Below are 288358 nucleotides of genomic sequence, written 5' to 3'. Positions count from 1 at the left end.
CTGTAATGTCGCCTGAAAAACAGGAATTGCTGATCCTCGTATGGCTCAACCATTCGGATCAGGCAATTACTGTATGTGTATATTACCTTTATAATAAAGAGCTGTCGTTGCTGCCTACTGACCTTGTGCACATAATGTCAATAATATATTATCAGTTCCTATGAAGAAGATGCAAAATGTGCCCAAGGACAGGGTACATCCAGGTTCTGGCCAAATAAAGAGAATAATCTGATTGATTTTTTAGGTGGTTATTTTAATATTTGAATCTGCTGGCTAGAAAAAAACCTAAATGTATGGTGGAGGATGCGGTAAAATAACATAGAAGCTATACTCACCTGCCCTGTTCCTCCCTTGCAGCTGCTGCGCAAGGCTTCCAACTCTCCTCTTCTCAGCCACTTCCTGATGACACATTGTATTGTTTAGCCAATCAGTGATAGCTGTGGAGATGACACATGATCAGGAACCAGGAAGTAGCGGAGCCAACAGGGGACTGCAGGAGTAAGTGGAAGGTGAGTATAAATTGTTTTGTTTTGTTTTCAGCCAGCCACATACACATTTTTTTTTTATCCTCAGTTAATGTTGACAAACCCCCCAACACATTTGACAGATCTGGGTTTACTGATGGCCCTAAAGGTAGATGTCTCAGAACCAAGGAACATCAAGGAACTTTTGTTGTGTAATACTAGTTGGTCAACAGCTATTCCTCCCGACTTGCCATAGATATTAACATAGTTAATAAGATTGATGTAAGACAAGAGTTCATCAAGTTCAATCTACAGAAAGACTACTGTGAAAGTCAATGCTGATTATCTATGGTGCCACTGGGAAACTCCAGAGGGTGGTGTTGGCTAGGTTTGTAATACAGTATGTGGATGAGCAGGTGAGACATGGTTTCCAGGCAAGATGCCATTAAGTCATTCTGCTTTGGCCAAGGTATGTAGACATTAGGCTCCAAACTTGAGTCTTTGCTATGGTCGAATATGTAAGGTTGCTCTGTTTGAAAATGAAGGTAACTTGCTTCACAGTGTCACCTACTCCATACACCGTCACACTACCTTCTTGGTACCCATGTTTAATAAAAGCCTAGCCACCACTCGAGTGATGGTAACTAGAGATGAGGTTCAAGTCAGATTGCTCGTCATTTGAATCCCAGTGGCTGATGAAGTTGGATGCTACCCAAGTCAGTCCTGGAAAACATAGATATAACCTTAGGCCATAGACCAGGGGTCCTCAACTGGTGGACCGCAGAGGCCAGCTGTCTGGACCCCTGCTGCAGCTCAGTATACCTGTATACTGAGCTGCGCTACACCGCTCTGCACAGTAACTATGAGTGTTCGTAACGAGAGATCTTAGCTACCTTGCAGCAGCATCACTCCCTCCCTGTCAGTCACCCTTGTGGCAGCAGCGGTCACAAGAGGGGAAGAGAAGACGAGACGCCAGGACCCAGGGGACTGTAAGTGTTGTTTTTTTTTGTTATATGCTATATGAGAGGGGGAGCACAGGGGGGCTATATACTACTGGGGAGTGCACAGGGGGCTGTATATCACTAGGGAGAGCACAGGAGGGCTATATATAACTGGGGGAGCGCACAGGGGGCTATATACTACTGGGAGAGCGCACTAGGGGAGCACACTGGGATGCTATATACTACTGGGGGAGCGCACAGGGGAGCTATATAATACTGGGGGGAGCACACAGGGGGGCTATATACCACTGGGGGAGCTCACAGGGGGGCTATATACTACTGGGGCCAGCACACAGCGGGCTATATACTACTGGGGGAGCGCACAGGTGTCTATATACTACCGAGGGAGCGCACAGGGGGGCTATATACTACTGATGTTCAGCTCGGACGTTCACCTGACAATAGACCCTGGTAAGTGAACCTTCACTAAAAGTTTTTGAGTACCCCTGCCATAGGCCATATCCATGTTTTCCAGAACTTTCAACTTCGTCATCCTTTGTTATTCAAATGCCAAGCGTTCCAGGTCAAGTCGCACTCATCTCTGATGGTGACCACTTCTTCAGGAATCGCTACAGGACTACTTCTGGTCCTTTTCCCATACCAAGAGCATAAATCTGAAGTTATAGCAGACTTGCAGATTGAAAATACAATATCACAGCTATTTCTAGGACGCGGCACAGTGGCACAAGGGTTATCACTGCTCCCTTGCAGTGCTGGGCCCTCTACACCAATCTTATGTCTTCACAGAAATTTGCTCCGACCCATCTGATTTCCCCTCATAGTTCAGAAAAAAAAAAATCTGGTGAGATAATTGACTTTCTATAAAATTGCCCCAATGCGTGAGCGAGCCTGTGGTAGAGAAATTAGATTGTAAGCTCCATGGGGACAAGAAGTGATATGAATGAATAAATTCTCGATGTATCACTGTATAATACTGTACACTCCTTCGACCGCTATGTAAATAATCATAGTAATAACAGAATAAGCAGCGCGCTCCCCATGGTGGGTCCATCGTGGAAAAATTAACCCCATGAGTGCTGTAACAGATGATAATTAGTATCTGTGCAATTATTGGACCTTCTGAATGATTAGATGAAAGTGATGGGAATGTTCAGCTCAGAACAAAAATACCAGATTACTCGGAAGTTTACAGTGTATGGGAGCAATTTGCAACAGAAGCCAAAAATTTAAGTCGGTTTTCTGGGTAGGAGGCGGTAAAAGATGGTGAGATAAAAGAAAAACATGGCTGTTTTCCTCTGAACACAGTGCCATACCTACCTAAGAGGTCAGCACCTGTGGACGAGGCCTAAAACTTTTAAATGGGTTCCCAAAAAAATGTAAATCATCTGGTGTCAGAAAGTTACATAGATTTGTAATTTACTTCTATTTAAAAATCTCCAGTCTTCCAGTAGTTATCAGCTGCTGTATGTCCTGCAGAAAGTGGTGTATTCTTTCCAGTCTGACACAGTGCTCTCTGCTGCCACAGATGTCCATGTCAGGAACTGTCCAGAGCTTTAACAAATCCCCATAGAAAACCTTTTTTTCTTTGGACAGTTCCTGACATTAACAGAGGTGGCAGCAGAGAGCACTGTGTCAGACTTGAGAGAATACACCACTTCCTGCAGGACATACAGCAGCTGATAAGTACTGGAAGACTGGAGATTTTTAAATAGAAGTAATTTACAGATCTGGATAAATTTCTGACACCAGCTGTTTTGAAAAAAATTCCAGAGTACATGAGGGTTGTCCTTCATCGACAGCATGGACTTGAACAGACAATGATGACGCAGTTATTGAGAGGCTTAGCACCGGATTCTATCTCAATTGTCAAGGAGAACAGCCAGAGATTTTGTCTTATTGGCTTCTCTTTGGGTTGCTCTTTCCACCTTATGCAAACCACCACTTGGTGTTATATGGCAAACATCCACTATTACGCAGGGAGGCGAGTGGCCAAAGTGGCCCGAAAATCCAAAACAACCCAATCATCCGCTGGTGCCATTACACAGTATATAAATTAGTTCTCCTTTAAAAGGTGGTTTTCCTTTTATTTAATACTCTACTCATAAAAGAGCCAAGAAGGATCCTTGGTCATGTTACAACATGACTTACAGAAAAGCATTGAGAGAGCATTGGGCCCTGAAAACAATAAGGAGCCTGACGTTTAGTATAGACTGGATACGGGGGCTGATAGGGGCACGATAAATTATGTAAACGAGCACCGATCTGCTAGATCAGCCCTCATTTACTGAGCCTATTCCACGGCCTGTTAATTGTTTAGCGAGGGCTGCAGGGACATTGTTACCGATGTCCTTGCAGCCCTTGTTTCAGCATACTTTACCTTACCAGGCTGCAGTTCTCCTGCGCTCCTTCTCTCCTGGTCCCGCGCGTGGCAGCAGTTTCGGAGCGGCCTGTCTGAGCTGACAGACCGTTCAGCCAATCAATGGCCGCGGCAGTCCTGGCCAGTGATTGGCTGAGAGGTCTGTCAGCTCAGACAGGCCGCTCTGAAGCTGCTGCCACGCGCGGGACCAAGAGAGAAGGAGCGCAGGAGAAATCGGGCCGATTCGGCCGATTATCGCTCCGTGGAATAGGCCCCTTAATCACAACAAGTCCAAGGTAAGAATAAGTTAAAGAGGTTGGCCACTTTATAGTAAAATAGGTCTGTACAAAGTATTAGTAGTGTGCTTAATGTATATACTGACAGCAGCTCCCTGTGTACCTCATAGAGCTAAAATCAGACTCCCCTTCACCAGGCTGGGCTGCCCTGCTCTATTTTGTTTCAGTCCACAAAATTGCCGACATGGAGGAGCATGTGACCAGGCCCTGTCCCCTGTGTCCTCCATAGACATATACAGGCTCAGTGGTGGACACTGGGGGGCGGGGCCTGAGCACATGCTCCACCATGTAAGCAATCTTATGGACCAAAACACCACAGAGCAGGCAGCCCAGCCTGGAGGAGGAGAGTCTGATATTAGCTCTATGAGGTACACAAGGAACTGCTGTCAGAATATACAGTGAGTACACTTACTAATACTGTACACTGAGCAATTTTACTATAAAGTGGCCAATCCCTTTAAGGTAACAATAAGGCTACATCTTCATCCATCCACTGCCACAAACCAGCACTGATCAGTGAGATCAGTGGCCAGGCCGGATAAACGATCCCTGTATTGTTGGTCTGGCCATTTAAATATACTGCTATAAGCTGCACATGCTCTGTTTACACAGGGAGATGTGCGGCCAATGAACAATGATTTAGATGCGAACAGCCGAGGATTAGGCCCCTTCCCAGTCCTTAGCTGTTCAACGACACTTTTACATGGGCCGAACGACCGTTTCTAGCGATACGCGTTGCCAATAATCAGCCCATGTAGTAAAAGGGCCCTAAGTGTTTGAACGGGGGGCTGAATCTGGAGATGTTTTTGAGGTATAAGTAACTGAATAAAGGACAGATCTGAGTCTAAAGGCAGATAGGGCCACAAGAGTGCTAGGCGTACTTTATGGCACTGTACGGAACATATGGACCTCCACGTAAAGTTTTCTTTCCACAGACCTCGATCTGGCCCTATACTCTTTCAGCACCATCCAGAAGACGAACAGCTTTGACCGATTTGAAACAAAGACAAGAGTTTCCGCCTCGAAAATGTTGAAACAAAAGACTCTAAATTGGCATAAAACCCCCTACGACACGTACAAGGCACGACTACACAAGAACTTCAAATCGCTGGGTGAGTAACAGCTCACGCCTTCCGCTCAGAAAGCCCACTAACCCCGACCTTTCCCGTTATCTTCATAATTCCTTTATTCTAGTTAAAAATGCATGCCGAGAATTCGACAAAGACAGTTTATACAGACACTATTTAACAGGATTAGAGCCGAGCCTATGAAGTGGATTCTCAAAAAAAAAAAAAAGGAAATTTTTGAAAAAATGAAGAAAAAAAAACTTCTTCTTTGATGGCACAACACATGAATTTTTGCTTTTATATGGCATTTATCAACTTAGACTCCATGAATAGTTGCTGAGTCTCTCATAGATGTAAGAACTGGCAGTTTTGCCAGACACTAATCCAATAATAGTTGCTTCTTTCGTTTAAGATTTGTCAAAGGATTCTGATATTTTAAAGAACGTTGTCACTTGCTGAGATGAACAATGGCGAGAGTGAAACAATCGACAAAAGTGTGATTAAGAAAGGCGAGCGGGAGAAGATGGCAGTGTGTGAAGAGTCGCACTTAATCACAATATAAAAAAAAAACTATTGATAGATAGGGACATGATGGAGCGGAAGGAACTTGTGTATTAATTATAGGGGAATTATTTAATTGGTTTCATGGATCAATAGGACGATTACCGAGAGGATTGTAGTCTGGGATCCGACACTTTAATGGATGTTAGAAGGGTAAAGGGGTTATCCAGCGCTACAAAAACATGGCCACTTTTCCCCCTTCTGTTGTCTCCAGTTCAAGTGTGGTTTGCAATTAAGCTCCATTTACTTCAATGGAACTGAGTTTCAAAACCCCACCCAAACTGGAGACAACAGTAGGGGGAAAGTGGCCATGTTTTTGTAGCGCTGGATAACCCCTTTAAGTGAATGATGTGCGATGCCCTAACCAGAGGGGGGTCACTCCGCAGTGCGGATGGTATTGCAGGCAGTAACCGGGGCAGCTGTGGGATGTAGAGTGGTCACTGTTAGGGCACGAGGGTGGCACAGCTGGAGGCCGGTCTGCGATACCATGCGGGACACTGGGCATGCGATTCTTCGTTGTACCTAGTCGGGGCACCAGATATTAGACACCAATGCCAGGGTTCAGTGGTTACAATTTTATTGTAACTGAGGTAACTGGTAGCAACAGTCTCATCCGGATGCAACCGGGTATATAGCAGACTTGTATAGACAGAGCTAAGGTGGTGCTGCATAGGCTGAGAGTGAAACGTGAGGGATGATGGGAGTAGTAGTGATAGAGGAATAGAGAGACTGGGTGGATTAGAGTAGTTGCAGTGAATATCTTGAGTTGATGAGGAGGTAGAGAACAGGAACAACACCCAGATGAGAGGATGCTCCTGGCACTTGAGCAGGCGGACCGTCGATAACTGCAACAGCAACGCACCAGCCCCACTTCTAAAGGTGAAGAGGGGCTGCAGGAACACCTCCGTCCTTCCTGAGGTAGAGGACAGAACTGCCCAATAAGGGGAAGTCACATGGTAACCCCTGGCCAAAGCTCGTCGGACATTGGGGGAACCATGGTTACAGGGCATGGTCACGTGATCACCAGCCTCTGCATACCACTGTACATAGTTATACACACAGAAACATACATAGAATTGTACAGGATCCTGAGAGCAATAGGGGTGAAACAGCAAGTAGTTGCAGTGCATAGAGTTACCGGGACAGGCAGGACCATAATAATAAAAGTAGACTTAAAGTGAGAAAGGGACAGCCTGTCTGGGACACTGCAGATGTGTATTACATTTCTGTAATAGGGGGCGTGTGTATATATATATATATATATATATATATATATATATATATATATATTTATTAGTGGGGAATATAGTTGGATTATTATTCTGTACTTATTGCTCCACTTTGTTTGGTTTTGAGCTATCGGTTGGTGTGTGTCTTTTTTTAACTTTTTTCGAGTCAAAATTGGCCTAGTACAGTACAATAGATCCAGTACTTTCCCATAATATAACATTTAGCAGCTCCCTCTAGAATGTTTCCACCCCTGCTCACTTTGGTCACACCCCTTAAATCCTACATAATAACATTCAGCCTACACTCTCTGGGTTGTTTCCACCCGCGCTCATGCCAGCCACACCCCTAATACAATCTATAACAGTGCCCTCTAAGTTGTTTCCACCCCTGCTCATTCACTTTGGTCACACCCCTTAAATCCTACATAATAACGTTTAGCCGACACCCTCTAGGTTGTTTCCACCCCTGCTCATTCCAGCCACTCCCCTAAATACGCATACAATATAAAACAGTACCCTCCAAGTTGCTTCCACCCCTGCTCACTTTGGGCCACACCCCTTAAATCCCATATAATAACATTTAGCCTACATCCTCTAGGTTGTTTCCACCCCTGCTCATTTCAGCCACGCCCCTAAATACTCATACAATCTATAACAGTGCCTTCTAAGTTGTTTCCACCCCTGCTCATTTTGGTCACACCCCTTAAATCCTACATAACAATGTTCAGCCTACACCCTCTAAGTTGTTTCCACCCCTGCTTATTCTGACCACACCTCTAAAATCCCATATAATACCATTGAGCAGTTTCTTGTTGATTTTTTGCACCTCTGTTCATTCCAACCACAACCCTTAAAGCCCACTTTTAGTTTATACAAATAGAAATCTAGACCACATACATGCATGATGGGGTTTTTTCTTGTCATTTTCTTCCCTTCACAACCTATGCAACGACCAGGCATGCTCAATGGCAGCTGTATATATCAAGTTGTTGGGAGCTCCCCCTACTGGTGAGTGTAGGCTGCAGGAATTCTATCCTTTTATAGTAAAGGGAAGCAATAGATCAGGGGCTCGGTAACAGAATAATGGTGCAGCATCTGGGACTGTAAAATCCTAACGTACAATGGACGGTCTGAGCGGCTTCATACACAGCAGGAAACCTTTTCAGCAATTTTTTTCCGCAGTATCCCATGAAAGTTGCAGGACGGCGTGCCGATAATTCTGCAGCCATAACCTGGAGACCTATGTAAGGAAATTTCCGAAGACTGGAACAAAGGTGACACACACAGGCTCACACAATAAAGAAGAATTTTTTATGATTGTTTAGATTTTTCTCCGTACAGAACATGGTTATCATCATCCTATAAACCCGGATCCAACAAATAACAAAAATACAACATAAATAAAACATATTAAATTCCAGCAGAAGAAAGTCCTGGTGACCAAAGCTCCGCACCTTGAAATGGTGAATGTATGGCCGCCTGTGCTCTGTAGATAGGGTCATCTCCGCTCCTTGAACTTGCTATAATCGCCATATCTACAGAAAGCCAGATTCACTCCAATGGGAACAGGTAACAGTGCAGAAAGAAGAGACATCTCCCCATGTCATTCCTATGCATGACACCACCCTGCAATGTACACGGCCGCATCCTCCCGGAGAATGCTAAAAATCCCTCTTCTTTTCCTGAAGAGAAGGCGTCCACTTGCATGCACAGACGATAATCTCTTATACAGGTTCCTGGGTGGCTTTGGACAAGGAAAAAAAAATTGTCTTAAAGGGGTAGTTCAGGGGGAAAAAAAATCTTTTAAATCAACTGGTGCCAGAAATGAAGAGATTTGTAATTTACTACTCAAGTCTCAAGACCAGTACTTATCAGCTGCTGAACGTCCTGCAGGAAGTGGTGTATTGTTTCCAGTCTGACACAGTGCTCTCTGCTGCCACCTCTGTCCATGTCAGGAACTGTCCAGGGCAAGAGAGGTTTTCTATGGGGATTTAAAGGGGTTATCCAGCGCTACAAAAACATGGCCACTTTCTCTCAGAGACAACACGACTCTTGTCTCCAGTTCAGGTGCGGTTTGCAATTAAGCTCCATTCACTTCAATGGAACTGCGCAGCAAAACCCTGCCCAAGCTGGAGACAAGAGCGGGGCTGTCTCTGGAGGAAAGTGGACATGTTTTTGTAGTGCTGGATAACCCCTTTAACTGCTGCTGTAAAGAGTTCCTGACATGGACAGAGGCGGAAGCAGAGAGCACTGTGTCAGATTGGAATGAATACACCACTTTCTGCAGGACATACAGCAGCTGGTAAGTACTGGAAGACTGGAGATTTTAAAATAGAAGTTAAGTTAAGCTCTCACTTTTAGTGGCTATAGAACTTTACACTACATCTTTGCAGGGTATTCTGTATCAGAATTACTGAGCTCCCACCACTACAAAGATATAATAAGATCTCCATATAGAATTTCCAACCATTGTAATAAACGGTGAATATTTTATCAGAACTAGGATGAAACTTTCACTTTTAAGAAATCCAGATGCCTTTATCCCCATCCACCCTCCAAAAAAAAGTCTCCTGTCGAATGATTCACAATAGTTGAAAGACCGGAGGATGAGAATGTCTTTTCATTTGCGGGGCGAATCCTTTCTGGAAGGTACGAGTGACACATAATGCTGCCCAGACAAGGGGGTTTAATGTAATACAAGGAGATCTGAATAAAAGACCAACATGTCTCTCCATCTGGACCCGGAGCCCTCGTCATCAGACGACTTTACTGGCTTTAGGGATTAAACACTACCACACATCTGTCAGATTATTATGTAAAAAGGACCTGTGTTCTCCCCGGCCCTGGCCGACATGTAATTATGAACATTGTGCTATTATATCGCCGCTCCAAAACTGGTCACATGACCAGGGAGCCGGAGTGCGGCCTATTGTTCACTTCAAGTCAGAGAGAAGTAATATGCTGGATCATTAGCCCTGTCCTCGCAGTGGATGTTCATGATAGGGAATACAGCAGGGCTGAGTTTCGGCTTACGGCTTTGTCACTTCAATGAAAGGGTAACGTAATATCACCCACAGCCTAAGGACAGGGGTGGCGCTGTTCCATGAAAAAAGCAGCTAGGTTTATCTAATTCTGGATAAGTCCTTTAACCCCTTCATGACCAAAGGTCATGGATGCAGGGATGTCCAGGTCACATTCAGGCAACGTTCACACAACATTGAAATAATCGTTTTTAGTAGACAGACGTCATTTAACGGCAAATAACAGCCGTTACTTGTTACTTGACATTAAATGACGTCCGTCTGCTAATAACGCCCGTCATTTCAGCAGTTTCTGAAGAGTGACTCTCCTCGCCTTCTAAGAGCCATAGCGCTTTTATTCTTTCCACCTACAGGGCTGCTTGGGGCGTAATTTTTTTTGTGCCAAGATCTCTAGTTTTTACATGTATCATATTGGTGTAAATGGGAATTTTTTTTTTATCGCTCTTAATTAATCTTTTTTATATATACCTTTTTTTTAGGGTAAGCAAAAACATGGTCGTCCAAAAACGAATGTGTTATGATGCGTTTTTTGTTTATTTTTTATAATGGAATTCAATAGAAAAAAAGGATCAAAAAAGATGCATAACAGATGGTCCGTTTTATGTCCGTTTTTTTGCATAAAAGGGATGAAAAAAACGGACTGCAAAACTGCAAAGTGAACTCACCATAGCCCATGTTACAATCCTTTATTTCCTTATTATTCTAGCTCCTAGACCTATTACCCATATGATTGATTGATTGATTGATTGACTGACAAATCAGTGTATATATAAAGGTCCATTTACACAGAAGGATTATCTGCCCAAGATTTGAAGCCAAAGCCAGGAATGGATTTGAAAAGATTGGAAATCTCAGGCTTTCCTTTAATGACCTGATCTTTGTTTATATTCTGTTACTGGCTTTGGCTTCAAATCTTTGGCAGATAATCTGTCAGATAATCTTTCTGTGTAAATGGACCCGATGCAAGGTGCGATGTCGGCTATAGGGTCAGCTGTTTTTTTCTGTGGGGGTTTCAGTAGCAGGAGTCTGTATGTTACTATTAGGAGAAAGCCTGGTTAGATATAAATCAAAGGGGAGCGGCGGAGGATTGTGCTGTCAGCAGGTCCGCTAAATAAAATACCCCCCACCCCCCAGGTCCAGGCGCTATTAACAGAAGAATCAGCTCTGGACAATAAGCAGGGAACAGACATGAGGTCCACAGAGAACAAAGGCTTCATAATAGCTTCCAGATTCCCCAAGAATAACAGTTCATGTGTAATATCCAGCAGAGAATTCCCAGCGAATGCATCGTCCAGGGCGCTCCTATATCTCACATCAGGCATATATAACCTGGAATCTGTATAACAACCTCGTAAAAAAGCCAAAATAGATCAATATTCAGATTAAGGCTCGGAATACATGAAGGGCTAAACTGCAGATTATCCTCATTATACAGGGCCGTGATTTACAATCTATACCGTACGACGTCAGCCAAAGAACCATCCAGCTCAATAGTCTGCGGCCGTGGCTGAGGGAACATATAGAGGCCTCCTCACATATAGAAAGGCCTCCTGACATATATGAAGGTTTCCTCACATATATGAAGGCTTCCCCACATATAGCTAGGCCTCCTCACATATAGATAGGCCTCCTCACATATATAGAGGCCTCCTCACACATAGAAAGGTTTACTCACATATAGATAGGCCTACTCACATATATGAAGGCTTCCTCACATATAACTAGGCATCCTCACATATAGAAAGGCTTCCTTACATATAGAAAGGCTTCCTTACATATATGAAAACTTCCTCACATATAGATAGGCCTACTCACATATATGAAGGCTTCCTCACATATAGCTAGGCCTCCTCATATATAGAAATGCCTCCTCACATATATGAAAACTTCCTCACATATAGAAAGGTTTCCTCACATATATGAAGGCTTCCTCACATATAGCTAGGCCTCCGCACATATATATGAAGGCCTCCACACATATAGATAGGCCTACTCACATATATGAAGGCTTACTCACATATAGCTAGGCATCTTCACATATAGAAAGGCTTCCTTACATATATGAAAACTTCCTCACATATAGAAAGGTTTCCTCACATATAGCTAGGCCTCCTTACACATAAAAAGGTTTCCTCACATATAGATAGGCCTACTCACATATATGAAGGCTTCCTCACATATAGCTAGGCCTCCTCATATATAGAAAGGCCTCCTCACATATAGCTAGGCCTCCTCATATATAGAAAGGCCTCCTCATATATATATATATATATATATATATATATATATATATATATATATATATATATATATATATAAAGGCCTCCTCACATATAGAAAGGCCTCTTTACATACAGTATATGAAGGTTTCCTCACATATAGAAAAGACTTCCTCCTTCCCAGGGGCGGACACAGACTAGCAAGGGCCCCTGTGCAAAAAAATGTGTTTGGGCCCCCATAACCTATTCGTTTCCCCACCTTTCTGCCTTGAACGCGCAGCCATATCTACACCGGGGTATCCGGTATGTGTCCTAGTTTCTGGGGAGGGCCCTACAGTGCAGCACAGATGCCAGGGCCCACTAAAGGACTGTACTGCAGTCTGTGCAGGCCCCAGTGTGGGACTGGGGTATTTGTGGCCCACCAATAGAACTGATCATGGGGGCACCCAAATAAAGAACCCATCAGAAGCAACATGTTGACCTGGTTCCATCCTGTACAGATGTATCTGTGACCAGGGGCGCCGCAATGATGAGGCGACCTGAGTCGTCTGCCTCAGGCGGCGCCACCAGCTATCTTCATGGGGGCGGCATTCAGGGCCGCTTTAACCAGAGGGCACATGGTGCACGTGCACCGGGCCCACTGGTTAAAGGGGCCCCCCCGAGCAGGCCGGCCGTTGCTATGTGCGACCAATGCGGTCGCACAGGGCTCCGGCCACCAGCCTGTCAGGGGGGAGCGCCATGGATGGGTAATCTACTTACCCCTCCATGGCGCCCCCTGCAGGGCCCCCCCGGCGATCACCGCTGCCCCCGCCCGCTGCTGCTGCGGCTCTTCAGCGCTGCAGCAGCGACACTGACAGAGAGAGAGCCATTGGCTCCCTCCCTGTCAGTCACTCTTGTGGCCGCACTTCCTGCGGTCACAAGAGGCCGCGCTCTCCCTCTAGCGGCCGACGTCACTGGAGCGTCGGCGCGAGGGTGAGGGGAGTGCAGCCTCTTGTGACCGGAGGAAGTGCGGCCACAAGAGGGAAGAGAAGAGGAACGCGTGGACCTAGGTGAGTAACAGTGTTTGTTTTTTTCAATGTTATATGGGAGGGGGAGCTATATACTACGGGGGGGGGGGGGCACAGGGGGCTATATACTATGGGGGGGCACAGGGGGCTATATACTATGGGGGAGGACGGGGCTATATACTATGGGGGAGCACAGGGGGCTATATACTACTGGGGAGCACAGGGGAGCTATATACTATGGGGGAGCACAAGGGTCTATATACTACTGGGGAGCACAGGGGTCTATATACTATGGGGAGCACAGGGAAGCTATATACTATGGGGGAGCACAAGGGGCTATATACTACTGGGGAGCACAGGGGTCTATATACTATGGGGAGCACAGGGAAGCTATATACTATGGGGGAGCACAGGGGAGCTATATACTACTGGGGAGCACAGGGGAGCTATATACTACTGGGGAGCACAGGGGAGCTATATACTATGGGGGAGCACAGGGGAGCTATATACTACTGGGGAGCACAGGGGAGCTATATACTACTGGGGAGCACAGGGGAGCTATATACTACTGGGGAGCACAGGGGAGCTATATACTACTGGGGAGCACAGGGGGCTATATACTACTGGGGAGCACAGGGGGCTATTTACTATGGGGGTGCACAGGGGGCTATATACTATGGGGGAGCACAGGGGAGCTATATACTGTGGGGGAGCACAGGGAGCTATATACTACTGGGGAGCACAGGGGTCTATATACTACTGGGGAGCACAGGGGTCTATATACTATGGGGAGCACAGGGGAGCTATATACTATGGGGGAGCACAGGGAAGCTATATACTACTGGGGAGCACAGGGGAGCTATATACTACTGGGGAGCACAGGGGGCTATATACTATGGGGGAGCACAGGGGAGCTATATACTACTGGGGAGCACAGGGGAGCTATATACTACTGGGGAGCACAGGGGAGCTATATACTACTGGGGAGCACAGGGGAGCTATATACTACTGGGGAGCACAGGGGGCTATATACAACTGGGGAGCACAGGGGGCTATTTACTATGGGAGTGCACAGGGGGCTATATACTATGGGGGAGCACAGGGGAGCTATATACTGTGGGGGAGCACAGGGAGCTATATACTACTGGGGAGCACAGGGGGCTATATACTACTGGGGAGCACAGGGAGCTTTATACAATGGGGGAGCTTAGGGGGCTATATACTATGGGGCAGCACAGGGGAGCTATATACTATGGGGGAGCACAGGGGGCTATATACTATGGGGGAGCACAGGGGAGCTATATACTATGGGGGAGCACAGGGGACCTATATACTATGGGAGAGCACAGGGGACTATATACTACTGGGGAGCACAGGGGTCTATATACTATGGGGAGCACAGGGAATCTATATACTATGGGGGAGCACAGGGGGCTATATACTATGGGGGAGCACAGGGGGGCTATATACTATGGGGGAGCACAGGGGGCTATATACTATGGGGGAGCACAGGGGAGCTATATACTATGGGGGAGCACAGGGGAGCTATATACTACTGGGGAGCACAGGGGAGCTATATACTACTGGGGAGCACAGGGGAGCTATATACTACTGGGGAGCACAGGGGGCTATATACTACTGGGGAGCACAGGGGGCTATATACTACTGGGGAGCACAGAGGGGCTATATACTATGGGGGAGCACAGGGGAATATATACTATGGGGGAGCACTGGGGAGCTATATACTATTGGGGAGCACAGGGGACTATATACTATTGGGGAGCACAGGGGAGGTATATACTATTGGTGAGCACAGGGAGCTATATCATATTGAGGAGCACAGGGGTCTATATACTATGGGGGAGAGCACAGGGGGGCTATATATTATGGAGAGCACAGGGGGGCTATATACTATTGGGGAGAGCACAGGGGGCTATATACTATTGGGGGGAGCACAGGGGGGCTATATACTATTGGGGGAGAGCACAGGGGGGCTATATACTATTGTGGGAGAGCATAGGGGTCTATATACTATTGGAGAGCACAGGGGGACTATATACTATTGGGGGAGAGCACAGGGGGGCTATATACTATTGTGGGAGAGCACAGGGGGGCTATATACTATTGTGGGAGAGCACAGGGGGGCTATATACTACTGGGGAGAGTGCACAGGGGGGCTATATACTAATGGGGGAGCGCACAGGAGGGCTGTATATAACTGGAGGAGCACATGAGGGTCTATATACTACAGGGACACCTTAAAACTATGGAGGCACAGAGGGGTGTAACTATGTAGGAGTACAGAGGGGTGTAACTACTGTATAGGGGTACAAGGGACCTAACTACTGGATGTGTTGGAGCCTAAAATATTTGTCTGGCAGATTCTGGAGAGAAGATTCACAGCCAGGAGAAGACTTCAAGGTGGCCCAGGCTGGATGGAGAGAAAAAGAAAAGGTGACAGACTCTGATTGGAGAAAACGCCCCCGGTGAGTCACTGGATGTAACTGCACTCTGTTATAGGATTGTAGTGTTAGGGGTCATGATGTGGCGGTATTATGTAATGGTATCATTGGTGATATCTTTCTGTTTTGTTTAGTGCAGTTTTTATGTAATATGTAATCACTGTATTGTGGAAATAGTGTTATAAGGTAACTACTGTATGTATTGGGGCTCTTGATACAGTGTGGGGGCAAATTCAGTACATTATACAATGTGCCGAAAGGGAAGGGGGGGCCCACTCTTGAGGGCTGTGCACTGGGCCCACCAATGTATTAAAACGGCTCTGGCGGCATTCAGTGGCAGATTATAATATGGGCGGTTCGGGCGGCCGCCCACATTATAATCCGCCACTGATTGTACCATGTACATGTACTGGGGACTGTATTCATAAGCGCCCCGCTGTACTAAATCAGCCGCGCCGTGCTGATACTACAGCGCGGCGCTTATGAATACAGTCCCCCCCGCTCACAGCATCTCATTACAGATACAGATTCCACGTTCGTGATCCGTCAGGATCACGGAACGTGGGAATGCAGCCTTAGTCCCCCGGGTGATGTGCGGCTGCCGGGGGTGTCCCGTCCTGTCCCCAGCAGCGCACGCATCAGAGAGCTCCCTGTGCGCCGGAAGACACCCCGGGCAGCCGCACATCAGCCGGGACCAGACCAGAGAGGCTCGACGGGGGAACGGAGGGTAGGTGAGTTGTGTGCTGTTTTTTGTTTTTGTTTTATCTGCTGTGCAGGGGGGGGGGGAGAGGGGGACCATCTATAAGGGAGGGGGGAAGAGGGGGACCATCTATAAGGGAGGGGGGAAAGAGGGGGACAATCTATAAGGGGGGACCATCTATAAGGGGGGGGACCATCTATAAGGGAGGGGGAGAGGGAAGAGGGGGACTATCTATAGGGGGGGGAAGGGGACCATCTATAAGGGGGGGGGGAAAGAGGGGGACCATCTATAAGGTAGGGGGGGAAGGGGACCATCTATAAGGGAGGGGGGAAAGAGGGGGACCATCTATAAGGTAGGGGGGGAAGGGGACCATCTATAAGGGAGGGGGGAAAGAGGGGGACCATCTATAAGGGAGGGGGGAAAGAGGGGGACCATCTATAAGGGAGGGGGGAAAGAGGGGACGATCTATAAGGGAGGGGGGAAAGAGGGGGACGATCTATAAGGGGGGGGCCATCTATAAGGGAGGAAGAGAGGGAAGAGGGGGACCATCTATAGGGGGGGAAGGGGACCATCTATAAGGGAGGGGGGAAAGAGGGGGACCATCTATAAGGGGGGGAGAGGGAAGAGGGGGACCATCTATAAGGGGGGGGGAGAGGGGGACCATCTATAAGGGGGGGGAGAGGGGGACCATCTATAAGGGGGGGGAGAGAGGGAAGAGGGGGACCAACTATAAGGGGGGGGAAGAGGGGGACCATCTATAAGGGGGAAGAGGGGGACCATCTATAAGGGAGGGGAAAGAGGGGGACCATCTATAAGGGAGGGGGGAGAGGGGGACCATCTATAAGGGAGGGGGGAGAGGGGGGGCATCTATAAGGGAGGGGGGAGAGGGGGACCATCTATAAGGGAGGGGGGAGAGGGGGACCATCTATAAGGGAGAGGGGACCATCTATAAGGGGGGGAAGAGGGGGACCATCTCCTAAAAGATCAGCACCCTCCTCTCCTGACATCCTCTGTGCTGCTGGGACTTCTCCTATAGGATTAGCACCCTCCTCTCCTGACATCCTCTGTGCTGCTGGGACCTCTCCTATAGGATTAGCACCCTCATCTCCTGACATCCTCTGTGCTGCTGGGACCTCTCCTATAGGATTAGCCCCCTCCTCTCCTGACATCCTCTGTGCTGCTGGGACCTCTCCTATAAAGTCAGCCCCCTCCTCTCCTGACATCCTCTGTGCAGCAAGGGACCAAACATTATGTTTATTGGGGACAGCAGTGGGGGGGGGCAGTAGTGGATTATAATGTGGGCGGATTGACCGGGGGGGGGGGGGCGTCATTCTATAGTTCGCCTCGGGCAGCAGAGAGGCTAGAATCACCCCTGTCTGTGACCACAACTCCCGGAATAACAATAACTACAACTCCCAGAATGTATTACACTTATCAAGCTCTCAGAGAATGCTGGGAGTTGTAGTTTCAGAGAGGACAATCCCTTGAGTTGTCTGCTCATTTGTACTTCAAATCCCAGCACATCCTGAGGGCTGCAGACTGCAGTAAATGCTGGGAGTTGTAGTGTTTGCAGCTGTTGTACTTGGAGGGTCCTGGGTGCATTGTATACTGGATGCTGTGTGTGGGATGAGAGTATATAGCTCAGAGTGTGACCCCAGAACAGCAGATTGCCACCAGCCTCCCTGTCATAATGACAGTCTATGGGAAGCTTGCACGGCTCCTCTCTTCGCCCCGAAGAATGAACATGTTAATTCTTCAGCACCGAGGGATGTGGCGTGCGAGCCTCCCAGAGACTGTCATTATGACAGGGAGGCTGGCGGAATTCCGCCGCTTTTGCTCTGTGTGCACAGGGCCTTAAGAGGCAATGTACATTATATATATGGCTTCTATGTCTCTCACTTTCTTTTAAACTGGGCTCCTGTTCATCATGCAGGTTGAATATCACCTAAAGGGCAATTAAATAAGGCTAATAATATTATCAATCCTGCATACTTACCAGGAGACAATGCTCTTTGTGAGGCAGTAATTCAGTCAGTATAATGTCACTGTGTGATTACAGAGGTTCTGGTGCTGTGTGACAGGAGAGCTGACCATACAATCCGACCACCCATAGGATTCTCTGCCTCTGAATGTGGCTCAGCACCTGTACACATGGGCAATAGTGCCTCTTTAATATAGAGGTAGATCCTAATCCCTAGCTCTGTATAGACTCCAACAATATTGACCTGGGGTCAAGGGTGAAATGAAGAGAAGCCTATATACTAAAGAGGGCATCCAGGCCAACCTTAACCAACTAGAGGTGCCACAAAAGCTGCCACTATTAGAAAATAAGAAATCTACAGACCCTATTATATGGCCCAATTATCTTCCCAATCAGGCCGATATAACCCTGTGCTATAGAACCAGTGATCGATCTATGTATCTATCTATCTATCTTCTATCTATTATCTATCTATCTATTATCTACCTATCTATTTACCTATGTATCATCTATCTATTTATCTAAATAATCCAAGAAGAAGTGGGAAGATGTGGATTATTTAGTGGAAAGACGTGGATTCAGTCTTCAGCTGCTGGCACCCGGAATTACGTACTTATAAAGTCCACTGTGTTGTTGATATCTATCTATCTATTATCTATCTACCTATCTCCTATCTATCTATCTATCTATCTATCTATCTATCTATCTATCTATCTCCTATCTATCTATCTATCTATCTCCTATCTATCTATCTATCTATCTCCTATCTATCTATCTATCTATTATCTATCTATCTCCTATCTATCTATTTATTTATCTATCATTTATCAATTTATCTATCTATCTCCTATCTATTTATGTATCTATCATCTATATCTATCTATCTATCTATCTATCTATCTATCTATCTGTCTGTCTGTCTGTCTGTCTATCTATCTCCTATCTCCTATCTATCTATCTATCTATCTATCTATCTATCTATCTATCTATCTATCATTTATCAATTTATCTATCTATCTCCTATCTATTTATGTATCTATCATCTATCTATCTATCTATCCATCTATCTATCTATATACAGAAAAATGAAGCAGCACTGCTCCGTGATGCAGTGGGTGCCAGCAGACCTAAGTCTTGACTACAGACCGTAATAATTAGCAATGAGATAGTCCACGGCACTCCCAGGGTTAACGGTGAAATCAGTGGTTTATTAAAATAAACATGGTACAGCAATCCAACACACGTGTGTACCATGTTTATTTGAATATACCACTGATTTCACTGTTAACCCTGGGAGTGCCATGGACTATCTCATTGCTATCTATCTATCTAGCAGAAGAAAGTCCGCGGCACACCAAGTAACGGTGAAGTAACTGTGGTTTATTAATTAAGTGCAGCAATCCATAGACGCAACGTTTCGGTGGTGTCTCGTCACCATTTTCAAGTGTGAGACACCACCGAAACGTTGCGTCTATGGATTGCTGCACTTAATTAATAAACCACAGTTACTTCACCGTTACTTGGTGTGCCGCAGACTTTCTTCTGCTATAGTCATCGGTCTGAAGTCAGGACCTGGGCTCGCTGGCACCCGCAATCTACATCAGCAGTGCTGCTCACCTCTCTTTTTCTATCTATCTATCTATCTATCTATCTATCTATCTATCTATCTATCTATCTCCTATCTATCTCCTATCTATCTATCTATCTATCTCCTATCTATCTATCTATCTATCTATCGATCTATCTATCTCCTATCTATCTATCTCCTATCTATCTATCTATCTATCTATCTATCTATCTATCTATCTTTCATCTATCTATTATCTATCTCCTATTTATTATCTATCTCCTATCTATTATCTATCTACATATGTATCATCTATCTATCTATCTATCTATCTATCTATCTATCTCCTATCTATTATCTATCTACATATGTATCATCTATCTATCTATCTATCTATCTATCTATCTATTACACAGAAAGATTATCTGACAGATTATCTGCCAAAGATTTGAAGCAAAAAACAGGAATGGATTTAAAAAGAGGTGAAATCTCAGGCTTTCCTTTATGACCTGTTCCGCTCTTATAGTCTGTTTCTGGTTTTGGCTTCAAATCTTTGGCAGATAATCTGTCAGATTATCTTTCTGTGTAAATGGGCCCTATCTCCTATCTTTCTTTCTTTCTTTCTTTCTTTCTTTCTTTCTTTCTTTCTTTCTTTCTTTCTTTCTTTCTTTCTTTCTTTCTTTCTTTCTTTCTTGCTTTCTTTTTTTCTTTCTTTCTTTCTTTCTTTCTTTCTTTCTATCTATTAACGATCCCCTCTCTATGTCCCTTTGTGTCATCTATCTATCAGTCATGGGCTGGTGGGCAGTCGACAGCTGATGTACACCAGGGTAGAATAAACAATCTAGTGACCGTCTATGCAGCCCTGGCAGCATGATTACCAAACAATGAACAGGCTTTGTAAACGATGGCCGATCTAGCAGACTGGACAAGCACATGAGGATAGCTTCATCTCACTGACCCCACTGGTAATTTCCTAGGCAATAAATAGGCAATACCAGTCAGTGCAGGTCCCAGTTACCATCCATACACCCACAATATAGCAGATCTCGATTTCGATTTCCCCTTAAATTTGAAGATCAAGGATCTCATTCCAAACTTATCGAGTCTCTTGTCTTCTTCTACTTTTGTCTTCTGTTCTTTTTCCTGGGAGGAAATCAAATTATGGCAGCTCCGGGCTGGCGAAAAAAAGAAGAAGAAGAATCCAGCAGCATGGGTATATTAAGAAAACCGTCCACACTCAATTAAATTAAATCTGGAGACACAAACAGATGAAAATAACAAAAAATATATTTCATAGCCCTCACCAGACATTGGGATAATCCTAACTGATAAGTGTATTCAATTCATCAAGTACAAGACAAGCCAAAGAAAACAGCCAGCTGCAGGCCCAGCCGCCACCGAGGCTGCTAATACTGGCCGCTCGGCAGCTCGGCAGCGTGGGCTGATGGTGCCCCCTGTTGATGAGGAAGAGGCAGTGCTGGTTTATATTCATACCGCGATACACTGAAGCCTCTGTATGCATGTTAACACATAATTAACACATCTAAGGTCTGCATAGAAACAGCTCCCTAACTCCAAGGACATAGCAAGATGTAAGAGATGGTAAGCGGAAACGTCTCTAGAATCCAGAGATATATGCAAGAGATGGATAGATAGATAGATAGATAGATAGATAGATAGATAGATAGATAGATGATATATGGATAGATGATAGATAGATAGATAGATAGATAGATAGATAGATAGATGATAGATAGATAGATAGATAGATAGATAGATAATAGATAGATAGATAGATAGATAATAGATAGATAGATAATAGATAGATAAGAGATAGATAGATAGATAGATAGATAGATAGATAGGAGATAGATAGATAGATAGATAGATAGATAGATAGATAGATAGATAGATAGAAGATATATGGATAGATGATTGATAGATAGATAGATAGATAGATAGATAGATAGATAGATAGATAGGAGATAGATCGATAGATCGATAGATAGATAGATAGATAGATAGATAATAGATAGATAGATAGATAGATAGATAGAAGATATATGGATAGATGATTGATTGATAGATAGATAGATAGATAGATAGATAGATAGATAGATAGATAGATAGATAGAAAATGTATAAGAAAGAGTGAATGATAATAGATGATTGATATATAGAAGGTAGATACGTGACATGAAGGGGACACTTCAATATGGATGTCGAATCGCTGGACACAAAGGACAGAAGACATATTGCAGCATTCTATTGGCTGTCATCAACAACTGATTTTTAATGGAAAAAAAGGAATAGAAGCCTGATGACACCTGATGCAGGTTCTGGTAAAAGAAGGATGCTGGAGCACCTGATCAGTGCCTGATGGGCTGGTCCCCTCTGTGTGCTGGCCTTGTCTGCTCCCTGGTGATGTGCAATCGATTTCTCTGCTTGTCAACAGGGAGCAGGGGGCATTTGCCCCTGGATGTCCCCTCATTGGATTATTTGGGCTACCATTGTGTCTATGTCTGTAACTATAGCAGTCCTAATTTTTTTTATTTTATTTGTGGGGTGTATTTTATGTGGACTGGAAGGGTGGATTATGCGCCCCTTATTTTCCCATTAATTATGATCATTACAGGTAAAGGAGCAGGGATGACGTCAGTCATTACCTAAGCAGTCACATGGGGAATAGAGAATACGCTTGGGCATGATGTCACTTTTTCAGAGTGTTAAACGGTTGCAGTTGCTTTGAACAACTTCCCACTATCTGTGATTTATTCCATAATTGTAAATCTTTTCATTTACCAGAAAAGGCTTCTTACCCAGAAAAACAGCTCTAATGTCTTGGCCACTAGGTGTCTCCCTTCTCTGCTATTTGCTGTCCACTGTCCGTTATCAGGGGAAATTTGTCTCTTGTGGCAGCTGGGTCAGAACACATTACAACAAGTGGGAACTGTATTCACCCTGTGTATTAGAAAGAGACGACTGTGTGCCGGTAGGCTGAGCCACTCTGCCTGTTGAAGATAACACACACTGTGTCCTGTCTTCCCTCTCATCTATCATCACCTATAAAGCTCAGTCCTCGTGTACATGCAGTGCTGCAGTGTAACAACACCCAGCTCCTCATCAGCAACAACAATAGTAGCAGCTCTTTGCTTACTTTAACCTCTTACTTGCTCTGTTACTGTTGCTTCTTTTATTTCTATAGCACCCTGCAAATTCAGTGCATCAGTAACCCCTTCTCCTTCCACACACCATCTATAGTACTATACTATGCAAATCATCAACTAAGCACAGTGGCAGCCTCCCAGGTCCAGTATACTATGTCATGGTGTAACAGAAAGGAGTATGTGCTGTGCTGTTATTAGCCAGAGAAGTAAGGAAAAGGAACTCCATGTATATGTAATAAATACAAACATTTAAGCTCTGGAGTGGACCCATCCCTTAAAATGTAGAGTATGAGAAATAGCTGTGCACCATGGAGGGGACTCTTTGTCACTCTTTGTCTCTTTGTCACTCTTTGTCTCTCTGAAGGATTAATCAAAGGCCTGCAGCTTGCTTCACTATACTCTTTCCTTATTAATAGGTTTAATTTCACCCAGGAGAGCTGTGGACATTGGTGGATCCAGTGATCAATGTCACTTATTCTGCGGACAGATACAGTTTTAGAACAGACCACCTTATGTAACCTGACCGGTCACAGAATACTTTAAAGTTTCAGGAAAGACATAATAGCTCACTAATAGCGAACCATCTGGATCTCAGTCCAAATATAAAACTTACGGTGACATTTATTTAAAAAAATTGGTCCATCCTACAAAGTGGATCTATGAACAGTCTTCATGAAAGTTGGAAGCACCTTATTGCAGAATAGTGATTATTGGTAGAGATGAGCAAACTTCAAGTTTAAGTCCAGGTTTGGCAACCTCCCGGAACCCGAACACTCATCATTTGACTCCCCACGCCTGGAAAAGTTGGTTACCACTCCAGGGCTGCCAGGAAAACATATACAGTATATAGCCTATGGCCTATGACTGTATCCATGCTTTCCAGGACTCCCGAGGGACGGCAACCAACCTTTAAAGACACGGGAGTTCAGAGAGGTTGCCAAACCTGGACTTAAACTTCAAGTTCGCTCATCTCTACGGATAATCACCATTCTACTTTAAGGTGCTTCCAACTTTCATGAAGCAACTTCTCTGAACCAAGACTTAGACTTAAAGTTCACTCGGCAGTTAAAGAGGTCACCCGGGCAAAATCAACTTTTCCATATGTAGAGGATAGGGGAAAATTAAGAGATAGCAGGGAGTCCAACCTCCGTTTTCCCCGCCAATCTTTGTATTGGGCCCCAGCTTCTGTGTTATGAATAGAGGCATGGGTACGGCATGTCAACTGTGGCTCTATTCTTTCCTATGGAGCCAACTTGATCCACCTCCATAGGATCAAGTGCCATACATGCGGCTCTATACATAATACAGAAGCCGGGGGCCCGATATGGAGTTTGGCAGGGGAAATGGAGTTAAAAAAAAAATCTCACTATCTCTCGCTTTTCCCCTATCTTGTGGATGGGGAAAATTGATTTTTCCTGGACAACTTCTTTACGTTCAAGCCTCAAAGACTTACGGGAATTTTTCATTTTTTGATGATTCCATCATTTTTTTCTCTATGTCACAGGTGTCAAACTCATGGCCATCCAGCTGTTGGGAAACTACAATTCCCATCATGTTTGGACAGCCAAAGGATGGGAATTGTATTTTTGTAACAGCCGGAGGGAGAAAGGGTTAATACCTACCTATCACAAAGCCGGAAATCTGTGATAAAGTATATACAGAACATAGAACATCCTATAAATATAGCGATTCCATAATTTTTGCCAGAGATTGTCTATGAACAAAGGCAGAGAAGGAAAAAAAAAAAACTTCCCAGATACAAGTTTTATGTTACCAACTCTTTCCCCAGCAAATGCCGGAGCATAACAATAAGGCATTCAATCAGAAATTGCAGCTTTTGAAACAACACTAAATTACAGTGTTGCAGGATGAGTGGCGTGTCGTGTCTTCCCCACAAGCTATGATTTTAAATTAGAGCGAATATCTGCTCCGGAATGTTTATGCTTTGCTGGAATGTACAAGGTCACAGCGGCAGATCCAGCAGATAATGTTACTGGGCTCTGCTATACGGGGTCATTACTGTCATCCCGCTTATGTGCCATACAGGCTTAATAGTATCCTTTACTAGTCTGGAAAATGTGCGATTTACATTAAAGTCTCTTCTGGCGGCTATGAAAGCGTTTACGATATTTAGTATCTCTTAAGGCATGCCTTCACGTATACCTTCACAGCTGAAATCTGCATCTGATGTTGGCTGAGATATGTTACGCGTTGGACTCTGGAGCTGATTTATACAAAGGTATACAAATTTTAAGTATTGTTATCTGAACTCCCACAATGCACTGCTCTTTTGTGATAGGAAACTGGTAGGATTATGAAAGTGTTACTGTCACTAAAAAATGTTAGTTGGACCCATCCTAAGCTCTCACCGATTGCTTGATAGAGCCAGGTGAAGTAGGTGACTGAGCGCTTCACTCCCTGGCTATATGGTCTCCCTGCCTCATTGCGGGTTCTATTGTACCCTCTTTTCCTGAAAATGAGACATCCCCTGAAAATAAGACCTAGTAGAGTTTTTGCTGTTTTGCTGAATATAAGGCCTCCCCTGAAAGTAAGACCGAGCCAAGTTTTTGTTTTGAAGTATGTATGCCAAACAGAACACCAGGGCATGTAGCTGTCATTCTTTTTAGCCCATCGCTTGCCGCTATCCCCATTGTTCCCTACCACCAAATGTAGAACTGTACACAGTCTGCCGTTATCCCATCAACTGCCGCCATACCATACACTGTCCCTGCTGTGCTGTACGAGTGTGCTGTGGCCAGAAGACGCCATACTGTATGCTGTGTCCCTGCTGTGCTGTATGAAAATGCTGTGGTAAGCTCCCCCTGGTCCGGAAGCCGCCATACCATACGCTGTCCCTGCTGTGCTGTATGAGTGTGCTATTGTGAACTCCCCCGGGTGGACCAAAGCTATCATACCGTACGCTCTGTCCTGGCTGTGCATGTGACATGTGAATTCTTCTTCATGGGAAAGACATCCCCTGAAAATAAGACCTAGCGAAAATTTGTATAAGACGCTGTCTTATTTTCGGGGAAAGACGGTAATATGAAGCCTATCTACTTCATTGTATGGTGAGCTGCGGGTCTGCAGAAGGTGTGGAGAGAGTGCAGGGTGGCTAGGTGTTGTTGTACCAGTTTTCAGCTTGTATCTCGGGCCAGAGGGGCATGCTAGCACTTCCCCACTTTACTAAAAAGTTCCATTCAGTACAATCCAATACAATTCCTTTGTTCACAGGACGCAGAAAATCTGAGAGTAGGTTGGTCACTTTTCCTTTAAGAAGTACCACTGCTGCTAGCAGGTAGACTAAAACCTAGTTTAGACCAGGAAAAGTGAGGTAGTAGTTTTGTAAGGTGACTTGAGCTGGGACATGGGTGACTACTTCAGGAGTTCTCAGTCCATTTAGAATTTGACTCTGTTACTGAATCCCTATGCACTTCGGCTGGCTACATGTTGATAGAAGAGAGAAAACCATAGTCACAGGGAATTCTGCCAATGCTGTCATGGGAGACCCGTGGGGTGTCTGGAGGAGCCCAATCACCAACATTTAAGAGAATCAGCACTATGTGTGACCAGATGAGGGAAGAAAGACAGCAGGCTAAGAGGCACTTCGGCAAACAGCAACTTCTCCAACCGCTAATGAAGACCTGGGGACGATGGACGATAGACATTGCGGCGTGGAATAGCTAAACCTCAGTAGTAGTTGCACCTTAGGGGGTTAACAATGCATCACTTTGGTTGAAGGAACACAGGAAATCAGGATAGGTATGAACCCTGGCCAGCGGCCAGGCTCCTGAAAAAGACTCTCCCTCTCTCTCTCTCTCTCTCTCAATTGCTTTGGATACTCTTGAGAGGAACCCACAGACCTACACTAACCCCCCTATATATACTTCTGGGAGAGTTTCCCATTGGTGGAGAGAGGCCTGAGAAAACATGATCCCTGATTGGCTCAGGAGAATGAGGAGACACTTGTGGAAGGCTTAAATATCATGGACACACACAGTACCCATTAGACGATAAGGTTGCCATCCTACATAACAGTACACTTCAGCAGCATGAATATGGGGTCTGGGAAACTACAAATGAGCGCTGCTTCCAGCTCTTTCTAATCCAACCCCAACACATCAAAACTATGTGACATGTCAAAATTTATTTAAAGAGACAGTAACACTTGAAGGCAGCTGGGGAACGATAGCATGTGAAGTAATTTAAAATCAATAAAAGACTTAGGGCCCTTTTACACAGGAAAGATAATCTGACAGATTGTCTGCCAAAGATTTGAAGCCAAAGCCAGGACTGGATTTGAAAAGAGGAGAAATCTCAGGCTTTCCTTTATGACCTGGTCTCTGTTTATAGTCTGTTTCTGGTTTTGGCTTCAAATCTTTGGCAGATAATCTGTCAGATAATCTTTCTGTGTAAAAGGGCCCTTACTATTTATACTAAAAGATTTACTATTGCAAATGCTCCAAAATTCTGGCGTAATTTGCACCTGGTTTACCTGATGTTCTTATATCCTTCATGTATTTGAATGAACAATAAATAAAGGTCAAGACAAGCCACAGTATAGTATATAGTTGCGCTTTTCACTACCAGCATAGCCCCTGGTTAAATATTTTAATCAGTGTTTATATTTAATTTTTGGGGTTTAAAGGTGTTATACCAAATCCGAAAAAAAACAGTGCCACTCACAGGTCGTATGCGGTATTGCCTCTAAGCCTGATTCAGTTCAACAGACATACTAGAAATACGATGTGTTTAATTATTCACATACACTTCACATATGATTCATATACATGTAGTAACTATGTAGTAAAGCAGAATACATTGTGACAGCTCTTCCTTGATGTGTGAAAATATACCGCTGTGCCATGACTTTAATTATCCCACCGGGGTATAACATGTATCTTCTCTATTCTAAAGATTAAGGGAATGCATCACAAGGTGTTAGTTGTCACTTGCAAAGCGGAGAATGTAAATCACTGCAGTCAATATTTCTACCACTGGGGGCACTTCCGAGTATTGTGCTATATAGCAAGAAACTGATTTGTAATGGACAGCACACCAAGTGGTAGGTTGGGGTATTGCAATTAAAACTAAACACTTGTTTTAATATTAACACTTTAATTACATGGTGGGAGAAAAAAATTATATAAACTGGCAGGCAGACAGTGTATTTTCTTACAGAAAGGATGTCTCCAATATATATAGAGAGAGATAAAGACATTTATTTATGTGAGTATCCTTTAGTTTATGGGGAGATAAGCTGCTGTCACATATGCAGCGGAATCAGCACAGAGCAAAGTACCTGTGCGGGCCCCTGCTGTAGCCATCGCTCTTATCTATATCAAACTTTAAAGGGGCAGGAGAATGGGGCCTGGACGGCCAGGATTTGTAAGGCTAATCTTACCCTGACCATAGTTATGATTAGTAAACTCCAATCTATATAACAAACAATTTCAACCTTGTTCATGAGTAGTATAGGCAGATACCTGTCAGTACTGCCTCTATGTGACACCTCTGCCCCTATCAGTGCTGCTGCACAGACCTCTATTTACTGCTGAACATTTGAGCTGAATTTTTGCAGCAGTCAACCTTAGGGCCAGTTTACACAGAATTACACTTTGTCTATGGAAGGGCTTGTGCGCCTCCGCTCTCCGCGCCTCTCCACTCAAAGAGTTGACACGTCAATTCTTAGAACGGAGAGCAGAGGCGCACAAGCCTATATGACACAGAGTAGGGATGGTCCGAACCGAACCCTCGGTAATGATTCCCGCTGTCTGCCCGCTTCGTGGAGCAGGCGGATCCAGCGGGAGGACCGCCTGGAAAACTGGGATACAGCCATAGCCATAGGCTGTATCCCAGTTTTCCAGGCGTTACTCCCGCTGGATCCGCCTGCTCCACGGAGCGGGCAGACAGCGGGAATCTGCTGCAGAGCATTCGGGTTCATACGAACCTGAACCTCGGCAGGTTCGGACCATCCCCAAACACAGAGGCTTGCTGGATTCCGCCTGTTTTACTCTGTGTGAAGTGTCCCTTACTATGGTGATTTATGGACCCAGTAGCAGCTGTGACCACTGCAACCCCTATAGCTACCCCACTGTTAGTGAATTCTGATTGGATGATCAGTGCAGGACGCAGGGGAGGAGAGAAGACTAATAAGTTGAGAAACAAGCATTTCTCCCTTTCCCCCCAATCTTCCTTTGTACTGTTGATTTATTGAAAGTTGTTTGATACAATTATGGAAGTATGCAGCGACCACTAGAGGGAGCTTAGGAGCTCACTGCATACATTTTTAGAAATTAGTTCAAGCTTTATATAAATGCAGTTTCCATTCCCTTTCTAGTGTTTGCTGTAGTCAGTCTGAATGTTATCATTTAACTGGATATGTAACAGCACACGGTCGTGTACTTTACCCCCTACCTGCTCTGGGTCACACTATGTGATCATCTACCTTTCTCTCAGCCTGCTTGTCCTCTGGCAGCTTCTCTTGCTCTGATCTGGCCTCCTGGAGGATTGGGTTCCCTCTAGTGGCAGGCATTCACCTGTCCACCTATATTTATAAGCTCAGCCCACAGGCTCTGGAGTCTTCTGGTATGTTCTCCTACATATAGTCTCCACCTCCTCACCTCCTTGCTCAGTTTGTCAGTCAGCAACCATGTTTGTGCCCCCTGGCTATCTGCCACTTCCTAACAATCTTCTAGCTTTTTGGATATCAGTTCATCCTCAGTTCCAGCTCAGCTTCAGTCTGAACTACATCCTAACGTTGCATCCTGTACTTTTACCACAGAGGAGAAGTAACTAGTCCCGGACGCCAGCACTCCTTCAATTCTTCAGTCGGAGGTCTCCAAGGTCCTTCTCTGAGGGAAGCCACCTGGGAGTTTCCCGCAGCAAAGTCCAACCGGCCTTGCGTTGTGCGCTGGTTAAAATCGGCACATATTTAGAAATCTATTTATTTATGGTGTTTAATGGTGGGAATTCATTTCACGTTCCCTTTCAGATTCTAAAAATTAAAAAAAAAAATTCTTTATAGACCCCAAAAGAATAGTCTCCCCAGAAGAACATGCAGCTGGCGTAGACAGGGTTAATCTGCTCTGTAACCCATTGCCTCCTAGTGCGGGTTCTTTTTTTTTCCAGCTCTCTGTGTATTTTTATGCTCAGCTTGTAAATGAACATGTGCTGCAGACATGAAGCTTACCATGCAGCTCGTTCACCATGCTCCGCACTTGACATATGCTACACCGTTTGGCAGGAAAATGGAAATCATCAACACAATTACTCACGTCCTCTATATAGGTCAATGATCTCAACTTACATCCCGGTATACGGTAACTCACAGAGCTCACTAAGATTTACAAAGACGGATAAATCCTTACACGTAAACGTTGTATTCTTTTATAGATCCCGTCATCACTTACTCCTTTATCTATCTGATACGACTAAAAAGCTGCCCATAGACGTAAGGTAATTGCAGAAAGGTCTGCAGATGGCAGCCATCAACCCCACATTACCCCAGACCTCTTCTATATGTATTTTCTTACCAGCCGGACAGCTGCTTATGCTTATCGTAGCCCATGAGAGCCCTGGAAAGAGAAGGTCCATTGTGGTTGGTCCCGTTGCCTTAAAGGGGGTACTCTTTTTCTATCAGATTAACTGGTTTCAGAAAGTTATATAGATTTGTAATTTACTTCTATTAAAAAAATCTCCAGTCTTCCAGTACTTACCAGCTGCTGTATGTCCTGCAGAAAGTGGTGCATTCTTTCCAGTCTGACAGAGTGCTCTCTGCTGCCACCTCTGTCCATGTCAGGAACTGTCCAGAGCAGTAGAAAATCCCCATAGATAACCTCTCCTGCTCTGGACAGTTCCGGACATGGACAGAGGTGGCAGCAGAGAGCACTGTGTCAGACTGGAAAGAATACACCACTTCCTGCAGGACACACATCGGCTGATAAGTACTGGAAGACTTGAGATTTTTAAATAGAAGTACATTACAAATCTATATAACTTTCTGAAACCAGCTGATTTGAAAGAAAAAGATTTTTGCTGGAGATTTCCTTTCAGGTTGCAAAGAACCTATTAATGACTCCACTCTCTAGAGGAACTGCGTTTTTATCCATCAAAGTGGTGGGGAAATGGTCCAAAGGGTCATGGGGTAAAAAAAAAAAAAAAAAACGCCAAGAGGGAGATTTTTCAAACTGGTTTAAAGTGAAACTGGCTCAGTTGCCCCTAGCAACCAATCGGATTCCACCTTTCATTCCTCACAGATTCTTTGAAAAATGAAAGGAGGAATCTGATTGGTTGTTAGTGGAAACTAAGGCAATTCTACTTTATTCGCTCATCACTAACCAGGAGTCAAATGTCGAGCGTTCAAGTTCGCGAGAACACAAACATCTGGCAAGTTTGCTGACCGTTACCCATAATGGGTCCAGTTCTATTCCATTGGCCAATGTTCTCAGCACTATTCACTTAAGGAACTAAAAGGATTAACCCAAAAATACAACAATGTAGGAAATTGTGAATTTTAAAGGTTCCTCATGTCTCGGGATTCGGCAAAAATATAGGAGACGCCAATGCTTGGTTTTGGCCATGCCAACGGACCCCTCGCGCCACTAAATATAATACCGTCTTCTATTGCTATACAGATGTGCAGCCTGGGACACTTGAGAAGAATTCCATTGTGTCGTTTTGTTTGTGTTCGTTTCCCATTGGCAGAAAATTCCCATATTTTCTTTCACTTCATTTTAACACCAGATGTGACAAAGTCAGACGCTGTCCTGCATCACTCCGAGCTCCCATCGCTCCTCATTTCCTGGGGTAATTACTGTAACCTTCTCCTCAACTTGTAGACAGGAAGGTCTGGATTCAATCCTACATGTCAACAGAAGGCCAACACTTGGGGAGAAGCGGCTGTATCCAGAATCGGAGATGATTCTTACTAAATGTATTTCCTGTAGGGACACGGACCAATGGGCTGCATCCAACTTCTTCAGCCACCGGAATTCAAATCTCGAACGATCAGACTTGAGCATGCTCAGTTTGCGCTCATCTCTAGTTAGCATACATGGTAATGATGCTAGAATCCCTTTAAACCTCAACCCCAATGACGGTAACTTTTTGTTAAGGGGCTGATAATACAACCCAGACCCTTTCCTTGACCTCTTCTAATAATATACTAAAAAACAGTAGTCCCAAACCGGCTGTGGCTCTCATCCCCCAATACTGGACCTTGGCCTATGTCTGGACATCCAATAATACTTTCCGCTAAACCAGTGACCCCCCAACCAGTTGTGGCTATAAGCCATAGCCAGTTTCTGACTGGGGTATCTGGGGCCCACCAGAGGAAATTATCATGGGGGCCCACAATGAGGAACCAGTGAGAAACAACATGTCAGTCAGTGTTCTTACAGGTTCTAAAGCTGGGGGCCCACCGGAGGATCCTCTGGTTCTCTGTTGGGCCAGTGCGACACTGGCCATAGCTAAGTGACTCTCCATTGGACCTGGATCTACACTGGACTTTCAGTTTTCAGTGATTCCCACCCAATTGTGGCTCCTGACTGCAATGCTGACAAGTGAGACTCACCTACTGCGGTGGTGCCGCCCTGTCCCCTGCTGTACTCTATGACCATCCTGGGGCTGCTCGTGTTATTTAACATATTCTTTCTCCTTCTTCTGCAGTGACACCTCAGGCCACTAAGTTGCACATGCGGCCAACTGCTTTGGATTTATAGAGGCAGCTTATCTCCACTTGATACTGACTTCTGCCACCTGCACCTATAGAAACTAGCTCCATCTGCCCCTCCCTGCCTGAGCATTGTTGCATTCCAGCACACATAGCGAATGTGTTTGCCTGCTCTTTTTACTGAATTTCCATATATCCTGACACGTGCTTGTTCTCTGGAGAACACTTTCTTCCTGACCATTGTCTGTACCACCTGACTCTCCGTTTACTGACTCTCAGATTTCCTGACCTGTCTTGAAGCCGCTAGTCCTTACTCTTTGTCTTTCTGACTGTAGTACCCATCTCATCCCTGATTTTGCGCTGGCTCTCCTGTTGACGACCCAGCCTGCTGACCATATAAACTCTGCCTGTTCCTCGATGCCAGTTCTTAGGAACCAGCTGCTGCTCACACCGGGACCATGCTTATGGAGTGACCTGGTGGTTACTAGCCGCAGAAGCAGTGGTGTAGTTGCCATGCTTTGTGTTTGCCGAGTTCTACCTCTGCACATGCCCGCTGATACCTGAGCTCTCTCACAATATGCCCTGTGAAGAGAAACTTTCAATGACTGCAGCTTCCCGGCTGTTGTGCCAGGAACCTCGCAGCCTGAACACCTCGTCTCTCCCTTGGACACTGCTGATCGCCGCTGCTTTCCTCACTGCCTCACCCCTGCTGCTGCTCTTTGGTGAGGCAGGTGAAGATGGTGCTTCAAAATCTCTAGTCTTCCAGTACTTATCAGTTGCTGTATGTTCTGCAGGAAGTGGTGTATTCTTTCCAGTCTAACTCAGTTCTCTCTGCTGCCACCTCTGTCCATGTTAGGGACTGTCCAGAGCAGCAGCAAATTCCCACAGAAAACCTCTCCTTCTCTGGACAGAGGTGGCAGCAGAGAGCACTGTGTCAGACTGGAAAGAATACACCACTTCCTGCAGGACATACAGCCGCTGATAAGGATAGGAAAACTTTTTTTAAAAGATTTTTAAATAGAATTAAATTACAAATCTATATGCAGTGTCCCAACACAAAAGGTTTTTCTCTTTACATATATCCTATTTAGTATAGTGCTGGAAAGGTTAGTGGCCACTGCAAAGGGTTGTGTTATGTTGCCCCCCCAGTGTTCAAGTCTGGTATTACGTCTTGTATTATCCCTATTCTGCTATGTATATTGATTTTCATATGTTGGTCACATTGTGTGGTGATGCAAACGGCCTAGTATCACGTGACTTCCCCGGCTGCCATAGCAACCCCAATAGCTGTCGAGCTTTTGGCTGGGGTCAGTGAGTCCTCCCTCTACCTTCAAGAGGGAAGGGTGTGTTACCTTGCTGCTCCTCAGGGAGAAGGCCGCTGCTCAGTATTCTTCAGTCCGTTATCTCTAAAACGTATTCCGGTCCAGTCCTGACCTGGTTTATTCTCAAGATTCTCGCTTATTCTCAAGATCTGGGTACATCTCTTCAATCTCCATACTCATACTCAGCATCATTCTCAAGGGAACTACTACTCCCATCCTCCGTAAAGATCTTCCTAACTACAGCATCACTACTATATTACGGCCTATTGCAGCACCACCCATCTCCTCAGTTGTATTTGACTCTGCCTATTATTCCTGGTTACATCCAGAGACTGTCGTTACTAGCGTTTGCCGTTACAATAAACGCACAACTCCCGTTGTTTCTGAACCCTGGCATTGGTCTAGTTATTGGTGCCTTGACTAAGGGCAACGAAGAATCGCCGGGGTCCCGCATGGCCAGGGTCCCGTGAGTTAGTCACCTCCCCTCGTGCCATAACCGTGACCACGACATCTGGCAAGTGGCAACCCGGGTCCTACCTACTGCTACTACCAACTAGCATTTCCCAGCGGGTCAACCCATGGCATATACAACTTTCTGAAACCAGAAAAGATGTTCACCCCTTTCAATTAAATTACACTGACCTGCAATACCTCTCCATACCAGTAAACAGGTGTGGCGCTGTTTTTATTTTCTGACTATATCTTTCTTATCTTCTACAATCCTTTCTAGGATTCAAGTGAGTAAAGTGCACCTACATCACCACATTTCTTCCTGATCACCACTAATGTAGTCGAGCACGGCCTGGCTGCGGAGGAAACCTTTTACCTGGTCCGTTGCTTTCTCTCAATAAAGCCATCATTTCTGTGAATCAGGCTCCGGCCACGTCCAGGAGGCAATCCTTGAAAGGGCAATTAATACAGCAGGTTTAATAAGACTACATTATTAGTAGCGCTCCAATAAAATGAATTATCTAATGGGCAGGAGACCGCAGGTAGATACAAAGGTCACACTTAATGGCTTCTCTAAGTGAACGTTCCATTTCGCTAATGTGCTGTATATTATAGTGTTTAGGCCCGGTTGCATTAACAGTAAAGGTGTATTATCGAGGAAGTCGCTGACCACTTGTTGGGAAACAAGCGTCCAGAGAGAGAGCTTTATGGCTTTTGCAGTTTCCTATCTATATAACCTAATTATTCCTAATGACTGTCCTGCCAGGTGCAAGGTTACGTCTTAAGCGCCGTTTAATGCAGCCGGTTCCGAATGACAAAATCCTTGTAAAAAATCCTAGAAACACGTAGGGAGCGAGCCGCTAATAGAAAACAGACGCACGTTCAGGGTCGTTCCTCCGAAACACCCTGAAGGTGACTGAAGTTATTTTAATATAACGCGCCACTTTTATGACCTTCCGTGTTCCGACGCGACCTCGAACCGCGAGTCACGAGTCAAGGATGGATTGTGTGCGACCGAGAGAGTCTCTTCTGCCTGTAAACTGAGAGTAACTGAGAAAAGACTGGGGCAGGCAGCCCTTATGGGACGGTTGCAGCCTCTTTAGTGTTTAGTGCAAATGCTTGTATCTGCATCACCATACAGCAAGCAGCATAGGTGCAAGATACTGGAGTGTAGTCTCATTTATTTGAATGGGAGAGTGCTCAGTACCTTCCACTTCCACAAGTAAAGGGAAACAAATCTACCCTGCTGATATGTCCCTATTACACAGGAGATGCAGAAGAGGAAGGTATATGTCTTACCTTCATCCTCGGCACTGTTCCGGTGCAGTTAGTAGTTTCCTCCACAGTCCGGTAAGACCATAAGGAGCACCACTACACACCACCAATCCACAACGCCACAACGCCAATCCAGCCCACCTGTGGCTGGCCTACGCCATTGATTATAAATAGATTAGAGTCAGCCAGGCGGGGTGGATTGGTGCTATTGGGGCGGGCAGTGCTCCTAATGGGTACCCCAGCGCTGGTAACGGTCTTACCGGACCGAGGAGCTAACTACTAACAGGACAGGAAAGGCATCAAGGAGGAAGATAAGAGACATACCTTCCTCCTCTGTGTCTCTTGTGCAACAGTGCAATAGGGACATATCAGCGAGTTAGATTTGTCTAACCTGCTGATAGTTCCCCTTTAAAAGTAGAGTGTGTTGTGTCCCATCACAGGTGTTACTAGTCTGTACACTCCTCGCAAAAGCCTGTACTCAAAGTTCAGTGGTAATGAAGTTATGCCTAAGTTTTGCCACTAGGTATCACTAGTATGTATCTGTGTACTTGTATATTGCACAGCTGTAGTGAGCAAGGGGTTATTGTTTATTTGTGATCTGTGCACCAATGAGAGCTCTTCTTCTTCTTCTCCTATCTCTATTCTCCTTTTCTCTTTGCACTCTCTTCTCCACCACTCACAGGAGTTATTACACACACTGTAAGAAGTTGTCACATGGGGAGAGGAAGTGTACACCCACACTAAGGAAGTTTTTCTCTGGTTCTCAAGGCAAGACACACAGACCAGAGTCTCCTGCAGAGTTTAGCTAGGAGCCTGGCTCTGCCAGGTTCCCCCTCTGGGACACAACAGCTGTAGTGTATCTACATGGGAAACACAGAGACTATTTTCCTCAAAGCTACACTTATTCTAACTATGCAGTGCTAAACCACTCAAAAGAGCACAAGTCAGGGATCATCCCAGCTCACACCGCTGAACGTCTCTTAAGGTGCAGGACAGTATTCTGAAACAAAAGGAACTGATTCGAATAGAGCAAAGTGGGTACAAGCCTACGTACTCTATCTCGCAGCGCAGGTGTAACCAAGTAATTTTGGCCACCTTGTTCAACTTAGGCAACAAGGTCTGAGGCTTGTGTCACCTTGTTAGGATGGGTCACCAGACACTGCAGGGCAATAGGTGGTATCACGACAGAGATCGAAACATGAGCACAAGTATTCTTCTATTCTCAAGTATTCTCAAGTATTCTACCTCTTCTTCTAAAGTTCCGGCAGAGCACCATACTAAATTGGGATGGGACTCTCGAGACAAACTCCTCTCCACTACTCTGAACTCTCACGACTTACTCTTCTCCGCTACTCTGAACTTACTCTACTTCTCAGCATGCAACCAAGTCAGCACTAGTATTCTACCTCTAAAGCTCTCAGCACAGATTTTGTCCAGTCAAGCCAAAAGTCTATTGTCAGCTGGTGTGCTGATTGTTCCTTCAGTAAAGAAGAGTTTATTTATGATAACGGGACTCAATGGTTATTGCTAAAACACCTTCACAGTAGTTACACCATCCTTGGGTCATTTCCTTTCTGTGGGTGGCTGTACCGACAGTCCGGGTGGGTCATATATTCACTCTGGACCAACGTGATAAGCGCCCAAGGGACCCCCTCACAGCCCGGCAGGTCACCAACCACAGGGGAAAGGGTATAGCCAGCCATCCTGAACTAAAAGCAGGTGTGCCTCATACCTGTGTGCCAAACCGGCACTGGCATCATGACAGTAAAATCACCGACTGAGCTATACTCCGACCAACCACCACAGTAGTGGCGTCACACAGTACCATCTAGCAAGTGACCGGTCGACCGCGCACCACAGGAGGTTAAGGTGAAACCTAAAGCTTCATTGAGATGATCAGCAAGGGTGCCAGAAGTCACAACCCGCCAAACTAACCTTAATTTTGAAGATATCCCATTAATTTGATAAGACTGGATAACCCTTTGTAATAGGGTTGTCAGGGGAGTAGAAAGATTTTAAAGGGGAACACAAACGGATTCTGCCTAATGCTCACTTCCTCTTTCTGCTCATCTTGAAAGTATACCGAGTTGGGTGGGTGAATTTCATGAGTGGCTGCCTGATGTTACTAATGTTGTCTACACCAGCAGCTACAGGCCTGGACTGAAAATCTGACAAACTGGGCAAATTCCCAGTGGGCCGCCCAGATTATCAGTTAGTGTGCTGCCACATTGAAAAAAAAAACAGCAACTCACCTATCACCCACTCCCCAGTAGTTCCTCTCCCAGCGCAAGTTCTTTTCTTTCATCTTCTGGTACAGAGACCCTGCCTGTGCCAGATGTCCCCTGCAGCCTCTATCAGTCATCTGCATGTGTGCGTCTTAAAGGCACACACACAGCTGCTCTTCAGGCCCAGTCCATCCCTGGGCAGCTATTGGACATCACGTGCAGGCATCCTTTTAAAACAAGCAGATACCTAGAGAAAGTGGGTCAAAGAGGTCGTACCTATATATATCAGGCATATATCGCAATTACTCTGGATACACAATGTCCTTGGTGGGAATACCCTATACACCTGAGGACACGGGTGGCGCTGTTACTAGAAATCAGCTGTCTTCTCTAACTCTGCACAATCCCTTTAAGGGACCCCCCCGTTATGAGGTCCCTTGTGCTCTGCATATTCCCCTGGTTGATCAGTAATCCTCTGCTTCCCATTGTGATGAGCCGTTACTTACTCCAAGCATATTACAGTAAGAAACAGGAGCACACTGCACTAATTCGATTTGGTTGGGGGGCGATGGCGCCTATATTCCCAATTACATGACCCGTATCACATAGATTGTTATATGGGATTTTGTGAGCTTCTTCATCTTTCCAGCTGATAAGATTCTTCCATCCTTCCAGGTCTCTCGAGTCGCCCGCGCCGTATACAGAACAGAGAATTTGATGTAAAGCCGCATGGATATGTACAAGATTATGAATATTTCAAGGAAAATGTAAATACATTCTGCCGTGACACATCCCATGAAATATTGCCTTGTGCTGAATGTTAAAGCTCTCTCCGTGCACCGCGCCTCCGCTGCTATATGTTACCAGACACAACCTATATTGCCGGTTTATTTAATGACAGTCTTTGTTTTGTTTTTTTTCCCCTATCCTGATAAGTAAATTACAATATGAAATGCGGCAGCATTCCGCCATAGAAGAGGAATGAAAAACTGCCGGTATCACTTCCATGAGATACATAATAAAATACAAAGGGTTTTATGTTTACAATTCAAATGACCGGTAAGACGTCACGGGAAATATATCACCGCAAAGGAAGAGGAGATGTTCAATACGGCGGCGGCGAGGAAATATGATTATTGTTTGGGCACAAAGCCAGAATATATTCACTGCACATGTGTAGGATTATCAGTCTGATTATTATTATTATTATTATTATTATTATTATTATTATTATTATTATTATTACTTTTATTACTTTTATTACTATCAGTGTGATTATTATTATTATTATTATTATTATTATTATTATTATTATTATTATTATCATCACCATTACTTATTATTATTTTTATTATTATTATCACCATTATTACTTTTATATTATCACCACCAGTATAATTATTATTATTACTATTATTACTATTATTATTTGCATTATTATTAATAGTATTATTTAATTATTATTATTATCTTCGACATTATTTGTTATTACTTTTATTATCAGTGTGATTATTATTAACACCATTACTTTTATTATTATTAATAATATTGATTTTAATATTATTAGATTAACATTATTATTACTATAATCACTATTATCGATATTATTATTGTTGTTGTTGTTGTTATTATTATTATTATTATTATTATTATTATTATTATTATATCCAGTATTATTAATATTATCATTATTAACAGTTTGATTATTATTATTATTATTATTATTATTATTATTAACAGTTACATTTTTATTTTTTCATTATTATCACCATTATTACTTTTATGTTATCACCACCAGTATTATTATTATTAATAGTATTATTATTATTATTATTATTATTATTATTATTATTATTATTATTATTATTTTATTATTATTATAATTATTAATATTATTAGAGATGAGCAAATCACTCAGAAATTCATTTTGCGAAGCTTGCGAATATTCGTACGAATTTGCGAACATTCGCAATTTGCATACAAATAAATTTAATTGAAAATAGTGGCGAGCAAACATGTTTGTAAATGTAAGTATGTTCGCACGAACATGTTGCTAATTGTCCGCTTTCGCTGATATGAACGATTTGTTCGATGATCGGAATGGTTAAAACAATCATTTTCGAACATTTGCGGATGTTTATCCCGTGATGTAGGCAACGGCGTAATGTACGCAACTGTGTAAGTGTAAGCGAATATGTGTGTTCGCTATTGCGGCCGCCATGTTTAGCAAATTTGCAAAGCAAATCTGGCGAATTCCAGCCTGTCATTTGAGGGAGGGAGTTGGTCTGTCGGTCAGCACAGAAGGGAGGGAGCCAGCCTGTCATCTGTGTGTGTGTCATTCCATTGATGAGGGGGCGGACACATGATCCTGACACTGAAGGTGGGGGCTAGGAGAAAGGAGCATGTCGGTGTGGACTCCATTTATCTCATTTTGTGCATGCAGGGGGGGGGGGTTGAATCGGCAGAAATAGCTCCAAAACGGCTCAGAACAGGTAATTACTTGTTTTGAGCAATATATTGAGCTATGGGTGAGGTCATTTACGGTGAAAAAAAAACATTTGGGGGGGAATACTGTTTTTGTGCACCTGTCAAAAAGCCTTCTCTCTCAGGTTAAAGTGGTGATGAGGTAGTCTAAAGCTTCACCACTAGGTGTCAGTATTTTCTATATGTCTAGGTATTGCACAACTGAAGCCAGTATTGGGTTAATGTTTATTGTATGCCATGTGTTTGTAGCTGACCCTTTTTTACCTATTATCTCTCTCCTTTTTCCTGCACACACTCATCCCCACCTCTCACAGAGAGGCACACTGTAGGCCCCTGTAGAAGTAGTTACATGGTGGAGGAAGAGCAGTTCAGTTCCTGCCAGATTCTCAGAGAGGAAAGACACAGGAAGCAGCCGTTCCTGCAGAAGTTAGGCCATCCCCTCTCAGGGATAACAAGTTCAGTCTAGTCACGCAAGTGTACAGATGCGGTTAGAGAACAACAGTTCTACTGCTACTATCACTACGCTCAGTATGCAGTGCTAAGCACCTTAGAGGGAGAGGTCACCAGGGAACACCCTAAACCATGCCAGGAACACTTAAGAAAGGAGCAGGGCAGTATCCTGAAACAAGAGGAACTAGCCTCAATAGGACAAAGTTACCATAAAGAAGGTCTACGTATCCTATCGCACAGTGCGGGTAACCTGGACCCCTCGGACACCTAGCTACACGCAGATAACCACAACATTAAGGGTTCAATGATACTTGGGGGCAGAAAGTGGTCAGACTAAGTGTATACACAAGTACAAGTAACTATTCACTACAAAGATATCTTCAAGTTACGGCAGAGTACATTGCTACACTGGGTTATGGATCCTCTGGCCTACTCCTCTTCTCTCCTCTCCCATACAAGCTACAACTACCTCTCTTACTTCTTCTCTAGTACAAAATGTCAAGCACTCTAATGTATCAAGATTTATCTATTCTGTGAAACATGTACTGTTATACTGAGAAGCCTGACAGTAAAACTGTTATGTTATTATACTACTCGGACTCTGTTATACTCTGTACGCACCGCCACCTATACACACAACCACACACCTTGGGTTATTTTTCCCCTTTCTGTGGGTGGCGGTACCGACAGTCCGGATGGGTCAGTTGCCCCTCAGGACTGCCGTGACAAGAGCCCAAGGGACCCGCAACAACCCAGCAGTTTCCCGACCATTAGGGGAACACAAACCGACCATCTATAAAACAGGTACCAGCATCACACCTGTGTGCTGGACAAGCACTGGCGACACTACCATCAATGGCGGTACACCACAGAATTGGCGTCACAGGCTATCTCAACTACTGGCCTAGTACCACAATACCCCTGTAATATAGTTGCAAAAATATTTACCTTGATGAATCCTACAAGTATAACTATGTTAAAGGGGTACTCTGACAAAAATCTTTTTCTTTCAAAGCAACTGGTTTCAGAAGGGTATATAGATTTGTAATTTACCTCTATTTATCAGCTGCTCTATGTCCTGCAGGAAGTGGTGTATTCTCCCCAGTCTGACACAGTGCTCTCTGCTGCCACCTCTGTCCATGTCAGGAACTGTCCAGAGCAACAGCAAATCCCCAAAGAAAACCTCTCCTGCTCTGGACAGTTCCTGACATGGACAGAGGTGGCAGCAGAGAGCACTGTGTCAGACTGGAGAGAATACACCACTTCCTGCAGGACATACAGCAGCTGATAAGAGAGGCAAGGCTTGACATTTTTAAATAGAAGTAAATTTCAACTCTGAAAACAGTTGAAGAAAAAAGATCTTCACTGGAGAGCCCCTTTAATTATGATGGGAATATCCCTTTAAGAGTGCTTTCCATGTAAAATCATAGGCTTCCCGTTACATCCTTGGTGATAGCGGAGGAATCCATAACTCCCATTCTGCACCAGGCTTTACATGATGTATAAACTCTTGTATGTTGCACTCTATCTCTCTTCTATTCATTACAGATAACGGTATTTTCTCTCCCGGATTGTTGCAGATCTGTTTCCTGCTTTTCTTTGCCGGCAGGAGAGAGATGAGCGATTACTGTGGGGGGGGGGGATTTCCTTCTCTGCTTAGTATTAGAGCGCCCAACCTGTCGGATCTCTGCCATCAGCGGCTGGTTAACTACAAGCAGCCTATGTGCCATGTATACGGTATATTACGCCTACATACAGGACTGGCCCGGCTGGTTATATAGAAAAGATCCTATCTATCACGTTAACGGGAATACCATAGATACGGAGCGCTGACGTGGATGGAAGAAGTCGGATTCCAGGAAATCCACTATTATTATGATTATGTCTCACTAATAGGTGATATGGTGACGTCCGCAGGTAAGCAGTCACTGGATGTATTCCATAGGGAGAACGCCTCAGGCTGGGGTATGACTAAGGGACCTATTACAATGTTCAAATTACAGTGATAGGGGGAGATTTATCAAATATGGTGTAAAGTGAAACTGTCTCAGTTGCCCCTAGCAACCAATCAGATTCCACCTTTTATTTTCCAAAGAGTCATTGAGGAATGAAAGGTGGAATCTGATTGGTTGCTAGGGGCAACTGAGCCAGTTTCACTTTACACCATGGTTGATAAATCTCCCCCGTAATCTTTCCGTGTGTATGCAGGCAACCATCAAACAAGTAACGGGAAAGTGTTTATGTGTCGTTGATCGCATCTTTTCAGCTGACCATAAAATCATTGTTAATCGTTCGTAGATCTTTCGGTGTATGTACGCATCGCTCACTCGTAATTAGGATCGTTCGTATACAAGAATATAAAAATAATCGTAATTGCGATTATGACTAACGACTATCGTTCTGTGTATTATGGTGAATGATTTCAGGTGGTTCCCAAAAGCTCTCGTTTACCGTTAATCGGAGAAAACGAAAAATCGGTTTGTCTAATAGGATCCTTATGTTGTGCTGGAATGAATCATCTACAGATCGATCACATTGATCATAAAACTTAAGTTTTTGGGGAATACAGATGGGACCTTGATGGACTCTAGAACGGCAAGTCATTTCAGTGTCAATGAGGACACATCTTAAGGGTCTGTTCACACGTACAGACTCGCTGCGTAAAACTCGCACAGAACTCGCATCAAACTCGCATAAAAGTAGCTGCGTTTTTTGTGGTATTGAACTCGCCTGCGAAAATCATGTGAAAATCAAAACTCGCATGTAAAAATCGCACCAAACACGCAGCGAGAATGCACATACATTGACTTGATAGCAATCAGTATCACTGTGGATTTATGTGCGAGAAACTCGCAGTGATAAATACGCAGCGAGTCTGTACATGTGAACAGACCCTCAAGGGGATGTATTATCTAGATTTATTTTTACCGATTAGTCAGATACTTTTAGGCTGGGTTGACACTGCAAAAAATAAAAATAAAATGAATGGAAAAACGGATGTATCCGTGTTTTTCTGAATGTACACAAAAATGTGGTCGACCACATTTTTATGTACGTTAAAAAAAAACGGATACATATTGATCTTGTTTAATAATGGAAGGCAATGGAAAAACGGACCAAAAGGGATGCACACAAATGCATCCATTTTTCCATCCTTTTTATCATCCATTTTTTGTAAAAACAGATTAAAAAAAAAACCTAACGTGAACCCAGCCTTCTATGTTATTTTTTTCTAATGTGTTTTTATTTTTTTTATTCTTTATTTTTTTGTATTTTGCCCATTATTATGGGGGCAGCCATCCTGCCTGAGCTAGTTCAACGGCATTAAGCGATATGCTTTACAGCAAGTCCCACAGACCATAGAAAATATTACTTTACTGAAAGAGGAGTAGATGCTTGGAACAGACTTCCAGCAGATGTGGTTGGCAAATCTACAATAATTGAATATAAACCTGCCGGGGATAAACATATATCTATCCTAAGATAATAGGAAGGGAAATAGTAAAAGGGCGGAATAGATGGCCTAGTGGTCTTTTTCTGCCAACAATCTTCTATGTTCTGTGGACACCCCCGTCACGTGCAGTACCCGCATAACCAGGGGACGTTCTGGGATTGGCCAGAGGGTATGGAGGTCGAAGCCCCTGCAATCTCTTATTTGTCCCCTATGTTGTGGATAAGGGACAAGTAAGTTTAAGGTGGACTACCCCTTTAATATGACTTGTCTTGCACTGCTCCTGAATTACGGATTATATTACACTCCAGAGCTTAATTTAAAATTCAGCTGTCAACAGGCACATCCCTAGGAAGCACCTGAGCTCTTACAAGGCGATGTTCTGTGCAATGTTCTACAATACATATCCCCAAAAACAAGCTCTCTCCAGACACCAAACAACTTTTATACCCAAGGAGGCAATGTTCACACGTAGTATTTGTAGCCTCAACCAGGAGTGAAACCAACACCGTATAAAATAGAATGGAAATTTTTTCTTTTTTACCTTTTTCTGTGTTTCGGCTACAAATACCGTGTGAACCCTTGTATAAAGCTGAACATTCACTCCAATTCCCTTCATGTCTCTTCGGGGTAACGGTGCTATGCGCCGTCATCTATAATTCATACCTAGTATATATCATCCCTGCCGTGTGTGCTTAAACAACACTATATACCGTATTCAGTTACGTCTCGAGATCTTCCCTTCTGCTCTTAACGTCTTGCAGAACTTGCGGTGTGAATTTTTTCTTTTTTTTTTCTTTCCATATTAGAATTCCTTTCCATTTGATCTCAGGACTCGCAACGGCATCGGGATTGTAAAATAATCACCATCTGTTTTCCTTTACAGAGGATGAATTCAATGACAAGATGGATGGTAATTTATAAGGCACATATGTAAAAGTTGAAAAGAAAACTTTGAGAGTTGGGAGGACTGAGTCCCGGGGCCGATGAGTGTGCGGCTTTAAGCCGCTCCATGTCATCCTAATGGGGCCACCAACACAGCGCAGGAAGAGGTGATTAATGGCCGACACTTCTGTCATTAAAAATTAACAAACATATTGAATACATTTTAAGGATCAGTCTGAAGCCCGGGGATATTACATGTTGTAGGAAGCCTTACAACCTGTTGGCAGGATCACTGTGCGCTGTATTAGAGAGGCTGTCTGCCTTAGAAAACCGATTTTCCAGCTCTGTATTAGGGAATTCTCATATTAGAAACCTCATCTACTTGCCAAAGCATCTCTCCGAAGGACCCAAAGCATTCATGAATTACATGGACATGAGTTTAATGGGAATTGTGTAATACTTCTTTTCGCCTGTTGGGGCACTGCAGGGGAATTGAACACTTGGTGGATTGCAGCTAATCTTGGGGAATCAAGAACTTTTCCCACAGTTCAGAGCAAAATTGTTTTTTCACTTGTCTGCGCTCCCCCCTGTTGTCCTCCTCTTCTAGGTCTCCAGTGTCTTCAGCTGTCTCCAGCCTGTTCATCCAATGACTGAGTGGGCTATCACTTTTTTATCAAAAGAGTGAATCACTGGCCGCAGCCCTTTTCCATCTCTGTCAGTCAGTGATTGGCTAAGCGAGCTGTCTCTCTCTCTCTCTCTCTCAGCCAATCACTGATTGACTGAGATGGGACAGCACCACAACCAGTGATTGACTGAGCCGGCTGTCAGTCTTGAAACAAGAGTGACATCCCGCTATGCCAATCACTGGCCATGGTGCTGTCCTGTCTCAGTCAGTTGGTGACCAGGATTTTGGCGCCTGCAGGGGACACCTAACACTGGAGAAAAAGGACACTGGTGGACAGCAGACAGGTAAGTATTAATGAGCAAATTATTTAAACCACATAAAACAGCTAAATTCCAGCAATCATTTAGTTGTTTTAGTGTGGTTCCTTTAAAGCGAATGTACCATGAAGTTTACATGAATAGACCAGCGCGGGGAATCCTCTACCACTGTCCTTTTTTTGAACCACTGCCCCGTTCCCGCGCATGGCACCAGTCTATTCCTGGGTACCGGCCTGGTCAGAAGCACTGGAGACAGGCCCGCCCGCTCTCGGTGTGCCGAAACCACCTCCCCTCTGAGACGTGGCTCCACTGATTCTTATAGAGACGCGTCACAGAGTGGAGATCGCCACACTAGGGGCCAGCGGACTCACCTCTAGTGCTTCAGACCGATTGAAAAAAAGGACCCTAGCACCGGCATCCCAACACCGTTGCCGATCCATCCATGTAAAAAACACAAAGCGATGTACCTGATGGTACATTCGCTTTAAGGTTCGGTTCGGACTAACTTTACATTAAAGTTCGGCGAACCTGCCAAATCGAACTTCACTCATCTTTACCCCTGACACATGACTCGCTCCCCCCGGGGTGTGCCTTTATATGTGCTTGCATATCATGTTTTTGTTTTTGCTCTTTTGTATGTATTCCATTTACGCACTTTATTGTGAATTTTATATCTGCGAGAAAGAACTAAACAAGTCTTTGCACAATACAGAGGCAGTCCATTGTGTAGTACAATTGACTTCCTCTGATCGGAAGACAAATCAATATTTACCCATCGTTATAAATTGTAAGCCACCTCAATGTTATATAATAGTTATTCAATGACGAGTCCACTCGTATAACAACTACTTACAAAATAACATGACAGTGAACAATTTTTTTTTCTTCAAGCATCGAAGACAGGAAGGAAGAATCCTAGAACAACATATATCTCTCTCGCCTGTCCAGATGCCACTTGTCAGCCCCAAGACAGACTTTGATGAAGGACTGTGGGCATCACAAATCTAACAGAAACCGCAGGACATGAGCTCAGCAGCGACTATAGCAGCAAATAAAACAACAAGATTCACATGAAAGATTCAGTCTCTTCTCTTCGCTTGACCCTTCTGACAAGGAAATACTTTGTGTTACTTATAAACTCCATCACGAAAAGCTGATTTGGCCGAAAGCCACGAAAAGTCTACAGTTTATTCCAAGATCATAATCGTGGAATTTACATCATGAGTTCCAATAGAAGTCCATGTCTTTTATGCTTTGCTACATGTGTTCTGGATAGTTCCAAGCTGGTTAACAGGCCAGGGGAGATCAATGAAAACTGGTGGACACTGAGCCAAGCGCCTTGTGTGGCTCCAGCCGCCCCCGAACCTGTGTACAACACTTCTGGGCGATAGTTTTATGTAAGAACGGGGCTTAGAGATACCAGACATTGTTCTCATTAACAAAGACAGATGACAAAGTGGTAATAAAAAAAAAAAAAAACTTCATTATGGAAAAGGTTGGTCAATTAATCCTAATAATTATATGACATTATAGGAAACTCCCGCTGACACATGGAATCATTTCCACCGCCCACTATCCTAATCCATGTTATGATGCTGTTATTGATTTGTTACCATTTAACCCCTAGCTTGCATCACATGAGGATATACTGTACTGCCTGATCATTATTAGCGGAAGGTATTACAGTGTCCTGGTACCTGTGTCCCAGCTGTTATAGTGTAGGGGAACCCCAGATATGGATGGAATACAGGGACAGAGAATGCGATCCCTAGCGTTAGGCCCCCCACAAGACTGTCCCCCCCTACTTGCCAGTATTTTATGGCCCAACATTACACTGTTAGTGAGCACCAATTTGTTAGATCAGCGCCTGCTTACTGAGCCTATACATGGTTCAATTAGTGTGCAGCAAGGGATATATATATATATATATATATATATATATATATATATATATGTATAATAAAGAGATGTACTTACCTGTTAAGGCTCCCGGTGCACTCTAGCGTTCTTATTCCATCTCTGAAATGACAAGCCACTCAACCAATCACTGGCCGAGATGGGACAATGCCATGGGCAGTGATAGCTAAGTGGCCTGTCACATTAGAGACAGGTTAAGAAGTGCCAGGGGAGACTGTGGTGAGTGGAGAACACAAAAACAAGATAGGAGGACATCGGGGAGCCTGTAATAGGTAAGTATAATAATAATCTTTTTTTTTTTTTTTTACCCTAGCATCAGTCCTTAGCAATGCATTGCTATTACACATAGTGATGCACGGCCAGCGGCTGATGATTTTTAAACATTTTAAAAGACAACGATCAGCTAATGATAGTTTCTTCCTCTGAACGTTGTCTTTATTACACAGAGTGATAATTACACACAAAGATTATCACCAAGTGTAACAGGGCCCTGAGGCTGGAAGAAGAAACAAGACAGGTGTGGTGGAACATGTCAATCACCACACACCAAGTGCTGGAATCAGACAGAGTTCCGACTCGTTGGGAACACGCACACTGGATCATGGCCAAAAGCGCAGTCTTGGCCATAATTTCCAGGCAGAGTACTGCACTGAGGTCTGAACAGGCGCTGACATAACAATAAGGTTGTTGCGTGGCTGCAGAATCTCTCTCCAAGTGTCTTAAAGGGATACTAGAGTCCAAATATACAAGCAAAGTAGACAGGCTAATTGCAAGCAACTGTGTAGATAGGAAGTCTCCAGCTCAAAAATCTTCAAACTTTATTCCATCTACTTACTGTCAAAAGACATTTGTCTCTCATTAATTCTAAAGAGGAACAACGACCGGCCTTGTCCGCACAAGAGGATCTTAATTCGGTTGGAAGAGGCATTACACGTTTGAAGATGAACCTTCAAGAGATTGTGGCAACTCATACATTGTTGGATTTACAGGACATGGACGCTTCTCCACAGGATCAGGTGAGATCCACATATCACCGTGTGAAATTCCTGAACCCTGACTCTTATCCTGTTAGTTCTGGTACACAGGCTATGGACACCCTCCAGCAATGTGTTGAAATGGATTTGAGACTTTTGAGTGGCAGTGTATATTGTAATACATGAAATTCAATAGTAAAAGAATCTATGGCATTACAGGAATTGGGGAAACCTGTATAGTCATCAGTCTGCTAAGGGAGTTTTGGTGGTGGTTCAGGACAGTGATCTATATGCAAGACTCATATATGATATGTTATCTGACAACAGCCCATATAGACCGCTTCAATATAACCCCATCAATGATGCTAGGAGTTCACAGAGTGACATTTTACAGAGAGGGATCAGATTGGGCATTACTGATCATCATTTAGTCCCGGTGATCCGCACTCTCCCCAAAATGCACAAAAATGTGTTTCCATTTCCTCTCCATCCTATCGTGTAAGGGGTTGTATCATTAGTGTGGAGCGAGCATGCTGGGTTGAGCAAAATACTTGATCACACACCTCGTTGTGCTTAGGTAAATGTGGCAATACACCTTCAATAACTCCCACCCTTCACAGTTAACTATTTGATTTTTTTCTTTGTACTTTTTGTATATTTCGTCCCTTGAAGGCAAAGAGTGCAGTAGGTTTCTGCAAGACACACTAGAACTTCGGCGGTGTGCTGGCATGTACTGGCATACAACCGGAGTCCTTAAAGAAAACCTGTTACATTTTTTTGTTCTGATCTTCATGAATTTTGTTTAAATATCCCTTCAAGGGATAAAATACAGAATAATTAGAACAAAAAAATGGTATGTGAACTGAGCAGGGGGCACCTTGTTAAAGAAGTCTGGCTCTGTCAAAAATCTAACAGGCAGCAGGGCAGCCCAAAATGAGCAGCGTGATCGCCCCCGGCCCCGCCGGTAGCCATTTTCCCACGAGTTTTGATGACATCACAATTCGGGTGAGAATGCCCATCCCAGCTGATGGACAGTCCACTCAGCCAATCAGTGACTGCAGCGGCATCTCACTCCAGTCACTGACTGGTTGGGGGGCCAGGCCATCATCCCAGAGCCCAGCAGGGGTCCTGGAGCAGCAATCCAGCACAGGAGAGGCGCGAGGAGAGGTGTAGTTTTTTATGTTCCCTTCCCTCACCACCACTGCTGGACTTTAGACAATTGAGTCTCCCATTGATTTTAATGGGGTTCATAACAAGCAATCAAGCATTTTAGTGCTCGCTCAACTGTTTGGACCAACAATGCTATTTGCAGGTGGAAGGCTGTCTGATGGGCGCCAAATTTGCTCCTTCTTTGGCTAACCTGTACATGGCCTACTGGGAGGAGAGTTGTCAGAATGCTAAGGGCAATATGTATTGCAACTCCATTTATTGGTATGGTAGGAATATAGATGACCTCCTCCTGGCAGGGTAACCTGTCGGACATCCAATGCTGAACACAGGGTCAGATTTATTCAAGTATGTAAACTGGTGTAAACTGCCCACAGCAACCAATCACAGTTCGGCTTTTATTTTACCAGAGCTGAAAGCTGTGCTGTCATTGGTCGCTGTGGGCGGTTTACACCATTTTTTACTGTGATAAATCTGGGCCTACATGTTTACACCCAATGTGACCATCCATATCCTAAGTGTTCCTTACTGCTGGCGGTTTGTCTTTAACTTAGCCTTATATCGCCTCCATCAATCCTTCGGACCGTCCGTTACTCACCACAGCCGTATCCGACTGTAGATTTCGATTTTCCTTAACAAGACATCACCCAATGGTGAAGCTCATGGAAAGAGTAGATAAGACTATCACTTTGAAGATGAGTTAATGGATGTCTCTGTCATTGACCAGTCAGACGTCAAAGATTTACTCCGCGGCCCGCTGTGCGAATTCACCTTCCCTCTGACAAGCTTGATGTATTGTCCAATAAATTTAGGGTCTAATGATTTTATCCACATAAAATAGCGATTCATGATGATACGAAAAGGAACTTTTCAATAACCGTTCCTGCTCTCCTTCCCACCGAGCTTCATTGTTGTCCATTGAACGTTGTCAATCATTGCGGTTATCTGAGGCTGACAGCCCTTCATGGATCTAATGTGTTTGGTTGAATTAACAGCAGGAATGGCAGTGTCTTCTAAGAATGAGTTATTCTCTCCGTGAAAATTGAAATCAACCAAACCAGAGTTAGCAAGATTGTTTCACTCGATTGATAGACAAAAACATTTCCGACGACCGAATGTATTTTCTTTAAAAACGTCATCTCCAAGACTTTTATTATTCCCAATCGAGGAGACGGCAAGACTGAAAATACAAATATATCGACTCGCTCCAAACCCGCAGGTAAATTGACTGATTTTTATTCCGTTCTCCTCCTATATACTTTTTTTTATTTACGGCTTTAAATCCAAGCTAATATACTATGCATAGGGAAAATTGTGTTTAGGTTCTAATATTATGTTTATCTAACAGGTCCCCTACTGCACATTGCATATGTAATGATCTACCACCTTCTGTGCATTATCCCCGGATTCTGTCAACCCTGCAGTAAAACACATGCCTGCAAGACTTTTTTTTTTCCATCAAGGGAGATCTAAGTTGCTATAGATTATGTAAAATGTTTTACAAATGAAAAAGCTTGATGTTTAATTAAACAAACTTTGCAATTATTTTCAAGATGTCGGAAGGTGTAAGTAACCTGAGCCGCTTGGGAGTCGACGTTGGTAATATTACCGACTGCATAGCCCTATGGAGGCACGATAACTGTGTGACTGTCAGGAGCTATACAAGACAGAACCCAACTACCATCACCATCGTCTACCAATACAGGAGGAGAAAGAGACGTGACGTGAGGCACCAAAGCTTAGTGGTTACGTTTGCACTAGGTGGCACAAATTTGCCAACCCACCTGCGACCCAGTGATTGCCCTCTCTGCCAGTCTATGTGCTCAAGCATGGCTGTGACCTAGACTTAGGGCCCTATTCCACAGTAACGATAATCGACCGAATCAGCCCCATTTGGCCCGATTTGGCCAATTATCGTTCGGTGAAATAGAGAGAACAATCAGCCGATGATCGTGTCATCGGCTGATCGTTCATTTAGGGCCAGACCTAAAATCATTGTTCCCCCACCGCGTATCGCTACGGTTGAATAGCGGTGCGCAGCGGGCGACTGACGATTTCAGAAGCGCAGCAGCATCATACATTACCTGCAGGTCTTCTTCTCTGCGCTGTCTTCATCCCCGGGTCCCACGCGCTCTATCTTCAGAATGGCCAGTCAGCTGACGAAGCGCTTGACCAATCACAGGCCGGGACCGCTGCGGCCTGTGATTGGCTGAGTGTGGCCTGTCAGCTGACCGGCCATTCGGAAGATAGAGCGCGCGGGACCCAGGGATGAAGACAGCGCAGAGAAGAAGCCTGGACAGGTAATGTATGATGCTGCAAGGGCTGCAAGGACATCGGTAACGATGTCCTTGCAGCCCTCGCTCAATGATCATCGGGCCGTGGAATAGGCCCAGTAAATGAGCGGCGATCTAGCAGATCGCCGCTCGTTTACACCGTTGATCGGGCCCTCCACGGCCCGTGGAATAGGACCCTTAGATTTCTGCCAGATTTTTGCCCAGTATAGGATATGCCTTAAAATGTACCCAAGCTTTCAAAAAACTTTTTACGTATCCTAGGAACATGTCAAACATTTTGCACGGTCTGGGTCTAGGAGTCCATCTTGGTTACAGATGGCACAGAGATAAGAGAGAGCACAGTCTTTTCCTGGCTCATTTTAGTGATCAGTGGGCACCTCCAGGCCTTAAGGCCTACCTCCAATTTTTCTCCTCACACAACTAGGAAGTAGTCTTGGACTCCATTCTGAAACACTTACTTTACCACTCCTCCCACTGTCTACTTGGTACAGCATACTACTCAAAGGAATGTTTCAACCTGGCCTACAACCTGGCCCAATATTCTAAGCCACCTTACATGCCTTAACTTCTAGACCACTTCAGAGGCCTCCAGGGCAACTAATTCCCTTTGTAGTTATCCACCAGTCAAACAAACTAGGGATTCCCCCCTCAGGTCCAAAAATTGACATCCCACAATGGATGCTTGCCCCTCATAGACTGCCCATACAGAGATGACCTTATTCCTTGTCCCGATAGACTCCAGGAGTTGGTCTTTAGAGCTGGGCCCCACAAAACATTCAGAGCCACTCACAACAATGTATGGTACTTTTATGTTCGTCCTTGTCCTCATGGGAACTCACAATCTAACCTCTTTTGTAGTGTAAAAGTACCTGAAAGAAACCCATGTAACTTAACCTCCTTGAACCAGTTGCAGCCTAGGTCTTCTTAAGTCCCATCAAAGAATATAATTCTGGTGGCCCACCCTACATCTATAGAGGTTCACTTTTAATTACCTTTAAAATATTATCAATCACGTCTCAGAAATTTTCAGAATCAGTCCCAAATATTAGATCCTATTTGTAAGACATTGGGGGAGATTTATCAAAGTGGTGTAAAGTGAAACTTGCTCAGTTGCCCCTAGCAACCAATCAGATTCCACCTTTCATTTTTCAAAGAGACTGTGAGGAATGAAAAGTGGAATCTGATTGGTTGCTAGGGGCGACTAAGACTATTCTACTCTACAACACTTTGATATATTCCCCCACATTGACTCCAAAATCAGCTCGAAATGGCGTTGTCTTCTCCATCTTTGACTTTTGGTCCAACTGAGGATCTTCTGATACTCTGATGGGCCAATTCAACCTTGACTTTCCATCTCAGACATTTCAGCCATTGATCTAGGTCCCACCAGATTTCTGGTTATTTTTTTTTTTTAATTTAATTTTATTTTTTATTGCTAGCCCCCATCATGGCTTCCCATTTACATCTCAATGATTAAACTCTTCAGATCGATAAAATCAGATGGTGGATCAGATGGTTTTATGCTTACTCCCAGAAGGTGAACTTTCTAGGCCATTACACATGTTGTGATCTACAGCTCAGTCATTAGATAAACCTATAAGGCCTACAGCAAAATTAATGTTATTCAGTAGGCTGTATGCCACTTTTCTGTAAAAATCTGATGGGCCGTTGATCTATTGATTGTGCTCATGAATTTTTCATATGGAAACAAAGTTCTGTTCATAGTTGAAGAGTTTAAGGACATAGACGCTGATTTTCTGCTCGGATGAAATTAAGAGGATTGAAGAAGAATTAAACTGTTAATAAATCTGGAATCTGTGAAGTGGATATAGTATGTGAGGCTGATTAATGTTCACAAAAGCACAGTTCATTATCGATTGCCATGAAGGAACATTTACAATGTGGACACTGGATGTTGACTCCTGCGTTTGACCGGTGTTTACAGATTTCAGGGCCTAAAGCGACAAAAACTGTGATTCTAAATTGAATTTTTAGAGTAGGTTGTAGAAGACAGTTTATACGACTATATCCTCCAGTTATGAGGAATAGGAGCCTGTCTAGATTTCTTGCATTGTAAATTCTGCTATATTGGTACATTCAAGCTATAAGATTTAAGGTATGGCCAGCTGACTGTCTAATCGATATGGGAGCCTCCCAGCTCCCCCAACATGTAATATCAGGGATAAAGGATTGGGCAAGTTGGATTTCAACTGGGTCCTACTAGGGCCTATCTACAGTGGGGACCAATCTACTGGGGCTATCTACAGGAGGAACTTACCTACTGGGGGCCTTTCTACAGGGAAACCTACCTACTGGGGGCTGTCTATAGAGGGAACCTCCCTACTGGGACTATCTACAGGGGGAACCTGCATACTGGGGGCTTTCTACAGGAGGACCCTACCTACTGGGGGCTATCTACAGGGGAAACCTACCTACTGGGGAGTATCTACAGGGGAAACCTACCTACTGGGGGCCTATGAACAGGGAAACCTACCTACTGGGGGTTGTCTACAGGGGGACCCTACGTACTAGGGGTTATCTACAGAGGAAACCTACCTACTAGGGCCTATCTACAGGGGGAACCTACCTACTGGGGCTATCTACAGGGGGAATCTCCATTCTGGGAGCTTTCTACAGGAGGAACCTACCTACTGGGGCTATCTACAGGAGGAACTTACCGACTGGGGGCCTTTCTACAAGGAAACCTACCTACTAGGGCCTATCCACAGGGGGAACTCCCTACTGGGGGGCTATCTACAGGAGGACCCTACCTACTGGGGAGTATCTACAGGGGGAAACCTACCTACTGGGGGCCTATGAACAGGGAAACCTACATACTGGGGGAGGTCTACAGGGGGACCCTACCTACTAGGGGTTATCTACAGAGGAAACCTACTTACTAGGGGCTATATAGAGGGGGAATCTACCTACTAGGGCTATATATAGGGGGAACCTACCTACTGGGGCCTATCTGGAGGGGGGGAACCTACCTACGAGGGAAACTACTTGCTGGGGGCAAGTACTGACCTTTGCTCCCCCTTAGTCACCACTTTCTCATTTCCATTTTTATTGCTATAGGCAGCGGCTAGGAGCGTCTCTTCCTTCAGGACGCAAATGTGCAAAACAGTGACTTGATCCCATGTGTGTACATTTCAAGGGAGAGGATACTCTAGCCTAGTGCTCTAGCGAGGCAGGTATAGAGATGCCATGAAGATAAGTGCTGCTTTTAAGCAGTAAGACCACTCACCCACATAGTATCTAACTGTATGGGCATCCTAAAGAAACCAATACAGTTTAAAGAAGCTCAAGAGGGCGGTTATAATTCTTACACCGCTCTATTAAATATACCCCTAAGTGGGGAGCTAAGCGGAGGTCAAGAGAATCAAGGGCGTTGGTGATCATGTCATTCTGTATTTCTCAGGACAGACTACTTCCCTCTAACACATTAAACATTGTGGTTTTTTTGTGGGTCAGGCTGATGGTCACATGATCCAATTAAAATAATGAAAAGCATGGCTGCAGCTTCGCTGGAATGAAACAAATGGTGTTAAAAACTTTTAATGTCCTTGGTGATAGTCAACTACACAGGTGTCCATGCCAGAAAAGACATGTCAGCAGGGATTCCGGCGCAGATACCCCATAGAACCCTAGGGGGCATCCAGCATTCTGGACAGCTTCAATGCACATGCGAATCTGTCTGGAGCACATACAGTTAAATTCAACACAGTGACTAACTGGGCAGGGAGCCATTGGCTCCCAACTCTGTCAATCACTCTTGGGGGCGGAGGCAGCATTATTACTCCAACCACAAGAGGCCGCTACCTTCCATCCATCCAGCATTGCAGCAGACAAGTTATGTCACTCGTGCACACGCACAGCCAGAAGAGGGAAGTAGAAGTCGGAGGGTAAGTATGTTGTTTTTGGGTTTTTTTCACGGCTTCATTTTTACGGCCAGGAAACAGCCACAGACTTATGAAAGGAGCCTTACAGCAGCGGTACATAAGGTGTTAATCTAAGAACATGCAAATATCTGACTGACTATCTGAATACAACTGGCCCGATACCCAAGACAGGTCTTAAGATCACATTTTTATAATCTCGCTCTCATCAGTATCATGAACAAGGAGCGTCATCCAGGACTACATAACTCATCCTGTCTCTTCATATTAGGTTCATGTTTCTTCTTGTGTAGTTAAACTCACTTTCCCTTTCTTCCAAATTCTGTCTCTTTCCCTTTCCTTCAATTCCCCAAGAACAAGATTTATTTTTGTTAAGAGAGAAAGGAACTGACTATGTTAATACTCTCATTCTTTTTTCAATCTGAAATGTCAAAACTTTAATAAAACATTATTGTTGCAGAAATTGTAAAGTAAATGGAGATGGGGGCTGTAGATTTTACATATAGATCTCTCAGGAAGTATCAAAAATAAAGTGGAATAAAAGCACAACCTATCGAACACCTCCATCAATAAATCATTAGAGCAGTTACTAAGAGGGTCTCCTGCTCTGGAGGACCCATCCTGTCCTGCACTGTACAGACATCTCATTGATATGAATGGACATTGTGTAATGTTTAATTTCCCCTGTGGTGGCGCTGCAGGGAAATTAAATACTTACTGTCAGGTTTCATCATAAAGTACAGCTGATCTTTGGGAATCCCAGCAGAGGGGTAATTTGTTATATTGTGAAAAGACCCTTATGGCTTTCAAAAAAAAAAAAAAAAAAAAAAGGAGACAACGATGATGTAACAAAACTTGTTAAAGTGAACATACCATCACCGTTACTCAATTTTTTTATTTTTTTTGGCAGTACCTGCTCGGTGCGGGTGCCAGAATCCTGGTAGTGTGATCCTTTTTTCAAAAATTTTCACACAGTCTGCACCATTTTCTGCGTGAGCACCAGCCCAGCTCAAAACATTGGCGGCAGTGCCCGCCCCCCCCTTCCCCCGTGTGCTGATAACCCCTCCCCTCGGTGACACAGTCCTGCTTGACTCTCCTAATGGTGATGCATTACCGAGGGGAAGGGTTATCGTCACACAGGAGGGGGCCGGGCCTGTCCCCAGTGCTCTGAGCTGGCAGGTCCTCTCGCAGATAAAGGCAATGAGTGCGGTAACCGGGCGGTGGTTTAAAAAAAGGACCACACCCCCAGGATCCCCGCACCAGCACCGAGCAGGTACTGCATAAGAAAAAATTTTGTAGAGGTGATGGTACCTTTGCTTTCAAGGAGTTCCTAATGTCCCAGATGTATTGTGATGGTGTAATGTAGGAGCACACAGACACCAGGATAACTTAAACAGCAGAAATCTTCACTTCACAGTCTCTGAAAGGGGAACTCCAGGTAGAGTTAAAGAAAATGAAACTTCTGCAGAAGCATATAGCATTACTTACCTATCCATCCCAGTTTTGAAACTACCAAAAATCCATTTGTTTGGAAGGTTTTTGTTCTGTATTGTGTTTCTGTCCTTCCTGGTTGAGCAGTCCCCAGAATGCAATGCTTTCCCTCAGCTGATCATCACAGTCCCCACCCATCACAATCAGTAAAATTAGTGCTGCACCTGCTTCTGGCCGGTAAGAGTTGGTGAATCACTCAGGGGATTGGTTGATCCAGCCAAGCCTCCTGTGAGATCACGCCCTGCCCCCTGTCTGCATCATCAGCCTGTGCTCAGCAAACACACACCATGTGAGACAGAGGCCTGGAATATTTGTCTCCTACGGTGGGAGAGCAGTGGGAGCAGGAGACAATGTGAATTGGCACAGAGGCCATTTTTCTTCACTTTCTATCCGATTTCTATCAGCTACCAGTGTGGCAGAACCGTACAGATATGGTAATACATTGTATAGACACATCTATATAACTTTTAATGTACTTTTAATAGGTTTCCCAGGAAGTTCCTTTTAAGAGGCTTCAGCAGTTGGGCTGTGAGTAGACAAAACTTGGATTTTTCAAATTCTTTGGAGTTTTTAGTAAATATTTATACGCACAGCACTCTGCTGGGTGATTCTAACAACCTTGGCTACGGTTGCGACAGACTTTACATAAAAACCATATTCACAGATATGACTGATCCAGCGATGCTGGCCAAGTACACAGAGAGGTAAGTCCGGGAATACGGGCCCCATGTTTGCATGACTTGGCAGGGCTAGCTACTCAACATTAGCCGAGGGAACAAGCAGGAAACAGCGGGGCACCTCGGCTAGTAGCACTTTTCTAACCGCTTTTAGATGAGTTATTGTTCAGACTGGTAATGGTGTGTTTACACAGGCAGATTTATCTGACAGATTTTGAAAGCCAAAGGCAGAAACAGACCATAAACATGGAACGGATCATAAAGGAAAGGCTGAGATTTCTCCTCTTTTCAAATCCCTTCCTGGCTTTGGCTTCCAAAATCTGTCAGATAAATCTGTCTGTGTAAACGCAGCATTAGACTTCAGCATAAACTTGAGTGTGACAATCCCCCAAAACATGAACAGGTGTGAGCCCCTCGCCTATGGTAGGTACCCCTTTCTTGTATTAGCCTAGCTTGGCATATCCGAGAGAATGAATAACCTATACGTCTTCACACACCTTCATGGTACTCACCTCAAGGAGAACCATTACCCCTTTACTTCTCGGAAACAGGCCTCTCTGTAACTAGCTAACACCTGGCTCTGCACTCATGAGAGGGAAGAATCCCAAAACAAGTGTCTACAGTTGGGTCTCCGCTTCCGGTGAAGATTTCTGTCTTGTTTTATTAAATAGATTGTTGAGGGTTACAAAAACATGCCACATTTCTTACAGAAACAACGCCGCTCTTGTCTTCAGTTTAGGTGCAGTATTGCAGATCAGTTCCCTTGAAGTGGATGGAATAAATTGTAATACCACACACAACCTGAGGACGGGGGTGGCGCTGTTATTGAAATATGGGAAGTTGTGTTTATTCTAATTATGGACAACCCCTTTAAATCCCCAGTCATGTTTTGAGACTTGAAAAGACAAAAAATTGAAGGGAAAGCCACCTCCAAAAAATAGTAATAGACTGCTGCTTTGCATTTCCATCTTCCCATAATTCTCAGTGGAGCCTGAATGGCATAAAAGTCTTTACACTACGGTTATGGTGCTCTCCTCAAGGAGAAGTATCATCCATTCAGTATAGCAGCTGTAGTCTATGCTCCCGGTCAGAGTTATAGCGTCCTGCTCGGTCTTCTAGGCAACTGTAGCCAGCGTCATAGGATTGTAAATGGGAAGAAGGCAATGCACATCTCTTTACAAAAAAGATCTTTTTTTTTTTTTAAAGCAGAATCTAAGTACAAATGTAACCACCAGCGATGTACACAGAATGTAGGTACAGGAGCAGGGACACCAATGGCCACACTCCCTGTCCCTGTACAGTAAGCGGCAAAGCACACAGCACTGTATGCATCACTGTTCGCTTAAAGGCATACTTCACAGAATTATTTTATTAATCAGCTGGTGGCAGAAAGTTTTACCGATTTGAATTTTTATTTATTTTTTTAAACTTGTCTTTCACTACTTATCAGCTGCTGTATGTCCTGCAGGAAGTGGTGTATTCCTTCCAGTTTGACACAGTGCTCTCTGCACTGTGCAGATCCCCATAGCAAACCTCTACTGCTCTGGACAGTTCGTGACATAGACAGAGGTGGCAGCAGAGAGCACTGTGTCAGACTATAAAGAATACACCACTTCCTGCAGGACATACAGCAGCTGATAAGTACTGAAAGACTTGAGATTTTTTTTTTTAATAGAAGTAATTTACAAATCTGAATAACTGAGTAAAATATATATATATATATATATATATATATATATATATGTGTTTTAAATCAGACAGATTTGTAAATTACTTCTATGTTACTTCTATAAAGGGGAAGTATATATATATATATATATATATATATATATATATATATATATACTTACCCTTTAACATATTTAGCATCACCACACAGACACAGCACATAGTCAGCACTCACTGCACAGGACATATGTCACGCCGGATAGGAGAGCACCTTACCTGGAGAATACACTGTAATAAGCAGTGATGCACATAGTGACATGTATGCATCATCGCTCACATACACTTATCTGGATCGCACCCACTTTCTCAATGTCATGTCATTGCATCGTATATCACAAGCACAGCCTTTCCCCCAAGAGCTAGCAATCTAACTCGCCTCAAGCTGGCTATTATTTTGCGCAGACTTCTTAAGGATGAAGCATTGTGATGATTCGCACTCTTCTTCTCCTCTCCAATCTGTCCTCATTTCCTGCCTGCCTGCGCCCGTAATAAGATCTATTCATTCTTCATCCTCCTGCCATGTTCACAGTAGCGGACGTCTCTTCCATTTCTCACAGGCCGGGAAGGATATTGACATTTCGTTGTCTCCAGGACTCTGGGCCTAAGATATCATCTTCCTTCTTCCTAATATTAGTAACTCCTCATGCTTTCATATAGAAGCTTGGGCTAATGTGCGGAGGCCGGAGATGATGGGAGATGTGTGATAGATGTGTCTCAGCAGCTTTCTTCACAGGCTATCAGCTCAGCAGCGGCTATATTAAAGCCATTCACACCTCTCTGCGAGGACGCCTCTCACAATGGCTTAGCATCCTGGGGCTCCTCCGGCTTCTACAAAGCTCTCCAAAAACATGACATCATGGAGCGACAGGCTGGATTCCTATACGTCTGAAGGCGCCGGGGACTTGAAGTAAAGATGGACTGCCCTTTGGGGACAAGTTATCAAATGCAGCTTTGAAAAGATATCTTTACGCTTGAAAGACGAACGCTTCTATATTATTTTTTTCATCCAGATAAAATACTTTTTTTTTTTTTTCCCTATACCATTCAGGACTGCCTGGATAGAGATTGGAAATGAGAAAAGAAGCCAATAAGAATTATTCGCTCTGATTATATTTTGGGTAATAGGTTTTATTGAATTTTTATGTTATTTGATTTTTGATTTTTTTTTTACATTGAGTAATATATATATATATATATATATATATATATATATATATATGTATATATATATATATATATATATATATATATATATATATATATAGTTAAAGGGGTTTCAAATATTTCATTTCAACTGGTGCCAGAAACTGTCAGAGAATTATAATTTACTTCTATTTAAAAATCTTCCAATACTTATCAGCTGCTGCATGTCCTGCAGGAAGTGGTGTATTCTTTCCAGTCTGACACAGTGTTCTCTGCTGCCACCTCTGTCCAGAGCAGTAGCAAATCCACATACAAAACCTCTACTGCTCTGGACAGAGGTGGCAGCAGAGAACACTGTGTCAGACTGGAAAGAAGACACCATTTCCTGCAGGACATACAGCAGCTGAAAAGTACTGCAAGACTTTTTTTTTTTTTTTTTTTTTAATAGAAGTCATTTACAGATCTCTGTAACTTTCTGACACCAGCTGTTTAAAGGTTAAATAAAATAAAAATCTCTGTAGTACCCCTAACATATTCAGCATCACCGCACAGACACAGCACATAGTCACCACTCACCATACAGTACATATCGCATGCCGGATAGGAGAGCACCTTACCTGGAGAATATACTGTCATATAAGGAAGGAAGTGGGGTATTCTCTCCAGTCTGACACATTGCTCTCTGCTGCCACCTCTGTCCATGTCAGGAACTGTCCAGAGCAGGAAAAGTTTCCTATAGGGATCTGCTATTGCTCTGGACAGTTCCTGACATGGACAGAGGTGGCAGCAGAGAGCTGTCAGACTGGAAATAATACACCACTTCCTGCAGGACATACAGCAGCTGATAAGTACTGGAAGACTTGAGATTTTTTTAAATAGAAGTCATTTACAAATCTCTGGCACCAGCTAATTTGAAAGAATTTTTTTTTTTTTTTTTTTTGCTGCACTACCCCTTTAAAGTGAATGTCTTGTGAATTTGGTTTCAAGTCTTTTGGTTACATATAGATACATTGGATACAGCGGCAAAATACTGAGTTTGTTGTTTTATAAAAAAAAAAAAATGAAGGGCAGCCATTTTGGAGGATGGTTATGGTTATGGCTAAAATTTAAATGTTTTGACTGTCAAGAAGGCAGGAATGTAAAAAAGTAAAATGCAGTTTCCAAAAATGGCTGCTTTGGCAGGTGGTTTAATCTCTGTTCTCCAATGCTGATGAGATGACCCTGTTAATGCTGCCCCCGTCTGCACTGCAAAGCTGAAAAGTGATCCACAATTTATAGGGGGCAATGTATGAGTGGAGACTCTTGAGTAAGTACTTCATTTAATTTTTTTTCCACTGATCTCCCTGAGCTCAGTGATTGTTATGTTTTGTTGGTCTATTTTCATTGCCCCAGTAGCCAGAATCCTGCTCCACACTGATGAGGGGCAAAAAAACCAAAACTGCAGTCTGTGGATGGTTGTTTGGCTTTGGTAAACCCTTGTCTTGTCATAATACTCCGAGTTAGACTTTGACACAAAAGGGGCCACCCTGGTATCTCCCTATTTATTTTCCAATACTCACAACCGAGTGGGACATAAGGGGCTACGTATCAGGTGGTTTGGTGATCTCCCCATCTGGAGGCACCCCTTGGCAACAGGTTTTCCTTCCCTGGAGGGAAATCTGGTTATTCCTGTGTGTTGAGACTCGAACTGAGTCTCCATGGACCCCTGTCTTGCATATGAGCACTGGAGCTGAATTTTAGTATGACGTACATAAGCAGTCAACCTAAGGGTTCTTTTACACACGCAGATTTATCTGACTGAAGCCAAAGCCAGGAACAGTTTGTAAGCGGAGAACAGGTCATAAAGGAAAGTCTGAGATTTCTCCTCTTTTCAAACCCATTCCTGGTTTTGGCTTCGAAAATCTGTCAAATAAATCTGTGTAAAAGGACCCTTCAAGTGTCACTGTCATATTATTATTTTTTATTTTTTTGGCAGAAATCAATAGTCCAGGCGATTTTAAGACACTTTGTAATTGGGTTTATTAGGCAAATCTGCCATTATCTGCATTCAAAAAGACTTTCCCCAGGTCCCCCTCCCCTCCTCTCTCTCATTCACTGCTCATTATCAGGAAATCTCGACTCTTTTACATCAGTCGGGCCCTGTGTAACCTATGGAGAGGGGAGGGGGGAGGAGGGAGATTAGTCACCAGCAGAGAGCAGAGAACAAAGGATTACACAGCGGGACCTGTGTGAAAGCCAGTATTCAGAGGTCAAAGAGGTCAGTGTTGACTTCAGAGGAGATAGCCCGATGATAGCTCTAAATTAACTTTTTGTTGTCCTGTTTTGGTGCCTCATCTCCCTCCACCCCTCCCCTCTCCATAGAGAACAATGCAGACAGGGGGGAGAGCTTCAAACTGCTTTTTCATGATAAAAATGCATTTTTCCACTAATAAACCCAATTACAAAGTTTCTTAAAATCGCCTGTACTACTGATTTCTGCAAAAAAATTAAATGACAGTGACACTTTAAAGAGGTGAGGGTGGTTCTCTGATTTATGGGCCCAGTAACAGCTGCACCCCCTATAGCTACACCACTACCTATAGTCCGTGTAGAACTATGGCTTCCTTGTCTTTTCTGTAGTAGCAGCCCCAGTGTTCAGTATTCTGTGAGCTGGAGGGTCATTCATCTGGATTTACGCCTGAAATATGAATTCTGTGTGAATATCCTGAATTTTTGGGCTTGAAATTACGACCTGTGTGAATATAGCCTTAGGTTTGAGCTATAAATTGGCAACCAGCCGTGCAATCCTTGGGTGGTAGCATGTTTCTCATCATCATCCCGCGTGAACTGCAGTTGTCACTGATAACCCCCCCACCCCCGATCCCTGTAGATTATATACGGTTATAACTTTACAGTCTCCTCTCGGCAGAGGAGTTTCTCCCCCAGAAGAGCTCAGGCGAGGACCCAAGTCATAATTTGTCTTGGCAGGATGAAGAAGAGCTCCATTATTATGGAGGTGGGGGTTAAAACTTAATTCGGCTGCCAGAGGTTTCACAAATAGGTTATAAAGCATCTTTCTATGCGGCAGGCCTCTCTTCTTCTTCTTCTACCAGGATTCGGCTTATCCCGAAAGTCTCACAAGAAAAGTTTCACATCTGTTTTTAATAAAAAGAACTTGAGTCAATTCTTCGGCTTTGGATGTGCCGGCACCTTCCCTTTCAGAAAATTAGCTGCCAATAATACAAATGCGTAGGCTACTTGTACTCTGAAAGCAGCGGGGAAGTAACTGAGCGCCCGGCGTGTCCAGCCGGATCGGGTTTAACAGGAGACGATTACACCAATTGCAGTATTCATGGATCGGCCCAGCTCACAGGCTGAATGTAATTGGAAGCATAATAATACATGACATATCGCAGCTTTATTTTCATTCGGTTATTCTATATATCTATTATTCTATGAAGATTTGCACAAGTAATAGGTCTTTCCAGGGAAATCAAAGTCTCGCATGATATTTTTCCTACTTATTCAGATCCATATTTATCTCATTAGATTTATACGGAGCGGTATTTATTTCTTTTGGCACCTGGTGTCATGTGCGTGATATGATGGAGGAAGGAATGAGCGGTTTTTATTAGCTTAAAGCGGTACTCTGTATGATTTTTTGTTTCTTTTGAATTAACATAAAGATTTGTAATTTACTTTTATTTAAAAATCTTAAGTCTTCCAGTACTTATCAGCTGCTGTATGTCCTGCAGGAAGTGGTGTATTCTTGCTAGTCTGAGACAGCGCACTCTGCTGCCAGCTCTCTCCAGAGCAGAGGTAAATCCTTACAGAAATTCTCTCCTTATCTGGCAGTTCCTGACATGCTAAGAGGTGGCGGCAGAGAGCACTGTGTCAGACTGGAAAGAATACACCACTTCCTGCAGGACATACAGCAGCTGATAAGTACTGGAAGACTTGAGATTTTGAAAAAGAAGTAAATTATGAATCTGTATAACTTTATGACACCCGTTGATTTGAAAGAAAGAAAAATACAGCTTTTGTACCATTGTATAGCTCCCCAGCGCCTTGATTCCAAAGCAGTTTTAATTGTGTTGCTACAACCCCCTGTTCCAAAGATCTGTCTATAATATCTCAGTCAATAGTCAGATGGGCATAAACTTTATTTCAAAGGGGGTGAATATGTGGCTGAGAGGATATGAGGCCAGCTCTGGGGGAATATGAAGATGAGGGGTATGAATCAGATACAGGAGGTGGGGATATGAGACTGAGGGAACGTGAAGCAGACTTGGAGGGGTAAATATGAGACTGAGGGGGAATGAAGCAGGCTATGGTGGATATGAGTCTGAGGGGGTATGAAGCAGGCTGGCTAGATGGTGAATTTGAGACTGAGGGGGTATGAAGCAGGCTAGATGGTAGATATGAGACTGAGGGGTTATAATGCAGGTTAGATGGTGAATATGAGACTGAGGGGGTATGAAGCAGGCTAGATGGTGAATATAAGGCTGAGGGGGTGTGAAGCAGGCTAGATGGTGAATATGAGACTGAGGGGGTATGAAGCAGGCTAGATGGTGAATATAAGGCTGAGGGGGTGTGAAGCAGGCTAGATGGTGAATATGAGACTGAGGGGGTGTGAAGCAGGCTAGATGGTAAATATGAGACTGAGGGGTTATAATGCAGGTTAGATGGTGAATATGAGACTGAGGGGGTATGAAGCAGGCTAGATGGTGAATATAAGGCTGAGGGGGTGTGAAGCAGGCTAGATGGTGAATATGAGACTGAGGGGGTGTGAAGCAGGCTAGATGGTGAATATGAGACTGAGGGGGTGTGAAGCAGGCTAGATGGTGAATATGAGACTGAGGGGGTATGAAGCAGGCTAGATGGTGAATATGAGACTGAGGGGGTATGAAGCAGGCTAGATGGTGAATATGAGACTGAGGGGGTGTGAAACAGGCTAGATGGTGAATATGAGACTGAGGGGTTGTAATGCAGGTTAGATGGTAAATATGAGACTGAGGGGATATGAGTGTTGTATATTTTATATACACTCAGAGTAATTCCTGTATCTATTGTGCTGCTGCAATTACACGTTTTAGGTGATTGTAAGTTGTCACATTTTCTGCACTGTCTTTGCTTTCTGTCTCTTTGTTTGTTTTTTTTCTCCTGAGCACTTACAACAGGAGAGGGACTGTCACCGTGGTTGGGGCCACCCTGCTAAGGAGGTGGGTACCCCAAAAGGTAGGGTAGGAGGCTATTTAGGGTCAGTTGAGGGTGCACCAAACCCCCCCCTCTACCCCAGTACCTATTATTGTACCTTGTGACAGCCTTGACCACTACTCCTGTTGTGTTTATTTAGTTATTTCTTTCTCCTATTTTGCTAGTGCTCTTGAGGATACCACACTGTATATATAGTGCACCAATGGGTGTTTTTTGTGTGTACATGTTGTATGGACCGTGTTTTTAAAGTATCATTAAAGGTTATGTATTAATTGTCCTTAAGTGGTCCATATACGTCGGTGATTACATTGACGGGATATGAAGCAGGCTAGATGGTGGATATGAGACTGAGGGTGTATGAAGCAGGCTAGATGGTGAATATAAGGCTGAGGGGGTGTGAATCAGGCTAGATGGTGAATATAAGGCTGAGGGGGTGTGAAGCAGGCTAGATGGTGAATATGAGACTGAGGGGTTATAATGTAGGTTAGATGGTGAATATGAGACCGAGGGGTTATAATGCAGGTTAGCTGGTAAATATGAGACTGAGGGGGTATGAAGCAGGCTAGATGGTGAATATGAGACTGAGGGGTTATAATGTAGGTTAGATGGTGAATATGAGACCGAGGGGTTATAATGCAGGTTAGATGGTGAATATGAGACTGAGGGGTATGAAGCAGACTAGATGGTGAATATGAAAGTGTCAGTAGAGGGCGGTGTAGTATAAGTAGAGGGGGAGTAGTGTCAGTAGATGACTGTGTAGTGTCAGTAGAGGGCAGTGTAGTATCAGTAGAGGGCAGTGTAGTATCAGTAGAGGGCAGTGTGGTGTCATTAGAGGGCAGTGTGGTGTCAGAAGAGAGCAGTGAAGTATCAGTAGAGGGTGGTGTGGTGTCAGTAGAGGGCGGTGTAGTGTCAGTAGATGACTGTGTAGTGTCAGTAGAGGGCGGTGTAGTATCAGTAGAGGGCAGTGTGGTATCAGTAGAGGGCGGTGTGGTGTCATTAGAGGGCGGTGTGGTGTCATTAGAGGGCAGTGTGGTGTCAGTAAAGGGAGGTGAAGTATCAGTAGAGGGCGGTATAGTGTCAGTAGAGGGCGGTGTAGTATCAGTAGATGACTGTGTAGTGTCAGTAGAGGGCGGTGTAGTATCAGTAGAGGGCAGTGTGGTATCAGTAGAGGGCGGTGTGGTGTCATTAGAGGGCGGTGTGGTGTCAGTAAAGGGAGGTGAAGTATCAGTAGAGGGCGGTATAGTGTCAGTAGAGGGCGGTGTAGTGTCAGTAGAGGGCGGTGTGGTGTCAGTAGAGGGTGGGTGGTGTAGTCACAGTAAAGAGTGGAGTAGTGTGAGTTGAGGTCGGGGGGCCACCACAAAAGTTCATCTGATAAATCTGAACGTTTGGACGAGTGTCAGCTGAGATGTGACTATATCCTCCTGTGTCTTCACATTGCCATCACATGTTACACGTGCCGCCTATACCGGGAGATGAGACTGGGAGCCTCCTCTGATGTGACTGCTATCTATTCTATCTATGGGCCGAGCATTATACAAATAACAAATCCTTGGCCCCCGTTCAGACTTGTATTCTATAATAGTCTACATATTTAATTCATCCTTCGAACACGAGGCGAGATGAACCCCGGGAAGGTGGGATCTGTATGCAGGGTCTACCAGGTCTGGGAAAACAATCTAATCCAATTTGAGTGTTTTCAGACAATGGGAACTTAATCAATAACACATTGTACAGTTCAGCAGATGTTCAGAATTCCGAGTCAACTGCTAGCCACCAAGTCAGTAAATTAATGTCATAGGCTATTCATCATCACTAAGTACAAATGAACCATGTCAGCATTTTCCAGGCTAATGACTGATTTAAACTCCGCTCTGTAGAGCTCCTCACATAGCGGCACAGCGACTCGGGGACTCGGTGAGGAGCTACCGATGATTCAATGTCAATTGCCTGGTTGCTTTTTCTATTGCTTCTAGATCTTTGAGCAAAATCGCAATTATGTGGATCAAGGGTTTAGATTTAGAAGCGGCGAAATTAGGAGACCTTTCCAGGCGCCGGGAACCGAACGTGGCGAAGGACCTAACAGCAAACTACCTACAAAGTCAGGGATGGGGAACCTTAGGCCCTCTAGCGGTTGCAAAACTACAATTCCCATCATGCCTGGACAGCCGAAGCTAAAGCAGCTAGACAGCTAGAGGGCCGAAGGTTCCCCATGTCTATTCTAAGGGCCCTATTCCACCAGACGATTATCGTTCAGATTATCGTTAAATTGTTCGAATCTAAACGATAATCGTTCGGATGAAATGCAGTTAACGATTAACGACCGAACGAGAAATCGTTGATCGCTTTATAAGACCTGGACCTATTTTTATCGTTACTCGTTCGCAAATCGTTCGCCTTGAATAAGACGTTGTTCGGTCGTTCGCAGTAGATACGAACGCAATAGCGAAGAAAAAACTATCGCAAATACGATCATAAGTAACGATTATCGGTCCATGGAAATGAGTGAACGTTTTCAGGTCTTTCGCAATAGCGGTCATTTGAGATCGTTAATCGCTAACGATTATGCGAACGATAATCGTCCGGTGGACTAGAGGTAGCCCAATGGCTTATACGGGTACCCTAGAGAAAAGCATCTTTCTGGAGTTTGATCTTATATTCAAGCTAGATGGTCATGATCCTGCATAGGGGTCAACTTCTTGTCATGGGTGATAGGGGTGTGCCAGTGTTAAAGGGGTAATCCAGTTTAAAAAAAAAAATAAAAAAAAAATTGTAATTTAATTGTATTAAAAAAAAAAATATCTTAATTTGTCCAGTACTTATCAGCTGCTGTATGTCCTGCAGGAAGCAGGGTATTCTTTCGAGTGACACAGTGCTCTCTGCTGCCACCTCTGTCCATGAGAGCAGTAATAAATCCCCATAGAAAACCTCTTTTGCTCGGGACAGTTCCTGACATGGACAGAGGTGGCAGCAGAGAGCACTGTGTCAGACTGGAAACAATACACCACTTCTTTCAGGACATACAGCAGCGGATAAGTACTGGAAGACTTGAGATTTTTAAGTAAAAGTAATTTGCAAATCTGTACAAATTTTTAAGGGGAAAAAATTATACCCCTTTAATTACCCTCTATACGCAGAAATTTGCATCCTTACAATTTCGACACCTAAATCTACCACAAAGGATTTGATTAAAGTGTCACTGTCATTTGTAAAAACTTTTGACATGTCATAGAGACATCAAAAGTTTTGATCGTGTGTTCCAATCGGGAGAACAAGCCAGGAGAAGACTGTGCTAAGCGCGGTCCTCTCCTGGCTCAGCGTCATGTGATCAGTCGGGCTCATAGTGTAAGGGTACTATTACACGGAATGATAATCGGCTGATCGTTGATATAGGTTTGAACCTATAATTGTCGGGTGCCGACTACACGTAGCGATGCGCGGCCGGCGACTGACGATATACATTACCTATCCAGGCTGCAGGGCTCCTCTTGCGGTCTTCTTCTGCCCTGGTCCCGCACGCTCCAGCTTCAGAGCGGTCTGTCAGCTAAGACAGGCCGCTCTGAAGCTGGAGCGTGCGGGACCCGGGGAGAAGAAGACCGCAAGAGGAGCCCTGCAGCCTGGATAGGTAATGTATAAAGTTAAGCAAGGGCTGCAAGGACATCGGGAAGGATGTCCCTGCAACCCTTGTTAAACGATAATTGGGCCGTGTAATAGGCTCAGTAGACGAGCGCCGATCTAGCAGATCGGCGCTCGTTTACAGTTATTATCGAAGCCTACATCGGCCCATGTAATAGGACCTTAAGTCTATGGAGTCAGACTCCATGCACTGTAGAGTGGTCCTCTCCCCACCTGTTCTCTTGGGATGGAACACTCAGACCCGGATCGATCAAACTTTTGACATGTCTCTATAATGTCTCTATGATGTCTCTATGACAAATCAAAAGTTTTTACAAACAACAGGTACACTTTAAAGGGAACCATTCACCCCGTGGCCCCCGGCAGAAACTTACATACAGTGACATAAAGGTCAATATACTTACCACATCGCTCCCGCTCCCGTCCCGGATCCCGTTGTTGCACGGAGAAATCGCCGATTCTTCTTCTCGCGCCCATTATGGTAATGAACGCCGCCGGGCCCGAAGTCCAGCCTTCTCCCCGCCTCCGACACTTGATTGACGCCGGGTCTTCTTCCTCCTCGTCTTCTTTCTTCTCGCCGGATCCTGCGCAGGCGCCATGACAGTCGTTTTCGGCGCATGCGCAGTTCACAATTGAAGCCGCTCTGCAGCTTCACTGTTTACTGCGAGTGCGCCGATTGTCTCGAGCACGTATCCTTTTTACCGCGCAGGTGCAGAAGAGGTGACGAGACCATCGCAACGGCGCCTGCGCGGGAATTCGTCAGAAGACTGAAGATGTCAATCAAGTTCCAGGAGGCGTGGATGGGCGGCGACGAGAAGAGGACCTCTTGAATAAGTTGGACTCGTCCGTCGTTTCCTATGGACGTTGGACTCATCTCAGCTCATTACCATAATGGGCGCGAGAAGAAGAATCAGCGATTTCTCTGTGTAAACAACGGGATACGGGACGGGAGCGATGTGGTAAGTATATTGACCTTTATGTCACTGTATGTCAGTTTCTGCCGGGGGACACGGGGTGAATGGTTCCCTTTAAAGAAATGTAATGTTATTTTTCATTGTGCACAGGCCACTAGGGGGCAGCATTACATGTGATTATTCACCTTTCTCATTCGTGGCAAAGTTTGTTAAACAAACTTCTATTCTCTACAACTCGGATAAAAAGTAAGTCGCTAATGACATTTTGTACGATACGCAGGATGCTTTACTGGTACAAACCAATATTATCCAGTGTCTTTTCTATTCCTTCTTATTATTTCTATCTAAATATCAAATATACATTGACACCAAACTGATTGCGAAAACAGGCAAGGAAACAAAAATCACATTATGCCCCGGCTCTGTTCATATTTTCCTGATGAAATTACATTGTTCTCCCGAAAGCTTCATGTATAATAATTGAGAACAACTATATTGTGCATTTAAATTGCGCCGCGGCTCGATTTGTACTTAATGTGTTATTCTCGGTGTAAACATTCCCAAATAAATCTGATGGCGGAACGATGATGGATGACGACTCGGGGCCTTCTCTTCATGTTTTATAGTTATTGGGGCAAAAAAAGAATAAAAACATACTGAGATCTGAGATCCATCAGAGGGCTCAGGATACAACATGGACCTGGGCCCTTAAAGGAGTACTCCAGTGGGAAAAAATGTTGAAATCTATTTAAAATCTATTTAAAAATCTCCAGTCTTCCAGTACTTATCAGCTGCTGTATGTCCTGAAAAAAGTGTTGTATTTTTTCCAGTCTGACACAGTGCTCTCTGCTGCCACCTCTGTCCATGTCAGGAACTGTCCAGAGCAGGAAAGGTTTTCTATGGAGATTTGCTGCTGCTCTGGACAGTTCCTGTCTCAGCCAGAAGTAGCAGCAGAGAGCACTGTGTCAGACTGGAAAGAATACACAACTTCCTGCATAGCATACAGCAGCTGATAAGTACTGTACGACTGAAGATTTTTAATTAGCATTAAATTACAAATCTACAGTATATGCTACTAGATGGGGGGGTGAATCCATTTTTAGCACCAATATGAGTACCCACAAAAATAAGACTCTCCAGCTTCTCTCTCAGATCTCAGGGGGAATAATCCTGTTTTTCTTCTTAAGACTGAAAAAATGGTCCAGACCTAATCATTCTCATAGCTTGGACAGGCCCGGAGTGGCCCACAGCCAAACCGGTCAATCCTCCTGTAGGCCCCTATAAAGTTGTGACACCTGTCTTAATTTTTTTGTAATTTCGGTGAAATCATGGCAAAACCCACCGATTTTTACACAAATCACTGCAATTTTTTGGTGTAATTGTGCTAAAAAAGGGTAAATCTGGTAATATTTGCCTGCCCCTTCAGCACAAATCACCCTCCTGTCTTATTATTTTGCGACAGTATATGAGTGCAATGTAATGTATAATGTTCAGACTGTCTAGACAAGATACAATTGTGGCAAAGCTTCAGCATGGAGAGCGGTTAGAGGGGTCGCTCAGTCGTGTGGGCGGCATTACATATGTTCTCTATGGTCAGTGAATGGGCTATAAAGTCTCTGATGGTGGCTGCTGCCATAGACATTTTATGTGTAAAGAAAGATCACATGAAATGATGTATAATCCATAAGCGCGGACACATATGTTATCTGCCGCCTCCCGCTGAGTGACAACCTAAAGATGACACAAAAATCTATATACAAGTGAGAATGTGTAATTGGGTTTTCTCAGCATGGAGACGGTGACCGAGAAATCCCGGAGAGAGGACGTCAATAGACGGACGGAGAAATAAATCATACGTGGGTGTGTGAGTAATGTGGCTGGAGATACATGTGGCGGCCCCACGTCACACATGGAAGAACCTGAGGGAGTTTCCCGAGGCTGCCATGGTGGAAAAAGATGCACAATGTTGGGGAGGCCTCAATGTGCGCAAAAGTTTTCACACATTTTACAACTTTTTGCAACTGATTTATTTGAGTTAAATGCCGGGTTTGGGTTATTTTGGTATTGTCATAGGATGTGTTGTTACTATGGTGATGTCACAGGATGTGTTGTTACTATGGTGATGTCACAGGATGTGTCGTTACTATGGGGATGTCACAGGATGTGTTGTTACTATGGTGATGTCACAGGATGTGTTGTCCCTGTAATGATATCACATGGTGTGTCATTACTATGGTGATGTCACATGTGTCGTTACTGTGGTGATGTCACATGATGTGTTGTCCCTGTGTGGATGTCACATGATATGTCATTACTGTTTGATGTCACAGGATGTGTTGTTACTATGGTGATGTCACAGGATGTGTTGTCACTGTAATGATATCACATGGTGTGTCGTTACTGTGGTGATGTCACATGATGTGTCGTTACTATGGTGATGTCACATGATGTGTTGTTACTATGGTAATGTCACATGATGATGTGTCGTTACCATGGTGATGTCATTTGATGTGTTGTGGTGATGTCACATGATCTGTTATCACTGTGGAAATGTCACATGATGCATTGTCACTATGATGATGACACAGGATGTGTTGTCACTGTAATGATATCACATGGTGTCGTTACTATGGTGATGTCCCATAATGTTTTGTTACTATGTTGATGTAACATGATGTGTTGTTACTATGGTGATGTCACAGGATGTTTCATTACTATGGTGATGTCACATGATGTGTGGTTGTGGTGATGTCACGATATTTGTTATCCCTGTGGAAATGTCACATTATATTTTCTCACTGTAATATCACATGATATGTCATTACTGTATGATGTCACATGATGTGTTGTTACTATGGCATAGTTGCCAACATTTGACATTTTTTTCCAGGGACACCTTAGCGTTAAAAGGGATGTGGCTTATTGTGGGTGTGGCCTATCATGGGTGTGGGTTCAAAATTTTCCAGTTAGAATTTACAGTCAGAACATCACAAAAGGAGCATTACACACCCCAGTTTCAGGCCCCCAGCATATTACACACCCCAGTATCAGGTCCCCAGTATATCACACACCCCACTCAGAGCAGGCTTGGACTCAGACATAGCATTCTACTGACTGACTGTATATACTGGTTTGTATCCATATTATGCAGCTGCACCCCATATCATCATACTACTACCCCCTTCATCCTCCTGCCCCACCATTATCATTTTACTACCGCTTCATCATACTCCTTGCCCCTCCATCATCATATTACTACTACTTCATCATCCTCCTTGCCCCTCCATCATCATACTACTACCCCCTTCATCCTCCTGCCCTTCCATCATCATAGTACAACCCCTCTAATCCTCCTTCCCCCTCCATCATAATACTACTACCCCCTTCATCCTCCTGCCCTTCCATCATCATAGTACAACCCCTCTAATCCTCCTTCCCCCTCCATCATAATACTACTACCCCCTTCATCCTCCTGCCCTTCCCAAACATGTAATGTGTATAGAGGCCTTAACAAATGCATACACAGATAGAAGACATAATGGTTACAGAATCAGACTACACAGTGTTTGTTTGTAGTCTGTAACTATGGAAACACACTTGACTCCTATGGGGAGTTGGATCATTACATAAAGTTTAGCTTTTTTTAATTGATTTTCAGCTCATAGGTTCTCTTTAAGATTGGACCTTCCCTTTACGTATATTGTACAACGAATTTTCAATATATAAGTAAATTTTTAAAAAACACAGTTGCACCTTTGGTACCTTTATGCTGTTGTCGCACACTGCGTTGCATTTTATAAGTTTCATTTACCAAAGTATTTCTTTTTTTGCTAACTTTTTTTTCCCATTGCATACTGAACAGGGCTCAGAGCTACTTAGCTATGGAAACAGAAGTTGAGAGTCGCCATAGGGATGAATCATCCACAGAGCTGTTTAAAATTCATTATTGCTTCCCTCTGTGGGTGCTCCATTCGCAACGCAACAGAGGGAACAAAGAGCCAGTGCTTCTGTAATCAAGCCCGAAAAGTTTTCCTGGTTAGAACTTTTACGAAGTTCAGGCTTCTTATTAAAAATAGGTCATACAAGTGTTTTATTAGACTCCTACTGATGTCCAGGCTAGAGGTGGAGGAGGGAAAGACAGCCATGCCTAGGTTTTTAGAAAAATTTTACGGGAGAATTGCTTAAAAGACAATTCTCTATTACATTGATATTTGTTGACTTAGCTATCAATATCATCATTATTATAGATCATTAGCGAGGATGTCTATTTGCCAAAAGGTCAGATTCGCCCAAACCTGAACATGCAGTATTTGAATCCAGTCGCCTGAAGAAGGTGAATGGAGCCCGAGGACTGGACTGGAAAACATGAATACAGCCCTAAAGCTACATCCATCTTCTCCAGCCACCAGATGTCTTACGATGAGCGTTCAGGTTTGGGCAAACCTGAACTTTCGGCTAGTTTGCTCATCCCTAATCATTATATCTAACTCGTATTCGCTGCAGATTGAATATAGTTTAAGGATTGGTAAACGAACAGTCACATTTATGGACTACCATCTTGGACAGGCTAGAGGTCCTAATGTGCCTTGTTGACAAAGTTGAGAGAGCTGGTCATGCAACCATTTTTCTCTTTCCATTCTTTACCCCCTCCATTGGGTTCTACTGAACATTGCTTTAAAGCGATTCTGCACCCACAATCTGCCCACCCCCAAACCACTTGTACCTTCGGAGCTTTTAATCCAAGATCTGTCCTGGGGTCCGTTTGGCAGGTGATGCAGTTATTGTCCTAAAAAACAACTTTTAAACTTGCAGCCCTGTGCCAAATGGCCGTGGCTTGGAGTATCTGTGCCCTAACTTTGCACCACCCCTCCGTCCCTCCTCCCCACCCTCTCTTCCTCTGCAATGAAAACCGCACAGGTGCCTTAACGATCCAGCCCATGTGCCCTGCTGACACAGGTGATGAATAGTAGAAAATCTGCCTGGAGCATTCCTAATGATGAGGCGGGCGGGGAGGAGGGACAGAGAGGTTGTGCCAGCCTAATGCATACACACTCTAGGCCACAGCCGTTTGGCACAGGGCTGCAAGTTTAAAAGTTGTTTTTTTAGGACAATAACTGCATCACCTGCCGAAAGGACCCCATGGCAGATCTTGGATTAAAACCAGCTATCCGAAGGTACAAGCGGTTTGGGGGGGTTAGATTGTGGGTACAGAGTCACTTTAACTGCCTTATTCCACCAGGTAATTTGGCATTGACTAGTGTTGCACTTAAATGCCAGAGTGCTTGTTACTCAAGTCGGCATTTTTCAATGCTCGAGTGCTCAACTTGAGTAATGAACCCCGTTGACATTTATGGGAGACTTGAGCTTTGAAGCAGGTTCCCCCTGCTCGGCAGAGTGAAGGGTCCCTGGCTAATCTATTTAATTTTTTATGTAAATTTTTGCATATTTCGTGCCTAGAAGAGATGTTTAAACGAAATATACAATAATTAGAACAAAAAAATGCAACAGGTTTCTGCAAGACACATAAGAACTCCTCTGGGAGATTGAAGACGTATGGCCACTTTGCCATCTTTGCCCGATTATTCAGCACCACAAGGTACTCAGTTGAGCTTTGAGTTCAAACAAGCCCCCCGATGCTCGATCAAACACTAGCATTGACTCATTTAGTACCCAGACCCCCAGGGGAGTTGATTTTGACAGGTTAACTGCTTTCTTTGTGCATCTTGTGCAGACCTCCATTACCAAAGGCCACGAGGTTCCACCGGGAGGACCTACAGGGTTGGCCAGCCACAAGTGACATCCCCATTGACTCTGCCTAAGGGATTACTACCCTGACTACACCGCTTTTCATCCCTCTGGGTACCACAAATAAAAAATCAGATAATTTTTTTTCTATAGTTTCCCAAGGCCAGAAGGGATCATGCGAAATGCCTCCATGCACCAACTTTTAAGCTGCTGACTGGCATTCTAGGGCAAGGATGGGGAACCTTTGGCCCGCTAGCTGTTTTAGCTCTAGCTGCTTTATCTTTGGCTGTCCAGGCATGATGGCAATTGTACAGATGCATGGAGTACAGATGCAAAGCCCCGGGCCTCATGGAGTTGAGCAATTATTCAGCTGGGCCGCTCTATGCCGTATATTCAGGTTATTATTACATTATAGTGAATCGACTCTTTCAAGATACCAGAACCGAAAAACCATAAGAAATGCGAAACTTTGGCTAATTTTATTTTGTTGGGAGAAATTCCGTGAATATTTGTGTTCCCAATGAGCTTTGTTTGTTGAGACTTAAGATATTTTCAAGACTCCGACGGGACCCGGCCCTGCCTTCCCATAATGGCTGGATTTCCCCAAACACAGTAATTTCCTTGTTTGCATTACAGTCCCAACCAATCAGTAGAAATCCAGACCTGCTTTCTTTTTAACAAAATAATTAAAGTGACCTCACTGTAATTACAGCGGAGGGGTCCGGGAAATCTGAAGAAATTGTTTAAGAGCCCCGACATTCCCACAAAATACAAAAAAAACAGCTTTGGGGCAGGAGCTGTCTCATACCGCGTATGATTGATCCCCCAATCACAAGAAGTCAACCAGACGGATTAATCATCTTTTTTTTGGTAATGCTGCAACAAGATCTGAGCGCTTGTCGGACAGCCTGTTAATGGGCCTTGTAAACATTCCTTCTGCGGGATACAGATGTAGCAGAGCTCACTGAACCGTTTGGCACAATGAGGGAAATTCATTAAAACTCCTGCCAGGGAAAGGTGGAGCAGTTCTGAAAAGTAACCAAATTGTAGCTTTCATTTTCAAAAAGGCCTCTGAAATAGAAGAGATGACAGTTCTATTGGGCCATGTTCACATATCGTATAACACCGGCCAGGGGCGTAACTAGAAATAGCTGGGCCCCATAGCAAACTTTCCAATATAATAATTCTGGTCCTGAGTACGATGATCACCACACAGGATCCATACGGTTCTATTTCCATACATTGGAGGTCTCCACGTGTGGTGATACCAAAAAATGATTATTTGTCTTTTACAATTTCAAGTAAAATGGGACAATTCATATTCATATACATGAAAGACTATTATTATGCATAGGGATGAGCTTTTCAGTTCTACAGGAGCTAGTCACAGGGTAGCTTTGTATCTAGATTGTGTGGGACTACAACTCCCAGTGTGGTATCTCTATGCAGTCTGCCTCATTTGCGTCTTTGGGGGGAGGGGGGCACAGACAGCAGGCCACATCAAGGCCGCTTCTGCCATGAGGCGGAATGAGTATTCCGCCTCAGGCGGCACATTCTGGGGTCCCTTTAGGGGCGGCAACTTCTGCCCTGTCATCTGACTCCCGCCGCCCGCTCAGGTGTCCCCCTTTCCGCATCCCTAGAAGCTGCAGCTCTGCAGCTTCTAGGGATGCACTGCCGTCAGACTCGTGGTCCTCGGTGACAGGAGAGGACGCCCCCACTCACACTGTAATCCTCTCTCCTGTACTGTACGGCATCCGCTGGGTGACAGGCCCCTCCCCCAGGCCAGGTCACAATGCTGTACAACAGAGAGCGTGTATGGCGCTGTGACCTGGCCTGGGGGAGGGGCCTGTGTGGCGTCTTCTCCTGTCACCGAGGGAAAGGAGAAGCGGTGGATCCTGGTCCGGATGGTGAGGAGGGGAGCAGGTGGGGGCCCTCAGGTTTTGCCGGGACTGTCCTGATTCTGACGAGACAGCCCCGGCAAAACCATGTCCCGGGAAGCTCCGCCCCCTGCCGCGGGAAGCCCCGCCCCCTGCCGAGCGCGAGTGATGTCACCCATGCAGAGCGGGAGAGGAGTCCCTGGAAGACTAGAGGGTCCATACTGGTGAGGTGAGTATGGCTTTTTTTGTTTTAAATACAGATGAAGGGGCTAGTGGTATGATGATGAAGGCTCAGGAGGAGGATGAAGGGAGAAGTAGTATGATGATGAAGGCACAGGAGGAGGATGAAGGGAGAAGTAGTATGATGATGAAAGGGCAGAAGGATGAGAGGGGTAGTAGTATGATGATGAAAGGGCAGAAGGATGAGAGGGGTAGTAGTATGATGATGAAAGGGCAGAAGGATGAGAGGGGTAGTAGTATGATGATGAAAGGGCAGAAGGATGAGAGGGGTAGTAGTATGATGATGAAAGGGCAGAAGGATGAGAGGGGTAGTAGTATGATGATGAAAGGGCAGAAGGATGAGAGGGGTTAGGCCCCGTTCCCACTGAGCAAAGCTAGCGGAATTCCGCGACGGAATTGTCCGCCGCGGAATGCCGTTAGCCTCCCGCTCATAATGGGACTCTATGGGAGGCGCGTGCTGCTGCTCTGTACGCGCTGAAGAATGAACATGTTCATTCTTCAGCGCGGACAGGGCAGGAGCGCGCGCCTCCCATAGAGTCCCATTATGAGCGGGAGGCTAACGGCATTCCGCGGCGGACAATTCCGTAGCGGAATTCCGCTAGCTTTGCTCAGTGGGAACGGGGCCTTATACTATGATGATGGAGGGACAGGAGGATGAGAGGGGTTATACTATGATGATGAAAGGGCAGAAGGATGAGAGGGGTAGTAGTATGATGATGGAAGGACAGGAGGATGAGAGGGGTTATACTATGATGATGAAAGGGCAGGAGGATGAGAGGGGTAGTACTATGATGATGGAAGGGCAGGAGGATGAGAGGGGTTATACTATGATGATGGAAGGGCAGGAGGATGAGAGGGGTTATACTATGATGATGGAAGGGCAGGAGGATGATAAAGTGGGTCGTAGTATGATGATGGAGGGTCTGGAGGATAAAGGTGGGGGTAGTAGTATGATGATAGGGCAGGAGGATGAAGGGGGAGTAGTATGATGGTGGAGGGGGAAGGAGGATGAAGGGGGGAGTAGTATGATGATATGGGTAAGGTGGTCTCTGAGGCTAACAGTATTATTGAGGGTCTGAAGCTGGCAGTATTAGGCAGTCTGAGACCTATACTATTTGGGGGTCTCTAACACTTGGCTCCCCATATGTCATCACCATTAAGACTGGCACTTATACATGCTCCTCTGCAGCCGCTGCTGCAGTATCATGTTACTTCTTCGAGCGGAGAGCGGCGGCTGCGGAGGAGCGCGCGCTCTCCCATAGACGGGCTATGGGACAGTGAGACAGGCGGGATCCTGCGGCGGAGAGTTCCACCGCGGAATTCCACCTGTTTTACTCAGTGTGAACATACCCTTAGTGTATGCACTTCTGTTATATAGTTCTGTATGCACTGTTGGTATGTAGTTATATATGCAATGTTCACTGCTGGTATATAGTTGTGTTTGCGGGGGAAGGGGCGCAGTTTCAATTTTCGCCTCAGGCAGCATAGAACCTAGAATCGGCCCTGGGCCACATTGGGAGTTGTAGTCCTTCACTGTCACAACTCCTGTAGAAGTGAAACCCACACTAATCTGCTGGCAATAGTTGTGTTGTGTGTAAGCAGCCACCATGCTCTCCCCCCCCCCCCCTTATCAGTGACAGAGTTTACTTACTCAAGGAGTTGTCACTGTCTGAGGTCCAGCGGCAGGAAAGGGTCAGAGGTCATCCCTCAGTGCAGGCAGAAAGCAGAATCAGATAACTCTCTGCTCCAATCAGTGCTGCCCCGCACAGTGACGTGGGGGGGGGGGGGGGCTAGAGAGGGAGGGGGAGCGTGGATGCGTTATCTCCCTCTTTATGCTCTGTGAAGGTGTCAGTCATGCGGGGCCCTGTGTGGGAGGTTGTAGCGCTGGCTTCTCTGCGCAAACTATTCTCCCCTGGTTAGCTAGTCCTGAACGGCTAACCAGGGGACATCACCCAGGCTGACCTTGCCGCCGGGCCCCTTGATGAGGCGGGCCCCGTAGCAGCGGCTACTGCTGCTACGGCGGTAGTTCCGCCACTGACACCGGCCGGGTCACAGAATGGACGGTGTTACTGAATCTTAATTTCTGGTGAATTCAGATGTGGGCGCCCTCATCCCAATTCACTGCTGCACACAATTGAGCATGCAGCCGAAGCCGCACCTTCCATTGTATGAGCTGACATGTCTTGTGCAGCTGTTATTTAATGAATAGCGGCCGCAGAAAACTGACATGTAAGTTTTTTGTGTGGCCAGATGGAATCGCAGCCGGAGCATATACGCTCCATCGGGGATTCCATTCATTCCAATACAACATATGTTTAGCATAAATTTGCAACAACAGCCGTGATTTATGCTAAACATACGCTGTGTGAACATGGCCTTATAGTGTATAGCAAAGTACTTATGAAGTACTTGAAGGAATCGCCCAGGCTTAGAAAAACATGGCCTCTTTCTTCCAGAAACAGAGTCACTCTTGTCCTCAGTTTGGGTGTAGAAATACGGCTTAGTTCTATTGTAGCGAATGTGGCTACCGTGTAATACCACACACAACCTAAGGAGAGGGACGGCACTCTTTTTGAAGGCAGGTAGCTGTGCTTTTTTAAAATCCTGGATAACCCCTTTTAAGTATAATTTCAATCTTAAAAGTGATTACGAGGTCCTGTTATCTTTACAATCTTAAGAAAGCATTCTCCAAATCAGTTGGTGCCATACAAGTAAACGGTTCCCGCACTCTGCATCGTTCGTTTCTCGCACCGACCGGGCTCTATGCACTGGAGGTGGGCCCTGTGCCCCCCAGTGTGACGATATCCCCTCCCCTATGTGACGCACCTCCATTAGAATCAACATGGGCGCGTCAATGAGGGGATGGGATATTGTCACACTGAGGGGTCCAGAGCCCGTCACCAGTGCACAAGATGGAAACGGCGCAGAGTGCGGGAAAGAAACTGGGTTTTGAGAAAAGGACCATGCCACAAATATACCAAAAAACCAACAAGTTTACTTTAAGGGTAAATTCACACGGGCGGATCCGCCGGGAGTGTCACACACGAAATCCGCAGCTAATCCGCAATACACGTATTAATAATAAGAAGAATAATACGTGTATTGCAGATTAGCTGCGGATTTCGTGCGTGAGACTCCCGGCGGATCCGCCCGTGTGAATTTACCCTAAAGGGACACTGTGGTGTCTGTGGATTTGGCCAGGGGTTACCATGTGACTTCCTCTTGCCAGTGAGTCTTCTCCCTGCTCCCAAGCAAGGAGGTTGCGTTCCTGTGTGTCTCTCTTGACCTTCAGAAGAGAGGCTGGTGCTCTGCTGTAACAGATCCTGGCTGTCCGTCTGCTCAAGTGCCTGGAGTATCTTCTCATCTGGGTGTCGTTCCTGTTATTCATCTCCTCATCAAGTCAAGATTCATACCGCAAGTACTCTTAATCCACCCAGCCTCTCTATTCTTCTCTCACTACTACTCCTATCATCCGGCACGTTTCACCTCAGCCTATGCAGCACCACCTTTGCTCTGTCTATATAAGTCTGCTATATACCCGGTTGCATCCGGAAGAGACTGTTGCTACCAGTTACCTCAGTTACAATAAAAGTGTAACCACCGCTGTTCCTGAACCCTGGCATTGGTGTCCGTTTACTGGTGCCGACTAGGTACAGCGAAGAATCGCATGCCCAGTAGCAATTCTACCGCAGTATCCGCAGACCGGTCCCTCAGCTGTGCCATCCTCAGGCCCTATACTGTGACAATCCTAAACCCTGCAGCGCACCCCCATGCCCCATGCTAGAGTAAATCCAGTGAATCTGAAGCTGCCGTATTGTAGTTGCAGAAAAAGATTTCTGACACGATTAGGCCCAAAGCCCTGATGCTCTAGGCTCCTGTGCAGAAATTTTCTTGTCTAAGGTTACAAACACACTTGCCGGAGCTGCAGCGAGTCCCCTTGCTGCGTATTTGCAGCGAGACTCGCTGCGGATCCGGCCCCTATTCTTTCAATGGAAGACAAAACCCCCGGCCGCCGGACATTATACTTTACCTGCTTGCTTCGGGGCTCCCGGTGTCTTCACGGCCCGCCCGGCTAATCAGTGCGCTGCGGCGGGGCAGTGCACCGATTGGCCGGGCGGAACGTTCCGGGAGCCGCCGAAGCAAGCAGGAGCGGGGACCTGGTAATGTATACTGTATCCTGCCCGCCCCCCTGCAGCCCCGATGGCCCGCAGCCCCCGGTTGCACGGTCGCCCCGGGCCGCACGATCGCTCCCAGCCCCGCAGCCCCCGGCCGCACGATCGCCCCCAGCCCTCGGCCGCACAATCACCTCGCAGCCCCTGGCCGCACAATCGCCCCGCAGCCCCCGGCCGCACGATCGCCCCGCAGCCCCCGGCCGCACGATCACCTCGCAGCCCCCGGCCGCACAATCGCCCGCAGCCCCCGGCCGCACAATCGCCCCCGGCCGCACGATCGCCCCGCAGCCCCCGGCCGCACGATCGCCCCCAGCCCCCGGCCGCACGATCGCCCGCAGCCCCCGGCCGCCCCCCCCGCCGGGCGATCGTGCGGCCGGGGGCGATCGTCCGGCTGGAGGCTGCGGGGCGATCGTGCGGCCGGGGGCTGGGGGCGATCGGGGCTGCAGGGGGGCTGGCAGGATATACATTACCTGATCCCGGCTCCTGGCACGTTCCGCCCGGCCAATCAGTGCGCTGCCCCGCCGCAGCCCACTGATTGGCCGGGCGGGCCGTGAAGACACCGGGAACCCCGAAACAAGCAGGAAAGGGGACCCGGTAATGTATAATGTCCAGCAGCCGGGGGGTTAATGGGGCGGGCTGCAGACAAAATCGCAGCAGGGATGTACATCCCTGCTGCGAGTTTCTCTGCTATTGAAAGTATAGGGCCAGTATCTGCAGCGAGTCTCGCTGCAAAAACGCAGCAAGGAGACTCGCTGCAGATCCAGCAAGTGGGTTTGTACTCTTAAAGAAACTTCCATGTAGCCTAAAGCTAAGAAAGAAGCGGAGTGAAGAGAGAAAGAGAAAGGGCTTTAGACTGGGTTTAGAGTCCAGTAGCTGACCAGCTGCCACTTCTTCGAGCAACCCGTACTCCGCAGTTGGTATGCAGGCCACAGCAGAGAACCAGCTCCACAGATTGTACCTAGGTTTTCCCTATGGACTGTCACACTAGCGGCTCAGATGTGGCGGCACATCAGCACTACAGTGTTACCTGCGCTGTGATCACTGGTTGACATCTGTAACAGCGAAGTGTCTGACAGCAGCCCTCCGCAGCTGATTAAGCAGGGTGGTGGACAGCCGTGGTGGTGCCTGTTAGTTTATAATAACACAGCATTTCAATTTATAGCCACAGTCTGCCCCCATGGACTGGCAATCTGGGCGGCCAACAAGGCAATTGCCCAGCATGCCAAATTGTCAGTCCGGGCCTGGCACCTTCCACGACTGCTGTATAATTTTGGTTTACTGTGTTTCTGCAAAGTTGGCCCCTGCAACAATTTTTAGCTGCAAAATTCGACACATGGCCAAACAATGTGATATAAATAATCAGGAATCCAGACGGTGATAAGTAGCACTAATTCTTTATTCTGAAGTTGAAAATCCTTTACGGTTACTGAATACAGTGGTTATGTCGTATGTTACAAAAATTCTATTAATCCTGAGGATGTTCAGCCTAATCTAAAATGGCATCTTCTTTAATCAAGACCTTTTTTTGGCAAGGATTCTTCACTACTTCAAGGACAAAACAATCAATACAGTCTTTGTAACGAACCATCCGTAATACATATTAAAGGTTATAAGGAGTGAAATAAACTAAGCAAATGTGCTATAACCTGTGCCAACCTAAGATAGACAGGGTGGGTCGGTGGCTAGCACCATTTCTGTGGACCTGGGTATGAATCTGACCAGGTGAAGTGCAGTGTGTTCTTTTGCTCCGTCCCTCACTCTAATGCCCTATGTACGAGTGGCATCTGGGAGGACTGAAATGTTCGACCATTGCAAAATGCACCATTATACACCCCCCCCCCCCCCAAAAAAAAAAAAAAAATTAAATATTTTTAAATGTAAAAATGTTGTGGTCATTCTATATAGACAATACATCACAAAAAAAGTTTCCCACCACAGTGGTGTCGGCTGCCATGTACAGATGATGTATTGTCTATGGATAACACTTCAACATGGATTGTCATTGAGAGGAGTAGATAGTAGAAAGATCATGCCAAAGGCAACAGTGAGGGAAATTCGTTACATTGAAAAGTTTGAAACTTAGTACCTGGGGGAGTATTTTTAAGCATTCATGCCTACTATCTGGCCTCATGCTGTACCAACCAGGGGGTAAGAGCAGGGATGGGAAACCTGCGGCCCTTCAGCTGGTGCAAATCTAAAACTCCCATCACACTTGGAAAGCCAAAGCTAAGGCTTTGGCTCTCAAGACATAATGAAAAGACTTGGATGACCTCATCAACTCAGGATGCCCCAATGCTCTATGATCCTGCTTCTGCTTGGCATTATGAAATGAAACAAGTCAATAAGTTATTGTTGTATTTCCTACACAGACCCTGAAAGATTTGGACACATTAGAATTGCTTCCCGTGAACTGTATTTGGTACTGGACTGGCCAAGATAAAAGTTCTTATGGAAAAGTTGATCATTATTAATGCCTAGAGTGTCTGTACATTATGTCATCAGCCACGTCATTGGTTCTATCACCTTTACTAGAAGATGTTGAGAACTTGTGCAGGATTTCCCCCTCCAGAAGAATGGATTTTGTTAGCTAAAAACTATCCAAAGGTCTAAACATGGGTGTGGAAGGGCACATCCCATGTCCTTGTCATGGTGGACCCATTCTGGTCTTTACTGTCAGGCCGTTCTATGTACTTAAAGGGAACAAATCACCTCCTTGCTGGAGTGTGAACTGAACCCAGTACCTTATGACTCTTCGACACAGCTGCCTGGCATACAATCACGCTGCCTCTCACATTTGATTGCCTTCCTAAGTTCTGGGCTTTGCATTAAAGGGGTACTCCAGCAGGGGGGCACTTTTTTGCTGGGACCGGAGAGGAGGTGGCTGAGGGAAAAGACGTCCACTCACCTCCCCGCTCCGGTGCCTGGTTCCCGCCCGCTTCCTGGTGTCTGACGCGGGCCCGAGACGTGACGTCTCAGGTCCGCTCAGCCAGTCAGTGAAGGAGACGGGATCCGTTTCAAGTGCACTCAGATCCCGCCTCTGTCACTGACTGGCTGAGCGGACCTGAGACTTATCGTCTCGGGCCTGCTTCAGACACCAGGAAGCAACCGGGGACCGGAGCGCCGTGATGCAGGACCCGCCGCTGAAACCAGCAAAAAAGTGCCCCCCCGCTGGACTACCCCTTTAAGTTTCCAGCGTTCAGGCTGCCAATCAAGTGTGAGCAGCTGGGAAGAGGGAGGAGGCAGCATGACTACATGCTGCTGTGGCCCAATGACTAGTTACCTGGAGCTGGGATCAAGGATATATGTTTTAAATAGCCGCCTCACCGGAGACTGCTGGGAACAGCATTGGACAGCTGTGTCTGGCAACTATAAGGTACCTGGATGGGTTCTTACTCCACCAGGTAGGTGATTGGTTCCTACTAAGGTGGCCGAAAATCTTCAATAACTGTTAGTCAGCCAACAGTTATTTCTCACATCCTTCCAAAACACATGTTTGGCACAGCCAAACATTCATGTATTCCCTATGGGAAGGGTGGGCCATGCACCCATAAACCTTACCCTAAAGTTGGCTAAACCCACCACCACCACCTGTGGGTTCGGTCAACACTATAATGTAAAGATGAGTGAACCTCGAGTACGCTCTGATTAGTCTAAACCAGAACACTCTTCATTTGAAAACACAGATAAAGCCATAAGCCATAGGCTGTATCCGTGTTTTCCAGGACTCTCTAGGACTACATCCAGTTCTTCAGCCACCGGTATTCAAATGCTGACACGACCCAGCGGATGGACTGGCCGCTCAGCCAGTGAGTGACTGGGGTGGGACACTGCTCCAATCTGATTGGCTGAGCAGCCAGTCCAGAAGTTGTGAGAGGGAAAAACTTGAGGAAAAATGCCTTCCAGCGGGGGTCCCAAGGCTGCTCCTGCTGCTCACCACTGGCACAGGAAGAGGTAAGTTTGTACTTGTTATCAAATTCCCCCCTGCCCCTGCCAGATTTTAAAAATGGCCGGACTTCGCCTTTAAATCAGATATATTCTCTTACATATGTAAATGTTTTTTTTAAAACCTTTGATGATGATAAAAAAAATAATCATCACGAAAGCTGTTACATTTACTATCTGCGTTTCGGCTTGTAAACATCATCAATATCACACGATACGGTAAATGTCCCTCTGGTTCTACAGCTAATTGTTACCTGCTAATAGAACATATGTGTGTAATATGTCACCCCCGTTCCTATAATGGCTCACGTGCAAAATAATGATTCATTTGCTACATGAGAACCCTGTTAACAAACGAATGAGGTACCAAATGTCACAATTTCCATTCCTATGTGCGTTACGACAATGGGGAACGTTTACAGTACGATGAACGCCTTCCGCAATTAAAAATACCTTAATGAAGTCTTAAGATTTAAACACAAAATGCAAATGAGGAGGTAAGACATTAGGCTCGTTAGTCGACTCATCTACTGTACGTACAAGAGACTACGGCAAACAGAAGAAAACAGCGATATACACACAAGATAAAACAATTCTGATACTCTGATACTCCTCTGGAACGTCTTAATTGGCACAGTCTGAAATGGCATGGAAAAGTGTGCGGGCCCACCGGGCCTATTACGGTAGACGGAGAATGGGGATGAAAACTGGAAATGTCCAGTAAGGAGCAAGCTATATGGCAACGTCAAGTGGATCATTGTAACAGTGAGATCTTGTAAGGATCGGTCCTGCAACTGTCATGGTTGCTCGATGTTTACTATTTAGAGTTGAGCAGTATTCCAGTATGCTCAAGTTTGATCATTCGGCATTTGATTTGGTTGCAGCCCTAGGGAGTTCTGGAAAACATGGATAGAGCCATAGGCCAGAGACTGTGTCCATGTTTTCCAAGACTCCCTAGGGCTACATCAAACAATGGTATTCAAATGCCCAACAACTGGTATTGAGCATGCTGGAGTACCACTCACTAGTACTATTCCTTTCTCCTGGAAGATGGCCATGGCCATGTTTGGCGTGACCCAGTCATTGCACACTTATGGGCATGACCTCAGTTGCCAAGCTACGAAGACGCCGTATAGCTTTGGCCTCATGCACACATTGCGTCCACTTAAAATGTGAGGTATAATATCAGCTCACACAATGTCCACTCCAGCTAAGTGATGCAAAATAGTAAAAAAAATTGCAAATTTTTGTGCAAGATGAGCCTTGTGGGGGGACAAACTGCAACCTATGATAGAAAACTGGTGTATAGGGTTTAAGAAATCTTCCCTATGTGGTACCTTATAGGGAACACCTAATATGTATCCATAAACCATACGGGCTTTGTTGTCAATTTTCACATATACATAATACAAGGTGTATGTTTGGCCTAGGTTAAAAAAAAAGAAGCCATTTTGTACAACTACCCTTCATATTACAGTATTTCTCTAAAATACTGAGTCAGTCTATCCTCTGGCGGCCGTCTCTACTATGAGATTGAGAAGTTTTTTAATTAAACACTAGAGATGAGCGAACCTCGTGCATCCGAACCCGAACTTTCGGCATTTGATTAGCGGTGGCTGCTGAAGTTGGATAAAGCCCTAAGGCTATGTGGAAAACATGGATATAGTCATTGGCTGTATCCATGTTTTCCAGACAACCTTAGAGCTTTATCCAAGTTCAGCAGCCCCCGCTAATCAAATACCGAACGTTAGGGTTTGGATGGACTCGAACCCAAACCCGGTTCGCTCATCTCTATTAAACACCAACAATGATTTTCCTGAGGTAAAATAATGGCAAATGGATGAAAAGATGTCTAAAAAAGCTAAGTTGATTTTAAAAGGAGCTTGTCACCAGTACAGGTTCCTTTAAGAACGGTGCGTCTCTACAGTGCCCTGTCAAATCCTAACTGCTGGTCGCAAATATGTGGTCAACTGAAGAAGTGAGCTCCGCCCCCGCGGAGCATTTCCTGCCTCTTAGAAGGCGGGATTGCTGAGAAGTGTGTCACTTGCACCCAGTAAATCAAAACAGCAATGGAATTGTGTGTTCCATGTTTTTAAAGTACAGTACGATTCCTTTCATCGGGTCTAAAATAATTAAAAAATTTTACTTAAAGGGGTTGTCCAAGAATGTGAAAAAAGAAGGATCAAAATATCAAAAATAACACAAGAAAAAAAAAAAAACACTACACAACTCTTCAATCCCCTGCCATCCCCTGACTATCTCCCGCTAGCCTGCAGCTGCTGCTGTTACACAGATATGCAGCACTTCCTGTACCTGTGGTTGGCCATGCACAGCAACGGCCGGCAAAGAATGGGGAAGGTTAAAATAGATAGATAGATAGATAGATAGATAGATAGATAGATAGAGAGATCATAGATAATAGATAGATAGATAGTCAGATAGATAGGAGATAGATAGATAGATAGATAGATAGATAGATAGATAGATAGATAGATAGATAGAGAGATCATAGATAATAGATAGATAGATAGTCAGATAGATAGATGATAGATAGGAGATAGATAGATAGATAGATAGATAGATAGATAGATAGATAGATAGAAGAGATAGATAGATAGATAGATAGATAGATAGATAGATAGACAGATAGATAGATAGATAGGAGATAGATAGATAGATGATAGATAGGAGATAGATAGATAGATAGATAGATAGATAGATAGATAGATAGATAGATAGATAGATAGATAGGAGAGATAGATAGATAGATAGATAGATAGATAGATAGATAGATAGATAGATAGATAGATAGGAGATAGATAGATAGATAGGAGATAGATAGATAGATAGATAGATAGATAGATAGATAGGAGATAAATAGATAGATAGGAGATAGATAGATAGATAGATAGATAGATAGGTAGATAGATAGATAGATAGATAGAGAGATCATAGATAATAGATAGATAGATAGTAAGATAGATAGATAGATAGATAGATAGATAGATAGATAGATAGATAGATAGGAGATAGATCCATTTTAAAAATTCCACATGAACCACGTTTTTCTGTATGTAAAAATGAAACATTTAAAAACTCATCCGTTAGACAGCAAAAATGAAGAATGAAGCACCCTCAGCCCCCCCAAAAAAGAGGATTTAAATAAATTTTAACAACTATTAAATAACTGATGTTTTTTCCTTCATGTGTTGCTGATTTTCTATTGGCAAAATAGGAACACTTTATTATAAAGTGGGTTTTCTTTATCTGGGGATTTTTAAACACTGTTTTACAGCTAAAAAAAAAAAATGCATAAAAAAACTGCATGCGAAGACCTGATAAAATGCCTATAAGACACACTTAAAAAGTGGGGGGAAAATTCTTCATAAAATAAAAACTTCCATTACAATTTGCTTAGAAATTTGAGGCTCATTTTCCTTGTAAACAAGAACACAGTTTTTGAGCCTGAGGATAACCCGTGTGAACACAGCCTTACATGCAGTTACATCTATTTGATGAAAAACCTGATAAACGTTTCAAAACTATGTAAAAATTCACATCATTAGATATTCGGGTCCCTTCAATTCTAGATTGCAGGAATTATACTGTATTTTAGGGTTTCATTGCTGTTTTTGACTCCTAATGGGGGAGCATAAAAGAAATGTAAATAATTTTCTTATATCAACCAATCAGGTTACTGCTTTCATTCTCTAGTATGAAAGCTGAAATCTGATTGGCTGGCATGGACACAACTCCTCCTTTCCTTTGTTGCCTCTTGCAACCAATCAGCTCCTGGCTTTCACTTAAAAAAGAGTCTGAGGTGTTGCTATAGCGACCCTCACACTGCTTTATACGCCCTCGGGCCTATGTAATGTACGGAATGGATATTAAACAGTAATATTTGGCTGAAGGTTGTGTTTTCTCATAAGTGGTTGATAATAACCAGAATCGTGTAACGTGTTATGCTACTTATCTACTTTAGGCTTTTTTTGTCAGCATTTCAGCATAGGAAAGTGCACCTGTCACTTCAGTGAGGTAATGGCGGCCATTTTGTGACCAGTCCAGTCAATAAACTGGCTGCACACAACATGGCGGCCAGTTACATACGTATGCAGCGGTTGCACTTTATTATCTGCTGGTTTGAAAGGCAATATATAAGAATACATAGCAAGTCATTCCTTATACGAGCAAAATAAGTTAGCATTCTATGTTTTACACGCGGCAAGAGGCGCTGCCTAGTGAACTAATCGGTATCTAGACATTCAAGGATCTTGTAAATTGCTCAGCATGGTTACGACCGGTTGCCCTCCGACTGCTGCGGAACTACAACTCCCAGCATGTCTGGAGTCCACAACGCCTGAAGCGGCCCAGGGTCGAAGTCTCGCTGATTTACAACATCCGCTCTAAATGATCAGTAATTCACCATAGGTGCTGCGTGGTAGCTGTGCTTAGCACCATAAGAAATAAGGTTATCAATTATAACGCTATTATTTACAGGGCAAGAAATAAAAACAAAACAACAACATTCCGGCTCTTTAGTACTGCGTGAGTCGCGAGGTAAACACAAAGCTGGAGCGGGGCAGTCCGGAGGAGCCGACGCTGGAAGACGCCATTTTGATGCTGAATTGAGGGACCACCGGCAGTAGGTACCTGTAATGATCAAAAAGAGAGAGAGGGGAGTCAGGTAAAGGGATATTCATATACATATGTTTCTGGGTGACAACAAATATGGCGGCTATTAGTGATCTCTTTGGAGTTGTCACTGATCATTAACTATCATGGTTCCAATAAAAAAAAAAAACATTTCTAGGCAGTACTTAGTTAAATTGTACCTGTCACTTTAATAAACTTTTATATGTTTATATGTCATAGAGGCAAATCAAAGTTCTGATCAGTCAAGGTGTGAGTGTTTAGACCGAAAAGCCAGGGCAAGTGTGTACCGAGTGTTTCCCTCCCCATTCTCTGTCTTTGGGACTCTGAATTATGGATGCTTAGCGCGCACCTGGCTCTATGAAGCACTAGGGGTCTGACCACACACACCCCAACTGATCAAAACTTTTGATAAGTCTCTAAGACCTATCAAAAGTTTTTTTTTACATAGTGCTGCCCATTAAATACTATCTAGGTGACATGTTTTACCAGGCCTGGACTGGCCCACAGGAGAACAGGTAGATCCCCTGGTGGGCCACTGAATATCACCAAGATATGTCTCAGAATTTTGCTAACATTTGCACAAAAATGGGCCAGTTTTAAGCAAATCATGGTCAATTTATGTTTTTGGGACATACTGAAGGTCTAAAAAGGGGAAAGACAGGTGAAATTTGTATGTAATTTATAGGTGGGGTCTCCTCATCACAGTCTGATACTGCATTTAGAGTAATACGTATGGCTCCCATAGTGGTGTTCACCCAGGGCTTCCCAGACTTCTGTACTGCTTTTGTGCCTGGTCACACCGTGCTACCATAGCGGAGAATATTGGACTGTGACTTATTCTTAGCCATTATCGTGGCTATGTTGTTTGTCATGAGGCAGAGTAAAAGGTTAAAGTGAAGGCTTATCCTTAGGAAATGTTGATGCTTTAGGGTCAATGGTGGTCCCTACTTATGGATGCCCACTGATCCTGAAAATGAAGGAGCTGCAGTGCTGGTGTAGCACTACTTCTAGGTTTTTCCTGCTAGTGATGAGCAAACTTACCGAACACTGGAAGTTGGATGCAGCCCTGGGACTACCAAAAAGACATGGATAAAGACTATGGCTGCCTATGGTTGTATGGCTTCCAGGACTTCCTATGGCTGCATCCAACTTCTCCAGCCACTGGGAATCAAATGCTCAGCGTCTGGTAACCCGAAAATGAATGCTCAGTAAGTTTGCTCATCACTACTTCAGCCATCTGGCTGTACAAGTTATCGGAATTGGCCCCATTCAGTTTCTGTGGCTCCTTCGTTCCCCAAAGACGAATGGCAACTCCCAATTGTCAATGTACGCACACATTTCCAGGAGGAATAACAGAGGGTCGGTATGAGACAAAGTCCTAATAAAAGATGTTCTAGAATGACTGAATTATAAGGAATACAAGAATCTACTAAAGTTCTTTGCTTTCACAGAATTGTTCGGGGGCCTAAGAAATCTGACTCCCATGGATCCCAAAGTGATGGAATAAACTTTCGATATTTTATCAAGATAGAAATTACCCTTTAAGCAGGTCCCTAACAGACAAAAGTGCAGAATCACTTCTCATAGACAAGTGTTGCCCACCCTGTGCTTCTCCATCTATTGCAGAACTACAACTCCCATTATGCCCTGCAAGACTGTCAGGACATGATGGGAGTTGTAGTTCTGCATCAGATTGAGAGCGACAGGTTAGGGAACACTGTCCTAAACCATGGATATTACTGCAGATTCCTATATAAGCAAATAAGTACAGATGTAGCAGAGGTGAGTAAGGTGTAGCAGGACTGAGGTTATCATTCAATAATCACGTTATTTCTGTTTATAACCCTACTACTTTTTGTTTGTAGCTGTCAGGAACTTGCTGGGGGTTGTAGTTTCGTTGCAGCCTGACTGTGTTACATTGATGCGCAAACTATGCAGCTTGAAATAATTAAAGAGCCGATTCGGCTCAGCTGCATCTGCCGCCAGACAGAAATATGACATCTTTTATTAAAGCAGTAAATGGCGAGGCATCGGCCGCCGCTTCTCAGGTAACACACGTAAAGTGTTAGTTTCATCATACAAATATTCTCATATCTGTGCACAATCGCTTGGCTCGCACTAACCACTTCACACTCAATTGGAGTATTACACACACAATTGACTTTTATGCTGACACGCCACAGGCTCCAATTACTTTTTGAAATGTTTTTCCAGCCGTCCCCCCCCCCCCCTTGTTTGTAAGGACGGAGTCAAAATCGACCATTTTCTTGTTCCTTTGAAATGAGGCGCTTATTTAATAACCTAAAGAGAAGAGAGGCGGAATGACACGCGTGGATAATGGCCGAGACACAGGTATGTGCTGACTGCAACCAGACGGCTAATAACAGAGCGCCGCGGCCAGACGAGACCAGAGACAGACAGGAGTGATTGACTGTAAGGAACAGCGCAGAGTAATCCTTGGGAATTCTGGGAGTTATAGTTCTACAACTGCTGCACAGGCCCAATACCCCTGCATCCTACGTAGAATCACAGAGAGAACAATGATGAAGTCACATGGCAAACCTAGCTCTGCTACTCTGACCAACTCTGCTGCATCTGTATCACTTCCTTATAGAATGGGGATGGAAGCTGCTAGGAATTGTATCATCTATGGGAAGAGAATGTGTGCGAATGTGTGCGGCCATTTTGTTTAAGAAACCTTTTGCATAAAAGACCATCATGATCTTCTTAAAGAGGTTTCACTGTGTGGGTGGGTTTACACTACGGAATCCGCACGGATAAGTTCCGTCGTATTCCGTCGCTCGTACCTGCTCACAGCGGCGCGCATCTCCGCCATAGACACCATTCTATGGGCGGACGAATTCTGGCGTTCGACAAAAGAAATGACATGTCAATTCTTTCTGCGGACAGCAGAATCCGCCCGCCCATAGAACTGAGTCTATGGGACCAGTGGAGATGTGCACCGCCGTGAGCGGGTACGAGCGACGGAATCCACCGGAACTTGTCTGCGCGGATTCTGTAGTGTGAACTATTAGAGGACTGCATAAATGGCAATTGCTCAATATAACAGAACATTGGAAACTTCCTGGAACTTAAAGGGGTAGTTCTTAAAAAAAACCTTTCAAATCAACTGGTGCCAGAAAGTGCCAGAGATTTGTAATTTTGTATTTTTTGTAGTCTGTTTAATAGATCTGTTTTTAAATGGTCATTTTTAAAGGCCAAATTCCATGTCAACAGAGGCGTGCCAGCCATCCGCTCTGAGAGCTCAGACGTGGTCTGAAAGCACCGACATGGAATTTCGCTGATTTTACTCTGTGTGAACTGACCCTAAGGTACAGAAAAAAATGGTCAACCATGTTTTTGTGTATGCTAAAAAAAAACGGATCTGTTAACGTCCGTTTTTTTAGATGGAAGTCAATGGAAAAACGGATTCAAATGGATGCACACAATAGCATCCGTTGTTTTCCATGACACGGATACGTTAAACAGACTGCAAAAATACAGTAAGAACCCAGCCTTAAAGGGGTATTTCACTCAAACATAACTTTTTATATGTTGCTGCCCATGGTGAGACTAACAATTCCTTTCATACTTGTTATATCTATTCAGTCTCCTTCCCCCAGTTTTGATCCTGCTGCTTTCTGCTCAAGACAAAGAAATCTGTGTGTGAGCTTTTCTCTCTGTCTCTCCCTCCTCCCCCCTCCCGTTTGAAACAGCGGATGTAACCAAGTCCCTGGCAGGCTTTATCTGCAACTTTGTAATGCTGGGAGGGTTAATCCCATTAGCAACTTGACCACAGATTAACCCTCCCAGCATTACAAAGATGCTACAAAGCTGCAGATACAGCTGGCCAGGGACTTGGTTACATGAGCTGTTTCAGAAGTACGCCATGGTATACACCAGCATCCCTTTTTGACAGGACTGATGTCAACAGCCCTTTAATCAATTTGATGTGTCCTAGAGACATGTCCACGGTTTTGATCAGACAGGGTCTTAACAGAAATACAGCCGAGAGGAGCGCTTCACTTTGCAGCTTGCTGAAATTTTCATCTCACTGTAGGGAATGGGCTCCATAGACTTATAATGAAGACCATGTCCTGCAGAGAGTTGGGAAAGAAAGCAAGCCAGGGAGTAGAGTGTATAACTGTGTCCTTCTGGTTGCATCCAATGATTGGTGAGGGTCTCATCACCAACACCTTACAGGTAAACTAATCTCAATATTCATAAGGAGGGGTGGGCCGGGTAGGTGCACTGAAGGCTATAGTACCACCCCCAGTGCACAAAACTGTCTAATTTACATACTGATTAAAGTGACGATTTAACAACAAACGGTGCTGAGTATAAAGATAATTAATAACTCTTATTCTCAGTGTCCCCGGCCCTACAGGTACATAACAGTAGGTTACAGTCTTCTAACCTAATATTAATTTCCCTTTTACTGATCACAATTTATGACATCTCTATGACATGATTACTAAAGGGGTATTTCACCCTTTATTCCATAAAATATTTGTTGAATCATCCTCCCCCCTAAAGACTAAAAATTCCTTTCATACTTCTTATCATCTTTTCAGTTTCCTTTCCCCAGTTCTGAGCTACTGCTTTCTGCTGAAGACACAGAAAACTGTGTGTGAGCTTTTCCCTCCGTCTCCCCCTCCTTCTGAGATGGCTTATGTAAACAGTGTCCATGGCTGTCTGTCTCTGCACTCTGTTATGCTGCAAAGGGTTAATCACAGTGAGGCCAGGGACCCTGTTTACATCAGCCTTCTCAGATGGGGTAGGGGGAGACAGAGTGAACAGCTCACACACAGTTTTCTGTGCCTTAAGCAGAAAGCAAAAGCTCAGAACTGGGGGAAGAAGACTGAAAAGCGATAAAACAAGTATGAAATGAATTGCTAGTCTCCAGTAAGGGGATCAACTATGTCTATGTATGTAGGACATTTGGAGCTTTGTATCAGAAAAATAGAGGTCCACGCATTATATATATATATATATATATATATATATATATATGGACCCGCATAGAAGATTGCTTCAACTCCCATCAGTAAGGCGTGTAAGTCTGCCCCCTAGTCCCCGCAGTGTGTAGTTGCGGTGGGAGAGGCAGGACTTGCCCTGTATCTGGAGGGATAACAAGATCTTCCTGGAATGCCGATCTCATACAAATCTGTTTCCCATTAGCACCGTATGACTTACAGCTCTGGACACGAAACGTCTCTGATGCTTGGAATTTTTTTTTCCTTATTTAATATAAAATGTCGTTTATTAGGGAGGAAACATCCTAACTGCTCATCTTGCATTGTTTTTCACTTTGGGGAGGCGGTGGTTTGCCGGCTGCGGTGCAGATATCTGGAAGATTATTTAAACATGTGTTGGGGGCGTCCTGAGAGACGAGCTCCTCGAGACGGCGCAGTCCATTCGTCAGCATCGGAGTTATGGATTTTGAGTCCAGGGGTCTGGGCTGTAGCGGGGAGATAGTTAGGGATTATAATCAATACCTTGTGTCGCTCCCATCTGGACTGACGCCCGCCGCGGAGCCTCGTGAATCTGTTGCATATTTGTAAACCACTAGCAGGCAGTTTTTGCAGAGCTGGACCAGCCGATGACAACACTGGAGCTGATCGGGTGTCACGACCTCGGTGCTCTTACTGAAGATCGTCTCCCACGAGGTGCTGCTGGCAAAGAAAACACACATGACCTCATGTTCTCGGACGCAAATGCCAAAATAAGAGCGTTCAACAAAACAGAAGGTTTAGCTGAGCGGGGGTAGGAAGCAGGACATCTACAATAGAGAAACCTGAAAACGTGAAGCCGAAGGCCGACAGATGGAGAGAAGGCAAAAAAAATGTTAACATTTTACATAGAAATGAATGATTCTATTCAGTCTTTTCGTGGATATATCTTTCCCTCGGAAAGTTGAGTGATGACCGATAAGGCTGCTATTACAGCTTCTACATCAGATTTTTCTAGAAATTTATATTACAATTCAACAGGATTTAAAGGGGTACTTCAGCAAAAAAAAAAAAAATTATATATAATATATATATATATATATATATATATATATATATATATATATGAGAAAGCTGCACTTCCAAGTCTGATGTGGCAGGTGCTGTACAGAGTAAGTCCCTTGGCTTGGGATCCCAGGAGATATGAAGCGATGTTCTGCAGCACACCAGCGTAGATAAAAAAAAGTGTTATTTATTGCAAAAAAAAAAAGTGCAAAAATACAAAAGGGATACGTTTCGATTTTCTCACAAAATCATTATCAATAATGATAATGATTTCGTGAGAAAATCGAAACATTGCATCTCTTTTTTTTTGCAATAAATAGCACTTTTTCATCTACGCTGGTGTGCTGCAGAACATTGCTTCATATATATATATATATATATATATATATATATATATATATATATATATATATGTATAGTTGTGTATTCTCTTCAGTCTGGCAAAGTGCTCTCTGCTGCCACCTCTGTCCATCTCAGGAACTGTCCAGAGCATATCAAATCCCCATAGAGAACCTCTTCTGCTCTCCAGACTGGAAAGAATCCACCACTTCCCGAAGGACACACAGCAACTGATAAGTGCTGGAAGACTGGAGATTTTTTTTAATAAAAGTAAATTACAAATCTCTGGCACTTTCTGGCAACAGATGATATGAAAGATTTTTTTTTTTTTTTTCTGGAGTACCCCTTTAATAGGAGACCCTACTGTATGAAGTCGGAATTCTCTAATAAGGTAAATGAGAATGGGTTTTGTAAAGCTGACAACTAGAGATGAGTGCAGCTCCACCATGCTCAAGTCCCATTGTCCTGCATTGGATTACCGGTGGCTGAAGAAGTAGGATACAGCCCTAGGAAGTCTGGGAGAACATGGATAGAGTCTATGGCTTATGGCTGTATCCATGTTTTCCAGGACTCCCTAGGGCTGCATCCAACTTCTTCAGTCACTGGTCATCCAATAGTAGACAATCGGACTCAGGCCTGCTTGATTCACGCTCATCTGTACTGACAACCCTTTAGGATACCTCCAGGAGGGGCAGCGGGTTCTCACAGCGACCACAGAGAGAACAATTGTCAGAAGCTTTTACCAGTTATGAAATATGACGAGAGAAAAATCCAGATTGATTCCAAATAAACTTGGGAGCACAGCAAAGCGTAATCATAGAAAAACTAATAACAAATATGTAACCAGAGAAAATTCAATTGGCCGATGCTGAGCGCTGATCAAACCGGCGTAAAAGGAACAAAAAAAAAATAATTTAAGTAAATAAATTTGGTGACTCCTGCCTGTTTCAAGTGTAATGAAAACTTAATGATTTCCATTTTCTTTTGACTGCCTGACCAGCTCCCAAATCTCACTCGTGTAAGAACATTTATGTACTCGAAATGACTCTGATTGAAGGGAAGTGCGCGCCGACATCCCCCTGGATCAATTTGCTTCTTTTCTATTTGATGTGTGTCAACAAAAACCAAAGAAATACTTTGTAAAATAAAACAAAAAAAATATCAGCCGGGTAGATCTGAGCCAGTTCTATCAAAACAGGATTGTCGCTGGAAGGCAAAATGTCTTATGGAGCTCGCAATTATCCCACATCACAGATGGAGGCGCCATCGGCTGGGAACATGGACGGGGATGACCGGGGCAACACAGAAGACTGAAATCTATCCTCTCTATAGTGGTGAATGAGCTATCGCTTTATGCAGACTTTGGGGGTAGGGCTGTCTTTTAGGGTTTATGATGACTAGCGTTGAGCGGAGTTGCCGAACTGTTCAGGTTCGGCAATGTTTTCTGAACATGAACACTCAGCATTTGACTCCGAGCGTCTGGAGAAGTTAGATGCCGCCCTAGGGAGTCCTGGAAAACATGGATACAGCCATAGGCCATAGGCCACATCCATGTTTTCCTGACTGCCCTAGATCGGCATTTACCTTCTCCAGATGCCGGGGGTTAAATTATGAGTGTTCAGGTTCAGAGAACTTTGCAGAACCCGAACAGTTTGGCAACTTGGCTCAATGCTAGGCATGACCCATAAAGTTATATAAGTGAACAATCAATTCTTGAAGATAATATAAATATCTGAGTGACTTTGACATTGGCCAAATTGTGATGGCAAGAAAACTAGGTAAAAACATTTCCAAAACAGGCAGTCTAACCATGCCCGTCCCTGTCCGGACCTCTGCATGGTCCTCGGCTCGTGGTGTACAGCCGAGACTGCGCTCTTAGCCATTATTTTGTATATGAATTCTATGTTTCATTAGCACCAGTGTAAACACTGTCTGAACAAAGCTCAATTCCTTCTGCTTTGTAACTGATTCTCCACCACACCCATCTCTTCCTTGCTGAGCATGCTAAGCATACCCCCAGGTATTTTCTATACCTGGTTATTCTGATCTTGTACCTCTGACTACTCTTTTGGATTATGACTCTGTACAGTGTCCGTTAGGTTTGACCCCGTCTGTACGACCATCCTTTGCTCATTGTCTGTCTTTGCTTTGTGCTTACAATTTGGCTCAGGATAGGGGACGTTGCCCAGCTGCTCCTAGCTGCCTAGGGTTGTCGAGAGGCAAGTAGGTAGGAACAGCTGGGTAGAGGCAAGTCCTGGGCTCACTGTCCCTGTCCTCCCCATACCCTTCCTGGTCATGTTACAGCATATAAACTGGTTAATCTCTAGTAATGACATTTAAAAACAAACTGGATTTTACCAGACTTGATTTTTTAAATTCAACTCGGGCAAATCCAAGGCAGGAGCAAAACAAAGACAGGAGTCCCTGCTCCTGTACTCTAAGAGTTGAGGCATGACTTGCTGCTCGGTTAACATTTGTTAGGAAGGGCACAGAATGAATGTGAGTAAGCGGTAATTCATACAGCATCTCTACCTACCTCCAACATTTTCACTCAGAGAGTGTTCAAGAGCAGGGACTCCTGCTATTTGACAGGAGTCCCTGCTCCTGTACATAATTCATATTGTGTCCTACAACAATAGCGTCATCAGCATCAGAGCATAATAGAAAGTAGGCAGGAGACCAGGAGTCCCTGCTCCTGTTTGTACTGAGTTAGAGGGCATACATTGACAGGAGTCCCTACTTCTGTATATACTGAGTGACGGGGCATACAATGACAGAAGTCCCTGCTCCTGTATGTTCTGAATTAGGGCGCATACATTGACAGGAGTCCCTGCTCCTGCGCATTACCCCAGTGGTATTCGTCAATGGCTTTATGCATCGCCATTTACAAGAAACGTTTTACGGCAGAACAACTGGTGCACTGACTCACTGATGTGTGTCTGGTCGATCCCACAGACAAGCTACCATAGGGCAAATTGATGAAAACTATACAGCTGTTCAGGTGTCAGAACACACAGGGCATCGCGGCTTGCTGTCTATAGGGCTGCACGGCCACAGACCAGTCAGGGAGGCATGCTGGACCCTGTCCAAAGCCAGAAGTGTTTATAGAAGGAGCCAAATCCATAGTCCAAAGCTGATAATCCAGAAACTCTGATAGTCCGGAACATTTTGTATTAATATTTTATAATCTAGCACATACCAGGTCTTACAAACTGAAGGAATTTTGTATATGTATGTTTATATATAGGGCCTGTGTGAACATGTACAAGCTCTCTCCTCTACAGACCCATCTCTTGGGAGGTTCCGGGTCCTGCACTGTCAATAGTGTCACATACAACCAGCGCGGATCAGATCCGGCCTCAGCATCTCGCTGTGATGTGACCTTGTCCGTGGCACGAGAGCTGCAGGCTGGCGCGCTGACAGCCCAGCCTAACAGAAAAGACAGATGGTGCTATTGGAGGTTGGAGTTCAGTACAATGATCAGCATCGAGATAAAGACAGGCCTGGCACCGGGAATATTAAACACCCAAATCTGCCAGACAAATAAAAGGTCAATATGTTAAACTCAATCTAAACACAGATTTACTGGTGGCACAAAGCATCAATGACGAGGAACTGGCGCGTCTCACAGCCATGTACAATGGATCGCTCGGGAGGGAAGATACTAGTTTGTGCCTCTAGGGATGATGGCTGCGGTGGCGAACGAGTCTCATCATTGAAAACGTACTTTGCTATGTCTCCTTTGGATTAGTGAAGCGGGCTGCGGGTATTTTTCTTTATTGCTTTGGGCTGAAGGATGATTTCCGAGCCCTTAAAGGGGTACTCCTGCAAAAATAGTTTCCTTTCAAATCAAATGGTGTCAGGAAATTGTACAGATTTGTAGTTTACTTCTGTTTAAAAATCTCAAGTCTTTCCGTACTTGTCAGCTGCTTTATGTCCTGCAGGAAGTGGTGCATTCTCTCCAGTCCGACACAGTGCTCTCTGCTGCCACTTCTGTCCATGATAGGAACTGTCCACAGCAGGAGAGGTTTTCTATAGGGATTTTCTCCTGCTCTGGACAGTTCCTGACATAGACAGAGGTGGCAGCAGAGAGCACAGTGTCAGATTAGAAAGAATACACCACTTCCTGCAGGACATACAGCAGCTGATAAGTACTGAGATTTTTTTAAAGGAAAGTAATTTACAAATCTGTATAACTTTCTAAAATATATATATATATTTTTTACTGGAGTACCCCTTTAATAATCAAATCTTAAACTTAAAGTGACTCTGTACCCACAATCTGACCCCCCCCCCCCCCCCCCCCCAAACCGCTTTAACCTTCGGATAGCTGCTTTTAATCCAAGATCTGTCCTGGGGTCCGTTCAGCAGGTGATGCAGTTATTGTCCTAAAAAATTACTTTTAAACTTGCAGCCCTGTGCCAAATTGCCGTGGCCTAGAGTGTCAGTGCCCTAGGCCTGCAACGCCTCTCAGTCCCTCCTTCCCACCCTCCCCATTAGGAATGCCCCAGGCAGGATTTCTCCTATATATCACTTGTCTGAACACGGCACATGTGCTGGATTGTTAAGGCACCTGTGCAGTGTACAGACAAGTGATGAATTAGAGAAATCCTGCCTGGGGCATTCCTAATGATGAGGAGGGTGGGAAGGAGGGGACGTGGAGGCGTTGCAGGACTAAGGCACAGACAACTCTAGGCCAAACCAATTTGACACAGGGCTGCAAGTTTAAAAGTAGCTTTTTAGGACAATAACTGCATCACCTGCCAAACGGACCTCAGGACAGATCTTGGATTAGAAGTAGCTTTCCGATGGTACAAGTGGTTTGGGGGGGGGGGGGGGGGGGTTAGATTGTGGGTACAGTCACTGGAGACACTTTTTCAGGATACATTTGCCCCTGAACCGAGCCGCCCTTCATTGGGCTGATAAGCCGTTCTTCTACAAGATTTATTCATACATTTCAATAGCCAATTTTATAAATTTTATTTTATATTTTTTTATATTTTGTTATTTTATGTTTCAATTTTTATTTTTGTCACACCAAAAAAAAAGAGGAAGTTATCTCTTTTCGAAAATGGATTTCGGTTTGAATATAGATCACTTCATTTTTTTTTTTTTTTTTCACATTTGATAAAAAGCCAAATAAGGCCTTCCATAGATTGGCCAAATCACTCTACAAAGAGAATCATTGAAAAGAAAAGAAAAAAAAGAGGCTGCATATTATGCAGTTTGATATAAGTAAGGTAATTTTCTGGGCAACTTCCAATAGTCTCTAATGAAAAAATGCCATGACAGCCAAGATGGGAGGCTGGAAAATGTTCCCAGCGCGGAGTACGCAGCCAGCATCACAAACAAGTGGAAAGATGCTTAAAGTAAATAGTTTTCTCTTAAAAAAAAAAAAATCAAATTGCCTGGAGGTTTAAAGCCATAGCAATAGCAAGTCTCTCCGACACGAGCAAAATGGAAGATTAAACGCTCGAAAACTTTTGCAGGTCTTTACGAAGAGAAGAGGGAAAAAAACTGTGAAGTTTGCTAACAGAATGATAGGATATTGTCACACTTGGAGTTGGTTATATCATCAAATAAAGTTATGGTGTTGTTCATACTGGGGCATTGGGACATTATAATGGGGGATTACTTGGGACCCCTCCCCCCAATGAGCCAGAATGGAGAGGCACTAACCAACAGTGGTCTGCACTCCAGTAGACACAGTTTGTTTTGTATGTGCTGAAACTGTAATACTCAATCTCTCCTGAAGTGGCCGCTGTAGGAAAACATATGTCGACCTCTGACGCTGGCTGTGCGGTGATCAGTTGATCACAGGGCCCGTTTCACTTGCAAAAGATGCCTAAAGGCACAAATATCATGAAAGTTACCCCTTATATGTGTTGGACATTTTTTAGGTCTAAAAGATACAGACAAAAATACAAATGTGTTTGCATTAGTACCTTCTTTCTATTAGGCTGTGATCGCACTTTCATAAGAGGATGGACGCCATGATATAACCCATATGCTTGTCAATAGGGTAGGCTGGGCACTGCTGGAGTCGGTCATGGTTTCTGTTATAATGGAAACCATGACAGCAGTGCTAGCCAAACCTTATATACTGTATATATTAGAAAAACTCCAGTGATATGGGTTAAACATAATTGTACCAAGTCCAGTAAAGAGGGAACCACTATTTGTGGCTAATAGATGGGGGTCCTAAAGGGGTATTCCCCTCAGGTAAAATACCTGCTGAATTTGTCCTTCTGGAAACTAACAATATGTTCCATACTTGTTATTATCTTTTCAGTCTCCTTCTCCCAGTTCTGAGCTGCTGCATTCTGTTGAAGACACAGAAAACTGTGTATGAGCTGCTCTCTCTATCTCCCCCTCCTCCTCCCTCCCCCAGCATGTAAACAGCTTCCTGGCCAGCTGTTTCTGCACTCTGTAATGCCGGGAGGGTTAATCACAGTTAGGTCATCAGCAACTTGACCTCAGATTAACCCTCTCGGTATCACAAAGTGCAGAATCAGCCTTCCAGGGACATTGTTTACATGAGTCGTCTCAGAAGAAGGGGGGCAGAGAGAACAGCTCACACACAGTTTTCAGTGTCTTCAGCACTTCAGCATAAAGCAGCAGCTCAGAACTAAGGTAATAACTCAGGTAATAACAAGAATGGAACAAACTATTAGGGGGCCATTTACGAAGCGTTGGCCCGAGGCGTACGCCAGGGAAAAGGTGCAGATTCGCCCCTTCTCCCTGGCGTACACCTGGCGTACACCTCCCGTAGGCCCCGCTCGCCCGATGGGCGGGTTGAGGGAGCTTGGGGGGCGTGATGAGGCGGGGAGGAGGTGTGGCCTCCTCCCACGCCTCATTTATCATGATTTATGCCTGCTTGCAGGCGTAAATCATGATCCAAATCTAAATCTGCTTGGAAGCATGTGTAGATTTCGCACGTCAGGCGCTCTTAGTGAATTCTGCCAGGGAAAAGGGGCGGGGCCTAATATAAGTACAATACAGGTACACCAGTCTTCATAAATCCCCTTTGTCTTCAAAAGGGGGGGATGATTCAGCATTTATTTTACCTGAGCGGAATACCCCTTTAAATTAAAGGAGTTGCCCAGTAAGAAATGTTTAAAAGGGACAAACTGACTTACAAGAAAAATAAGTGCTACTAAACTCACTGATTCCAATACTTATGGGTCACCACTGATCACCTGCTCCCATCTTGACACATAGGACATGCCTGCTCAGCCAATCACTGGTTTAGGCGGGTCACTGCTGTCGCCAGTGCCTGAGCAGGTGTTTCCTTACCTTAGTGTTAAGATGGTACAGGAAGTGTAAATTAGGAGGAACACATGAGCAATGGGGGATCGGTGACAACCCCTTTAAGGGGGACGCCATGTGTTCTGTTAGGCCGAGCAGTACAAAAGTTAAAGGATACGAGTAACAGTATGTAAGCACAGTCACAGATGGCTGTAATATGGCTGCAAGACCCAGACCTCCGTGCTTCTTCTAAAACAAATTAAGATCATCATGTGGTTCCACGTCCAATCCAGAAGACCCTTGGGGGGTCCATGTCTGACAGCTAGGACCCTTTAGTATTTCCTGAGTGTGAGTGTCTATAGATATATATATATATATATATATTTATATATATACACAGACACACACACACACACATATATATATATATATATATATATATATACTTATTTATTTTTTTGAAGGGGGAATTGCGATGTTCTCCAAGTAGTAAGATACCGCAAGGATGACATCTTTTCCACCCTATAAATACATTTGTTTTTTATTATTCCATTATTTCAATTTCAGGGAGAATACAGACATGTGCAAATGGATTCTGACGTTCATCAATTGCTTCAAATATGTCCGGGCAAACCGAGTTAAGATGCTAACAACATGTGCAGAAAGAGACGCGGGGTTCCTCCCTATTATGCTGCAATGTACAATGGCCGGGTCTGTAAACAGTTACTTTGGTATAATTATTTACATTGGTCATGCATGCAGACACGACATCTGAAACACACAGGACTATTGATATCATGAGAACCATATGGCGACCCAGCTGTGCCTGATAGAAAGTCAGCCCCCAGCCTATGGCTGCCTAAATCAGGACAGGTGAAAACGCCTCCCGCTGCTTTAATCCGTAAATGTGTAGCGGCGGCCATCACTGCTTTATGTGTCCATTATTCCACATAAAAGCCGATAACAAATGATGCATAAAACTCTCCCTGATATATAAGGAAGAAGCAACAGAACACAATGAATGAACGCTGGTTACAATACTTACCAAAACGTTTCACGGACATTTGAATTCTGCGGCCTGGAGAAGGTGGCTGCAGCCTGAGGACTGCCTGGACAACATGGGTACAGCCATAGGCCAGGACCACACAATGAGGGAGATTTATCAAACATGGTGTAAAGTGAAACTGGCTCAGTTGCCCCTAGCAGCCAATCAGATTCCACCTTTCATTTTCCAAAGAGTCTGTGAGGAATGTAAGGTGGAATCTGATTGGTTGCTAGGGGCAACTGAGCCAGTTTCACTTTACACCATGTCTGATAAATCTCCCCCAATGTCCTTTGTTTTCGCGCCCAAAGAATGGCCATTATTTTGTTATTCCACAAATAACAAACCTTATTTGGGCATGAAAAACGGTTATCAAGCGGCCAAAAAAAGGCGTTGTGTGGTCGCAGCCACAGGCTGTAGAGTGATAGTTTTTTTTTTCCTTTGATGGGGAACTGATTTATATACTTTTCCTCATGGAGCACTGCCTGTAATGGTGATTATACACCTTTAAAATGACACAATCTGACCCCCACCAAACCGCTTGGACCATTGGATAGCTGCTTTGAATCCAAGATCTGTCCTGTGTGCCCTAGGCCTGCGACACCCCTCCGTCCCTACTACCCACACTCTTCATCATTAGGAATGCCCCTGGGCAGGATTATTCCTAATCACCACTTATCTGAACACTGCACAGGGGCCTTAACGATCCAGCACATGTGCACTGTTCAGACAAGTGATGAATAGGAGAAATCCTGCCTGGGGCATTTCTAATGATGAACAGGGCGGGGAGGAGGGACGGAGAGGTGGTGCAGACCAAGGGCACAGACACTCTAGGCCACTCCAATTTGACACAGGGCTGCAAGTTTAAAAAAATGTTGTTAGGGCATCTAAGATTAAAAGCAGCTATAAGAAGGAACAAGTTGGGGAGGGGGAGGGGCAGACTGTGGGTACAGAGTCTCCCATTCCCCGAGAAGACATTTGGCTCACGCCAAATGTTTTCCAAATGGGAAGTTGGGAGGTAACCACTGCCGGACACTGCTAGAAGTGGCTTATCTTCCCAAAAAAAGAGAAAAAGTATTGGACAGCCAAAATCCAACATGCCTGACCAATCACTCTCTCGACATCATTGGCTGAGGGACAGTCTGAAGATCTCTAGGCACATCGGATGATCAGTCGGTCCCACCAAAATCCGCAGCTCGGATAAATGTCTACTAATGTGTATGAGGCCTTCAGACTTTCTACACAAGTTGGATCTTCTCAATGAGAACCAGCCGCAAAGCCATCTAATCCAGCCAGTAACCTGCTCTAAACCAATGAGAGGTAACAACCAGCCTGGTTCTCCAAACATAAGCCCCACTCCAAAAATAAGCCCTAGTACAGCGCTAGGTTATTTCATGTGACGTCACTGAGACGGAGAATACTCTCCAATAACAGATGTCTGGGGAGAAAATAATTGGGTAGTTAGATTCAGCACGCCCCGTTTTTTTGTTGTCAGGGCAGATAAGGTACCTGACAGCGGTGTCTGACAGCGGCTTACATCCTCTCCCTATGACATTGCTGTCAGTCGGTTGACAATTATATGAAACTAAGCCTGTTTTAGATTAAAAGGGTACTCCAGCTACATTTTTTTTTCTTTCAAATCAACTGGTGTCAGAAATTTATACAGTTTTGTAATGTACTTCTATTTAAAAATCTCAAGTCTTCCAGGACTTATCAGCTGCTGTATGTTCTGCAGGAAGTGGTGTATTCTTCCCAGTCTGACACAGCACTCTCTGCTGCCACCTCTGTCCATGTCAGGAACTTTTCACAGCAGTAGCAAATCCCCATACAAAACCTCTCCTTCTCCGGACAGTTTCTGACACAGACAGAGGTGGCAGCAGAGAGCACTGTGTCAGACTGGAGAGAATATACCACTTCCTGCAGAACATTTAACAGCTGATAAGTGCTGGAAGACTTGAGATTTTTAAATAGAAGTAAAATACTAATCTGTATAACTTTTTGACACCAGTTAATTTTTTTTGGCCGCCATACCCCTTTAATAGTACCTTCCAACCATCTGCCATATTAGTTCTCTCTCCTCTGTAATGCCCTTTTATAGTAGCAAACCTTAATTTTCCCTTTAGAACAGGTGCGGCATCTTCTACAGCTATGCCATCTCCTGAGATACACCGTTACACTGGTCTAAATAACAAGCACACACCTACACACGCTGTACATTTGCCATCACAATGCCCTTTAACATGGCAGACGACACTGTGCCTGCCGCTGCATCTGATCTCTCCGAGAGCTTTGTGCTCCGAGGCAGCCGCATTCAGGTTACCGCCGCTCCCGCCATATATTACAACCGGGGTAATTAGATTTTCCGTGCGAACTGCAGCAGTTCCGAGAGATACTTTTCATTTAGATCAGTGCAGAAAACGATTCTGAAATGAAGCCAAATGCGGCACCCGGAATCATCAGTCATCTTTACAACACAATTGAATACCGCTCTGTATACACAGCTGAAAGCGCCATTTAGAAAGTATTTAAAAAATGCATGATCCCCCGACATCCAGCATGTAAACACAGCATACATCCGTCTGTTCTAATGGGAGGCCTGGGCTACGGTGGGGGGGCTGAGCGTACCTGGAATCGCAGAAGCAGCTCCACAGTCCTTGGCCGTGACTCCATAGGAGACGATTGAAGACGCGATTAAAGCTCCGGTACAAGTGCAAACATTCCACATCAGACACTTTCCAGATGCGCTGGAGGACCGAACGAATGTTTGTTCTTACGATGTCCAAAATCTAAACAGGGGGGGAAAAAACAGACTATTCATTCCTACTGTATAAATCGGGGATGAGGAACCTTCGGCCCTCCAGGTGTCACAAAACTACATTTCCCATCATGCCTGGACAGCCGAAGGCTGTCCAGGCATGATGGGAAATGTAGTTTTGTAACAGCTGGAAGGTCGCTGGTTCCCCCATGGTATAAACCCAACAATCCCTCTAAATATTGTAACCCACCCCCGGCTATCCTATTACTGCCAGTAATCTATAGAAGGAGGCAGCATTGTAGCACAGTGATTAAGGGGACATTTATTTGCCAGTCTTAAAGGGAATGGCCGATTAGCGTCAGAAACAAAAAAAAAAAAAAATTGTTCTTTTAGTCTAATCTGTTTCTATTTTCTGACTGTAATTATTTTTATTTAATTTTTTGTACACTATTATGGGGGCGGCCATCTTGCCAGAGTTGTGGCATTTAGTGACATGCTTTACAGTGAACCTCATGGACACAGACTACAATAGACAGACTCTGATCTGTTTTTCCATTGAATTCCATTATAAAAAAAAAAACGGATCAAAAGGGATCCGTTTTTTTAACATACACAAAAATGTAGTCAACCTCATTTTTGTCTCCATTAAAAAAAACGGATCCTTTTTTTATAATGAAATTCAATGGAAAACGGATGAAAAAAAACGGATGAAAAAAACGTAGTGTGAACCCAGCCTTACTGGGCACGCTCTGTGACCTGTGAAGAGGTCATTCCACGGGGAGCTGCTATTGTCTCCTCTATCTACCGGTGTCACATGACGCTGCAATGCTGTATAGATCGCTTTACAGCAGCCTCCTCTTATCAACACAGACACAACAGGAAGTCTCAGTTTACGTTAGCTCCAGTAATGAGAATGAGAACGGCAAGATCTTAGATCAAGATGGAAAATTAGAAAAAATGTTACCAAAAATGTTTACATAATATGTTTACCACAATAACATAAGTAATTTTCTGATGAAACATTCCCTTTAAATAAAGCCCTGCCCCTTTTCCCCGCAACCTCTTATTAAGGCCCTGTTCACAAGGAGTAAATTCTCTGCTGTGGAATCCCACCCTGTGTGTCATACTGGCAGTCTATGGGAGGCTCGCGCACCTCTTCTCTCTGCGCAGAAGACTGCACGTCAATTCTTCTGAGCAGAGAGGCGCGGAGAGAGGAGGCGCGCGAGCCTCCCATAGACTGCCAGTATGACACAGAGGTTGGTTGGAAGGCAATGCATTATAGGAAAATGTAGTAATTAGTCAACCAGGAAGTATACTATTAAGACCCCCCAAACATATGGATTTCTGGACAGACAATTAAAGGGGTACTCAGGCCATTTTTGTTCTCTTCCAAATCAACTGATATGAGAAAGTTATATAGATTTGTATACTACTTCTATTTAAAAATATCTAGTCTTCCAGTACTTACCAGCTGCTGTATGTCCTGCATGAAGTGGTGTAGTTTCTCCAGTCTGACACAGTGCTTTCTGCTGCCACTTCTGTCCATGTCAGGAACTGCCCAGAGCAGGAGAGGTTTTCTATGGGGATTTGCTGCTGCTCTTAACAGTTCCTCTCATGGACAGAGGTGGTAGCAGAGAGCACTGTGTCAGACTGGAAAGAATACACCACTTCCTGCAGGACATACAGCAGCTGATAAGTACTGGAAGACTGGACTTAATACAAGTAAATTACAGATCTATATAGCATTCTGATACCAGTTGATTTGAAAAATAAAAATAAAAAAATCGCTGGAGTACCCCTTTAAGCAACACTTTTATTACTGCATTTTATACTATAAGAAGATTTCGAACCAGATAAATTCACCCGTTCATTTTTTTTTCTCGCTGCAACGAATCCAAGAATAAGAATCGTCCAGAATTATGGCAATGCAAAGAATATACGTAGACAACCTACGAGCAGAGTTCCTCTTTGATTCTAAGGGGAGGACACACCTGTCTCTGCCGATCTGACAGCAGCTCGGAAGATTAATGCTGCATTTTGGATCTCTCTTGTGAGACCCACTGAGCGTCATCTTGGATCGGTTCCACTCCTCACTTACTTTTGATGGGCCCTCCAATGCTTCTTGGGGTCCTGCCAGCGCTATCTCTGGCATACAACCTCCGCCTTTAAAATAGCCGCCTAGCAGTGCAAAGAAACTAAAAGATTAACCACTGGAATGCTGCAATGTTTAATGTTTTATTGGTTCCCCGACAAAGGAATCGATGGAGACGGAGGTCTGAGACAAAAGTTATTATCATAAATCCAAGATATTACATAGCCCTGCAGGGAAGGGCGGAAAATTGGAGGGTTATTCTGAATGATTGCCTAGTGGCTTCTAGCATAGTCAGATAACCCCAGGGGCCTGTGCGTACGGGTATATATACAGCTCTCACAGGTCTCCTGTATACCGACCATTTCATAGATTATACCCCAAAGAAAACAGTGATGATGTATTATACTAGAGCCAAGTGGGATGCATGCTGGGAGCTGTAGTTCTGCAACTGCTAGAGAGGCACAGGTGTGGTGTCATAGCCTCTTAGTATTAGAGGAGCATGAAGCTGGATAGGTTAGAGGGTTACTTCAGCAAAAAACAAACTAACAATTATTTTACATCAACTGGTGTCAGAAAGTTATACAGTTTTATAATTTACTTTTGTTTAAAAATGTTCAGTCTTCCAGTACTTATCAGCTGCTGTATGTCCTGCAGAAAGTGGTGGATTCTCTCCAGTCTGACACAGTACTCTCTGCTGCCACCTCTGGCCAGAGCAGTAGCAAATCCCCATAGATAACTTCTGCTGCTCTGGACAGTTCCTGACATGGACATGTGTCAGCCTGAAGAGAATCCACCACTCCCTGCAGGAGATACAGCAGCTGATAAGTACTGGAAGACTGGAAATTTTTAAACAGAATTACAAATCTATATAATGTTGATTAGAATTTTTTCTAGAGTTCCCCTTTAGGTCTTTTATAAGGAGCAGCTATCTGGTAAAGAGCTATCTGCTACAAGCAGTTTTCCTGAATTTAGTTCAGTATGAAAGCTTAGGAACACATAGCTGCTGTCTTCCAAAAACAGTGCCACCCCCATCCTCAGGCGGTGTGTGGTATTACAACCCGGCTTTAATAGAATTCACTTTAATAGAATTAACCTGCAATACTACACACAAACTGAGGACGAGAGTGGAGCTGTTGCTGGAACAATCCTGGACAATTCTTTAATAGCAAACATCTTACTTTTCTCTGCTTCACAGAATCCAGCTTTATCAACCAATAGGAAGCGACCTTGGGTTTGTGATATCGCCAATTCTCCATTATCTGTACAAGACAAAAGAAACAACATGTCAGACATGCTAACTGTTGAAGATGGGTTATCATTTGTGATACTAGAAAAGTGTGATGAAAAAGTGGCAGCTAAAAATTGCATCAATTGTATCCGTAAAGAGAGAGAGTGTACGTGTTGCAGTTAAGCGGGGGCGGGGCAAGTGGGAAGCAGGGGATGGCCCAGCTCTAACACGGCCCAGGAGGAGCACAGCGGGAGCTAAAACTGAGCACAGTCATGGTGTATGATGGGACTGTCAGTACTGCACATATGCTGAAGACATTACCAACCGGGGGATCAAAGTGCTGGAGAAAAGGAGAATCACTGGTCTCTGCATCAGGTGATTATGAGGAGCTCAAGGGGTTACCCTAACTCTTACCTACAGGATTAGCCGGGATAGAAAGAAGATACACAGAAGTGTCTTGCTCTGGGGGACCTGCCATATGCAAGCATTACACAGACAGGCTATTTATCCTAATGAGCATCATGTAATGCCTCATTTCCCCTGCGGAGGTGCTGCAGTGAGCACCATGTAATGCTCATTTACTGTGGGGCTGCTGCAGTGAGCACCATGTAATACTCATTTACTGTGGGGCTGCTGCAGTGAGCACCATGCAACACCTTATTTACTGCGGAGCTGCTGCAGTGACCATCATGCAACACCTTATTTACTGCGGAGCTGCTGCAGTGACCATCATGCAACACCTTATTTACTGCGGAGCTGCTGCAGTGACCATCATGCAACACCTTATTTACTGTAGAGCTGCTGAAGTGAGCGCCATGCAATGCCTTATTTACAGCGGAGCTGCTGCAGTGACCATCATGCAACACCTTATTTACTGCGGAGCTGCTGCAGTGAGCACCATGTAATACTCATTTACTGTGGGGCTGCTGCAGTGAGCACCATGCAACACCTTATTTACTGCGGAGCTGGTGCAGTGACCATCATGCAACACCTTATTTACTGCGGAGCTGCTGCAGTGACCATCATGCAACACCTTATTTACTGCAGAGCTGCTGAAGTGAGCGCCATGCAATGCCTTATTTACAGTGGAGCTGCTGCAGTGAGCACCATACAACACCTTATTTATTGCGGAGCTGCTGCAGTGAGCATCATGCAACACCTTATTTACTGTGGAGCTGCTGCATTGTGCACCATGCAACACCTTATTTACTGTGGAGCTGCTGCAGTGAGCACCGTGCAATACCTAATTTCCCCTTCGGGGGTGCTATAGAATAACTAAGCACAAGTTTCTTCACAAATAATTGCAGAGACTTAAGCAGTAACACCTTATAGACAAGACATTCTTCTAACAATATCGGACTGTCTAACGCAGATGACCCCTTTAAAGACAAACAAATTCCCTTAACCCCCACCCCCCATCAATATTTCTGCTGTCCCAACACAACGTCCCAACTATTGATTCTTCCACCAGCCCTGGCTGTAACATTCCCGCGCTCGTCCTAGAAGCTGTGCTTGAATGCGACCATCCCTCACGGACTAAACGGAAAGTGTAAATATTTGCGGACAAATGGATAGTGCGCTGCGAGAACACATGTCCTGCCAGTGTCATCCGTCTCCGGGAGAAGTGCGGGGCCTGAACTCTCTTGATTATTATGGCTATTTTATGGGCTGCTTTTTCCGTAGGCAGATTCCAAGCGCTAAAAAGGTTTAGTGCCTGAGGCAGCGAGCGATGCATTACTGGTCCCCGCAGCCGCCACACATTTCAGCCCTGACAGCTTCTGGACTCTGCACGCCGGTGATTTTTCAGCCAGTAAAGGCTGTCTGGGAAACATTCACACTGAGTAAACGTTCCCTCCAATGTAAATGGTCCCCACGGTCCATTTCCACCGGAGCTGTAAACTAAGAAAATACTCGCCCTGTATCCGTTCGGTAAGTTATTTGATCACATTGGTAGAAATGTCCGGGTGCCCGCTGAGAGTTATTCTTGAAGAGCGTCCAGAGGTTGTAAAAAGAAGAACATAAATCTCCCCCTCCCCCTTTTTTTCCCATTGAATTCCGGACGATCGGGGGTGGCGAGTGAGAGATAAGATTTAGCTGACTGTTAAAGGAGAAGTCCGGTAAAAATTTTTTATTAAAGTATTGCATTGTCCCCCAAAGGTTATACAAATGACCAATATACACTTATTACGGGAAATGCTTATAAAGAGCTTTTTTCCCTGCACTTACTACTGCATCAAGGCTTCACTTCCTGGATAACATGGTGATGTCACTTCCTGTATAACATGGTGATGTCACTTCCTGTATAACATGGTGATGTCACTTCCTGGATAACATGGTGACGTCACTTCCTGGATAACATGGTGATGTCACTTCCTGTATAACATGGTGATGTCACTTCCTGGATAACATGGTGATGTCACTTCCTGTATAACATGGTGATGTCACTTCCTGGATAACATGGTGATGTTACTTCCTGGATAACATGGTGATGTCACTTCCTGGATAACATGGTGATGTCACTTCCTGGATAACATGGTGATGTCACTTCCTGGATAAAAATGGTGACGTCACTTCCTGGATAACATGGTGATGTCACTTCCTGGATAACAACGTGATGTCCTGCCCCGACTCCCAGGGCTGTGGCTGCTGGAGAGGATGATGGCAGGGGGATGGTCAGTGTCCCTTCAGTGGTCTGTGTCCCTCAGTGTCCCCCTGCCATCATCCTCTCCAGCAGCCACAGCCCGCACAGCTCTGGGAGTCGGGGCAGGACATCACGTTGTTATCTAGGAAGTGACATCACCATGTTATCCAGGAAGTGACATCACCATGTTATCCAGGAAGTGAAGCCTTGATGTAGTAGTAAGTGCAGGGAAAAAAGTACTTTATGTGAATTTCCTGTAATAGGTGTATATTGGGGATTTGTATAACTTTTGGGGGGCAATACAATACTTTAATAAAAATTTTCACCAGACTTCTCCTTTAATTGTGTAAAATCCCAGGCCCATTGTGCAGAATATACAGAGAAGAGCTGCGCCAGTTACGTACAGACGCTTGGAACAAAAGTCTAATTAAAAGCATTTAGTTTTGGGAGAATCTTCATTTGCTTAATTTGAACTTAATTATGAAGGTCTTGAATTTTTTCTGAGCGGTGCAGAAATGGCGGGATTGTGTATTCAGCGTTTTACAGGACTATCAAAATGACCCCAGACAACAAAATGACATTTCGGAGTATCCCTGCTGCGAGACGCGATACGCCGGAGAGATAGCAAACATCTCGGCTCAGCCGCACACTCTTCCGGAAATTTACAGTTTATGTCTATTTGGCAGAAAATTATATATTTATCATCAGCAATTTGTATGGCCCTTTTTTTTCTTCTTCACTTTTAATTTTACTACTTTTTCAAGGACTTAAAGGGGTACAATTTTTTTCTTTCAAATCAATTGGTGTCAGAAAGTTATATAGATTAAAAATTTACTTCTATTTAAACATCTCCAGTATTCTAGTACTTATCAGCTGCTGTATGTCCTGCAGGAAGTGGTGTAGTTTCTGGAGATTTTAAAAGAGAAGTAAATTACAACCATATATAACCATCTGAAACCAGTTGATTTGAAAGAAAAAGTTGTCTCAAAGTTCAGGCCCACTGAACCAGCTGCTACGATATCTCTATACATTGCACACACATAAGAGTGGGCCCTGCTCCCATAGATCTCTATAGCACACCCTCAGATGCAGCAGCAGCATGAAGGACAATATAGAACAGTACTGAGTAGTGTAAGCTGTGAATTTAGCACTGGGGTGAGATATAATACACATAGTATACACTCCGGCCGGAATCTCTCGCAGCGCCGTCACGCTCCATAGTGTGCAGTGGGGAGTTCTGATGCGGGCGCGCACAGCTGCCGGGCTGGGTCACGGAACGGCCGGTCTCTAACGTAGTGAGAACATGGCCTAAGAATGGAGCAAACACCTATTTGAGAAGCTACAAGAAAGTAACATAGGCAACTGCATTCAAGAGCTTACAGTCTAGTATGGGCAATGATGGGCGCTGTTCCTTAGTGCCCTGAGCCCGTCGCATACAGAGGTTCTCACATTTTGGTGCATTTAGTAATAGTTTATGTTGGCGGAGCTCTTTAGTACATGCAGACAGATGGACGCACAAAAGGCAATGACTGATTCTTGGCTTCAATCGAGGATTTTTTTTTAAATAGGAAAAAAAAATTAAATTCCTCTTTTATATATGAAAGAAAACAGTGTAACTCAGCACTCAGATAAAAGCCAGTATCAAAAAGTGTGGGTTATGGGACAGACAGAGTGGTGAATGCAATAAGCTTTAAAGGGGTATTTTTCTTTAACTGGTGTCAGAAAGTTATATAGATTTGTAATTTACTTCTAGCTCAAGTATTCCAGTACTTATCAGCTGCTGTAAGTCCTGCAGAAAGTGGGGGATTCTTTCCAGTCTGACACAGTGCTCTCTGCTGCCACCTCTGTCCATGTCAGGAACTGTCCAGAGCAGCAGCAAATCCCCATAGAAAACCTCTACTGCTCTGGACACTTCCTGACATGGACAGAGGTGGCAGCAAAGAGCACTGTGTCAGACTGGAAAGAATACATAATTTCCTGCATACAGCAGCTGATAAGTACTGGAAGACTTGAAATTTTTGAATAGAGGTAAATAACAAATCTATATAACTTTCTGAAAACCAGTTGATTAGAAAGTAAAAAGTTCAGAGTACCACTTTAAGGGATGATATACATGGCCATACTACAACTCCATACAACTTGTAAACTTTTATAGTGATCTAATGTTCTTCTCTATGCCTGATTCATAAACACATGTTTTTTTGTATATACGAATCCAACAAAAATTGTGTTGTGCTCAAATGCTGAATTTCATCATACTACACAGAGCACTATATGGCGGCATACAGTAATTTTGCTTTACAGACTATCTATCCATAGGATAGAGAACAATTGGGGGGGGGAGCTATTTCAAATTAGTATATAAAGTGTTAGCTCATGTTCACACAATGTAAGTTTTGTATAAATTACAGCCGTTGTTGCACAACAGGCGTGATTTATACAAAATATTTGTTGTATTTGAATGAATGGAATCTCGGCCGGAGCATATATACATTCCATCCAGCCGCACGAAAAACTGACATGCTTGATTAAATAGCGGCCGCACAGACCTGTCAGTTCACACGATGGAGCGTGCGGCCTAAGGTGCATTTTGTGCAGCGGTGACTTGGAATACGGGCACATACACAGAACGGCCGGTCTCATACGCCATGTGAACATAGCCTTATACTGTATATTAGTGTTGAACGAGCACCTCGTGTTGCTCGGGTAAAGGTGGCCATACACCTTCAATAACTGACGGACATTAAGCTCCCGCCCGCTGCAGTAAACTATTAAATTTTTTTTTTCGTTATATTTTTGTTTGTATATTTCATCCCTTGAAGGGAGAATTACACTGGATATAAATAGAATTAGAACAAAGAAATGCATTGGTTAAATGCTCAAGTTCCCCCATTGATTTTAATGGGGTTCACTACTCAGCACTCAAGCATTTTAGAGCTCACTTAACACTACTGTATATGTAGTTGTCATCTCTACTCTTTCTTTTATTGTATATGTTGATACATATATGTGTTTATATATATATGTTTTATATATATTTATACTTTTAGATATATATTAATAAAAAATAACAAGAAATAAAGAAATAAATATATATATACTATATAAATATAAATATATATATAAATATATATGTAAATATATATATATATATATATATATATATATATATATATATATATATGGACCTACATCATCTATAGTAGCGCATGTCTCATCTTCGTCCATCCTCCCTGGAAACCTGATCCTCATATTCTGAAGAACATGCAGCGTCTGCCTCGTCAGCTCCTCTTCTTGGTCTTTTGATAGGTGATGGAGTCCCGTTTCATTCTGAAGACAGAGACAATCGCAGAAAGAAAAAAATAAAAGTCTGGTCGCAGAAGATGATAACAGACAGGAGAGGTCAACAGCATGTACTGTACAGGTCATAACTGTGTCATATGCTGAATGATGTGTTATTACTGAGACTGCTATGTCAGAAAATTGGAGGTCCAGCTGCTAAAAGATTCTTTGCAACTTAATTTCCGAGCAAGATGCCACTGCTACATGAGAAGAAGACCGGGCTATGACAGGAAGACCATGCTGCATGTAGCTGCTGTATTCATTCCCTGTCTGCTCCTCTGCTTGTGGCATTGCTCAGCACAAGGCAGCATGCAGATGTATAGAAGCAAAGAAGATGTATATTTATAAGTGCATATCATAAGAAGATGGTGACATAGGCTGGGGGAAGGGGGGGGGGGCTGGTCAGAGGTGGTAATGTCACACAGAGTGTGAGGAGAGAGTTCAAGGTCCAGCCAAGACAGCGCAATATGATGCATTGTATTGAGAGAGGAGACAGGAGACAACACCACACTGAAAATGAAAGGACTACACAACTTCCTATCAGGAGTAATTCAAGCAAAGTCAGTATGAAGCCAGTACTATTAGTGATAACACAATATCAGTAACTTATATGTCTTGGGGTGATACTGGACGGTTACTCACCAGCGTTGAGTACATACTGCCGCACGTCCCGGTGTGTGGCACTCTATGTGACGATGAGCTACGATTCAATGAGTTGGTTCGGTTCCCTGAAGACGGCCTCGAGACTTGTGCGGATACTTTAGATGAGAGAGGTCGCTGCTGCTCCAGATGTGGAGACTGTGCGTTAAGTGCTGTGATGGAGCGCGGGCAGCTCACAGAGCGCCTAATCGGAGTGGATGATGAGGATGGGGATGAATAGGTAAATGGCCGCGATTTAATGGGGGGCTTACAGTGTACTCTACCTGCAGACAAACAAAGAAAACAATGAGTTTTGGCACACAACCATCTTTTATAACCAAGTCTGGGTAGATTTGCTGAAATCTTAAAGGGGTTTTCTGGCCTGACCATTCCCAGAGCTCTGGTCTCCGCATCACAGTGCTACATCTGTAAGCAACATGTCTCGGGCCATGCAATCTACAGACTCCTGTTTTCTCCTGTATATTAGTTTGTTTGTGGCAATCTCAAAGCTGATCTATTACTCTGGATCAGCTCAGCCCTAAGCTAGTTAAAGGAGAAGTCTGGCGAAAATTTTTATTAAAGTATTGTATTGCCCCCCAAAAGTTATACAAACCCCTAATATACACTTATTACGGGAAATGCTTATAAAGTGATTTTTTCCCTGCACTTACTACTGCATCAAGGCTTCACTTCCTGGATAACATGGTGATGTCACTTCCTGGATAACATGGTGATGTCACTTCCTGGATAACATGGTGATGTCACTTCCTGGATAAAATGGTGCTGTCACTTCCTGGATAACATGGTGATGTCACTTCCTGAATAAAATGGTGATGTCACTTCCTGATAACATGGTGATGTCACGACCCAACTCCCAGAGCTGTGCGGGCCGTGGCTGCTGGAGAGGATGATGGCAGGGGGACACTGAGGGACACAGGGCACTGGAGGGACACTGAGCATCCTCTGCCATCATCCTCTCCAGCAGCCACAGCCCGCAAAGCTCTGGGAGTTGGGTCGTGACATCACCATGTTATCCAGGAAGTGACATCACCATGTTATCCAGGAAGTGACATCAACATATTATCCAGGAAGTGAAGCCTTGATGCAGTAGTAAGTGCAGGGAAAAAAGCACTTTATGTATTGGTAATCTGTATAACTTTTGGGAGGCAATACAATACTTTAATCAAAATTTTTGCTGGATTTCTTCTTTAAGGCTGGCATTCCTGATTGGTTAGCCTCTCTACAGATCCATGGCTTTTGCAGTGTGATGCAGATTAAAGTGTATTTTTGTGTCTTCTAGTTTCTTGTTCTAATCACTTTCTGCCCCAATCTCTCTGGCTGCTTCTTGGTTCTTCCTGTATATGTATATGTATTCTGAAGTTGTAAAACTAAGTTTATGTTGTTCTTTGGTTCCTGTGATTTTTGCTTAGTCTCTGTGCCCTGGGGCCTGCTTGGTACACTGGTAAAGTTAGTTTTAAGATCAGGGTTATAATGGGGATATTTTTAGGGACAGTGAGCCTAAGGGTCTATTCCCACGTCCTGTATTTCACGGATGTTACAGATGGGGTTTCCCCGCCCTGAATCATGTATCAATATCATGCCGGGAGCAGGGAAACTGTAGGACTTCAACTGCAGGACTTCCCTGTCCGCAGCACCAGTAAAATACAGGATGTGGGGATAAGGCCTTAGTGGTGCCTGGTATTATGTGGATTTAGTGTTCAGGGACAGATCTGGGGAAAGATTGGGGATAGCTTGTAAAAACTTTAAAGGGAATCAATCACTCAAAATATGCCTATAACGCTAAGGAAACGTGCCGCTACATCACCCAGCACACTTCCGAAATATATTCCTGTATCCAGCATCCCTGCCTGGTATAACCAACAAACTTACATTTATAAAGTCCCGCGTTCTACGTAAATGAGGCCCAACTCGTCATCTGGCGGTCTTCCTTTCTGGAAGTAGTCACTGTCACAGGGTGTGTCAATGCTGTAATCACATCCCCTCTGAGCATGATTCAAAGCACTGTAATCTGCATGACATCACTGAGAGGCGGGCCTTCCCATCACAGACAGATGGACGTCAATCCAACGCCTTCCTTACATTGGACATGCGCATGCACACGACTTCTTGGTGACAACTCCCGATAACATTATGTAGATTACAGCGCTTTCAGCCATGCTCAGAGAGGCGTGATTACAGAGCTGACCCACCCAGTGACCGTGACTGCGTGCAGAAAGGAAGATGCCCTGATGACTGGCTGGACCTCATTTACATAAAGTGTGGGACTTTATAAATGTAAGTTTGCTCTTTATACAGGAATATGTTTCAGAATTGTGCTGGGTGATGTAGCAGCACATTTCCTTAGCGTTATAGGCATATTTTGAGTGATTGGTTCCCTTTAAAGCAGAACAGGAAAAAAAATTGCTTTTACAAGCTATCCCCAATCTTTCCCTCGATCTGTCCCTGAACACTAAATCTACATTCATTCACCACTAGACAGTGACTGTAATTTTTTTTGTGATTTTGTCATTATTTGTACCTGACAGCAATAATACATGTATTGTTTTTCTTCTGCCTGCCAGTTCAGCCTTACCCCTAAGTCCTAGGGGCATCTGAGCACTGGGAGCAACAGTTATAACCTACAAAAGGCTGTTATAGTGAAGTGCAGTTCTTCAAGCCCAACATAACTAAAACCAGGGATAGTTTGGAAAGTCAATCCATGGATATGAGAAATGGTCCCTTTGTTTATGTCACAGCCACACATCATTTGACATGCTACGGGTAACAGCTGAGTAATGGACACAGGGAGAAGCATGGGAGCCTGAATTATGCAAATATATGGAAATCTATTTCCAGATACATAGGGCAAATATAACATGTTGCTTAAATTCTTTACTGTTGTGTAATTTATTGAGGCACTCGGTTATATACATCATGTAGGGCCATAAAACCATATTGTGTATGTAGGACCTTTCTCTATTCTTTTATGTATAGGAAATGACCTACAAAGAGAAGTGACAACTGCCTTGAGCACATTTCTGGCTCACAATAGTGGCTGTCACTTACAGAACTGTATGCATTGGACGTTTAGTGAGAAGGTGCCACACTCTTAGCTGTAATTGTAGTGAGAAGGTGCCACCCTCTTACCTGTAATTTTAATGAGAAGGTGCCACCCTCTTACCTGTAATTTTAATGAGAAGGTGCCACCCTCTTAGCTGTAATTTTAGTGAGGAGGTGCCACCCTCTTAGCTGTAATTGTAGTGAGAAGGTGCCACCCTTTTAATTGTATTTTTAGTGAGAAGGTGGCACCCTTTTAGCTGTAATTGTAGTGAGAAGGTGCCACCCTTTTAACTGTAATTTTAGTGAGAAGGTGCCACACTCTTAGCTGTAATATTAGTGAGAAGGTGCCACCCTCTTAGCTGTTCTTGTAGTGGGAAGGTGCCACCCTCTAAGCTCTAATTTTAGTGAGAAGGTGCCACCCTCTTAGCTGTAATATTAGTGAGAAGGTGCCACCCTCTTAGCTGTTCTTGTAGTGGGAAGGTGCCACCCTCTAAGCTGTAATTTTAGTGAGAAGGTGCCACCCTCTAAGCTGTAATTGTAGTGAGAAGGTGCCACCCTCTTAGCTGTAATATTAGTGAGAAGGTGCCACCCTCTTAGCTGTAATATTAGTGAGAAGGTGCCACCCTCTAAGCTGTAATTTTAGTGAGAAGGTGCCACCCTCTCAGCTGCTATACAGTTCTATTACCTAACATTATACGACCCCAGCCATACTCATAGAGTTACCAACGTACTGGATCTCTCCAATGATTTGTACTTGTGCTCGTCCAGGTCGTAGGAGACTTTCTTTTCTTTCACCAATTTCTCTTCCTCGGAGTCGGAGCTGCTGTCACCGCCGGAGCTGCTGCTGTTAGAACTACTGTAGCTTTTCTTCTTCGACGTCTGTGTGCACTCCGGCATTGAAGACAACGTCTGCAACACAAAGGAAGAGGAGATGAGAACAAATACCGAAAAATGGCGGCTTCAGATAAACGTTTTAGAGAAATCAGGTTAATATGAGATATAAGAGACAAGGAATAGAATAGTTTCTGTACTTCCAGGAGTCACTGGGAAAACTCTGACCCCTGACTCAATGTCAATTCATTCTTAACTTAAAGAGCTGAGTATCTCCTTTTTATATCTGGAAGCCATCAGCAAGTAGGCAGCTGCTTTAAGGGCCTTTTACACAGGCAGATTACCGACCAGGAGCGTTGCTAGAAGTGCTCCTACAGTCGATAATCAGCCCGTGTAAAAGTGACAGCGATAGATATATACATATATGGCCAATATGAGTGCCCAAAAACTATACATGTTAAAGCAGTCTCTAAACAGACAATCCGGTGAGGGTCGGGCAGATGTATATATCCATGCTGTCAGTTTCCAGAACGCTAGCAGTCTATACTTACCAGGCTGTTTGTGATTTGGCACCTGGCTTCTCCTGTCCACCAGCAACTGTTGTATCTTCAGGCCCGGAGAAGACGGGGCTTAAAGACATGGCCGGCGGCCGAAGGACTTGAGAAGCAAGATGCCATATCTCAAGCAACCTGGTAAGTATAGACTGCTAGCGATCTGGAAACTGACAGCACTGATTCATACCAATCCAAGAACCCAATATATTTGTGTTATCAGTTTCCAGGGCTACACGAACGATACAGTGATTGTTTGTGGAGCCATGTAAAGGCACCGCAAACAAGCGCCTATCTTGCTGATAGGTGCTTGTTAGAGGCCCCGCAACTGAGAAATCTTTCAGTCTAAAATGACCCTTAGATGTATTGCAGGGCTTGATAAACCGGGGGGGAAGCAAACACCAATCTGACAGCTCAGGGTTAACTTCCCCCTCGTTCCCCCCTTGCTGTCCGTGTTATTACACGCACAGACAGCGAACAGTGAGCAGCGGGAGGGGGGGTCCGAAGGCTCACTTACGTGCACGTGCATCAATGACTGTATACATATATGGTTTGCAATGTCCATGCAGCCCTTGTAAAATAATAAACTACACTTACCTCTCCAGGCTTCCTGATTTCCTGCTAGCTTTGTCCCGCTTTCCCGCTGTCTGAAGTGACAGGCAGCTGAGCCAATCACCGGGACAGTGACTGCGTGATTAGTTGAGCAGCTTATCACTACAGACACTACAGGGAGTGGGTTTGAAGCTAGCAGGACATCAGGGAGTACAGAGAGGTAAGTATAGTTTATTATTTTCAGCTGCTCGTCACTATTACATGTAGTGATGCGGGGTCGGCGGCCAATAATTTTAGGTCAGGACCAGGCGATGCTCATTGTCATGAGCTGATCGTTGTCATTATTACACAGAGCGATGATCTGCTGCATGGGCCTGATCTGGCAGATTATCGCTCCATGTAACAAGGCCATTAGATTCCTATACTGGAAAGTCTCCCTTTACCATACAGTAACTGCGGAATACTCTTCTATAGAGGCAATACACATGTGGAGAGAAGAGATGGAAAGTAGGAAAAACATCTGTGAATCCAACAGGCCTCGAGCACATGGCGGACCATGACGTCCTCAGACCGGGGTCCCAGAAGAGCCCCTGACGTCTGGACTGTGCGGTTTCTACATAGAGATTCATTAGTATTCCGCTCACTGGGCGGAAGGGGAGAGGAGAATATGGCTTATACATGATTAGCACCATTTCACAACCATTTAATAACCATTAAACGACTAAAGTGTTCTCAGCAGGTTACTAAACCTGCTTCAGTCATGGATGAACTTCCAGTGAATAGACTGGATTGTAAAAACATAAAAAAAAAAAAAAAAAAAAAACAGCGAGACGGGCACGCCGGCAGCGCCGCTGAATTATTATGGGCTTTGATTGATGGCTCCTGTTACTATTCCTGTCCGAGACGTTCACGCGGGCTCCACCAAACAGGAGCACTCAGCTAAAAGCTGCTTAATTGACCAAAGTCAACATCTCCGCACAAAAAACACACCTTAGCAATCACAATTTTACCTTAAATCTATCATGTTAAATCGGATTTCATCAGTCATAGTGTCTGACATCGCCGGCACAGACAACTGGATTACCGGCCTGTCAGGCGGCTCCTCTGTTCATGGCTCATAGACACTTAGCCAATTCTGCTACCGCGAGGGGTTTCACAGGGATGTACTGGGATGTTAGGGTGATAACCAAATCCAATGGCAGGTGTTAGGGCATGCTGGGAGTTGTAGTCTTAAAACAGTTAGAGGTCACTAGGAGGTCAGGATGAGCTATTACCCAATAGGGATGACCCAATGACAGGTTTCAAAGCATGCTGGGAACTGACGCTGTGCAGCAAGAGAGGAGAACCCATCACCATCTGCTTTAAGCCAATGGCAGCTGTAAAGATCTGCTGGGAGCTGTAGTTTTAGAGACCATTTGCCTAAAGGAGTACAGGGACGAAAACGTTTTCTTTAAAATCAACTGCTGTCAGAAATGTATATAGATTTATAATTTACTTCTACTAAAAAAATCTTGTCTTCCAGTACTTATCAGCTGCTATATGTCCTGCAGGAAGTGGTGTATTCTTAGCTGACACAGTGTTGCTGTCTCCTGCCACCTCTGTCCAAGGAGCAAATCCCCATAGAAAACCTTTCCTGCTCTGGACAGTTCCTGACATGGACAGAGGTGGCAGCAGAGAACACTGTTTCACACTGGAGAGAATACATCACTTCCTGCAGGACATACAGCAGCTGATAAGTACTGGAAGACTTGAGATTTTTTTTAAATAGAAGTAAATTATAAATCTGTATAACTTTGTCACCAGTTGATTTGAAAGAAAAAAATGTCTCTGGAGTACCCCTTCAACTCATATAAGCAACACTGTTCTTGAAATAACGGTCACTCATAATTAGGAAGCATTTTTGTCTGATAAGATATATTACAAAGTTTCCAATATTCGCTTTTACTATCCATGCAAAGTTTGTTGAAACAACAGAGCCTACTTAAGCCACAGATCCTATTCTAATGTTCTGCCGTGCACATCACCAGAATGTCATGAGAACTGCAAAATCCGCCCCAGTATAAACCATCCCAGAGTACTGAGCGCTTGGATTGAAGGCGCATTTACTGTATTCTCAATACGCCCAACAGACCTCTGCTTATCACAGCTGAAAATCTGCATAAATGTCAAGCAGCTTATCCTATTATTCAGACAAGGAAGACTACTCTCTATTACGTGATGGCGGCTGGAAGACAATAGGGATGGTGGATGACACTAGTTAGCTTGAATTAACAAAGCTTCCTGTCAACTAGCAATAAAACGCTATGAAGCTGACATTACACCCAATGTAAGAGCATGCGGATTAACCCCTTCTTGCTTCATGATGTGCTATCACAATATGGAAACTATGCAATTCATGCGAACTGACGTAAGACTATATCATCAAGGTGGCAAAGGCACAGAAGCCATTGTATTCTATATTACAGCTGTAACTGGGTGACTCAGATCATAGACATTGTGTATGTTCTGCAGGAAGTGATGTATTCTTTCTTGTCTGACACAGTGCTCTCTGCTGCCATCTTTGTTCATGTCAGGAACTGTCCAGAGCAAAAGTAAATCCCCATAGAAAACCTCTCCTGCTCTCCAGACAGGAGAGAATACACAACTTCTGCAGGGCATACATCAGCTAATAAGTATTGGAAGACTGGAGACTTTTTTTGTAGAAGTAAATTACAAATCTTTTTGGTGAACTACCCCTTTAAACTTCCCTTAGATGCTGAGGTCTATGCTGAGTGCTTACATAGAGGGAGGGGGCTCCCTCTGTTACCCCATCAGTGTCTGGGGTCTACAAACTTCCCAGGTCTGCCCTCTTCATACACCTATTAGGTTCTCCCAGACGCAGGGTCAGCTATGATGCCAGTCAGCATTGCACTAACAGGCATAATACACTGCAATAGCAAAGTAAAAAGTGATAATAAAAACTAAAAATAAAGTTGTGTATGGAAGAAGAGTTAAAGGGGTAGTTCAGCAAAATAAAATATTTTAAATAAACTGGTCTTAGAAAGTGCCAGAGATTTGTAATTTACTTTTATTAAAAAATCTCAAGTCTTCCAGTACTTATCAGCTGCTGTATGTCCTACAGGAAGTGGTGTATTCTTTCCAGCTGGAGAGCAGTATTGGTTTTCTATGGGGATTTGCTGCTGCTCTGGACAGTTCCTGACATGGACAGAGGTGGCAGCAGAGAGCACTGTGTCAGACTTAAAGGGGTACTCCAGCATGGGGGCACTTTTGCGCTGGGAGCGGGGACGAGGTGGCCGAGGGAAAAGACGTCCACTCACCTCTCCGATGCCCGGTTCCCGGCTGCCTCCGGGTGTCTGACGTGGGCCCGAGACGTGACGTCTCAGGTCCGCTCAGCCAGTCAGTAAAGGAGGCGGGATCGCCGCTGGAACCGGGGAGGTGAGTGGACGTCTTTTCCTTCGGCCACCTCGTCCCCGGTCCCAGCGCAAAAGTGCCCCCACGCTGGAGTGCCCCTTTAATAGAAGACAAACAACAAATTACAAATCTCTGGCACTTTCTGGCAACAGTTGATTTGAAATATTTTTTTTTCTGAACTACCCCTTTAACTGTTTAACCCCTTCTTTACTCATACAGAACACCTTACCTACCTTATTTTTGGGTTGTGGAATGTTTTGTCTGCGTTTCAATTATTTCTTATGGGGAAAATTTGCTTTGCTATATGAGTAATTTGGATTACAGTACATTCCCGGGATGAATTACATTCATAATCAAAGGTTTCACTGTATTTGCTAAAAAGTTCTATCTGAATTCCTAAGTTCATATACAGAGTTTAAAATACTGACAATAAAGAATTAAAAATAAAAAAAGAAATCAAAAAGCCATAGAAAGTAGTGGCTCTTTGTTATGTTTGGGGCGGGCTACAACTGCGTATTGCTTGACAGCGTGTTGAAAAATAAAGAATTTGAAAAAGAAAATAGTGGCTCTAATAACATGGCGACAAAAAGAAACAAAAAATTTCTACTGAACAAAGACGTTAAAAAAAACATTTAATAACATTTACTTACACAGAAATGTGTAAAAAAAACTTTTTTTCCCCATTCCCCATCAAAACAGATAACGCAACCCGTAGAAAAACATCTACAAAAACTTAGGGCTCTCGGAATGTGATCTGAAGAACTGCACAACGTATTTTTTCATTTAATAACGGCCGTTGTTGCAGATTTCAATGCCAGCTGTTATAAAAAGTAAAAATACATTGCATTGATTTCAATGTGTACTCTGTATACACTCCGTCCGGAACTTCTTGCCCCCCCCCTCAAAAAAAACCTGACATGTCAGTTTTGTGTGGCCGCTATACATCGAATAGCAGCCGCACAAAACTGACAGAGCAGACAATGTAAAGTGCGGCTCCGGCCATACTTTACATTGTGTGCTATGGTGATTTTGGAACAGGGGCCTTTCTGTTTTCTATCCACTCCCGGTTTTGGTTGCAATTACTGACCGAAATACTGTGTAGAGAACATGACCTTAAAGGGTTAAATCCACTGTCAGATCCGAGAAAGCCCTGAGTCCTCGCGCGCGCGGTAATGTAAATCACATTATGTTACATTTTTGGTAGAGAGATAAAGGATCTGGGATAATACTAAATAAATTATTCAATCGACACACATTTCAAAGCCGAACACATGACACGTAATATGAAAAGAACAATCCGGAGCCAAGTCTGCGGTGGAGGCTCAGCGTGGAGGAATTAATTCTCATTCTCACCGAGTGCCACCTGCTGTTCGATCCGTAAAAGACGCACAATAACGTCGGGCAATTTGGGGGAGCCGGCTAGAAAGGTGAGAAGCCTGTGTCAACTATTTTTTTCTTATTAAAAAAAAAAAAAAAAAAAAAAGTTGGGGCTTTTATTCGGGTAGAATCAGCGAGGCGGCGGCGTACGGGCAGAGGCTGCGGCGTCAGCTCTTTTAATGGAACGCGCGGCAGGCCCACTATGAGATGCCTAACATGTCATATTTTAAGCAGCCATATTATAATTACTGACCGATTTTCCCAGTAGATGCTTTATGGGTATTACTTGTCTTTTGTCAGGATGTTATTAACTGAAACACAGATGCTGGCGCCATATTGCAGCCGTTTCATCTTCCAATTTGTGTTGTATTTTAAATGAAGCATAAAATAGGAAAATGAGCCGGGTAAATGAGTCTGTCTGTATTAAGGAAGAGCTGAAGATTATTATTAGGAGTTGCTTTTTTCCTCCATGCCTCATATTTTCCTGTTATTGAACTGAAGCGGAGAAAACAACGGGTTACTAATAAAAAAAAAAATGAAATAGAGAATTAAAGGGATACTCCGAGTATATTTAAAAAACATTGGGTGAGATTTAAAAGTAGAGCTGGCCCAGTTGCCCCTAGCAACCAATCAGATTCCACCTTTCATTTTCCAAGGAATCTGTGAAGAATTAAAGGTGGAATCTGATTGGTTGCTAGGGGCTGTATGCCCTGCAGGAAGTGGTGTATTCTTTACAGTGCTCTCTGCTGCCACCTGTGTCCATGTCAGGAACTGTCCAGAACAGCAGCAAATCCCCATAGAAAACCTCTCCTGCTCTGTACAGTTCCTGACACGGACAGAGGTGGCAGCAGAGAGCACTGTGTCAGACTGGAAAGAATACACCACTTCCTACAGTACAAACAGCAGCTGATAAGTACTGAAAGGCTAGAGATTTTTAAATTGAAGTAATTTACAAACCTGAGACCAGCTAAAAAAAATTCCCTCTGGAGCATCCCTTCAATTTAATTTAATTCAATTTATTTCACAATAATGCTTTAAAATACACTATTTTGCAAAAGAAGCAAAAAAAAAAAAAAAGCAGCATAAAATACACATTAGCCACTAAATAAAATAAACACGTGTGTTGGATTTGTTGCTATCTTACAAAACAGCGCCCCTCTTGTTCAATGGCTGTGTATGGTATTGCAGCTTAACGTCATTCTAACAGTTTACAATCTAACATCTTATTCTTTTTTTCTTATTCAACGGTTTTTATTTAGAAAAAGAAGTGCACACATATGGAAATCCAAACATAGGACATAATGCACGTGACACGCAGGTAAGTACAAACAAGACCAAAGCGCAATGTACAGCGGGTGGGGCCAACTATCCGTAATCTAGACAGTAATCAAAGTGCTAGGGTAATAGAGGCTAACAGTAGAGACCAAGAAGAGGTCGAGCGAACAAGAGCCGCCATACAAAACCTGCTAGGTGTTATATTATCGCATCAGTGCGGACCTGAGAAACAGGAAGAACCGGAGGAAAAGCTTGCAAACAGCAAGAGGAGAAGAACAGAGAAACAGAGAGAAGAAAGAAAGAGGGAGATTGCCAGTGTGGTCCGTCCAAGCCCCATATCGAACCCAAAGTTCCCAAGAAACTCAAATCACGGACGAGAGGGACCCCCGTATCTACAGTACTCAGGAGATTCAACAAAGGTCGCCCAAGGCATCCACAAAACTGTGGTATTCCGCGAACTGGTAAGCAGCTCCGCTCTCAGCTCCTCCATCCGATGGATCATCATCACCTCCTTCAACCATTCCAGCACCGTAGGCACTGTAGTGTCCCTCCAGTGTCTGGGTATAACCGCGTGCGCCGCTGTCAGAAGAAACCTGATCAGCGATTTCTTTTGGGCCTTCAGGGTCCCAGGTAGCCTTAATAGCAGCAGAACCAAGGGATCGGGAGGCAACTGGGCAGAGGTGATCACCTTAATCAGGTCGATGACCTGTGACCAGAATGGCTGGAGCCTAGCGCACTCCCACCAGATATGAAGCATAGATCCCTGTGCCGATTCACATCTCCAACAGCTATCAGGAACCGTAGGGTATAATGCGTGCAGGAACGTCGGCACTCTATACCACCTGGATAATATCTTATAGTTAGTTTCCTGATATCTGACGGAGATCGATGACTTATGGCAAAAGTGGTAAATTTTCCCCCAATCAGCTGGGCTAATCACACATGCAAGTTCCCGCTCCCAACCCCCCTGAAAAGCCGGGGGCGACGAGCTCGAGGAGGAGAGTAAGAGAGCGTATATCAGCGATACTGCATGTCCAGGGAAGGCACCCGCCACACATAGATCCTCAAAGGGAGACAGGGGCCTGTGGAACTTCAAGAGGGTCTTATTTGCGGCATAATAATGCGACAGTTGGTTATACTGTAACAACATTGCATTAGATCTATCACCCTCCGGGACTATATCTACATAACTCTTTAGAGTCGATGCCGTCAAGAAGTGACGGATATGGAGGGTTTCCACAGACCCGGAGCCCAAGAAGGTAGCGGAGGCCTCTCCAGGCAGGAAGTCCGGATTATGTGTGAGTGGGGTTAACGGCCCACCAGCCACAAATAATGGGACCTTTCGGAACTGTGTGTGGAATGCAGAGATCGTGGTGGAGGAAACAAAGGGCAGCGAAGCCACTCGCGAACGCGGCCATCTGGACTGGTACATCCACAAGATGGATGAAAGTGGCGTGTCCGCCACCTCCGACTCTACTGCCACCCACAGCTTCGCTGCGCCATTATGAAACCAATCCAAGACTCTAGTTGACACCGCAGCCAGGTAATATAAAAAAGGGTCTGGGAGAGCCAGCCCACCGGCAGCCTTGGGCCTGATCAGAGTGGATCTAGCGATCCGGGGTCGAGCGCGCTTCCAGACAAATCTAGAGAAGGTTCTAGTGAGGTCAGTAAAGAACCTCCTAGGGATGGCGGTAGGGATTGTTTGGAACAAGTAGAGTAAACGGGGGAGCACATTCATTTTAAGTATGTTTATCCGCCCAATCCATGAGAACTCCTTTCTATCCCACTTCGTGAGGTCACCCTTGAAACGCTCCAATAAGGGTGCAAAATTGAGCAAGAACGTCTGAGACAAGTTCGCGGGTATATGGACTCCCAGGTACTTAAATGCCTTGTCCTTCCAGGCGAAGGGGTAAGAGGCCTGAAGCACATTCAGGTCTTGTTTATTTATATTCAGATTGAGGGCCACACTTTTAGTCAGATTGATCTTATAGTTACTGAGAGCACTGAAATGCTGCAAAGTGGCCATCAGAGCAGGGATAGAGGAAGACGGCTCCGTGATATACAGTAGCAGATCATCTGCGAATGCCGAGCATTTGAGGTGATGAGAGCCAATTCGGACCCCTTTAATGTCCCCATTGGCCCTTATAGCTTGCATGAGATGCTCCATAACCAATACATATATAAGCGGGGACAAAGGGCAACCCTGTCGGGTGCCATTATTAATACGGAAGGGGTCAGAGAGAGAGCCGTTGATCCTAATCTGTGCCCTAGGGCAAGCATACAAGGCCATTATACGCGAGAGCATAGAAGGGCCAAGACCAATACCAGTCAGGGCCCCACGCAAGAAGCCCCAGTCCACCCGATCAAAAGCCTTTTCGGCATCTAAAGATAACAAAACCGTCGGGATATTGTGGGTCTGGACATGATTAATAATCGAGAATGTCTTCAGGGTATTATCCCTGGCCTCCCGCAAGGGGACAAACCCAACCTGATCGGGATGGACTAGGGCCCCCAGGCGAGGCGCCAACCTTAGCGCCATCAGCTTTGCAAATAACTTAGTATCTGTATTAAGCAAAGAAATCGGACGATAGCTAGGGCACAGATTAGGATCCTTCCCTTCTTTCGGAATTACAGTAATATAAGCTAACCGGAACGTGGAAGGGAGGGGAGAATCTGCCGAGATAGCATTAAAGACCTCCAGGAGTCTGGGGGACAATTCGGTCTGAAGGGTTTTATAAAATTTTGCCGTGTACCCATCCGGGCCCGGACTCTTCCCGGTCGGCAGGCCACTAATTGCAGCATTCAGCTCCTCTACTGTGAAAGGGCGTTCTAGGTCCTCCAAAACCTCGGGGGGCAGGCGCGGGAGTGCAGTCTGCCTAAGGAACGAGGCAACAGAATCCACTGTAGCAGCAGGAGACTTAGGGAGGGCGTATAAGCCCATATAATAGTCCCTGAATGCCGCCAGGATATCAGACGTTACATGTGATATTTCCCCATTGGAGCATTTCACGGAAGCGATATGCATAGCTGCCCTCTTGTCGCGCAAAGCTCTCGCCAGCAACCGCCCTGACTTGTTACCCCACTCATAGTACATACTGGCGCAAACTTGGCGAAATCTGTTCTGTTTGCGATCTAGCAAAGTACGTATATCCTGTCTCGTCTTCACAAGAGCCCTGAGTGTGCCTTCGTCTAGAGAATTTTTGTGTCTAAGTTCCAGGTCATGTAGATCAGTGAGTAGCTTTTTCAGCTTAGATGCTGCATCTCTTTTCAGCCGTGCTCCATGCTTAATCAAAACTCCCCGTAGCACACACTTCAATGCCTCCCACTGTGTTTGAGGGGTACAGGAGTCAGTCGCGTGGTCAGCATTAAAGTGGTGTACAGAGGATTTTAAGTCAGCCAGGCATGCGACATCATGAAGTAACGACTCATTGAGCCGCCACTGAAAGGTCCGGGGCGCATCTACTGGGAAGGCCAGGACACAATGGACTGGCGCATGATCAGAGTACACTATGTTCCCAATAGACGCCGACACAACACGCGGGAGGATATGGTGACTCGTGAAGACATAATCTAAGCGGCTATATACATTATGCACATGGGAGTAAAATGAATAATCACGATCCCCCGGGTGTAGGAGACGCCAGGCATCTGACAACTGCAGGGAATGGAGGGCTCTGCGAATCTTATGTATCTTGTTATAGGACAGGGAGGAGCGCCCAGATGAAGTATCTAACAGAGGATTGATTGCGACATTAAAGTCTCCACAGAGAATGATATGACCTTGGGCGAAAATTGTGAGCTCGTCAATGATTTTGGCTAGACACGTGTGTTGACCCTGGTTAGGGAGGTATATGGTGGCCACAGTAAATAGCTGGCCCCTGATAGTACAGCGAACAAACAGATACCGAGCTGCCGGGTCAACACAAGTGGCCAACACCTCACATTGAAGGGATTTATGGAAAAGGATCGCCACCCCTTTAGTTTTTGCTATTGTATTACTGCTATGGTACCACGTGGGATAGTACCTGTTACGAAAATTAGGGAGTTTATCGTGCAAAAAATGAGTTTCCTGCAGACACAATATCTGCGTCCTCAGCTTGTGCATGGTATACAAAATTTGGGATCTCTTTTCGGGCTTGTTAAATCCCTGAACATTCAGGGAGGATACTTTAAGTGACGCCATCACGGTATCTCATGCACAAGAGGAGGGCGCCTAGAAATATAGGGGAGACCACACCGGCAAGAAGAGTATAAGGGAGAGGAAAGGGATAAAGATAAGAAAGAAAGAAAGGGATACACAAACAGCATCGCCATGATAGGGGCGGCAACCAAACTAGTAATGCAATCAGTGATTGCAAGAAACCAATGGTGAATAAACAACCATTACCTATTGGGGGGTAAAGAAACATAGTAACAATAATAGGACCAACCGTAGGGGGATCCGCTAATCGGACCTTCTTATCTTAGCAATTTTCTAATACGTAATATGGAGGGGAAAACTTGGAATCAACACATAAATGCACGTATATATGGGTTACAACGATAAACTTATGTTATACAACTAAAGATAGGCACTATGAGGCCAGGCCAGTTGCCTAGAGATCCTTTCACCCAGTCCTGTAGGTGACAGCTCAGAGTTCGGAGTCAGATCTGGAGTCCTCTCTGGGACGCCGTCGGGGACGTTGTTGCCTCGGAGACAGGCGAGATCGGCCCCCCGAGGGGCCTCCAGCAGCCGCAGCAGTCGCTCCCGGCAATGCATAGGGGTCACACAATATAGCCTCCCAGTCGGACAAACCAATCTCAGGTAAATCCAGTGCTCGAAGGAAGCCGGGTAGATCAGGAGCGTTCCGGAGAGTCACAGTCTTACCCGCCTGAGTAACAATAAGCGCAAAGGGAAACCCCCAGCGGTAGGGAATGTTTCTGGATTGCAGCATTCCCAGTAGTGGCTTTAAGGAAGCACGGAGCCGTAGGGTCCGTCTGGATAGGTCCGGAAACAACTTCAACTTAGCACCATCAAAATCAATCTCCGGGACGGATCTAGCCTTCATCATGATGCTTTCTTTGATAGCATAATAATGCACCCTGCATATCACATCTCTCGGTTTAGATGGATCCGGGCTTTGCGGGCGCAGGGCCCGATGGGCTCGATCTATTTCAATGTGAGATTGTGGAGGTCTCCCCAATAGGGAATTAAAGATGTCCATCAGAGTTGGAACGAGGTCAGGCGTGCGTGTTGCCTCCGGTAACCCCCGGATTCTAATATTGTTCCTCCTATTCCTATTTTCCAAATCATCTAGGTGAGATGCCAGATTTTGCTGTTGCAGCGTATGGGAGGAGAGGGTGTCTTGTACATGCGACATGGTCTGCTGCATAGAAGTTTTAAATGACTCTAAGTCCTGCACTTTAGATTGTAGGGAAGCAATATCAGTTTGCACCACCCCCAAGTCCCGCCGCCATGCCGCTTTGAGATCAGAGGATAACAGCTCCAAGTCTGCTTTAGTTGGGAGAAAGGTGAGGAGAGCCTGTAGCTCCGGGTGACCTTGCAAGATTGTAGCAGCAGCAGCTTGAGGCAGGGGCCCTCCTGGTGGAAGAGCGGTGCAGGGCGCCGCGGCATGCGCCATAGTGGGGACACAGTCAGATTGGGAATAGAGCAGGGGGGATAGAGCAGGAGAAGGAGCCAGGGAGGGGATATCAGACCGTGTGGCCATATGTTGTGGTGGAGATGGCGGCACTGTCTGCGTCGCGGGAAGTTGTGGGGGTGACAGAAAGCAAGAGCCTGGATGACCCCCAGTGAAGCACGTTGCAGGCACCAGCCTTTCCCCCAGTCCCAGGTGTGGGGGGATATTCGGGGCAGGCCCAGAATCACAGCACGGCCCCAGAGCAGATAACAGAGGGAGTGCGGCAGACACCACACACGTGGCCAAGATGGCGCCTCCTGCGGGCTCCCCCCTGCACTCCTTACCCCTGTGCGGCGAGCCGCGGCTCAGGCTGTCTCCACTGCCACCGGGTAGGGGTGATGCCGGATCCCCGAGTCCGTCCCGCACCTCAGCCTCAACCTCCGCAGCCTCCCGAGGATAAGCTCCGGGCTCCTGGCGGCACCCCTCTCCCACCGCACCGGACGTCTCCTCACCTCCGCTCGTCAGCGGGATTCGGTAAGTGCCGAGTCGGTCTCCCCGCGACACCGGAGTCACCGCACTCACACCACAGGCGGTATCCAACAGCTGCGCCGGCGTCTGGCGGGTCCGTCTGGAGACACGCTGAGGTAGCTGGAGGGAAGATGGCGCCGGCGGAAGGCGCTGGCCTCCTCTCTCCTCCGGAAGCCCCGACAGCGGGGCAAAATAGTTGAATATCGGGGTCTCTTGGGGACTGGGTGGTGCAGGGACTTTGCCGGACTTCTTAGCCTTCTTTAGCCCCATATGAGCCTGGCGTTTTCCCCTCACAGCGTCGGTCCACAGCGGAGCTCCTCTTACATGCGTCCGGCTCCCTGCATAGCTAGCCACGCCCCCCCCTAACATCTTATTCTTGTTAATGGTCACACAATAATAACATATAGGCAAGAGTTGGCTACTGGCCGCCGCTGAGCTACAGTCACCATAACAGATTCTGTGATATTTGGAGGAAAGAAGAGTGCGGCGTTCCTCCCATCTGTTGGATGCCACTGGTTTCCTATTTGTGATGTATCTGGAACTTGTTCATATTTTGTTTTCTGCTTCTTTGATGGAACAGAAAACCAGAAATGACACCACAGATGTGAACAGAGCCTAAAGGTTGCCATGAAAGTGTAGCCATGACCAGACGAATGTTCCACATATAAGGGAACGATCAGTACAATCAGCGTCTAGACACTACGCTTGTGTTACTATTCGGGCCCCATTACCAGGCAGGATACTGCTTCTTCACAGATATCAAGTCTTATCGTTGCTTTATGATTCCAATATACATTATATGTCAATTCATCACAGTTTTCAATACCTCTGCTTGAGGTTAGTGAATGTTTAGAGGCTGAAAACACATCTGCCTATACTGACTGGTGCGTGGTATATATAAAAAGGGGATGATGTGTTATCTCTGAGGGAAAGAGAGGGAGGCTGGGGAGCTGCTGAGACAATACCACAATGAAAATAAAGGACTACACAACTTCCTGTCAGGGTTAAGGGTGTCCCATTACATGGCCCAATATGGGGCAGTGTTAAGATTTCTCAGGATAAAACAATAGACAGCCTATCCTGTGAATCGGCTAGTTGATCAGGTGTCAACACCCGGCTCCCCGGCTGATCAGCTGTTCGGCGCCTGCAGTACATTGAGAACGAAACAGAAGCAGTTGTTTCTGTTCCGTGTAGCAACCGTACTACAGACCCAGCTCCTATTCACTTTAATAGGGGATGAGGCTGCAGTCAGTACATAGGCACTGCCACTATACAGGGGACCAGGGCCAACTGCTTCCGGCTCCATTGTCACTCCCACCAAGAAGAGGAGAACACCCATACCTTGTGAGAGAACACCGGAAGCCCACTTCATATATGTGCACATTACAGAGGTTAGATGAGCAACTTCCCATGAGGCTGGTTTAAAAAAAAAGGCTTAAATTTTAGCAAAAAAAAACACCATGGCATTTATTTGAGCAACAACGCCGAACGAAGGAATTTCATGAACCGCCATACTTACTTGGTGTTTTACTCTCTGACGTTTTATTATTTTTTTGGCTCTGTAGCATTTTTTTCCATAACTGGAAAGGGTGATGGTTTGGTGTGTTTTCTTTCTGCAATCTGTACCGTTTCTCTCCTAAAGAGTACAATTGAATTTCTTCTGTTCATTTCAAAAACTCCAAAGGCAAAACAGAAAAAAAAGAAGCCAAAAAAGCAGTGTGTATGTCAAACCACCCTTATAGCAACAAAAAAATTACTAAGATTCTGGGCACCCATACATGTGGTCAATGCCAACTCTGCCTTTACCTGATGCCATTTGCCAAGGTTTCGGAAGTAGATATCTTACAAATCATACAAATAGAATACACAAATTTGGAGCAAAAGGGAAGGGCTGCCTGAAGGGTTGGGGAACGGTCATCACCTACTTGCCACATCATTGCCATCAAAGGAGTTTCTTGTGTTGCTTTGAAGTCCAACACAATAGACTTGTACCAGATACATTCATGGTTTACGTGTCAAAACTGGGGTCGCTGGACAGTGGATTCCCGATATATAGTAACAATGATTGACACGACAAACAAGCAGTTTGCGTCTAATTCAGTTCTTGTGTTCGAATATTCATTTGCATAAACACCATTCACCTTCTTTTTTCAAACCATTACATAAGTGAAATAACAGCCCCAAGTGCGAACAAATTTAAAGGGTCTCTATCTTCACGTCCTGTGGGGACACTTGAAAGTCTATGGGAGAGATTTAACAAAGGTAAGCCAGGGGGTACGCAACCCATACGCCCGTCTCGACCGATGGGCGGGCTGGGGGAGCTTGGGGGGGTGTGGCGAGGAGGGGGCTAATCTACACCTGCTAGAAGCAGGTGTAGATTTGGTACGCTGGGCGCAGATTTGTGCGCCCGGCCGGATTCACTAAGAGGCGTGAGCCTCTTAGTGAATCCTGCTGGAGAAAAGGGGGCGTGGCCTAATATGAGACCGGCGTACTTGTGTCCAAAGGCCAGGAGGACCTCCGTTCAGTCCAGGCAGCCAACAGCTGGCATAGTGACCCTACGTTTTGGAGGTGTAACACTTGACGCTTGAGAAAGGAGGATACACCTCCAAAACGTAGCGTGACTACGCCAGCTATTGGCCTCCGGGACTGAACGGAGGTCTCGGCCTTTGGACACATGAGGGGGGGGGGATTATGAAGTGTACGCCTGGAGCGTGCGCCAGGGAGAAGGCGCAGATTCGCCCCTTCTCCCTGGCCTATGCCTCCTGTACACCCCACTGGGGGAGCTTGCGGGGGCATGATAAGGCGGGGAGGAAGCGTGGCCTCCTCCCGCGCCTCATTTATCATGATTTATGCTTTTGAGCAGACGTTGAAAGCAGGTGTAGATTTTGTACGCCGGACGCAGATAAGATTAGATTTACTAAGAGGCGTGCGCCTCTTCATATAAGGAAGGTCAATCTATATTTTAATGTTAGGTTATGTTCACACAATGCGATCGTCTTTTTGAACAGCCGTCATTTTGACACCAAAAGGCGGCCATCTTTTAATAATACTGGCTGCAAATAGTGATCTTGATCTTTTGGCGTCAAAATGATGGTGGTCCAAAGAAAGGTCTGCAAAACAATCATTGTGTGAACATAGCCTAAGGCCTCTTTCACACCTAGGAGGCTCTTATACACATTATCCTGGATTCATGAGCAGTAGTTTGGTCAGTAGCCAAAACCATTAGTGGAAGTGATACAGAGCAAAACTATAATGGAAAGATTTGCACTTTTTTCTGTGCTTTGGACCCGTTCTTGGTGTTGGCTAACAATACTTGACGCCTTATAAAATTTTTCTCCATCTTGACTATTTTTCTAAGTGATCTGAACCATGAAGATTTTCTCCATAATAAACAAGACGTTCTTCGCGATAACCTTGTCGAGTCGTAATTGCCAGTTGTCTCATCAACCGTAAACATCTTCCCAACACAAAAACTCGTCTCGGCTTTTGTCAAAGACTTCTGCAATTTATGGAGATCATACGTCTTCTAGAGTATGTTCTGTTTAATTTCAATTCAGTGGGAGTGAAATGTTCTCGAAAGTTGGACCGGATCCGAAGTGTTGCTGAAAGGTCTCATTCTGTTAGAGAACATCATTTTCAGATGCCACAAATCCTTTCAATGTGGTGTCCTCAGAGTTACATTAAACCTTTCATTAGCGCGGATGAGAGCGAGCAATATTCCAAAACACTCAGTGTTACTAATAAATAACATGTTCCGTCTCCCATGAAATAAAGACACAATATTAAAAATTAATTGAGACTCGGAGCGGTGTCATGAATCTTGATTTTGAAATTAATCTGGTATATAATTAGTTTTGCTTTTTTTTTTCCTATCGTGTCGAAAATTCTACAGAGGACGATGGCTACGGAGCTTATACCGAGGAGAAAATGGGCACATAGGTACTATATATGTCTACTATATACTATATATGGGTACTATATAGGACATTATAAGGCTATGTTCACACAACATATTTCTTATGAAAAGAATGGCCGTTCTTGCCATAGAGAAATGTGTTGCATTGAAGTCAATGCAAATAGCAGCCGTTGTTCACACAGTATATTGAACAATACTTTAATATTCACAACACTTTTCTGGGCCTGCTTAATGATTTATCAGGGTCAACCCCCATTGCAGCCTTCTCTCTGTGTAACTTCAGAGGTTCTTGAGTTGAGTCTAGAGGCAAAATATAAGCTTCCTTGTGTAATACCAGCTAAGAATGGGCATAAAGGGGCCTTATTTGCATAATAACAAAAAGGCTTAAAGTGGTATTCCGCTGGATAAAATACATATTGAGGCTATGTTCACACTAGGTATGAGTCCGGCCGTAGTTCGTACACAGCTGTACATGTGCGCTGAAAGTACGGCCGTGGGAAAAATAGACATGCGGCCGGATTGCGAACATGCGGGCGAACAGCGAACATACGCCCGTAGTACAGTTATGCTTCCCTAGCTTGTTTCTGAAACAGGTCATTTACTTGGAAATCTTTGCCCAGCCCAATAAAACACACAGAACCTTTTGGATCGAAAAATCATATTCAATTTGGCTGAAATAAGTACTCGGTACGGGACCGCATGGAAATCCACGGCCGTGAGTTGGAACATTTCTGTCCTCAAACAATGGTCTTGTTCATTTTTCACGGCGCCGTATACGATCCGGCCGTAATCTCATACGTAGTGTGCATTGTGCGGCCGTATATCGTATACTTCCCAGCGAACGCATCAACCTCAAAACTACATGCGTATATTCGCGGTTCGCACTACAGCCGGAAACATACGCAGTGTGAACATAGCCTGAATCTTCCCCCTCCTGGCGACTGAATTTCTTCCATATTTGTTATTATCTTATCTGTTTCCTTACCACAGTTCTTTGAGCTGCTGTTTTCTGCTGAAGACACAAAAATCTGTTTGTGAGCTGCTCACTCTGTCTCCCCCTTCTCCTCCTTCCTTGTAACTAGCCTCCCTGGCCGGCTGTATCTGCACTCTGTAATGCAAGGGGGTAATAACAGTGAGGTCATCAGCAACTTGACTTGAGATTAAGGGTCCTATTACACGGAGCGATTTTTAAAGATTAACGATCGCAAACGAGATTGTTTATCGTTAACCTGAAATCGTATTACACACCACGATGGTCGTTATATACGATCGTTACTACGATCGTTATTGCTATCGTTACTACGAGCGTTTATTCCTTCTGATTCCAGCAAAACAATAAACAATGTGCAATTACACTGAACGATTAGTGAAAAAATGCGGGACTTGAGCGAACGAACGTGGAATTACAGCGAACGATTAGCGAACGATTAACGATAATTTTAGGTTCAGATCTAAATCAACAATCAACGGCATACGAACGATCGTTGCCTGCAATTACACAGAACGATTTAATTTCAAACGATATAAGGATTTTTCGCACGATAATCGTCCCGTGTAATAGGGCCCTAACTCTCCCGGCATAACAGAGTGCAGAATCAGCCAGCCAGGGAGGCTAGTTACAAGGAAGGGGGAGGAGGGGGAGACTGAGTGAACAACTCACACACAGTTTTCTGTGTCTTCAGCAGAAAGCAGCAGCTCAGAACTGGTCGAAGGAGCCTGATAAGGCAATAACAAGTATGGAAGGAATTTAGTTTCCAGGAGGGGGGATGGTTCAACATGTATTTTACCTAAGTGCGATAACCCTTTAAGCCTTGACAATGGAGGGCTATGGTGGTTTTAAAAAAAAAAAAAAAAGTTACACCTAGAATCCCAATGAGAATTATTATGTAACCACTGTTTTCCTGCGTACAGGTACGCTTTAACTTATGCAACACGTTGGTTCTATTTCCATATACTGAACCTTTGTCAACAAGCTACTCGATCCAGTAATCAAGAAGAATTGAAACCCTTATATATATAATAGAATGGTTGTATACGGCATCTGATATTATCGCACAGTGTGACTCTTATAATGAGTTCTATCTCCGTCAGCTCTTTCCACTCGGAAGCCTCCCCATTAATATCATTATTAGGGGGTCCGCCCTCTCATTTTCTTTTTAATTACTTTCCTAAGTAGCTGTTGTTTTACTCATAGCTGATTTATCATGAATAGCATTAGTCATATTTCTTTTCCTGGGAGTAGTTTCCCCCCCCCCTAAAATTATTATTACAGGGTCAGAAATGAACATCTTTAAATGCATGAACCCGAACGTACTATTAATGCGCTCAATGTCAATTTCTTGCATATAAAATGGCCAAAGTCAATGGTCCAATAAATGCCGGCTTTTACAATAATTTTGAATTGAACTCCACGGACCCATGTGTGTGTTTTAAAAAATTGCCATAGCAGATCTGCTGTTTTCCATTATTTCTTATAAATCCCCATAACCAAAGCACCAGGGCCGGCGTCAGCACAGGGCTTACCTGGCAAGTGCCAGGGCCCCAGCGCCTCCAGGGGCCCAGAGAGAGAGAGGGGCCTGGTGTTCTGATGTTCACCTCGATCACTGTAGTGAAGACAGATAAAGAGCAGGACCTGTGAGTGTCCTGCAGAGAGAGAAGGATGAAGGACCTGATCACATGACCCGCAGGTCCTCAATGCTACAGTGTGGAGATTGGCTGGGCAGAGAAGAGGAGAAAGAAGACTGAGCTGTAAGCGAGGGCGGTCTGCTCTGCCAGTTAGCGGCCGTAGTGGGGTCCCGTCTATGCCGCTAACTGGCTGAGCGGACCGCACACGTCACGACCCGGGTCCCCGAAAGTGGCTGGGGACCAGAGCGGCAGTACCAGATGGCAGAGATACAAGGATGGCAGACCTGTGGGCTTTTATTAGACACCTGCTGCCATGTTAACCCATGACTGGGAATGGAAAAGGTCCCTGAGGGTGTTCCCGCCCTCTGCAAATCACTTTAATCACCCCCGTAAAGGGGCACTCCAGAGAAAAAAAGCTTTGGTTATCCACAGCTGGAGGATGGAAGCTTTCCCATCCCTGGGCTAAACCATTGTGCAAACCAAGTAGTTTTTACTTTCTGTCCTCCTTATTTATCTATAGATTATAAGCTCTTGAGGGCAGGGACCACGCTCCTCTTATTCGGGTTGTACGCCATGTGAGCGCAGCCTACGTACAGGGAACAGTAGCTGCACATTTCTACGAGCACAAAGAATCCTCGTATAAAAATAAAACAGAATCAAAATCCCATCAACTGAGATGGTGTGTAATAAGTATTGAGAGCTCCCCTGGAGTCACATAAATACCGCTCAGTATTATCAACTCCATACGCAAACTATTAAAAACATCCTCCATGTCACCACAGCAGGTCCCAGTGTCACTGCGATAATGACGCTGACCTTTCCTGAGCTTTTTCTGAAGAACTCATCTCCATGATTAAAGTGGCATATTTATGCAAGTAGGAGCGGGGGAATTAATACATGAAAAGAGAGGGCTGATAGGACGGGCTCCGGCAATGCTCTGCATGTAATATTCTCATGATACGGACAATCATTCTGACAGCCGCGCTCAGCTACAGCTTAGTGTCACTGTTCGCCTGGAAAGACTGGAGCGCCTTACATCAAAAAGACGGCCAGTGTTGCTCATATGGCTGCCGTTTTTTTTTAGAGGCCGCATTCTTTTCTTGGATATTTAAAAAGTTCTGCAGAACCTCAGTTACGAGTCTCAAAACACAGGACTAGCCCAATAACCCTCCAGGGAAGGGCCTAAAAAAGAGATGGCTCCTGTAAGACCACCAAACCTTTTTTTTCTCAGTATTCTTTACAATTATTATTATTATTTAAGTTTTAATTTTTATTTGATTTCACTTATTTATTTTTATAACACCTGAGGTGTGGAGGGATGATTTGGAATTGTATGCTGACGGGGGGACCATAATTTATCATGATAAATGGTGGATGAGGCCCTTCCGGGAGTTTAGTTGAGTGTATGGAGCACTGGTGGTCTACCTAAGTGGGCTTTCCTGTGTTCCAAGAAGGAATGGTTGGTGGGAAGGGCTCTGTTGGGCAGAACGGCTCCAGAGATGGGGCGGTTCGGCCAGAGAGGGTACCCTGAATGGATGGAATTACCAGGTGGATAAAGAACAGAAGTATATCTCTGTAATCTAGTAGTCTCGTTTATTTTTAGTTTAATTACTTATTTATTTATTTTTTTGTCTGTTTTCTTTCCCTTTTTTTTCTTTTTTTTCCCCCCTTTCTCTTTCCTCTTCTTTGGGGGTGAAACGTAGGCAAGGGGAGCGGAGCTCTGTTGAGGGACAACCGAGTCTGCTGGCTAAGTGTTGACTTTATAATTTTTCAATTAAATTAGTTTGTTGTGCTCTCCCGACGGTGTCTGGATTCTGCGGTTAGTATAGTGGTAAGATATAGTGGTGGTGTTAGTAAACTGGGATATATTGTTGGTAAGGGGAAGATTTTAGATAGTTCCTGGTAAAGGGATGGATTGAGCCCCCTGGTGAAATCCCCTCCGGATCATATTGTTGTTTGGTAATGGTTTATTATGGATGGTAATGAACTAGACCGGGTATATTTAGCTGATGGAGATAGTATGGGGTAGGATGTGGATCATTGAGGTTTTAACATGATTTTGTACTATGAAAATTTTATAAAGTTTATTTAAAAAAAAAAAAAAAAGAAGACCACCAAACCACCATAATACGTGGCCCCTTCAGTCAATATCCAACTCAATTACGAGTCCAATGATATGACAAGGGAAATACCAAGGCCAGGTATCCATTCACAGACAGCTGTTTCGGGTTGTTGCCCCTCATCAGTGTGGAGCAGGACTCCACAGGTGGGAGCAAAGCCTAATAGACCAATACGGCAAACAGATCACTGATCTCATGGAACCAGCCAAAGAAGACACTGTCGACTGCTGGTTAAAGTGCCCAATACAGTGAAATCCTAGGTGCATTGCTCCCTGGGAAACATCAACATGCAAAAAGGTCAGCAGAGCCTCAGTACATGGGACTTGTAACTTGTAACTCGTCTTTCTGGATATTGGCATCACTCTCTCCATATTGTAGCGTAAAGCCAATGCAAACCCAAGAACGAAACATTGTTTTATCGAAATAGGTTCCATATTCTGTGCTGATTGGTGATAGATGTCGATGTCTCGCTTTCTTTTGATAAAGCCCTGTGATTCCCAACTTACAGAAGCACACCACCATATGCCCATATAACATTACCATTCATTTCCATCTGTCTCTTCTCACTCATCTGCTATGTTGGTCATGCAGTGTTCAGTGAGCAAACGGGGCGGTCCTGCTGCTCAACATATGTGACAACCAATTAAAGATATACTCCGACATCAGGTAAAAAGACAAACAAACATGCTGCAGAAGTATATAGCATTGCTTAAATGTCTGCCCCAGTTCTGAAACCACCCCCCAAAAAAAAAAAGAATTTGTGCAAACAAATGTAATTCTCTCCCCTACCAGGTCCTGTCATTACCTCCTGGTGGAGCAGATTCTCAGTACTACAATTCCGAAAATGCATTGCTTTTCCTCACAGTGCTCCCACCTCATCCACTCCCCTCCCACAGCACCCTAGATAGTTCCATAATAGAGATGAGCAGACCCGAGCATGCATCTGCTAGGTTGGCGCTCACATACTGAGCCCATATACATGTAAAATGTTATACATACCTCTCTGCGCTTCCTGATGTCCTGCTAGCTTCAGCCAGGTCCCGGCAGTGTCTTAAATACAGGCTGCTCAGTCAATCACTGCCGGTGGCACTGTACCGGAGACTGACTGAGCGGCCTGTCTTATTCAGACACTACTGGGAACAGGCTAAAGCTAGCAAGACATCAGGGAGCGCAGAGAGGTGCTGCGCTTCCCTGAAAATAAGACATCCCCTAAAAATAGGACATAGTAGAGGGTTTGCTTAATTTGCTAACTCTAAGGCCTCCCCAAAAGGAAGACCTAGCAAAGTTTTTGTTTGGAAGTATGCCCGCCGAGCAGAACACCAAGGCATGCAGCTGGGAATCTTTTTAGCCAGACACCGTTCTCCCCTATCTTCACCATTACCAACATAAAAACCATCACCTGGCGCCAACCTTGATCTTTCCTTCTGCGGTCGTCACTTGTATATGTGCAGGCAAGGCATCAAGAGGGCCATCACCTCCCGCCATGCCCGTTGTCCCCTCCCTCTAAAAGAAGAGCTGCATACGTTTTGCCGTTATCCCGTCGCCTGCCGCCATACTGCACGCTGTCCCTGCTGTGCTGTATGAGTGTGCTGTGGTGAGCTCTCCCTGGTGACCGGAAGCCGCCATACCATAAGCTGTCACTGCTATGCTGTACAAGTAATCGATGGTGAGCTCTCCCTGGTGGCTGGAAGCCACTATACCGTACGCTGTCCCTGCTGTGCATGTGACATGTGAATCCTTCTTAATGGAAAAATAATACATCCCCTGAAAATAAAACCTAGCGCATCTCTGGGAGCAAAAATTAATATAAGGCACTGTCTTATTTTCGGGGAGACACAAGTATGTAAGTTTAGTCATTCTTTTTTACCAACTCATCAGCTGTCGTTGTCATGGCTGATCGTTGCCTTTATTACACGGAGCGATGATCTGCCAAATTGGCCTGTTCCGGCAGATGATTACTCCGTGTAATAGGGCCCTAACAATAACCTACTACCTGGTGTTCCCCAGAAGGTATGATGCAGAAAAGTTGCGCTTATCACCAGGGTGTCAAGATGATGTGGAGAAAAAGAAAAAGCTGAACCCCTCTCATCACCTCCATTACATAAAGTCTTTTACCGGTGTGAAGAGCACAAACATTCATGGTAAGACTAGTGTAACACATAATGAAGGCGTGGAGCGTACCAGATGGATGCCGCAACAAATGGGACGGAAACTTGGATGCTTTGTAATCGGTAATGGCTTATGCATAACATGGATGGATGAGGATTCTAGTTACTTCTGGGGGTGATTCATTTTTTATCAACTTATACAGTAATAAGATAAAGCAGCCTATGTGGCCACTCGCATCCTCCTCGAGAACACTGAAGACTGTCAGATAAAATCCGCAAATGTCTGAAAAAGCAAACGCCCCCCGTGATCCTCAACTGCACAACCTCTCATGCTCTGGACATATGGGGGAGATTTATCAAACATGGTGTAAGGTGAAACTGGCTCAGTTGCCCCTAGCAACCAATCAGATTCCACCTTTCATTTTCCAAAGAGTCTGTGAGGAATGAAAGGTGGAATCTGATTGGTTGCTAGGGGCAACTGAGCCAGTTTCACTTTACACCATGGTTGATAAATCTCCCCCATAGGCTTTAAGCTCCTGAAGTACAGCAGGCTGTAATGTCTCCTCACTCCCCCTCCCATCCCTGTCCCTGCTATGTATGACTCAGAATCAGCAGTGTGCAACTGAATTGTAGCTTACAAATTTCCTTTAGGAAACCTTGAAAATTAAAGCTATAGGCTACGTTCATACATACTGTAGGATTACCGTCAGTCTTTTGGTCGTTTGTTTTTTTTTAACCAAAACCAGGAGTGGAACTGCCAGGACAAAATTATAATGGAAAGATGCGCCCAGCTTTTTTCTTTTCTTAACCCATTCCATGCCACTGTCCGTTTTTTTTTTATCTTTTGAAGCCTTAAATCCTAAAAGGGAAACCATCAGTAGGTTTGTGCACATGAACCTGCTGATTTCTCCCGGCAGCTGCCTGCCTCCTCTTCCCGCTGCCGTTCTTGGTATCTTTGTATGTCCCGCCGTTTTCATGCAATTTCATCAAAACAGAAACATGTAAATTAGCTGCTTACATGTACTGGGGGCGTTCCTTAGCCCCTCTGTGCACCGTTTCGCCCGCCCACCTCCTCCTACACGCACACCTATTATGCATATTCAAGTTAGCAGGCCGCTCTTTTTCACTCATGAGCAGTAACAGCACCTGCTTATCAGGGGCGGTCTTGGCATTTCTGGGGCCCCAAGCGAAGTTATATCTGGGGCCCCCTCTCGTTCCAAAACAATAGACAGCTGTGTGTTGCCCCAGTAGTATATACCCCTTGTGCGCTACCGCCAGTAATATATACTCCTTGTGTGCTGCCCCCAGTAGTATATACCCCTTGTTTGCTTCCCCCAGTAGTACATAGACCCCTGTGTTCCCCCAGTTATATATAGCCCCCCGTGTGCTCCCCCAGAAGTATATAGACCTCCTGTGTGCTGCCCCAGTTGTATATAGACCCCCTGTGTGCTGCCCCCAGTTGTATATACCCCCTGTGTGCTCCCCCACTAGTATATAGGCCCCCTGTGTGCTCTCTCAGGGGTATTTAGCCCCCCTGTGTGCTCCCCCACTTGGATATAGACCTCCTGTGTGCTCCCCCACTTGGATATAGACCCCTGTGTGCTCCTCCAGTAGTATATAAACCCCCTGTGTGGTTCCCCCAGTAGTATATAGACCCCCTGTGTGCCCCACCAGTATTATATAGACCCCTTGTGTGCTGCCCCAGTAGTATACAGACCCCTGTGTGCTCCCCCAGTTATATATAGACCACCTGTGTGCCTCACAAGTAGTATATAGACCACCTGTATGTTCCCCCAGTAGTATATAGACCCCCTGTGTGCCCCACCAGTAGTATATAGACCCCTGTGTGCTCTCCCAGTAGTATATAGCCCCCCTGTGTGCTCCCCCACTTGGATATAGACCTCCTGTGTGCTCTCCAAGTTGTATATAGACCCCATTCTGCTGCCCCAAGTAGTATATAGACCCCCTGTGTACTGCCCCCAGTAGTATATAGACCCCTCTGTGAAACCCCAGTTATATATAGCCCCCTGTGTGCTCCCCCTCCCATATAGTATATAACACAATAAAACAAAAACAAATACTCACCTGGGTTCGGGCGTCTCCTCTTCTCTTCACTCTTGTGGCCGCAGGAAGGGTTTTCCCTGCGATCACAAGAGGCCGAACTCCCCTTGTCCTGGCGCCGATGCTCCAGTGATGTCACTGGAGCGCCGGCACCACAAGGACAAAGCTGCCACTTGTGACCGCAGGGAAAACCTTTCTCGCGGCCACAAGAGTGACTGACAGGAAGGGAGCCAATGTCTCCCGCCCTGTCAGTGCTGCTGCATGTAACTATGAGCGCTCATTACGAGTGCTCATAGTTACAGTTCAGATGGCAGCAGCGAGCGGGGCAGCGGCCCTGTCCAGCGGTCTTGAGCACGAGAGCGGGGTGTGGGGGCCCCCCTGGATGTTGGGGGCCCCAAGCGATCGCTTGGGGTGCTTGGTGCCAAAGACCGCCACTGCTGCTTATACATACTTCAATCTGAATAAGTAGTTGTGAACAGAGGAGGCGACAGGTGGGTTAAACGGTGCACTGAGGGGCCGAGAAACACCCCCAGTGCACCTATGGAACTAATCTACATGTTTCTTTTTGATGAAATTGCATTAAAATTTTGGGACATACAACGATCCCAAGAACAGCACCTGAAAAAGGAGGTGCATATGAACCTGCTGATAGTTCCCATTTATTACGGGTGCGTTCACATGTACAGGATCCGCAGCAGATTTGATGCTGTGTTCAGTCATTTAGTTACATTGATAAAGTATCTGCAACATCAATTCTGCTGTGGATCTACTGTGGATCCCTTAAGAGGTTTCTCCTCCAGAAACAGCACCACTCATAGAATCCCTTTAATGCATTACTGTCATTTTATAAAAAAATCTGACACAACATGCAGACACGTGAAAAGTCTTGATCAATCAGGGTGTCAGTACTGAGGCCACCACCAATCTCTAGATATAGCCAGGAGAAGTGTGCCTAAGGTCACATCTCAGTGCTTGGCCAGAATACAGGGAGTTAAAGGGGTACTCCGATGGAAAAGTTTTTCTTTCAAATCAACTAGTGTCGGTAATTTATATAGATTTGTAATTTACTTCTATATAAAAATCTCCAATCCTTCACTACTTATCAGCTGCTGTATGTCCTGCAGGAAGTGGTGTATTCTCTACAGTCTGACACAGTGCTCTCTGCTGCCACCTCTGTCCACGTAATGAACTGTCTAGATCAGTGGTAAATCCCCATAGAAAACCTCTACTGCTCTGGACAGTTCCTGACATGGACAGAGGTGGCAGCAGAGAGCACAGTGTCAGACTGGAGAGAATACACCACTTCCTGCAGGACATACAACGGCTGATAAGTACTGGAAGACTGGAGATTATTAAATAGAAGCAAATTACAAATCTATATATATACGTTTTTGATACCAGTTTATTTGAAATTTTAAAAAATGTCACCAGACTACTCCTTTAAGTGACTATATCTATCGATCAATGGGGATCTGAACATCCAGACTGCCAAAACATTTGACACTTCTGTATGGCATGTCAACAGTTTTCTTTTAATGAGGGTACCACTTTAAACATATAGGGGGAGATTTATCAACCATGGTGTAAAGTGAAACTGGCTCAGTTGCCCCTAGCAACCAATCAGATTCCACCTTTCATTCCTCACAGACTCTTTGGAAAATAAAAGGTGGAATCTGATTGGTTGCTAGGGGCGACTAAGCCAGTTTCACTTTACACCATGCTTGATAAATCTCCCCCATAGATTTTACGTACTCGTGGTTCTCGATGCCGCGTGGATTTTCCAGACAGCTTCTCATCGTCCAGCTCACATTGCTCAAGGAGATCCAAGATGTCTTCTTCCTGCTCAACACAAAATAGAAAATTTCAAACGCTTATAATCGCCAAAACCTCCGAATCTCCCCTCATTCGCCCCACACCATGTATGAGAAACATATTATGGAATATATTAAAGGGGGTTTCCATGATAAGCAATAATAGCATATGGTTTAGATCAACATATCAGCGTGGATCTGATCAATAAGATGCAGTCTAGAATTAGGGCCCACGGCTTGTCAAAAAACTTCCACTTCTAGTACCCCCATATATTGAGAAAATAGGGGTCCAGGTGTAGCGTGAATACAGTTCTAGTCCCCACATATATATTATTCTATCCATTCGCTGTCTATGGAGCGTGTATACTGTGTACTTGTACACATGAACCTCATTGGTGGGGGTCCCAGGAGTCGGACCCCCATCCCGATTCACCATTGATGAGCTGACGATGCTACCATCCCTTTAAGTATATTACATTATCATATATTAGTCATTTTTTGGGTGTTTTTCGCATAAAGTGACTCATAACAATAAATTTTAGATAACAAAATGAAAGCAGATCCTGTTTACCCGACCCGGCGAGTGATCTAGAATTCTGTGTGGACTGATCATCAAAGCGGGCGCCATCTGATCAGCCACCAATGAATAATCTTCTGAGTAAATACGGAGGCTGAGCGGTTCCTATAATTAAAGAAATTTCCGCCCAGAATCATAAAAGCACCTGAAGAAAATGAAATCCCTCATCTCCTTAGAGTTTCCTTAGAGTTCTCCTCAAGCTCTTCGTTCCTTCCAAAACTAACAACCATTACTAGGTCCCATTGCAGCCCAGTAATAGCCCCCACCAAGACCTACAGCCCCTATAAAACTCTAACGTCTTTATCGTCTTTATTTTACTTGTGTTTTTGCTGCTCTTCTTACTGTAAGTAAGGGGGACTGGTTCACATTGAGGAGATCCAGCACGGAGAACAGGCAATGCTCCATGGGAAAAGGTATGCAAATTAGGTTCTTTTAAGAGTCAAACAGTGAATAACCAGAAAGCTGCCTCTAGGTGTCACTAGAGAGACAGATTTCTATTGTTGTCTTACTGTAACCAGGAAAGGAAACTTTAAAGGGGTTATCCAGCGAACAATTTTTTTTTCAAAAGGACTGGTTTCAGGAAGTTATAGAGATTTGTAAATTAATTCTATATAAAAAAAAAACTCAAGTCTTCCAGTACTTATCAGCTGCTGTATGTCCTGCAGAAAGTGGTGTATTCTTTCCAGTCTGACACAGTGCTCTCTGCTGCCACCTCTGTCCAGAGCAGCAGCAAATCAATTTTATATCTATATAATATACCGAATGTTATTCCTGTTGTTTCTAAATGTTAACTATACTGTTGGCACTAAAATCAGTGCTTATAGATTTTCTCTTTTGTAATTTGTTCTTAAAAAAACCTAATAAAAACATTGAACCAGAAAACCTCTCCTGCCCTGGACAGTTCCTGACATGGACAGAGGTGGCAGCAGAGAGCACTGTGTCAGACTGGAAAGAATACAACACTTCCAGCAGGACATACAGCAGCTTAACAATTTAACAGTTTATTAACAATTTAACAGTTAACAATTTATTTTTCACTGGAGTACTCCTTTAGGTACTGTCACTCATTTTTGAGTCTCTCTGGGTCACTGACAGGCATACAGAAACGTGCAGACCCTTTAATGCTCCCTATCTCTGTCCCAATGACTCCTAAAGCTATGAACCTGAATCTCAGGGCACATAACATACTCCTACACTCAAGTGCATGCAATGGATTTCAAGTACATTTAAAAGGAATGTGTCATCAGAAAATTACCTATTGTTTAAATAAAATTTTTATGTTAAATGTCAATGTTTTATGTTAAATATATATATGCATATCCTTTTTAATTTTCCCATTGTACTATCTATATTTTGAAAATGTAATCTTGCAATTCCTAAACCTAAGCAGAGACTTCCTGTTCTGTATGTAATAAGCCTGCTGCTGGAAAGTGATCTGTACAGCAGCAGTAGATAGAGGAGACAATAGATGAAGCTCATAGCTCACCCGTCCCCTCCCTATGAAATAACCTCTGCAAAGGTCTCACAGTATGCCCAGTATTGTTTCCACTTCATGTCAATGGGACAGCTTCAGTTTATTGTTGCGTGGAGCTGTTTAGAAAGCATATCCCTAAATATTGTTAAAAAAAATGCAATAAAAAAATAAAAACAGTTTAGAAAATAAGACCATGTTTTCATACCTGGATCTAATAAGTAAAGAAAAATTAGACTATAAAATCCCTTTAAAGGCCATTTGCAGAATAGGTAGTGAATGAACCACCCTTGTTCAAAGGGATCAGACATGTGTGCTGCAGCTCCACTCAAGTCTATAGGCTGATCACTGCACGGGGTACAATGAAGCGACAGCAATCAAATTGGACCACGCTCCAGTCAAGTGGGGGACCCTGGACCGCCATTCTAGGACTAGGTGGGAGTCCTAGCAGTCAGACCTGATAGGACACCTATCTTATGGATAGATGATGAGTGTGTTTCAGAGATTGAAGGGTACAGCCAATTTACATTGGCTGTAATAATACATATAAGTGGAGGGTACTTCAGGCAAGCTTACATTTAATGGAGCTCAGCCGATGGAATTCTGATGTCACGGCGCGGCTGCTTTCCATAGCCACCATTCTGTGCCCTGACGTCAGCTTTGCCGTACGGCACAGCGCTGTCTCTGAAGAGGAGGGTGGCACAGCCGTACAGTACATCTCTGTACAGCACAGCGCTGTCTCTAAAAAGGAGGGCGGCACAGCACTGTCTCTGAAGAGGAGGGCGGCACAGCACTGTCTCTAAAAAGGAGGGCGGCACAGCACTGTCTCTGAAGAGGAGGGCGGCACAGCACTGTCTCTAAAAAGGAGGGCGGCACAGCACTGTCTCTAAAAAGGAGGGCGGCACAGCACTGTCTCTAAAAAGGAGGGCGGCACAGCACTGTCTCTAAAAAGAAGGGCGGCACAGCACTGTCTCTGAAGAGGAGGGTGGCACAGCGCTGTCTCTAAAAAGGAGGGCGGCACAGCACTGTCTCTAAAAAGGAGGGCGGCACAGCACTGTCTCTGAAGAGGAGGGCGGCACAGCACTGGCTCTGAAGAGGAGGGTGGCACAGCGCTGGCTCTGAATAGGAGGGCAGCACACCTGTCCAGCACAGTGCTGTCTTTGAATAAGAGAGCAGCACAGCCGTACAGCACATTGCTGTTTGGCACAGCGCTGTCTCTGACGAGAAGACAGCCTCCATGACACAGTGTTGGAACACAACCGTGCCGTGATGCAGACTTCCAGCCCTGTTCAAAGTAAGCCTGCCTGAAGTACCCCTTTAAGAAAACTTCCATTTTACTATGGAGATCCTTTACATCCATCTATCTCCTAAAACAATTTCTTAATAAACTGGCAAGAAGCCCCCGCATTCTGCTCTGTGATGGATTGACGAAAAATGTGACAAATTTGTAGGTTAAATTGACTTGAAATAAAATTGGAAAAATGATGTGCTACATACTTTCCAGGAGCCGATCTAGCAGCGCTCCTAAGGATTTAAGGCAGATAAGGTTTTCCATTGAAGGCGGCGGTGTAATTGGCATGAATAGTGGTCAGTGGCTTGTGAAATCACTCAAGCTGGAAGTTTAAAATCTATTGACAGAATTTTCTGCAAGACTTAATTTGTTAGGTGCACAATATTTTTGCACTATCAGCTCTTCTGGTATAAATCAGGGGATATTGTACAGAGACGGACATCTGCTGAGGCCATACAATGTCTCCCAATCATCTCCTGTAGCATAAAAATAAGATTAAGGCCTAGTCTTCTATTATTGTGGGAGCACAGGAACCCAATTATTTCATTTTGGATTTAGGGAATTAGAACCTAAAAAATCTGTTTTTTCCCTGAAACAGTGCCACTTTTGTACACAGGTTGTATGTGGTATTGCAGTTTAACCGTAGTCACTTGCATGGACAAAAACTGCAATAATAGACACAGTCCAAGAACAGATTCTTTCTTATGATCTCTCAGGCAAATCTGCACTCACTATTCTGCTAGTGGGGTCACTGTGTACATACATTACATTACTGATCCTGTACTGATCCTGAGTTCCATGTATTATACTCCAGAGCTGCACTCACTATTCTGCTAGTGGGGTCACTGTGTACATACATTACATTACTGATCCTGTACTGATCCTAAGTTACATCCTGTATTATACTCCAGAGCTGCACTCACTATTCTGCTGGTGGGGTCACTGCGTACATACATTACATTACTGATCCTGTACTGATCCTGAGTTCCATGTATTATACTCCAGAGCTGCACTCACTATTCTGCTAGTGGGGTCACTGTGTACATACATTACATTACTGATCCTGAGTTACATCCTGTATTATACTGCAGAGCTGCACTCACTATTCTGCTCGAGGGGTCACTGTGTATATACATTACATTACTGATTCCAAGTTACATCCTGTATTATACTCCAGAGCTGCACTCACTATTCTGCTGGTGGGGTTCCTGTGTACTTACATTACATTACTTATCCTGTACTGATCCTGAGTTACATCCTGTATTATACTCCAGAGCTGCACTCACTATTCTGCTCGAGGGGTCACTGTGTATATACATTACATTACTGATCCTGTACTGATCCTGAGTTACATCCTGTATAATACTCCACAGCTGCCTTCACAAAATGTTCACTCTCCCCACAGCACCATCACAGGAGAAACCAGGTATTACACAGTGTCCATTCAAATTCAATGAGTCTTCTAGGTAATGTAGGACAGGACAGGTCCTCCAGAGTGAGAGACGCTCTTTGTAGCTGCTTTCCCCTCTGACCATCCTCTACAAACCCAGAATTTCCTAAAATGGATCATTTAAACTGGAGAGCCCCTTTAATTCTCCCCCATAAAGTGCTGCAGAATACAATACAAGTTCATCAATAATATAATGACCGGTATTATAAACTGACAGGAAACGGGTGACTATGGGGGCGACACTAATCGTCCATCTTCTCCCTATACGCTGCGCTCCGTAGACATTTCCTCTTAATCCTAATTATCTTATTTACTCATTGACGCCCCTCCCCCTCCCTCGAGGACACATCCCTGGGACCAGAACACTTGAATTAATGAAATAAGAGTATAATTGTATGTGAGTGGCAGGGCGCACAGTGTGACGGGACTGAGAGCTGCGGAGGACGTGACACGGCGAGGACGCGCTCAGCGCGGATAATACGCTCAGGCACAGAGTCTATCAATTCATGCACAAAGACGGCACCTTCATCCTTTTCAGAGGATTATTCATCTCTCGCTGGAGGGAGGCTGCTCTGCCGGCAAGGAACGTCTGGAAGGCAGTACTAAGAAGACCCTCGTATTTCTCTAACAGCAGTTTATCCTCAGGTGGGTAGATACGCCTGAGAGAAGAACAGATAAAAAAAAAATACACATTATACTTAGAAGAAGAGGAAAAAAAATCAGAGTATTATTAAAATAAATATGTACCGATGGAATATAAAACCCAATCTGCTATGCAAAGCGGTGCGGGCGGTCCACCTGGGAGACGGCAAGACTAAGATCTATTTACCGGAGAACAGGAAGAAAGTTTTCACTGACTCCACAGAATGAGCAAATGGGGAAGAAGCCGATAGACTATAATAAGAATGGGATTATAATATGACGGAGCACCGGGAGGAGAGCGAGGATTCACATCAGGATGGATGGGAGAACATTGGGGTTATGGATTCATTGTGTATGGCTCTATCTATAAGGCAGGGAGCTCTGAAAGACTAATAGACAATGTGCTGAGAGGGCAAAGTGCTGGACAGACAGAAATTGATAGATAGATAGATAGATAGATAGATAGATAGATAGATAGATAGATAGATAGATAGGAGATAGATAGGAGATAGATATGCAGTGTCCCAGAACATGCAGACTACTCCTATTATGCTAATTTATATTGCTATGTCAATGCCTGTTCTGGTAATTGTTTGCACTGCAACTGCTGCTAGTATTCCCCTGGTATTCTCTGGTAATGTACATTCTCATGAATATTCTTATATATTCCTGTGTATTATTACATTGTACAGTGGTATGCAAGGCTGCTGATCACGTGACCGTGCCAGTGCCCTGTAACCATGGTTCCTCCAATGGCCGACTAGCTCTGGCCAGGGGCAACCATGTGACCTCCCACTTCCTCCTAACAAGTGAGTCTTCCCCCTGCTTCCAAGCAAGGAGGGGGTGTGTCGTCCCTCTCCTACCTCAGAGGAGTTGGATGTGTCGCAGGTCCCACTTCACCACTAGAAGTGTGGATCAGGTGCTCTGCTGTATTCAAGTCTTCGGCTGTATCTTCCTGCTCAAGTGTCCGGAGTCCCTTCTCTCATCTGGGTGTCATTCCGTCATCTCTCATCATCGTTTCAAGTATTCACAGCAAGTATTATTCTCAAGCTAATCCACCCAGCAACGCTACTTTCTCTCATACTCCTACTCCCATCATCCGGCACGTGTTCTCCCAGCCTATGCAGCATCACTCCTGCTTTATTTGTCAAAGCCTGCTATATACCCGGTTGCAACCGGACAGAACTGTTGCTACTAGTTACCTCATCTATAATAAAACTGCTGATTCTTCTGATTTAGATAGATAGATAGATAGGAGATTCTCTCTTTTTGGGGGAGATTTATTGAGCATTCTTACAATAGAAAATTCACGCATAAAATATTCTGCAGCTGTGATACTATTCCCACCCACAATTTCCCACTAAACGTAAATCATCTGTAGCAAACTAGTCCATAAACTTTCCATTTATGTTTCGGAAAGCAAAGCAGAGTGTCAACCAGTACGGCTACTGTATATGGAGAGTGCCAACCAGTACGGCTACTGTATATGGAGTGTGCCAACCAGTACGGCTACTGTATATGGAGAGTGCCAACCAGTACGGCTACTGTATATGGAGTGTGCCAACCAGTACGGCTACTGTATATGGAGAGTGCCAACCAGTACAGCTACTGTATATGGAGGGTGCCAATCAGTACGGCTACTGTATATGGAGTGTGCCAACCAGTAAAGCTACTGTATATGGAGGGTGCCAACCAGTACGGCTGCTGTATATGGAGGGTGCCAACCAGTACAGCTACTGTATATGGAGGGTGCCAACCAGTACTGTATATGGCTTGTTCAAGGGCAAAGGTGTCAAACTCGAGGACCTGCAGCTGTTGTAAAACCTACAATTCCCATCATGACTGGACAGCCAAAGCTAAAGCATGATGGGTATTGTATATTGGCAACAGCTGGAGGGATGTGAGTTTGTCTAGAGCGAGGTCAAACAGACCTCCTGTTTATTTCTTACAGATTATTAATGACTTTTTTTTTTTTTTTGCTAAAGAGAGAAAAAAAAAATCCAAAATTTCAAAAAGACACAAAAACAAACCACGACAACTTCCTCCATAATGGACACAATTGGTAATAAGTAAGTTGGTGCAATGGTATAAAAGTCATCAATACGTTATAAAGTTCTAATGCTCCGCGGCCGCTCCGTAATATATTGCCTTGATAACTTTCAATCAGAAAAAGTTGAGGAACATTAACGAGAAATTAAAAGGAAATTGCCATTCATTTACATTCAAGGTGGGGGCATTGGCACAAAACTAATTTCAATCAGACAGGCAAGTGTGGGAAGTGCGGAGGCAAGATGGCTGCATCTGCGCTATTAGAGAACGGTGCGTGTAAGTCTAATGACGTAAAAGTACATAGCCCCTGGCAGTCTATTAACCGTCCCTTACTACAGAGATGGGAAGTTATTTGCTTCTAGGTGGCTAATTGGAAAATGTTTCGGCTCAAAATCCCAATCATGTTTTATCTAGTGTTACGCTGCGCACTAGCTGGCCTGCCTTGTCAAGGATGCCATCGGAAGGTTCGTTTTTTGCCGCACTGTTGAGATACTATTTTAACCCCTAAAAAAAAAATTTTTTACCCTCATGCAACTTTTACAAAAAATTTTAATGAGTTGAGTATTCCTGGTTTAAATTTGCTTCAGTTGTTGACTGTTATGTCTTTTATTCACTGGAAAAACGGCTTCAGAAAAATGGCTGACTGGTTGTCACAACCATTATTAGCCTAACAGAGCAGCTATCACCTCTAGCATTGGCTTATGTTCCTTGAGAACAAAAGAATTGAACATGTCAAAGTCCAACTCCCCAATCTGTTTTTCCCCAAAATTTCAACTGGGAAAGAGTTAGGGTCGTATCAGACAAAGCGATTTTTAACGATTAACGATCGCAAACTAGATTGTTTATCGTTAACCTGAAATTGTTCACCATATTACACAGAAGGATAGTCGTTAGTTACTACGATTGTTTACTCCATCTGATCCCAGCAAATTGATTTGGAATTACACTGACCGAATGTGGAATTACAGCAAACGATTAGCGAGCGATTAACGATGATTTTATGGTCAGATCTTAATCAACGATGAACGACCCACAAACAATTTTTCAATTGTTGCCAGCAATTACACTGGACGATTATCGTTTAAATTCGAACAATACAACCATTTTCTCCACGATAATTGACACTACCCTTAGGGTCCTATTACACTGAGCGATTTTTAACGATTAACGATAAACGATCGCAAACGCGATTGTTTATCGTTAACCTGAAATCGTTCACCATAATACATAGAATGATAATCGTTAGTTACAATCGTTACTATGATCGTTATTGAAAAAACGCGGAACTTGAGCAAACGAACGTGGAATTACAGCGAACGATTAACGATCATTTTAGGTACAGATCTAAATAAACGATCAACGACATATGAACGATTTTTCGATCGTTGCCTGCAATTACACAGAACGATCATCGTTTAAATCCGAACGATTTAACGATTTTCGCATGATAATCGTCCCGTGTGATAGGGCCCTTAGACACAACCATTCACAATATTAAGCTGGTTGGCCCCACCAAAATTGCCAAATTTAAAGGGAAAAAATGTTTTCCTTTAAATCAACTGGTGTCAGAAAGTACCAGAGTCTTCTAGTACTTGTCATTTGTTGTGTGTGATAGATATAGACGTAAATATGTAGGACATACAGCAGCTGATAAGAACTGGAAGACTGGAGAGTTTTTAATAGAAGTAAATTACAAATCTCTGGCACCATTTGATTTGAAAGAGAAAAAGATTCACTGGAGTTGCCCTTTAACTGACCTTTATCTAATGTACATGACCCTGTGATCTCGAGAATGTGAGCCTAAATCCCTACCGGATAGAATAGCAGGTTGCGTATCCGTACCACCTCAACATTTATTCTCTTAGGAGCCACTGGAGATAGACGGACGCAGCTTTCAGATATCCCCTGCAGCTCCATAGAGAATGAATTGAGTCTTGGCACACCGCTCAGATTTCCATCTGAGGGGGTCCTAGAGGTCAGACAGCTTTTAAGTTTGCAGTCCTGTATCAAATTGGTGTTGCCTAGAGTGTGTGTGCCCAAGCCTTGCACCGCCTCTCCTCCCCGCCCTCCTCATCATTAGGAATGCCCTGGGCAGTATTTTTCCTATTCATCACTTGTGTGAACACTGCACAGGTGCCTTGACGATTCAGCACATGTGCAGTGTTCACACAGGTGATAGGTGATGAATAGGATAACTCCTGCCCAGGGGAATTCCTAATGATGAGGAGGGTGGGGAGGAGGGACGGAGAGGCAATGCAAGGCTTGGACACACACACTCTAGGCCATGCCAATTTGACACAGGGCTGCAAGTTTAAAAGTTGTTTTTTAGGACAATAGAAATAAATTTCTCGGCACTCACCAATTTAACTGTATTGTAGTGTTTATTAAGATGAAAACAAATCAGTACAGTACGCGTTTCGGCTATATGCCTTTGTCAACTGCATATAGCCGAAACGCGTCCTGTACCAATTTGTTTTCATCTTTGAAGAAGCAATAAACACTACAATACAGTTGAATTGGTGAGTGCCGAGAAATTTATCTCTATTGCTTGAGAGGGACTTGTTCCTATCTACGTGCACCACCGTGGATTCCAGAGTGCCGAACTGAACTTTGTTTGTTTTTTAGGACAATAACTGCATCACCTGCCGAACGGACCCCAGGACAGATCTTGGATTAAAAGCAGCTATCCGAAGGTACAAGTGGTTTGGGGGGGTCAGAGTCGCTTTAATAGCTGTGCAGCACCTCCAGAGGAGAAATTAGGCATTACAAGGTGCCCTGGCTCCAGTGCTGGGGTCCGCTGTCGCCCCCTCCAGTTCCCGGTCCCCCGACTGCTTCGTGGTCTGAGCAGGGATCGGGTTGTGGCGTGTCAGCCCCACTCAGCCAATCAGCAGCCAAGGCGGGACCCTATCGCTGGCACCATGGAGATAGGTGCATGTAGTTACGTTCAACCACCTCTTCCCAGGCTCTTTTAAAAAAAACATATTAGGTGCCGGACATACCCTTTAACCTCACGGCTACAAAGGGGATACCTTTAAAGGCATAAATTATTAAATTCAGAAGGACCATAAACGATTGCAATGTTTTTTTTTCATCCAAACCCGTCATTCTACTCCGACATCTCTCGTTTTGCACGAATCTAAAATGGGAGTGAAGACGGCCATGGTAAGACTCTACCGCGGAGCGCAGCTGACACACAAACAACCACTCGAGACGATGAGCTCACATGTGGGATTTCATGCCAAGAAAGCGTGAGAGCAGAATGTGTTCTTCCACCGTGCCATGAGGGACGGAAACTTCTTAATTATATTTAGTAGAAAATAAATATAAATATGTCAGGCTCGCTGAGGTCTGACTGTGACAGACATCCTATTTCCAGACTGTCCGGCCAGGCGTGAACCCCAACAACTCGACTAATCACTTACTTCTCCATATAGGACACGCTTGGATTCAATTACTGCTCCCAGATCCTGGGCTTCAGCCAAGCAGAGGTTCAGACAGTCTCGCACCCAGCTCCGAGCCAAGGTTTCTCGGCTCAAACCTAATGATCTTTATACTTCACTGCTGGTATTTATTTAATGGTATTTATTATGTATTCCGAAGTTTTTTTTTCTCCTTCCCATCTTGGGTTTAACCCCCTGCCGTCTGGATCCCGCTTGGCGTAACGTAGGCGGGATGCTTGCTGCTCTATAAACATGTCAGCGGCTGGATTTTTCGCAGAGAAATGTCATCTCGCATCGCGTCAAGCTAATGGACAAGGCTTGTTACGGCGTTCGCTCGTATTGTGTCGGATGAGGAGCGGAAATAAAAGGGACGCCTAAAGGGTTATGTGGAGGCTCGTCGTAATGTGAAAACTGGGACGCTTGCTTGGCATTGGCCTTGATCAATTTATACTCGAGGCTTTAGGCTGGATCTAGGTGCCAAATGCAGTCAAACAGTTATAGGAATCTATTCCCACCGGTCCTGACACTATGGACGGATCGAGGGCTCTGGGAAAACGCGCATCTTGTTTTAATAAGAATCAACCGTCAATAAAATCGGCTGTCATGGGAAAGAAGTCATGGGAAGTCTAATGATGGGAAGTCGAAAGATGGAAGGCTTAGTCATGTGTAACCGGGGTCTTGAAGAACAAGTCCACCTAAAATGGAAGTCAACATTTTCTCAGGGTCTAGTGAAGGTCACGTCCTGAAAATCCTTTTCTATGCATCTTACGGACTTTGCTGTCGGCACCATCTTTATCTACAGCAGAACCTGGTATGGGATCATAGGGATAGTGGTGGCCAAGGCTGGAGTTGGGCTCCGCCATTCAGTTACAATTTTTTAGGCTTGACGTCTTCTCTGGACAAAAGTCAATTCCAGGATTGCCCAATCAGTAAGGGCTTTGTTACATGGAGCGATAATCGGGCAGATAAGGCCGATTCGCTCAGTGTAATAGAGACAATGGTCAGCAGAAGAAACAATCATCGGCTGGTCGTTTCTTAAGGTCCAGACCTAAAATCATTTGCCGTCAGCCGTGCCACCGATGGCTAACGATTAAATAAACTTTTCATACATTACCTCTCTACGCTCCCGGTCTTCTCACGCCTTCTGGCCTCTTCCCGACACCACGCGCCAAAGCTTTTCTGAGGTGACAGAACGCTCAGCCAATCACTGGAAGGGACCGCCGTAGCCAGTGGTTGGGTAAGTGGCCTTTCACCTCAGAGAAGCTTCAGACAGGAGGAGACTGGGAGCGTGGAGAGATAATAGATGAACAGTATAGGGCAAGGGCTGCACAGACATCGCTAATAGAGATGAGCGAACCGGGTTCGGGTTCGAGTCCATCCGAACCCTAACGTTCGGTATTTGATTAGCTGGGGCTGCTGAACTTGGATAAAGCTCTAAGGTTGTCTGGAAAACATGAATACCGCCAATGATTATATCCATGATTTCCACATAGCCTTAGGGCTTTATCCAACTTCAGCAGCCACCGCTAATCAAATGCCGAAAGTTCGGGTTCGGATCGACACGAGCATGCTCCAGGTTCGCTCATCTCTAATCGCTAACCATGTCATGTCACGTGATGCAAAAATATGAGAAAAACAACAACACAGTAAAAACGCTAAGACATATAATCCAGAACGATATAATCATTTCAGGCAGGGGCTGCATAGTGATTCCCAGAAACACCACAGGATGGATTGTCTGCAATTATGATGTCACAAATCTGGCATTGTGAGGTCACAATGGTTAATTGTGATGGCGAAAAAGGGCATTGTGGTGTCACAGTTCGGGACTGTTATGTCACAATCAAACCGTTATGACATCATAATGGGTAATTGTGATGTCATAAAGGGGCATTATGCTAACAAAGGAGAGAATTACAATGCAAAATTTTGATGTCATAATGATGTAATGTGATGTTACAATCCGAAACTGTGATACCATAATGGGTAACTGAGGTAGCATAATAGGGCATTTTAATGCCACAATATGAAGTGGTGATGTCACAATATGAAGTAGTGATGTCATAATGGAGTGATGTCAGAACTTAGATCTGTGGTGTCATAATCCAACAATTTTACATCACAGTGGAGCACTGGGATATTCATTGCTGTGTATTTTTCTATATTATAGCTGTTTAAACCTGACTTTCACTGATTTCACTGGTAATTACTGACAATAAAATAAGAATAAAAAATCACATCTGTTATGACCATGACTCATCAATCATCACCTAGCAATGAGCCTTTATAGGAAGCAGACAGCGCCATACATTGTGTAGTGGCCAAGATGGGTACTGCAGCTCAGGTCCAATTAAAGTGAATAAAAGCAAAGCTGTAGTAACCCAGACCTGACATTACACAATGTACAAAGCTGTCTGCTTCCTGCTCTGCCTCACTGTGTAAGGTTATGCCACATCAGTCTAATATTGACAGCCAATCCCGAGGACAGATCATCATTAGGATTTATGGTTATGGTCAGTTTTAGATGTAGTCTACATTCAGCATTGTACCATACAATACCTGTAGTTCCCCATATGTCTGTTCTCGTACTCCTCCTTAGAGATCTGTTTCCGAACCTGAGCGAGTCGTTCTTTCTGTAAAAACAGAAAACAAGACAATTTAGTAACTGATACAGTCTGCAAGAGGAAAGGCGACTTCTGCATGAAGGCGTCTACACACAGTGCATGACTTAAAGGGGTTATCCAGTTAGGAAAAATATCCCTCTCCTGGAGACTAACAATTCATTGCATTCATTACCATATCAGTCTCCTCCCCCCAGTTCTGAGCTGCTGCCTTCTCCTAAAGACACAGAAAACTGTTTGTGAGCTTTTCTGTCTTTCTCCCTTCCTTCTGAAACGGCTGATGTAAACAACAACATTGTAGCTTCCTTGTAATGCTGGGAGGGTTATTCTGAGGTCAAGTTGCGGTGATTATCCCTCCCGGGATTACAAAGTTGCTACAATGTTGCAGATAGGAAGTTGTTTATATCAGCTGAAAGGGAGGGGGAAGGAGGGGGTTGAAAGCAGAGACAGACTCAGAAGCTCTCAAACAGTTTTCTATGTCTTTAGCAGAAAGAAACAAGCTCAAAACTGGGGGAAGGAGACAGATAAGGTGATAACATGTATGAAATTAATTGTTCATCTCCAGGAGGGGGAGTGATTCAACATAAATTTTACTTAACAGGATAACCCCTTTAAGCAAGTGGTGGAGAATCTGAACAGGACTTGTTTCTCACTTGTGACGCACCATATGGCGGTACACATGATGGCTATGGCCCTATATGTGTCGCTCTATAGCCTCTGCATAAGCCTATCCATGTACACAAGGGGGGAAATTTATGAAACGTCCGCTCGAGGCATACGTATGTGTGCCGTATGCCCCGATGGCCGCGATGGGGGAGCTTGGGGGGGGCATGACAAGGCGGAGAGGAGGTGTGGCCTCCTCCCGCGCCTCATTTACCATGATTTATACCTGCTCGCAGGCATAAATCATGATCCAAATCTACGCCTGCTGGAAGCAGGTGTAGATTTAGTACGACGGGAGCAGGTTCGGGCGCCCAGCTGGATTTACTAAGAGGCGGGGGACCTTTAGTGAATCCTTCTGGGGAAAAGGGGGCAGGGCCTAATATATAAATCCCCCCCCCCAAGAGGTATCAAATTGGCGGCCCTCCAGTTGTTGCAAAACTACAATTCCCATCATGCCTGATTGTAGTTTTGCAACAGCTGGAGGGACGTGAGTTGTGGTTGACACTCGCTACTGACCAGCTCTTCCTTCCTCCTCTCCAGCGTGTGGCGCTGTTTCTCCCAGTCAGAAGATCCGGGTGACAACCTCTTCATGGATCCCTGACCGTACAACCTCTTCTGGGCCTCAGCTTTCTGTTTGGCCAAGTTTTTCTTTTTATCGCTCGCTCTGCAAAAAAAAAAAAAAAAAAGAAGAAAAAAAAAACATAAAGACAAATGATATCGCTGTAATAAAATATTAAACCGGCAGCTCATCTAACTTTATTACTAAAGAGTGCCTGCTGAGAAAAAGTCCCGAGCGGGTTTATTTTCAAGGATAAAACAATTAGCATGTTTCCGTAACAGGTTTACAAATTACCTGAAAAACAACAGACAGATGAGGCTTCTCCTCCTGCAACAAGCCAATGTGAATACTAAATAATACAAGGCTGCAAAGGGCTAATGAAGCATCACTACCCCATGTGCCGATTATGGAGGCTGACTTCGCGAACGGATTGCAGCGCCAGCCATGATTTAGGGGGACACGCAAAGAAACTAATTAAAGTCTCTAATTTCAGAGAAAAACGCCGGGAAAGGAATCTAATGAATACATTAACACATCCATCTAAGAGGATATATGTTTATTATAGGCATGTGTATTGCCTTCCCATCACATCAGCGTCATAGAGGGGGGTCATAGAGACACGTCAAACGTTTTGATTGGTCTGGGTCTGAGTGTTCTGAGAACGAGCCAGGAGAAAGTTATATAGATTTGAGAATTACTTCTATTAAAAAAAAAAATCTTAATCTTCCAGTACTTACTAGCTGCTGTATGTCCTGCAGGAAGAGACATATTCTTTCCAGTCTGACACAGTGCTCTCTGCTGCCACCTCTGTCCATGTCAGAAACTGGACTGGAGAGAATACACTACTTCCTGCAGGTCATACAGCAGCAGATAAGTACTGGAAGAAGTAAAAGAAGTATTTTACAAATTTCCAGTTGATTTAAAAAAAAAAAAAAAATTGCTGGACTACCCCTTTAAATTGGTTTTCCAGGCTTAGAAAAACAAGACTGCTTTCTTCCAGAAACAGTGCCCCTCTTGTCCTTAGTTTGGGTTTTGCAGCTTGGTTCTATTGAAGTGAATGAAGCTGAATTGTAATACCACACACAACCTGAGAACAGGGGTGGTGCTGTTTTTGAAAGAAAGTACTGTAGATGTGCTTTCTCTAATCTTAGATAATCCCTTTAAATGTTTCCCTCTCCCCATAAAACACTCTGACAGAATCAAGCTGTTTTTTTCAGAGTCAAACTACCAGCTCACTGAGGGAAGTCCTTAGGAACTGAGTGGTGATAGGGGAGAGACACGAGAGGGCGAGATGGGAGCAGGGAGAGACAGGAGCGGGGGAGATGGAAGCAGGGAGAGACAGGAACAGTGACAGGAGCGGGGGAGATGGAAGCAGGGAGAGACAGGAACAGTGACAGGAGCGGGGGAGATGGGAGCAGATGACAGGAGCTGGGGAGATGGGAGCGGATGACAGGAGCTGGGGAGATTGGAGTGGGTGACAGGAGAAGGGGGAGATGGGAGCGGATGACAGGAGCTGGGGAGATGGGAGCGGATGACAGGAGCGGAGGAGATTGGAGTGGGTGACAGGAGAAGGGGGAGATGGGAGCAGACGACAGGAGCTGGGGAGATGGGAGCAGACGACAGGAGCTGGGGAGATGGGAGCAGACGACAGGAGCGGGGTAGAAGGGAGCAGGTGACAGGAGAGGGGTAGATGGGAGCGGGGGAGATGGGAGCGGGTGACAGGAGCGAGGTAGAAGGGAGTGGGTGACAGGAGCGGGGTAGAAGGGAGCGGGTGACAGGAGCGGGGTAGAAGGGAGCGGGTGACAGGAGCGGGGTAGAAGGGAGCAAGTGACAGGAGAGGGGTAGACGGGAGCGGGTAACAGGAGAGGGGGAGGTTGGAGCGGGGGAGATGGAAGCGGGTGACAGGAGCGGGGTAGAAGGGAGTGGGTGACAGGAGCGGGGTAGAAGGGAGCGGGTGACAGGAGCGGGGTAGAAGGGAGCGGGTGACAGGAGCGGGGTAGAAGGGAGCGGGTGACAGGAGCAGGGCAGATGGGAGCAGGTAGAGACCAGAGTGGTGACAGGAGCGGGGAGACGCATCCATACCCGGATGATAACAGCCCGGATGGTGTGAATGCACACAGGATATAAAAGGCCGTAAAACTGTCCTTGCTCACAGATCTGCGACCACAGACAATTTTACAGGATGTGTGAATAAGGCCTTACTGCTAGGACCTGCTGCAATCCTGAGATACAGCTGGGGAGAAGCGCCTGCCTCTCCCTGATCTGTCTATCAAATCTAACTCGTTTGCTTTTTAGGGTCGTATTACACCAAACGACTACCGGTCTTACCGATAATTGTTTGATGTAATAGGTCATGTTAAAAGACCACGATCAGCCGATTGTTATCTTTCAACAGGTTGATGAATCCCGATCAAGATGGTGCTCCTATTACACGGGGCAACGTGCAGCAGACTGCCGCCATCTTGATTGGGATTGCTGCTCTTTACAATGGGCCACCTGGACGATCTAAGGATCATCCAGGCCGCCCCTCCCGCTACTCCCTGCTTGTTGTCTGTGAGTGGGGAACGAGGAGGAAGCTCGGTTCCTCTTCTTAATCGTGACGTGTAATACGGCACTAACAGTGTATGAGGCAAAGGATTGGAGTTGGGAAGTAGAGTGCACTGTTGTCAGCTGTATCTCAGGGTAGCTGTGGATCTAAGCAATGGGACCCAGTGCCACCAGTAACATGTAATGACAGTAACAGTTACTATTGTTAGGTGGTTATCGTTTTTGTTTCACGACCAATGAGAATTTAATGATGATTTCCAAAACAAAAATCCTAACTCCGGGCATATTGTTGCGGTTCTCGAGGCGGCAATGAACGAGAATAGAGAGAGAAGATGGCTTCCTGCGTCCTGCAATCTCCGGCCAGACCTCGGACAGGGTGATCACAGGAAGGACGGAAGCATTACCTGATGTTTAGAAGTTTTAATGCATTTAGTAAAACTCCTTTCTTGACATCGTAGTCAATCTTCTGATCTGTCCCGAAGCTGGGGGCCCGGTTGATCTGGAAAAATTTAAAAAAAAACATTTACAAAATTTGGAAAAAACTGCAGAAACTTTCAAGTCTTAAAGGGGTACTCCGACGTCAGTGCTATGGGTGGAATTTATCAACAGTAAGTTTTGGCAAAAAAAAAAAAACTGGGAAAATTTTGGACAGTTTTCATTTGTGGAAAAATTGAGAGAATTGTGTAAAATCTGGTGACATTTTAAGCTATTGATAAATATCTCCAAAAAAACTGTACAAACAAGCAAAGCGATTCCGGTGCAGACACTGAACCAGCAGGGAATGTTGTCAGCAGTCACATCCTGCAGACAGAAAACCATCAGCAATATGTAATATGCATTTGACTCCCCGCAGCTGGATGCAGCCCTAGGGCTGCCAGGAAAACAGCGGCATCCAACTTCTGCTGCCGTAGGGAATCAAATGCTGAGTGTTCAGGTTTGGATAACGTTGCTGAACCTGAACATTTTGGCAGGTTTGCTCAACACTACCTATCTCTTATGGCCTATGGCTGTATCCATGTTTTCCAGGACTCCCTATAGGACTGCATCCAACTACTTCAGCCACCGGTAATCAAATGCTGAGAGTTCGGGCTTGGATGAACCAGGGCATGTTTAAAGGGGTACTCCGGCGCTGATAATAAAAAAAGAAAATCAGTCATAAACATAGTTGTTACATTTACCATCCCTCCGGAGACTCTGTTTGAATTTCCCGCTGTTTGCAGTTCCCTGAAGCTCCAGTTTGTGGTTTAATTTTTTCTCTACTTCCTGGTTCGGGCTTTCCCATTATGCACTTTGTCTCCTGTGATGTCTAACTGACTCTGTAAATCTGTTAGATGGCTTACAGCTTGTTCAGCCAATCAAAGCTGAGCAATCTGTGTCATCTGACAAAGGGAGGTTGGCTTAACAGGGCTTAGATCCACCTCCCTCTTGATGATGTCATTGTCACAAAATGGCTGCCACAGAAAAGCCTGGGGTCAACAGTCATTGGGTAAGAATGAGTTTACTTCACTTCCTGGTGAGGGATTGAGGGGGAAAAGATAGGGAAGGGGGGGCAGATAGGTGAGTGATGCATATTACAAAGTTATAATGTATTTCAATTACTGGGAAAAAGCTTTTCGCTGGAGTACCCCTTTGAGGTTCCCTTATCTCTATTCAGATCACATCCTCTTTGCTGCTACCATATTCCCCTACAGACTTTGGGCCTTATGACATGGAGCTATAATCTGCTGAATCAGGCCAATCCGGCAGATCATCACTCCGTGTAATGGAGACAACGATCAGCTGATGTCAATAATAATCGTCTAATCGTGTCTTTACTTCCTGACCTAAAATCATCGTCCGCCGACTGTGTATTGCTAAGTGCAATAGTATATATGCTAAGTGCACAGTATATATGCTACCTCTCCACTCCCCGGTGTCTTCTCGTCTTCTCAGCACTCCCTGCAGCTTCAGAGCCGATCTCTAAAGTGACAGCCCGCTCAGCCAATCACTGGCCGGGGCGGGACAGCTCTACAGCCAGTGATTGGCTGAGCGGCTTGTTACTTTAGAGATCGGTTCTGAAGTTCCACCGGCGGCTGCAGGGAGTGTGGATAAGACAAGAAGACACCAGAGAGTGGAGAGGTAATGTATATACTTAATTATTATGCTTTAGGAGCAAGGACTGCACGGACATCACTAACGATATATATACAGAGCCATGTAATAGGCTCAATTAACAAGCACAGATCTAGCAGATCGTCGCTGGTTTACTATTCTGATCAGGCCGTGTAAACAAGCGCTGATCTAGCAGATTGGCAATGGTTTACTATAGTGATCAGGCCATCTAATACGGCCCTTTTGGTGAATGCAGCCATAAAGGGGAGGGTCCTAAACAAGGGACCCCCAGGGTATTTGAAGGAATCAACAGAACGTAGAGAACAACTTTGTAGCAGAAGAACTTTGTTGCCTCCTCCCTGACCTCCATGTCTACCACACTAAATTCTTCTCTTTCTGTTCCAGAACGCGACATGTAAATCCCCCGACTGATAAATAAGCCTATATGAGCCTTCAATACGGAATAGTATACGGCCTCGTTTCTGCTTTGCGAGCTTTATAGCCGAGTATAATAAGCCATGTTTTATGTTCATTTGTAGCGGTGAGCTTGCCAAAGTAAATATGTGTTTACAGACATGAGCCGCGATTCACGCTAATTTTAAGCGTCCCACTATGGCCATTCCAAATGCTGGGAGAAAGCTGCCTCCATAGAGCTGCGGAACACGTTAACGCCTCTCAGAGATAACTATAATAAAAGGGCTTTGGCATTTCTAGTTACAGCTTTTTTTTTTTTTTTTGCTGAATGTAGATCCGGCATCAATATTATCTTCCCCCATAACGCATTTAAAGGGACTATGTGGTTTGGAACAGTTTCCTTGTAACAGATGGGGCATCATCCATTTATAACCCCTGTCTATTAGCTAGGCCTCTGCACTGAAGCCCCTCACTGAGTCACATTAGTTTTAATGAGAGTCGTGTAATTTCAAAAAGATTTTTTTTAAACCTGCTCAGAATTGTTTCATTAACCCTTCAGAGTGGTGAAAAGGTGATTTTAGTGCTCTCGGTGCACTTACTTAAAGGGAATCTGTCAGCTGCTAAACTGAAACTCTTAGATGCTGTTAGATCAAGGAGACACATGGTACCTTTAGTATATCTGTTGGTGCTTCCAGAACATAGAAAAATACTTTTGTTCACTGGTGTAAAGAGACAAAGGTGTTTCCAAGCTGCTAAAGTGCCTCCTCACTCCCCTTCCCATACCTTTTCCCAAGGTTGTCCAAGAAAAAGTAACTTTTCCCCTATCAACAGGACAGGGGGAAAGTAAATTTCAGAATAAAAGCATTTTACCCTGGAAGCACAGAAAGATATGTTACAGGTACCATGTGTAACCTTGACCTGACTGCTACCTAACTGCTATCTGTCAGCAGTCTGGAAAGTGAATTGTAGCTGACAGATTCCCATTAAATTTATATTAGCCTTTAAAACATTAAATTACATAAAACAATTTTTTACAGGGTATGCTCATAGGTAAATGTTATGCCCTATGCACAAGACAGGGGATAGCTGGTAAGGGTCCAACCACTGGGGCCCCTGCTCATTCCAAGCACGGTGGACAAATAAACACAAATTAATGTGCTCTAATTCTCTTTCATTGATAAAGTTATATAATATTTTAATATTTATTATTTATTATAAGAAACGTAATTTATTTTAACGTTGAGTGACACTGCTCCTCTGATGCCACCAATGGCTGTGATGGGAACTGCAAGGCTAGGATAAGTGGCAGTAGGACACACATAGCATAACCATACTCACCAACATTGCCAAAGGCTGTATATTTAATCTCAACTCTTGTAAAACACAAGACCATCCCCAAAGTGCTTACTTTTTGAGGTGGAGTTTGCATAAGCCCTCCCCTTTGCAGAACTGTCCTGTCGAAATCAGTACTGTAGGTAAAGTATTTAAAGGGATATTCCACTTAAGAAAAATTTCACCCTCAGTTTAATCCCCACCCATAATCTAAGCTTGTTTATAATAGGTTTCTATTACATGAATTGAGCCGTTCGTCTGCAGCACAACCTGACTCACATCCTGAAGCTGCAGGAAATTCTCACTTCCTGGTCCACTTAGTCTCCACTCCTCTGTCCTCCCCCTCTCTTCTGAGACCAAAGTCACATGATCTCTGTTTGTTCTGTTTCCAGGCAAGCTGTAACATCCATCTGTAACCCCACCCACCACTGACATCACACCAATCAGTGAGCACCTGGAAACAGAACAGTGACATCCTCCTGAGCAGTATAGGGTAAAGGAAACACAGTTGTTTCAGCTCTCTTTCTTTCTAATCTACCTATGTAGATGGATGAAACAGGAAAAGAAGCAGCACTGGTTTCTGTAGCATGTAGGTGCCTGCAGGTGAGTGATGACCACGATTCAACACATATATATCTTCAGGAAATTCCATGGCACTCTCTTGCATCTCTTGATGCAAGAGAGTGCCGTGGAAATTTCTGAAGATATATATGTGGATGGATGGATAGATAGATATTAGACAGAAATTTTGTTTACTGTGTAAAGCTGAAGCAGATTAAGTCAGTGGTGGGCAGCTACTACAAGAACAAGCGGATACTGAGGCTCTTGCTCTAAGGGGCAATGCATGCTGGGAAATGTATTTTCCTGTCCGGCACCATTTTGGATATAGGCCGGCTTTTAAAAAAACTTGGAACTCTGGAACAGCGCCAGCTAGGAAGACGAGAGACAGCTCAAAATACTGAGGGGCACTTGGTGAGTAAGACCAGCTGGGTATGGAAGCATTTCATTTTTTAGCTCTTTGGTAGAATACCCCTTTTAAGCATCTTTAAGATCTGTGAGCGTCTAGCTGTAATGAAACTACAACATCCCGCAAGCCTTGGCAGCCAGGGCATGCTGGTAGTTGTAGTTTCAGCACAGCTAGACAGCCATAGCTTGCGAATCAGTTCTGTGGACAACCCTGAAGTCTATAACCGTCGGCACAGGTAAAGGTCTAGTGATGATAAGACTCCGGAAGGAGAAGGTGGATTTCCCCGATGAGATGCTCTCTCCTCTCCTGCATTGTAGCGTAATGAGATGTTCGCTCGCTAATGAAGCCGGCTCACAAGTGCCATTCAATAACCCAATTTCTGTCCTTTTCTTGGGTTTTAATTAACATCACAAAGCGCACTCGTACAACAGACACGGGTAACAGATTTAACTGTAAAACCAAACAACACCGCCTGAGCGAAAATCTATTTTTAATCATTATGTCAACATGCATAATTAAAAGTCCTCATATAAGCTGATACAAATGTACCCAGCATGTGCCGCCTCTAATTATGGCATTTAAATTTGCAAATGATTACAGTATTAGACTGGTAAAACTGGCAGCTAACAAGGGAAGGAACAGATCCAAGAATGTAATGTTCTCCCCATAGTCTTCCTACAGGAAATGAGCCCATTAAGTGTTTGCATTAATGGATTGAAGGAGCAAAAGCACCCAAACTGGGAAGGGATATAGCCACTTAATGTATGACCTCTCTATACGGATCAGCAAGGACATTGAGCACATATTCCTCATTACACCCAATGGTTGGCCATAGGAGCCATTGCACTATTACTACACTCTCATACTAATGGCAAGTATTGCGTTTCTCCATTGGTCATAACAAGCATCTACAAATCGCCCATAGAACTGAGATTACACTACTGAAGCCTATAGGCATTAAAGGGGTTAGGTTAGATGAATTTAACCTGCTGATAGTGGGTACGGGGCGCTGAGGATGAAGCTATGTCTGTTACCTTCATTCTCAGCGCCGTTGCTGTACTGCTTGTTGGCCTGTCAAGGCCATTAGGAGCACTGGGGGCTTTCCGGCTTTACTAACTCCATTGATGCCCATTTAACCTGCTGATATATCCCCATAGAATGAGGGTCATTTTCTTACCATGATCCTCATCGCTGTTTTTGGTAAATCTTTACTTTATTCAATATGCAAATTAGGCTGTTTGCCGCACTGGAGGCTCCAGCACCAGAGCACCAATCTGCTTCTTGAATATTCATGCAGTGATGATGTCACGGCATAAAACCACTTTAATATGGAAAAGGGGCGGGCCGAAGGGAGGATTGGTGCACTGAAAACTGTAGTCCTGCCCCAGCACACCAAACTTTTTAAAGGAGAAGTCCGGCGAAATTTTTTATTAAAATATTGTATTGCCCCCCAAAAGTTATACAAATCACCAATATATACTTATTACGGGAAATGCTCATAAAGTGCTTTTTTCCCTTTTTTCACTTCCTTGATAACATGGTAATGTCACTTTGTGGATAACATGGTGATGTCACTTCCTGGATAACATGGTGATGTCACTTCCTGGATAACATGGTGATGTCACTTCCTGGATAACATGGTGATGTCACTTCCTGGATAACATGGTGATGTCACGACCCGACTCCCAGAGCTGTGCCTGCTGTGGCTGCTGGAGAGGATGATGGCAGAGGGATGCTCAGTGTCCCTGCAGTGCCCTGTGTCCCTCAGTGTCCCCCTGCCATCATCCTCTCCTGCAGCCACAGCCCGCACAGCTCTGGGAGTCGGGTCGTGACATCACCATGTTATCCAGGAAGTGACATCACCATGTTATCCAGGAAGTGACATCACCATTTTATCCAGAAAGTGAAGACTTGATGCAGGGAAAAAAACACTTTATAAGCATTTCCTGTGTTAAGTGTATATTGGTGATTTGTATAACTTTTGAAAAAGTTTAGTAAAAATTTTCGCAGGTCTTTTAATTTGTATATTTAAAAAAAAAAATATTACCTACATTCTCAGTGTCCCCAGCCCTATTGGAACATAACAGTTTGTTACATTCTAAAAATCAGCTGTTAGATTCCCTTTAAAGAGGCAATGTCGAGATCAACAGGGGTTGTGATTGCAAGCAGTTTCGCAATACACTCACTTAATTTTTTTTTTTTTTACGTTTTGTTTAAATGTATAAATCAACATTATACAGATGGCCACTAGGTGTCTCCCTTCCTGTCACACCGTGCTCCATGCTCCCCCCGTGCCGATAGTCTTTTCTCTGTTTAGAAAAAGAGACCAAGACAACCATTCCTGAGCACGGGCAGAGTGAGACAAGCCTTTACTGCACACGTGTACAGCTGCTAACCGTACATACTCAGTAGCAGAAAATCCTGGGGGTGCTCGGATTGTACAGTCAGCTCTTCTGTCTTATAGCACTAAAACCTCTGTAAAGGCACAGTGACATTATACTGACTTAATTGTTGCATAAAATTGTGTCCTGGTAAATACGTACAACCTGCATGATGGACAGGTGTCTTTCCTTGTGTGAACAAAAAAAAAAAAGAGACCAAATATCACCACAGAGGGAGCATGGAGCACAGTTTGACAGGAAGGGAGACACCTAGTGGCCATATGTATAACGTTGATTTAAACATAGTACCTGGTGAGACAGCAATAAACACAAAACAGAACACAATGACATGGGCCTACCTCCAGTAGCCAGGGTTTCAGCTTCCTGTCCAGTATAATGTCAAAGCCGAGAACTTCAAAGCAGACGCTATTACTGCCGGGCTGTTGGCCGGGCCGGCACATCCGGTAAGCGTGGAGCACATGCGGTTCCGCTACTATTAGGGTTTTGACAACTAATTCCTAGTAAAGAAGAGAAAAAGCAATGAGTGCTGCTATATCCTATGTCAAGAATGAACCTTACATGGAAATTGGGGTTATGGGTCTCATATCGTTTGGCGGCACTGGTGTATGTATACTAAGTAGAGATGAGCGAAACTTGAGAGTTCTCCCTAACCCAGAATGTTCTGTATTTTATTGCCGGTGCCTGAACAAGCTGGATGCAGCACTAAGGCCCCCTTCACACATCAGGAAACTTGATTTGGATGTCTTATCAGGACATTTGGATAGATTTTTTTGACCCAAAAGCTTCTACTGGGCACAGACACCCTATAGGATTTTTTCTAAAAGGGTGTCCTGTAATTGTCCGAAATTCCAGCACGAATGGTCCATAGAACCCTACGGGGCATCTGGAATTTCAACCAGCTTCGAATGTGTATCTGGGAACTGTCCGGAATTCAAGATGCACTGCATGCTAGTCTGCGTCAAGTGCTGTTGAGTGCTGATGCTGGCCCTTTAACTGTATGCGCTCCTATCAGTTAATGCAGCACTGTGTTTGACAGGGCCGGGAGCCATTGGCTCCCAGCGCTGTCAATCCCTCTTCTGGATGGGGGCCGCTCATGTGATGTCACTAGTGAGCTCAAATGGAAGAAAGAAGCCGGCCGGGAGCAACACTGGAGCCTACAGCAGGTGAGTATGTTTTTTTTTATCTCCTCCATTTATACAGTTAGGAAACGCTGATGGTTTTTTGAAGCCTCCTGATCAGTGTTTCCTGACCGTAAAAATGGCCACGGACATGTTAAGGGGACCCAAAGCTGCCTGGAAAACATGGATACAGCCATAAGCTGTAGCCATAAACTCCCTAGGGCGGCATCCAACGTCTTTAGCCAGCCTCCAGTAATCAAATGCCGAACGTTTGGGCTCTGACGGACTGGAGCAAGCCTGAGGTTCGCTCGTCTCTAATACTGACAGATACTGACAGAATTATTTAAAATTATACATAAATAAGCAAAGAATAACACCAGTTCTGTATCCATAGGATAATAGCTGTGAGAATATCTAATGGTCTCGTGAAGGTAAAACATCCAGCATGGGGCATCCTAATAGCCTGAGGCTGCCAGGGCATGCTGGGAGTTGTAGTATTGCAACAAATGATCAGACACAGATTGGAGATCGCTGAACTAGAGGATAATGTAATTGGAAACAGAAAGCAAATGAAAGCAAGATGTGGAAAATCTAATGATCCTGGAACACCAAAAGGCTAACATAACAACATAAGGATAGAGAAGGGATGAATGTAACGTGATAGCCGAAAAGCAACGAGACACAGAAAGGATCAACGTAACCCAATAATAACAATAATAATAACAATGGTAATGCTAACAATATGGAGAGCATAAGCAGTGGCGGTCTTTGGCACCAAGCACCCCAAGCGATCGCTTGGGGCCCCCAAGATCCAGGGGGGCCCCCACGCCCCGCTCTTGTGCTCATGACCGCTGGACAGGGCCGCTGCCCCGCTCGCTGCTGCCATCTGAACTGTAACTATGAGCACTCGTAATGAGCGCTCATAGTTACATGCAGCAGCACTGACAGGGTAGGAGACATTGGCTCCCTTCCTGTTAGTCACTCTTGTGGCCGCAGGAAGGGTTTTCCCTGCGGTCACAAGTGGCAGCTTTGTCCTTGTGGTGCCGGCGCTCCAGTGACATCACTGGAGCATCGGCGCCAGGACAAGGGGAGTGCGGCCTCTTGTGATCGCAGGGAAAACCCTTCCTGCGGCCACAAGAGTGAAGAGAAGAGGAGACGCCCAGACCCAGGTGAGTATAAGTGTTTGTTTTATTGTGTTATATACTATATGGGAGGGGGAGCACACAGGGGTCTGTTTAACTGGGGGAACGCACATCGGGGGTCTATATAAATGGGGGGAGCACACAGGGGGGGGCTATATAACAGGGGGAGCACACAGGGGGGCTATAGACTACTGGGGTTTCACAGAGGGGTCTATATACTACTGGGGGCAGCACACAGGGGGTCTATATACTACTTGGGGCAGCAGAATGGGGTCTATATACAACTAGCACACAGGAGGTCTATATCCAAGTGGGGGAGCACGCAAGGGGGGCTATATACTACTGGGGGAGCACACAGAGGTCTATATACTAGTGGTGGGGCACACAGGGGGTCTATATACTACTGGGGGAACATACAGGGGGTCTATATACTACTTGTGAGGCACACAGGTGGTCTATATATAACTGGGGAGCACACAGGGGTCTGTATACTACTGGGGCAGCACACAAGGGGTCTATATAATACTGGTGGGGCACACAGGGGGTCTATATACTACTGGGGGAACCACACAGGGGGTTTATATACTACTGTAGGTGCACACAGGGGTCTATATCCTAGTGGGGGAGCACACAGGAGGTCTACATCCATGTGGGGGAGCACACAGGGGGGCTAAATACCCCTGAGGGAGCACACAGGGGACCTATATACTAGTGGGGGAGCACACAGGGGGTCTATATACAACTTGGGCAGCACACAGGAGGTCTATATACTTCTGGGGGAGCACACGGGGGGGCTATATATAACTGGGGGAACACACAGGGGTCTATATACTACTGGGGGAAGCAAACAAGGGGTATATACTACTGGGGGCAGCACACAAGGAGTATATATTACTGGCGGTAGCGCACAAGGGGTATATACTACTGGGGGCAACACACAGCAGTCTATTGTTTTGGAACACGTGTCAAGGGGGGGAGCCCCAGAAATGCCAAGACCGCCCCTGAGCATAAGGCTAGGCTGTGCGGAGGGGATGGAGGCCGGGATACATGGCGAATAATGACAATGGTAATGGTGTATCCACAGAGGGGGAGAATAAGGAGAGAAGGTAACATTGTATCCAGGGGATGACGACATTGGGCTGTGGATGGTAACAGGAATCAGAGAACAGCGGGATGATAAAGGGAACCGGGAAAGGTGAGCAAAACTGTGAAATGTGCTTTGCTGGCAGTCAACCAATGGGCACCGCTTAAAACGCCTAAGGGTATGTTCACACTAAGTAAATCAAGCGGAATTCCGGGGTGGAACTCTCCGCTGCGGAATCCCGCCTGTCTTATTGTGCCACAGAAGTAAATTCCACCTGATTTACTTAGTGTGAACATACCCTAAATGGTGTATATATAACTATAGAGCACGTGTGTCGAGATATGATGCATATATATAAATACGTATACTATAGCGATACATACACCAGCCAGACCACTGCTTTTACAGTAGAGTGGTGGTTGGTAACCTAAACAATACACCATTTCCTGCAGGGCATACAGCATCTGATAAGTACTAGAAGACATGACATTTTTGAATAGAAGTAATTTACAAATCTGTATAACTTTCATATTTTTTTCCCCTCTGGAGTACCACTTTAATGCATTTACAATAATAGACGGCGGGTCTTACAGAAATGTCGTTCCAGAACTTGGCCACGTCATGGTCGTTGGCACGGAGGAATTCGGTGAACCACCGGATGGAGCGTTTGCTTCCTCGATCCTCCTTCTCGTCCCGCTCAAAGTTCTCGTTGTGTTTGTTGACGGAGTAGTTGGTGAGGTGCATGTACAGCTGGTTCTACAACACAAGGAGTCAGGAGTCAGGACAAACCTCACATTTTTCTTGCATAAGGATTTATACAAGTCCAATAAAAGTCGGATGAAAACCATATGTAATACTCCCCCCTGCAGACATCATTTTGGGTTATAGCTAAGTAAAAAAGTTGGGGATTAAGGTTATGAACTGAACTACACAATATTTAGGAATATTAGGAACATTATGCATTCTTATTCCTTTGGGGCCCCTAAATAGGACTTTATAGGGGCCATTTAGTGGTGCTACCTATTTCTACTAGTGATGAGAAATCATGTAGAAAAGGGATGGCAAACCTAAAGCCCCCCAGCTGTTGCAAAACTACAATTCCCATCATGCCTTGACAGTCGAAGCTGATGTACAGTCTTGCCTGAGCTTCTTTTTACAGCATTTAGAAATATGCTTTACAGCAGCCACACAGGAAATAGAAACCTTTAGGGTGTTATTACACGGCCCGGTGGTAGCCCGATAATAAGTGTAAACGAGCGCCAAACTGCTAGATCGGTACTCGTTTACTGGGCCTATTACACGGCCCGATTATCGTTTAACAAGGGCTGCATGTTCTTGCAGCCCTTGCTTAAACTTTATACGTTACCTATCCAGGCTGCAGGGCTCCGCTTGTGCTCTGCTTCTCCCCGGGTCCCGCACGCTCCGGCTTCAGAGAGGTCTGTCTCAGCTGACAGGCCGCTCAGCCAATCACTGGCCAGGACCGCCGTCAGCTCAGACAGGCCGCTCTGAAGCTGGAGTGTGTGGGACCCGGGGAGAAGCAGAGCGCAAGAGAAGCCCTGCAACTTGGATAGGTAATGTAAATCATCAGCCGCATACCTCTCCGATTCCATCGCCGGGTCCCGGATTGCGCTGCCCCGTTCTAACATCCGGCTGAAGCTTCCTAGTCTGAGCTGTGGCTTGAGACGTGACGTCTCAAGGCAGCTCAGCTATTCAGTGGCCGAGGCAGGACTCCACTCCGACCGCTGAATGTCTGAGCTGCCTTGAGACGCCACGTCTCAAGCTGCAGCTCAGACCAGGAAGCGGCGGCTGGAAGGGAGAACAGAGCGTAGCGATCCGGGACCCGGTGCTGGAACCGGGGAGGTAAGTGACCAGCGGCCTCTATTTCCACCCTTTCCCCGGCCATACCCTAAAAGTAACCCCCGCCTGGAGTATCCCCTTTAAGCATGTTTGTCAAAAGCCGAGTTAACTTAGGCCTCTGTACCATCTCTTTCTGAATTTGGAGGGTAGTTTGTACAAGGACCCTGGGACAACTCTAGGAGCCGCAAGTAGTGGGTTTTTACGTATTAAGAAGTAGCTGACAGGGAGGGAAAGACTCAAGTCACAAGACCCGGGGAACATCAAGGTGACAGGATCATAGCCCATCCTGCCCAGCGTTCCATTAGTAGTGACAGACTTTGATATCAGCCAAACAATCTATATTCTCCGCACAAGCACAGTAACCCATTAAGATATCGGTGCAGCCCCCCTAAAACCTCTACAGCGGCCCCTAGAAGAAAGCACCAGAAAGTAGTCTGCCCCTGCGAAGAACGTGACAAGTCAGTGAGTGAGGCTGCAGCGCACCACAAGGCCCAGCCATTCTGCAGGTAACCGCACTGCTCTCACTCTGCAGCTCCTATCATCCGCTAAAGTTAAGCTGCAAAATTTCAGAATTTTTATGTAATAGATAGTAAAAATTACCAAAAACTCTTAAAAACTTTAAACAATAAGTCCTTTCCTGATCACACAATCCCTTTAAGCCTAAATTTCCTCCTCCCGTTCCTCGTAAGGTGGCCATGGTATCACCACAGTCATTCTGCATGAAGATGTTCCCATCTTGTGAGCGGTAAATTTAACCTGAGCATTAATGATATGAAATCGGAATTTGTGGCGGGTATTAGCATATCCGACTGTCATCATCAATAGCGTTTTATGTGCCAGAGAAAATGTTTTTACAAATTACACCTCTCCATCTGTCCTGGCTTGGATCGTCTGCTCGGGTCTGGCCGCGCGCTGCCTGTGCAGTCACAGAACATATTACAGGATTTATGATACCGCTGTCTTCCTATGTGGATGAGGGGCCGAGGGCAGCGGGATTTGGTCCACTGTATGCTGAATACCAATGATGCCATTGGCTATAATAGGGTCCATCGGGTTTCTGTCATGGACCTGGACTAAATAAAGCATCAGAACATTGCTCAGCACACTCTCCCCGCCATCTTGTCTTCTTCCCATATTGCCACCTCTTTGCCAGCTTTGACGCACACACCCCCATGCTTAATATAACCATGTGGTTCCTAAAGTGTTACCCTCATTATAACTTTCAAAACCTAAATCAACAGTAGATGTGATATAAAGCAAGTTTGCAATTTACTTTTTTTTTTTTTAGTTATAATGAAAAAAAACACAGAACTTCCTGTGTTCTGACTTTTTTTTCAAAGAGTCGAACAACAGGAAGTCCTGTGTTTTCCTAGTCACCTGCACTGACAGAGAAGGCAGTCATGTGACTGATGGACACATTGAGCTGTGACTCTCTGTACTAGCCGGAATTCCTTAGTTAATTCTGCTTTTTTAACCAGCACAAAACTAAAAATCTACCTTCAGGAGACTGGGCCTGGATGTCTGGTAAGTACAGTGGTACCACTGTTTTTGAACTTATTCGGTTCTGGAAGACTGTTCAAGAGCCGAGCTGTGTGTTCCTGTAGGGAACAATGTAAACGTTTTTAATTTTTTTTTACACTCCATGGGTCAGTTGCAGAGCTCCCGGCCCACAGAGTGTAAAGATTAGCAGTAAATAGCGGTGCATCCTGCGCCACTACTTACTGTAAAGGATCGGAGATTCCCATCATTAAAAGGGGAATCCCCAACTCCTTTACAATGTGTTCCCCGCAGCAGAAAAAAAGCAAAAGTCATCAGCACCCCTTGTTCACATTGCAGGTTGCGCGCTGCATGTGGCTTAAGTACAGACAAAAAAAAAAAAATAAAGTGCAACAGCAACCCACAGGTGCAAGGGCTTACCGTATATACTCCCCCCGGCGTACACACAAAAAAAAAAGAGGATCTTAGCAAATTACCTGATCAAACAGAGTGTATCATGTCCCCACGTTAAGGTGTCCTCAGAGACATGGTCCCTACTCTAGCATTTTCACACTAGCAATGGCCTCTATTGGGCTGAACAAGCCTACAACTGGGCAGATAGGATCTGAATATTCTCTTTTTATAGCACTCACAAGACATGGGTGGAGTGCAAGCCAACAGGAGGTAGTCACACCAACCGCATACAACAGAAAAAACCAAAAGTCAGCAGCACTCTGACTTTTGACCATATCTCTGAGGACATCTTAATGTGGTGACATGGTACACTCTGTTTGCTCAAATAGTTTGCTAAGATCCTCATTTTTTGATTTCTCCTGGGGGAGTATGTACCTGTAGGTTGCTGTTGTACTTTTTGGGTTTTTTTTGTTTACCCCGCAGTAGAATTAGAGAGAAAGGCACTACCGGGTGGCTATCTGAACTTGCTGTGCTGTCCTTGCTTCTACCCGCTGCAGGAACCAGCTACTCCAGCCCCTGGACCCTTCTCCAGGCCCCCCACTTGCTGGTCCGGCAGCTGCCGCCAGAGCATACACCATATGCTGACCTAGCCTGCCTTCCCGACCTCCTGGAACCCATCATCAGGCCACTGTCATCCCCTCCAATGCCAGCCGCTGTGCCAAATTCAAGTAGCAGACGCCTCTCCTGCCGCTCTCTTTCCCTCGGCTGCGGGGAGCACCGGTTTAGAGCGGTGATTCTTGTCATATTGAGGGGAATCTCCGCTCCTGTAACCTTGGTGCTCCCAAACACCTCAATAATTGTAAGCTGAACAATAGCTCGGCTGACAGATATCTCCCGTGATTTTGTTCAGATACCAAAGTGTTTGAGGTTTTACTGTACAGCTTTGTTTTACAGAATGATAACAAAAAATAAATATATATATATATATATATATATGTGTATATATATATGAATGTATATTGCAAACTTGCTTTATTTCACATCTACTGCTGATTTAGAGTTTGAATGTTATAACGGCAGGGACACTTTAAGAGAAACAGAATAAGGAGCGTCATAGTGGCTTAGAGATGGCCGTCAGAAGAAGCATGCAATGCCTTGCTTATATGGCATTGGCATCTCAATTGTTAAAGGGGTACTCCAACCTACAATACTTGCACCCTACCAATAGAATAAGTATGTGTATGTAAAGGGTGTGTTCACTAGGACCCCCACATTCTCAAGAATGGGCACCTGATTTTTACCTTGAAATGGAGTAGTGAGTGCCGCCTCTCTATATATTGTCTATGCAGCTGCCGGGGATTGCTCAGTCTCTCTTTTCTCCTTCAGTCACCCTGACCGATTATCGTTACAGCTGATAGAAATTGTCACGATAATTTCCCAGTACCTACAGGCCTCACGGATGCTGTTGCTAGGCAACCATGGCGCTCCAAACTCAACTGAGGATCGTACCCATATAAATGTTCACCAGATCCTTGCTCTGACATCAGGCGTCAATGCCATATCTACGGCTGCCCGCAGGCTAGTATACGCCCGTCATGTTACCAACCACTATAAGCCCATCAGGGGATGAATATCTGCCGCTCACTGACTCAGGATATAGAAGAAATACTCATCGGTCTGTTCTTCGTTCTATCCGTCACGTGCGTTGCGTGTTACCGCTCGCATGTTTATTGTAAAACACTAAAAACCAGAGTAATCTATCCCAAGTCATCTAAACACCGGCAATAAACAGACGCGGCGGCTAAAAGGCTACTAAATAGATAAAACAAACATATAGGGATTTATTACCGCCGAGCTGTCACCATGACGACCACCGCTGTAAACAAGAAGTCAGAACAAGTCAACATATGGCGAAAAGTCTCATTTATACTCATATGTACTACTGTGTGTGTGTGTGTGTGTGTGTGTGTATATAAATATATATGTGCATGTGTGTGTATATATATAAATATATGTGCATGTGTGTGTGTGTGTGTATATATATATATATATATATATATCTGTGTGTGTGTAAATATATATATATATATATCTGTGTGTATACTTATAGATAGAAAGAAAGATAATATGTGTGTGTGTGTGTGTGTGTATATATGTGCATGTGTGTGTATATAAATATATGTGCATGTGTGTGTGTATATATATATATATATATATATATATGTGTGTGTGTGTGTATGTGTGTGTGTGTGTGTGTAAATATATATATATATCTGTGTGTATACTTATAGATAGAAAGAAAGATAATGTGTGTGTGTGTGTATATATATATGTGCATGTGTGTGTGTATATATATCTGTGTGTGTGTACGTGTGTAAATATATATCTGTGTGTGTATACTTATAGATAGAAAGAAAGACAGATAATATGTGTGTGTGTGTGTGTGTGTATAACGTCACATAGAGACACTGTGAAAAAGCAAACTCCTGAGGACCACTCACTTGGAGCGTCCACTTCTCACCAGGTCACAGAAGTGAAGACTCACCTGCAGCCACTCACAGTAATCCCCGTACCTTTCCCAATACAGCTCCTTTTTTTTTTTCATGTAGCTTGCCTGCCACCTAGTGGTCAGCGGAATAATTACATCATCCAATTCTAAAGTACAGTGGTCCCTCAACATACGATATTAATTGGTCCCAGGACGACCATTGTATGTTGAGACCAAAATTCTATGGAAAACTGGCCCAGGTAAAGAGCAGCACAGGACATGTAGTATCACACTATACTCAGAGAATCACTACTAGACAGCCAACCAGTGCAGGCACTTCCCTAATACTGGGGATTTACGAGTAAAATGGCCACTTTCATTGGTTGATCATCTAGTTCTTTAGATGTGCTGCAGATCCTGACTGTCTGTAGCAATGTATGTTGAGTCTCAAGTTACGATGGTCCAGAAAGGAACAGTGTATGTTGAAAATATTGTATCTTGAGTAGAGATGAGCGGACCGGGTTCGGGTTCGAGTCCATCTGAACCCGAACGTTCGGCATTTGATTAGTGGCGGCTGCTGAACTTGGATAAAGCTCTAATGTTGTCTGGAAAACATGGATACAGCCAATGACTATATCCATGATTTCCACATAGCCTTAGGGCTTTATCCAACTACAGCAGCCACCGCTAATCAAATGCCGAAAGTTCGGGTTCGGATGGACTCAAGCATGACCAAGGTTCGCTCATCTCTAATCTTGAGGCCATTGTAAATTGAGGGATCACTGTATTGTGTATATTTTAAAACTTTCATAGTGTAAATAAGGGTATAAACCCACACACCGTATAAGCAGCGTATTTACTGCTGCGATACGCAGCAAACACGCAGCAAATACGCAGCAGATTAGATCTAAATAACTGAACACAGCATCAAATCTGCACCAACAAATCTGCTGCGTATTTGTTGCGTATCTGCTGTGTATACGGTGTGTGGGTTTGTACCCTTATGTATTTTATTTAATTTATTTAATTTATGTATTTTATGTATTTAGTAAATTTTGTGGCTGCAGCCAGGATTCTGCCTCTGGCCGCAAGAGATTTTATATATATATGCCGTGCTTTGTGTTGTGTGTAGGGGAGGGGGCCTTTACAGTTTTTCGCTATGAGGCCCCGTGAATCCTAGCTACGCCCCTGCATCATATACAAATAAAGTCGCAACAAAGTCCCACAGAAGCCCCCTCCCCCCTTTTACCCACCACCCAACCTAGCACTAAACCCCAACACCAGGTGCAAACAAAACATATATAATATATACAGTATATAACAATTTATACAAACATACAAAGACAAGCACAATATGCAAACATATGAAAATAAATAACATACTAAACCCAACAACAATGAGACTTCTCAGCCCCACACACAACCCGAAAGCCCAAGTTCAGAGCCTGCAAGCCCTATACTCCAGTATCTCTACATCCTGTATTATACTCCAGAGCTGCAGTCACTATTCTGCTGGTGGGGTCACTGTGTACATACATTACATTACTTATCCTGTACTGATCCTGAGTTACAGCCTGTATTATACTCCAGAGCTGCACTCACTATTCTGCTGGTGGGGTCACTGTGTACATACATTACATTACTTATCCTGTACTGATCCTGAGTTACAGCCTGTATTATACTCCAGAGCTGCAGTCACTATTCTGCTGGTGGGGTCACTGTGTACATACATTACATTACTGATCCTGAGTTACATCCTGTATTATACTTCAGAGCTGCACTCACTATTCTGTGGGTGGGGTCACTGCGTACAATGTGTACAAGGACATGATGGACAGCGACTTCTCGTCAGGTAGACACAACGCATCCATTCAAGCCACTACAAAGGACCTTTAATCATGACGGTCGCCCTGAAACATCTTAATGTGATTAAAGTCAGTGAGATCTATAAAAAATGTTGCCTGCCTTAAAGCGTCCGAGACGGCCATCAATAACATCTCCTATACAGGGATCACACCTTAATGGATCCCCTGGGAGCGCCGTCACCTTGACAAATCTCCAGATGTTTTTGCTTAGCGAATCTTTTCTGGATTTTCTTCCCCTCCTAAAGATTCTACCCGGCTTCTCCCCCGTCCAGGATGTTCCATCCTTCTTCATCATTATACTGTTTACTTGGCTGCAGCCTTGGTTCCTGCCATTTATAATCCATAATTACAATGAATGATCCAGCGATGTGCCACGCCGGGGTTACCTTCATGACGGTTTACTTTAAGAGCGTGAGGTGAGGACGGGTGGTCCGGGCAGGCGCGGGTAATGAGCCGTATGGATAATCCATTAGTTACACACAAAATGTAGACGTCGCCATCGTAGGTGATTGTTACAGGTGTTTTTTATTTAAACCGTCATAAACCATAACACAAAGAGCAGTGCGGAGGGGGAAGGGTTAATGTAATAGTGAACAGGAAAGTGTATACAGTGGTGCCTTGAATTACGAGCATTATTCGTTCCGGGTCCTTGCTTGTAATCCAAATCCACTCTTAAACCAAAGCAAATTTTCCCATAAGAAATCATAGAAATGCAGATAATTGGTTCGACACCCCAAAAATAATGATTTATTATTCTGAATAACATGTAAAACACATGAAACAAACATTCAGAAACAGCAGAATATGTGATATTATAAGTTACTGTCCAGTATAGCAATCAGCATGTGGAGTATAATGTATAGTAACTGCATAACCCTGATAACACAGCAGTTTGTAGATACAGGATGGAGCTGCAGATCCCCATAATGTAGTAGTGTAGTATAACGGGCTAGAATAGAGAAGCAGGGCTGCTGCCAGAGGTCTGTGTGGTCACATGACAGCAATGGGGAAGGGGTGTGTGTTCAGCATGGACCAATCAGGACTGACAGAGACTGCAGGGAGCATGAAGGAATGAGCAGGACAGATACATGCACATACATGCAGCGCTCTCTGTCTGGGGACAGAGGGGTTCGCGCATGCGGCCCCCTGACGTTTTTATCCGGCCCCCGCCGCCAGGGCTGTATTTGCCACTAGGCACCCGTGGTCCGGTGCCTAGGGCAAATACTATTATTAACCCTCGCCGCCATAGGCACCGGACCACGGGTGCCTGGTCCGCGCCCGGGGGGGGGGGGGGGGGGGGGGGAGTTGGGTGCCGGGGTTCAGCATTAGGTCTTGGGTGAGCTTCTTCCGGCACAGACAGCATGTATCACAGTCCGGAAGCTCACGGCTGCAGCCCTGCGGTCCCGAACTTCTCTCCTGCTCGGCCATGACGTCACATGCGCTGCTGAGCAGGAGAGAAGTTTGGGGCCGCGGGGCTGCAGCCGTGAGCTTCCGGACTGTGATACATGCTGTCTGTGCCGGAAGAAGCTCACCCCGGACCGAAGCTGCTTTGGGGGGGACCTGCCCAGCCTGCCTCTGCCTCCCGAATGCTCCCCGGCTGCTCCCTTTTCACCCCAGCCTCTTTCTCTAACCCCCCAGTATCTCCCCCTGCCCCATCTGCTCCCCCTGCTGCTCTTCCTGCCCCCCAGCTTCTCCCACTGCCCCCCAGCTTCTCCCCCTGCATGTCCCCCCAGCTGCTCCCCTGCCACCCCAGCTTCTCCCCTGCCACCCTAGCTGCCCACATCTTCTCTCTGCCACCCTAGCTGCCCCCATCTGCTCCCCCTGCCTGTCCCCCCATCTGCTCTCCCTGCACCCCAGCTTGCCCCCCTGGCACCCCAGCTTCTCCCCTGCCACCGCATGTTCTCCCTGCAACCCTAGCTGCCCCCTGCCCCCCATCTGCTCCCACTGCCTGCCACCCCAGCTGCTGCCCCTGCCACCCCAGCTGCTCCCCCTTCCCCCATCTTCTCCCCCTGCCCCCCAGCTTCTCCCCTGCCACCCCAGCTGCCCCCATCTTCTCCCTGCCACCCTAGCTGCCCCCTGCCCCCCATCTTCTCCCCCTGCCTGTCACCCCAGATGCTCCTTCTGCCCCCATCTACTCCCCCTGCCACCCCAGCTGCTGCCCCTGCCATCCCCAGCTGCCTCCCTTCCCCAGTCACCCCAGCTGCCCATGCAGATGAGTTGTGGTCGGAGAAGTTTTCATGATGGCTGCGCCAGATGGAGAAGAAAGCTAAAAGTGAGCGACTGCAATTCGAGAAGACGTCACCTTTGAGTCTTCAGTAACTGCACTGTAATCGCTGTAATAGTGCATGCAGCTGTTGTAGTTGGGTTCTAGGTGCATTATACACTGGAGGCATTGTGGGAGATCAGAATCGAGTTCTGTGGGGGCTCAGTGTAGGAAAGTGACCCCAGAACATTACTAATAGGGGATAGAACAAAACATCTACCCTTATCGCCTATGCATTTTGCATTGGGATTTAATTATAGTTTATGGGGTTTTATTATAGTTAGGCCCTCCGACGGTCTTAGGGAAAGTGAACTGGCCCCCTGTGTGAAAAGTTTGGGGACCTCGAGGTTACAGCTATGAAGAGATTACCCCCTCAGTCCTGTCCCCTGATGTAAGCCCTAGCCTGAAGTGGATCTGCCATGATTTGGAAGGTGAGGGAGGCTTCCTGGGTCAGAGTACAGGGCTGTAAACACCACTTTGCAGACTATGCCCCTCCCCCACTTGCGCTCCCACCTAGTACAGGGAGCTCTTAAACCAAAGCAATGCTCTTACACCAAGTCACAATTTTGAAAAACTGTGAGCTCTTAAACCAAAACGCTCTTAAACCAAGGTACCACTGTAATGGCCAAGTCTGGTCTTATTGTGAACTAACACTGATCTATCTATCTATCTATCTATCTATCTATCTATCATCTATAAATCTATCTATCTCCTATCTATCTATCTATCTATCTATCTATCTATCTATCTATCTATCTCCTATCTATCTATCTATCTACTATCTATCTATCTATCTATCTATTTATCTTCTATCTATCTATCTATCTATCTATCTATCTATCTATATTCTATCTATCTATCTGTCATCTATCTATCTATCATCTATCTCCTATCTATCTATCTCCTATCTATTTATCTCCTATCTATCTATCTCCTATCTATCTATCTCCTATCTATCTATCTATCTATCTATCTATCTATCATCTATCTATCTATTATCTATCTATCTCCTATCTATCTATCTATTTATCTCCTATCTATCTATCTATCTATCTATCTATCTATTTATCCATCTCCTATCTATCTATCTATCTATCTATCTATCTATCTATCTATCTATTATCAATCTATCTATCTATCTATCTATCTATCTATCTATCATCTATCTCCTATCTATCTATCTATCTATCTATCTATCTATCTATCTATCTATCTATTTATCCATCTCCTATCTATCTATCTATCTATCTATCTATCTATCTATCTATTATAGTAAGTCCAACGGCACTCCAAACAGGAGAAGGCCTTCTCCTGTTTGCTGTGCTGAAAAATTATTTTACCGTCACAATAAACACTTGATTTGTTTGCACTACAATTGGAGTGCCGTTGGACTTACTATAATATATAAGAAGCTTTTTGGTTGGAAGCTACGACTGGCATCCACACTTGAACTGTTGTGCTGATGAATATACCTTCAATATCTATCTATCTATATCTATCTATCTATCTATCTATCTATCTCCTATCTATCAATCTATCTATCTATCTCCTATCTATCAATCTATCTATCTATCTCCTATCTATCTATCTATCTATCATCTATCTATAATCTGATGATAGCCGTATTGTTTGTTTTTATTACAAAAAAAAAACTGATTACACATAAAGCTGATGGGCAATCTATTAGGCCATGCTGCCTTGATGAGTCTAGGTCCTAGGAGGTCTTTGGAGGGCACTAGCATTTATTCCAAAAGAATTTCAATTAAATGAAGTCACTTGCTTAGTTGTGTAGCTGCCCCCCTTGTCACCCTTCTCGAGATATTGCAAGTAAACATCCCACAAACTATTCCACAACTGTAAAGATGTTATCATAATATTCTAAATGTCCACTAGGTGGCACCAAAATACCAAAATCTCTCTCCGGCTGAAGGCAAAAACAGTCTCTTTAGTGCCATCTATGGGTCATTACCCTGTAATGCATGTCCAAACTTGCAACATTGCTAGGGAACTGTTTCTAACTTTCTAAGGGTCCTATTACACGGAGCGATTTTTAACAACTAACGATAAATGATCACAAACGAGATTGTTTATCGTTAACCTGAAATCGTTCACCATATTACACAGAACGATAATCATTAGTTATGAACGTTACTACGATCGTTATTGCGATTGTTACTATGATTGATTATTCCTTCTGATCCCAGCAAAACAATGAACAATGTACAATTACACTAAACAATTAGTGAAAAAATGCGGAACTTGAGCGAACGAATGTGAAATTACACCGAACGATTAACGATAATTTTAGGTTCAGATCTAAGTCAACGATCAACGACATACGAACGATTTTTCAATCATTGCCTGCAATTACACAGAACGATTATCATATAAATTCAAACGATATAACGATTTTTCGCACGATAATCGTCCCGTGTAATAGGGCCCTAAGTCCCTGTAGCTATCACAGCAATCGCTCCACTTTTTCCTTGCACCATTTCCATCACACAGACCTAGAACTCACCAGGTTGGACTCTGAGGGGGGGTGATACTTCTCGGTGCCCATCCTGACCAGCCCATCATTGTATAAGAATATCCTCAGGGGGTCGCAGGACGTCACCAGGATGTAGATCCGCAGATCAAACTTGTATCCTTCCAGCAGGAACGGCTTGTCGAGATATTCCTGGACGATGAGATGGTCCTGAGCCTGGAGCTTCTCTCCGTTTCGGATCAGAGATATCCTGACGGGAAGAGCAGAGAGAACAGAACATGCTCAGTAGGCGGGGGGGAGGCTAGTCGACCAGTATTACTATGTGGCTCACTATATGTACACTGCTGTTATTTGGGGGCACTATCATTTCTGCAGCAGGACACTGATACATTGGGCGACATGATAGGAAGTTTGTAGGAAACAGGGAGGGAGGATGCAGGGAAAGTAAAGACTGAAAGACACCTGGGCAGTAAAGTCTATACATGTCTGGGGGAAGCCGTCATGGCAGTCTGGAATGAATGGAAATGAAAGGAGAAAATAATTACAATGTTGGGAGAGGTGGCCTGTCAGTTACCCGACATAAAGCTATTTTCTGGGGATGATATGCAAAGAAATAAAATTAAATTAAAGGAGAAGTCCAGCGAAAAAATTTTATTTAAGTATTGTATCGCCCCCCAAAAGTTATACAAATCGCCAATATACACTTATTACGGGAAATGCTTATAAAGTGTTTTTTTCCCTGCACTTATCAAGGCTTCACTTCCTGGATAACATGGTGATGTCACTTCCTGGATAACATGGTGATGTCACTTCCTGGATAACATAGTGATGTCACTTCCTGGATAACATGGTGATGTCACTTCCTGGATAACATGGTGATGTCATTCCTGGATACATTGGTGATGTCCCTTACTGGATAACATGGTTATGTCACTTCCTGGATAAAATGGTGATGTCACGACCCGACTCCCAGACCTGTGCGGGCTGTGGCTGTTGGAGAGGATAATGGCAGTGGGACACAGGGCACTGGAGGGACACTGAGCTTCCCTCTGCCATCATCCTCTCCAGCAGCCACAGCCGCACAGCTCTGGGAGTCGTGACATCACGATGTTATCCAGTGAGTGACATCACCATGTTATTCAGAAAGTGAAGCCTTGATGCAGTAGTAAGTGCAGGGAAAAAAAGCACTTTATAAGCATTTCCCGTAATAAGTGTATATTGGTGATTTGTATAACTTTTGTGGGGCAATATAATACTTTAATAAAAGTTTTCACCAGACTTCTCCTTTAACCGTACTCACTTACCCTGATCTTCCATTGCTGCTATTCTGAAGGCTCCTGACCCCAGTACTCTCTTCTTCTTCCTGCAGCCAATGAGCGGTGACTCGCCTCAGCCTGTTATTGGCTGTGCAGGCACAGAAAGAAGAAGCAGAGAGCACTGGGGACCAAGATACATCAGAATAGCAGCAATGGGGGATCAGGGCAGGTGAGTATGATTTATAGCACAAGCAGCATTCATGGGATTTATACGGCCCCTACATTCTTCTGATATTGAGAGTACAACTGGTTTGAACCCTAACAATCTGATGGTTTAACGCATTAAATATAAAGTATGCCTTATTTAAAAATATTAAACTATTTCCTGCAGCTTCACAAGAGGTCACAATTTTGAAAAGCTGGTGTTACTCAACAAGTCCCCCTGAGTATTTTGAGCTGTCTCCTGTCTTTCTAGCTGCTGCCATTCCTGAGATACAAGTTTTTCTAAAAGCCGATCTATAACCAAGATAGGAAGCTACATATCCCATCATGCATTTCCCTGATTGGTCCGTTTGCGTACTCGCCCCCTTAGCTTTCTTTCCTGCCCACTGCTGTCATTACTATAGCACAGTAAACACAGAACAGATTTTTTCCCCTCATTTTGCATCACATCACCCCAATATGTATTCCATACTAGCTGATGATGTAGCAGAGCTGATGCCCACATGGTGTAGCAGAGTGATGCACCGTGTAGTAGATGAGCTGACATGCGCATGGTGTAGCTATGTGCTGCATAATGGGCATCTGTTTACCGGGGGTGGGGGGGTGTAGTGTAGGTTTAAATATCTGCTTGCTGACTGTGAATGAAAACATTCTAGTTCCATCCACACTCTAAGAACATCTATAACACTTACAATATGCAGAGCTGTTACACAAAGACAGGGACATATGCCTGCATTCACTGACAGCAAGCAGAGAGAGAACTACAGCATTTCATATTACAGACACCTAGGCTCAGGGACACATTTAAGTCTATGGAGGCAGCACAGGTGCATGGAGATGATGCAGATGATGTCTCCTGTGGGTTAGGTTACCAAGTCAATAGACAGCTAACCGGGCCCCTGAGAGGAGATCACATGTCCTGTGACTACAAAGGGAGGAGGGAGCTGAGGATGGTCAGAGTGGACTCCAGATTTTGGACATCCAGAGTGGATAAGAATAAGAAAAAAAAAATCAGGGAAAGGGTGCAAGATAGGTTATACATGTATATTAGATAAAGGGTGGTATTCGGAAGGATGATTCTTTAGAATATTGTTTTTGTTACCCGGATAACCCCTTTAAGCCCCACCCAAGAGCACTCCTATGAACACTTATTCGTCTCCTAATCATCCCGTGTAGCAGGGGCCCAATTCTCAGGTGAGCTCCTAGAACCTTGGGGTCCCCAGGTGAGCACAGGATTCCCCTGACACTATTACGGCCTATACTGGAAACCATCCTGACTGACTGGAGGATTAGGGCCCTATTCCACAGTAACGATAATCGGCCCCATTTGGCCCGATTCGGCCGATTATCGTTCGGTGAAATAGAGAGAACGATCAGCTGATGATCGTGTCATGAGCTGATCGTTCATTTAGGGCCAGACCTAAAATCATTGTTCCCCCACCGCGCATGGCTACGGTTGAATAGCGGTGCACAGCGGGTGACCGACAATTTGACAAGCAGCAGCAGCATCATACATTACCTGTCCAGGCGTCTTCTCCGCGCTGTCTTCATCCCCGGGTCCCGCGCGCTCTATCTTCAGAATGGCCATTCTGAAGATAGAGCGTGCGGGACTCGGGGATTAAGACAGCGCGGAGAAGAAGCCTGGACAGGTAATGTATGATGCTGCAAGGGCTGCAAGGACATCGATAACGATGTCCCTGCAGCCCTCGCTCAACGGTCATCGGGCCATGGAATAGGCCCAGTAAACGAGCGGCGATCTAGCAGAACGCCGCTCGTTTACATCGTTGATCGGGCCCTCCTCGGCCCGTGGAATAGGACCCTTACCCGTGACCCATTGCTCCGTTGGCCGGCTTGATTATAAAGGTCTTCTGCTTCCGTTTCTTCTTTAACTCTTTCACATAGTTTTGGTACTGAGTGTACTCCGCTGGGAATATCCAGGTGCGGGGGATAAAGCTGTATTCATGAGGTTGACACTTGATCATTCTGGAAAACAAAATACCGTTCTGAGCAGCGAAATGACGGGATACAACGATATTCAGGATATACATATTATAATAGTGTGCGGGAGCCGGGGGACCCTTATACAACAGGTGCGTGCCCATAAATATGATATATATATATACAGCCCTGGAACCAAACCTGGAATGATTCACCAGCTGCAGAGTCCTTAAAGGGGTTGTTCACATAAAAATTTCCTTTCAAATCAACTTGTACCAGTCAGTGCCATAGATTTGTAAATTACTTCTATTTAAAAAATCTCCAGTCTTCCAGTACTTATAAGCTGCTCTATGTCCTACAGTATGGTGTATTCTTTCCAGTCTGACACAGGTCACTTCTGTCCACAGCTTCCTGCAGGACATGCAGCAGCTGTAAAGTACTGGAAGACTTGAGATTTTTTTTTTTAATAGATGTAAATTACAAATCTTGGCACTTTCTGGCACCAGTTGATTTGAAAGAAAAACAATTCTTGGTAACGTAAGTGTCAAATTAATGGGGGGCTGCTGTGACCCCTACTGGTCTAGAGAAGGAAAGAAAGTCTGGAAGCACTTGTATTACATGTTTCATTATGTGATGTCTTAAGAGAAACAGATGGCTGAACTCAGGGAGACCAGCCAAACGACAACACTGCTGGCTGCTAGTGAAAGCGCTCAATGCAGTGAAGTCCTAGGTGCATTGCCCCCTGGGAAACATGAATATGCAAAAGAAGAGCCTCATTAAAGAGTCTCAAAACACATGTGATGTCTGTAAGATCAAACACTACGGGGGACATTTTTTAAGACGGGCATACTCATACGTCAGTCTTAAATAAAGCCCCGTCCTCTTTTCCCCGGCCAGATTTACTAAGAGGCATACGCCTCTTATTAAAGATGGCCGGCCCTGTGCCTGGCCACACCACTACTCCTCCACCGACCCCCCCCCCCCCTTTATATGAGGGGGGGGGTTCCGGCTGGCGTACACCAGGGAGAAGGCAAGCATCTTTGCCCTCTCTCTAGGGTACGCCAAGGGCGCAACATTGATAACTCTCCCCCTACCACTTACTTGGTCATGTTCCTTGAAAGGCAATCCTTCCGGCAGATCTCCCCCATACCGGGAAAATGGTTGATTCTCTGGAGGAAAAAGAAAAAAGCATAAGCAGAAAATTGTGGGCTGTGTGGGGGATTTATCAAACATGGTGTAAAGTGAAACTGGCTCAGTTGCCCCTAGCAACCAATCAGATTCCATCTTTCATTTTCCAAAGAGTGTGAGGAATGAAAAGTGGAATCTGATTGGTTGCTAGGGGCGACTGAGCCAGTTTCACTTTACACCATGTTTGATAAATCTCCCCCTATGTGTCAGACACCGGGTGCAAACCAACACAGGATCAGCGTTACACCGGCGGCCGAGACACTAAAAAAGAAGCTTTTAGTACAAACAGATCACGTCCAGTGAAATTTAAGGGGGGGAGGGGGACGGGAAAATAATAAACAAAGTAAACTCACCTGTTCGGGTCTTGCTGCCAGCTACCGGATGTAATTTTCAGCAGTAATCAGGGTATGTCACATACCTGGCTCTTCCGGCTGCATTGTCATTGCCCGGAGTGATTGTCCCGCCCCAGTCACTGATTGGCTGAGCAGGTAATCCATCACCCGGGTACATGACGCTGCAGCCGGAAGAGTTGCAGGTGGCCGGCGGCTGACAACAGGACCCAGAAGCAGCGTTAAGGGCCACAGCATTAAATACTTTTTTATAATATTTTAATATTTGTTTTAAATTTCACAGGACATCTCCTTTAATGCTTAGGTATACTAGAAATCTGTGCTGAGGGTGTGCAGCAAATCTGCATAAGGATTAGCCCAGCTGCCATCCACTGGTGCCAATCCTCAGGTTCTGCCAAGTGCCGTATTCTCCACTAAGAGTATTAATTCCTACCCATTACCTGTAATATTGACATTTAAGGGGAACTCCGCGAAAATATTTTTCTTTCAAATCAACTGGTGCCAGAAAGTTACCTAAATTTGCAATTTACTTCTATTTAAAAATCTCCAGTGTTCCAGTACTTATCAGTTGCTGTATGTCCTGCAGGAAGTGGTGTATTCTTTCCAGTCTGACACAGTGCTCTCTGCTGCCCCCTCTGTCCATGTCAGGAACTGTCTAGGGCAGCACCAAATCCGCATAGCAAACCTCTACTGCTCTGGACAGTTCCTGACATGGACAGAGGGGGCAGCAGAGAGCACTGTGTCAGACTGGAAAGAATACACCACTTCCTGCAGGACATACAGCAGCTGATAAGTACTAGAAGACTGGAGATTTTTAAATAGAAGTAAAATCTAATGTATACAAATCTATATAACTTTCTGAAACCAGCTGATTTGAAAGAAAAAGATTATTGCTAGAGTTCCTCTTTAAAAAGGGGGATTTATTACAGAAGCTATTAGCTGACCTAGCTCCCTGACACTACACATCTGTTTCGGTAACTTTCAGGATCGGGGCAGGTTCTGTATTGCAATCATCACATGCAGGGGATATCTGCATGGTCACATCCTGCAACCTTTGCCCAATGCGTGATTTTACCTGTAGGCCATGACCACAATAGTGTTACACTCTTGGGACGAGACCGAGACAGAAGCGGGGTGCTGAGAAGCCAGGAAGGGTGCTAAGGCACCATCTTTCCTGAAGGGTGTTCGTGCTGGAAAATAGGTCTTATATTTGGCCGGAATTCCATACATACAGTGTTTGAAAGGGCAAGGAGCCATTGGCTCCCTGTCCTGTCAATCACTCTTGTGGTCGGAGGCCACGGATGTGTGCATGGAACTTTTCTGCTCCCCGGATATCCACATTAAACCATGCACAAGCCTTATTGAACCTAGAATGAGTAAATTTTTCCCAGTTCTGCATCACTCGCGCATATTAGAGAAAGTAGGTGGGGCTCAAAGGCAGTAGCTGCACCCGACACATGTACTATAATGCATGCCGGAAAACTGACGTGTCAGCTGGAATAGAATGTGGTGCACGGACAGTCTAAGGGGCCTATTCCACGGAGGCATAATCGGCGCTCGTTTACATTATTGATCGGCCCGTGGAATAGGGCCCTTAGAAGCACCAAATTTACTAAGAGGTCTGAACCTTTAAGTAAAATAAATAATAATTGTTCATTATGGCTGGAATATAAAATACTTGTCCTTAATAAATTACCACACATATATACATAACACTAACATATACAGTGATGACTGTGCTTGTAATCCAAATCACTCTTAAACCAAAGCAAATTTTCCCATAAGAAATCACTGATATACAGTCAATTGGTTCCACACCCCAAAAATAATGATTTTATTTTAAATTCTGAATAACATGTAGAACAGATAAAACAAACATTTAGAAACAGCTGAATCTGTGATATTATAAGTTACTGTACAGTATAGCAATCAGCATGTGGAGTATAATGTATAGTAACTGCATAACCCTGATAACACAGCAGTTTGTATATACCAAGTGGAGATGCAGATCCCCATAATGCAGGAGCGTAGTACAACAGGCTAGAATAGAGGAGCAGGGCTGCTGTCAGAGATCTGTGTGGTCACATGACTGCATAGGGGAAGGGGTGTGTTCAGCCTGGACCAATCAGGAAGTGAGAATCACAGAGCTGTACAGAAGGACAGTGACAGAGACTTTCCTATACAGCAGTGTGAATGGCTGAGTATGAGTGCAGACACATTAAAGCAGCAGTGTGTATAGCTGAGTGTAAGTGCAGGCACATTATAGCAGCAGCGTGTATAGCTGAGTGTAAGTGCAGGCACATTATAGCAGCAGTGTGTATAGCTGAGTGTGAGTTCAGGCAGATTAGTAAGCTCTTCTTGCAAAACGCTCTCAATCCAAGTTACTCTTAAACCGAAGTACCACTGTGTGTATATATATATATATATATATATATATATATATATATATATAAATATAATCAGCCATTGCTTGCCTGATAGTTCCTGAGCTCAGCGATTTTCTCGTGTTGTACGGCACAATCACTCCAGATAAGGTTCGAAGTCTCGTCGTCATCTCGGCTCTTAATAAACTGCAGCTCTTCAATGACTGTGCGGACTGGATTACACAATACATATAATGTTAATACTGCAGGGTGGAGCAAATTACACTGAATAACAGTTTACTATATTTATTCAGCATTGTATATAACAGAAGTAGCAGCAGATCAGAATAGGCTTTCTGCCGCTCTTTCTCCTGCTCTGCCCATAGCACATGCCCCATTTCCTGTGTTCTGTCTTGCTGTCTCTGTTACTAGAGACAGATTTCAACTAACGATAGGCAGTGGATAGCAGATTGCAGGGAAGGGAGACACCTAGTGGCCAAGACTTTTTGGGGCGTAAGGAGTCATTTTTGATAATTAAAGTAATATACATACATGCTCAAAATCACACAGTTATTGAATGGAAGAAAGTTGTTGAAAACGACAACGACCATTTGTGACATCACATAAATCGTGGTATCAGCACCTACCAATCTCATACTTGGTTCCAGCCACGTTGGCGGTGATGATGCCACTTTTCCTCTTTTTTCGGATCTTTCTCCTATTGGAGCCATTAGACTGATAGGGTAAAGCTGTACCTAGGGACAAGCTGGACGACGCATCTTCCGAACAAAATAAGATCACACGTAAGAAGAATTTATCACAAGGTTTTCACCGTTTACATATAGTATGGCAATGGAATGAACGTGAAAACACAAATGTCATACCAGACTCATTAGGGAAGGATGGCATGATGGCCGGTGATACCGCAATGTTGGGTCAGGAGAACACACTGGACATCCGTACCCAGCTCACAAGAACCTGTCGTCATATCATTTCCGGAAAGGTTACAATCGCTGCTATGACATCACACGAATGGCAGAAGTTGGCAAAACCTTAAAGAAAGAGAAAAATTATCATTAAAGGGAAAGTGTATTTAATGTAAGTGTAGTGTAAGTAAAAATACTTCTAGTTTATTTTTATTTTTTTTATAATAAACATATTTTTTAAGAATTTTTGGTGACTTTTTTTCAAATTTTCTATTTTTCTATCTATATTATAAAATAATCCTCAGATCTTGCAGTTGTCATTCTCACCACTGGGGTTAAAGCTAAGCTGACACTTTCTGTTGTGTCTGAGGCTGCTGTAAAGTGATCTGTACAGCATTGCAGCATCATGTGACACCAGTAGATAGAGGAGACAATAGAAGCTTCCTGTGGAATGACCGCTACAAAGGTCATAGAGCGCGCTCAGTAATGCTTTACATTTATCTTAAGGGGACAGACTGTCTATTGCCATCAATGTCCATGAGTCTTGCTGTAAAGCATGTCACTAAATGCTGTTAAAACCAGCTCAAACAAGATGGCCGCCCCCATAATAATGTAAAAAAGGATAAATAAAAAATAGTACAGTCAGAAAATAGAAACAGATTAGAGTAAAAGAACAACTTACTTAAGATACTTTAGTATCTGACTCTACTCAGTAAAAAAAATTAAGAAAATTTAGGCGATACATGCCCTTTAAGAACAAGCATAGACAGCTGGGTAAGTCATTGTCATGTTGGTAAGAAGTTAATCCCTTTATCAACCATATTGATGGCGCCAGCAGTAAAGCAACAACACTTGGATAAAACTGGACTAACTACTCCCAGGGGCTAAACCCTGACTGGACAGGACTCTTAGGAGGCCAGAGCAGATGACCATGGACACATTCTTCATCTATATAGATGGAGTACTCTATATGGGACTCCCTCGATCCCCCATTAGACCAAGGGAGTAGGCAACACAGCCATTGGTCACTGGCCATTGGACCAACTTCTTAGTCCTGTGGTTCGCAATGTGAGGACTAAGTAGCGGGAGTAATTTTATTCTTTCTATCATATCTACAATGTAGAATAAAGACGTCATATGATACAGATGCCGGACGTGAAATATATAGTAAAATATTTAGGCCAGTGCTGGAAGCGAGGAAGAATTCTACTATAACTGGGAAGACTAAATTATAGAGAAGACAGGAGCCAGCCTGTCTAATCTCCGAGCCGGCAGGACGTATTAAGGAGGCTGGAACGTGTTAGGTGCCAGCAGTATTTTTGGGCACATTTTTACTGCTAACCTCCTGGGAATAATTCATCCCCTGTCTTACTATACTAGAAATGAGAGAATAAAAATGGAAAAGAATATCGACTCAATGCATCCGACCCAATGCATCCCAATGGTGATCACATGAACCAGTCCTAGAAGAACAAAGGTCCCATAAAGAAGACAAGATCAATACACTCCCCCACCAGGGCAGCAAGGCCCAACCATGGCCATTCCTATGCCTTGCTGAAACGCTTCCTGATGGCTAGGATGGAAAGGTGTTAGATCACAAAGGCCATCGCAGCTAGTTGTTTGGGTGGTGTAGACACAGGGGGCTCATGCAAACCAACATGCCATGTCCACTGCCGAAAGTGTCTGCAATAGACATGAGATTATGAGAACTGGAGCAATGGAAGAAGACACCTGGTCTGACGGGTCATATTATCCATCGTGGGCGCGTCCGGGTGTGTGCGTCACTTACCTGAGGATAAGATGGCACCAGGATGCACTATGAGAAGACAAGATGGCGGGGGCAGTGTGATGGGCAATGTTCTGCTAGGGACCTTGTGTTGTGGCATCATGTGGATTTTACTGTGACACCGACCACCTACCTAACGATAATACACACCAAGTCCCCCGTCATGGCAGCGGATAATGTCCCTGGGCCAAACGGTCTACGGAGTCTGGGCCTCTATGTGTCAGAGCCTAAGAGGGACCTTCACAATACTAAGCAGGTACTTTCATTCTTAGGGCCAGTTCACACTGAGCAAGATCGTCGGAATTCCGCCGTACTCAGTGTGCTGCTGTAAGTGAATGAGTGGGCGCGTGCTCGTCCGCTGCCGCCGCTCTTCGCTCGAGAAAGTAACATGTTAGTTCTTTGAGCGGAGAGGAGAGGGAGCGGACGAGCGTACCCTCCTCATTTACTTACAGCAGCACACTGAGCACGGCGGGAATTCTGACGATCTTGCTCAGTGTGAACTGGCCCTTAGGGTGCGTGCACACTACAGAATTCCCACGTATGACCCACGGCATATTCCGTCGCTTGTACCCACACGCCGCGGCGCGCATCTCCGCCCGTGCCATAGACACTATTCTCTGCACGGGCGGATTCCGCGTTCCGCTGAAAGAAGTGACGAAATCTGCCTGTGCAGATAATAGTGTCTATGGCACGAGCGGAGATGCGCGCCGCAGTGTGCGGGTACGAGCAACGGAATACGCAACGGGTCATACGCGGGATTTCCGTAGTGTGCACGCACCCTTTATAGCTGACCGGTTTCTTAAAATCCAGGGTAAGTGCTTTCTTTGGACTACAAACAATGTCAGGTTAAAGGGGTACTCTTTCAAATTTCTTTCAAATCAACTGGTTTCAAATAGTTATATAGATTTATTATTTACTTCTTTTTAAAACTCTCCAGTCTTCCAGTACTTATAAGTTGCTGTATGTCCTGCAGGAAATGGTGTTTTCGTTCCAGTCTGACACAGTGCTCTCTGCTGCCACCTCTGTCCATGTCAGGAACTGCCCAGAGCAGGAGAGGTTTTGTATAGGGATTTGCTGCTGCTCTGAACAGTTCCTGACATGGACAGAGGTGGCAGCAGAGAGCACTGTGTCAGACTGGAGAGAATACACCACTTCCTGTAGCACATACAGCAGCTGATAAGTACTTTAAGACTTGGGATTTTTAAATAGAGGTAAATTACAACTCTATATAACTTTTTGAAACCAGTTGATTTGAAAGAGAAACATTTTTGCCGGAGTTGCCCTTTAAGTTCACCTCAATTATTCAATTTCTAGAGCCAAAAAAGTTATCTATCAGGGACACATACCGTAATCCCTCTCTGCACCCCATACCTCCCTAAGACCATCACATACCTACTACATGCCACAACCCTGCGTACATCCTTCCATTCCTCCCAGAGATGCTCCACGCAGACAGGACATCATGTATAGACACAATGAACAGTAATGAACTGGAGAAAACATCATTGATTCGCTCTTTGTATCGGCTGAAACGCCTTCCGGAAAAATTACACTTCCTCTTCCCTTCCCATCGAATAAATCAATGATCTCTTAAAGGGACACAGATGCTTCTGTGGTAGAAGCCGATACTTCTCAGCGACCATAAAACTTCCTCCTTAATTGACCGGTCTGGGCTATAAATCCCGGCTAGTCACTAGTTCACTGCCCTTTATCCCATTGGATGTGACGGGACTGCAGTGCAGCACAGGCATCAATGCACCAGCAGGTTATAGGGTTATAGTAAGAGGAATGGAGGCTACCAGTAATGGCAGGATACCCGGTAATACTGACCTGCAGCCATGCGTGTAGTCCTGACCAGGTACCCTCTGCATGGCGGTGATATTATACTGTATGTTATCTATGTTGCCTCTGTGTAGTGTCCCCAACCTGGTCTGATGAATGCAAATTGAGTGGCTATGCATATAGTGTATATACTCCTGCTCACCACTGTGCACTATACAGGGTATTCATAAAGTATACACACTGCCACTCACTACTGTGCACTATACAAGCTATGCATACAGTGTATACACTGCCACTCACTACTGTCCACTATACAAGCTATGCATACAGTGTATACACTGCCACTCACTACTGTCCACTACAAAGGTTATCATATAGCTGCTGCTCACTACTGTGCACTATACAGGCAATGCATACAATATATACAATGCCGCTCACTACTGTGCACTATACAAGCTATGCATACAATGTATACACTGCCACTTACTACTGTACACTATACCGGGTATTCATGCCATGTATACAATGCCGCTCACTGCTGTCCACTACAAAGGCTATCAGAAAGCTGCTGCTGATCACTACTGTGCACCATACAGGCTATACATACAATATATACAATGTCACTCACTACTGTGCACAATACAGGCTATGCATACAATGTATACACTGCCGCTCATTACTGTGCACCATACAGGCTATATATACAATGTATACAATGTCACTCACTACTGTGCACCATACAGGCTATATATACAATGTATACACTGTCGCTCACTACTGTGCACCATACAGGCTATATATACAATGTATACACTGCCGCACACTACTGTGCACCATACAGGCTATATATACAATGTATACACTGCCGCACACTACTGTGCACCATACAGGCTATATATACAATGTATACACTGCCGCTCACTACTGTGCACCATACAGGCTATACATACAATATATACACTGCCGCTCACTACTGTGCACCATACAGGCTATACATACAATGTATACACTGCCGCTCACTACTGTGCACCATACAGGCTATACATACAATGTATACACTGCCGCTCACTACTGTGCACTATACAGGCTATGCATACAATGTATACACTACTGCTCACTATTGTGCACTATACAGGCTATGCATACAATGTAATACACTGCCGCTCACTACTGTGCACCATACAGGCTATACATACAATGTATACACTGCCGCTCACTACTGTGCACCATACAGGCTATATATACAATGTATACACTGCCGCTCACTACTGTGCACCATACAGGCTATACATACAATATATACAATGTCACTCACTACTGTGCACCATACAGGCTATACATACAATGTATACACTGCCGCTCACTACTGTGCACCATACAGGCTATACATACAATGTATACACTGCCGCTCACTACTGTGCACTATACAGGCTATGCATACAATGTATACACTACTGCTCACTATTGTGCACTATACAGGCTATGCATACAATGTATACACTGCCGCTCACTACTGTGCACCATACAGGCTATACATACAATGTATACACTGCCGCTCACTACTGTGCACTTTACAGGCTATATATACAATGTATACACTGCCACTTACTACTGTACACTATACAGGCAATGCATAGAATGTATACACTGCCACTCACTATTGTGCACTATACAGGCTATGCATACAATGTATACACTACTGCTCACTATTGTGCACTATACAGGCTATGCATACAATGTATACACTACTGCTCACTATTGTGCACTATACAGGTTATGTATACAATGTATACACTGCCGCTCAATACTGTGCACTTTAGAGGCAATGCATACACTGTATATACTGCTGCTCGCTACTGTGCACTATACAGGCTATGCATACAATGTATACACCACCACCCTCTCGTGCTGATATTAGAGTCTGATATTATATGGGGAGTCCCAATGGGGACAGTGACTGAAGCCATTACAGTCTATGTACAACGCAGCAGAATATGAAGGCGCCATATATGCAATGGGGGGGGGGGGATAAAGGTGAATGGTATACACAGAGTATCCCTCTAAGGGCTGGGATTCTGAGGGTTCTTCTCCTGTAATGTATACAAGGTCGTGTATTTATGAAAATGCCCTTGCGGCCGGCTTATGTAGGGCAGAGCGGTCAGCCATCGCTGCTCGGAATAAATCAGCATAAATCCTGCATCCGCCGCTGCCAGGTAAACAAACGTACATCGGGGAGATACAATGGGTAGAATACAAGGCACCCCTCTAATCACCTGAGCGAGCAGTCATATCCCTTTCATTCTCACATATATTGATTTGATTTATTGATTTTGATTCTTAAAGGGATACTCCAGTGAAAATATTTTTCTTTCAAATCAACTGGTTTCAGAAAGTTATATAGATTTGTGATTTACTTCTGTTTATAAATCTCAAGTCTTCCAGTACTTATCAGCTGGTGTATGTCCTGCAGGAAGTGGTGTATTCTTTCCAGTCTGACAGTGCTCTCTGCTGCCACCTCTGTCCATGACAGGAACAATCAACTGACACACACCTTACTCCTCAGCACCCAGGCGCTATAGGGGTCTATCAGCAGGTAAGATTGATCTAACCTGCTGACAGTTCCCCTTTAAGGCACATCAGTTACATACACCATAGATTTCAAGATGGAAATAAGCCTTTTAGGGTGCGTTCACACCTTGCGGATCCGCAGCAGAAAAACAGCTGCGGATCCGGTAAGTGTGAACGTACCCTTACACCTTCATTCCTCACTTTCACCACCAAGACCACCACCATAGACTCATATACGATGGTAACAGGGTTTTACAAAGATCACAGACTGAAATGTCCCTTGTAAGGCCCCCTTCACACGTCCGGAAAAACCACCCGGATTTCCTATCAGGAAATCCGGATGGATTTCCGGACCCATTTACTTTAATTAGGCACGGACACCCTTCCGGATTTTTCCGGAAGGGTGTCCGTTCCGGAAAAATGATCCGGAAAAAATAGGACATGTCCTATTTTTGTCCGGAATTCTGGCTCGGACGCCCCCATAGAAGTCTATGGGAGCGCCGGAATCACGGGCACTTTCCTGATGTACATCATGAAAGTGCCCGGGATTCCGGATCGATAGAGAGGCCGCCGGTACCCCCGCAACCACTGTCACCCTGCCGCCGCCCGATCATCACCCCGCACTGTCCGACATGCACCCCAGCCCCCGCCCGATCACCCCGCCGCGCCGTCCGACATCCCACCTGCGCCCGGTCATCACCCCGCACTGTCTGAGATTCCGCCGCCGCCCGATCATCACCCTGCACTGTCCGACATGACCCCCCCCCCCCCCACGCCTGATCACCGCGCCGTCCGCAGCCGCCACCAGAACTGCCCACATGACTCCTCAGGAGACCAGAACTGCCCACATGACTCCTCAGGAGACCAGAACTGCCCACATGACTCCTCAGGAGACCGGGACTGCCCACATGACTCCTCAGGAGACCAGGACTGCCCACATGACTCCTCAGGAGACCAGGACTGCCCACATGACTCCTCAGGAGACCAGGACCACCCACATGACTCCTCAGGAGACCAGGACCACCCACATGACTCCACAGGAGACCAGGACTGCCCACACGACTCCTCAGGAGACCAGGACTGCCCACATGACTCCTCAGTAGACCGGGACTGCCCACATGACTCCTCAGGAGACCAGGACTGCCCACATGGCTCCTCAGGAGACCAGGACTGCCCACATGACTCCTCAGGAGACCAGGACCACCCACATAACTCCTCAGGAGACCAGGACCACCCACCACATAACTCCTCAGGAGACCAGGACCACCCACCACATAATTCCTCAGGAGACCAGGACCTCCCACATGACTCCTCAGGAGACCAGGACCTCCCACATGACTCCTCAGAAGACAAGAACTGCGCAAATGACTCGTCATGACATCAGGACCACCTATATGACTCTATTATATTATAACTGATTTTTTTTCTTTCATCATGTAAGGGACAATTTGATTTGCAGAATCTCCATTAACACAGTGTATAACATTATGGTTGTGGTTTATGGGGTGTCATCATGCACATCATAAACAATGACATAATCCATAGCGCTCCTTCATAATCCCTGCCAGCATAGCGCTCCTCCATAATCCCTGCCAGCATATCACTCCTCCATAATCCCTGCCAGCATAGCACTCCTCCATAATCCCTGCCAGCATAGAGCTTCTCCATAATCCCTGCCAGCATAGCACTCCTCCATAAACCCTGCCAGCATAGCGCTCCTCCATAATCCCTGCCAGCATAGAGCTCCTCCATAATCCCTGCCAGCATAGCACTCCTCCATAAACCCTGCCAGCATAGCGCTCCTCCATAATCCCTGCCAGCATAGAGCTCCTCCATAATCCCTGCCAGCATAGCACTCCTCCATAAACCCTGCCAGCATAGCACTCCTCCATAATCCCTGCCAGCATAGCGCTCCTCCATAATCCCTGCCAGCATAGCGCTCCTCCATAATCCCTGCCAGCATAGCGCTCCTCCATAATCCCTGCCAGCATAGCGCTCCTCCATAATCCCTGCCAGCATAGAACTCCTCCATAATCCCTGCCAGCACAGCACTCCTCCATAATCCCTGCCAGCACAGCGCTCATCCATAATCCCTGCCAGCATAGCACTCCTCCATAATCCCTGCCAGGATAGCACTCCTCCATAATCCCTGCCATCATAGCGCTCCTCCATAATCCCTGCCAGCATAGCACTCCTCCATCATCTCTGCCAGCATAGCGCTCCTCCATAATCCCTGCCAGCATAGCACTCCTCCATCATCTCTGCCAGCATAGCACTCCTCCATAATCCCTGCCAGGATAGCACTCCTCCATAATCCCTGCCAGCATAGCGCTCCTCCATAATCCCTGGCAGCATAGCGCTCCTCCATAATCCCTGCCAGCATAGTGCTCCTCCATAATCCCTGCCAGCATAGCACTCCTCCATAATCCCTGCCAGCATAGCGCTCCTCCATAATCCCTGCCAGCATAGCACTCCTCCATCATCTCTGCCAGCATAGCGCTCCTCCATAATCCCTGCCAGCATAGCACTCCTCCATCATCTCTGCCAGCATAGCGCTCCTCCATAATCCCTGCCAGCATAGCACTCCTCCATCATCTCTGCCAGCATAGCACTCCTCCATAATCCCTGCCAGCATAGTGCTCCTCCATAATCCCTGGCAGCACAGCGCTCCTCCATAATCCCTGCCAGCATAGTGCTCCTCCATAATCCCTGCCAGCATAGCACTCCTCCATAATCCCTGCCAGCATAGCGCTCCTCCATAATCCCTGCCAGCATAGCACTCCTCCATCATCTCTGCCAGCATAGCGCTCCTCCATAATCCCTGCCAGCATAGCACTCCTCCATAATCCCTGCCATCATAGCGCTCCTCTATAATCTGTACCGCATAGCGCTCCTCCATAATCCCTGTCAGCATAGCGCTCCTCCATAATCCCTGCCAGCATAGCACTTCTCCATAATCCCTGCCAGCATAGCACTCCTCCATAATCCCTGCAAGCATAGCGCTCATCCATAATCCCTGCCAGCATAGTGCTCCTCCATAATCCCTGCCAGCATAGCACTCCTCCATAATCCCTGCCAGAATAGCACTCATCCATAATCCCTGCCAGAATAGCACTCCTCCATAATCCCTGCCAGAATAGCACTCCTCCATAATCCCTGCCAGCATAGCACTCCTCCATAATCCCTGCCAGCATAGCACTCCTCCATAAACCCTGCCAGCATAGCACTCCTCCATCATCCCTGTCAGCATAGCGCTTCTCCATAATCCCTGCCAGCATAGCACTCCCCCATAATCCCTGTCAGCATAGCGCTCCTCCATAATCCCTGCCAGCATAGCACTCCCCCATAATCCCTGCCAGCATAGCACTCCTCCATCATCCCTGTCAGCATAGCACTCCTCCATCATCCCTGTCAGCATAGCGCTCCTCAATAATCTGTGCCACACAGTGCCCTTCCATAAATTGTGTCACACAGTGCCCCACCATAAACTGTACCATATAGTGTCCCTCCATAAACTGTGCCACACAGTTCCCTTCAACCATAGAATCCAATGATAAAATTCTGTATTCCTGCAGCTGCTACTAGGGGCACTATAAACCCTGCCAATAAAGCCCCTCTATAAACTGTGCCAGAATAGCACCCCTACATTAACATCCCCTGCAGACTGATCCTCACAGACATCAGTGCCATTATAGCGCCTCACATAACCAATACTGCCTGCGGAGTACCAAATGGCGCATTTAATTATGATTCAATGGTCAAAATCTGTCCGCCTGCAGCTGCCACTAGGGGGAGCTCACTACATATCATACTTCTACAGCTCCCCTTCTTTTGGGGAGGGGGTTCCCTATTTCCTTGGGAGAAGTAAAGTCAATGGTGCTAATCTGCAATACCACATGCAGCCCACGAACAAGAGAGGCGCTGTTTTCAGAACAGAGGAAAAAATGCTGCCCTTTTTTATAATCCTATACAAACCCTTGAAGGGAATAAAAGCTTGGCTCTGTATAGGAAGCGCCTTCACCATCCATCCCTCTATGTCTGCCTCAGATTCTCAGGCGTTCGCTTCTTTCTTTGCAGCAGACGGGTCTTGCTATGAAACTCCCGGCTTCCTCAGGCATCTTGTCAGCCACAATGCTGGTTATGGCAGATAAGTGACACGGTGTGACATCAGCTGCTGCCGGAGCCCGGGGAGGAGGTCATGTGACCGCGGCGCTCTCCAGAAGCCGTGGCTGATTACTATGATCCCTGGCAGTGAACGCTCCTTTGTCTCTTGTATTGTTATTTGCTGGTCTCATCCACACACTGAGGACGTTATCACAAGACAAAGAGCTTCACTAACCGAAGCGTCAGCTTCACACACCGGAAAGACAACACGACACGTTCTATGTATACACCGCGTATGGCGTCACAGATTTACTACCACATCAGTATCAGATCATCTATATCACAGGTGTCAAACTCGTGGCCCTCCAGCTGTTGCGGAACTACAACTCCCATCATGCCTGGACGGCTTTGGCTGGAGGGCTGCATTACAGTATTGTGGTTTTGGGTAATTTTGTAGCATAAGCTGTAATGTTTCTGTACATGAGGAGTGGGGCTATGTATGGCCATTATATAACTGATATCTGAGATATTTCTTCAGTTTTCTCCACCGCAGGCTTCATCTCTAATTTTCAGTCGTCTCTAAGCTAGTGGTTGTAGACAGGTCCCTATGATGTCTGCAAACACTGAACACAGAAGAGGAGACCCTGCTCCCCTATATCTCTATAGCACACACAGAAGAGAGGATCCTGCTCCCCTATATCTCTATAGCACACCCTTATAGGAGGAGATCCTGCTCCCCTATATCTCTATAGCACACACAGAAGAGAGGATCCTGCTCCCCTATATCTCTATAGCACACACAGAAGAGAGGATCCTGCTCCCCTATATCTCTATAAGACACCCTTATAGGAGGAGATCCTGCTTCCCTGTATCTCTATAAGACACCCTTATAGGAGGAGATCCTGCTTCCCTGTATCTCTATAAGACACCCTTATAGGAGGAGATCCTGCTCCCCTATATCTCTATAGCACACACAGAAGAGGAGATTCTGCTCCCCTATATCTCTATAGCACACACAGAAGAGGAGATCCTGCTCACCTATATCTCTATAGCACACCCTCAGAAGAGGAGATCCTGCTCCGCTCTATCTCAGTAGCACACACAGAAAAGAGGATCCTGCTGCCCTATATCTCTATAGCACACCGTCATAGGAGGAGATCCTGCTCGCCTATATCTCTATAAGACACCCTCAGAAGAGAGGATCCTGCTGCCCTATATGTTTATATACATCCTCAGAAGCAGGAGACTAGCTGCTATAATGTCTCCATATACTGTACTCCCCTACATCTCTACAGTGCACTCTCAGAAGCAGAACGCTAGCTGCTATGATGTCTTATACATTACACACAAAAGAGAGAATCCTCCTCCCCTATATCACTATAGCACACCCTCAGAAGAGGAGATCCTGCTCCCCTATATCTCTAAAGCACATCCTCAGAAGAGGAGCTCCTGCTCCCCTATATCTCTATAGCACACCCTCAGAGGAGGAGATCCCCTATATCTCTATAGCACACCCTCAGAGAAGGAGATCCTGCTCCCCTATATCTCTATAGCACACCCTCAGAGGAGGAAATCCCCTATATCTCTATAGCACACCTCAGAGGAGGAGATCCTGCTCCCCTATATCTCTATAGCACACACAGAAAAGAGGATCCTGCTCCCCTATATCTCTATAGCACACACAGAAGAGGAGATCCTGCTCCCCTATATCTCTATAGCACACCCTCAGAGGAGGAGATCCCCTATATCTCTATAGCACACCCTCAGAGAAGGAGATCCTGCTCCCCTATATCTCTATAGCACACCCTCAGAGGAGGAGATCCCCTATATCTCTATAGCACACCCTCAGAGGAGGAGATCCTGCTCCCCTATATCTCTATAGCACACCTCAGAGGAGGAGATCCTGCTCCCCTATATCTCTATAGCACACACAGAAGAGAGGAGATCCTGCTTCCCTATATCTCTATAGCACACACAGAAGAGAGGAGATCCTGCTCCCCTATATCTCTATAGCACACACAGAAGAGAGGATCCTGCTCCCCTATATCTCTATAGCACACACAGAAGAGGAGATTCTGCTCCCCTATATCTCTATAGCACACACAGAAGAGGAGATCCTGCTCCCCTATATCTTTATAGCACACCCTAAGAAGCAGAAGCAGCACGGAGGACCATGGTGATATTAAGCTATTTACATAACTCATACTAACCTCTATGGGAGTTACACAATTGCTCTCTTTATCATCACCTCCAGACACCATAAGCAGGCCAGCCAGACAGCAACAGGTTCCCAAGAGGGAATCGGCATTGAAATATGGGGGATTTTGTCTGATAAACCCTGTTCTTGAGGATAAGAGAAAGTGCACAGATATGAAGACAAGATGGCTGCCCCAAAGAGGATGAAAGTGAATAAAGTAAGAGAACCCTATCCGGTCACCATGGTGGCACACAAGGTTCACTCCTCTCCTGTGAAACCCTGTGTATGTGTCTCTGTGTCTCAGGTGCCATCTGCAGGCTGTCATTTTGCAAATTCCCGTAAGGTGGAAATTGAATATATCATATTGCTGGCAGCCATGTCCGTACAGGGAAGGGAGGGGTGGAGGACACAGATGTACCTGAGCACTATCTGGGAAGCCATATACTGTATACAGATAGAAGCAAATCAGAGGGACACAAACTGCCATGTTTTTTTCTATAAGAAGCCTTCATATGCCTATGTACAAAATCAGAGGAATATGCATACACTACTCATAGAAACATAGAAGCCTGTCTGCAGAAAAAGACCACTTGGTCCATCTAGTCGGCCAGTGGACACACCTGCCCTGTACACTGTAACACCACCACTAGATACACCTGTCCACACTTTAACACCACCACCACCACTAGACACACCTGCCCTGTACACTGTAACACCACCACTAGACACACCTGCCCACACTGTAACACCACCACTAGACACACCTGCCCTGTACACTACAACCACCACCACTAGATACACCTGCCCTGTACACTCTGTACACTGTAACACCACTACCACTGAATACACCTGCCCTGTACACTGTAACACCACCACTAGATACACCTGCCCTGTACACTGTAACACCACCACCACCACTAGAAACACCTGCCCTGTACACTACAACCACCACCACTAGATACACCTGCCCTGTACACTGTAACACCACCACCACCACCACCACTAGATACACCTGCCCTGTACACTGTAACAACACCACCACCACCACCACTAGATACACCTGCCCTGTACACTGTAACACCACCACCACCACTAGATACACCTGCCCTGTACACTGTAACACCACCACCACCACTAGATACACCTGCCCTGTACACTGTAACACCACCACCACCACTAGATACACCTGCCCTGTACACTGTAACACCACCACCACCACTAGATACACCTGCCCTGTACACTGTAACACCACCACCACCACTAGACACACCTGCCCTGTACACTACAACCACCACCACTAGATACACCTGCCCTGTACACTGTAACACCACCACCACCACCACTAGATACACCTGCCCTGTACACTGTAACACCACCACCACCACCACTAGATACACCTGCCCTGTACACTGTAACACCACCACCACCACTAGATACACCTGCCCTGTACACTGTAACACCGCCACCACCACTAGACACACCTGCCCTGTACACTGTAACACCACCACCAGACACACCTACCCACACTGTAACACCACCACTAGACACACCTGCCCTGTACACTGTAACACCACCACTAGACACACTTGCCCTGTACACTGTAACTCCACCAGTAGACACACCTGCCCTGTATACTGTAACACCACCACCACCACTAGACACACCTGCCCTGTACACTGTAACACCACCACCACCACTGGACACACCTGCCCTGTATACTGTAACACCACCACCACCACTAGACACACCTGCCCTGTACACTGTAACGCCACCACAGGACACACCTTTCAATCACTCTTCTGGCTGTAGGCAGCATTATGACTCGCGGCCACAAGAGGCCGCTCTCCCTCCACCCTCCAGCACTGCAGAGCACGAGTGACGTCATTCCTGTGCTCACAGAGCCTGATGACTGGTGAGTATGTATTTTTTTTTACTCCTCCATTGATGGTTTCCTGAAGCCTCCTAAAAGCCTTTCTGATCTGATCAGTGTTTCCTGCCACAGACATACGAAGGGGCCTTCATGACAGGAATGTTCTAGTTGGTCTTCTCAGGCATTTCATATTATATTATAGATCTGTACAGGAAACAGATGGCTGATTATCAGGTTTTCTGGATTATTGGATGTCGGATTAAAGGACTTTGCTGTAAAAGGAATACATAGGATACGTGACAGTGTTTTACAGTCGTACATTCACAGCGTATTCATTTTCTCCCTCTACGCCAGGAGCCACGGATTAGGAATCTTTTTTTTGTGAGAACGCAAATAGGTCAGAGAATCCATTAGTCTGGCATCGTGCTAATCCCGTAGAATATTATACCGTACTGGTAATAACGGGGATGTCTCATCTGAACAATCCTTTTCTGGATAAGGACTCGAAGTAGCCACACTCCTAGCAATGAACAGGCAATTGTCACTAAAACAGCGCCACCCTTGTCCTCAGGTTGTGAGCGGTATTACGACTCAATGTAAAGAGTTAGGGGCCATGAGATAAAACATCTGCAACGAGTTAGCGGTGAGTTTTCTCAGACATTGGGGATGTGCTGGCCCAAGCAGCAGTAACATTAAGCCATTAGAGGCCTCGGGATCGGGGCTCACTCGCTCTCAGCGTTAATCAATAATACATTTCTGTGTCAGTGTAAGTGGCGGCGCGGCAGAGAAAACGCACGGAGCTGATTAGACGATTTGCACATCTAAACTCAGCTAAAATTCTCCAGTCGTAGAACATGACACATCAAAGCGGCAAAACACGTTAAAAGAAAAGACGGGGCGGGGGAGGGGGAGGGGGAGCAAATATCTTGTATAAATGAGATGTTTAATATCATAAAACGTATGAGGAATTAAAGGTATACTCCGGGCAAAATAACAAAAAGCTCTGAACTACATATTGTTATCGACTGCGCCATTTTTTATTCGGTAAACCATGCCGTTAATTTGTCTTAAAGGGGAACTCGGGCTACACACACAAAAAATCTTTTAAATAAACTGGTTTCAGAAAGTGTTATGGATTTGTAATTTGTAAAGAATACACAGACTGGAAAGAATACATCAATTCCTGCAGGACATACAGCAGCTGATAAGTAATGAAAGACTGGAGATTTTTAATTAGAGGTAATTTAGAACCTGTTAAACTTTTTGAAAGAAAAAAAAAATCGTCGGAGTACCCCTTTAAGTGTTACATCCTCTACTTGCTTGTGCGCATGACACTTACTACTTCCGCTCCATTGGGGAAACTAATACTACACAAAGGAAGCCAATACTACATGGGGGAAGCTAATACTACACAGGGGAGGCCAATACTACATGGGGGAGGCTAATACTACACAGAGGAAGCCAATACTACATGGGGGAGGCTCATACTACACAGGGGAGGCTAATACTACATGGGGGAGGCTCATACTACACAGAGGAAGCCAATACTACATGGGGGAAGCTAATACTACACAGGGGAGGCTAATACTACATGGGGGAAGCTAATACTACACAGGGGAGGCCAATACTACATGGGGGAAGCTAATACTACACAGGGGAGGCCAATACTACATGGGGGAGGCTAATACTACACAGAGGAAGCCAATACTACATGGGGGAAGCTAATACTACACAGGGGAGGCTAATACTACACAGGGGAGGCCAATACTACATGGGGGAGGCTAATACTACACAGAGGAAGCCAATACTACATGGGGGAGGCTCATACTACACAGGGGAGGCTAATACTACATGGGGGAAGCTAATACTACACAGGGGAGGCTAATACTACATGGGGGAGGCTAATACTACATGGGGGAGGCTAATACTACACAGAGGAAGCCAATACTACATGGGGGAAGCTAATACTACACAGGGGAGGCTAATACTACATGGGGGAGGCTAATACTACACAGAGGAAGCCAATACTACATGGGGAAAGCTAATACTACACAGGGGAGGCTAATACTACATGGGGGAGGCTAATACTATACAGAGGAAGCCAATACTACATGGGGGAAGCTCATACTACATGGGGGAAACTAATGCTGCGTTTACACGGAACGATTATCGTTCGAATTTGCACGATAACTATTGAATTCGAACGATAATCGTACGTGTAAACGCAGCGAACGATCAAACGACGAGCGAGAAATCGTTCATTTTGATCTTACAACATGTTCTTAAATCGCCGTTCGTAAAAAAATTTGCAGATCGTTCCGTGTAAACAGTCGTTCACCGATTTAACCTATGTGCGAGATAGGATTAAGCGATTGCACAACGATCACAAAACGATTTTTCCGTACAATATACACAGGGGAGGCTAATACTAAACTGCGGAAGCTAAAACTACATGGGGGAACTAACAGTACATGGGGGATGCTACATGCTACTAGGGGAGGAGTTTTTACAATAAACGGGAGTAGTGAATTTTATGTAAATAAGTGGGTGGAGCCTTACCACTATGCTTGGAGAAGAGCTGCAAGAGCTCTTCTTCCCTTTGAGAACACATGTATGCTCGGTCGAGTTGAGTGTACGTATGTGTAAAAAAAGTCAAAAGAATATTCAATCTACAGCTATCCCTACCATACAGACAGCTTTACATATTCCTGCCCATCATCACTTAAGATTGGGAAAAAAGACCTTTGTGACTTGATGATTTTGTTTACGTCTAGGAGTCGATTTCCCGAGAGAGAGACGACACGTTAAGACGCGATGATCGATTAATTCTATTCAGGTTTCCGCTGTTTTTGGACTGTTTTCCCTGGATGTGGAGTGTAATGATACTGTGTGACCGGCTATTGATGCCTTTGTATCTGAGCAGCCTGACCACAGTACTATTATCTGATTATATCAGTCATGTGCAATTCGCCGCAGTCTTATGCTTATTAATCACTTCAAATTCTGCAGCTTAAAGGGGACTCCAGTGTCAAGTAAAAAAAACAAAACACAAAGTACAATGGTGTTATCTGCCCCAATTCTGAAATCATTACAATCCATTTATATGTAATATTCTCCCCTACCATATCCTCTCATTATTTTCTTGTCGAGTACTACAATTCCCAGAATGCATTGCTTTCCCTTATAAATCCACCATAGTCCTCCCACCTGCCTATTACCCTCCCACAGCACTCCTGCCACTTCCCTGCCAAGAGCTGTTGCAGAACATTTCAGGACACCACAGACTATTGCTCTGCAGTCAGTAAATCTTCAGCACATGCTGCATTCATTCCCTGTCTGCTCCTCAGTCTGTGGTATCATTCAAGGCAAGGCTGCATGCTTTAAAGGGTGCGTTCACACATACAGGATCTGCAGGAGATTTGATGGCCTAGAATTGATTTGCTTCAAATCTGCGCCATCAAATCTGCTGCAGATCCTGTACGTGTAAACGCACCCTAAGGGTGCGTTCACACGTACAGGATCTGCAGCAGATTTGATGGCGCAGATTCGAAGCTGCAGATTCAAAGCAAATTAATTCTGGGCCATCAAATCAGCTGCGGATCTGCTGCAGATTTAAATCTGCACCATCAAATATGCTGTCGATCTGCTGCAGATCCTATATGTGTGAACGCATAGAGCCTCCCTCTCATAATGGGAGTCTATGGGAGGCGCACGCTCCTGCTCTGTCCGCGCGGAGAGACGCTGTGAGAACAGCAGTGTGCGCCTCCCATAGACTCACATTATGAGAGGGTGCTTTCACACGTACAGGATCTGCAGTAGATCTGCAGCAGATTTGATGGCGCAGATTTGAATCTGCAGCAGATCCGCAGCAGATTTGATGGCCCCGAATTGATTTGCTTTGAATCTGCAGCTTCAAATCTGCTGCAGATCCTGTATGTGTGAACGCACCCTAAGGGTGTATTCACACCTGGGGTAGCTATATGCTATACAGATTATGCAATTATATACAGGAGGATACAGGATAGGAGCAGGAGCACACAAAGAGGTGTGCAACTCTTAGTGAATCAGGTCAGATGAATGGGGACAGGGCCTAATTTAAGAGAGGAGAGAGGAAGGAGATTGGTGGTTGGCACTGTTGCCTTAGGGCCCTATTCCACCGGACGATTATCATTTGCATAATCGTTAACGATTAACGATCTCAAACGACCGCTGTTGCGAAAGACCTGAAAACGTTCACTCATTTCCATGGAACGATAATCGTTACTTATGATCGTAATTGCGATAGTTTTTTCTTCGCTATTTATTCGCTATTGCGTTCGTATCTATTGCGAACGACCGAACAATGTCTTAGGGTGGTATTACACGGATTGATTATCGTTCGAAAAATCGTTAAATCGTTCGGATTTGAACGATAATCATTTCGTGTAATAGCAGGCAACGATTAAACGACCAACGAGAAATCGGACCTATTTTTATCGTTTGATCATTCGCTAATCGTTCGCACATCGTTCGGTGGAATAAGAATTCACAGCTGAAACGTACGCAATAGCGACGACTAAACGACCGCAAGAACGATCATAAATAACGATCATCGTTTGGGGACTTGGGCGAACGATTTCGGGTCGTTTGCCTTAGCGGTCGTTTAAGATCGTTTATCGTTAATCGTCGCAAAATTGCTTGGTGTAATAGTACCCTTATTCAATGCGAACATTTTGCGAACGAGCAACGATAAAAATAGGTCCAGGTCTTATAAAGCGATCAATGATTTCTCGTTCGGTTGTTAATCGTTAACTGCATTTCAACCGAACGATTATCGTTTAGATTTGAACGATTTAACGATAATCTGAACGATAATCGTCCGGTGGAATAGGGCCCTTAATCCCACCAAGGACAACATTTGCAGGGTTTCCTCACACACTCCTAAAACATACAGACAGGGGAACTTGGAATCTACATTGAACCCTAATGGGGACAAGGACTGATTTAAAGGGGTACTCCATTCCTGCAGTATAATCTGTGTACGGCCGGGGAGTGGGTTGAAATAGAAGCTGGCGGTGACTTACCTCCCCAGTTCTAGCGGCGGCTCCCAGATCGCACCACCCTGTACCCCCATCCCGCGGCCGCTTCCTGGTTAGAGCTGCGCCATGAGACGTGAGGTCTCAAGGCAGATCTGCTATCCAGCGGCCGAGGCGGGACTCCGCTACGACCGCTGAATGGCAGAGTACCCCTTTAAGAGATAACAAGCTGTGTACAGCTCTGCAGACTAATGGTCCTTTTACACGGGACGATTGATCGTTCGTTTTTGCACGATAACTATTGGATTCGAACGATAATCGTACGTGTAAACGCAGAGAACGATCAAACGACGAGCAAACAATCGTTCATTTTGATCTTTCAACATGTTCTCAAATCATCGTTGATCGTTCGCAAAAAATTCGCAGATCGTTCCGTGTAAACATTCTTTCAGCGATTTCACCTATGTGTGAGATAGGCTTAAGCGATCGCAAAACGATCGCATAGCGAATTTTCCGTACAATGTATCGTTCCGTCTAAACGCTGATCGTTATAAAAAAACATCGTTCATTCAAAATCGTTAATCGTGCGATCGGGCGAATTATCGCACCGTGTAAAAGTACCATAAGTTGGAGCTATACAAATAAAGGAAGTATTATTAGCCATGTTGCTGCTGAGACACCACATTAAAAACGAACAACTTCCTGTCAGGGAAAAACATGCTGAAACCAGTACTACGAGTGGTAACACTATGGGGGAGATTTATCAAACTGGTGTAAAGTAGAATTGGCTCAGTTGCCCCTAGCAACCAATCAGATTCCACCTTTCATTCCTCACAGATTCTTTGAATAATGAAAGGTGGAATCTGATTGGTTGCTAGGGGCAACTGGGCCAATTCTACTTTACACCAGTTTGATAAATCTCCTACTAATGAGTAAGTGATATGTCTACCCCAATGATGATCCTGGTGCCCCCGGCTTTTTGCTGCGGTCGTTCTTTATCAGTGGGAGAAGCATGCGCACTACAGTTACACAGCGCATGCCGCTCTACAGGAGAAAGCCATCTCCTGCTGTAACAACAAGGGTGCGAACTGCCGCACAGGGGAGTTGTGAGGGATCATGGGTAATGTAGTTTATTGTAATGGAGGTGACTAGACCCACTATGGGAATTTCAGTTACTGATGGGAACTGAAAAAAAATATATATTTTTAGCTGTGGGGGGAATTTATGATGATTTGGTTCCCTTTAGGGGTGGTTCAGCAAAAAATTAAAAAAAAACTTTCAAATTAACAGGTGCCAGAAAGTGCCACAGATTTGTAATTTACTTTTATTTAAAATCTCTAGTCTTCTAGTACTTCTCAGCTGCTGTACGCCCTGCAGGAAGTGGTGTGTTCTTTCCAATATATCGCAGTGATCTCTGCTGCCACCTCTGTCCATATCACGAACTGTCCAGAGCAGCAGCAAATCCCCATAGAAAACCTCTCCTGCTCTCCAGACTGGAAAGAATACATCACTTTCTGTAGGACGTACAGCAGGTGATAAGTACTGGAAGACTTGACATTTTTAATAGAAGTAAATTACAAATCTCTGGCACCAGTTGATTTAATTTTTATTTTTTTTATTTTTTGCTGAAGTACTTCCCCCTGTAAGACGTGTACAATCTTTTTCTGGAATACAATCATTGCAAATTTTTGCATAAATTCTGCAACTTTACTTCCTATTTTTTAAAGTAGAGATAAACATTGGCTTGAAGTGGAGGGGGGATGGGATGGATCTGGGATGGGTCAGGGATGGGATGGGTCTGGGATGGGTCTGGGATGGGTCTGGGATGGGTCTGGGATGGGTCTGGGATGGGTCTGGGATGGGATGGATCTGGGATGGGTCTGGATGGGTCTGGATGGGTCTGGGATGGGTCAGGATGGGTCTGGGATGGGTCTGGGATGGGTCTGGGATGGGATGGGTCTGGGATGGGGATGGGGATGGGTCTGGGATGGGGATGGGTCTGGGTCTGGGATGGGGATAGGTCTGGGATGCAGATTGGTCTAGGATGGGGATGGGTCTGGGATGGGTCTGAGTCTGGGCTGGGGATGGGTCTGGGATGCAGATTGGTCTGGGATGGGAATGGGTCTGGGATGGAGATGGGTCTGGGATGGAGATGGGTCTGGGATGGGGATGGGATGGGGATGGGTCAGGTATGGAGATGGGATGGGGATGGGTCAGGGATGGGTCGGGGATGGGTCGGGGATGGGTCTGGATGGGCCTGGATGGGTCTGGGATGGGATGGGGATGGGTCTGGGATGGGGATGGATGGGTCTGGGATGGGATGGGTCTGGGATGGGGATGGGTCTGGGATGGGGATGGGTCTGGTTCTGGGATGGGGATGGGTCTGGGATGGAGATGGGTCTGGGGTGGAGATGGGTCTGGGATGGGGATTGGTCTGGAATGGGGATGGGTCTGGGATGGGGATGGGTCTGGGATGCAGATTGGTCTGGGATGGGTCTGGGATGGGTCTGGGATGGGGATGGGTCTGGGATGCAGATTGGTCTGGGATGGGGATGGCTCTAGGATGGGGGTGGGTCTGGGATGGGGATGGGTCAGGTATGGGTCTGGGATGGGATGGGTCTGGGATGCAGATTGGTCTGGGATGGGGATGGGTCTGGGATGGGGATGGGATGGGTCAGGGATGGGACTGGGATGGGTCTGGGATGGGGATGGGTCTGGGATGGGGATGGATGGGTCTGGGATGGGGATGGGTCTGGGATGGCGATGGATCTGGGATGGCGATGGGTCTGGGATGGGTCTGGGTCTGGGTCTGGGATGGGGATGGGTCTGGGATGGAGATGGGTCTGGGATGGGGAAGGGATGGGGATTGGTCTGGGATGGGGATGGGTCTGGGTCTGGGATGGGGATGGGACTGGGATGGGACTGGGATGGAGATGGGTCTGGGATGGGGATGGGTCTGGGATGGGATGGGGATGGTTCTGGTCTGGGATGGGTCGGGGATGGGTCTGGTCTGGGATGGGTCTGGGATGGGTCTGGGATGGGGATGGGTCTGGGATGGGTCTGGGATGGGTCTGGGGTGGGTCTGGGATTGGGATGGGATGGAGATGGGTCTGGGATGGGGAAGGGGATGGGTCTGGGATGGGGATGGGATAGGCCAAACCTCTGGGACTTATCCAAGGAAAAACCATGAAGGGGCCTCAGCGGTCACCCAGCACTTTTGACTTCACTGAACTCAATGGAGAAAATAAATCTGCAGCATATTTGCATAATCGCATATTCGTAATATCCTGCAGCTTCTATAATTCTCGCCCACTTTTCTGCCACTGTAAACACTAATAACCCACACCCTGCGTGGCCTCCATCTTTAGGCCACGATTAGGCGGCAGTATTTTGGCCATTACCGTGCTGTAGTATCTATAAGGCCTATAAGGATAGAAGTAGATTTTCTCCGCAGGTTTCATGGTGAATAAGACGGCTATTTCCTCCCTCTCCTATAGGGTAAAGCACAGGCTATTAGTGGTTGTCACTACCCACAATTCCAAGGCCTCTCATTTCCTTTACTCATGGGATTATACTGAAGACTAGCTGAAACCATAGCAACAAATTGCACTAAACAGATAAAAACTCTAAGCTAATTGGTCGCTGCGGTCAAATACAAACTTTTCACCTTGGCGTAATATTAACCTTAACCGTGTCATGTCAGGAGGGAAGTACATTTACTTATACGGTGAATTTAGTTTATGGTAAAAAGTATTTGTCCCCTTCCTAACTTTCTCTGTCTTTGCGTACTCGTCATACTCAAATGTTTCAGATCATCAAAGTAGGACACACTGTCTTAGGCTATGTCCACACTTTGTAAGAGACCGGCCGTTCTGTGACCCAGCCGGGTCATGGAACGGCCGGTCTCTACCCGGATCATCTTTCCGGCCACAGGGTTCTGATGCGGGTGCATCAGCGCGCGCCTGCATCAGAACCTCCCGCAGCACACAATGAAGCAAGCAGCCAGAGCCGCTTGCTTCATTGTGTGAACTGACAGGGTTTCCTACGGCCGCAATTCATTTAACTGCGGCCGCAGAAAACTTACATGTCAGTTATTTGCGGCACCGCACGGGATCCCGGCCGGAGCGCATACGATGTGTATACGCTCCGGCCGGGATTCCATAGAAATGTAGGCAATGTTCCGATGGCAACAACGGCCGTACTTTTACGTAGTGTGAACATAGCCTTAGAGTGCGTTCACAAGTAACGGATCCGCTGCGGACCCCTGCTCTGTCCACTCTATGGGCAGACAAACTCACGAGTATTTCCGCAGCCCACCCCGTTAACACACACACACACACCCTCCGTGCCGCTTGCTTGCTTGCCTCGGGAGTTCCCGGCATATCCCGCTCAGCCAATCTGAACCTGAGCCTGAAAGCACTGCAATACCAGGTCAATGCCTGGAGAGGACAGAGCGAGCTCTTTTTACATCTCCCTGTCCCAAAAATTCATTTAATGTACGGTCCCCACTGCGGAATCCCGCTGTGCTCAGTATCCCGCAGTGAATGAATGGAACGGCGCACGCGCGTCCGCTCCCGCCGCTCTCCGCTCGAAGAAATGACATGTCCGCGCGCCCTCTTATTCACTCACAGCAGGACACTGAGCCCAGCGGAATTCCGCCGCATTTGCTCAGTGTGAACTGGGCCATAGTGTAAAGAGGGAGTCATGTATTCAAAATAGAGGGGCTTACTGCAGAGGGGGGGGGGTGTACACAGTATGGGGGCCTTACTGCAGGGGGAGGGATGTATACAGTATGGGGAGCCTTACTGCAGGGGGAGGGATGTATACAGTATCAGGGGCCTTACTGCAGGGGGAGGGATGTATACATTATGGGGGGTCTTACTGCAGGGGGAGGGATGTATACAGTATGGGGGGTCTTACTGCAGGGGAGGGATGTATACAGTATGGGGGGTCTTACTGCAGGGGAGGGATGTATACAGTATGGGGGGTCTTACTGCAGGGGAGGGATGTATACAGTATGGGGGGTCTTACTGCAGGGGAGGGATGTATACAGTATAGGGGGTCTTACTGCAGGGGGAGGGATGTATACAGTATGGGGGGTCTTACTGCAGGGGAGGGATGTATACAGTATGGGGGGTCTTACTGCAGGGGAGGGATGTATACAGTATAGGGGGTCTTACTGCAGGGGGAGGGATGTATACAGTATGGGGGGGGGTCTTACTGCAGGGGAGGGATGTATACAGTATGGGGGGTCTTACTGCAGGGGAGGGATGTATACAGTATCAGGGGCCTTACTGCAGGGGCAGGGATGTATACAGTATAGGGGGTCTTACTGCAGGGGGAGGGATGTATACAGTATGGGGGGGTCTTACTGCAGGGGAGGGATGTATACAGTATAGGGGGTCTTACTGCAGGGGGGGGATGTATACAGTATAGGGGGTCTTACTGCAGGGGGAGGGGGAGGGATGTATACAGTATGGGGGGGTCTTACTGCAGGGGAGGGGTGTATACAGTATCAGGGGCCTTACTGCAGGGGGAGGGATGTGTACAGTATCAGGGGCCTTACTGCAGGGGGAGGTGATGTATACAGTATCAGGGGCCTTACTGCAGGGGGAGGGATGTATACAGTATGGGCAAACAACTACAGGGGGAGGGATGTATACAGTATGGGGCGCATTACTGCAAAGGGGGATGTAAAGAGTGGAAGAGAAACTATAGAGGGGGGAGAGAGATATACAGTATGGGGGAACAACTACTGGGGAACTTACAGTATACAGTGAAGGAAATAATTATTTGATCCCTTGCTGATTTGGTAAGTTTGCCCGCTGACAAAGACATAAAGGGGGAGATTTATTAAACATGGTGTAAAGTGAAACTGGCTCAGTTGCCCCTAGCAACCAATCAGATTCCACCTTTCATTTTCCAAAGAGTCTGTGAGGAATGAAAGATGGAATCTGATTGGTTGCTAGGGGCAACTGAGCCAGTTTCACTTTACACTGTGTATGATAAATCTCCACCAAAGTGTTTACAAGATGTTGTTTATACGATAGTGACCTCACTTAAAGGGGGTATTCTTCATTATGGCCTTATTGTAGTGCCTGTAGTACAGCAGCAAGGTCATCATTCTGTCTAGTCTGGAAAGGCCCATTCCATTTTCAAAGTTCCCCAGTCACCCAGAAAAATCAGGAACGTTTTTCAGATCAACTAGTACTAGAAAGTTATATAGATTTGTAAATGATTTCTATTCAAAAATCGCCCGTCTCCCAGTGCTTATCAGCTGCTGTATGTCCTGCAGGAAGTGGTCTATTCTTCCCAGTCTGACACAGTGCTCTCTGCTGCCACCTCTGTCCATGTCAGGAACAGTCCACAGCAGGAGAGGTTTTCTATGGGGATTTGCTGCTGCTCTGGACAGTTCCTGACATGGACAGAGGTGGCAGCAGAGAGCACTGTGTCAGACTGGAAAGAATAAACCACTTCCTGCATGACATAAAGCAGCTGATAAGTACTGGAAGACTGGACATTTTTAAATAAAAGTAATTTACAAATTTACATAACTTTAAATCCCCAGTCGTGTTTCAGGGCTTCTTTTAGGAGCAAAAAAAAAATTGCTTAAAATAAAATAATATAATAAAATAATTCCAAAAGGTGGTGCCAGCGAGCTGCTCTGCATAAATTCCCTCCATTCACTTCTATCACAAATGACACATGCAAATACTGAAACCAATGCAAATCAAACTACAACCAGCCAGAGCAATATCAAAGCTCAATACAGACAGGTGGATTTAGATTGTGAGCTCTAAAGGGGACAGGGACCAAACCTGACAGACTATGTACGGTGCTGCGGGATCAGTTGGTGCTATACAAATAAGAGCATTATAATTAATATTATTATATACACAAGCCACGCCATCACACATAAGGAAAGGAGTTCCTGACTCTGCGTCTTGTGCTTCAGTAAACAATTCCGGAACAAATAAAGTTGTCAGTATAAGAAGCTACATTGTTACAGCTGTCAGTCTTTATCTGACCAATTTTGGAAGCCAAAGTCAGGAATGGACTTGAAAAGACAGGGAATCTCAGTCTTTCCTTTATGACCTGCACCCTGTTTATAGTCTGTTCCTGGCTTTGGCTTCAAAAATCTGTCAGATAAATCTCTCTGTGTAAACGCACCATTAGGGTCCATTTACACAGAAAGATTATCTAACAGATTATCTGCCAAAGATTTGAAGCCAAAGCCAGAAAGAGACTATAAACAGAGATCAGGTCATAAAGGAAAGCCTGAGATATTTCCGCTTTTTAAATCCATTCCTGGCTTTGGCTTCAAATCTTTGGCAGATAATCTTTCTGTGTAAATGGACCCTAAAGGCCCTATTCCACCGGACGATTGTCGTTCAGATTATCGTTAAATCGTTCGAATCTAAACGATAATCGTTCGGTTGAATAGCAGTTAACGACCGAACGAGAAATCGTTGATCGTTTAATAAGACCTGGACCTATTTTTATCGTTGCTTGTTCGCAAATCGTTCGTATTGAATAAGAAGTCGTTCGGTCGTTCGCAGTAGCGATGAACGCAATAGCAACGACAAGACGACCGCACGAACGATCATAAGCAACGATTATCTTTCCATGTAAATGGGTGAACGATTTCAGGTCTTTCGTAATAGCGGTCGTTTGGATCGTTTATCGTTAACGATTATGCGAACGATAATCGTCCCGTGGAATAGGGCCCTAAGTGCAAAGATTTGTTACATTGTTACAGCTGGGAAAACCCTGCAGAAAGGTCCTGACAACTGCAATGGTTCAGCAGAAGTAACACAGTGACAACCACTTGTATGAATTAGCTTAGAAATTAAAGGGTTTCTTTAGGACTTTAGTGACTCCTCAGGTCAGACCATCAATATCTGAGCGATGGTCCCACTGATCAGCTGGCTATCTGGGCATCTGAATTGTATGACTATGGGTGGATTGTTGGCATCCCTGGCACTCAGCACCTAAGGCATATGCACCACCAGCACCCTAGCTAAAGGCCATATTCCACGGAACGATTATCAGCCGTATCCAGCCGATATCGGCCGTTACAGGTGATAATCATCCTGTGGAATAGAAGGCAACGATCAGTCGACATCGTTCATGTAACCAAGAGCCTCATTATTTTTGTTGAAATTTTTTTTGGCCAGTTGGGGGGGGCTGCTTTTAACTATTTTCATGTCTGTAGTGGGTCTGTATCTTGCCATTGCGGTGAGCTGTTGCATTTTTTTGTGTTTTTGTGTTTGCAATTTCAGCCATAGCAACGTGCTCCTACCTAGTGTGAACGGTGTTCTAGGAGAGCTGACCAAATTTGTCTTTATTTTCTGACATCGTTCATGTCGGCTGATCGTTGCTGTCGTTGAAAACCATGTTGAAAAACAAACGACTGTGATAGCAGCAATATGCTGCAGTCGCACCGTGGAATAGGAGCAGCGGCAGCAGACCGCTACTATCCTCTATGGGCTGCCCGGACGATCTTGCAATCACCCGGGCAGCCCCCCCTCAGCTTCCCGCGTCCCTTCCCGCACTCACCCGCTCACTACCGCCGCATGTAACAGCGCTGGCAGCGAGCGGGGAACGAGGAGCAAACGAGCGCTGACATTGCTTGTTTGCTCCTCACAGTTGGACTTTCAGTACAATGTATTAGTGAAAACATTGTCAGGGTATGTGCACACTACAGAATCTTGGTGGAACACCCATCATGGACTCCGCAGCTCGTACCCGCTCGTAGATTTCAATCAGTGGTTTGCCAGATTCCGCCTTCCGCCCGAAGAATGAGCAGGTTCATTCTTTGGGTGGAGGACGGAATCTGGCAAACCATAGAATGGAGTCTATTTACTACTGCTCTGGACAGTTCCTGACATGGACAGAGGTGGCAGCAGAGAAGACAGTGTCAGACTAGAAAGAACACACCACCTCCTGCAGGACATACAGCAGCTAATAAGTACTGGAAGACTGGATATTTTTAAATAGAAGTAAATTACAAATCTATGTAACTTTCTGAGAAATAAACATTTTCTCTGGAGTACCCCTTTAACAAATGTAGGCCACAGACTTTAATTTCTAGGTAAATGCTCTGTTGGTCGGTCACATATTAGCGGAAGAACATTGTACCCAGATCTTCCCGTCATCTAATAGTCTTCTAATGGGTTTCAGCTCACTCAACCGTCCTGCACAGATCTCTATAGACAGAGCGTCAGATCATCATCGAGGCTTTTAGGCCCAACTGGCTGCAAATCACCGAAAGTAATGGGCCCCGGTAGGCTTCTAATTCCGACCAACATCTGATAGAGAGCTATTATGGAAAGAACAATGACTAAGCCTAGGGAGTGCCCTGGCATACACTAACATGCTGGGAGCTAGAACGCTTTATTCAACTTTATAGGCCGCATATGGACTACACGGCTCAGCTAGCTTTGTGCAGCCCTCAGGGTCGAATGTAGCATGTCCCATCACTGCTTCATTCAATCAGGGAGGACAAAGGACCCCCCATTATTGTGAGATCAGCACTGCCCCCCAATCATCCCTTATCCTGCAAATAAGTGTATTTCAAGGGCAAACTCCTTTAACTTTAAAGGGGAACTCCAGCAAAAAAATAAATAAATCTTTCAAATCAACCAGTGCCAGAAAGTGCCAGAGATTAGTAATTTACTTCTATTAAAAAAATGTAATCTTCCAGTACTTATCAGCTGCAGTATGTCCTGCAGGAAGTGGTTCTTTCCAGTATGACACAGTGCTCTCTGCCACCTCTGTCCATGCCAGGAACTGTCCAGAGCAGCAGCAAATCCCCATAGAAAACCTCTCCTGCTCTGGACAGTTCCTGACATGGACAGAGGTGGCAGCAGAGAGCACTGTGTCAGACTGGAAAGAAGACTCCACTTCCTGTAGGACATACAGCAGCTGATAAGTACTGGAAGACTGGAGATTTTTTAATATAAGTTTTATTTTGCTGACAGGCACAGCACCACTAGGATTTGCAATCCCTTAATGAACGGTGGTGGTCTGAAGTCTTACGTGAATTTATGAGATGAGGCACAATTTGGCAATGCAGCAGGTAGGTAAGGCCCAGGCTGGCCGCCATGCCCCCACATCTTCCCATGCACTCCCGACCTGGCCAAGCACTCATGTGTTCTAAATGGGGAAACGTTGGGTAAGCCGCTGCTAAACGGAAAACAAAAAGGGATCAGGCATCTCAAATTCTGTATGCCTGATCCTTCTTTTTCCTGGAGAGTCGAGAGCCTGCCATACACCAGGGATGGGGAACCTTCAGCCCTACAGCTGTTGCAAAACTACAACTCCCATCATGCCTGGACAGCCAAAGCTAAAGCTTTGGCTGTCCAGGCATGATGGGAGTTGTAGTTTTGCAACAGCTGGAGGGCCGAAGGTTCCCTACCCCTGCATTAGACTATAGGGAACCTTATAGAGAGCCTTGTGTCTGGGACTTCCGCTATGTCAGGACCCCCATCCATTACTACTATAACAATGGAAGATCAGGGCGTCTTCTTCTTGTGAACAGTTTGGAAATTACTCCGCTGCCTCCAGATACATAAAATGCCGCCATCATTCCTAGACAAACTACCATGTCCAGAAACCTATCTGCAGGCAATGGCCGCCTTCTCATTGTGACCCAGCCGCTTCCTATACTGAGAAGCTTCAGCTTATAATCACAGTATATTATACCCCCATGTCTGTGTTATCGGGAGGATGAGGTCATAGACGAGTAACGTGCCATGACATCATCACTGTGTCCTGCCTACCTCACCTATGGCTTGGTAAGTGCATGGTTGGCCGGCCCGGCATGTCTCATATATAGCATTATAATATATCACACTTACCAGTCAGATCCCAACGATCCCCCATCCCCGATTGTGTGCATAGGAGGTGGAAAATCCCTTTAATATCCCTCTATAGAGCTGTCACATTATCCTACATCAGGGATGGGGAACCTATGGCACGCCAGCTGTAGCAGAACTACAATTCCCATCATGTACATCTATATACAGATCTATGGTCCTGAGTATATACACCGCATCTATATACAGATCTATGGTCCTGAGTATATACACCGCATCTATATACAGATCTATGGTCCTGAGTATATACACCGCATCTATATACAGATCTATGGTCCTAAGTATATACACCGCATCTATATACAGATCTATGGTCCTGACTATATACACCGCATCTATATACAGATCTTTGGTCCTATATATATACACCGTATCCATATACAGATCTATGGTCCTATATATATACACTGCATCTATATACAGATCTATGGTCCTAAGTATATACACTGCATCTATATAAAGATCTATGGTCCTGAGTATATACACCGCATCTATATACAGATCTATGGTCCTGAGTATATACACCGCATCTATATACAGATCTATGGTCCTGACTATATACACCGCATCTATATACAGATCTATGGTCCTAAGTATATACACCGCATCTATATACAGATCTATGGTCCTGAGTATATACACTGCATCTACATACAGATCTATGGTCCTAAGTATATACACCGCATCTATATACAGATCTATGGTCCTGAGTATATACACTGCATCTATATACACATCTATGGTCCTGAGTATATACACCGCATCTATATCCAGATCTATGGTCCTATATATATACACTGCATCTATATACAGATCTATGGTCCTAACAACATAAACCGTATATACAACGTATCTATATACAGATCTAGGGTCCGGAGTATATACACCGCATCTGTATACAGTTCGCCACTTACGGTGTCAGATTATTAGAGGGTTTTAAGGCACCCCTTTAATTCATTGCATATACACGGCTCAATACAACTGGGGCTATACGGTGACATCTATACGTAAGACGACATATACGTAACACTGAACGCAACCGCCATGTCGCGCCACCATACGCTCTACAAACCCCCCCCCCCCTAATGGTTTGCAATAGCAACAATGAGGCAGTGACGCCCATCACTGAACCCACTATAACGTTGCATCATGTGACAGTAACGGGGACCAGAAACCGCAGGTCACATGACTCCGATCGCCCTAAACTCATATCAGGAGCGATGAATGGGACATCACATGGGGCAAACAGCAAGTCTATTGTATATAATGCACAGATCAGCCTATATGGAACCATATAAAATAGCAGCAAATCCCATATATACAGGAGCTATAGAAGAAAGCAGCTGCTGCTTGTATACATAGTATATACATAGTATCCATAGTATATACATAGTATACATAGTATAGTACATAGTATCCATAGTATATACATAGTATACATAGTATAGTACATAGTATCCATAGTATCCATAGTATATACATAGTATCCATAGTATATACATAGTATATACATAGTATACATAGTATAGTACATAGTATCCATAGTATATACATAGTATACATAGTATATACATAGTATAGTACATAGTATCCATAGTATATACATAGTATATACATAGTATACATAGTATAGTACATAGTATCCATAGTATATACATAGTATACATAGTATATACATAGTATATATAGTATAGTACATAGTATCCATAGTATATACATAGTATAGTACATAGTATACATAGTATAGTACATAGTATCCATAGTATATACATAGTATACATAGTATAGTACATAGTATCCATAGTATAGTACATAGTATCCATAGTATCCATAGTATATACATAGTATCCATAGTATATACATAGTATACATAGTATAGTACATAGTATCCATAGTATATACATAGTATCCATAGTATATACATAGTATACATAGTATAGTACATAGTATCCATAGTATATACATAGTATACATAGTATCCATAGTATATACATAGTATACATAATATAGTACATAGTATATACATGTATATACATAGTATCCATAGTGCACTGAAGTCCTGGGTGCAGTATACGATATGCATGTCGATACTGATAGAAAAGACGATACGATTAGTGATAGTGCAGCTAGAAATAGACCCAGTCACAGGATGCTGCTGCTGCCTCCCCTGCACTGATGCTGCTGATTCATGCTGCCCTCAGCCCTCTGGCACCCCCTGCTGGAGGCTCTGCAGGGAGAAGGACTTACCCTCTGATGGTGGCTCCGGGCACAGGAGGAGGAGGATGGGGGTCCCTGTCCCTGCTGCTGCAGCTGCTGGGGTCTCCCTCTGCCCCTGCCAGCTCCGGACACTGGAGGTTACTGCAAAGCGGGACCGTACCACCTCCTATCCCGGGGAGGGGGGGGGAGATGGAGATGTGAGGAGATGGCCTCCTCCGGGGATGGCGCCGCTCGTTCCTTTGTCCTAATAAATATTAATGGAAATATTCTGAGATGTGTTCAGCGAGTTCGTGATCGATAACATAAGCCACCCCTATTTCTCGGGCGTTGATGGTACCGTCTGTGAGTCACAGCTTGGAACGCAAACACTGGTCCTAGCAACAGAGACAAGAGGGGGGGGGGGTCACCTGTGTGACGTCACTGGGCAGGTGTAACCTTACCTGGCTGCATGGTATATAGGCTGCATAGACCTCCGCTGTGCTGTGACTTGTCCCCTGTGTATTATTCATAGGACACATTTGTTACAGGAGAGGATGTGACCCGGGGAGAGAGTCTGCTTTCCATCTTTACCAGTGTCTGAGCCTAAGGGCCCTATTCCACCGGACGATTATCGTTCAGATTATCGTTAAATCGTTCAAATCTAAACGATAATCGTTCGGTTGAAATGCAGTTAACGATTAACAACCGAACGAGGGTGTTATTACAGAGGCCGATGGGGGCCCGATAATACCTGTAAACGAGCGCCGATCTGCTAGATTGTAGCTCGTTTACTGGGCCTATTACGGTGCGTTTACACGAAACGATAATTGGCCCGATCGTACGATTAACGATGTCGGAGTAACGTTTTTTTTTTTCCTAACGATCAGCGTTTAGACGGTACAATATATCGTACGGAAAATCGTTTTGCGATCGCTTAAGCCTATCTCGCACATTGGTTAAATCGGCGAACGACTGTTCACACGGAACAATCTGCGAATTTTTTTGCGAATGACGAACAACGATTTGATAAAATGTTGAAAGATCAAAATGAACGATTTCTCGTTCGTCGTTTGATCGTTCGCTGCGTTTACACGTACAATTATCGTTCGAATTCGATTGTTATCGCGCAAATTCAGTTTAACAAGAGCTGCAGGGACATTGTTACCGGCTGGCTGCTCCTGCCATCCGCTTCTCCCCGGGTCCCGCGCGCTCTAGCTTCACAGCGGCCTGTCAGCTGATAGGCCGCTCAGCCAATCACAGGCCGGGACCGCCGATGTGAAGCTAGAGCGTGCGGGACCCCGGGAGAAGCGGACGGCAGGAGCAGCCCTGGAACGTGGATGGGTAATGTATATCGTTAGTCGCCGCCCGTGCACTGCTATTACACGCAGCGATGCGCAGTCGGCGCCCGCCAAAAATAGGTTCTAACCTATATCAACGATCAGCAGATGACAATCGTTGCATTTATTACACGGAGCGATAATCGGCCGAATCGGGGCAATTCGGCCGATTATCGTTCCGTGTAATAGTACCCTAATGGTGCGTTTACACAGACCGATTTATCTGACAGATCTTTGAAGCCAAAGCCAGGAAGAGACTATAAACAGGGATCAGGTCATAAAGGAAAGACTGTGATCTATCCTCTTTTCAGATCCATTCCTGGCTTTGGCTTCCAAAATCTGTCAGATAAATCTCTTTGTGTAAACGCACCCTAAAGCCCCTATTTCACAGGTCGTTTAGAGGAGCTCTCAGCGCTCGTTTGCTCCTCGTTCCCTGCTTCCTACCGCCGCTATTCAACGCGGCTGCAGCGAGCGGGTGAGTGCGGGGGGGCTGCCCGGGTGATCGCTGATCGTCCGGGCAGCCCATAGGATACAGCAGCGTCTGCTGCCGATGCTCCTATTCAACGGAGCGACGGCAGAAGATCGCTGCTGTATCATGTTGAAAAGCAAGCGACTGCAACGATCAGCCGACATGAACGATGTCGGCTGATCGTTGCACTCTATTCCACGGGACGATTATCGTCCGTAGCGGCCGATATCGGCCAAATACGGACGATAATCGTTCCGTGGAATAAAGCCTTAAGACCTGGACCTATCTTTATCGTTGCTCGTTCGCAAAATGTTCGCATTGAATAAGACGTTGTTCGGTCGTTCACAGTAGATACGAACGCAATAGTGAAGAAAAAACGATCTCAAATACGATCATAAGTAACGTTATCGTTCCATGGAAATGAGTGAACGTTTTCAGATCTTTCGCAATAGCGGTCGTTTGAGATCGTTAATCGTTAATGATTATGTGAACGATAATCGTCGGGAGTCCTTCTATAACAGGAGCAGAGTCCCCCCATAACAGGAGCAGAGTCCTTCTATAACAGAAGCAGAGTCCCCCCATAACAGGAGAAGAGCCCCCCATAACAGGAGCAGAGTCCCCCATAACAGGAGCAGAGTCCTTCTATAACAGAAGCAGAGTCCATAACAGGAGCAGAGTCCTTCTATAACAGGAGCAGAGTCCCCCATAACAGGAGCAGAGTCCCCCATAACAGGAGCAGAGTTCCCCATAACAGGAGCAGAGTCCTTCTATAACAGAAGCAGAGTCCATAACAGGAGCAGAGTCCTTCTATAGCAGGAGCAGAGTCCCCCATAACAGGAGCAGAGTCCCTCCATAACAGGAGCAGAGTCCCCGATAACAGAAGCAGAGTCCCCCCATAACAGGAGCAGAGTCCCCCCATAACAGGAGCAGAATCCGTCTATAACAGGAGCAGAGTCCCCCCATAACAGGAGCAGAGTCCCTCCATAACAGGAGCAGAGTTCCCCATAACAGGAGCAAAGTCCCCTTATAACAGGAGCAGAGCCCCCCATAACAGGAGCAGAGTCCCCCCATAACAGGAGCAGAGTCCCTTCATAACAGGAGCAGAGTCCCCGATAACAGAAGCAGAGTCCCCCCACAACAGGAGCAGAGTCCCCCCATAACAGAAGCAGAGTCCCCCCATAACAGGAGCAGAGTCCCCCCATAACAGGAGCAGAATCCTTCTATAACAGGAGCAGAGTCCCCCCATAACAGGAGCAGAGTTCCTCATAACAGGAGCAGAGTCTATAACAAAAGCAGAGTCCCTCGATAACAGAAGCAGAGTCCCCCAATAACAGGAGCAGAGTCCCTCCATAACAGGAGCAGAGCCCCCCATAACAGGAGCAGAGTTCCTTCATAACAGGAGCAGAGTCCCCAATAACAGGAGCAGAGTCCCTCCATAACAGGAGCAGAGTCCCCGATAACAGGAGTAGAGTCCCCCCATAACAGGAGCAGAGTCCCCAATAACAGGAGCAGAGTCCCCCAATAACAGGAGCAGAGTCCCTCCATAACAGGAGCAGAGCCCCCCATAACAGGAGCAGAGTTCCTTCATAACAGGAGCAGAGTCCCCAATAACAGGAGCAGAGTCCCTCCATAACAGGAGCAGAGTCCCCGATAACAGGAGTAGAGTCCCCCCATAACAGGAGCAGAGTCCCCCCATAACAGAAGCAGAGTCCCCCCATAACAGGAGCAGAGTCCCCCCACAACAGGAGCAGAGTCCATTACAGGAGCAGAGTCCCCCAATAACAGGAGCAGAGTCCCTCCATAACAGGAGCAGAGTCCCCCATTAACAGGAGCAGAGTCCCCCCATAACAGGAGCAGAGTCCCCCCATAACAGGAGCAGAATCCCTCCATAACAGGAGCAGAGTCCCTCCATAACAGGAGCAAAGTCCCTACATAACAGAAGCAGAGTCCCCCCATAACAGGAGAAGAGTCCCCCCCATAACAGGAGCAGAATCCTTCTATAACAGGAGCAGAGTCCCCCCATAACAGGAGCAGAGTCCCTCCATAATAGGAGCAGAGTTCCCCATAACAGGAGCAAAGTCCCCTTATAACAGGAGCAGAGCCCCCCATAACAAAAGCAGAGTCCCTCGATAACAGAAGCAGAGTCCCCCCATAACAGGAGCAGAGTCCCCCCATAACAGAAGCAGAGTCCCCCCATAACAGGAGCAGAGTCCCTCCATAACAGAAGCAGAGTCCCCCCACAACAGGAGCAGAGTCCCCCATAACAGGAGCAGAGGCCCTCCATAACAGGAGCAGAAACCCCCATAACAGGAGCAGAGTCCCCCCATAACAGGAGCAGAGTCCATAACAGGAGCAGAGTCCCCCCATAACAGGAGCAGAGTCCATAACAGGAGCAGAGTCCCCCATAACAGGAGCAGAGTCCCCCCATAACAGGAGCAGAGTCCCTCCATAACAGGAGCAGAGTCCTTCTATAACAGGAGCAGAGTCCCCCCATAACAGGAGCAGAGCCCCCCATAACAGGAGCAGAGTTCCTTCATAACAGGAGCAGAGTCCCCAATAACAGGAGCAGAGTCCCTCCATAACAGGAGCAGAGTCCCCGATAACAGAAGCAGAGTCCCCCCATAACAGGAGCAGAGTCCCCCCATAACAGGAGCAGAGTCCCCCCATAACAGGAGCAGAATCCTTCTATAACAGGAGCAGAGTCCCCCCATAACAGGAGCAGAGTCCATTACAGGAGCAGAGTCCCCCCATAACAGGAGCAGAGTTCCTCATAACAGGAGCAGAGTTCATAACAAAAGCAGAGTCCCCCGATAACAGGAGAAGAGTCCCCCATTAACAGGAGCAGAGTCCCCAATAACAGGAGCGGAGTCCCCCATAACAGGAGCAGAGTCCCCCCATAACAGGAGCAGAGTCCCTTCATAACAGGAGCAGAGTCCCCAATAACAGGAGCAGAGTCCCTCCATAACAGGAGCAGAGTCCCCGATAACAAAAGCAGAGTCCCCCCATAACAGGAGCAGAGTCCCCCCATAACAGGAGCAGAGTCCCCCCATAAAAGGAGCAGAGTCCCTCCATAACAGGAGCAGAGTCCCCGATAACAGGAGCAGAGTCCCTCCATAACAGGAGCAGAGCCCCCCATAACAGGAGCAGAGTCCCCCCCATAACAGGAGCAGAGTCCCCCCATAACAGGAGCAGAGTCCCCCCATAAAAGGGGCAGAGTCCCTCCTTAACAGGAGCAGAGTCCCCGATAACAGGAGCAGAGTCCCCCCCATAACAGGAGCAGAGTCCCTCCATAACAGGAGCAGAGTCCCTCCATAACAGGAGCAGAGTCCCTACATAACAGGAGCAGAGTCCCTACATAACAGGAGCAGAGTCCCCGATAACAGAAGCAGAGTCCCCCCATAACAGGAGCAGAGTCCCCCCATAAAAGGAGCAGAGTCCCTCCATAACAGGAGCAGAGTCCCCGATAACAGGAGCAGAGTCCCTCCATAACAGGAGCAGAGCCCCCCATAACAGGAGCAGAGTCCCCCCATAACAGGAGCAGAGTCCCCCCATAACAGGAGCAGAGTCCCCCCATAAAAGGAGCAGAGTCCCTCCATAACAGGAGCAGAGTACCCGATAACAGGAGCAGAGTCCCCCCCATAACAGGAGCAGAGTCCCTCCATAACAGGAGCAGAGTCCCCGATAACAGGGAGCAGAGTCCCCCATAACAGGAGCAGAGTCCATAACAGGAGCAGAGTCCCTCCATAACAGGAGCAGAGTCCCCGATAACAGAAGCAGAGTCCCCCCATAACAGGAGCAGAGTCCCCCCATAACAGGAGCAGAGTCCCTTCATAACAGGAGCAAAGTCCCCAATAACAGGAGCAGAGTCCCTCCATAACAGGAGCAGAGTCCCGATAACGAAAGCAGAGTCCCCCCATAACAGGAGCAGAGTCCCTCCATAACAGGAGCAGAGTCCCCCCATAAAAGGAGCAGAGTCCCCGATAACAGGAGCAGAGTCCCTCCATAACAGGAGCAGAGCCCGCCATAACAGGAGCAGAGTCCCCCCCATAACAGGAGCAGAGTCCCTCCATAACAGCAGCAGAGTCCCCGATAACAGGGAGCAGAGTCCCCCATAACAGGAGCAGAGTCCATAACAGGAGCAGAGTCCCTCCATAACAGGAGCAGAGTCCCTGATAACAGAAGCAGAGTCCCCCCATAACAGGAGCAGAGTCCCCCCATAACAGGAGCAGAGTCCCTCCATAACAGGAGCAGAGTCCCCGATTACAGGAGCAGAGTCCCTCCATAACAGGAGCAGAGTCCCCGATAACAGGAGCAGAGTCCCCCATAACAGGAGCAGAGTCCCCCCATAACAGGAGCAGAGTCCCTCCATAACAGGAGCAGAGTCCCCGATAAAAGGAGCAGAGTCCCCCAATAACCGGAGCAGAGTCCCCCCATAACAGGAGCAGAATTCCCATAACAGCAGAAGAGTCCCCCATAACAGAAGCAGTGTCCCTCCATTGCAGGATCAGAGTACCTCCATAACAGAAGCAGAGTCCCCCCCCCCCCCCCCCATAACAGGAGCATAGCAGGTATTACTTAGCTCCATTAATTTCAGTGGAACTGAACTGTAATACCCCACCCAATCAAAGGAAAAGAGTGGCGCTGTTTCTGGAATACCGTCACAGTATACAAGGATACCACCGCCATACAATCAGTAATTCCTTACAGTATACAAGGATACCACCGCCATACAATCGTTATTAACATCACAGTATACAAGGATAACACCGCCATACATTCAGTAATAACATCACAGTATACAAGGATAACACCGCCATACAATCAGTAATAACATCACAGTATACAAGGATAACACCGCCATACAATCAGTAATAACATCACAGTATACAAGGATAACACCGCCATACAATCAGTAATAACATCACAGTATACAAGGATACCACCGCCATACAATCAGTAATTCCTTACAGTATACAAGGATACCACCGCCATACAATCGTTATTAACATCACAGTATACAAGGATAACACCGCCATACATTCAGTAATAACATCACAGTATACAAGGATAACACCGCCATACAATCAGTAATAACATCACAGTATACAAGGATAACACCGCCATACAATCAGTAATAACATCACAGTATACAAGGATAACACCGCCATACAATCAGTAATAACATCAAACATCATATATCAGTCATTTCCAGGAATGATACAGGGGACATTGACTGCAACGACTTAACTTGGCCACTAGATGGTGGTAGCCGCATCTTAATGTATAAAATCGCCCAGTCCTGTCTAACATCTGTATTTCAATGTTCCTGTAAATCTGCACCAGTCATTAAAAGAAATAACATTCTATCCCCCTACCTGTATATTCTATCCCCCTACCTGGGGGGATAGAATATACAGGAGGGGATAGAATATACAGGTAGGGTGATAGAATATACAGGTGGGGGATAGAATATACAGGTAGAAGGGATAGAATATACAGGTGGGGATAGAATATACAGGTAGGGGGATAATATATACAGGTGGGGGATAGAATATACAGGTAGGGGGATAGAACATAAAGGTGGGGGGATAGAATATACAGGTAGGGGGTAGAATATACAGGTGGGGGGATAGAATATATAGGTGGGGGATAGAATATACAGGTGGGGGGATAGAATATACAGGTGGGGGATAGAATATACAGGTGGGGGATAGAATATACAGGTGAGGATAGAATATACAGGTGGGGGATAAAATATACAGGTGAGGATAGAATATACAGGTGGGGGATAGAATATACAGGTGAGGATAGAATATACAGGTGTGGTATAGAATATACAGGTGAGGATAGAATATACAGGTGGGGGATAGAATATACAGGTGAGGATAGAATATACAGGTGTGGTATAGAATATACAGGTGAGGATACAATATACCGGTAGGGGGATAGAATATACAGGTGAGGATATTCTACCCCCTACCTGTATATTCTATCCCCCCATCTGTATGTTCTATCCCCCTACCTGTATATTCTATCCCCCTACCTGTATATATTATCCCCCTACCTGTATATTCTATCCCCACCTGTATATTCTATCCCTTCTACCTGTATATTCTATCCCCCACCTGTATATTCTATCACCCTACCTGTATATTCTATCCCCTCCTGTATATTCTATCCCCCCACCTGTATATTCTACCCCCTACTTGTATATTCTATCCCCCCACCAGTATATTCTATCCCCCTACCTGTATATTCTATCCCCCACCTGTATATTCTATCCCCCCTACCTGTATATTCTATCCCCCTACCTGTATATTCTATCCCCCTACCTGTATATTTTATCCCCACCTGTATATTCTATCCCTTCTACCTGTATATTCTATCCCCCACCTGTATATTCTATCGCCCTACCTGTATATTCTATCCCCTCCTGTATATTCTATCCCCCCACCTGTATATTCTATCCCCCTACCTGTATATTCTATCCCCCCATCTGTATGTTCTATCCCCCTACCTGTATATTCTATCCCCCTACCTGTATATATTATCCCCCTACCTGTATATTCTATCCCCACCTGTATATTCTATCCCTTCTACCTGTATATTCTATCCCCCACCTGTATATTCTATCCCCTCCTGTATATTCTATCCCCCCACCTGTATATTCTACCCCCTACTTGTATATTCTATCCCCCCACCAGTATATTCTATCCCCCTACCTGTATATTCTATCCCCAACCTGTATATTCTATCCCCCCTACCTGTATATTCTATCCCCCTACCTGTATATTCTATCCCCCTACCTGTATATTTTATCCCCACCTGTATATTCTATCCCTTCTACCTGTATATTCTATCCCCCACCTGTATATTCTATCGCCCTACCTGTATATTCTATCCCCTCCTGTATATTCTATCCCCCCACCTGTATATTCTATCCCCCTACCTGTATATTCTACCCCCTACCTGTATATTCTATCCCCCCACCTGTATATTCTATCCCCCCACCTGTATATTCTACCCCCTACCTGTATATTCTATCCCCTCAGCTGTATATTCTATCCCCCTACCTGTATATTCTATCCCCTCCTGTATATTCTATTCCCCCTACCTGTATATTCTGTCCACCTTACCTTTATATTCTACCCCTACCTGTATATTCTATCCCCACCTGTATATTCTATCCCCCTTCCTGTATATTCTACCCCCTACTTGTATATTCTATCCCCCCACCAGTATATTCTATCCCCCTACCTGTATATTCTATCCCCTCCTGTATATTCTATCCCCCCACCTGTATATTCTACCCCCTACTTGTATATTCTATCCCCCCACCAGTATATTCTATCCCCCTACCAGTATATTCTATCCCCCTACTTGTATATTCTATCCCCCACCTGTATATTCTATCCCCCCTACCTGTATATTCTATCCCCCTACCTGTATATTCTATCCCCCTACCTGTATATTTTATCCCCACCTGTATATTCTATCCCTTCTACCTGTATATTCTATCCCCCACCTGTATATTCTATCGCCCTACCTGTATATTCTATCCCCTCCTGTATATTCTATCCCCCCACCTGTATATTCTATCCCCCTACCTGTATATTCTACCCCCTACCTGTATATTCTATCCCCCCACCTGTATATTCTATCCCCCCACCTGTATATTCTATCCCCCTACCTGTATATTCTATCCCCTCAGCTGTATATTCTATCCCCCTACCTGTATATTCTATCCCCTCCTGTATATTCTATTCCCCCTACCTGTATATTCTGTCCACCTTACCTTTATATTCTACCCCTACCTGTATATTCTATCCCCACCTGTATATTCTATCCCCCTTCCTGTATATTGTATCCCCCTACCTGTATATTCTACCCTCATCTGTATATTCTACCCCCCTACCTGTATATTCTATCCCCCCACCTGTATATTCTACCCCTCTACATGTATATTATATCCCCATCTGTAAATTCTATCCCCCTACATGTATATTCTATCCCCCCACCTGTATATTCTATCACCCCACCTGTATATTCTATTCCCCCTACCTGTAAATTCTATCCCTCACCTATATATTCTATTCCCCTACCTGTACATTCTACCCCTCTACATGTATATTCTATCCCTACCTGTATATTCTATCCCCCTACCTGTATATTCTATCCCCCTACCTGTATATTCTATCACCCCACCTGTATATTCTATTTCCTCACCTATATATTCTATTCCCCTACCTCTATATTCTACCCCTCTACCTGTATATTCTATCCCCTCTACCCGTATATATTATATCGTCACCTAAATATTCTATCCCCCACCTGTATATTCTATCCCCCCACCTGTATATTCTACCCCCCTACCTGTATATTCTATCCCCCTACCTGTATATTCTATCCTCAGCTGTATATTCTATCCCCCACCTGTATATTCTATCCTCCTACCTATATATTCTATCCCCCACCTGTATATTCTATCCCCCACCTGCATATTCTATCCTCACCTGTATATTCTATCCCCCTACCTGTATATTCTATCCCCCCACCTGTATATTCTATCCTCACCTGTATATTCTATCCTCACCTGTATATTCTATCCCCCACCTGTATATTCTATCCTCACCTGTATATTCTATCCCCCCATCTGTATATTCTATCCTCACCTGTATATTCTATCCTCACCTGTATATTCTATCCCCCACCTGTATATTCTATCCTCACCTGTATATTCTATCCCCTACCTGTATATTCTATCCCCCTACCTGTATATTCTATCCTCAGCTGTATATTCTATCCCCCACCTGTATATTCTATCCTCCTACCTATATATTCTATCCCCCACCTGTATATTCTATCCCCCACCTGCATATTCTATCCTCACCTGTATATTCTATCCCCCTACCTGTATATTCTATCCCCCCACCTGTATATTCTATCCTCACCTGTATATTCTATCCTCACCTGTATATTCTATCCCCCACCTGTATATTCTATCCTCACCTGTATATTCTATCCCCCCATCTGTATATTCTATCCTCACCTGTATATTCTATCCTCACCTGTATATTCTATCCCCCACCTGTATATTCTATCCTCACCTGTATATTCTATCCCCTACCTGTATATTCTATTCCCCCTACCTGTATATTCTGTCCCCCTACCTGTATATTCTATCCCCTCCTGTATAATCTATCCCCCAACCTGTATAATTCTATCCTCACCTGTATATTCTATCCCCCCACCTGTATATTCTATCCTCATCTGTATATTCTATCCCCCTACCTGTATATTCTACCCTCATCTGTATATTCTACCCCCCTACCTGTATATTCTATCCCCCCACCTGTATATTCTACCCCTCTACATGTAAATTCTATTCCCATCTGTAAATTCTATCCCCCTACCTGTATATTCTATCACCCCACCTGTATATTCTATTCCCCCTACCTGTAAATTCTATCCCTCACCTATATATTCTATTCCCCTACCTGTACATTCTACCCCTCTACATGTATATTCTATCCCTACCTGTATATTCTATCCCCCTACCTGTATATTCTATCACCCCACCTGTATATTCTATTTCCTCACCTATATATTCTATTCCCCTACCTCTATATTCTACCCCTCTACATGTATATTCTATTCCCCCTACCTGTATATTCTATCCCCTCTACCCGTATATATTATATCGTCACCTATATATTCTATCCCCCACCTGTATATTCTATCCCCCCACCTGTATATTCTACCCCCCTACCTGTATATTCTATCCCCCTACCTGTATATTCTATCCTCAGCTGTATATTCTATCCCCCACCTGTATATTCTATCCTCCTACCTATATATTCTATCCCCCACCTGTATATTCTATCCCCCACCTGCATATTCTATCCTCACCTGTATATTCTATCCCCCTACCTGTATATTCTATCCCCCCACCTGTATATTCTATCCTCACCTGTATATTCTATCCTCACCTGTATATTCTATCCCCCACCTGTATATTCTATCCTCACCTGTATATTCTATCCCCCCATCTGTATATTCTATCCTCACCTGTATATTCTATCCTCACCTGTATATTCTATCCCCCACCTGTATATTCTATCCTCACCTGTATATTCTATCCCCTACCTGTATATTCTATTCCCCCTACCTGTATATTCTGTCCCCCTACCTGTATATTCTATCCCCTCCTGTATAATCTATCCCCCAACCTGTATAATTCTATCCTCACCTGTATATTCTATCCTCCCACCTGTATATTCTATCCTCATCTGTATATTCTATCCCCCTACCGGTATATTCGATCCTCACCTGTATATTCTATACCCCACCTGTATATTCTATCCTCACCTGTATATTCTATCCCCCACCTGTATATTCTATCCTCACCTGTATATTCTATCCCCCACCTGTATATTCTATCCTCACCTGTATATTCTATCCCCCACCTGTATATTCTATCCTCACCTGTATATTCTATCCCCACCTGTATATTCTATCCCTTCTACCTGTATATTCTATCCCCCACCTGTATATTCTATTGCCCTACCTGTATATTCTATCCCCTCCTGTATATTCTATCCCCCACCTGTATGTTCTATCCCCCTACCTATATATTCTACCCCCTACCTGTATATTCTATCCCCCCACCTGTATATTCTATCCCCCTACCTGTATATTCTATCCCATCCTGTATAATCTATCCCCTCAGCTGTATATTCTATCCCCCACCTGTATATTCTATCCCCCTACCTGTATATTCTATCCCCTCCTGTATATTCTATCCCCCCACCTGTATATTCTATCCCTCTACCTGTATATTCTATCCCCCTACCTGTATATTCTATCCCCCCACCAGTATATTCTATCCCCCTACCTGTATATTCTATCCCCCACCTGTATATTCTATCCCCCCTACCTGTATATTCTATCCCCCTACCTGTATATTCTATCCCCCTACCTGTATATTCTATCCCCACCTGTATATTCTACCCCCAACCTGTATATTCTATCCCCTCCTGTATATTCTATCCCCCTACCTGTATATTCTATCCCCCTACCTGTATATTCTATCCCCCCACCTGTATATTCTATCCCCCACCTGTATATTCTATCCCCCTACCTGCATATTCTATCCCCTCCTGTATATTCTATCCCCTCTACCTGTATATTCTATCCCCCACCTGTATATTCTATCCCCTCCTGTATATTCTATCCCCTCCTGTATATTCTATCCCCTCAGCTGTATATTCTATCCCCCTACCTGTATATTCTATCCCCCCACCTGTATATTCTATCCCCCTACCTGTATATTCTATCCCCTCCTGTATACTCTATCCCCTCCTGTATATTCTATCCCCTCAGCTGTATATTCTATCCCCCTACCTGTATATTCTATCCCCTCCTGTATATTCTATCCCCCACCTGTATATTCTATCCCCCTACCTGTATATTCTATCCCCTCCTGTATATTCTATCCCCTCAGCTGTATATTCTATCCCCCTACCTGTATATTCTATCCCCCCACCTGTATATTCTATCCCCCACCTGTATATTCTATCCCCCTACCTGTATATTCTATCCCCCTACCTGTATATTCTATCCCATCCTGTATATTCTATCCCCCTACCTGCATATTCTATCCCCCCTACCTGTATATTCTATCCCCTCCTGTATATTCTATTCCCCTACCTGTATATTCTATCCCCTCCTGTATATTCTATCCCTCCACCTGTATATTCTATCCCCCTACCTGTATATTCTATCCCCCTACCTGTATATTCTATCCCATCCTGTATATTCTATCCCCCTACCTGCATATTCTATCCCACCCTACCTGTATATTCTATCCCCTCCTGTATATTCTATCCCCTCTACCTGTATATTCTATCCCCCACCTGTATATTCTATCCCCCACCTGTATACTCTATCCCCCCACCTGTATATTCTATCCCCCTACCTGTATATTCTATCACCTCCTGTATACTCTATCCCCTCCTGTATATTCTATCCCCTCCTGTATATTCTACCCCCTACCTGTATATTCTATCCCCCACCTGTATATTCTATCCCCCCACCTGTATATTCTACCCCCTACCTGTATATTCTATCCCCTCCTGTATATTCTATCCCCCACCTGTATATTCTATTCCCTCTACCTGTATATTCTATCCCCCACCTGTATATTCTATCCCCCCACCTGTATATTCTACCCCCTACCTGTATATTCTATCCCCTCCTGTATATTCTATCCCCCTACCTGTATATTCTATCCCCCACCTGTATATTCTATCCCCCTACCTGTATATTCTATCCCCCACCTGTATATTCTATCCCCCCACCTGTATATTCTACCCCCTACCTGTATATTCTATCCCCTCCTGTATATTCTATCCCCTCTATCTGTATATTCTATCCTCTCCTGTATATTCTATCCCCTCTACCTGTATATTCTATCCCCTCCTGTATATTCTATCCCCACCTGTATATTCTATCCCCCACCTGTATATTCTATCCCCCACCTGTATATTCTATCACCTCCTGTATATTCTACCCCCTACCTGTATATTCTATCCCCCTACCTGTATATTCTATCCCCTCCTGTATATTCTATCCCCCTACCTGTATATTCTATCCCCCACCTGTATATTCTATCCCCCTACCTGTATATTCTATCCCCCACCTGTATATTCTATCCCCCCACCTGTATATTCTACCCCCTACCTGTATATTCTATCCCCTCCTGTATATTCTATCCCCTCTATCTGTATATTCTATCCTCTCCTGTATATTCTATCCCCTCTACCTGTATATTCTATCCCCTCCTGTATATTCTATCCCCACCTGTATATTCTATCCCCCACCTGTATATTCTATCCCCCACCTGTATATTCTATCCCCCACCTGTATATTCTTGCCGGGCACCAGGAGTGGGGATTATTTTTAATTTAAAAATTCCGCCCTCCAGCAGACTACTGGGCCAGTGTCCCCACCCTGTGCCGGGGGCTATACGGTACTGGGTGGGATTATACATGATCAAGGAGGTGAGTGGTCCCCATAGGGGCCTCGGATTCTATCCTAGTCAGTCTGTGTCCTGTGTGACGGAACCCACGGGCTCTCGGCCCGGCCTCATCCCTGTCACTCACAGCTCGGCCTCCACACTCTGTGGCATCTTTCATTCATTGTTGTTTACTATTACTTTGCACTTTTTTGCACTGACACTTTATATCTTGCTCTGCTCAGAGACTATATGAATGTACACCGGGTATATACTGTGTCATTTATTACTTTCCTGTAATTCCAATTTATTTTTGAGGATGAGTCAGGTTTTCACTTGGTCACATGATGACTGCTGTAGGAGGACATGGTCATGTAGATTATCCTATTAGTTACAATAAAGGATTATTATCTTTAAAGGGAAACTCAGAAAGTGCCAGAGATTTGTAAATTACTTCTATTTCAAAATCTCCAGTCTTCCAGTACTTATCAGCTGCTGTATGTCCTGCAGGAAGTGGTGTATTCTATCCAGTCTGAGTGCTCTCTGCTGCCACCTTTGTCCATGTCAGGAACTGTCCAGAGCAGCAGCAAATTCCCATAGAAAACCTCTCCTGCTCTGGACAGTTCCTGACATGGACAGAGGTGGCAGCAGAGAGCACTGTGTCAGACTGGAGAGAATACACCACTTCCTGCAGGACATACAGCAGCTGATAAATAGAAGTAAATTACAAATGGAGGCTGAAGCATCTGAAGATAAAGAGTAGAGGCTGAGGTGTCTGAAGATGAAAAGAAGAGGCTAAGGTGTGTAGAGGTGAAAAGTGGAGGCTGAGGTGTCTGAAGATGAAGAGTGGAGGCTGAGTTGTCTAAAGATGAAGAGTGGAGGCTGAGGTGTCTAAAGATGAAGAGTGGAGGCTGAGGTGTCTAAAGATGAAGAGTGGAGGCTGAGGTGTCTAAAGATGAAGAGTGCAGGCTGAGGTGTCTGAAGATGAAGAGTGGAGGCTGAGGTGTCTGAAGATGAAGAGTGGAGGCTGAGGTGTCTGAAGATGAAGAGTGGAGGCTTGGGTGTCTGAAGATGAAGAGTGAAGGCTGAGGTGTCTAAAGATGAAGAGTGGAGGCTGAGGTGTCTGAAGATGAAGAGTGGAGGCTGAGTTGTCTAAAGATGAAGAGTGGAGGCTGAGGTGTCTAAAGATGAAGAGTGGAGGCTGAGGTGTCTGAAGATGAAGAGTGGAGGCTGAGGTGTCTGAAGATGAAGAGTGGAGGCTTGGGTGTCTGAAGATGAAGAGTGAAGGCTGAGGTGTCTAAAGATGAAGAGTGGAGGCTGAGGTGTCTGAAGATGAAGAGTGGAGGCTGAGTTGTCTAAAGATGAAGAGTGGAGGCTGAGGTGTCTAAAGATGAAGAGTGGAGGCTGAGGTGTCTGAAGATGAAGAGTGGAGGCTGAGGTGTCTGAAGATGAAGAGTGGAGGCTGAGGTGTCTGAACATAAAGAGTGGAGGCTGAGGTGCAGGAAGATAAACAGTGGAGGCTGAGGTGTCTAGAGGTGAAGCATGAGAATCAGAGGAGAGCTGCAGAGTCTGGACACAAGGAGAGGAGGCCGAGGTATCTGGAGATGAGAAGTGGAGGCAGAAGTGTCTAGAGATGAAGAGTGGAGGCTGAGATGTCTAAAGGCAAAGTGGAGGCTGATGTGTTTGGGGATGGGAAATGGAGCTTGGGTTTATGAATATACCAAGTGGAGGCTGAGATGTCTCGAAAACAAAAGTAAAGGCTCAGTTTAGACTGTGTAGACTGGTGAGCAGTGAAGGTCGGCCTCAGAGGAGAGGCCAGTTTTTACAGGAGAGGCTGGTGTGCTGTGGAGGCCGGTGTCACATGAGAGGCCAGGGTTTACAGTGTAGTCTGGTGTGTAATGGAGGCTGGGGTCACAGAGGAGGTCAGTGTTTACAGAAGAACAACAGAGGCTAGTGTGCAGTGGAGGCCAGTGTTTACAATAAAGGATGGTGTGTAGTGGAGGCCAGTCTTACAGTGTAGTGTGGTGTGTAGTGGAGGCCGGTGTCACATGAGAGGCCAGGGTTTACAGTGTATTCTTGTGTAATGGAGGCGGGGGTCACAGAGGAGGTCAGTGTTTACAAAAGAACAATAGAGGCTATTGTTTACAGTAAAAGATGGAGTGTAGTGGAGGACGGTCTTACAGTGTAGTGTGGTGTGTAGTGGAGGCCGGTGTCAAATGAGAGGCCAGTGTTTACAGTAGAAACTGGTGAGCTGTGGAGGCCGGAGTTAAATGAGAGGCTGTTCTTACAGTACAGGCTGGTGTGTAGTGGAGGCCGGTCTCACATGAGAGGTCACGTCTACAGTAAAGGCCGGTCCACGGGACGATTATCGGATAATCGTTAACGATCTTAAACGACTGCTGTTGCGAACGACCTGAAATCGTTCACCCAAGTACACGGAACGATTATCGTTACTTATGATTGTTCTTGTGGTCGTCTTGTCGTCGCTACTGTGAACGACCAAACAACGTCTTATTCCATGCAAACAATTTGCGAACGAGCAACGATAAAAATAGGTCCAGGTATCAGTAAGTGATCGTCGATTTCTCGTTCGTCGTTTAATCGTTATCTGCTATTCAACCGAACGATTAATTATTCGTTCCGAACGATTTAGCGATCGTCCCGTGGAATAGGGCCCTTCCAGTATAAGTCTGGTGTGCTGTGGAGGCCGGTGAGTAGTGGAGGCCAGTCTCACAGGAGAGGCCGGTGTGTAGTGGAGGCCGGTCATATAGTATACGTCTGGTGTGTAGTGGAGGATATAGTATACGTCTGGTGTGTAGTGGAGGCCGGTGATATAGTATACGTCTGGTGTGTAGTGGAGGCCGGTGATATAGTATATGTCTGGTGTGTAGTGGAGGATATAGTATACGTCTGGTGTGTAGTGGAGGCCGGTGATATAGTATACGTCTGGTGTGTAGTGGAGGCCGGTGATATAGTATATGTCTGGTGTACTATGGAGGCCGGTGAGTAGTGGAGGCCAGTCTCACAGGAGAGGCCGGTGTGTAGTGGAGGCCGGTCATATAGTATACGTCTGGTGTGTAGTGGAGGATATAGTATATGTCTGGTGTGCTGTGGAGGCCGGTGATATAGTATATGTCTGGTGTGTAGTGGAGGATATAGCATATGTCTGGTGTGTAGTGGAGGCCGGTGATATAGTATATGTCTGGTGTGTAGTGGAGGCCGGTGATATAGTATATGTCTGGTGTGTAGTGGAGGCCGGTGATATAGTATATGTCTGGTGTGTACTATGGAGGCCGGTGATATAGTATATGTCTGGTGTGTAGTGGAGGCCGGTGATATAGTATATGTCTGGTGTGTAGTGGAGGATATAGTATATGTCTGGTGTGTAGTGGAGGATATAGTATATGTCTGGTGTGTAGTGGAGGATATAGTATATGTCTGGTGTGTAGTGGAGGCCGGTGATATAGTATATGTCTGGTGTGTAGTGGAGGATATAGTATATGTCTAGTGTGTAGTGGAGGCCGGTGATATAGTATACGTCTGGTGTGCTGTGGAGGATATAGTATATGTCTGGTGTGTAGTGGAGGATATAGTATATGTCTGGTGTGTAGTGGAGGATATAGTATATGTCTGGTGTGTAGTGGAGGCCGGTGATATAGTATATGTCTGGTGTGTAGTGGAGGCCGGTGATATAGTATATGTCTGGTGTGTAGTGGAGGCCGGTGATATAGTATACGTCTGGTGTGTAGTAGAGGCCGGTCATATAGTATACGTCTGGTGTGTAGTGGAGGATATAGTATATGTCTGGTGTGTAGTGGAGGATATAGTATATGTCTGGTGTGTAGTGGAGGCCGGTGATATAGTATACGTCTGGTGTGCAGTGGAGGCCGGCGATATAGTATATGTCTGGTGTACTATGGAGGCCGGTGATATAGTATATGTCTGGTGTACTATGGAGGCCGGTGATATAGTATATGTCTGGTGTACTATGGAGGCCGGTGATATAGTATATGTCTGGTGTGCTGTGGAGGCCGGTGATATAGTATATGTCTGGTGTGCTGTGGAGGCCGGTGATATAGTATACGTCTGGTGTGTAGTGGAGGCCGGTGATATAGTATATGTCTGGTGTGTAGTGGAGGATATAGTATATGTCTGGTGTGTAGTGGAGGATATAGTATATGTCTGGTGTGTAGTGGAGGATATAGTATACGTCTGGTGTGTAGTGGAGGATATAGTATATGTCTGGTGTGTAGTGGAGGATATAGTATATGTCTGGTGTGTAGTGGAGGATATAGTATATGTCTGGTGTGTAGTGGAGGATATAGTATATGTCTGGTGTGTAGTGGAGGATATAGTATACGTCTGGTGTGTAGTGGAGGCCGGTGATATAGTATACGTCTGGTGTGTAGTGGAGGATATAGTATATGTCTGGTGTGTAGTGGAGGCCGGTGATATAGTATACGTCTGGTGTACTATGGAGGCCGGTGATATAGTATATGTCTGGTGTACTATGGAGGCCGGTGATATAGTATATGTCTGGTGTGCTGTGGAGGCCGGTGATATAGTATATGTCTGGTGTGTAGTGGAGGCCGGTGATATAGTATATGTCTGGTGTGCTATGGAGGCCGGTGATATAGTATACGTCTGGTGTGCTGTGGAGGCCGGTGATATAGTATATGTCTGGTGTGCTGTGGAGGCCGGTGATATAGTATATGTCTGGTGTGTAGTGGAGGATATAGTATACGTCTGGTGTGTAGTGGAGGCCGGTGATATAGTATATGTCTGGTGTGTAGTGGAGGATATAGTATACGTCTGGTGTGCTGTGGAGGCCGGTGATATAGTATACGTCTGGTGTGTAGTGGAGGATATAGTATACGTCTGGTGTGTAGTGGAGGATATAGTATACGTCTGGTGTGCTGTGGAGGCCGGTGATATAGTATATGTCTGGTGTGTAGTGGAAGATATAGTATACGTCTGGTGTGTAGTGGAGGCCGGTGATATAGTATACGTCTGGTGTGTAGTGGAGGATATAGTATATGTCTGGTGTGCTGTGGAGGCTGGCCTTACAATGGAGGCCAGTGTTTACAGTGAAGGCCGGTGTGACAGGAGGCGGCCCCGGTGTCTCCCGTAACAACACCCCGCCCCCTCCGTGCCGTCGGGCTGCCGAGACGTCACTTCCGGAGGACGGTCCTAGACGTGTGGCGGCGGCGGAGGCGGCGGCTGCTGGACGAGTCGGTGGAGCGGAGCAGAGAGACGGACAGAGCCGGGCAGCGGCCCCAGCACCAGCCCCCCCCGAGCCCGTGAGCCATGGGGAACGCCGCCACCGCCAAGAAGGGGAACGAGATAGAGAGCGGTGAGTGCGGCCTGAGGGCCCCGGGCTGGGGGCGACATACCGGGGGGCGAGAGCCGGGAAACACCGGGGACTGAGCGACACACAGGCCGCAGCCTCCTCACAGTGCGGAGCCCGGAGCTGTGCGGTACTCACCGACTAACGCTGTGTGTGTATAGGGTCAGTGTCACTGTGTACAGTATATAGTGGGCTGTACTGTGTATATAGGGTCAGTGTCTCTGTATACAGTATATAGGGGGCTGTACTGTGTATATAGGGTCAGTGTCACTGTGTACAGTATATAGTGGGCTGTACTGTGTATATAGGGTCAGTGTCTCTGTATACAGTATATTGGGGGCTGTACTGTGTATATAGGGTCAGTGTCACTGTGTACAGTATATAGGGGGCTGTACTGTGTATATAGGGTCAGTGTCACTGTATACAGTATATATGGGGCTGTACAGTGTATATAGGGTCAGTGTCACTGTATACAGTATATATGGGGCTGTACAGTGTATATAGGGTCAGTGTCACTGTATACAGTATATATGGGGCTGTACAGTGTATATAGAGTCAGTGTCACTGTGTACAGTATATAGGGGGCTGTACTGTGTATATAGGGTCAGTGTCACTGTGTACAGTATATAGGTGGCTGTACTGTGTATATAGGGTCAGAGTATACAGTATATATGGGGCTGTACTGTGTATATAGGGTCAGTGTCTCTGTATACAGTATATATGGGGCTGTACTGTGTATATAGGGTCAGTGTCTCTGTATACAGTATATAGGGGGCTGTACTGTGTATATAGGGTCAGAGTATACAGTATATATGGGGCTGTACTGTGTATATAGGGTCAGAGTCACCGTGTACAGTATATAGGGGGCTGTACTGTGTAAAGGGACAGTGTATACAGTATATAGAGTCAGTGTCACTGTGTATAGTATATATAGTGGTCTTTACTGTGTATATAGGGTCAGTGTATACAGTATATATGGGGCTGTACTGTGTATATAGGGTCAGTGTTACTGTACACAATATATAGGGGGCTGTACTATGTATATAGGGTCAGTGTCCCTGTATACAGTATAATATGGGGCTGTACTGTGTATATAGGGTCATTGTCCCTGTATACATTATATAGGGGGCTGTACTGTGTATATAGGGTCAGTGTCACTGGTGTACAGTATATATGGAGCTGTACTGTGTATATAGGGTCAGTGTCACTGGTGTACAGTATATATGGAGCTGTACTATGTATATAGCATCAGTGTCCCTGTATACAGTATATAGGGGGCTGTACTGTGTATATAGGGACAGTGTATACAGTATATAGGGTCAGTGTCACTTTGTATATATGGTCAGTGTATACAGTATATAGGGGGCTGTACTGTGTGTATAGGGTCAGTGTCACTGTGTACAGTATATATGGGTCTGCATTGTGTATATAGGGTCAGTGTATACAGTATATATGGGGCTGTACTGTGTATATAGGGTCAGTGTCACTGTATACAGTATATATGGAGCTATACTATGCATATAGCGTCAGTGTCCCTGTATACAGTATATAGGGGGCTGTACTGTGTATATAGGGTCAGTGTCACTGCATACAGTATATAATGGGCTGTACTGTGTGTATAGGGCCAGTGTCCCTGTATACAGTATATATTGGTCTGTATTGTGTATAAAGGGTCAGTGTCACTGTACAATATATATATATATATATATATATATATATACACGGCTCTGTACTGTGTTTATAGGGTCAGTGTATACAGTATATAGGTTCAGTGTCACTGGTGTACATTATATAGGGGGCTGTACGGTGCATATAGGTTCAGTGTCACTGTATACAGTATATAGTGGTCTGTACTAAGTATATAGGGTTAGTGTCATTGCTATACAGTATATGGAGCTATACTATGTATATAGGCTCAGTGTCACTGTATACAGTATATATGGAGTTGTACTGTGTATATAGGGTCAGTGTCACTGTGTACAGTATATATGGGGCGGTACAGTGTATATAGGGTCAGTGTCACTGGTGTACAGTATATAGGGGGCTGTACTGTGTGTATAGGGTCAGTGTCACTGTGTACAGTATATATGGAGCTGTATAGTGTATATAGTCAGTGTCACTGGTGTACAGTATATAGGGGGCTGTACTGTGTATATAGGGTCAGTGTCCCTGTATACAGTATATATGGATCTGTATTGTGTATATAGGGTCAGTGTCCCTGTATACAGTATATATGGATCTGTATTGTATATATAGGGTCAGTGTCACTGTATACAGTATATATGGAGTTGTACTGTGTATATAGGGTCAGTGTCACTGTGTACAGTATATATGGAGCTGTATAGTGTATATAGTCAGTGTCACTGGTGTACAGTATATAGGGGGCTGTACTGTGTATATAGGGTCAGTGTCACTGTATACAGTATATAGGGGGCTGTACTGTGTATATAGGGTCAGTGTCACTGTATACAGTATATATGGGGCTGTACTGTGTATATAGGGTCAGTGTCACTGGTATACAGTATATATGGGGCTGTACTGTGTATATAGGGTCAGTGTCCCTGTATACAGTATATATGGATCTGTATTGTATATATAGGGTCAGTGTCACTGTATACAGTATATATGGAGTTGTACTGTGTATATAGGGTCAGTGTCACTGTGTACAGTATATATGGAGCTGTATAGTGTATATAGTCAGTGTCACTGGTGTACAGTATATAGGGGGCTGTACTGTGTATATAGGGTCAGTGTATACAGTATATAGGGTCAGTGTCACTTTGTATATATGGTCAGTGTATACAGTATATAGGGGGCTGTACTGTGTGTATAGGGTCAGTGTCACTGTGTACAGTATATATGGGTCTGCATTGTGTATATAGGGTCAGTGTATACAGTATATATGGGGCTGTACTGTGTATATAGGGTCAGTGTCACTGTATACAGTATATATGGAGCTATACTATGCATATAGCGTCAGTGTCCCTGTATACAGTATATAGGGGGCTGTACTGTGTATATAGGGTCAGTGTCACTGCATACAGTATATAATGGGCTGTACTGTGTGTATAGGGCCAGTGTCCCTGTATACAGTATATATTGGTCTGTATTGTGTATAAAGGGTCAGTGTCACTGTACAATATATATATATATATATATATATATATATATATATATATATATATATATACACGGCTCTGTACTGTGTTTATAGGGTCAGTGTATACAGTATATAGGTTCAGTGTCACTGGTGTACATTATATAGGGGGCTGTACGGTGCATATAGGTTCAGTGTCACTGTATACAGTATATAGTGGTCTGTACTAAGTATATAGGGTTAGTGTCATTGCTATACAGTATATGGAGCTATACTATGTATATAGGCTCAGTGTCACTGTATACAGTATATATGGAGTTGTACTGTGTATATAGGGTCAGTGTCACTGTGTACAGTATATATGGGGCTGTACAGTGTATATAGGGTCAGTGTCACTGGTGTACAGTATATAGGGGGCTGTACTGTGTGTATAGGGTCAGTGTCACTGTGTACAGTATATATGGAGCTGTATAGTGTATATAGTCAGTGTCACTGGTGTACAGTATATAGGGGGCTGTACTGTGTATATAGGGTCAGTGTCCCTGTATACAGTATATATGGATCTGTATTGTGTATATAGGGTCAGTGTCCCTGTATACAGTATATATGGATCTGTATTGTATATATAGGGTCAGTGTCACTGTATACAGTATATATGGAGTTGTACTGTGTATATAGGGTCAGTGTCACTGTGTACAGTATATATGGAGCTGTATAGTGTATATAGTCAGTGTCACTGGTGTACAGTATATAGGGGGCTGTACTGTGTATATAGGGTCAGTGTCACTGTATACAGTATATAGGGGGCTGTACTGTGTATATAGGGTCAGTGTCACTGTATACAGTATATATGGGGCTGTACTGTGTATATAGGGTCAGTGTCACTGGTATACAGTATATATGGGGCTGTACTGTGTATATAGGGTCAGTGTCCCTGTATACAGTATATATGGATCTGTATTGTATATATAGGGTCAGTGTCACTGTATACAGTATATATGGAGTTGTACTGTGTATATAGGGTCAGTGTCACTGTGTACAGTATATATGGAGCTGTATAGTGTATATAGTCAGTGTCACTGGTGTACAGTATATAGGGGGCTGTACTGTGTATATAGGGTCAGTGTCACTGTATACAGTATATAGGGGGCTGTACTGTGTATATAGGGTCAGTGTCACTGTATACAGTATATATGGGGCTGTACTGTGTATATAGGGTCAGTGTCAATGGTATACAGTATATATGGGGCTGTACTGTGTATATAGGGTCAGTGTCACTGTATACAGTATATATGGGGCTGTACTGTGTATATAGGGTCAGTGTCACTGTATACAGTATATATGGGGCTGTACTGTGTATATAGGGTCAGTGTCACTGTATACAGTATATATGGGGCTGTAGTGTGTATATAGGGTCAGTGTCACTGTATACAGTATATATGGGGCTGTACTGTGTATATAGGGTCAGTGTCACTGTATACAGTATATATGGGGCTGTACTGTGTATATAGGGTCAGTGTCACTGTATACAGTATATATGGAGTTGTACTGTATATAGGGTCAGTGTCCCTGTATACAGTATATATGGAGCTATACTATGTATAAAGGGTCAGTGTCCCTGTATACAGTATATATGGGGCTGTACTGTGTATATAGAGTCAGTATCACTGGTGTACAGTATATGTGTGTATACAGCGGTGCCTTGGATTAGGAGCATAATGTGTTCCGGGGCCGTGCTTGTAATTCAAATCCACTCTTAAACCAAAGCAAATTTTCCCATAAGAAATAAGTTAAATGCAGACAATTGGTTCCACATCCCAAAAATAATGATTTATTATTCTGAATAACATGAAAAACAGATGAAACAAACATTCAGAAACAGCAGAATATGTGATATTATAAGTTACTGTACAGTAATGGAGAGGATGGGAAACACAAGGACAGAGACTGCAGGGAGCAGGAAGGAATGAGCAGGACAGATGTGGGCACATACATGCAGCACTCTCTGTCCAGGGAGAGAGAGGTTACAGCTATGGAGAGATTACCCCCACAGTCCTGTCCCCTGATGTAAGCCGCAGCCTGAAGTGGATCTGCTATGATTTGGAAGGTGAGGGAGACTTCCTGGGTCAGAGTACAGGGCTGTAGACCCCGCTATGCAGACCATGCCCCTCCTCCACTCCCCCTCTCACTAAGTACAGGAAGCTCTTACACCAAAGCAATGCTCTTATACCAAAGCAATGCTCTTATACCAAGTTATAATTTTGAAAAACTGTGAGCTCTTAAACCAAAACGCTCTTAATCCAAGTTACTCTTAAACCAAGGTACTACTGTGTGTATATTATTGTACACCAGCGACACTGACCCTATATACACAGTACATCTCTCTATCTATACATACTGTATCAGTGACCCTATATGTATAGATAGAGAGATGTACTGTGTATATAGGGTCAGTGTCGCTGGTGTTCAATAATATACACACAGTGATACCTTGGTTTAAGAGTAACTTGGTATAAGAGCATTGCTTTGGTGTAAGAGCTCCCTGTACTGGGTGGGAGGGGGAGTGGGGGAGGGGCTTGGTCTGCATAGTGGGGTCTACAGCCCTGTACTCTGACTCAGGAAGTCTCCCTCAACTTCCAAATCAAAGCAGATCCACTTCAGGCTGGGGCTTGCATCAGGGGACAGGACTGTTGAGGTTATCTCTCCATAGCTGTAACCCCTCTCTCCCCGGACAGAGAGTGCTGCTATACAGTGCCCACATCTGTCCTGCTCATTCCTTCCTGCTCCCTGCAGTCTCTGTCCGCCCTTGTGTTTCCCATCCTCTCCATTACTGTACAGTAACTTATAATATCACATATTCTGCTGTTTCTGAATGTTTGTTTCATCTGTTTTACATGTTATTCAGAATAATAAATCATTATTTTGGGGGGAGGAACCAATTGTCTGCATTTCTAAAATTTCTTATGGGAAAATTAGCTTTGGTTTAAGAGTGGATTTGGGTTACAAGCGCGGTCCCGGACCAATTATGCTCCTAATCCAAGGCACCGCTGTGTGTGTGTATATATATAATATGTGTGTATATAGGGTCAGTATCGCTGGTGTGCAGTATATAATGACCGTCATCTCATGCCTTCTTGTATGGAATAGTATATATCTAATCTCCTTATCACCATATCTGGCAAAAATGTATATGTTTTCTTTTAACAATGCTACCCTATGGGTGACGTATATCCCTGTATACCCTGAGGATATTAGGTGCAGGATCTCCTGATACGTCACCAGTAATGTGAGGGACTAATAATGAATATTAGGATCCCCGGCATGTTTATTATTACCATGGATCAGCTCCATTGGATTACAGCACGGCCTGGGGTCGGGTTTCGTGGAGCAGACGTGCCCTTCTTACATGCGGATCCAGTGGTTGCATGTGATGTGGATTTGCAAGTGATCCAGGATTTGAAAAAGTACGGCTGCTTTCTTGCAAAAACAGCGCCACCCTTGTCCTCAGGTTGTGTGTGGTATTACAATTTACTCCATTTATTTCAATGGAATCGAGCCACAAAGTGAGGACGGGCGAGGCGCTGTTTGTGGATGCACCAGTTCAGCTGTGTATGAACCCGGCCCTTTTGGTAGAGATACAGAGATCTTTGTGGTTGTACCGTAGAAGAGTGACTGTCATGTAACCTGAGCTCCAGTCTGTAAACCCAGCGACGTGCGCCACATTCCTCAGCACCAGTTCACACCACTGAGAAATGTTACACGTCATATAAGTGAGACATACGGAGATTCCAGAATACTGCAGTAAAAGCCTCGAAATATGGAGCCCTGCAGGTTTACTCATCAGACTTCTAGGGCTCATTCACACGTACAGGATCTGGTGCAGATAACATTGTATCTAAATGACTGAACACAACATTAAATCTGCTACAATCCCTGCAGGTGTGAATGGACCTTTAGGGGGAAATTGTTTGCATCTGGTCTTTTCAGATGAGATTTTCTCATTTAGGAAAAAAAAATTCTGCAATAAATTTGCCACTTGTGCTCTTTCTTTTAGGCTGCACTCACATGTACAGTATCGCTGCAGATTACGTGCACAGATGTTCATAACGCTGCGATTACACAATACCTTTCAATAACATACATCTCATGATCGCAGCGGATTTACCTGCGAGTTTCTCGCAGCGAATAATCTGCACTGATACTGGACGTGTGAACGGACCCTTAGGGTCCTATTCCACGGGCTGATGGGGTCCGGATCAATAATGTATACAAGAGCAGATCTGCTAGATCGGCGCCCGTTTAATGGGCCTTTTATGCTGCGTTTACACGATAACACACGATAACGATTGAATTCGAACGATAATCGTACATGTAAACCCAGCGAACGATCAAACGATGAGCGAAAAATCGTTCATTTTGATCTTACAACATGTTTTTAAATCGTCATTCGCAAAAAATTTGCAGATCGTTCCGTGTAAACAATCGTTCATCGATTTAACCTATGTGCGAGTATTCCCCCCCCAAAAAAATTATTTTTGCATTAATACGCTGCCCACCCGTAGCTTTCCATCTTTCCAATATAAAGTTATTACGGATTCTGCACAGTTTTGCTGTTATCCAGCTGCATTCACCCCCACGGATTGCATAGAATCATCAGACCTCAGTCCAACCCGACACGCTCCCTGCTCCTGGCCCCCACCCTCCGAGACGGCATCACGTGTCCTCAGTCCCAGCACAGTGAAGTGACTGAGAACACTGATGGGGTGGCTGCTGTTAGAGAGGGAGACAGTGATCAGTGCAGCTAACTAACAGCAGCCACCTGGTCACCCCCAGCCCAGAGCTCACCCCCTGTGTCCAGAGCCTCTCGGCAGCACTCACCCGCAGCACACAGCCCCCTGGCCCACAAACAACCGCCCCCCCATCACCCGCGGCATCCCTCACTCACCCTAGGCATAGCTGCTGCACTCACCCGCGGCACCCCGCCCCCTGTGATCGCCCGCGGGAAGCTTTGCCCCATCACCCTGGCAAGCTCCGCCCCCGATTGCCCGCGACAAGCTCCGCCCCCCATTGCCGGCGGCAAGCTCCGCGCCCCCCCTCCCCAATCGTCTGCGGCTCTGCTACACCTTCCCCCAACTCAGCTCTGCTACACCTTCCCCCAACTCAGCTCTGCTACACCTTCCCCCAACTCAGCTCTGCTACACCTTCCCCCCAACTCAGCTCTGCTACACTGTCATGCCCAACTCAGCTCTGCTACACTGTCATGCCCAACTCAGCTCTGCTACACTGTCATGCCCAACTCGGCTCTGCTACACTGTCATCCCCAACTCGGCTCTGCTACACTGTCATGCCCAACTCGGCTCTGCTACACTGTCATGCCCAACTCGGCTCTGCTACACTGTCATGCCCAACTCGGCTCTGCTACACTGTCATGCCCAACTCGGCTCTGCTACACTGTCATGCCCAACTCGGCTCTGCTACACTGTCATGCCCAACTCGGCTCTGCTACACTGTCATGCCCAACTCGGCTCTGCTACACTGTCATGCCCAACTCGGCTCTGCTACACTGTCATGCCCAACTCGGCTCTGCTACACTGTCATGCCCAACTCGGCTCTGCTACACTGTCATGCCCAACTCGGCTCTGCTACACTGTCATGCCCAACTCGGCTCTGCTACACTGTCATGCCCAACTCGGCTCTGCTACACTGTCATGCCCAACTCGGCTCTGCTACACTGTCATGCCCAACTCGGCTCTGCTACACTGTCATGCCCAACTCGGCTCTGCTACACTGTCATGCCCAACTCGGCTCTGCTACACTGTCATGCCCAACTCGGCTCTGCTACACTGTCATGCCCAACTCGGCTCTGCTACACTGTCATGCCCAACTCGGCTCTGCTACACTGTCATGCCCAACTCGGCTCTGCTACACTGTCATGCCCAACTCGGCTCTGCTACACTGTCATGCCCAACTCGGCTCTGCTACACTGTCATGCCCAACTCGGCTCTGCTACACTGTCATGCCCAACTCGGCTCTGCTACACTGTCATGCCCAACTCGGCTCTGCTACACTGTCATGCCCAACTCGGCTCTGCTACACTGTCATGCCCAACTCGGCTCTGCTACACTGTCATGCCCAACTCGGCTCTGCTACACTGTCATGCCCAACTCGGCTCTGCTACACTGTCATGCCCAACTCGGCTCTGCTACACTGTCATGCCCAACTCGGCTCTGCTACACTGTCATGCCCAACTCGGCTCTGCTACACTGTCATGCCCAACTCGGCTCTGCTACACTGTCATGCCCAACTCGGCTCTGCTACACTGTCATGCCCAACTCGGCTCTGCTACACTGTCATGCCCAACTCGGCTCTGCTACACTGTCATGCCCAACTCGGCTCTGCTACACTGTCATGCCCAACTCGGCTCTGCTACACTGTCATGCCCAACTCGGCTCTGCTACACTGTCATGCCCAACTCGGCTCTGCTACACTGTCATGCCCAACTCGGCTCTGCTACACTGTCATGCCCAACTCGGCTCTGCTACACTGTCATGCCCAACTCGGCTCTGCTACACTGTCATGCCCAACTCGGCTCTGCTACACTGTCATGCCCAACTCGGCTCTGCTACACTGTCATGCCCAACTCGGCTCTGCTACACTGTCATGCCCAACTCGGCTCTGCTACACTGTCATGCCCAACTCGGCTCTGCTACACTGTCATGCCCAACTCGGCTCTGCTACACTGTCATGCCCAACTCGGCTCTGCTACACTGTCATGCCCAACTCGGCTCTGCTACACTGTCATGCCCAACTCGGCTCTGCTACACTGTCATGCCCAACTCGGCTCTGCTACACTGTCATGCCCAACTCGGCTCTGCTACACTGTCATGCCCAACTCGGCTCTGCTACACTGTCATGCCCAACTCGGCTCTGCTACACTGTCATGCCCAACTCGGCTCTGCTACACTGTCATGCCCAACTCGGCTCTGCTACACTGTCATGCCCAACTCGGCTCTGCTACAGTGTCATGCCCAACTCGGCTCTGCTACAGTGTCATGCCCAACTCTGCTCTGCTACAGTGTCATGCCCAACTCTGCTCTGCTACAGTGTCATGCCCAACTCGGCTCTGCTACAGTGTCATGCCCAACTCGGCTCTGCTACAGTGTCATGCCCAACTCGGCTCTGCTACAGTGTCATGCCCAACTCGGCTCTGCTACAGTGTCATGCCCAACTCGGCTCTGCTACAGTGTCATGCCCAACTCGGCTCTGCTACACTGTCATGCCCAACTCGGCTCTGCTACACTGTCATGCCCAACTCGGCTCTGCTACTTCGCCATCATCAGGCAGAAGCATTGCATGATGGGAAATGTAGTTTCCTATCTTGGATATAGATTGGCTTTTAGAAAAACTTGTAACTCAGGAAGGACAGCAGCTAGAAAGATGGGAGACGGCTCAAAATACTCAGGGGGACTAGGTGAGTAAGGCCAGCTAGGTTTGGGGACATTACATTTTTTTTTAGCTCTTGGGGGGAATACCCCTTTAAGCGATCGCAGAACGATTATTCCGTTAAAAAAATCGTTACTTCGAAATTGTTCATCATATGATCGGGCGAATTATCGCTACGTGTAAACCCAGCATAATTCGGCCCGATAATCGCTTAGCGAGGGCTGCAGGGACATCGTTACCAAATGTTTAAACACCATACATTACCTACACATGTTGCAGGGCTTCTCCTCCTTCTCCCGATCCAGCGCACAGCAGCTTCTTAAGGCCCTATTCCACGGAACGATTATCGTTCATAAACTTGCTCCAACGACCGCTTGTTAACGATAATTGCTTCGTGGAATTGGTGTAAACGAGGGAACGACAAAGGCGAAATAGTTATAATGTCGTTTAAAATTGTTGTTCAGCATGTCGAAAAAAAGTCGTTTCTCTTTGAAAGATAATTCGCTAATCGGTTCGTAAAATTTGAAATCTTTCAGTCGTTCGTAAAAAGATTTTAAAAAAAGTAGGTGTGTCGTATGGTCATGATCACCCCGGCGAACGTTTTAAAGAACCAGGTAACGACCGCAGAATAATCGTTACACTACATATATCGTTTACGTTATGTGTTATCGTTCGCTAAAAAAAAAACGTTTAGTGATCGTTAACGAGTGGTCGTTGGAGCGAGTTTATGAAGGATAATCATTCCGTGGAATAGGGCCTTTAGCAGCCTGTCAGAGCTAACAGACCGCTCAGCCAATCACTGGCCGTGGCAGTCCTGGTCAGTGATTGGCTGAGCGGTCTGTCAGCTCAGACAGGCCACTCCGAAGCTGCTGCTGCTCGCGGGACCGGGAGGAAGAAGGAGCGCAGGAGAAGCCCTGCAACATGTTTAGGTAAAGCATGGTGCTTGTGAAATCGTCGGTCGCCCGACACGTATCGCTATTCCACACAGTGCGGTGGGTGTCCGATGATTTTAGGTTTGAACCTAAATAAACGATCAGCTGATGACACGATCATCGGCTGATCGTTGTCTCTTTCCTTGGAGCAATAATGGGTCGAATTCGGCCGATTATGGCTCCATGGAATAGGCCCCTTAGGCTACATTCACACGTTCAGTAGTTTTTCACAATTGTATGTGATGTCCGCAATCTGCAAAACATTCGTCCGTAATGCATCTTTAGGCTTTGTTCACCCAACGTATAAACAACGGTCGTTGTTTTAAATGAAAATTGCCCTAAAGTTTATGGACAACGTACAGAAATAAATGACATGAGCGCTGGCAAACAACGGCCATTGTTCAGTACAGTACATTGCTGGAAAAGCGGCCGTTGTTTGTGTTGACTTCAAATCGTTGTATTATGAAATGAACGCCTGCTGTGTAAATTGAAAACAACGGCCGTTCTTTTCATCAAAAGTACGCTATGTGAACAGCCAAATATTTGTTTGCAGATCAGTTAAAAAAAATAAATAAATAAGAAAAGGGGAAGGTGTTAGTTCAAGGGGTACTCCAGATATTTGTAATTTACTACTGGTAAAAAAAAAATATCTCCAGTCCAGTACTTATCAGCTGCTTTATGCCCTGCAGGAAGTCGTCTTTTCCTTTGAGGCTGACACAGTGCTCCCTGCTGCCACCTGTCTAAATCCCCATAGGAAACCTCTTCTGCTCTCCAGACTGGAAAGAATATGCCACTTATTGCAGGACATACAGCAGCTGATAAGTACTGGAAGACTGGAGATTTTTTTAATAGAAGTAAATTACAAATCTCTGGCACCAGTTGATTAAATTTATTTTTTATTTTTTGCTTCTGTACCCCTTTAAATAAGTGAGAATTGTTTAAAATTATTACTCATCCGTATTTTTAATGGATTTGCGGACGTTACAGACAATTCTTGCCTAAAAATTACGGACGCTATGCACTTCTATGCAGTTACAATCCATACTAGTGCTTGTCAGTCATTTTTGCGGATTATGGACAGTGCAAACAGCCCTGTTGAAATCATTGGGCCCTAAATTTGTCCTTAGCTGCAGATCCGCAGAACGTGTGAATGTAGCCTTAGATGGGCTGTTCGCTCCAGACGGTGGCCAAAGGGGGGTCAATATCTTGCTGCAAAAGTCATGTGACATGCCATGCATCTGACTGCTGGTTTGACGTCTAATCTTAGGGCGACAGGTTCACATATTCAGTACATGGGGCGCAGACGTCAAACTCGCAACAGCTGGAGGGCCGCACGTTTGACCACTCTGGTTTACTCGTTCCCGATCCAAAATTGTCCCCAATCCTCACTGATGTTGTAGAGAGATTTCAGCACTTCTTATTCAGATTGTAAACCCTCACGGGCAGGGTCCTCTTCCCGCATGTATCAGTCTGCCATTTGCCTTCATGTAATGTATTTTGATCTTGTATTGTTCCTGTTTGTTACCCCTATCGCTTGTATAGCGCTCTGGAATTAAAGGGGTTGTCCAGCGAAAATCTTTCTTTCAAATCAACTCATATCAGAAATTATATAGATTCGTAATTTACTTCTAATAAAAAAATCTCAAGTCTTCCTATACTTATCAGCTGCTGTATGTCCTGCAGGAAATGTTGTTTTATTTTCAGTCTGACACAGTGCTCTCTGCTGACATCTCTGGCCGAGACAGGAACTCTGTTTCGGTTTTATATGAATCCCCATAGAAAACGCCTCCTGTTTAGCACAGTTCCTGTCTCGGCCAGAGATGTCAGCAGAGAAAGAATACACCACTTACTGCAGGACATACAGCAGCTGATAAGTGTGGGAAGACTTGAGATTTTTTTTAACAGAAGTAAATTACAAATCTATATAACTTTCTGATACCAGTTGATTTAAAAGAAAAAGATTTTCGCTAGACAACCCCTTTAAGGGCACTTTATAAATAATAATAATAATCAGCCGTATGTGAACAGGACACAAGGATGTAAAGAACGGCTCACCTCCCGTCGTCTGTTGCGCTACATCAGAGGACTGTGCCGTTACCATAACCTCACACTCCTCCTCTCCACGTCTCTGTCTCCCCGATGCTGCGCTTGTCACGGCCGTTGTTTTCCCGTTTGTGTGTTTTCCCGCAGGGTGTTTTGTAAACTTTCCCCATAAACCGGTTTGTGCGCCCGGTGTCACTGTGTACTAAACAGCTCCGCGGACAGACTGCTGCTACTTGGCACACAGTAGCAAGACACATGCTTGGCATTGCTCTGGCACTTTGTTCTTTATTAGAGTCGTGGATGGTGTTGGCACGCAGTCTTGTTATGCTTATATCTCATATAAGTTTACCAATGTGCAAGCTGTGAAATTCACACAGCCTTTCCGGGGCCTACGCTGCGCCCGAGTCTGCAAATTCTGGGACTTCTCCTTTTATTCTAGTGCTTATTGTGTCTGTTGTTTCTTGATACATGTACCAACATGCTGTGTATGCGGTCTCTATTGCTTTCCAACATCTTGGTGGCATCCATTAAAGGGGTAGCTCAGCAAACAAAAAAATCTTTCAAAGCAACTGGTGCCCGAAAAGTGTTGGAGATTTGTCATTTACTTCTATTGAAAAAAAACAAAAAACGCAAGTCTTCCAGTACTTTGCAGCTGCTGTATGTCCTGCAGGAAGTGGTGTATTCTTTCCAGCCTGACACAGTGCTCTCTGCTGCCACCTCTGTCCATGTCAGGAACTGTCCAGAGCCGTACAAATTCCCATAGAAAACCTCTCCTGCTCTGGACAGTTCCTGACATGGACAGAGGTTGCAGCAGAGAGCACTGTATCAGTCTGGAAAGAATACACCGCTTCCTGCAGGACATACAGCAGATGATAAGTACTGAAAGATTGGAGATTTTTAAATAGAAGTGATTTACAAATCTGTATAACTTTTTGATGCCAGTTGATTTGAAAAGAAAAAAAGTCACTAGAGTACCCCTTTAAAAGGAAGTCCGGTGACTGCTAAAAAGCCGGGGGGAATTGATGACGAATAGGCACTTACCTCTCCTCGTGCCCACAGGGAGTGGCTGTGGGACCCCTGCTAGAAATAATTTTCCCCTGAGTTGTGATGACCTCATGACCCGGGCGAAAAGGCCTGTCCGGGCTGACGAATTGGCTGCTCAGCCAATCAGTGACTGGAGCGGCGTCACACCCCAGTCACTGATTGGCTGAGCGGCCAATCCATCAGTCAACTTGTGACGCGGAGATCCCGGGTCTCGCAGCAGCTCACCGCGGACATGAGGAGAGGCAAGTGCCTACTTGTCATCAGTTTCCCCTCTCCTCCTGCAGGCTGACTGCTTTTAGCAAACGCCAGACTCCTTCTTTTAAAGGAAGTCCCTCTCCCAGGCCCCATGTCCATAAGCCAGAGCAAAGAGACGCCATCTGGGCTCTTTATTTTGACAGCTTCAGCAATAATTCCACCTAAAGGGATCATCCAGTTAGGTAAAATACACGTTGAATCATCCCCCCACTTCCTGGAGACAAAAATTCATCCCATACATGTCATTACCTTTTCTGTCTCCTTCCACCAGTTCTGATCCTTCTGCTTTCTGATGAAGATACAGAAAACTGTGTGGGCTGTTCTATAGGATTCAACTTATATGATGCAACTTTGCAGCTCAGTTCCATTGAAGTGAACTGAGCTGCATTGTAATCCCACGCACAGCCTGAGGACAGGGGTGGCGCTGTTTTTGCAAGAAAGTAGCCATGCCTTTTCTAATCCCGGATAACCCATTTAACTACAGAATCCCCTTCTGTGTTAGTATAGAAGCCTTCCTTCCTGTCCATATGGAGGAAGTCCCCTTGTTATAGATAGGTGTAATCTGACTTTGACCAACTTAAATAAGAAGCCCTTTAACTTTATGGGCGGAAGACGCCTTTCCTGCGGCCACATGTCTCTACCTCTTAGCTGCTTTCGTTATCATGTTGAATATAACAGTACATTTAGGAATTTTCCATTCCTGATGAAGAAAATAATTTTATCCATTTAGTTTTAGGCTGTGTTCACACTGTTTTTTGCCGTCCGTTTAATAGATGTGTTTTTGAACGTACGTTAAAGTTAAAAATAAATAAAAAAAAAAAACTTTTTTTTTTTTTTATATTGACAGTTAATGGAAAAACAGATCCAAGCATATGCACACAATTGCATCCGTGTTTTTTTGTCCGTCTTAAAAAGACTGCAACAACGTCCAGTGGTCCAACCCTAGTTGTTGTTCAGGATCCCTACTCGCGTATTTTGGGGAGGGGGTAATGTTGTGTACACTGGGGGTGCTGGGCCTTTGGCTTCATTTGCTTATTTAAAATAAACATCGCTGATTTTGGGAACCGGGATTGGGGGAAAATCCCACACCAGCGGAATCAGCGCGGCGGCACCCATTTACCTTATACTATATTTTCGAACAGAAGGAACGCATGTAAAACGCTGCAGATATGTGTAAGGAGACCTTGCATAAAGCGTTATTATGCCGTATGTATGCTTTATTAGTTGACATCTTGATTGGTAAAGGGTGTAAAGAACGGCCACTGGAGTTTTTGAGTGTAACGTAAGAATGGCATAGAATGCAATGGAAAATATAATAGATGTATACTTCCGCTACCTGCTGGATCCACTTCTGCAGCAGCAGCAGCTGCTCTCCAAAAAACTTGTGTGTGTGACACCAGCCTAATACTGTCTAAGGTCTGATTTACATGTTCCATGCACAGACCTTATTTACAGCCCATGTGCTACGGACAGGACTTCTGATCTCCCGGCATCATCATCCATGATGATGCTGTGAATTCTTTGCCCTGCTGTTCTGACACTGCAGTCCTTAAGGGGCACCTGTCATGTTTGCTGTCCTGATCGGCGTGCAGCTGCTCCTGCCACCGCAAGTTTGGATATCCATGGATATGACCACACTGGGTCGGTTTCGCTCATTGGCTCAGAACGATCATGACAGGTACCAATAGCTGTGTAATGTTTCCAGGATTAGGGTACATGCACACTAGAATAGCGACGGAAAACCCGTTGCGGATTCCCCAGCTTGCACCCGCTTGTGGACTTGCGGCCGTGCACAAGTCCATTCTATGCACGGGCGGATAACGCCTTCTGTCCAAAGAATGAACCTGTTTATTCTTTGGTCTGACTGCGGAATCCGTCTGTGCACGGAATAGAGTCTATGACTCGGGTGGAAATGCACGCGGGTTCGAGCTGCAGAATCTGCAGTGGGTTTTCCCTCTCGATTTTGTAGTGTGCACGTACCCTTATTAGTAGCTGCGTGGGAGCACGGCTGTGGCTGCTCATGGAGAGGCGGCCTTCGGCAGTGCAAACTTATAGGGGAACTATCAGCAGGTTAGATGAATGTATCCTGCTGATAGCTCTCTAGTGGGTACAGGGAGCTGAGGATGAGGGTATGTCACAGGCCGATTATCAGCATCAGTGATCCTTGGCTGATCACATCTTTTGTGCGGCTTCAAAATTTATCTTTATTGGCCGCGTATCTCCCAGGGTAAATAAGATGAGCGGCCCATAGCAGTATATTTAAATGGTCACGTAAATTATATAATAATTGTTCGTGCGACGCAGCTGTGCAGGTAATTATGCCTCCTTAAAGGGGTTGTCCAGTGAAAATCTTTTTCTTTCATATCAACTTTTGTCAAAGTTATATAGATTTGTAATTTACTTCTATTCAAAAATCTCAAGTCTTCCCATACTTATTAGCTGCTGTATGTCCTGCAGGAAATGTTTTATTTTCAGTCTGACACAGTGCTTTCTGCTGACCTCTCTGGCCGAGACAGGAACTGTCCAGAGCAGGAGAGTTTTTCTATGGGGATTCATAGAAAACCGAGACACAGTTCCTGTCTCGGCCAGAGATGTCAGCAGAGAGCACTGTGTCAGACTGAAAATAAAACATTTCCTGCAAGACATTCAGCAGCTAATAAGTATGGGAAGACTTTAGATTTTTTAATAGAAGTAAATTACAAATCTATGTAACTTTCTGACACCAGTTGATTTGAACGAAAAAGATTTTCGCTGGATAACTCCTTTAAGGCACTGCTAACAAACACTGACCTGCTGATCCCTGCGCCTGCTTGCATATAATGCATATGGCAGATCTATGTGGTCCGTGTGTAGACTCTTCTAAGTTTAGACCAATTTTTTTATCAGCTTATTTTTTTTACCGTCACTGAATTTAAAGGAAATAATGTAGATGCAGATGAGCCCTAAGATGGCACACGTCGGTAAATCTGCACATTGTGCATACTCAGTTTGCCGTTGTTTTTTTTCCTGCAGATTCTGTTTAATTATTATATTTTATTATATTTTTTTTTTTTTTGTTGCATGGCGATTGGACCATGCCCGCTAATAGCCGCGGTCCTGGGCTACGAGTGGCACCCGGGACCGTGGCGGTTCAGTGCGGGGCCACCGCTCTGAACATCCCTAGGTGGCTCAGGATGTACAGGTACGCCCAGGGTCGCCTAGGGGTTAAATTTACCTGGATAGATGCCAGAAATGTTTCCAGCAAACATGGTAATTGTCATAAAGTTGCTGTAAGGCCGCCTGTGAGATATTATACATGTTGAGCGCCATTCACACCCTATGATAAATGAGGACGTGGCCTTGCCTCTTCGATCCCCTCTCCTTCCATTGAGAAGTCTACCAATCACTCTGTGTAATCTGTCATGCACATACGTCATTGCACCGTATTCCATTACTATGGTCAGTCTGTTACAGTGTATCGGGGCAGTCACTTCCTCACTGAGCAGCATTAATCTCCCTCCTGTCCTGAGATCCTAATATGTGATGTGTGAGCGGCCGGCGGGGTCTGAAGGGCTTTCACGCAGCAAGCAGAGATCTTCAAATCCTAAAAAGTTTGAGTTGTGAGAACTTTTCAAGGCTCTACCCTTCCCTCCTCCTGAACGTCTTGCTTACATAGAGGGATGCCAAAATTTATTTTTTTTCTCCTGAAACCCTTATTTCGGGACCTGAGGGTTTTCTGAGGTTTCTAAATAAAATAAATGCAAGAAGTGCCAGTCTTGGATTCTTCTTCTTCCCGTACAGAGGGTTAAACCTCAGATACTCACGTTCTTCTGTGCCAGGCGGAGTATGTGGTATCCGCTTGTATATGGAAAGTTCTCGGTCCGGCCATGCTGACAGTGTTTACGTTGGCGGAGCCCTGCTCATTGACAGCCTGACAGCGCAGACCAGCCTTTGCTTAGAGACCCCCTTCGCTACGCATAACAGGGGCCGCCATCTTGTTTGTGCTGATGAAATCCAGTGGAAACTATCCCTGGCGAGATGTATTCGTCTGTCACACTGTTTACTTCTCCGAACAGTCATTTCTGTTATACACGTCCATGTTGGAGGACGTATCCATGTTGTGAAAATAATTTTTGGGCCACTAACAGAGTAAGTTGGCCCTCCTCAAACAGGATAGTACCACACTGTAGTGCTGGGAGAGTTCTGCAATTTAGTGCCTGTATAGTACTCCTGTATAGTGTCAAAATAATATACAGCATCCAATTGATGGGGTACTGCAGAAGTTTTCTTTTCCTTTAAATTGGCTGGTGTCACTTCTGTTAAAAAAAGAATAAAAATCAAGTCTTCCAGTACTTATCAGCTGCTGTATGTCCTGCAGGAAGTGGTGCATTCTTTCCAGTCTGACATAGTGCTCATGCTGCCACCTCTGTCCATGTCAGGAACTGTCCAGAGCAGGAGAGTTTTTCTATGGGGATTTGCTACTGTTTTGGTCATTTCCTGACATGGACCACCCACTGGACTCCTAAGCATAGTGTGTGTGTGTGTGTGTGTGTGTGTGTATATAATATATTAATATAGCAATTGCCCAGTTTTCCCTCCCTTCCATGGATGTTTCACTACATGACTAGGCAGTTCAGAAAGTAATCATAACTGTCAAGGGGGTGGCAGTATTATTGGTCTAACTGAGTTAAAAAAATATATATATATATTTTTATAATTGCAGTAAAACTACAGTTAAAGTACACAGATGCTGTAACACGACCTGAAGAAGAAAAATTACAAGGATTATTATCCGCTACTTTAGAGACGTGAATTTCCTCTTTTCTCCTGTTATCTGCCGTTCTCATCTCCATAATTCAATATTTTAGGAAGTTGTCATGACAGAAGAGGGTGCCCCGAGCCTCTATGGGGGAGGGCGAGGGTGCCCCGAGCCTCTATGGGGGAGGGCGTGGGTGCCCCGAGCCTCTATGGGGGAGGGCGAGGGTGCCCCGAGCCTCTATGGGGGAGGGCGAGGGTGCCCCGAGCCTCTATGGGGGAGGGCGAGGGTGCCCCGAGCCTCTATTGGGGGGAGGGCGAGGGTGCCCCGAGCCTCTATTGGGGGGAGGGCGAGGGTGCCCCGAGCCTCTATTGGGGGGAGGGTGCCCCGAGCCTCTATTGGGGGGGGGGCGAGGGTGCCCCGAGCCTCTATGGGGGAGGGCGAGGGTGCCCCGAGCCTCTATGGGGGAGGGCGAGGGTGCCCCGAGCCTCTATGGGGGAGGGCGAGGGTGCCCCGAGCCTCTATGGGGGAGGGCGAGGGTGCCCCGAGCCTCTATGGGGGAGGGCGAGGGTGCCCCGAGCCTCTATGGGGGAGGGCGAGGGTGCCCCGAGCCTCTATGGGGGAGGGCGAGGTTAGGACTATTCCAGTTGCAGAATCTTTCTCTCTAGCACAGCGTCCTCCAGCTGTTATAAGACTACAGCTCTTATAGGCATGATGGAGTGTTGTAGTTTTGCAGCAGCTGGAGCCTCGGCTCTGGTACCACTTTTAAGGTGCTATTACATGGTAATCTGCAGAACAAGCAAGTGCTGTATCGGCGCTCGCTTCCAGAGGCTATTACATTGCTCGACTATGCTGCGGCAAGGGCTGAGTGAGTGTGATGAGAGACGGCGGTCAGCTCCTCGTCCTGGTTGGGCAGGTAATCGCCCCGTGTATAGGGCCTGTAGTCGAGATGGTTAAGCAGGAAGGATAGGACTATTAAATGATGGATACCGCAGTAATAATTTACATGGAGTAATCCTCGCTGGTGACCTGCTTATTTTCCATATGACAACATGACCAGGAATAACCAGGGATTCCACATAGGCGTATGCTTAAAGCAAGAACAAACTGTGATACCTACCCCTGTGATTATATATGTCAAAGCTGAAGCCCTCCAGCTGTTGCAGAACTACAGTTCCCATCATGCCTGGACAGCCCAAGCTTTAGCTGTCCAGGGAGGGATGATGGGAATAGTAGTTTTGCTGCAGCTGTGACACCTAGGAGACCCCTTTAGGTATTGACTGACAGGTATCCCAGGCATGTTACCTGAGGTCAGCCATTGCTTAGGACTACACAGGGACCACCAGGTTGGTGCAATGGTCTTCAGTATAGATGCGCTGCCAGTCAGGCTTATGTATGTGGAAGTCGTCGTCCCTGACCAGAAGTGACCTCTGAGGAGCGCTGTGATCCGGGCCGTGCACACACACACACACACACCGGCCGGCAGGCACAGGGCTCTGAATGAAGGCCATTGTGGTTTCCGCTCCTTGATCTCCTGCCAGGGCCTGAATACAAGACGGCAGCCGGACAACACTTAGTTATGTCTCCAGGAATGTCTCGTATCTGTAGTTTGTCCTCCAGTCCAAGTGTGAGGGACTCTGGGTAGTGACGTAAAATGCTTTCTCCAGAGACTAGAAAGAATACATCACTTTCGGCAGGACATACAACAGCTAATAAGTACTGGAAAACTTTTGTCTTTCCATTTGATATTACCAGGTGGATGGATTGACATCTTGACATCTTGACATCTGGACAGCTATATGGTATCATAAATGTATAATAGATGGGGATCCCACCCCTTGGCATCAGTGGTCCCAGACCCCCTCCAACCAGTGATGGTCAGGAAACCTAAAACAGACCCACCTTCCAGCCATCTATTGCAGTGTTCCCCAACGTGGCTGCTAGAACTCTCCTTGGCCATGTCTGACGCCCTGGTGGAACCTGCCCCCCCATCACCCGCCCGGTTTTATACTCGCCAGGCTCCTGAATATTTTAGATTGCAGACTTCTAGGCATGTGGATATTTATGTGCCCGGCGGGTGACCCGTTCTACGGGGCTGTTTCCTATTATCCCCCCATTATTCCTATAAATAGCGGCCCTAGAAGGTAATACGATGACTTTCTTTTGATGTGGATGTGTGTCCAGACCACTAGGTCATCTGCCCCAGCGAACTCCAGACAAGCATGTGAATTATTTTTACTACATCACAAGCATTCTGCCTGTATGAGCGTGTGATTTCTATATACAGATGTGGGTACCGGCCTCTCCAGACCAGACGCCTCCCTATGGGGATAATGATATTATGTCAGGGGTAGGGAACCTTGGATTTCCAGCTGTTGCAAAACTACAACTCTCATCATGTCTAGACAGCCAAAGCTAAAGCTTTGACTGTCCAGGCATGATGGGAGCTGTAGTTTTGCAACAGCTTGAGAGCCAAAGGTTCCCTACCCCTCTATTATGACATTGAGTCTTTTATTTATTTATTTTTTTTAAGGCTTCTAGGTAAACTGTGTCCATGGTAACAGACCACAAAAATCCTTTTGTAGTCTGATCTGTAAACTCGTAACATTTCTACTTTGTCCTGCACTTTGTGATCTCGTATATCTTGTAGACTTTCCAGAATATAAAGAGCGGATAGAAGGGAATAGTGTGTATGGGATCGGGCTATACACTTGTTTGTCTTGTTTCTATTGAACAAGGTCTGCGTAGGAGCTGTAAAAACTAACCATTGGGAATTTTTTATTAAGATTTTTATTTTTTTTTTCAAAATTTGCATTTGGTATGTTTTGGGGAGAAAAAAATGGTTTGCAGAGGTGGACATTGTAAGGCGCTGTACTCCTTGTAATGGTCCGTTCACACGAAGCGAAAATTCGCCCAACGATTTTGAAGCAACGATTTGGTTTTTATAACTATCAGCGTTTAGACGAATAATCGTTAGAAAATTTGTTAGAAAAATCGTTATTGCGATAGTTTTTAAGATCGTTTAAGGCAATCTCACACATAGGGTGAATCTTTGAAAGACTGTTTACACAAAGCGATCTGCGAATTTTCAGCCAACGACGATTTGAGAACATCATATCAAAAGATCAAAATAAACGATTTCTTGCTCGTCGCTTGATCGTTCGCTGTGTTTACACGAACCGATTATCGCTCAAAAGCCATCGGTATTGTGAAAATTCAAACGATGATAGCTCCATGTGAACGCACCATCAGTCTAGTTATTTTTATAGAGCTAGTTATATGGTTCCATTGCCACAGCAAGATTGCATAGAATCCACTTAGAGATTTTATATTGGATTTGTCCATGGAGTATTAAAGGGGTATTTCACAAAAAAAAAAATCTTTCAAATTAACTGATGCCAGAAAGTGCCAGCGATTTTTAATTTACTTCTGTTAAAAAACAAAAAAACTCCAGTTATCCAGTACTTATCATTTTCTGTATGTCCTGCAGTAGGTGGTGCAGCTTTCCAGTCTGACACAGTGCTCTCTGCTGCCACCTCTGTCCATGTCAGGAACTGTTCAGAGCAGGAGAGGTTTTCTATAGGGATTTGCTACTGCTCTGGACAGTTCCTGACATAGACAGAGGTGGCAGCAGAGAGCACTGTGTCAGACTGGAAAGAGCAGCAGCTGATAAGCACTGGAAGTACTTTCTGACACCATTTGATTTAGCAACAACGTTTCCAATGTACAAAATTTTTCCAACCATGGATTACTCTAACAAGTTCCTACAGCAGTCTGCATAATTGAGAATGCAGCTCTTGGGCTATACTACAGAGTATAATACTGAGCCAGAGCAGGAGAGGTTACTCAACTTGTTATGTAAAATCTCTATGTATAAGCAATATAATACCAGAGCCGCCTCCTATTCCCCTGGTGCCACCCCGGATGTTGTGATCTGACTGCTGCATTCTAAATGTTTGCCAGTAGGTGGCAGCAAAGCCCCTTGATGTGAGTGGTAATCAGGTTGGTGTAGTGTCACTCCCTTGCTCTTGTTGTACGCCTGCTATTTATAGACACAGCTTGTACGCCGTCCGGTGGGATCTTCTCTAATCCTCTAGTCAGAGCCTGTTCAGGCAGTGGGGTATAGACAGTGCTAGTCCGCACAGCAGCACGTTCCCATTGCACTGGATTTTACCATTGCCTTCCTCTGTACTCCCCCCCCACACCACGAGATCAATTGATGGTTTACCATTGTGATTAACCCCTTCCCATCCAATGATATGCAACAATGCATTCCTGTATGAGCCCGCTGCAGCTTGTGCATTACAGTGTGACGGTTGTATCCGAGTGTAAGATATATATATATATATATATATATATATATATATATATACATGCTCTTCAAGCCTAGGAAATCTAGAGCAGGAAATGTCTGTCTTGTAAACAGGCGGAAATCTCCATGGGAACACTTCACAGCCAGCGGTAATCTATAATTAGAATAAAAACGAAACAAGGATGGCGACTTCACCGCGTACAGGGGGCAGCAATTACTAGTGGGATTAATGCAAGAACATCTATGGATAGCTGCCATGTCAGCCATTGTTATAGATGGTGACCTCGTAGCCGGCCATTGCAAAACTAACACTCCCATCATGCTCTGACAACCTTTAGCCGTCATGTTCTGGATATGATTTCTTTACCTTCATGTTCCCACCAGTGTCCCTCCAGCTGCTGTTGCATAACTACAACTCCCAGCATCCCCGGAGGGCCACAGGTTGTGGTTTTGCAACGCAGGTTTAAAGCATGCTGATGTCTGTAGTTCACCAGACACAGATTATTTTTCACCACAATAATACAGAAGCCATCTGAGGAGAGAGCGTGCATTATACATGGCAGAGCCGCAGTAGATTCACCCGTCTCCATGGCAGGTTTCTATCTGGTTACTTAGATCATGTCACCTGATCGGTGATCAATGCTTTCACGGCCATTTTTTAGTTAGGGTTGTCTCTCTTCTTGCAGCCATAGAGGATCCTTATGGAAACAACGTACCCTTGTTATTTTTCGCTGGATTAGATGTGGCGGACTCTATAATTAAAGCTATACATTATACCTATAATTAAAGTATTGTAGTTGCAAAAGTATAAGTTCTGAGCCTGACATCTGTATGATACCTATAGAGTCTCATATAAGGCATGCTCACACGTTAAACGGGGATGTCAAACTAGCAGCCCTTCAGCTGTTGCAGAACTACAATTACCATCATGCCTGGGCAGCCATGGGAACTGTAGTTTTGTAACAGTTGGATGGCTTCCAGTTTGACACCTGTACTTTCAAAGGGCTGTCCGTTCTGGCAGATTCCCTTTTAAGAGGTCAAGAAGGGTGGGGTGGATTATTTCTGCCTCCGCCATGCTGTAAGTATCCAGGATTCTGCTTCCTGTATTGAGTGACGGCTTTAGCGTCCAATCAGGAGGCTGCCAGTGCTCGGAGGAGGAGAAGCCAGAGAAACTAATTAGAGCAGTGATGGCTAACCTTGACACTTCAGCTGTTGCCAAACTACAACTCCCATCATGCCTGGGCAGCCAAAGCCATATCTTTGGTTGTTCAGGCATGATGGGCATTGTAGTTTTGCAACAGCTGGAGTGTAAAGGTTAGCCATCACTGAATTAGAGGAAGCTCTGTGTATCTAACCAGAGGAGCCCGTCTCATTGACAGCCTACCATACACATGGATGATCGAGGTGAATGTTCTCACTAAAGAGAGGGGAGGGGTGGTAAGCCCTGGCTGTGGCTTATCTGACTGAGAACTATAAGGTGTCCCAGCTGAAATCCAGCATGCTCAATCCTTCCCTATGTGTATGGTAGGCCCCCCCATCCACATTACAGCCTATCAATCCCACCTCCATACTCCCCACCTCAGCTTTTGTATAGGGGAGATTGTTCCAAACTGCTGACAGATTCCTTTTAAAGTGGATCTGTCATAAAAAAAGGTTGTCCTGTGTTATTCACAAGTCTGAGTGTTCAGTGTTCAGACCCTATCCGATCAGTAAGACAAGAGACGGACGGAGCTGCAATACCAGGCACAGCCACTTCTAAATGTATGGCGCTGTGATTGTAAACCATGAACAAGATACAGGCCTGTCTGATAAGCTGATCAGTGCCAGGAGCCTGACCATCTGCCTCAAAGTCTGAATACTCCTGTCATGGCCTGGATAGTAAATCCTCCATTTACTCAATTTCCATCAAAATAGTAGTAGTAGTAGTAGTAGTAGTAACCTTTTTTTTTTTTTTTTTTTTTTTTTTTTCAAAGTGTTGCTCTGACAAAAAGTTCCTTCTTTCAAATTACCTGGTGTCATAAAGTTATACATATTTGTAAATTACTTCTATTATAAAATCTCCAGTCTTCCACTACTTATCAGCTGCTGTATGTCCTGCAGGAAGTGGTGTATACTTTCCAGTCTGACACAGTGCTCTCTGCTGCCACCTCTGTCCATGTCAGGAACTGCCCAGAGCTGGAGAGATTTTCTATGGGGATTTGCTGCTGCTCTGGACAGTTCATGACATGGACAGAGGTGGCAGCACTGTGTCAGACTGGAAAGAACACACCACTTCCAGGACATACAGCAGCTTATAAGTACTGGAAGACTGGAGATTTTAGATTCAAAGTAATTTACAAATCTGTATAACTTTCTGACACCAGTTCATTTAAAGTAATTTGAGTTCCCCATTAAATCCTACTAGACTTCTATCAGTTAGTCTGCCCCCTAGTGTACGAAAGAAGGTGTGCAGCTTTTGGTCATACCTGCCTCATCTCACGGGTGAGCCAGGAGTGACGTGACGCCGTAAGTACAGGTTAATAAGTCCCGTGGGTGACGGTGGAGGATAGGAGGGGGTGGTATTAGTTTCCTTTCCTGCAGGGATAGGAAGCTTTAGTGTTTTTGAGCTGTCTCTTTCTGCTGAGCGCTGGTTGTAGTTCTTGTAGTTAGGATCACACTCGTACTAGATAAACCAGAAGAAGACGGGCGAGTACAGCCTGGAGGAACCTGCAACCCTGGTGGTTTTGTGCGCACAGACAAACAGGAAGTCAGACTTGCACGCTGCTCTGCAACCAGGCTGGGTTTTTTTTCTTCCTTTTTAAGTTTTTCAGCGGCTTGCAGCCATATACTAGTAGCTGCGAGTTTAGGAGGTTAGTCCCTTCCATGCATGGCATCTTCCAGCGAAAGCCTCCAGTCCGCCGGGACCTCCTCAGCCCTGCAGAAACTAGAAGGCTTTGCAAACAGGTTGTTCCATCGCAATGGGAAGAGCGGCGGTGGCCCGGAGCAGAAGGCAGCAGCCCTAGAGAGCGAGGGTCAGCCGGTGTCTGAGAACACCTTACTATGGGACCGCACAAGTAAGTGTTGAGCAACACCCAACAACCTCCTCGCCAGACCTGTTTAACCTCGTAGGTAAAAAAAAAAAAAAAAAAAATTAGAAAACACGTTCTTACTATGGCAAAAAGTGACAGGTCCGTGTTTGTGCTGTCACTAGATGAGTGTAAATGCAGGGTTCACTATTGTGGTAGTGATTCCCTGGTGTATTTGCTGCAGCATATGTCACATGGTGGCAGGGTTTTTTTTGCATTGTACCACTGAATAAGCCGTGGGAACGAAAGCAGGAGGGCTGAGAACTCTATAAAGTCTATGGAGTCCTTTCAGATCCATCTGTGTGATCAGGGATGTCATGATCACATGGTCTCTCTGACATCATTAATAGCCTGCACACTGTCATGGACCTGGATGGACTCCATATCTGATAGATAGGAGGAGTGTGGCCGAGCTGCGTGTTGGTCATCACTGTATTACATAGTCGGGTTTTTAGTGACAAAATCCAGCACCATGGATGTATAGGGGACTGGCAAAAATCCCGTTTGCCCATTGCTGAGATGAGATTGCTGGATCGGAGGCCGTGAGGTGGATTTTGACGTCCTGTTTGTGGATTTCTTTTTTATGTAGATTTCACTGCACAGGGGCCTCATGTGAGGCCTCTGTGTACGTCCTGTATGCCTATGATAATATAGAGACGCTAGTATGGCGGTATACAAAACAATGTATATTTGTGCAGTAGTATAATACATAAGCTGGTCTATACCAAGGCATTAGAATGTGTATTGTGTGGTGTACTGTTGTTTTCATGTAACATGGAAGCATATGGGGGAAGTATGACTATATATACTGAGTGGGGCACTTCGGGGACATTCAGTTCCATCCGAACTTGAACGCTCCGCATTTGATCACCGATGATCTGAAGAAGTTGGATGCAGCACTAGGCAGTTTGGGAAAACATGGATATAGCCTATGGCTGTATCCATGTTTTCCTGGCAGCCTTAGGGCAGCATCCAACGTCTTCAGCTGCCAGTAATCAAATGCTGAGAGTTGGGGTCCTATTACACAGGCCGATGGGGGCCCGATAATAACTGTAAATGAGCGCCGATCTCCTAGATCGGCACTCTTTTACTGGGCCTATTACACAGCCCGATTATCGTTTAACAAGGGCTGCAGGGACATCGTTACCGATGTCCTTGCAGCCCTTGTTTAAACTTTATACATTACCTGTCCAGGCTGCAGGGCTCCTCTAGCGGTCGTCTTCTCCTCGGGTCCCGCGCGCTCCAGCTTCAGAGCGGCCTGTCTCAGCTGACAGGCCGCTCAGCCAATCAGAGGCACTTGGTATATACATTCAGGTTAAAAAATGTTTTTCCAAACTTGCTGTTTTTCCCCGCTGCTTCATTACTCTCATAGGTGTTATGGGTTAGGGTATTATTACACGGAACGATAATTGGACGAATCGGTCCTATCCGGACGATTATCGTTCCATGTAATAAACACAACGATCAGCAGATGATCGTTGTCATCAGCTGATCGTTGATATAGGTTTGAACCTATAATTGTCGGCCACCGACCGCGTATCGCTACGTGTAATAGCGGTGTGTGGCTGACGATGTGCAAAGTAAATACATTACCTATACATGGTCCAGGGCTCCTCCTGCGCTCTGCTTCTCCCCGCATCCCACACGCTGCAGCTTCAGAGTGGCCTGTGTTAGCTGACAGGCCGCTCAGCCAATCACTGGCCGGGACCGTTGCAGCCAGTGATTGGCTGAGCGGCCTGTCAGTTAAGACAGGCCGCTCTGAAGCTGCAGAGCGTGGGACCCGGGGAGAAGCAGAGCGCAAGAGGAGCCCTGGACCATGGATAGGTAATGTATGCCAGTTTAGCAAGGGCTGCGAGGACATCGGTAACTATGTCCATGCAGCCCTTGTTAAACTATTATCAGGCCGTGTAATAGGCCCAGTAAACAAGTTGTTTAGTTATTATCGTGCCCCCATCGGCCGCTGTAATAACACCCTTAGAGAGAGACAGATATGAGACAGATAATTACATAAACTTTTCTTGCAATCCGCTTCCATATTATTGTCTCATCATAGCTAGAAGATGCATTTATTAAAGCGATTGTCCAGCACTTATTTATCTTTCTTCAGAAGCTAAAAAAATTACTAAAATATTATACTCGCCCAGTCTGGTGCTTTGACTCCCCTGCTCACCACTTCCTGCTTTCTACTTGACACAAGATAAAGCCTTCCCAGCCAATCAATGGCCACAGTAGTCACACGCCTCAGCCAGTGATAGGCCGAGCAGGGACTTCCATGTGTCAAAAGGAGAGCAGAATGTGTGGAGCAGCTGGAACAAGATAGTGGATCAGGGAAGTGAGTATAATTTTGATTATTTATTTATTTTTTTATCCATCCTGGCCAGTTAACCCCTTCACGTCAGCCATCTGTATATATACGTTCCTATTGCACATGCCCCGTGCAGTAGGAATGTACATATACGTTCCTGACTTGAGGGGGCTTTGTGATGAGAACGGGATCGCTGCAGGGACAGCGATCCCGCTCTCATCTGTGTACAGCACCGGAGATAATGAGGATCAGCTGCGATTCCGCAGCTGCCCCCCATTAACCCCTTAGTGACCGCCGAAACGGCGGTCACTAATGGGCCGGTGCCGCCGCTGTATTTCATCTCCCCCCACCGTGAATCCACGGTGGGGGGAGATGAAATAAGTAAAAATCAGACCCCAAGAGGGTAAGACTGAAGTACTTACATTTCTGTCCCCCCATGAAAAAGGGAGGATTTGGGCGTCCAGACTTTAGATTATATTATTTATCCTACCAGTTGGGCTTTTTGTTGTCATATAAGGATGTCCACTGGTGGAATGGAGGTAATAAGGAAGACATACTTACCCTGTTGGAATCTGGTGGGATCCGGATGGATGCCTCGAACAAAGACTGGTTCGGTAAACAATGTAGTAAAGTGTGGAAGGAAATAAAAAGGATATGTAAGGTTAGGGGGAGTTTAGAATTCACTGAACTATGGGGGAATACGTATTTGACAGAATTCACTAAGATTACCTCGCAAGGGTATTGGAAAAAATTACACTATGTTAAAGTAAAGGATTTTTTTGTAGATGGGGTATTAAAAGATATAGGTTCACTGTCTTTAGGGGGAGGGAATGAATGGGGACATAGATTTAGATATTTGCAACTAAAAAATGCACATGATAAAACACCCGATAAAAATTTATTTTTTGTTCACTATAATGATGGAATTCATGACATAATGGGAATAAGCGGGGTTAAACGTATAGTTTCCAAGATATATAAGGTTTTATTAACACAAAAATATTGTTTAATTAAAGAGGGTTATAAGAAGTATTGGGAGAGGGATCTAGGACCACTGACCACTGAAGATTGGGAAAGTATTGTTAGTAGTGTAGCTAAGGTATCCATGAATTTAGAACATAATCTTACACAATTCAAAATTATTCATAGGATCCATTACACCCCTGTTTTTATGGAAAGGATTGGTATTAGGGGCAATTCCTGCTGCAGTAAGTGTGAGATGGAGGGTGCAGGGTTGCTGCATTTATTATGGACATGTCCAGTCATAGTGGAATTCTGGTCTGAGGTTAATGAAGAGTTAAATAATAGAGGTATCTACGAAGGAAACATCCCAATATTGCTGGGACTCTTCGGGGAGGCTGGGGGTCGGGGGGAGTACAGTGGCCTGGTTGGCTCTCTGCTGTTCCTGGCCAGGCTGACTATCCTTAGGAATTGGATTAATGATAAAAAACCCACCAGAGATGAATGGTTAAATTTGGTTACTAGGGCTAAGATGTTTGAAGTATGGAAGAAAAAGGCAAAACTTGTGAAGAAGTGGGAGGCATGGTAGAGCGGAGAATTTTCTAAATTTTCTTAATTTTCCTTTTTTTTTTTTTTTTTTTTTTTTTTTTTTTTTCTCTTCCTGCTTTTCTGGCCGGGGTGTGGGTGGGGGAGGGAGGGTTTGTGTGGTCTCTTGGGGACAGAATTGTTAAGTATTCAATAATGTATATTGTTTATGAGCCAAAGGGTCATGTTGACCGATGGAATGTATGGCAATTTCTGTATGTTGGATATTTTTATATTTTATAAATGAAAAAGAAATAAAGAATTAAAAAAAAAAATCAGACCCCAGATCAGCCTTTAGTGCCCCAGTCACTAACCTCCCGCGGCGGCCATCGGATCCAAGATGGCCGCCGCGATCACTGTGAACAGACTAATGTCTGTTCACAGTGATCAAAAAAGAAAAATGAATGAAAGCCCCATGCCTCTGACCACCGCCCGTCGCCTCTGACCACCGCCCGTCGCCTCTGACCACCGCCCGTCGCCTCTGACCACCGCCCGTCGCCTCTGACCACCCCAGGTCGCCCGCAACCACCCCAGGTCGCCCGCAACCACCCCAGACTGCCCGTAACCACCCCACATTACCTGTAATCTAATTTTTTTATTTTATTTTAGTAACTGCGCTATTCTGATAACTTTTACTAGCTGCGGTTTTGCTCCAGCAAATTGGCGCTCCTTCCCTTCTGAGCCCCGCTGTGTGCCCATGCAGTGGTTTATGCTCACATATGGGGTACCGTTGTACTCAGGAGAACCTGCGTTACAGATTTTGGGGTAGATTTTTTTCTCCTGTTCCTTGTGAAATTTAGAAATTTCAAACTAAACCAACATATTATTGGAAAAATTCAAGTTTTTCATTTTTACTGGCCAATTTTGAATACTTTCCTCTAATACCTGTGGGGCCAAAATGCTCATCCTACCCCAAGATGAATTCTTTGAGGGGTGTACTTTCTGAAATGGGGTGACTTGTGGGGGGATTCTATTCTGTAGACATTACAGGGGCGCTGCAAATGCACCTGGCGCTCAGAAACTTCTTCAGAAAAATCTGCAGAGAAAATGCTAATTGGCGCTCCTTCCCTTCTGAGCCCCGCTGTGTGCCCATAAAGTGGTTTACGCCCACATATGGGGTACCGTAGTACTCAAGAGAACATGTGTTACAAATTTTGGGGTGCTTTTTCTCTCATGTTCCTTTTGAAAATGAGAAACTTTAATCTAAATGTATATATTATTGGAAAATTTAAATTTTTCATTTTTTTACGGCCTAATGGTGAATACTTTCCTCCAGCCCCTGTAGGGTTAAAATGCTCATTATACCCCTAGATTAATTCTTTAAGGTGTCTAGTTTACAAAATGGGGTCACTTATGGGGGTTTCCAGTATACAAACCTCCTAAATCAACTTAAAATAAGAACTGGTCCCTAAAAAAAAATCAGTTTTGGAAACTTTCACGAAAATGTGGTAATTTGCTGATACATTTCTAACCCCCGTAACACCCTAAAAAAGTAAAATATGTTTATGAAATGAAGCCAGAATAAAGAGGACATATTGGTAATGTGACTTAGTAACTAATTTATGTGATACGACTTTCTTTTTTTTAGAAGCAGAGAATTTAAAAGTTCATAAAATGCTAATTTTTTCAATTTTTCATGATATTTTGATGTTTTTCACAAAAAACACACAAAGTAGTGACCAAATTTTGCCACTAGTATAAAGTGCCATATGTGACGAAAAAACAGTCTCAGAATCGCTAGCATACGTTAAAGCATCACTGAGCTATAAGCGCATAAAGTGAGACAGATTTTGAAAAATGAGCCTGGTCTTTTAGGTGCAAATAGGCTTGGTCTTGAAGGGGTTAAAAAATAAGTTGCCAGATGACCCTTTCCTGAAGTGCCCGAGTCTGTGTTTACTGCGGTCCTAAAGGCTTTGTCTAGACCTGGTGAAAAATCGGTATGAAGTTCTAATAAAGGGTTAAAGGGGTACCCAGGAGAACTTTTTTTTTTTTTTTTTTTTTTTTCAATCAAATGGTGTCAGAAAGTTATGCAGATTTGTAAATTACTTTTAGCAGTAGTAAAGTACTAAGCAGCTGCTGTATGCCTGCAGGAAGCTGTGTCAGACTGGAAAGAATACACCACTTCCTGCAGGACACGCTGCAGCTGAGAAGACCTGGATTTTTTTAAATTTACACATCTATATAACTTTCTGTCATCAGTTGACTTAATCTTTTTTCTCCTCCAGAGTACCGCTTTACTTTCGGTCTTCTACAATCTGTGCTTCTCCAGCCAAGCGCTGTGAGGGCATGCTGGGAATTGTAGTTTTGCAACAGCTAGAGAAGTGCAGGTTGGACAACTGTGAGTTAGAGAAATCTGATGCCCCTTGTGATCAGACCTGGTAGCATCCTTATAGTGTGTTGGCCCCCTAGTAAAACTCCTCACAGACCAGCCCTGCATCCCTTCGGTGACTATGGGAATAGATGAGGAGTTTCTCTTCCACCGAGGCTGCAGTTCTCCTCCTCAGTCCCGCGTGCGTCAGCCGTCCTGAGCGTGTAATGATGGCCGCCTTGTCCCACATAGTTTCTCCCATGCACTGTGTAGGCATCGGGAAGAAAACACTTTACAAAACAGGTCTTTGTCCCGGGCATTACCGCGCTGCGTTCTGCGTCAGCTGCCGCTGGAGTCGTCGCTCCTGACAGCCTTCATAGACTTATCATTAATTGCTGCAATTAAAGGGGGGAAAAAAGTGACAATGGTTTACAAAGCGGCTCCGGATCCAGACGCCGTTCTCCGAGAGAGGGGAATACGAGAGGGAAGAAAGAGGAGGGAGGAGGCTTCAGGCTTTCTGTTTTGTTCTCCTGATGACTTCCTGTCAGTCCTATTCACGTAGCGTTATTTTATTATGTAACTGGTTGAGAGATTCTATAGTATTACATCATCCTGATGGACGTTATTACGGGGTGTTGGGCACCACCCAGAGTCACTATTGAAGTGGATTGTGGGATGAAATGGTTAAAACATGTCACCTGGAATTTATTTTTATTTTTTTAACTAGTTAGTGAATGTTCTATTAGGTACATCACCTTTTTTACATTAACAGGTCGGCGCAGGGATGCCGATGGCACAGTCTTTTTTTGGAGCACCACCTGGTTCCCGCACACAGCACTGGTCTCTTCTCGAGCATCGGTACGGAGCCGCCGACCCCCCCAGTGTGACCATGTGCCCTCCCCCTCAATGGAGTTGCCTCATAGGGGGGGGGGGGGGTTGTGACACTGGGGGCCGGCAGGGCCTGCCCTCAGTGCTCCGTGCTGGGCCAGTGCATGGGAACCAGGTGGGGGTCCAAACAAAGGACTGTGCCGACGTGATGTAGAAACAGGACAACAAAGAGTTAATCTACAAATCCCTCACGGGATATCTCCTGTGACCGTCACCAGTGACCTGTCTGAGCTCGGATTACAGCTGTCACCCAGCTCTGTGCCTGTAATCCTCTGTTATCTGCTTTCTGCTGCCGGCTAACTCCCTCCTTCCTCCTCCCCCCTCCCCTCTCCCTAGAACAGACAGGGGACGTCTCCTGCAACAAGTCACAATTTTCAGATTTTTCAGAGTGGATGAAAAAGAGGAAGGAGGGGGGGACCTGGGAAAAGGCTTTTTACATGCAGATAATGGCAGATTTGGCTAATAAACCCAATTACAAAGTTTCTTAAAATCGCCTGGACTATTGATTTCTGCAAAAAAAAAAAATAATACGACAGTGACTCTTTAAAGGGATATTCTGGAGGGGGGAGGGGGATTAATTTGCAAATCTATATAATTTTCTGACAGCAGTTGATTTTAAAGCACTTCTATTAGAAAATTTCCAGTCTTCCAGTACTTATCAGCTGCTGTATGTCCTGCAGGAAGTGGTATATTTTTTCCAGTTTGACACTGTGATCTCCGCTGCCACAGTTCATGACATGAGCAGAGGTGGCAGCAGAGAGCACTGTGTCACACTGGAGAGAATACATCACTTCCTGCAGGACATACAGCAGCTAGAAGACTGGAGATTTTTTAATAGAAGTAAATGGACTTCTGCCGGACTTTCCCTTTAGGGTGCGTTCACAAGTACAGGATCTGCAGCAGATTTGAATCTGCAGATTTCATGGCCAAGATTGGATTTGCTTATGGTCCGTTTACACAGATTATCTGCCAAAGATTTGAAGCCAAAGCCAGGAGTGGGTTTAAAAACAGGAAAAATCTCCAGCTTTCCTTTATGACCTGATCTCTGTTTATAGTCTGTTTCTGGCTTTGGCTTCAAATCTTTGGCAGATAATCTGTCAGATAATCTTTCTGTGTAAATGGACCCTTACAATCTGCGCCATCAAATCTGCTGCTGATCCTGTAAGTCTGAACACCCCCTTAGGGTGCGTTCACACCTACAGGATCTGCAGCAGATTTGATGCGGTGTTCAGTTATTTAAATGAAATCTGCTGCAGAAAATCAGCTGCAGATCCTGTAGGTGTGAACGCACCATTAAAGTGGTTTTCTCATCTGGGCATGTTATCCCCTCTCCAAAGAATTGGGGATGATAAGCTGATCACAGGGTTCCGACCACTCTGATCCCACTGCAATTTTTTTTTCCAGTTTTTGTCTTTTTTTATCTTCAGTTTTCTGGGTCTTTTTTTTAGGCTTCAATAATGTCTAAAAAACAAACCAACCTGGAAACCTAGCTTGGGGGATCAGGGGGATTTAGACCTGCTGTAGTCATGAAACAAACACCATCTTAAATAGTCTCATTGTCTAAAGGTCTTTGGGTAATGACAGACTATTTAAGATGGTGTTTTGTGACTATGTTTACCTGATGAAGGCTCCACTGTAATTTTAGGAGCCGAAACGTGTTGTACCTGTTTTTTTGTTTTTTTTTTTATTAAAATTTTATTGTTTTTATATTTTTATAACCCACTTAAGTGCTATTAGCTCATTCAGATGTATCGGTTTTAGCGGCATTTTTTATTAAAATTTTA

The 288358-nt window shown here is 45.1% G+C and overlaps 2 protein-coding genes across 6 annotated transcripts in view; one reads left to right on the top strand and one right to left on the bottom strand.

Moving 5' to 3' along the window:
- Window positions 1-90200: 90200 nt before the first annotated feature.
- Window positions 90201-232628, bottom strand: TTLL7 (tubulin tyrosine ligase like 7). Of its 4 annotated transcripts, none has more exons than XM_069981484.1 (21): window positions 232486-232628; window positions 199995-200162; window positions 199758-199889; window positions 199222-199343; window positions 196311-196378; window positions 195096-195254; window positions 191827-192043; window positions 179534-179698; window positions 175937-176095; window positions 168797-168891; window positions 165803-165950; window positions 164562-164635; window positions 156395-156530; window positions 151024-151110; window positions 123030-123207; window positions 119242-119522; window positions 118450-118587; window positions 112567-112647; window positions 109167-109327; window positions 97394-97570; window positions 90201-91892 (listed from the first exon to the last, which is right to left on the bottom strand). In XM_069981484.1, exons 2-21 carry the CDS (start codon window positions 200017-200019, stop codon window positions 91778-91780), a joined length of 2718 nt encoding a protein of 905 aa, XP_069837585.1. In that variant the 5' UTR covers window positions 200020-200162; window positions 232486-232628; the 3' UTR covers window positions 90201-91777. The 4 variants fall into 4 exon arrangements, with proteins under 4 accessions (XP_069837585.1, XP_069837584.1, XP_069837586.1 ...); XM_069981483.1 differs by lacking the exon at window positions 232486-232628 and adding an exon at window positions 220308-220382; XM_069981485.1 differs by lacking the exon at window positions 232486-232628 and adding an exon at window positions 220308-220382 and having other exon boundaries at window positions 97394-97567.
- A 19800-nt stretch (window positions 232629-252428) lies between these two features.
- The window catches only part of PRKACB (protein kinase cAMP-activated catalytic subunit beta), a 60600-nt gene continuing 24670 nt past the window's right edge, over window positions 252429-288358 (top strand). The window contains exon 1 of one of the 2 annotated variants that reach the window (XM_069981481.1): window positions 252429-252608. In XM_069981481.1, coding sequence (XP_069837582.1) covers window positions 252563-252608 — 46 coding nt within the window. In that variant the 5' untranslated portion in view covers window positions 252429-252562. Of the gene's footprint in view, window positions 252609-279314; window positions 279517-288358 lie in introns of those variants that run through there. The other variant, XM_069981480.1, reaches the window with a different exon arrangement.

Source organism: Dendropsophus ebraccatus, chromosome 8, assembly GCF_027789765.1.
Source record: "Dendropsophus ebraccatus isolate aDenEbr1 chromosome 8, aDenEbr1.pat, whole genome shotgun sequence".
Classification (NCBI taxonomy): domain Eukaryota; kingdom Metazoa; phylum Chordata; class Amphibia; order Anura; family Hylidae; genus Dendropsophus; species Dendropsophus ebraccatus.
The sequence above is the reverse complement of the archived record's forward strand: the minus strand, read 5'-3'. Positions and strand labels throughout refer to the sequence as shown.

Bases quoted from the DNA above. Each gene is read 5' to 3' on its own strand.
- TTLL7 (XM_069981484.1), bottom strand. From the start codon at position 200,019: ATGCCATCCTTCCCTAATGAGTCTG. The intron at 192,044-195,095 runs GTAAGGGTCCTA...TCTTCCCGTCAG, and splicing joins AACGGAGCAATGGGTCACGG to GATATCTCTGATCCGAAACG. The intron at 118,588-119,241 runs GTGAGTAACCGT...CTCTGTCTTCAG, and splicing joins GCAGTATGTACTCAACGCTG to AATGAAACGGGACTCCATCA.